This window comes from Cygnus atratus, chromosome 4 (genome assembly GCF_013377495.2).
Source record: "Cygnus atratus isolate AKBS03 ecotype Queensland, Australia chromosome 4, CAtr_DNAZoo_HiC_assembly, whole genome shotgun sequence".
NCBI classification, from domain to species: Eukaryota; Metazoa; Chordata; class Aves; order Anseriformes; family Anatidae; genus Cygnus; species Cygnus atratus.
The window spans coordinates 30,622,423-30,910,780 of NC_066365.1; the positions used below are offsets into that span (position 1 = coordinate 30,622,423).

The 288,358-nt window shown below is 39.0% G+C and overlaps 3 protein-coding genes across 4 annotated transcripts in view; 1 reads left to right on the forward strand and 2 right to left on the reverse strand.

Moving 5' to 3' along the window:
- The window catches only part of GRIA2 (glutamate ionotropic receptor AMPA type subunit 2), a 92,012-nt gene extending 79,353 nt beyond the window's left edge, over positions 1–12,659 (reverse strand). The window contains exons 1-2 of one of the 2 annotated variants that reach the window (XM_035547906.2): positions 12,372–12,659; positions 12,057–12,197 (exon numbers count right to left, since the gene is read on the reverse strand). In XM_035547906.2, the coding sequence (XP_035403799.1) occupies positions 12,057–12,197; positions 12,372–12,459 (229 nt within the window). In that variant the 5' untranslated portion in view covers positions 12,460–12,659. The remainder of the gene's footprint in view (positions 1–12,056; positions 12,198–12,371) is intronic. The other variant, XM_050710306.1, reaches the window with a different exon arrangement.
- A 17,137-nt stretch (positions 12,660–29,796) lies between these two features.
- Positions 29,797–79,468, reverse strand: GLRB (glycine receptor beta). The gene is made up of 9 exons (XM_035550024.2): positions 79,356–79,468; positions 78,231–78,384; positions 67,167–67,273; positions 64,529–64,596; positions 56,393–56,622; positions 53,603–53,685; positions 51,331–51,471; positions 41,695–41,987; positions 29,797–31,058 (listed from the first exon to the last, which is right to left on the reverse strand). Exons 2-9 carry the CDS (start codon positions 78,350–78,352, stop codon positions 30,762–30,764), a joined length of 1,341 nt encoding a protein of 446 aa, XP_035405917.1. The 5' UTR covers positions 78,353–78,384; positions 79,356–79,468; the 3' UTR covers positions 29,797–30,761.
- A 38,385-nt stretch (positions 79,469–117,853) lies between these two features.
- PDGFC (platelet derived growth factor C) lies at positions 117,854–238,356 on the forward strand. The gene is made up of 6 exons (XM_035548624.2): positions 117,854–118,402; positions 187,428–187,623; positions 205,162–205,342; positions 230,151–230,358; positions 235,793–236,010; positions 236,729–238,356. Exons 1-6 carry the CDS (start codon positions 118,285–118,287, stop codon positions 236,843–236,845), a joined length of 1,038 nt encoding a protein of 345 aa, XP_035404517.1. The 5' UTR covers positions 117,854–118,284; the 3' UTR covers positions 236,846–238,356.
- Positions 238,357–288,358: the final 50,002 nt, after the last annotated feature.

The window sequence follows — 288,358 nt, forward strand, 5'->3', positions numbered from 1 at the left end:
GTTCACTTTTCATGCTATTGATGAATAATCTAGATCTTCACAAGGCTGTTTGGTTTGTTAGCTTTTCTTTGAAGTTTTGCTTCCTGTTTCTACACAGTTAATGAAAAATCAGCATACAATATAGCATACACCAGGTGCCTCTAAAGGGCAATAGGAACTTATTTTCCTTATGCACATCACCCTAAATGGAAAAAGGGAACTTCCATTACTTGTGCTCAGTAATGCCCCCCAAAAAAGGAGAGGAAACAACCTGAGCACTTTATTGGTATCACCTACTCTCTCCTTCATAGCAATGGATAGTGATATGAACACAACATTCCCTACACGAAGATTGCACAGTTATAAACAAGGTAATGTTATCTTATCTGGTGGCCAAAAGGAAAATGTCATTCCTACAAACAGTTCCACTTCTTATTTCCCAACCAGCTCCTCCAGCAAATACTTTGGATGAAACAGAGTACACAGAGTTGATGGTCCTTCATAGAAAACATCCTGTCAACAGCATCCTAATCTTTAAATCTAGTGACTATTAGCTTAAGTGTCCATGAATGCAGCTGCCACAGCAGTTAAATGAGAAGAAATCTCTATTGACATAGCCAAAGCTGAATATACATAGAACTCTACAGATTGAACGCCCTACCCCGAATTTAATGTAGAAACAATGCAGCCACTAGAGTCATTGGGAAAACAAGTACCATGTTGGTTGGTCATGGCCAATGAAGCTTAAAAGAAAATGTTAATTTTTACTACCTAAAATATTCAGCATTGAATACCAACAGTAATTCCAGAATAGTAATGAAGTATTTCAAAATTTCAAAAAGCAAACAAACAAAAAAAAAACACACTGCAATCCCTCCTAAGAGTGGTGAAAAGACACTGTTTTCTGTTACAATATCAGGATGAAAAACGCAGGCCCACCAATACAAGATAAAATGAAAAACTTCCCTCTGAAGAGAAATCTAGAGGTTAGTACAGCCATGAGCGAAAGTGATGTGATTGCATAATTGATTGCTTGTCTTTACAAACATTCAAAGTATCCTTCCTGCCCTGGTTGCACATGTATTCCATTAAGAACAGGAAAAAAATCAGCTCTTCTTTCCCACCATCGTTCAAGATCCCAGACTCTTCCACTTCCTACTATACTACTGGCCTATTCCAACAGAAAGGTGAAAGATCTGCACAGCATGCAGAGTACTATACAATCTGAGAGCTTAAATCCACAAGAGTTGAGTAAGTAGCTTCTGGCCATTGATGCCACTTCCTTCATCTCAGAGCTGCAGTCAGTCACCCAAGACAAGGAAGGAACAGTTTTAGTATGAGAGTTTCAGTTTGAAACTTCTCAACAGCAATTTTCTGTATTTTAGGCTGATTTAGTATCTTTTCCATTAGGTGATAGTTGTTGCAGTTTTCATTGCTGGGCACCTAATTCTCCCCACTCACTGCAGGTAACACTGGTGCCTCCAGCCTCATTCAGTTCCAAGACTCACGTGAAGCTCCTGGTTTGTACACGTGACAGTGTCATGCACCACTGCTACCAAGTCACACTGGGGACTGGCACACATCAGCCTACTTCATGGCGAGAAATGAAGAGAAATGAAGAAGTGTCACCAGAGCTAGGAAGGACCCGCAGCAACCAAGGGTTACAGAACACAGAATTCCCAGAAATGCTGGGAGCAACCTGACCTGCAATGTGCACACCTAACCTCTGGCTTACAAGCCTGGAATGATGCACAGTACAGACGTGAACCACGTGAACTTTTCTTTCTGAAAACTCTCCCGCAGTGCAGCAGCAACGAGATACGCCTCTCCCCTTCTGTCAAGCTGTAGTCTCTCCTTTGGTTTGTCAGGCTCATTTAGGGAGCTGCTTTGGAACAAGGTGAGGTCTTTCGAGCTCCAATACAGAAAGTGTTCATTAAAAAAAAAGCAAAAAGACATTTTATACCCATCGCTATCGTCATTATATCCCCACCTGATCTGTATTTTACATAAAATCAGTCCTTGAGCAAAGAGTTCTTAAACTGGAACCTGGAAAGCAGAGGACAATTCTAATGAGATGGAGTACGGAATATTGTACTTTTGGTATACTTAGCTGGCTGGCAAGGACAAAAGAAAGAAAAGCAAGCCTAAGGAAGGAACAGTGAAGGAGGAAGAAGAAAGAATTAGACCAAAAGTAAAGACATTTAAATTGCAGTGCACAGAACAAAGCACAAAGTTGGTAAGCAACCTACGTAGCTAGGTTAACCATGTTCCTACTAACACTGCTAGCTTCCTCAGAAAGCTTCAAGTGACATTTAGAAAATAAGACATTTAATTTTAAAGGCACTTTTTTTTTCCCCCTATGAATCCAATGTGTCAAAATTAAATAGTCACCACAAATACTTTCACAGTCTCTTTAACAGCCCAGTAGTAGCAATACTTGTTTTGGTGAACTGCTTGAGGTACTGTGAGAACAAGAAAAAAAACCTTGAGAATTAGGTCTGCGCTGTTGAAATATTTCACCTATATGAAGAGAGAAACAAAACAAGTTCCCCCCCCCCCCCCCCAATACATCCGGATTTTGAGGCAGTTGAGATGCACTTTGCATAGTGGCTTGTAACTGCTGCAACATACACATCCCTAGAAGTCACGTATCAATGAAATACGGTCTACAAAACAGTCTACGAAAATGTCAAAGCTCCTAAAAGTTGTTTGGGTCTCTACAGACATACTCTTTTCCTCACAAGACTGATGAGATGGTTCAGATTACTAAGTGTATGTACCAAGTGCTATTTTGGACACTGATGGATCTGAGGCATCCCCGTAGCTTGCCAGATGCAATACAGGACTTAGAGGGGACAATTCTAGAGCTTGAGGTCACCCAGGATAGAGCAAGCATCACAAACTGGGTCTTAACACGTATTAATTGCAAGTGAATTTAAACTGCCTCCACCAGAAACTGAGGAATACATTCTTTTTATCATATTGAAACGGATGTAAAGAGATAAGCTCAAACAAACATTAAGTGCTCCACTTGCTAAAAAAGCAGTATTTGAAGCTCACAGATGCTTGCTTACTTCTATAGTGGAAGTTCATTACTAAGTTCTATGAAGCCAAGCCAAAACTCATTCTCCTACAGCTAAAAAACCAGATAAGAAAAAAATGCAAATTTATGTAAAGATATTACCAAAGAATAACATCTATGATCAAATCCAATCAAAAAAAAAGAGCAAACTTATGTTTTTCCTCTTTACTTACACAAGCAGAGACCAAACCTTAGCCTTTTAGCTAACAGTACCATTTGCAAATTTATAATAAATTGAGATGGACTAATAACTTTTCTGATTTCCATAATGAATCTTGACAAAGCTCTTAAGAAATGCTTGCACTACTTTAAAACAGACAACAAAACCCACATACAACAGGGCCATATAAGAGCATGTACCATAAAGTTTGAAAAATATTCTGCCTATCCAATTGATGCTCAAATATTTCAGCACATTTCTGGAAGCGCTTAATCCCTCCCCTCTTTCCATAAGTCATCTTCCATCCTCATACATTATATGAATTTGGATTTGTTTTTGCTCCTACCATCAGTAGAAGCTTGACCATTTATATGACTGAGAAAAATAGTCTGGCCTCATCACACTGAATTCCCAAACTATTGGTAAGGCTTGCTGAACTAATCTAATTATTCTGCAAAAGGACTGAATGACTTTTCAGACAGACTTTCCAGAATTTCACCATGATTCAATCTCACCAAATGAAAGCACCTGAAAACCTGGCAGATGTAAGGCTGAGTGCAATTATAAATTTATACTGCAATTTATTATGTACAGCGTCTTACTTCTCATTTATTTCCTGCGCCCTCAAATTTATCTAGTCTTTAAATATAACAATTTTATACCCATGTTCAATATTTCCTGGTGTTTATTCAAAATGGCTTCAAAAGTTTTAAGCTGTGTATAAATCTGACCAATCAATGTTTGTTGATTGAGCAATTATTTAAACTGATAGAGCCTTCCTAATGTTTTCTTTTCCTCTGTGCTTGATCGTAAGAACAATAGAGAGAAGGAAATTGTCTTCTTGTTCTCAAAACCCAGAAGTTACTTCTCCCCCTTCCTGCATCAAGACAAAAGTAAGATGTCCGAGATTTTTTTTCCCCCCACCAAAAAAACTAATAGTCAGGAAAAAGGACAAAGTGACAGAGAAGAAGATGGACGTCAAAACAAAAATGGCCCAGGACTCAGGGCGTTCAAACAAGATGTGAAAGGCAAAGGGTTAAATTCAGGTCCTCTGCCTGACACAGGCAGGTATGAAGGAAAAGGGTTAAAGCCTGGATGATTCTCCTAACCACTCTAGTGGTTCTAGTAGTTCTGGTGTGGATCAATCCAGCTTCTGCTACAAGTAACACTGCTGTAGCTTATGTAAGTATCAGCCTGGCATACACTAGCCATGCAAATTGTTTACCCTGCTTTTCAAGTATTACAGCTGGAATAAACTCCCTGGTGTTACCGTGCCCGCACAAGGCACAATCACGCGGGTTCCCACATCTGTGCCAAGAACCCCTCTGAGGCTGTACTATTACAGTGCTTTGGAATTTGTTACAGTCATATGAGGGAAAAATAAAAGCAAACAAAAAAAAATCAGCATTTTGGGGTGGAAGACATTTTGTCAGAAACAACTGACAACTAGTACCTGTGAGGAACATTCTCTGCAAGAAGACCCTCAGCATCCCAAATTTCTAAGATTTATGGTATTATCAAAAAAATTCTCCAACTTGCTCAGAGCTGTACAGTCTGTTTTATTAGCATATTTTTATAGACATTCTGAGATAGTTCACCCACACACAAGGGAATGCAAGACATTCAACTATTTTAGATTCACGCTACATGGGATGGTAAACCACGTTAGCCTCTTCGTGTTAGGGATGTAAACCGGAGTCCTATAACTACCAAGTTCTGCCATTCATAAAAGGCAGAAAGCGAAAGAAAAATAATGTTAAAAAAAAAGAAAAAAAAAACCTTTCAGGAGGCTGCAGAGCAATTGCAAAACCATTCCGTTGAGCTCTCTGGCACTGTTGCTGACATGACCTCTGTAAAGCAGTCTTCTCAGTAAGAATGACAAGAAAATCTCCACGTTACCTATCACACTGGGCGTTTATGTTATTTTGTTACTTGCAATTTTCAAAGCGTGTAAAAGAAAATCAGTTCACAGTATATGCAATAAGCCGAGGCATCTTTTCCACCCCAAATGGTGTTTTTGCACCTGTAAAGGAACACATTCACACTGAACAAATTACAGCAGTATGACAGCCTTAACCACAGCAGCCTGAAACAATGCAGCATCAAACCAAATGCAACATTAAGTACATGAAGTTGAGATTAAGATGAATAGGTGGGATAGCATAGCAAGTGTGTGCTCATGTACCTAGTTTGAACATTCTACACAACCAGCCACTGTCCCTTATTGAGCTTTGAAACTCTTACACCAGTTGTGGGAGGATGTGTTGATGAGTCAGGGCCAAGATGAACATTTTACACAATTTTGTCCTGCTCTCGTTCATCAAAAAAATCATTCGGCAAAAAAGATGTCCATTCTAAATCACAAATGGCAAAGTACTCAGTTTCTTTTTCAGCAATGAAAAGCACAAACCCATTTACCTTCTGCAGTTAAGTAATGAAAATACTATTTTGATGTGCAATAAAGCCCAGCAAGTCATTCAAGGACTAGCTCAAGTGATTGGTAATTCAGTTACACATCCAGCACCCCAAGCACACAAAGTAATCACACGCCGATTTAAGCTAATGAATACAGACCTGAATATCCTTCCCTGATATCAAATAAAAGAGTAGATTAGAGTTGAAATAAAGCACTTCTTGTGCCTGATTCTGTCGCCTTTAGTTGAACTGCATGTAACATTTAAGCCCTCAAAAAGGTTCTATTGATTTCTCTAAGGTCAGGTTTGGGAAAATATGTGGGGAGACAGCAGTAGCTGAAGCTGAACCCCACCTCACTGCAGAACAGTAAGCAACTTTCTTGTAAAATTTTGAAATGTCTCATGAAATAACTAGCAATAGCTAAACATATTAAGTATCTGTAAATGAAATCAGATTCAGAACAAAAATGTTAACTCTCTATATTCATCTCCCAACTGGAAACTTTAGCAGGAAAAAAAAAAGTAATCTTTCCATAAACTGCCTGATTTGAGAACGTTTCCCAAAACAATGAAAAAAATTGAAAAATCAAAAAAAATAATCAACTGTACAGAATTAAAGACATCTATACCACCCAGTAATTCCATTAAAAACAAACAGTTCTTGAGTGCAGTTATTGATTTTAGGAGATACAACATGAATTTGCTCAACACGTGCTTATTTAAAGTCTGCTTTTACTTCTTGTTTAGCTGTTTTAAAATACGCATTCACTGTGTTGGTCTGATGATTTTTCTCACTCCTCCTTGTTTATCCATAAGGAGTTCAATATTGGAAGACCTTAGTTATCTAAATCAAAGCCCTTTTTCAGTTTTAGTAAGGTTACATCTAATATGTACCTGCAGTCAAGGCAGATTTTTCTGTGAACTTAAAGGAAAATGTTAATGTTACAATACAAAATAAGAAAGCTATACAAGCCTACATATTTCTTATAAAAAAACTGTAGACTTTTACCCTGTACCTCTTCAGAAATCTGTAGTACAGAAGGAATTAATCCCTTATCTGTCGTCTTCAAAAAGCAGATGCCACCGTGTTCATGTTCTCGTAAATGCAATGAACGGTTACAAGAATATGGAAAAATCCTGGTCATTTCAGAAATGAATGTTCCAGTTAATTGTTATACAAGAAGGCCATTTACATATAGACAAAAACAGTCTGATACATACAACTGAAAAGATTACATATTCAGGTATTTATAATAACAACTTTTAAAATAACTTTTCAGTGTTGTTTTCAGCCTGACCTGACATTCCTTGGCTTCAGCTGTAGGTTGGTTCCACAATATAGGCATTATACGTCAATATAAAATATTAGTAATTCGTGCACTCAATTCACTTACAGGGGTGAGAACACTGACTTGAAATGATAAATTATCTTACTAGTAGGAGCTCCGAGATAATCCTCTTCAGAAAATGGATTGTAGGGTTTAACCAATGTTCTGCTTTTTCTTTGTGACATCCAAAATGAACTATTTTTCATTATATATATAAAGTTATATATGAATTTACATTTATGCATACACGTATATACAGACATACATATATGCACACATTTATGTTTACTGTGGGTTATTTATTCCTTTTAGTCTCCTAAAAATTAGTACAACCAACACATATTAGACAATTATTAATTTTAAATGACCTTTTCCTATAACTTTTATTTTTATTTTTTAACAATTTAAGCATGTTTTCACAGAAGGTACCTCATAATTAATTTTACCAATTATCTTAATTTTTTTTTAAGTAGCAGTCATAGAATAGCTTTGCCTGTTTAATGTATTTTCAAAATAACAAGTTATCTTTTTTTTTTTTTTATATACTTCCCCAGCAATGGTCAGCATATGGAATGGTATCTGTATAATTTGCCTTAACTCTCAACAATATTTGAAGTATAAAAAGCCTGATAAAAGAAATAAAGAAATCAGCAGTATCAGTATTCCTTGATGCATTGGCCCTTGGTTTAGTATGTGTAACAAACACTGGATAGTACAGAAGTCCTACACACGGCCAAGGCTTAAATACATCCCCAGCTACATGCACAATCAATAGCCCTGTTGAAGTCAGTGTAAATTAAAGCTTTTATTAGCATAAATGAAGAAAACTTCCTAAATTTTCATATATTAAAGATAAACAAAAGCTTATATAAATATATACATATATTGAAAAGGCTGACTGACATACTGGTTGATTTAAGAGTTTGACTGGAATATTTAAGGCTTGATTGATATGCTACTCACAAACTGCTATTAAAAAATTCACGTCAAGGTTTATAAAGATTAAAATATAAATTCATAGTATGTTCAAAACTGCATGGTAAATTTTTATTTCAGATATATGGACAATATTAATGCAATAATCACGTAATAAAAATCTGGAAAGTCAAATAGCCAAGCCAAAGCTGTCACAATTGTATCTGCCCACGTTCTGGACCACATCTGTGTGAAAATTCTCTGCGAGCCAGGAGCAAAGAGGCACAGCAGGGACAGCACTGGCAGAAAATAAACACCCCAGGTTTCTTTAGGTATAACTCTCAGGAGAAGAGGAATGTTTAAGGCTTGCTACAGAGCTTGATTTCAAGGGGAGAGATGTTTTGAGAGCAGCAAAAGCACAAGAGTTCCTATTTTAGGCTACAACCTGTGTAAAACATATCATTTTATTAAGAAAACCCATTTCATCTTGTCCATTTTAATTACAGGGGAGTACAGAAACTATTTCACGAGTGCTCACTGAGCCTGAGAAATGTTTTATCATGAAAAAGAAATGGGACGGACCAGGAATATAATTGAACTGAAACATAAGTATTTATTAAAATTCCTCCTTTCCTTCAAAATCATTTTCATCATAAAATATATCTGTGCAAGGTCCATAGTAATTTTAATTCAAATAAACACACCTATATTTGTACCATCACTACCACTACAAGATATGATTTTTGAGTTATTCTTTAATTATTTTGCTAGGAGTATACCGCATGCTATTCCTTTAAGGATGCCATCTACAGCTTTATATTCCAAAATGGCTGGGAAACCTTTATCGTGACTCACAAGTTGCAACATGCTAGATATTCACAGGTTTTCAAAGCTGCTGGTTGTAGTTATAATGAAAGGATCTAAGGTTTATGCATGAATCAGCATCCCCTTGTCATAATGTCATGGTGCAGTGATCCCTGCAGAGCTGTAAGACTTGATTTAAGACAGAAAAGCTCAACACCGGCTCTTGAGCCAGCAGAATTAAACATCTAAGATCATTCATATATTACATCTGTACTGAAACTACTATGTGAAAAACTTGTTAGAGTTACGGAGGTTTTATAGCACTCCATAGGAAATCTCTCTTTAGGACTCCAGTATCCTTTCAGTGTAAGGATATATGACTACATAACACAACTATCTCTTGTCTGGTTGGTGGACTTAAGAGGAAAGGATTTCATCTTCACTAATTTTTCTTCTTTTGACAGAATTAAGAATAAAAAAAAAAATCCAATGCTACTTATGGCCAGCACTTTTCCAATTAGACTAGACTCAATTACACTTTGCTGAAGGACAATAAAGTCCAGTTTCTGGATACCTTCCAATTCCACCCTGTGAATTAACTGCAGCGCTTGCTGTACCTTTGCCCCAGCCTTTAAAGGCCAAGGAGGCACTGTTACAGTGATCTGCTTTGTTAACACATGCCTTTACATGTGCCTACATTGTAATCCTCTGAATCATCAAGAACTCAGAAAGAGGGCCAAGCTTAGCACATTTCTTGAAGGATGCAATTAGAGCAGTGAACATTTCTCTTAATTGTGCCATCAGACTGCAGAAAGCACCGTCTCTCCATCAAAACCACGAAGCCTCCTAGTGGCACTGCCCTGTGAGGTGGCAAACTGCTATTAGATTCCAACAGCTACTCCTGATGACCTGTCAGCACAGCTTTACCCAGGACTTGCAACAGCACAACAGCCTAAAATGACTGTTTGTTACAGATATGTTGGGTGAGGGAAGGCAACCTACCCACTACAGTACTATGAAACAGTGAGTCCACCGCTCCTCTGCTGTACCCATCTGCTGGTACCTTTAAGTGACTGAGCAGCCTCACACCAATTCAAAACCTTCAGTGGTACATGAGCACAGCCGTCCTCCCTCCTGCAAGTTTAGGAACCTAATTTAAAAATAGTACCAGCAATACAACTTGTTCATTAAAAGACTCCTTGCTTCATGAATAAGCTCAGAGCACGTGCAGGCGATAAGGCTGAAGTTTCCTTGAGATAGTCCTACAGCTTCTTTCTTCTTCCTCACCTATTTTTTGAAGCAGAGGGAACCGCGTGCCCCAGCTTTCCTGTCAGGATGGAAGCTTGTCCTGCCAAGAGCTGTGGCGGCCTCCTGCGGGCCTGCTGCCCCGTGGGTACACCACAGCAGAAGTGTTCCACTTGGCGATCTTACAAAATATGGTTGTTGTTCTTAGGGCAGAAAGAGGTCTTTAGATCTTTACTGCTGTTAAGGTTTAAGCCTGTTACTGCTCAAGGGAAGTCTCTTGCTGGAGTGAAATACCTGGACAAGCACTGAAGCATTTTCAGCTCCATGTTACGCCACGTTTCTGTGACCTTCTTTTACATTGCTTAACTGTTTGTTGTGCTGGTTTTGGACACAGGTTCTTCATACACTACTCTGAAATAACCACCTGCAGATTTTTCGATATTTCAAATAAAAATGAATCCAAAAGAAGAAAAAGAGGATGAAGAAAATGGATCCTCCTTAACCGTGTATGTAGGCCTCTACAAATTTACCAACTGCTGAATTTTGCTTCTTGTCTTCAGAATTCCTTTTCCTCCAGCCACACCTTTTTTGGAAGGTAATCAAGGAAATACTCGACATATTTTTGGCATATAGTTCACCAGTTAATTAAAACCAACTGACAAGATAACTTCACTAAACCACCAGTAGCAACTGAGGTGACTAAAAAGCGAGTACCAGTTCATGTCTTAATTTGGTGCTCTCAGAATGGCTTGAAAATGGAAGCCTTGGACAACGTTCAAAGGGAAACCCAAAACGTGGGCAGAAGAACCCCTTCTGCTGGAAGTACATCACTGCAGACTACAGCCTACACAGGTCACCTGCATATTGCAAGAGTTCTGCATGCCCATACACACACGTGCAAAACTTGCCGGGGCTGGAGGAAAATGCAATTGCTTAACCTTTTCAAAGACATGGTCTTTGACACATGAATGACATGGACAAGTCAAGAAATACTCATCTCTAGTACCAGTGGAAAAAAGTCTCTGTTTTAAACAAACCATTTTCAGGATTTTGCTCACCACAGAGAACTGAGAAACACAGAAGACCATCACGTTTTTGCAGAATGTCATGCAGACCACTACACAATACCCTACTTCACCGATGGACCCAGCAACACATACTGCGGATTCAACCATGTGTCGTTCTGGTTTCTGGAAACCCTCATTAGCTGGGGATGGAAGCGCTCCCCAGCAGCTCACAGAGATTACCAGAGCAGCCTCAATGAGGCTGGTTACATGCTCCGACCTTTTCTGACTTCAGCCTTTCCTGAGCTTTCAGCAGCACGTATGAGGACGAGAAGGTAATAAGAAGCATATTACCTCTCTTATCCCTTCAGCTGCATGCCACCCCTCATCCACGCTGCTGAAGGCTCCTTAGGTTGCCCTCTTGCACCACCTACCCCAGAGCCTGTGCCGAGACACCCCTCTTCAACACCACCTCGCCTACCATAACGTGGCTGAATTTGGGGGGAAAAAAGGTGAAAAAAACAAGGTTGCCGACGGGGGAAAACGGGTCTTGCTGGTAAGCAGCGGTCGGATTCAGCACCCTTTCGGAGGGACGGGGGACGGGCAGGGGCTAGTATGGAAGAGGATTAGGGGGACCGCGCCGCTGGAGGGAGACGGTTCGCGATGGAAACGGGGGCACGGGGGGAGGACGGCGGGGACCCCCGGCCGCTCTGTGAGCCGCTGCCTGCCACTCACGGCTCTGCCCGCTGCCGGGAGCCCCCGGCCGGGCCGAGGCAGAGCCAGAGGCGGAGCCAGGGCGCAGCCCCGCCGCCCGCCCATGCTGCCCGCCGCCGAGGGGGCTCTGAGGGGCTCGGCGGGGGGCTGCGGCCCCGGGGCCCCAGCGCGGCGCCATGGAGAGAGCGGCGCCGAGGAAAATGGCTGACGGCGCACCGCGGCTGCCCGGCGGGATGCGGGTCCGCCCGGCACGGCAGCCCCGGCTCGGCTCGGAGGGAGGGCGAGCAGCCGGGCGGGGGCGGCGGAAACCATTTTAAGGCTCCTGCCTCCCTCCCTCCCTCCTTCCTTCCTTCCATCCCCCGGGGCTCCCGCACCTGCCCGGCGGCTCCCCCTCGACCCCCAGCTACTCACAGGCGTTGGTGACAGCGAAGCTGTTGGCGACCTCCAGGTTGTCGATGTGCGGCGTGAGCCTGAACTCCGAGGTGGAAAACTGAACCATGCCTACCCGAAACGCACTGTACTCCTGGTCGGCGCCCCTCGGGAACAGCCCCCCTGCAGGGAAACACACGCACACACGCCTCGGTCAGCCCGGCTGGGCAACGGCAGCGCCGACACCGCGACCCCCGCGGGGCTCCCCCCGAGCCGGGGGTCGGGGGGCGGCGAGGGGCCGGAGCGGGGCACGGCCGGCAGGAGGAGAGCCGTGTCCGCCGGCGTGCGGGCACCTACCGATCTGGATGCTGTTAGAATCCACCCCCCAGATCAGTCCCCAAACCACAGGCGCCAGGAAGACAGAAATATGCATAATCTTTTGCATTTCCAGGAAAAGTAGAGCATCCACGAAGCCACGGAAAAAAGCCCTTTCTTCTTCCTTCTCTCCCTCTTCCTTCCTTCCTCCTCCTCCTCCTCGGAGCAGCGCTCCTCCTGGGCGGGCAGCCGAGCTCCGAGGCGGGGAGCCAGCCCCGGGGACAGGAGCGGGATGAAGCCGGTGCCCGAGCAGCCGCCGGTGCCCGAGCAGCCGCCGCCGCTCCGCCGCTGGTCCCGGCTCCGGAAATAAGGCGGGGGGGGGGGGGCGGTGGTGGTGGGGAGGGGGGGGAGCGCGCCCGGACCGGCCCTGCCCTCGCTCGGGCGCGCGCCGGCGCGAGCAGGGAGCCCCGCGGGAGCGCGCGCGCGCGGGCACGCTCCTCCTCGCCTCCGCGCTCCCGCGCCGGCAGAATCCAGCACCGCGGACAGCGCCGGGAGGGGCGGGGGGAGGAGGGGAAGGAGGAGGAGGAGGAAGAGGAGGGGGAGGAGCGGGGGCGCCGCGACCCGTCCCGAGCCGAGCGCCGGGAGAGAAAATTATACGTGTTTAACCCCAAATCCTGCTTTTTGTTTGTGGGGGTGCTTTGTTCCTTCGTGCGCGTGTCGCTGGGTTTCACCCAGGTGCATCACGTCGCTTCGGCTGCTGGGCCCAGATAGAAAAGTTCGGGAGGTGTGAGGCTGCCCAGGTGATCCGTGACTCGTGTATCGGGGGGTTTGTTTCTCAAGGTGGGTCCCAGCTATGTTGGCTGGGCGCAGTACTTACTGCAAGCTAAATTTAGCCTTGTGCAGCCTGGCACAGTCTGTGCTAGCACGCACCGCGCACACACGGACACACACGGACACACGGACACACACACATCCTGGAGAAGGACAAGCAGGCTAACAATACTGTGGCTGTGGAGTTAGATTTGCTATTAACTGACTATTTGCTGGTATATTTTTCAAAAAATGAATTTAGTAACAGAGGAGGAATATTCATGTAGGAAAGCATGCTGATCTTCCATTGCATTTCCATTATTATTATTATTGTTACTATTACTATTATTACTAAATCGTCCCTTCCAGACAAAAAGCAAGGTCTCAAAGCTCCAGACACTCAGATACCAATATAAGTACATAACCTCAACACATGGGAAGTATGCAGTTTGAGGCCTTTTACCCATCACCAATTCATGACAAGCATAGTTTCACTCAAGCCATTTCACCCATAAATTCTGCACTAGTTTCTGTCTGTCCTCGTGTTATCACCTCTCTCTCACCACTGGATGAGATGAGCCTGAAAAAGAAAAGGAGGGAGAGCAGAAACGTGAACGAGCATGCAGACCCTGTCACCTTGTTGGGGTGGCTGCAGCCCCAGCCCAAACCTCCCTGTAACCTGCTTCTGTGCTCTGTGATGCAACCTGCCACTGAGTTCTGTGAAAAGAGCAAACAGTATCACTGTGATGGCTGAAAGATTAAGATATTGGAGGAAAGCTCGCATTTAGGTCATCCTCGCTGTGCATTGGACAATAAAATGTATAGGTATTTACTTCTAATAGGTGCTTTAGTGTGATATTGCCAATCTCCTTGAACAGGAGCACAGATACATCAGAAACTTGGGCCTTTTTCACCCAAGTCTAAGTAAGGAAGAGTCCCCTTATGGATATCAAATGATGTTAAAATGCAGCAAAGATCTCAGCTGGAAAATTGTATTTTAATATTTTATAATAAAAGAGAAAAAACTGCCAATATACATTACAGATGTATAATGAACTTAAATATAGATTTAAAAGAAATTTACAATGATGCACATAAATGATTGAAATCTAGAAACCCACACTCCTTGACCTAATTGTCTTTAAAGGTATGGAAACGATTTAATTCTCTAAGCTGGGTTTTGTTTTGTTGTGTCGTAGAGGACAGTGCTATTCCGCATGCACATCAAGACCTCCTTCAGAAACAGTAAGAATAATTCATGGCTATGCATGTTTTATCTGGTTAGATGGTGAAATGGGATTTTATTATTTGCAGTAGACTGTGAATAAATGCTCGACTGAGTTTGGATCCCACTGCAGTAGGCACTACACAGCAGCACACTCACCTGAGCCAGTATATAGGTGAAGGCCTCGAACCCACTTTCTGTCATGTCAGCGTCCTTGATGCACCCTTCAAACCTAAGATCTGCATAACATAGCATAGCAGGTAGGTAAAATAAAGGTGATCTGGATAAGAAGTTACTTGTCAATTACAAGTGGTTTTTTTTGCACAGCTTATCTGTGGTGAGTTAATACCATCCATGGCAGTCACAGCTGATACCACTCCAGCCATTGATTTTCTAATGCATATTTTTCCATTAAAGAATTGTGTGTATATGTATACATCATGCATAATGTGTGTGTCCATATGTACATACAGTATTCCAGATTTGTATCATCGTGTCAGAACATGCAGAAAAAAACGTCAAGTTGGTAGTCACATGGCCATATTCTACTGTTGGTGTGCCAGCAAAAACAGAATTCTGACTTCAACCGAGATGAGTAACTACAAGAGCACAGCATGGGCTAGTGAATCAGCAAGAAAACAGTTTAATCAGAATTTAATAACAAGGAAAAATGTCAATAATAAAATAAGGCTTTCTTCAGCGCTCCATATTTTATAACAGTCCTGTGCTAATCAAAAAGATGCAAGCAGGCAATGGAGAAAAAAAAAATATAGGTGATAATAATTTATGACCATGTACTAAGAATAGACATACTCATTAACACTGTGCATAAAAAAATTAGACCACATTACTGAGAATCACATTCAATACTTTTTTCACAAGAAAAGGAAAAGAATCTAGCAAGAGGTAATTAAGGATTGGAATCTTAAAAACATTATATTTTCATATGTGTTCTTCTCAATTCACTATAAAAGCTCATATAAAAATGCATTAGTTCAGAATCTGAACAAAGCATCAACAGGGGAACTGTTAATAATAAGCATCAATCACTTGTTGAAAGGAACATAGCAGTGCAATAGCAATGAAAACAAAGACAGATGACAGAAGGCCAGATATCCAATAATAAGATGTCAACCCCCTAAAAAGGCTAAGTGCCTAATCATGATTTCATGGAAGTCAAGGAGAGATTTGTTAGCTATTGCAAAGAGTGCAGGATCTGATCATGGCTACATTTGATCTAGTAGATTCCAGTGGATGATAGTCTGAACACAAGGTAGAAGCTGTCGAGGTAGCTAAAAGGGCTAATATATGTGCTAATCTGGAATAAATAGGAGTTTATCAGGAGCATTTCCTCAGCAATTCATCCTGGCACAATCCTGGCTGAGACAGTGGCTGCAGTTCAAGCAAATGTTCATATGTTTCAGCAGGTGCACAGGAGACATGGACTGGAAATGGACTGAAGAATGAGGAATTTTTGCCTCACGCTCAGAAACAGTGTTGCTCCATATGCTTATCAGTCAGGAATGACTTGGTGCTGTGGGGTACATACTTTAGGAAAGACATTTGGATAATATAGAGCAATTAAAGAGACTGATGCAGTAAAATAAAATCCAGTATTTGAATGCTGATATTAATCATATTCGTATTAGAAATAAAATTTACATTTTGTTTTGCTGTTTTATCGGTGCTCAATTAACCATCGCAACTGCATGCTGAGGGGTTTAGTGACTTCCTCAGCACTACAATATACTCATTGAAAATCTGTTTCTTTTCCAAAAATCCTTGTTGAAAAAGTTAAATTCTGACAAAACCCTTGGCTAGAGCTCAGACTAAATGGTTATGGTGGACCTGTCTGGCCTTACCTGCTACTGATATTTGTTTTTTATGACTGGGATAATTTTCACAGTGAAAAAATATTTATTACAAAAATCTTTAAATACGTTATTTTTGTAGATGCAAAAACACTGCACCAATGTGTGAATCCTTTTATTCTATTGCTGGTCATGAAATTCTTCCCTACCAAAAAAAAAAAATATAGTCTTTGGATTTTTGAAATCTGCAGAACTTTTGCAAATACCATTAAATGTAAATAAAGGGGAAATACCAATGAAACTTTCAAGGTCCAAATCCTTCTTAATTTATTTAGTCCCATATGTTCATTTTGGATCTCAAGAGTCTTTTTAAAAATAAAGAGTACATCCTGATCTCCCATGCTCATTCTGCTTCCTCTGCTGATTAACAAACGTACTGTTCCCATTAACAGTACATATACCCAGAGATGAGGTGCACTAAGAAATTGCTTATGCTAACTCCTATTATGTGATTCTGGTGGTGAAAATAGCTACATCATTAGCCAGTGGTGTAACTAATTTAAATTAATTAGTTATAATCATACAATTTTAAGTTCCTTTTGCTGAATAGCTGAGACAGTATAGCTTGTTACTAGTTTAGCTGAACAAATATAAGGAATTTATATTGATTTGGGATTTATTATTATTTGTTATATTTATCTGAGCTGCTTGCATTCTTACTATTTGCAAGAAATGCTATATTTATTTGGCAGATAAAATCACTTATGTATGTGCTGAGTTACCCATGTGTGGAAAATCTCCTGTAGATTACTTCATTTTTTTTCTACCGAGATTGTAGCAAACTGCATTATTAAGACTCCAAGAAAAAAAAAAAAAAAAAAAAAAAAGAAAAGGAACCAGGGAACCTTTTCAGATTAGACTGGATTCTAAATTATCATATTATACTAAATCCATGATTCTTGTCTGGTGATATTTTCCCTTTAGAAGTGCCAAGACTTCTTTTAGAAGTGCCATTTCTTCCAACAGGATAAAAAAACTTCCATTGCTTCGTCTCAGTCCCAAGTAATACCTTTCTTATTCCTGTCCTAATTATTTACTGCCTACCTGCTACCTCTCTTCTTTCTTGCTGTCTTCATCCTCGCCTGCTTTTCCATCTGTTTCCCAAAGCATTGCCATCAGAATCTTTTTTCTCTCCTGTTATTTTGATTTTACCATCCGCATTTCCCCTGTGGAGCACAGCTAATTCAAATGTGTTGGGATTTTTGCTTTAGATTGCAACAGTCAGCCTTGATCCTCTCTTTTCATCTGCCACCTTTCCCATCTGTTCCATCAGCAACGCCAGCCTTGACTCTAGCCTTGTTTTTTATTCTCATCGTGTTCTTATTCCTTTTTCCACGCTGACATCTATGTTTGAAATATGAGCCCTACACCCATTCTTCAGGTCAGTTCTTAATCATTGCAATTCCTCTTTAAGCCTTGCATCTATTCTGTCACCTGTGAGTAATGTATCACTCGTTATTCATAAAGAAAAGCCCCTTGGAGCTGACGAAGATGTAGGATTTCATATACTGGTGGACCGTACTCTGCCGAGGCACAGTACTTGTCAAATAACCTCTCCATTTCAGTTCCCTGCATTTATAAACCACACACTAAAATGTTAAAAGGCAAATACAAGCCATCAATAATGTTATAGTCCACTCTTTTTTGCTTTCTTTTGTTATTCATTTTTGTTATTCATATGTGCTGTTGTTGTTATTCATTTTTCTCACTTGTGACTTGGGCCCTTTTTCTGCGGAGAAGAAGCAATTTTGCCGAAAGATGGGTGTTTTTCCCTCAGCTGTCGTAGCACCATGCGGTGGTCTCACATATTCAGAATCCCAAACAATGCCCGTCCACAAATTACAGACAGGTTGAAAAACAAGGCTAGTTATGTGCCACTGATGACAACACTTTGTATATGCTTGCTCAAACATTCCTTATGGCTGCACTCAGAATTACGAATAGCAGGAAGTCGTTTCTGTCATTACAGTAACAGAGTGCTGAGGCAGTATTTCAAGCAAGGATACTGGACAAATACTGGTCCGTGGGAAATGGAGCATGTAACGATCATCTATCTCAACATGGAGAGGGCACGTTCTTGGTTTAATGTTTCATTCATAAAAGCTATCCATAAAATCCATGCCTACTCCGTCTACCATAGAAACATGGAGGAATCAGCTGATCTTTTCAGAATTTTAACCTGTTACAGATCTGAAACCTCGACAATGTCTAACAGCCTGAGAGATGTAACTTCTTTTTGTAACCTGACAAGGCAAAATTAGTTCCTGAAGACTGAACTGTTCTGGAGAATGGAAGCCCTGACAGCAGTATTAATACACATCAATACCACGACTTGTTTTGTGACCTCATGTGGGACTCAAGAGAGCATTCAAATAAGCTTTGCAAAGACGCTTTCAGCAACAATAGAGCCAATAATCCTAACTTTTATGCTAAACTCCTTAATCCAACTGAGGCAGCTTTTCTTGACGTTGCACAGTACAGGAGCAGCTCTCTCCTATGATTTCCTCTTCCTGCATAAAACCACCACACCTGTGTGATCTCCCTCACGTCCTTCTCATGAGGCTGGAAGGCCCGCAGCTCTGAGAATAACCAAGAAGGCTGCATCAGCAACACCGGGGTGTTGCCCCGCTTCTGGCTGGAGACCAGTAGCCAACGAGGGGCATGGGGACAAGGCTGGGTGCCACCAACATCCCCTCGCTGGAGGGGGACACCCAGGCACTGGGTGCTGAACAGAGCACAGGCAAATTGGCCAGCTCTCAGCCTCGTGAGGAGCGCACCCGTAACAGGCGGCCCCTCCGCTCCCTCCACAGCAAAGCAGAACAAAATGCACTGCAGTCATCACAGGAGTAAATTAAACCACACGTTTTTCTTCTGCTGCCTGGATCTGCCCCTCTTGAACCTTACAGAAGGTGTAGAGGCATCCATTTCTATTTATACCCAGGCCGCTAGTCATGGGCATAACCACTTCACATTGAGCTGGCAATGTAAAATTGTTTTATGCGTCCTCAGGTAACTGAGAACTAGGCCATAGATTCATTTATCAATAAATTGAGTAAAGCTGGAAATTTGTGAGAGTTCTAAAAGGAAAAACAAAACAAAACAAAACAAACAAAACAAAAACACCACAAATACATGACTTTTAAAAAGAGAGATGTTCATGATAAAGATTCAGTTTAAACATTGGCTGTGTTACTACAGCCTATTTTTTACGTCTATCATTTAATAGTTTTGTTAGGGCTTCTGTCACTAGGAAAGAGAAATTAAAGCCATAGCGAGTAACAGATTAAACACAGATCAATGAAACATGGCCTGTTTTTTATTATTATTTTTATTTAATAAAAATAAAAATGATACCAATCATAAAAAAATATTTTCAGCAAATATTAAAATAATGTTTTTTATTACATAAATAAGTAAAAGACAAATTGACAAATTGTGCTGCTGCGTAAATTATACTATGGAGATCAAGCACCTAGCAACATTAAAAATAAATTAAGTTGGAGGAATAGATAGAATTGCATGAGACAAGATAATAATTTCTTTCTTCAGGAAATATCCAACAGACATAAAGATATTTTTGTTTAATTACCTACTGCATGCATTTTTAAAAGTATTCTTTTAAGTATCCCATTAAAAATAGGATATAAGATTAGAAGTCTTTTGTTGGAAACATCAGCTTTCTTATCCTAATTGTTACAATCTTTAAGCAACAGAAATGTCTTTTGGGTTCCCTGTTTACTTGTTGGGCATCAAAAATTTTTATTACAGAAAATCTTTTTGTCAAGAAGCAGCTCACTGGAGTTATCACAGAAATGTGCAGAGTTGTGCTCAACTGAAGTTTATTTTTAGTTCTGAAAAGCCACTCCAGTGGCTCAGCCCCAGAACTAGTTCACGGTACAGATAAGAGATATTTTTACTCTCACCTCTGCATGGGCATATCTTCCCAGAGACTGTGATAAAATATAGTGTTAATGTCAAGCTTTTATAGAAGGAAAAAAAATAAAAATAAAAATAAAAATAAAAATAAAAATAAAAATAAAAGAATCGTAAGGAAAACCAAGCAATTCTCATGAGGTACTTAATTATGTACTTAGGACTAGAACTACATCTACATCACAGTAAATGCACAGAAAATTACTTTCTTCTAATTGCATAATTGCTTTAAATATAGGATTTAATTGCAGAGCTTATAATACAGAATTTTCTGCTTATAATATTTTTTTTTGCATGCAAAACAACCCAAATAATGCTGCTTGTCTTTACTGAAACTTCATTTATGCTATGAAGGAAAGTTATCTTATACAGATTAACTGCTAGCCATTATTAGTTTCTATTTAGTTGTGCTTTTACCTGAGGCTTACCTTATTCTTTGCTAATTGTATTGCCCAAACAAGATGTATGCAGAGAGATGGTGTGCACAGATAGCTGGGTTCTCAGCATTTTCAAACGTACAGTTGCCTTCATTACAGGTCAACATTCACAACACATTGCATCAAGGACTTAAAAAGACAGAGATTAAAAGCTAAGGCAGTCTTATGGGCAGCTCAAACACAGCAGTTAAGAGTACACAACAAAAACACAAGATTGAACTGAGCCAAACCACTTCCCTAACTCTAAACCAACCAGAAAGGGAAAAAACCTGCAGATGGAGAACGGGTTTATGCCACAGCTACAAATACGTGGCCAACTTCTGGCATACTCATACCACAGTCCATCCTCTGTCCCAAATTCTGGCTGTCCCCTACCTGTCAGTACCAGCTGAAGCTACCATGTGCTCGCTTTCACTGTCAATACAGCCTTTATGCCTTTCTGTTAACCCCAACAGACCTGCTAGTATGATCTAATGATTGCTCTTTCTACAACTAGAACTATCAGAAGTGTTCACTGACGGTATCTGAAGAAAATACTGGTCTGGAATGGCATTTTCTGAAGGAGAACCCTCAGCCTATTTGCATCTATTCCACTGGGCTGCCTATTATTCAGCAGCATAACAAAACAGGACAGCAATTTTAGCAGTTGGTCAGCGGCTAAATGTCAGGTGCAATGAAATGAGCTTACCCAAAACACACAAGACCTCCTCTACAAAAACAAACAAACAGACAAAATGCAAACAAATCCAAGGGAAATTGAAAGAGAGCAGAAATTTCTAGCTTCAACTGTTCTATAAAGAAGAAATTGTATTGTCTAAAGTGGGCTTTCTATCTCAAGGACTGAGATAGCAAACCCCAGATAATATGTCCATGGTTTTTGTTACCCATTTTATTAAAGTAATTTTTTTTCTTGTAATTAACTTAGCAATATACTGAGTAACTACAATATAGCATTACTAATTTTAACAGCCTAGTAAAATACTACTAACTAATCACCATTTTTCTTAAAAAAAAAAAAGTAGTTATTGATTACATTATACGTGACAACACTTGTTCTGAACTTTCAACTGAAGGATTTACTCCAGCGCGTGATTTCATATCCATTGGCCCACATAGCTAACTCTATGCCATGGCAGCAGTTGATTTATTTTATATGAGACTGAAAAAATACACAGTATGATATTGATGTACTTCAAAAATACTTGCCAAACAGTAGTAATGTAAACATGGAACAAGAAAATACTGGAAAATTATTAAATCCTGACAATCTGTTTTAATGAACAGATTCAGTCATATGAATGCTCCTATACTACATATGGATATGAATTAATATATCCGTCAAATTATAAATGAATAAACGTACCTTTATAGAAGATACCACTTTTTCATTTGTTATTCTGCAGATTCTTCTGCAGAATTTGGATCCAAGGAAGGAAATGTTTGATTATGTTAAGAATTTATTTTGGAGATCAGAATGGAGTAATATTAAAGGAAAGAATGTATACATGCAGTGGGTTCAATTCTCCTTTGAGAGTAAAGCAAGTATACTTTAAAACCATTGTACATGATGGGGAACATCAAGGACTTGAAATCAGAGGCAGACTACCTCCTGAAATGTTGAGGCTGGGAGACAACAAATACAGATGCCACTGCCATACATGACTGAAACTATTATTAATGATTAACGTAATTTTTGTAATTATTTGTGTGCATCACGGTAGTGCCTTAAGGTAGTGTACTATATACAGCAAGAGATTATATTCACCCCAATCTAAACAAAGGGCCCTTAGCACAAAAGGAAGCAGCATTGTTATCATCCTTGTTTGATGCAGAGGAATGTAAGAAAATTGAGGAAATAGTTTGCCAGATTTGCACAGGAGATCCGGGGAAGGGACCCCTGTCTCTCTTCAGTTAGTGGGTACTGTGTTTAGCTACAGACCCCCACTTACTAAGGATGTTCGGAGTGTGGCTGCACAGAGCTGTGCCGCCAGTCGTGCACGACATGCCAGGTAGCTAACAGCAGTCACCGCACTGCCTGGCCAGAGAAGAGACAACTTCATCAGTTGCATTCTTGCATCATAAGCAGGTAGAAAAACCACACTGCAGGAGAGCTGCTCTGTTCTAGTAGATAAGACTACCCGGTCTTTTCCATAAAGCTATCTTTTTCAGTTGCCAAATGAAAACTATTATGAGGTTCAGCGTTGTCCTGTCTTTAAAGGATGGATTCTCCTTCCAGCCAATATAATTTATTCCAATTGTCAAACCTCATCAGCCTCTCAGCGTGAGTCTTGCATAAATGGATTTATTCCTGGCTGTTTCATTTGCACACTCCATGAAATTTTTTTCCCACCTATTTAATTTCATCAAGACTTTCTTCATGGACAGTAGTAAACTTGCTGCAAGAATACTGTAATGTAAAATACACTATCTCCATCTTATATTCCTTTGAAAAAATAGGATAAGCCGTAGTATGCTTTAATAACTCCTATACTTAGAAAGATTCCCATTTTAAAATGCTGTTCCTGAAATGGGAACAATATGGATGTATATGATAAATAGAGCAATAAGGCATACTGATGGGTAACAGATGAGATAATAAAGTGCTGCCAATTTGGATATACATTTTCTGTTTAAAGTCTCCCATGGTGAAATTCATAATATTCGGTATTCTACAGTAGTGGAATAAAACACTCCCATGAAACTGCAGTATCTGGGAATATTATTATGGTGTTGTTGCTGTTATACTTCTTAAGAAAGTGCCTCTCTGTTTAAAAAAAATTAAAAACTAAAAAATTCATCAAGTAGTGACTGGTGACAGTCTTGAACATGCTATTGCTAAGGTGCAGGGTTTGGGAAATGCAGCCGTAACTAGTTTGTGGTGAGTGCAGCCACTCTGGGCAGGTACAAAGCACAAAATTCATCTCCGTGCGTCTCCTGTATGGCAGCCACAAGGACTTAAGCAGTAGTAGATCCTCCGGAGCCTTCCTGGCTTGATGACCACAGGAAGGGAAGAGCTCTAAGTCCAGAGAAAACAATCAGGAACTATTTTTTTTGGCCATGGTGGGCCAAATGCATTCTTCAGTTGCTATTATTTATGTGTGTTTATCCATTTAAGACAGTTATTTTTTGAAATAAATTTTCACCTCAGTGAAACAGCCAACTAGAAAATAGGAAAAAATTGAGAAAATTTAGAAAATAGGAAAGAATAAAGATTTAAGTTTAATTCCATGAAGCTGATTAGAAGCTGATTAGAGCTCACACTGGATGCTGTAAACTATTTGTATGTGCTTGAGAAAAAGAAGATGGTTTCCACAGTTGCCTGACCCTGAAGCACCTCCAGAAGGTTCAACACCCCACAGAGGGCTGCGACTGAGCGGGATGGGTTGGAAGAAGGGGAGGTAGCAAGACCAGCTTTGTCCGATGCAGAAACAGATGTTGGAGTGGTACTGGTCAAAGACGCCAGCTTTTACAGCCAGCTCCTGTCAGCATTATGCTTTTGAAATAGCCAGTCTGCAAATTAATGTTTCCCAATGAGCTGGCCTTTGGGAGTCAAAGAAACAAACAAATGAATCTGAAAGAATGAGCTTGCCTCAGACACTGATAAATCTGTTGTGACAACATAGGGCTTATTAAACACTGAGAAATATATTTCCCTAGCCTCTGGGTCAAAAGCAAGTTTTAAGGTTAATAGAGAAAATCAACATTTAAAAAAATGTCAGATGATCTACTTTTTTTTTCCTATTCTGCTTCTGACAAGAAATTCAATACTCTGAACTAGAAAATGCAACGCATGTAGAGAGTTTTTATCCAGATAACACGCTACTGTGAGTTATAGGGACGTAACCGAAATGGGGTGACGCAACTGGCATTAAAATTTGAAGAGCCAGGGAGCCCAGAGCCTCCTCATGCGTCCTGGATCATCCATTCTCAAGCACTGGGGCTGGAGTGCTGCCTTCACGGGGTCCTGCGTAGATTCTCGCCTGGACTGTTTGAGATGAGAGGTGGGACAGCTGAAGCATGCTGGTGCAGAAATAACACCGGCTTGATGAAAGGAGCGCTTGGCAGAACAGAGAAGCTAAACAGTGCTATTGATTATCACGATGTACGCTGCAGAGAAAGAGGGTGGAAACGCAGGGGCTGCCTACGCACAGCTTTTCCTCTCAGCAGCAGCAGCAGTGGTTTCAGCAGGAATTTTTCTTGCAATTTGTGGCATTAGAGAAGGATTCCTCTGAGCTGGAAGGTCTTGTAGGAGGCAGTGGTACAGCAGCTTGGCCTCCTATCCTCAGGAGGGTTTCTTGGGCCCCAAAACCTCTTGTCTTTGCTTCCCCAAGTGAAAAAAAGACTCCCACTGTGGATATTCATGGAAAGAAATAGACATGCACAGATAGATATAAAAAACAAGTTATCTACTGCCACAGCCCGAAGAATTTATCAGGTGGAAAACAGTTATCCAAAAACTTACTCTTTCTACTCCACAGTCTTCAGACTTCTTTCTTTCAAAGCACTTTATATGGCTTAGCAAATGCCTGGGGGGACAGCAGCTCCTAGTAGCCCATGTTGTTTTACTGGTTGCTTTCTGCCCCAGAACCAGAGTCATGGGCAGCAAGGGGAAAAGCCATTTAGGTTCTTGTGCTAAAAGACATGTGGTTTATACACCTGTTTTACATTTTGGATTTTTTAATGGCTCTTTTAACGTGTCAAGGGGATAGTCTGTATGACTGAGGCTCAGTAGGCCACCTCCTTCACACTCAGGGGGCTGAATCCCACTCATTCTTTTACACTTGTATTGGTTCAGTGTGATGAGTTTCATTTTTGGCACCACTGGTGAACGCTTCTGTCAGTACACAAAATCAAGTGTGGCAGAAGTGCTGTATGACGTCAAGACACATATCTTAATGGTGGCATCTTTCAAATCACCGGTGGGAAAAAATAATCCAGCTCCAGCCCGCCGTGCATCACACAGCGTGTGTCTAGGTTTCACAGACACAAGCTGGCAAATGCCCATGCGAGCTGACTCCAAACCAAGTGCCTGAGCACAACAGGCAAGGCAGCATAAAGCATTGTGGGGGTTAACACCAAAGTCTGCCTTTTAATTTCCTACGCGAGCAGGTAGGCCTCTCAGCCCAGGCTTGCCGTTGCCATGGCTACATTGCTAGCGGTCCCCAAGTCAGCGAGTTTAAAGCTAATTTGGCTAAGCCTGCATTAGCTGCAGACATTTTAGTGACTGCAGCATAGACATATTCATAGCACTGAAGGGTTTTCAGAAAGATTTCCAAACAGACCTGTGATTTTTATTTTTAACGTCTACTGGCACTGCTACTGCTGACGGAGTGAGGACAGGTTCTGGTAGGTGGGTAGGTGGGCGAGTTCCCAAAGTCAGCCAAAATGCCAGGGCGTGCTGCAAGCAGCCCAGATATTTTCTACATTGGTATAGACGTAACTGTAACAACGAGAATTTACGTGTTTAAAGCTGAATTTGTTTTCTGTAAATACCATTGGCCCTCCTTTATTCCAGTGTAGGGTCTCCTATGGAAAGAAACAGGTTTTGTATCTTTCTGGCACCACAGATGAGCTTTTTTTTTTTTTTTTTAAAAAAGTTAATCTTCATGTTTGTATAAGAAGGCAATTGTTATAGGATATTGTTACTACAGCCAGCAAATTAAATTGTAGACACAAAGAAAACTATTATTTAATCTCTCTGTACCTAAGTTCCTCTTTTTCTCAACATTATCTTCTCTAATCCCAGAATTAGTGTACCAAAGTGTCAAGTAATGGTGTCCTATCATTCCCTTATCTGCTATATACCACTCTTGTACTCATTTCAGCACTAAGTTATCTCTATAGCCTGACAAATCGCTTGACATTGCATACACTCAGGTTGCACTCTCTTGGAAATAAATAATTTATTGTTATCTATTCTATAAATATCCTCAGCACGAGTCATCCAATAACTGCAATGGTAAGCTGCTTGAAGAAGAGACTAATGCTCTCAAATGTATTATAAAGTCTCTTAATAAATTAACTAAATATATATGACAGAATCTCTTAAGTAAGTTATTGTCTCTCTCCAGAGCAAAATATTTTAAAATAAGGTAGGATAACTGATAAGTGCATTTCCACAGGCAGATCAATCTTTGTGGGTCATACTCATTGTAACTACCCCAAAGGGCAGCATTAGTACATTATCTTTAATGGATAGTAGGGCACTGAAACAGCTTTCTCTTTACCCACAGATTTCCTGTTACCAAGTCGAAATTAATATGGAGACTTTAAAGGATGAAACCTTACTTTCTAAGTAAGTGGTCAGCCTTCTTTAAGTTGCACTCATAGAAATAAACTCCCTTCCTCGCTGAAAAGGCACACTGCTCGCTTTTACCATCTCAGCCAGAATTAACAGGAGACTGAAAAAAAGAGGTGACCAAAGCTCCGCAGAGCTGCTCCTACAACTGGGTATCAGGTATGAGTCTAGCCAGCATCACAAAGTAAGGTGTAGATTTACATCACACTTTGAGAATGAAGTAAATTGCTTCAGACAATACATTTCATGCATCCTAACAGGGTATTAATGCATAGCAGCTGATACACTTTTCAGGTCACATCTTTACTTACTGCATAGCTTGAATTTGTGGGTGAAGTTAACCAATGAATTAATTCATCTCCAGCAGCACTTCCTGTTGACAGGTCTGAATGTGTTCTGAAAACCTGAAGCAGAAAGAAACCTACAAGTTCATAACGCTTTGAAGGAAAGGAGTGAGCCATTTGGATGCTACCCCTCTATGCTTAAGAGCCAAAGAAATACTGAGGTTTATGTTAAGGGTAGAAATTTGTAACTCGCCTACCAGTCAAGAGGAGAACTTCAAGCAAATGTCAGCTGAAACACAGATGGTCTCCCTTAGAAACAGATTTTGCTATCATGCAGTTTGTTAAGACATCACGACTAGATAATGCAGTTACTAATGTGTTCTTCATAAGCCTCACCTTTACTACTGCTTGAATGTCCTAATTTCTACAATTTTCAAATCATACTGCTGGCATGTTTCTATATCTTTCCATTGATTTTATGTCCATTTATTTTTAAATTATTAGCATTTTTACTTCATATTATCAAGTAGCATCCCTTACTGCCTATACAGTTTTATATTTGCACCTCTTCTGGAAATAAGTCAACAGGCAGAATTTTACAACTAGAGGGTGCTGGAGGACCATAATGTGATATGATACGCAAAACTTTCAGTGACCTTTAGTGGAAAGAAGCAAAATAAAATAAATCAATTATTACTGCTCAGTAGGACAAGTTAATATATTCTGAGGTAGTACAAATACTGCAATATTATCTAGTGTAAGTAAAAATATTAATACTTTATAGCTGATACTGTTTTATTTTAAATTGTTTCAAATTTCCTCTTAAACTTTGTTTCTGTCCTTAGTCTTTGTGCAGTAATGAAAGAAAAGCCTTTATCTTAATAGTACACATTCCTTTTGCTTCCTTTTGTGTGAGCTGGAAAGCAATTACAGTGTATTAGTGATCACATGTTTTATGATAAAACACAAAAGCCATCAAGTGAGCAGGTAAGCAAGAAGGAACAAAGATTAATTTAACAATAAAATCTATAATTGAGATTATACAGATAAAATGTGGACATTAATTACAGATAAATTATTTAATAAGAGTTCTAACAAGAAAATTATCTTCCAAAAGTCATATAATTTCTAACACAGGATCATTATTTTCTTGCCTTCCAATATTGTAAGAAAAAATACAAGTATGAGAATAAATAATGTCTATAAATATAGCACTCTGATTGTATCTATAAAAGTTACCCCTCCCTTCCTTCGTCTCTTTGAGTTATCCTTATTGCTTCTTAGAGTCTCTAACAATTCTGTAAATACCTTCAATAGGCAAAAATTCTGAAACTTTGAACTAGACCTTAATGATACCGTATTTTCCCCCAGTTCAACATGGAGGAATTTAGGATCTCTCTTCTGAAACATTTGGGATCTCCCTTATATTTCCTCTAATGATAAAGGAATCCAAAGGACAAACTGAGGCTGCCTAGCAAAGATATTCTTTGAAATCTCCATGAGAAAATGGCAAGGAAGCTGGTGGAAAGTGTGTAACCTTATTCTGAACAGATCTCTTCCACCCAAATATGAATTGCTGCTTCTAGACTCAGGAATGAGAAACTTTTGTAGGAATTTGTCTCATGAGTTGTAAAAAGATGTTAGGCCAGTAATCACCAAGAATCTCAAAGATGGAAAGCCAACCTAAAACCAGTATTGGGCTATGGATCTCAATGTGGAGTTGGTTAGAAAACCACAGTTAACAGATCCGTCAGGTGCCTGGTGAACCCAGCGTGACCTGGTTCTCTCTTTATATATTCCCAAGCTGACCTTCTGACTGTGCAGGTTTGTGGTACATGGACAATGCTCCATGAGCAGGCAGCAACACAGAAGTGATAGGAGAGTCTTATGCCTTGCATGGGCTCAACACATAACAGAACTGCAGCACAACAAATGTGAATTTATCTGTTTTTACCTTATGGAATATTTGGGTTATGTAATTCAGTCCTTTCCTCTTTTATGAGGAGCCAATAATCTGTATTGCCTTCAATGAATTGCCAAGTTAGTAAGAACTGTCGTATTTCAATATTTTAACTAAACATTATGCCCCAGTTTTACAAGTGGAAACGTGGTTCTCTATGGTATGTTGACAAGGGCTGAAGCATAGTTCCTATGTGTTCCCAAGGAACATATACTACTCGGATGCCTTACGTACAAGAAGCTTTCATTTGGCTGTGTTTCACCTCATGACTTGCCCTTACAGAGAGGTGTACCCTGGCACCCATGCGAGACCACAGGTACGGATTCCTGCCCTACACACCCTGGGGAGTTCGTGTTTCTGCAGTCTCCACGTCACGTGGTTTCCTCTGGAAAATCGAGAGCAGCCTCTGATCAGAACTGTTGCGTGCACAGGACCTTATTTTCCAAAACGTAGCAGCCGGATAAATGAGCAGGTGAGGGCAGCCATTAATTAGCACATAGACACAAGCATTCATGATGTATTTAACAGTCTCAGGGCCTTAGACCTTTGGACACTTCTTCATTTCTACTGGTGGCTAGGTGTTAGCTTTGGTCATAGGCGCTACAACAAGCAAGCTTAAAAAGTATAACTAGCGTTAAAATGGGATTTCAACATGAAAAATATAGTTTATTTAAACTGAAGGCTTTCAAGGGGATAAACAAAACAAAATGAGCAACATATATCAGATTCAACAAAAAAGAAATTTTGACTTTTATACTGCATGCTTGCAAGACACTAGAAAAGATGGGCCAGAGGACAGAGTAATGTAAAAATGTGTAATATAATCTGATACTGAACTGCACCTTGTAATGCTTCTCCAATAGTCTTGATACCTTTAGTCCAGAAAGCAGACGGTTTGTTTTTGACGTGTAATATCTAGCTTGTGCCTAAGGAAACAGCAGTCAAAATTGGGCACAATGCTTTATTGTCAGCATATTCTCACACACTTTTGAAGTGTGCTTGCTTGATGGATACAATTTCTTTTTTCTTTTTCCTAAATGAGCTGATTTTACAAAATTAGCAATTCTCTGATCTTTATTTTTCCACATAGACAAGCTCAGCTTAATCAATGCTGCCCTCACTTACAAGGACTAAATAATATTTCACAACTTAGCTTTTCCTTCAACAGCACCGTCTAAAATTATACAAGAGCAAGATTTTTTTTTCTCTGAAAGTCAGCAGAAAAGCTGTTGAATACTACATATACTAGAATACTGGTTTTAATAATACTTAACGTGCACATCAGTGTCATTGTCAGAAACACTTTAAATCTCTGTGTATTACTAATAACTGAAGAGAGTTATTCAGCTTTATAATGTCGTATGCGTTATCTTTCATATATTCCTAAAGCAGGATGTATGCTGTACATTTATATACAACGTTGGTAAGAGCACAGACATTGCAGTGTCATGCTTTCATTCAGATTTCAGATGCCATATTTTCAGTACAATCGCATGGCATCAAAATGCAACATATTGCTTTGCAAATGCAAATTTCACACAGTGGCCTTCATGACTGGGAAGGGGTAATGAAATGAGATATATTTTACACATGAAAAAATAAATAAAAGATTTATCATAAATATATGGACCAGTATATGACATTGAAGAACAAGAAGCAAAAAGGAAACAGTGCTCTTGCATAAAGATCAATTCTCTTTGCTGCTGATGGAATGACAGGCTTGGGAGGAGGAGGCTTCTTGTTGTTCTTGGCTTGAGATTTCCCAAGCCCATTGTTGACTTCAATGGGCTTCCCATAACAGTCATAATTTGATAATTCAAAATCTCTTGGCAAGCTTCCAACAATGCTGAAATCGTTGGATCTCAGATCAGATTTCGAAGTGCAAACTTTTTTGCATCTGGTCTCACCAACCTATGAAATAAAGAGTGAGGGGAATCATGATCTACTCACCATATTTCATTAACAAACGTAATGCAGCTGCTAGAGAACACTGCAAACAAACATATAGGAAATTACTTGTTGATAGGGATACATTACATCAGCCTAATTTGCTGAATGGTTGCTTTATAAGTACTTAAGGATGATCAGTCAATCATATAAACCAATCCAAACATTCATAATTGTGTAATTTTTCATGCACAAGGTGCCTCATGCTGTGCAACCTGCTATAGTTAGACTCCTTCATTTTAAGATGATAGAAAGGGAGGGAGTATTTCTGTAGAGAATATTTTTGGAAATAAGTCCTGTGCTGATGAACCTTCAGGAAAGATACTATTCAATACTTACATTTTTCTGAGACCTGGAAGCTCCATTCAGAATTAACCCTAAAATTCAGTGTTTGATCCAAGAATTAAAATCTGTTCTGGTTCTACATACTATCCAGGTCGAGATCCTAAATCTCATTCTAGGGTGAGAAGTACAAGGTGAGAAGGGACTTTCTTTGTAGTCCTTGGTGCCTCTCTAAAGACAATGAAGTAGTTGAGTCACCATCCAAGAAGGGATGTAGACATGAAGATGTGATACTTAGGGCCATGGTTTAGCGGTAGACTTCGCAGTGCTAGGTTAGTGGTTGAACTTCATGATCTCGGAGGTCCTTTCTAATCTAAATGATTCTATGATTCTATGCAGCAAAGATGAGACACCATTCTCCATGCTTCCCACCGGTACCCTGGAGAATGGTGTAACTGGGAAATCCAAATTGAGCAGATGAATATCTGTCTTTCCCACAGTTCCATCAAGGACTTTGGTGATCAAGTACTACTGTGCTAAGCAGCAATCCCAGGTGAATCTCCCTCTCCTACAGACCAGACAATCCTATTGGCACATACAATGAATATTTAAAAGAAAAAGGCATTTGATGTCCTTCAAATGGAAGAGTTTTTTAGGAAAAAAAAAAAAAAAGGTTCTGATATTCCCTTCCCTTCCTTGCATTTTAGAAAGATACTATTTCAGGTACAACAAATCTCTAAGAGGATCACCCTGCACTGTTAGGTAGCTTGAAGGAATTTGAAGATTTCTTTCAAGGCACTGTGCTTTGTGACTTTGGTAAGTCTCTCACGAAGTTTCATTCCATTTGGAGTACACAGAAAAGCAGAGAAAAAAAAAGGTATCAGTTATGAAACATAACTGCATAACTGCATCATTAATGCCATTTGTTTGCATATTTAAACTGAGAGTTATTGCAAAAAGTGCTGGTGCACAAACCAGGTGGCAGACATAAGGAACTGACGTTAAGATAACTTTAGCCTGGGGTTTTCTGGAGTCTCTGATCCACTAAAACTTGGTTCTTCCAAAAGCTCCCCATCCCTTGTTCCCAACAGTCTATCCCTCCACCACAAAGGTATTCTTGGTAATACTTCAGGTATTCTCCTTTCAGCTCTCTCCACCTCTTATTTTCTGCAGTTTTAGGCTGATGGTTCAGGATATTTGCATTAGCACATTTTGTAAGTTATTAAAATAATTATAATGGACTATGGTACCAGACTTACGTATGAATGAAAAATATTCTGGAGAATATTACTAGCTTCTCTATGACAACTGACAGGTTATCCTGAATAACAAGAACTGTGGTAGTTGGTGATCTGATAAGTTCCCCCCAGTCTTAGATGTCTTCAATCAAGCTGTGAAGCAGACCCTTGAGCAATGAAAGTGTAACTTGCAGGACTGGACTGCATGTTAACTCAAGAGTCACAGGAATATTATTCCTTCACTACATATTTATCAAATTCCTAATTTTCTCACGATCAAAATGAGTAAGATTTAGTAGGGCTGTAATGAGAAATACAATCATGTATGAAATTACAGGCTTCCTTTTGGATTTGCAAAAGTATGAGTCCATTCTTCATACTACCAGAGATATATTGTAAAACTCTGATACTAATGCCCATCTATATGCTCTCCTTGCACAACACAGCATATTCCTGTTCCCACTCCAGTATTAAAGAGTATTCTGGTCAAGACTTTTACAAATCAGTTCTCATTCACTTGCAGGAAGGAGAACTGAGGAAATAGCTTCTAGGTCACCTCTTCCTTACAAGTAGAAGATAGTTCACACCACATTCACACAGAGCTGTGCTTAGTTTAGTATCAGCTGTACTAGTGATTTAACAGGGTGACACCATTTTCCTTGTAAGAGCAACCTGGCCTAAATATTTCTTTTCGAAGTACATGCTTCTTGTATAAAAAAATTCCTTTCATTTCGCTGGGTTTACATCTCATGTGCTTCTACTTTCTATATTCAGTTTCTGCCTGGACATATTTTTTAATTTCTTCTCATACATCTCTTCAACTCTCCAATATTTCTGTTGTTTTCATCTAAATCCTCTTCAGCTCACCTGCAACCTTCCCTAAAACAAGTGAGGTAATATATATTAAATGCAGTTTGACTGCTTTTCGTTAACCCTGTCTCTGTTTGTGCTAGAAGTGTAACACTACTCCTGATGCCTACCAAAGGCTATGAGGACCATTCCAATGGAAAATGATTCCATGGGACTTGATTTTAGAGTACCACATGAAAGATTTGTGTAGAAGGTAAAACTGTTAAAGACGTATGGTTTCCCATACCTCTTACATACTTTCAACTTCATCCTGACACAGAAGTTGACCTAGGTAAACATTGTGTAGTTTACCTCACCCTGCCTCAGCATCGTGACCCGTGGGCCAGGTCCGGCCTGCAGGATGCCTCCCCCAGACCTACTGCACTGGGAACAGGGAGCGGCTGTCTCGGAAGGAGGGAGTGCCACTCAAATTGTGAATGCCGTGTCCCAGATAGAGGCAGGCAGCTGCTCTTCCTCCCACTGGCGCGGAGGTGGAGAAGGGCAGGGAAAGGCGCCATGGCTCCTGGGGCCTGGCCCAAAACACAGACTTAGTTCCAGTTTCTCACAGGAGTGGGCCACCTTGTCTGGGTTTACATTGGACAGGACACCTGCCCTTTGATGAACAGTTCAGAAATACCTAAAAATGACTCCTAGAAGCCAGAAGGTCTGTTCTGATGACCCATTCTCACCTTTTCAAAAATTTAAGCTGAGGGAGGCTCACTGACAAACTCAGCACCTGCCTCTGCTCCAAAGTTGCAGTGTGTGGACCACTTACACTAGATTTTCCTTTAAAAAAAAAACATCCAGAATGGGGAATTTTTTTCCATAACCTTGTTCCTCACAAACATATGTACCTTATTTCTAACCTGAATTTATTTGGCTTCAATTTTCAGTCACGAGGCATGACTATACTTAGCCTGATTAACTGCTAGTACTTACAGACAGTAACAAATCTAGCCTTGATTTTGCATAATTCAGATGATGTAATCAGGCTGACATATGAAGCCAAATGTTCTTCAGAGTTTCTTACCTCCATACCCTTACCTCTGTCAAACTAACTGATAATCTTTTTTAAAAATATAATGTTTGATTAAATCAATAAACATGGAGATCACCTTTAATTTCACCGACTCATTTAAATTTATTAGCTAACATGGGGCTTAATTATGAATATTAATAATAATACTTATGAGTTATTATTATTTGGCCCCTGTTAGCTCTTTAGTATTTTCCACTGATTGATGCCAGGCTTATAATTATTCACATAATGCCATTTAGCCTTTAAAAGTACTAGCACAAAGTTAGCTTCCTGCAGTCTTCTGGAACCCTCCCTGTTTAAAAAGTTTTATTACAAAATCAACATTTATGTTCCACAGCAATAATGGACCATATCTTTAAAAAATCTTACAGGCAACTTTAGCTGACAACCCAATTTTAAAATGTCTGACTTTAATAGGTACTGTTTAACATCCTCATCAGCTACTGTCGATGGAAACTAGTTCATCATCTGACTGCATATATCTGGCTTTTCCCCAGACACAGACCAGAACATTTGATCAACACTTCTGCCTTTTCTGCTAATTCTGGACACTTGCAGCACCTCTATCTAATATTGGGATAATACTCTTGTGGCTGTTTTTTGTATTATTGCTATATACATGCAATAACTTGCTATTGACCTCAGTTATGCTAACCATATATCCCTTTTGTCATTTTGTTGTTGTTATACTTTTTCGTTATCTATTTCCAATATTTTCTGGATTTCAAGTTCTATTAATTGCTATCCATTTCTCCTTTTGCCGGTAAGAAGAAATGAGAAATGTTTGAAGCTGAGTTAGTTTACAGTCACTCAGTCACTGGGGAGTCTGTTTTCAATTTTTCTCTTTTGTTTTGTTTTTAATTAGTACAGCTTTCCTTCTGGTCTGTAGCTGTCTTGAACGTTCTTAGCCCACCGTCATTACTCATATTTTTTGTTTAAATTATCCCAGAAAGATGAGACAAAATGGTTTTCAAATTCATCAAATCTGTCCTTTCACAATACCAAGAATACTACAACTAGACTAAATTTGTTTTGTGTAAACAGAAAAAAAAATCAGCTTTTCACTTGATCGTTCATCCCATGATCCCAATTTTGGATTTAGGAATTTTTGAGAGGACATATGCATCGTGTATAATTTCTAGCAAAGCTTTGAACATGCTATAGCACTGGCGGCCTCTCAAACTCAGCACGAGCCCTGCAGGATGAATTGCCTCCCTGCTGCAACACAGCACTCTCTGACCTACAAAGCACTTCTCCTCTGACATAAAATTTTCTCTTCCGTTCACCCAACCTCTTTTGGCATGCACATCTGTCGCTAGTCCTGCCACTTGTGTAAAAGTCCTCCAGATGAAGGTATAGTTGTAACAAATTCCATCATTAATCTTTCTTGCACTTGTCCTGTGCTCTTTTCCTGCTTTTACCATAATGATGGATTTAGATCATCAATAAAGTAGTTGTTAAGCATTAGTGGGTATTCAGATTGAGTATGTTTTATGGTGTAGGCAGCAGGAATTTGTTATCACATTCCAGATACTGTATTCCCTGTGAATTCTTATTACACTACTAACTACAAACTACAGCACAAATAATACTTATACACAAAATATCACAGGATCCCAGCCTAGCTGAGGTTGGAAGGGACCTCTCGAGATCATCTAGTCCAGCCCCCCTGCTCAAATCAGGGTCAATGAGATTGCTCAGGGCTTTTACACTCATGTTCCGAATTATCTCTAAGGATGGATACATGAGTCACTAGAGCAGAAAGTACCTACCCTGTACCTGAAATGCTGTCAGCAACGATTAAAATAGACTGTAGCCTGTGGTTTTCCATACAAGCTAAAATGTAAACTGGGTTTCTACAATAAAAATCTGTGTCTGAGTCTCATTCAAAGTGAAAACACAATATGGGAAGATCAGGTAGCCATGGGTCACCACCACCAGTGATCAGGTATACTATAAATCAGTTTGAGATGAACATAACGCATATCAGGTTTCAGAGACTAGATGCAGCTCTGACAAGATAAGGCAAGCAATAGCACTACGTCTCTTCAGAAATAACTGGGTTTAAAGCTAATACCACCACTTGCATAGACCTATTCATCATCTGCCAGAGCCATTCTTTTAGCAAATGTTCACTTCAGTCATCAGCGCATTATCTGTGGGGGACAGCTTGATGGGCTTGATGAAAATGTGACTTTTCAAATGGAGGAGTATTGTTAGAGTTAACAGTGCAATCGCTCCCTGTAATCACGCCACCAGTGAAAGAAAAAAAGAAACTGATTCATCTTCAAAACATTTCCCTTTTTGCTTGTTTTTCTCACTGTATGGTGTTGCATTGCTAGGAAACAAACTCAAACTCCTACTGAGGATTCCCAATAAAAAAACACTGCCAGCGGTTACCACCAGGTTGTATAATTTTCTCCTCTGCTTAGAACAGCATCTACTTGCAGCCACTATGAGCTAAGGGAGCCAAATAGTTTTCTCATGGCTTATTGCCTGTATATGCACAGCCATTACAGCTCCTAGCAAAACTAGCACAAGTGCTTATGTTGAATTTTCTCTTTCTTTTTTTTTTTTTTTTTTTCTACAGATTCAGGGCGATCTTGCCAGAATGTACCTGTTGACTTTACTCACACAGACATACTGATAAACCTCTCTGGGCTTAAAATGGCACCGATCTTTGAAGGGGTTTGGTGTATACTGGCAACAGCTTTCACCTCAGCCAGTACCCAGGACTTGGTAGAGAGGAGAAGCTATGCATCCATAGAAGGCTCTCTCCATCTTTGTCTGATTCTCAAATTGTGAACTTTGTTTTCATTCTGCCATCTTCATTATCACTATTGGTGACCACTAGTCATGATCACTGACTGCTGACATGGTGCCAGAAGTGCTTTCAGCTAAGAATTTCCAGGGAGACACTGACAGGTTTTGTTACAGGGGACCTCTTCTCCTTACCTTCTATTACAAATGGCATCAAGCTTCTAATTTTTAGGATATAATGTAAAGTTTATTCCTTTACCCAATTTCTAGTCATAAATGTGGTTTTAGGTATGATCATGTCCTTTGTTTTGGCTCTTTTTTCAATAATATGAAATATGCCAAGTGTCCAGACCAGATGCCATTTTAATCTTTCATAAATGGAGCGAGCACATGCAAACAAGCTGTTCCATGAGGACTGGAAGCAAGGAAGCCCAATGTCCCCCACTCGCTTCCCTGTGCTCCCTCAAATCCTCCCCATGCCTGGGACCTTCCCACCCCAACACCCCTGCTGCACCTTAAATACCAACCCCTTCCCCAGTGAGAGGCAGCAAGAGTGTGACTTGCAGCTTGGGCAACTCCAGCAAGCTCCTGGCCTTGGGATCAGGTGAATTTTGAAGTGAAATAAAGCAATTTCTCTTTTTAAACTTGATTCCCCTCTAATTAAACTTATGACTATGTAACAGCATTTCTTAGTTAGTATCTCATAATAAATAAGTGCTTCATTTAGGCTGGAGAAGCATTTGTAAATGGAATTATTCATGCTTTCTGTTTTCCCCAACTTGGAGTCTTGTGCTTTTAGGTTTTTCCGGTTGGCTTTACCTTTGAGCCCCATCTGGTCTATCCATTGCTTCAAGTCCAGCTACAGTGAAATTTCCAGCTATGCCCTTTTTCACTTTTTCCTTAGTATCACCTTCTGGGTTTCATGACATAGTGCATTTGGATTTCCATATTCCTCTTGTGAGGAAAGAATTAGAACATCCTTAAACATTTCTGAAGGATGCACATTCATTTCAGGGATGCAGTTCCAAGTTGTCCTTTAGGAGAATGTATTGGTTCACCTACATCTTTCCAGATATTTATCACAGTATGTGCTCTCTCCTCACACAAAGTCCTACACAACCCTGATGAGAAACAGCAATTGAAGATCTGTGACGGCACTCTGGCTTTCCTATTCTTTATGCCTTTCAACATACAGCTTTTTCCATTACCTGCTTCTTTAACATTTCCCTCCCTTGCATATTTGCCATATGACAAATGCATTCTTTACTTGATGGTCGCTAGCTCTCTATGGGAGCCAGCCAAATGTTGTGGGGCAGGCCTAGTTTTGGATTAGGAGTCAGAGCTAATGAAAGATTTACACCTGTTCTGATTTAGGAGTGTAGTACAGGCTTCTCCAGGGTTAAGAACTTTCAAGTACTCCTAAGGGATAGCTAGGTCAGAGAAGGAGCTTTCAGCTAGGTATATTTATAGTGTTCAAATAAATAGAACATGGTGCATCTGTAGATGCATGTAAGCATCTAAAGTCATGTTTACCGATTTAAATGTATCATTCTTTTGAAAGTTGCTAAATACCTGCTCCTGGAGCTGTTCAACACCTCTAGAAGTCATACGGCTTATTTATAACATCCAAGTATAGATTCAGTGATCCAAACATGTAACTTTGAGAAGTTAATTTTATCTTTGTCTTACTGAAATAAAATGTACTGGTCCGGTGGAGTGTTTCAGTTACAAGGTAAATGCTCTATATGTGGTTCTGAGCCATTTAGCCTACTCGGACATATGCCAAATTGTTGGTATATGAGCAAATCCATGACAGTCAGAAGAAGTATATTAGTGTATTTTCAGTGTATACCTGAGAACAATTTCTACCTGAATTATCTCCATATCAGCTATACCTGCCTTTGATTCATGTTCTCTTCCATGTTGCTGTGATGTACAGAGTAATATAACCTGTTGATCTTCATTTCTTATCTTCTTCAGAAAAATTTTGTTCTTCTAACCAAAAGGAAGCACTTCAGGAACAATATACTGCAGCCACTCTGCCTGTCAGTCATTCTGCTCCCCAGTCCTCAGATTGTCATTCACTTCTCATGTATCTCACACTTTAAAAACATCACTTTTCTTTGGAACTGAACTCTGGCTTATTAAGTTATCACAAGATGAATACAACTTTCTTGGAATTTTTCTATAATATAAAGCAATCCCTGTTCACATAGTTATGGAAATTGAATACCCTTCTTCTTTGCCTCCATTGACTTCCAAACGACTTGAGCAGGCAGTCCCTGCCCTGCTGTTCCTTTGGAGCTTCCACCAACTCTCAGCTCAGCTAGACTGTCATTGTCCCAACCTCCCAACCTCTGTCCTCTCCAAAATGCACTAGCATCATGGTCGTATAACATCCTGGCCCCACACAATTCATCAGTCAGGGCCCATCATTCCTCTCAGCCTGGTGATCTTCCCAGCAAGTCCCAGCTCATATCACCCTTCCACAAGTAGGCTGTATTTCAAAGCAGGTGAGTGGACACAAGCAATCACTGGCTGTAAGAGAAGGAGACCACTGAACCACATGGCCAGGTTTTATGTCATTGGGTACTTATTTCCAAAATGCCTCAACAAACAAAGGTTTTATATCTGCATAAAGATCATCAGAAGCTACACAAGCTCAGGACTCCTTACAAATCCAACACAGATTACTGTTGCGGACACTACAGATATTTGAATGCTAAAGGTCTCTGATAACAAATAGGGAGCACACTGAAAAGCGCAGGACAAATATGACATGTTGGACCTGACACTGCAAGATCTCAGAGGGCAGACTAAGGTTTGAATCCTAAAAGCCTTCTGCCTGCTGTTAGACACCACTCATGAGGAATGTTACCAAATTTTTGTGGGTAATGACTCCCCTTCCTCTGAGCCTTGAAATACACTGTACAACCAAGCTCATCTTCTTGGAAAAAATATTAAAAGATGACAGGATAGCAAAGATGGCAAAAGTTATCATTTTATACTCTGTGTCTATGACAATGGTAAGCACCCTGTGCACCCACTAAGGTGCACACACTGAGGAGAGTCAGCAGTTTAGCAATATGCTTTTGTTCATATTATCAAAAGTCAAATTATCAAAAAAAAACAATTATCAAAAAAGTTTTTTATTAATCTTGTCATTGATTAAGCTTTACACTTGCACTTGTTAAATACTCCAAATAGGAATAAATAGATTTTATGCTGCTCTGCTGGACTGTTGCAACTATTTTGTCACAAGAAAGAGGTGAATTTGGGACCCACAAATTGTTAACCACAATTGTAACACATTCAGTTTAGTGGAAGCAAAACTGTGGCTAAGCCATCTTTCTACTCAGTTCCCATGTCGCCTGGGGTTAGGGAATTACTTGTGATTCAAGTCAGAGCAGACAGTGGGTTGTTCTAAGCTGAGCTTGGTTGCCTGCCAAAACAGTTCCCAGGAGGCTCTATCAGATGAGAATTACGGTAGTCAAGTGCTCTGTGCTATCAGCAACTCCTCTGAATTGGGGGTAATTAGTCATGGGGCAATGCCAGCTTTATACTAGGGCTGGGTTTCTGCCATCCTGGCATAAATGACTCCTTCCTTAAAGAAGCTTTAAACTAATATGGTATGCTACCGATATTATCATTTGGATCTGGCCAAATAGCTTTATTTTACACATCTAAATTGTTGAGCCATTGAAAACTATAAGCCAAATTCATACTCCGCATATTTTAGCACAATGTATTTTCTTCCATAGAATAAATATCAACTAAATATTACTCAGGACTGGGGGCAGCTGGCCTGGAATGTCTAGTAACTCTTGGGGCATATGGAAAACTTTGGCCTGAGCTAAGATGTACATCTAATCTTCATCCACAGAATGAGCTCTGACCGATTCACTCTATCTGGCAACACAAGAAATGCAGGAACTGTTTGACAGACAAACAGATCGTCTTTTATTTACAAATGTCAAGACTTCTGAATTCCTGGCTATAGAGATTCTTCACATGCAATGTGGTGCAGCTGTGGCTGCTCCAAGGAAAGCAATGAGATGGGTGTTATTTGAGTACGCTCTCAACAAATACTGACTGAAAGTCCTGTCCTCTGAATAGTTACAGTTTGACAGCTGCTATTTATTATTAAAAGAAAAATAGCAACTGTAAAGCTGCTTGCTGCTTTATTTACCTTAAGCTCAGCAACAACCATGGTACTAAGATATTAAAAGATAAATTTTTCATTTAGACATTTGACCCCAAATCACTAGGGAACAATTGGCAGGGTGGATAGCCATTAGTTACCAGTATGTTCTTAGTGTCTTGGCCACTTCTAAGATTAAGTACCATCCAAAGCTATTACAGCAGTGTATTTTTGGAACTACGTTAATAGAGGATAATGCTGATTTTCCGTATGCAGCTTGACAGCTCTTACCTGTAAAGTGCTGATGTGGACAGGAGTCCCCGTGCCGTTCACAGTGTTCTTTTTGGCAGCGTTTCCACCTTTCCCTTCAGCTTGCTCTGCCTTAGCAATCTTGGCTTTTTCAGCTTCAATTCTTTTGGGATTGTTTAGCATTACCTGAACCACCGCATACTCAACCAGTGATGCAAACCCAAAGAGAAGGCAAACAATCAGCCAGACATCTAAGGCCTTCACATAAGACACTTTGGGAAGTTCAGCAGCAAGAGTAGTACATTCAGATGCCAAGCTGAGCACTGAGAAAATACCTACAAAAGAAAAAAGGAAGATAACAATTAAAGTGAACTTTCCCTAACAACACCTGCCTGTGCTCTTCCTCTGAACCAGACAACACTGAATGATGAATCGTAACAGCAAATGGGACTTGACAAAGCGGTAGGCATATTTTGCAACAGGTATACAAAATGCACATGCCTTCAGTTAATGAATAAGTTAAACTGAATACTTATGTAGGGTATTGTGGTTAATGATGAATTATTAATACTGAGTACCTTCATTTTATAAATGGAGAAACAAATGAAGCTAAACTGGCTGCTGTGGTTCTCCTGCCCCACACAACTGCATCACACAACTGGGAAATGGGCTTTCCAGAGACTTATCTTACCATGCTCATCTAATTTTGAGAAGATGGAAGAGAAATATATGGTATTTAAATCAAAAGATTCCAAGTCCTTTAATTTAGACTTGAACAGCTACTGTTGTCCCAGAAATCTGAACTGTGCTTCAGCAGGAGCCATCCTCTGAATGACCTGTTCACAAGTATAATATTTAAACTCAAGATGAAAGGGAATGTATCAGTGCATTAAAAAGTCTGTGTTCACAATTCACCACAAAGATGAAAACACTGAGGTGACTGAAGGTCTATGAACACTCCTTGTTTGAGCTTCCGGTATCCAGAGAAAGCTTTCTAGATAAAGAGCTTTTGAGGAAGCCCTTATCATAAAAAAGTACATCTGCAAAGGCTGTTGAAAGGTCACACTCATCGTCAGTCTAGGTTTCAATAAGCACTGCTCTTTACAAGGCTTCCAAACATCACCATTAACACAGGGCTCACATCACAAGAGACAAAATGCAAGTCTGATCTCATAGATTCCCCACAGGCACCTCTGAAATGGGAATAGTAGCATGAACAGGTAGCTACCTTTTGAAAAAGCTAACCTTAGAAAATGGTTATCACATGGGGAAAACTTATTTCGACCTCCCATCTAAGAAGTTCCCATTTTGTTTTTGTGAATGTTCATGATAAAAATCACCTTCAATTATAAGTGGGTAGCTTCATGAAATGTAATCAACAACTACAGAAAATGTTGGCCATAAGGAGATATTCACTTAGCCATAACTATGTTTCCTACAAGGGTTACATGTGCTATCCTAAGCATTAAAAAAATTGTATTTCATAGAGATATCATTTTCTTCAGATCCATTTAAAGTAAACGAGGATGTGAGAATGTTAATAAAGATGAAAGTGTCTGAATTGGCCTATGAAAGTATTAAATTCTAGTTGATCATAAATAACAAGCATTCTTTTGCTACTGTCCCAATTTAGATTTTAATAAGATTGATAACATATTTTATTTGGTATTAATATCAGATGGGAAACTTATTAGCTGCTAAGCCACTGAAGAGGAAATATAAAGAAATGACCACAGTCATATGATTTTAAAATACAAAATCTTATGGTGTTTTATTTAGAAATGTGTCTTATCAACATATCATTGCAAAGTGGGTTTTTTTTTTTTTTGGTCATTGTGATCATAGAGAATGGCCAGATGTTCTATGCTGGATCAGAATGACATGGCAAATAGTGTCCACTCTGGCTTATTTTCAAACTACTATATCTGATGCATTCAAGTACAAACATGCCCAGAAGTATAGAGAGTGAGCAAAGAATAGTCCCCATTTTTCTGTCTTCAGTGACCAACACCAACTGTTTTTCGCTGAGCACTAATTATGGATCGTTACGAACTGCAACAGTAAGTGAAAGTAAGGCTGTACTGTCTTTTAGCACAAAAAGGACATCTCTGCCTATGCCTGTATCTTTTTGCTGCTACCTTCCACTTGTTTGGGGTACTAGGATGAAAACTTCATTCTCAGGGTCAGAGAAACCACAGAAAACCTTCTGGGTTTCAAGGGAACTGTAAAGTAAGATAGAAATATTCCATCAAGCAGCCATCTGCTGCCAGATCAGAGCGGCCAGGCCTCAGAGACCCTATAATGGAGCTGCAAGTTGCACCTCTGATAGCAGCTGTACGAGGTACCTACCAAACACAATTCAAAGCCTAAGGCTCCAGCATGGGTGAGGAGAATGAATAAACAAACTGCAAGATTAAATATTAAAAAAAAAAGAGGGGGGAGGGAGGGAGGGAGGGATAAACCCCCTTTTCTTCTTTGGAAGCACTAAGGGGAAGGGACGTTAGCTCTTTCATCCAGACTTCTAATGTAAAAAGAATTCCTTTCTTGGAAATATGTCTACAATTTTCTTCCTAACGGGGTATCTCTCTCAATGGTAAAGTGCATCTGTTTGGTAGGATTGCACAGAGGCAAAAACTGCATCCTCCCTCTTTCTTTCAGTAGGCCACCTACACCCAGCCTTCAATGATCTCCTCGCACACAGTCAAATCATTTAAGGTTACAGGTTTGTTTACAGGTAAGTTTACTAGATGAGACAAGCTGCCAACATGCAATTTGTGGTTCACTGATGTGAGAAAGACTGCATTAAACACCTAATAACCAAATTATCCACTCAAAGAATTTTCTTCTTCATCCCTATCGCAAAAGTTAGTTAGCTCTAAGCTGAAAACATGATTGTGCAGAGTGACTATGTAAAAAAAATTCTACCAATGGTTACATATGCATAGTATCACAAAGTGCCAATCCAGCAAAGCACTTCAGCACATGCTGCCAGATAAATAAATCTCCCTTTTTTGAATCCATCAAATTTAACTGGCCTCAGCACTATCTCCTGGCAGTGAATTCCACAGGTTAATTACATGCTGTATAAAATAGCATTTTCTGTTTTATATTACTGCTTTAAAATAGTTCTGGCTCCATCTCACTAATGTTATTGGAAAATATAACATTCTGCCCTTCTTTCCTTATAATTTGCTATCTGTAATACATTCTCTTCTCTCATTAAAGTTGGTAAACTAAAAGCCATAAGCTTGCCAATCCTTTTTCATACTACAGTTTCCAAATATATGGTCAGGTCTTTCCTTTGAGGCCCTATATTTACAACAGTTTTATAAAATTAAATGAGTTGAACTGAAATAGCGCTGAGGGGAAGCCTGTGGAGGGCATGTCTGGCTGTCCTCTGTATGTGGGGCATATATATCACTGATCACTAACTCCAAGCGTTTAGTTACTCTGTTGTACCCCCAAGTGCCTGGTCACAGGAGGTACTGTGTGGCATGTGGTTGCTTACAGCCTGTGCTAATGCTCCATTCTTTCAGGCCACTGTGGCTGGATGGACATCTGAAGTCCTTCAGATGCCTATAGCTTCAGGGAAGACTTTATTCCCTTTGGGGATCACAAGGCAATGAAGGAAAGAGAGCAGTTTTTTAAACAGATACTGGCATGCTTTCCACTTTTAAAGAACTGGAGAGTCCTCTGTAGGGATCTTTAAAAGCTGAGACACCAGCATGTAATTAGAAAGACGAACTCAGTGATGTCAGCCTTGTCAACCAAATGATCTAATTGAATGCAATGCTATGGGTAGAAAAAGGGCTTGCAACTTACTTAGCTCCTAGATGGACACACCTTTTTCTTCAAACAAAACCACACCCTTTTCCCAGAACAGTAACCAAACTGCAAAATCATATTGAGGTTTCTTTTTTTGAGAAGTATCTTGCATTCCTAAATCATCTGGAAACTTCTGAGATGAGACCTTTTACTAACTACTAAAAGTGTAATGACTATTAGTAACACTTTCTTAGGAGTAGATAACATTCACTGGAAATGATTCACTTCACAGAAATGTTTATCTTGTTTGATTTCAAAGTCAACTTTCTTCCAAGGATGTAGCTAGAAGAGTTAGATTGTTGCCCTCTCTCAAACTGGAGAAACATAAATCTTACCCCAGTGAGGGTGCTACCAACTTGCACTGCTAAGCACTGATGTATGATGGTCAGATTTAGTGTTGTTGCTTCTCTGGGGATGCAGGAAAAGTCACATAACCAAGCCAATGATAAATATATTTGAAAATGCATTATTTCAGAAAAGGTAATATATAAAAGGAGCCAATAAACACTTATAATAAATAAAAAGAGAGAAACACAAATAAATAAGCATGCATATGTAGTCATAAAAACTTCAATGCTATACAAATCAGCACCATGCCTCTTATAAATGTAATATATCATTGATAAACCTGACTGGTCAGCTATTTAAAGTTCAGGATTACAAAAGCAGAAATACACTTCAGATTTTGATCATATTAGAGATCACTACATGAAAAATATTTTCAGTTCTTGTTTCTATCTTTTTAATTTAAAGCATGGTATATTTGCCTCAGACTGCTTTTTTCTTAAAATGCCTTATGTTTCACCTTGTGGAATGCACCCTTGCTACTTTTCAAAGTAAAAGATTGTATTTGTTTCTTGCTATCAACTAATATAGATTGTGAGTCCTCCCCGATTATTAATAATTATTAATATTTTCAGATCAAGAAAAATATTTTTTGTATTTTGAAATAGTCCTCTGAAAAAGAGATACCTATAAAAAATTGTAATGAAAAGATGTTTTTGTAAAAAGAAAGAGAAAGGCAGCCAACCATGGCAGAGAAGCCAAAAGCAGTACTCCAGTCATGGTTCTCCAGATTTTGTGCGGCTCTTGGTTTATTTTGGTTGTCATATCACTGGAGAAGGAAGAGGCATGGCAGATGACCTGAGCAGTGGCGCTCAGACCTGGGCATTATGTTTTCAACTTAACAAAACTAGGCAGGAACCCTTCCCACTCCCCAGTGGTTTCAGCTCCCCACTACTGCAAGACTCTGCTGATCACAGACTGGGACGTTGATGGGGTAGGTCCCAACCCTAAGGGCATATCGTCACACATTTTTGCACATGAGGCTGCACAGGACTCAGGTCCTGTGGGGATGTGCAGGTTAACATGTGGTTGAGAGGCTTCTGAGGAAGGCCAGGGACTGGAGGGATGCTTCAACTGCACGCCTAGCATCTGGGAAATAGTTACAGTGAATCTCCTGGGAACATGAAGAAGATTTGGAAAATAAGGAGTATGGACTTGTGGAGGTGGGAATGTCAGGGAAAGGGGGGGACAAGGAGGTCAGGGCATGGGGAAGGAGCTGTCATGACATGGGAAAAGGATTACAAACAGAAATGTCAGGATGCAAAAGCCTGGCTCTACATGTCACCAAGTTCCTGGGGACTGCAGGCTGGGCCACCCCCAAGATGAAGTTCCATGTAAAATCTAATTAGTTAAGATAATATTGTTTTGATTAACTCTATGTCCTACAATCTCGTAATATATGAAGGGCCTGCCTACTGTGCTGTGCTGCACAGCATGAAAGCAAGAGGCTGAAGTGCCTCATGAACTGAATCTCTAATGAAATAAAACCCATCAGGTAACAACTGTGCTAATTCTCTTCCAAACATCATTACATCATTCTGTTTCTATTAATCTTCAGAAAACCTGCTGCAAGAGGTAGTTATTTAGAGCCTTAATCATCATCCTGCTTTCCTACTTCAAGCATTCTTTAAATGCTCAAATTCCTATAAACTGCAAAGTGACACAGTGTCTACAGCATCACCCACACATGGATAAGATCAGATTTGTCCAGGTATCGAGAAGCATAGAGTGTCCTCATCATGTAAGTGCTGGAACCATTATCAAGCAAAGTTTCAATGTGGAGGTGAATTTTACAGGACTAGGAATGAGAAGGCTTCAGTGAAAATGATGAGTGAATAATGGAAGTGAAGTTGCTTTCTGTGTCCAGTGTCATGTTTTCAAAGCAACTGAGAATGGCTCAATGGTGCTAAGTGGACTGTGACAGTATGTGTGAATGCAGGTTACCCAGTGGGACTCTTGCAGCACTTGCATCAGGATTGATCCAAAATGATAGCCAGGACAGAACAACAATTAGCAGTGTAGGAGCATAAACACCCATCATGTAAAATCCAACTTGTCTTCTTAAAGTGAAGATTACTTCTACACAAGTGTAATAACCTTTAAAGAAATAAATGCATATTAAAGTTTAATATGCTTTGCAGCTCAACCTCTTCAGATTAGTATCTTCTAGGCCTTTTCTACTTATAGTAGGAGTAAAGGTTCACTGATTCGATTTTTTTTTTTTATAAAGTCAAGAAGTTCAATTTGAAAAGCATTCAAAGTACAGATCAATGTAACCTACAAGTGTGATTTGGCATGTCATACTCTCTGTAATCTATAAGGCACTCTCTGTCTTTTCACAGCACAGAAGTAAACAGCAGCTACAGCTTCATCTTGATGCTGGCTTAAGCTCACCTGAAAATCCTACTTAGCATTAATTTGTGAAGAACAAGGAATTAAAAAAAAAAAGTTAGTTTAGAAAGGTTAGAATGGAAAGAGGTGATCTGAATATGATTCTAAGCAGAGATTCCCCCAGTACTGAAAGCTGGTATAGGTAACTTCTAAAATTGGTACAGACTTTTTACAAAAGGCTCTAAAAACACTGAATTTTGAAAGCGAGGAATATTGCCTCAAAGCTTCTAAAATGAGGAACTAAAGCACACAAGCATTTCAGAAAATGTCTAATAACATGAGTTCAATAACAAGTAAAGCCACAGATAGTAGGGATTTGCTGGAGATAACAAAAGGATTGGGAAGTTTGATAACCAGAAAACCAGTTCTGTTCCTATTTTCACTCATTTAGCAGAACTGGCATTTTTATGTTAATATTAGCACAATAACATTGCAAAAACATCATAAACTATTGTATCACAAAGAAAAGGCACTTCTATGTTACATTACAACAATATGAAAACCCAAGTCAGTATATATCTGTAAATAAAAAGTTTGTGCACACCTAATTTAAAATGTAGAATCTGTCACGAATATATTTATTTACCTTCTATCTTTTATCAACTAAGTATCCTCAAATGATAAGTCACCTTAAAATATTGTTAGAAACTGCAATCATTAAAAAACAAAATGATAAAACATTACGGAAATATACTCTTGCTGTCTTGAAGACACTATATGGTATTTTACAGTTCATTCTATCTTAGTCAATGATCTGTAGTCTGGCAAATTCTACCTGTATAATTTCTGAATAGTTTCTAGGTATTGGTTTGATTTACATTCAAATGGGATGACCTTCAAAATAGTTATTTCTTTGCTTTGTGCCAGAAATGCATTCTGCATGGCATTGCATCACCCTTCATTAGGCAGAAAATATCCGTTGCCTTCACCATTCAGTTTCTGTGGACCTTTTTGGATCTGTCATACATTTTGGTAAACAAAGAATAGGCAGTTTGCAAACTTAAATATTCAATTTATTGCCATAAAAAGTCACACCGAATTTGCTGACCCTCTTTCTACTTAGGCAGGTATTATAAAGTATCAGTTGACATAAATGGGTGGAAAAGATTAAGTTCTTTGCAGCTGGCAAGAATCTTCTGCATAAGCTGTAATTTTGAAAACTTGCTTGTACATGCAACACTGCCTCTTGATTACCTGATAAAATCCTTAACTGAGTTAATTTTAATTGTGTGTGCAAAAACTTCTCTTTGAAATGCCTTCAATATAAGAATTTAAAGTAAATCAAAGTTACTGAATCCTGAAAATAGCCGTTGAAATACTTCATCGAACCAAAATGTTCAAATTGCATTAATGACATGTTAATTCCAGTCTTGATTATAAGATTAACATGGATAATCTCCAGTTTTAAACAAAAAGGATTAGCAACAAAAGAATTATGAAAACTTTCTTAAATGTAACGCTGTCATTCCACCAACTCTGATGGTTCTCTAATGTTCTTTCTTTAATGTTCAAATCACATGCACACACAACAATGTGACTATTGTGCTGAGCACTTTGTACAATGTCATTTTACCTTGTGACCACAAGGTGTTGAAACTTGAAAGGGCAATGCTAGTTTTCTTTCCAGTTTAACTGTAAAGTGTGCAGTGATTAATTCTTACATTTTTCTTTAAGGTACTAAAAATCCTAAAAATGCCTGAACTATCCAAAGATTTTTTAGATATTTAACTTCAGATTTAGGACAAAACATAAAATGATTATGCTAAATTCGACAACACAGTTACAAGATAGCAATGTGGAGTTAATATTTCCTTTTTCCCTCAAATAAAATGCAAGTCTCTTTGCATTGCATCCAATTTTCCCATGTTTATGAATATTATTTGGGAACCGGAAGATTGATCCATTTAATTTTCCATTATTTTGTAGCCCATTTTTTCAGTAAAATCATTATTTATTTAAGAATAAATTATTTTTCTCACTCCTAAGTAAACTTCTACCATTTCTAGACTTAGATTTGAATGCCAACAACTTCTAGTAATTGGTTATGCTTTCCCCAATGCAGCATTTTCCTGAGAAGGGATAATTTCATACTATTTATAAATGTAAATACCTGAGACACTGAATTGTGTAGTTAGTAGGCTAAAAACTCACTCATTTTGCAGTTAAAAAAATGAAATAAACTTTATCTTTTTCAAACTAAATTCCTTAACTCCAAGCCCTATGAATGTTACCTGAGATCTCTCAAGAACAACTGCAAGTAATAGACCCTCAACTGCAGCTGAATAGTCAGCAAGAAACTTGCAAAGATGCTTCAGCACCACAGCCATCTTTGTAGAGTTTTAATGGGAGATTTGTGCATATGATGCAACAGCACTGACTAAAATACATCCTGCTGACTTCAGGTATTATGGGAAGTCTTGTGTTTGCCACAGTATGTGTGCAGTTTAGATATAATTATAAGCAGGAATCAATCAAGGTAGAAAAGATTAATCATTAAAGCCAGAACACAGAAACCATTGTAGAAATTTGTACCTACTCTCAGAAAACAACCACAGGACTAAATAAATATAGATCAAATAGCTCTGTATTTAGACTGCAAACAGCTTTCTATAGTGACACACTTTCAAGAACACTTAGAGAAAGGAAGAACCTGCAGGGGGAAGCTTTTGAAGTTATACTCTAATGCTATCCACTTTTTGAACAAAAGTTTGACCAGAAAACCAAAATTATCCTAATTTGCTGCATATCACATAATTCCACATGGAATGTCTATCAGAAAAGTTCGATATTACAAGCATAAAAAGGTATCAGGACTATAGAAACAAAATGGTGATGGAAAGATCAGAAAAGGTAAGCAAAACCAATACAAACACTTAATTTCATCTTTAACCTAGACATTTCTGTATTTGAATTTGTTTGCAGTAATTATTATATGTGATTGTTACTATGATATGAACTACTGGTAAGTTACAAGTAATCTATTTCCTCCCATAAAATGTAAGTCATGAACCCATGTTTATGGGTAATATCCATGTTTATGGGTATTAATCATTACCCATAAACAGTAACTGAAGGAAGCTTAAAGTTTTTACCAAGGAAATCACTTTGATTACCTACCTGTGCCTTTATAATACTTGGTACAGTTACCATATTCAATATCCTCCTTTTTAATATCAAACTGAGGCAGAGCAATTTTTTCTAACTGTACAGGATCTCCAGACTGCCAGATGAAACGTAAGTCATCAGTCGTGTAACCAACTACAAGAACAAAATGAAATAAAAAAGACCATCTTAATCAGTTTTCAGCATTAAAATCTAGCATGTATGTACCATTATTTCTTTCACTTTTTCTTTCTGCTTCCTGTTCAAAAAAATTAGACAAAACATAAAATAATATACAATGGAATTTTTATGTAGATCTAAATTAGTAGTTGACAGGTGGAGTATTATGTTATCAGCAATATTACACTGATTAAGAGGTGTTCATGACAGCGCTCACTGTCCAAACAAATAAAGCAATCCACAGCTTTGAAGTCTGCATATTCATTCACGCTCTACTTCAGCAAAGCATGAAAAATATACTGAACTTCAACAACACTCACAAGTCCTAGGAACTTGAACAAAATGTAACAATGCACCTAATTACTGTGATGAATCTTGGCTTTTGTGTAAAACAACTTTTCTGCTTAGTTGTTAACATTAAAGGCCCTGATTGATGAAAGCACTGACATTTAGGAAATGCATAACCAAGAATTTATGTAGATGCATAACCCTACTGAAATGAAGGCCTCTTCATGATCTCCTGAATATGGACAGACCTCCACATACATTTGAGTGCCTAAACCATGCTTTATACAACACCACTAAGTGAGAGGCAGTGGAAGTTAGGCTTATAATATTCAAACAAAGTAGTATTAACTAAATACGCAGCCATAATCATGATTTTATATGTTGTTTTTCTGCTATCTTGTTTATTAAGGATTAACTGAATACAGAGATAGTGTGAGTTAAATGGGAACAGAGATGGGGAAATGTAAAAAAGACTAAGTTGGGATGTAGTGGTTCACAATTCAAAGACTCTGAGAAATGTTTAAGGAACCATTCTTGTTCTGGAGGCATTGGACAGATGTTTTTTATCTTTGAAAAATAGCTGTCATTTAAAAAGTTAAACTGTCCATAATCCAACTTCTCTAAGATCAACAATAACTTAATAAAATCAGATCTCGAAGCTCCGTGCTGAAAGTAATATAAAAAAAATTACTTGTTCTAATGTTTGATTCATACAATCAGTTTCACCTCTTTACAACATGCAGCAAATCAAAAACACACTAAGGTCTTTTATAATACAATTACTGGGTAGTGAAAATCTTGTCTATAGGGAATGTGTAGAATTGGTGATCATAACTGCAGATACAGGGAACTGTTTGGTAAAAACTGGCAGCCTCTTTTGTTTTGGAAATCTAACAACCAGGAAAAAATGTGATTTTAAAATATTTTAGTGGAATAAAACTATCAATGGCTAACAGAGGAAGCAGGCCCGCCGTTGGAACTCGAAGGGAGACTGTGGGTCATGGGTACAATTCTTACTTTAGACAATGAAGTAAAAAGATAGAAGAAAGTTTAGTGCATAAAGTCTTTCCAAATGAGCAGAAAATCCATTCCTCCTCCCAAATTTAAAAACTAACACAGCATGGAGAGAGAGAGTAAAGTTGTTTAAATAAAGTTGATTACAAAGATGACTAAGTTTGAACTAACTTCCATTGATATTACTAATTCTAGGTCAACCACAAGTTGATTTGAGTTTACTATAAGAGTTTACTTCAGCTAATGTATATAAATATCAGAGATGGGCAAAACACTAATACTATGGACACATTGCAATTCTAAGGGTAAATGCTAGCAATTAAAAACTAAATGGTAGAACTCTGATATCATTATTATTACCCTGGTCCCCACCAGGATGCCCTGCTCAGCTTTGATTAACCTTGGTGTTTCCCAGGAGATTCAAGTAATACTGTTCATCATCCATGCAAGGGGATAAATTGGACCCTTTCAATGTACACAGAAGCACGGGTTGTGTAAGTTAAAACTGTGTATTCCTTATTCCAAATGATTTGTGTTTCCATTTTATTAAATTTAGTGTATACATTTTTGTAATACTAATCAGTTGTCATAGTGTTTGATAGCAAAAGCTAAACAACAAGTGCATGGTGCCATAACCGCAAGAAACATTTTTATAGGAAAATATATGTTGGTAGGAATCAGTGAATGTTAATTTCAAGATTCATTATAAAACATTGACACAAACAATACCGAATTGATCATTTTGGTTTGATTCTCAGGCATGCCTAGAAGACAACTGTTTTTATGCAGAAACTGATTTACATACAGCTTTCCAATTGCATCTTGCAGCGCTGTGTATCCATAGGAAACAAGGTCAAGTCCAAAGGGCATGACAGAGTAATAGACAATCTGAAAATACAGAAATGGAATTTAAAAACAGGGTGAGCTGCCGTGCAAGTAGCCGACTGCAAGAAGAAAAAACAAAACAAAACAAAACAAAACAAAAGAACACACCTTAGATGTTTGACTTTCAGCTTCTAAAATAGTAGAAAAAATGAACAAAAATTGTAAGTAGTAGTTTGCAATTTAAATGTCTCTACTAGAAATTTAAGTATCTCTAGTAGTCTGATAATACAATTTTATATAGAGTGTTAAACATATGGTATTTCACAAATTATAGGACTAATAATAGATGGCAGAAGACATAATTTTTAAGAATAAGCAAACCAAAGGTCCATACAGAACAGAAACCCATCTCCAGCAGTGGCTAGTGGCAAACTCCTGAGAAAGAATATGAGACTAGAGCAATCAGGAAATGACATTTCCCCAACAGCCTTCTTCAAGTTGTGCCTCAAGGACTTCCTAAACCAGAAGTGATGCTTCAGTATTTAAGAGAGCTCGACAGACTTTCGTCCTTCCAGAAGCTGCTTGCTTCCAATTGCTTTCTGGATTCCATGTACACTTTAATCATACATAGCATCCTGCAGCTAGGAACACACTATCCTGCACACTCTAAAGGTCTCCTTTCATCTGTCTTGACCCTGTCTCACAATTCTTTTACTCAAAAAAAAAAAAAGGTGAATAATCAACATCCATCTACTCTTTCTGTGCTATTCGAGACCACTATACGACCACCTTTATTACTGTTTTTCCTGGTGTGAAAAGATCTGCTTTGATTAGCTGTTCTTTATAAAGGATGCTGTTCCATATCTTTCAACATCCTAGAAATCCCAGCACTTTCTCAGCTAGTACTGAGCAGTTAGCTGACATTGTCAGAGAACTAACCATTATTATCCAAAAATTTTTTTCCTGAGTGATAATCCTCAAAACCCACCAGTTTATATATAAAGTTAGAATATTTTTTCCCTACATGCATAATTTCTTAGTTATTTACATTGAATTTCATCTCTTACTTTGTTGCTTAGACATTAGATTTCTTGTAATTCTCCCTGTTGTCTCTTTCCTTACTATTCTGCATAACTTGGCACCATCACAAGTGCTCACCAATTCACTGTTCACCTTTTTCGAAGTGATTTATGTGGAACAGCAAAACAGATTTTTCTGCGGGAGTCCACTACTTACTTTCCTCCATGTGAACACTGACTGCTTATTCCTACATTCAGTTTCCTAACTCCTCGTTATTTATGCAGGCAAGAACATTCTCTCACATGTATCTTGTCATTCATGTATTTTGATAACTGGAGATTCTTTCATTTATATGTGATAATATTTCTGTAAACTAAAAAGTCAAGGCATAGCAATATAAATTTTTAAAAATGGTAATTTTAGTAGCATGCTACCAAACATAAGTATGCCAAAAAATTAATCTTACCTTCATCAGTATCATTTATGAACACACTGTATTACTAAAATCAACAGAACATTTTGTAGAGCTAGACATTATTTTCAAACTATACTGAATTTGATTTTGGTATATGGAAGTTTAAGGAGAAATATTTTTCCATCAGAAACACTTCTATTAGTATTCACTGAATATTTACAATCCACTAACCAAACACATTCACTGAAATAAACTCATTTATAAATAGCTCCAATTTGGAAAAACGTTTGAAATAAATTTCACCATTTCACTTAACTTTTGCTGTTTCAAATGGGAAATTATTTTTGTAGCTGAAAGTGATTTTCCATTTTTGAAATAGGGATTTCAACAGGCTTCCAAAACTGCAACACAAACAATTGAAATCAGAACCAGGACCTTTGGAGTGAACCAAATGAAATGCTTCCGTTGCCCAATTTATTTCCTTTTCTGATTGCTGTCTGCAAAAGTCTTGAGATTGAGTTTTCTCATCCTTGGATTTGGAATGGGCAAAAAATCACACCAGACTCTTCCCACTTTCTTTCTTTTTTGTAGCCACTTCTGCTCTGGAAATAAAGAACTCATGCTACCATAATTTCAGATGTTCCCTCTAAGTGGTAAAAGTGAATTTGGGAAATCAATTCAATTTGTTGTTTTCAATGAATGACTGTTTTTATGGCATAGTGTACACTGACAAATAAAACCACAAAAAAGTATGCATTAATTGCAATTAAATTAAATATTTTTGGGCCCTCTGAAAAATCTATATCCACTAAGGCACAGACCTTAATAAGGATTATGTCCTAGTACTTTTACAAAACATTTATAATTCGAATTTTGTAATATCTGCCTTTCCTTATATCATCAGTAAGTAACCATCATTTTCATTAGTTGATGTAGAAATTCAAGTGGTGAGAAAATTACGTTGCTTTGCTGAAGGCTTTACTTCAGAGATCTCATCCATTTCATTATGCTTCCAGGAATCTTGGCAATTATCAACATAGTTTAAATTTTGTTACTAATACTAGTTTACTGAGTGTGTGTTATTTTAACATGATAGATGAATGTACACACATTTCAAACTTTTAGCACTTGCTGTGCTATCAATTGACATGCTTTGAAATTCCATCTGGTTAATTTTCTTACATTTCATTTAGTGGATCATTATTTGAAAATTGCCATATATATTTAAATATTAGCTAAAAACTGTATTGTGTTACTAATCTAACAGTGTATGTATCTCATATAAAGCCATCAATTCACTTAAAAAAAAACAGTAAAAATATTTCAATAAAATACCTCATGCTGACTAGTACATCTCCATCCCGAAATATAAAGAGAAGGATATTTTCTTGAGTGACATCATGGAAGTTAGCATTTTTTTCATTTGCAAAGAACAAGTCTGGCTTCCAAAGACACTTAAACATCGTTGGGTCCACTGTCAGTGTGTCCGAACCCCTCCAATCATTGGGCAGTTTGAGTCTAGGGTCATTCCACTTCTGTCTTAAAAAAATGTTGACTCTATAATCCTGATGAGAAGAATACATAAGTATTAGAGCAGCCAAAAGTCTACCCCCCAAAAAAAAACACATGAAGAAAGAAGACCATTATATCAGATTCACTAAAGAAAAACAATTTATGCCCTGATTTGTCTATCACATAGATAGTAATCACTATTCAAGCAGCATTAATAAGTGTCAATTTTAATGGAATTTACTACAAAAAGGTAGATTATGTCTTATGCTTTGAATACAATATTTTTTATTATTATTATTTTTTAAAAAAGGACCAAGTTGTCCACCCAGGATGCTTTTTGCATGCCCTCTGATAGTAGTCCAGTTACACAGGCATATAAATAAAAGCAGGCAGCAATGCAGAGGGAGCCATAGCTTGACTACACTGAATTACTGCAGCTGCAGGCACAGCACCACTTTTATTAACACATCTTGTAAGTGTAAATTCCAGTTTATTCTACAGTCAGTTAAGTGACACACTGATGGCAATGTGCCAATCTATAAAAGCAGAAAACCAACCAGGTAGATAGCAGATTTTAAACTACACACAGAGAATACATCCTCGGGACCTGTAATATTGATTTGGGGCTATTTTTGTAGGAAAACTGATGACAGCATGCAGCTAAGTCCTTAGGTAGCATGTAAGGAAAGCAGGTGCAGAAAAGGTCTCAAAAATCAAGACAAAATCAAGATTTTATATAGAGGAAATTTTCCTCTGAATTAACAGGAGTTTTACTAAAGTATGGACAGTAGTAGAGCCATGTTCAATGAAAACCAAATTTTGCCTTTGGGAACTGGAGTAGCATGTGTCTCAGGGCAAAACAATACCCACATGCGTTCTGTCCTCAGTGAAAGCTGTGTGCATCCAAAGGACAAATCTGACCCAGTATGTCAGTTATGATTTTTCAGTCTTACATGTAAGTCTTTTTGTTTTTCGCATTTACATTTAAGCCAATGCTTCTTGTTTATGTAAATGGAAACTAGGCAGATCACATACAAAAAAAAATAAATAAAAATAAAGGTATTGTTAAACAAAGTAAGACAAAAATAAAATCCTATATTTAAGGTTACTCTATCTCTGGTCTTCCTATTCATATTCTATGGTGTGTTTTGTTTATTTTTTTATAATTATCTATTAGGCACTAAGCAACCTGAGACATGGACTGCTACTGTTTTACAATTATAACAAAACGCCAGGTATCTGTGAAGGTTCTTGACATATTTTTGATTTATCAATGTATTCAACATGGTAAACTAATTTTATAAAGGCATGCTGTACAAGTTAGTGTCTTAACACATTTTAGTGTTGATACAGTGTAAGTTCTCTTCTATAGTACTTATTATAATGCATATATTTACAGTCCAAAGCAAGTGCCACATTTACAGACTCATGCTCACTCCAACAGGAAGGAGTTCATTTGGTTAAGACTTCATGTAGAATAGTTTACCCTACTGATTTATCCTGTTAATTGGAACACAGGGCCCACCTTCCCATGTCCAGTTCACCAGTCAGATCAGCCCAGGTATTTCTTTACTACACTACTATACTAAGCTGTGTAATGTGTTTTCCCACTGCATTGTAATGAGAATCAAAGGACCAAGACTTAAGCATACAGATCTAAGGCAACATTTATTAACATGCATAGTTCTGAGAGAAATGTTACTCTTTAGCAGTCTGTTTTTGAAACGAAAATATATGTAGTCTGATTTTTCTTTATACAAAGGCCTATATCATCCTGTCAAAGTAAAGAAGCAGTATAAAATAACGGATGATATAAAGTGACTTAGTACTGGAAGGCTTTCATAGAGAAACTTCAGAATATGAGGGAATTAAGCTCATTATCTCAGAGTGCATCTTTTCAATTATATACAGATAATCAAAAAATTATTTGTTTGTTTCTGAAGTTCCCATTCTAGATGGACTTCTTGTCTCTGTGAAAAGAATTATTTTCAAACATATGAGATAATACTACATACCGGTCACATTCATAAGCATAATATGAAAATCAATTTTCCCAGAAACAAGTGCATCACCATCATTTAAAAGAAAATAAAAAACATTCTCACAGCCACAGGCAAATGATAAGCACTATCCAACACTTGCCTTCAGCTTACACATTGTGGTGGTTTTACCCTGCTGGGCATCTGAGCTCCACTGCAATCGCTCTCTCACTCCCCCTCCTCAAAGGGAAAGGGGGGACAAAATATGATGGAAAGGGGTCAAAGGCTGAGATAAGGACAGGGAGATCACTCAACAACCATTGTGACAGGGAAAGCAGACACAGTGTAGGGAGATTAATTAAATTTATTACCTATCACTAGTGGACTACAACAGTGAAAAACTGAAAGCAAACTAAAAACACCTTCCCCCTTCCCTCCTCTTCCTGAGCAGCTCAGGGGATTGGGGAAAGGAGGCTGTGGTCGGTCCCTAATTCAGAAGAAGGTGTTTAAATCACTGAAAATCAGAATGCACTGTCAAAACAAGAATTGGTAATAAGATCAAGTAGGTGGTACTTTACTTCTTTCCCTGTTCTATTACAAATGATCTTAAGTATACCAAACAATGGGCTGTAGCGACAGTTTAAGAACTTGATTCTATTCCCATTGGAGTCAATGGAAGAGAATTCCCCCTAAAACAGGTAGGTTCAGATCTACCTAAATGACTAGAAAACTGTGACACTGTACTTGGAAAGGAAGTTGACCCCATACTTGAGGCAATACAGAAAATGTCCAGAGAAGGAAAGAGATGTCAAGAGACAAAACTGGTGCTACAGACAATAATGTGCAGAAGGGCTTCTTTTTAGCAGAATACAAACCATTACAGCATATGGCAGCAGTTCAGGCTGTGATCTGGTATAATCCATTTTGGAACAAGCCTGCAACTAAACCTCTAAACCTTGGGAAACAGATTTTCAGATTCAGAATATGCACTGCAATTAGGCTCAATGTATGCTGAAGAAATGGTCTGCATAAGACACGTGGTCTTCCTCCTGCTATACATTTTACAGATGTTCTTTGAATATTGCAGAATGATCAACATTTTACTATAAAACGGAGTCACATAACAATTACAAAGCCTGAAACTAGAGTGAAAAAAGAGTCACCATTGGAGTGAAGAGGATCTGGGAAGTAAAGAGAATCACTAAAGTGTTCTACGGGGCTTTGTTTTGCCGTGAAACTCCCAACAGAAAGAGTTTTTTTCAGGGAGGTTGAAAGGGGAGGCCTTCTAGGAAATATTTCAAATGTAACCTACACAGTGGGCATATGGCCAGAAGTACTCTTCAGGCCAGAAGCTAGGCATAGCCAGCACTTCTCTCTCTGCGAACTGGAGCAACACTAGATCATGAAAAACTTTTTCTATATCAACTACAATGATACAAAGAAAGGAAGCATAAAAGCAGTCTCTTTTAACTGAGCAGGAGTAGAGTACTCTCTCTTAACAAAGCAGTAAAGTAGAAAACAGTATTTTTTAAACTAAAAGAAGAAAACTGGAATTTATTTTAAGCACATGAATACTAAAATAAATAAATAAATAAAAAGGTTTTGAAGTAAAGGAGAAGGAAGTGGTGTTTTGCCATTTGAGTCTGAGAAGAAAGGTTACAGTGCAAATACAAACTTTGAGGACAGCCTCTGTAGACAAAGGGACAGATCATTAGTACAGCTAAAATATTATAGCCTCATGGGTATTTATAAACAAAGGATCTATCCCTAGGAATCTCTGACTGGTCTGTAACAGTTTCTAAGGGTGGCGTAATCACTGTATTTTTCCACAAATCTGCAAAATCAGAAGCAGAGTTAGCATGGGGATCCCAGACAAGTACTCCAAATAGCTAGAAGGAAACAAGTTACATGAGTTCTGATGAAGGGAGCTTACTGGAAGCTTTCCTCCATTTTAGCTGTACAAATTCTTATTCACTCTGTAGTTAACTTTTTTTTTTTCTTTTCTTTTCTTTTCTTTTCTTTTCTTTTCTTTTCTTTTCTTTTCTTTTCTTTTCTTTTCTTTTCTTTTCAATTTTACTAGTTAACCCGTTTGATGCATGTATGAAAAGGTTGCAATTATCTCTAGTACTCAACAATACAACACGAACCCTACTTTTGCTAGACATGGAGCAAGTATTTCCCCTTCAGTTTCTTCACAGGAGTTTGAATAAAGCAATATAGACTTCTGGGCATAGGATCAATGCTATGCCTCCACTAATCTTGATTCAAACCTGTTGATGCTTTTCTACAGAGAAATTCCCTTCTCTCTTAAAACTAAGTGGACTCTACCTCAGCAGGAGGTCATCTCTACTCTTTTTTGTTGATGATGAGCCAACTGCATAGCTAAGAACACAAATAGTTCTAGGACTAGAAGGACAGAAGGAAAAAAATAATTGATCCTCATCAAAAGAGCAGAACAGGGAATGTGACATTAAGTCATAAAATTATTTCCCCTGTCATTAGTCAGTCAAAGGATGTTCATAATGACAATCAGTTTGATCTACTGCTGGACAACTCATGCCCATAGAGGACAGGCTGTAGAGGTCTGGTCCCAATAAGACTTTTTCTGGCCTTCCTTGCCCTCAGTCTAGCCACACTTTTACTTCCCGTTTTAACCCTGAGTGAGTAAAGTTCTTGTCTCAGCACCCACCTCTGCCTCCTGCTCTGTCTCTGCTTTAATATACTGGCTTTCATCCAATGATTGCCTTGTTTTCAGCTGGAACAGATTGTGCAACCTGTCTAAACATGTAATCTTTAGCAGAATGAGCCTTTCTCTCCATGTCTGCCGTACTCATCAAACCCAGATGATGGAGACACATTACTGTTACATGAGATAAAAAAAGGAAATATGAAGCTAAGAAAAAAATGCTGGTCCTTGTGTCAAAGATCAGTTGCACCAAGTTCTTATTGTTCAACGTATTTTCTCTTAATATCTGCAAAGAGCCCCCAGTCTTCAGCATTTATATAAGTTTAATGACACTCTTGAAGGTTTTCTAATACATGCTATTTATGAATACATGTCATTTGGGATTTTTGGCGGGGCTACAGTTGGTGAAAAGACTGAATCACTGGTTACTGTATTTTTCAGAGAAGCCATGTCTGTTAAGCTTTGTGGGATTCCTGAAACATGAGAGGAACCATCAGAACCAGCCACCATGATATGACGACAAGGAACACTGCAGGGGCCTCTTTACAGGTTAGAGGTTCCAGACATTAATTCCATGGATAGAGTTGGCTATTTCATAGAGTGGTCTGAGAGTGGGTCATCTTAGACCTTACTGAAGGTATCTCCTTCTGCACTTCTTTAACAGCCTCCTGAACTGAAAGGAAATCTGCATACCTAATGGCCTTTTGTAACAGGCACTGCACCCATTTGTTTGTTGGGTTCTCCACCACCACCACCACCTCATTTCCAACCACCTGGCGCTCATGGTTATTTTTCCTCACCCTTCAATCACCCAACAAAAGGAATACTGATATGTTGCAGAACGTGCCTTTAGCTTGGTCAAACAGGATGTTTTACCCCCATGCAGATTTTTGCAAAAAAACTATTAATTTAGCTAGTGCAGACAGAAGTGGCTACAGAGCCAAAAATCACAATACATCATTCACTGAATACTTACAAATGTATTATTTCACAGCTTTTTGTATCAGTAATGATATTACTTCAACCAGTTTAGTAGCTGCTGTTAATTTTAGAGAGCCAGTCAAGAAATCAGTATTCTTCATGACTCACACTAATGCCCGACACAGTAGAGAGGCAGGCAGCTACTTTCTTCTCCAGCACTGAGGAATCTTTTTCAGCAGTCCTATTACTGTGTGCAAATATCTCTCCTTCCTGAATTCAGGAGGCTCCACTGGTCCTTCACAGAACTGATTTCTCAGCTCCAGGAAACACTTTTTCTGTGATTATGGAGGTACTAATTGTCTCCAAGACCGAGGGACTTGTTGCTGTCTGGTGCATTATCCAGACCATATGAAGACAAGTACCAGCCTATGCCCAAAAAAGCAGCAATTCCTGTATGTCCATAGGACCCTATACTGCCGGAGGAAAGGCTTCCCAAGTGATATATGTAAGAACAAATCAACTAATTCTTTTGTCAATGCCTCTGACAATGTCCTCTGACACATGAGGGGAACCGGGAAGTAAATCAGGCTTTGCATTAACATTCTTAGATATCACAATGATGGGCTGGACATAGAAATCTAAATAAAAGCATAAATTAAATCAAGGTTGGTGTCTGAAGCTCTGAAATATGAAGGAGAGCATGACTTATCTTACTGAACATCCTAGTAAATCTGTGAGCAACTAGACAGGAATTCACAGGCAGGCATACATGCATTGCAGTGGAGAAGATGCTTAGTTTTGGGGGTAGAGGCACACCCCTTACATTCATGTTTTGTTACTATTTGGCTGTGGGTGAATTGTAAAAAAGCCTTTGTAAAAGTCACTTTTTAAAGCATGCAATAAATTTAAAAAACTTGAAACGGCCATCTGGCCTAATATACCTGCCATCTTAGACATGTATCTCACTCCTACTTCCCTGCTCTTCCTCCCTGCTCCTTTAAACTTCAGTCCCCTTTTTGTTTTCAGGAAATAAATCTCAAAGTATCTTCAGCAAACTTACATTCTTTGTTTTAATATCACTTCCTGCTAATGCCATTAGCTGACTTGCTATCATTTGCAATCAAATCTAAATCCTTTATTCCCTCCTAGCAAAGAAACAGAAATTTCTGTCCAAGCTGCTCAAAAGCTACTTCAGCCATTGCATGTGTTTAAATTTAAGCAACTCTGCAGTCTCAGTGAAACATCGTTAGGGTATCATGCACACTGGTTCTGAATTTTAAGCTGGTATTTACTTCCATGTGCAACAAGAGGTAGTTTATTATTTATTAGCCATATTATGGCTTATTGCTTTCCTGCCATTGCGACTAGGAATGCTGCCTTAACCACAACATTAAAAAAGGAGCCTGATTTGGGGAACTTTCTCAATGCTCTGGACAGAGCAGATCACTGCAGCTGTTTCTACACTGGATGGTCTGGAAGTGCCTCAGGACTCCCAGGTCTCAGTACACACCCTGGCTGTGGCTTCCCACATACTGGCGAGACATGGTGCATTCCCATCTTTTTTACCCAAAAGAAAAACCCTGATCGGGTCATAACATCTTCAATAACTGAATGTATATTTTGCAATATTTTTGACAGCATTTATTGGAAAAATCATTGCAAAAAGATCTTCAAGTCCCAGAATACTGGAAAGCGCTTTGCTGGAATTACGTTTTATTTTGAAATTGATTCTACTTTATATAACAACAACAAGTGAAAAGTGCAATGTGGATTATTTGGTGCTGTTATTGGCATGTTGAAATACTTTGAACTGCGAAAACTATTTTAGAAGCTTCAGTCCTCAGTTTATCTTTTCTCACACAGCAAATAAACAGGAGGAAGAGTACAGTCATTGATGCTCTGCTCCTTTATTCCTTCTCCTTGTAGTCCTCTATGATTTACTCCAATTCTCGGACCAACATAGAACCTACCTATATGCTCGAGACTTATGCATGTATGTTCCTTCCCTTTTCATCTACAGTCCAAGTACTTCCTTTATTAATCCACAGAGCAATCTATTAACTGTCAGACATACTTTCCAAATGTGTTCTTCCTTTGAACAAAGTATGGAAAAAAGTTCATTTCTTGCATCTTAGAAACCACAGATTTCCTTTTATGTTCATCAGATTCTAAAAGCTATGGCAATCTGTGAGTGAAATAGATTAACAGGTTTACATTTACAATATAAAGCACAGTCAGTCTATCACTAGCCCAATTAACTCACTTCTCAGTCCGCACAGTCAAAACAACTTTATAGTTCATAATCCTCACCCTGAAATTTAATTTAATAAGAAAATCTGCATGTGTGCTCCATTCATTTCATTTCAGTCTTACCATGGTTGTCTCTTGAATTGACCCAAAGCTGTTAATGAAGATGTTTACTGCAACATCGACTGGAATTCCTTTAAAAAAAAAGGAGAGATTTCTAGTCATCTGCACAATCCAGTAAATGCACACTATCCTTCATTTGAGGCTTCTTTGTACTTCTATCACAATAAGAATATTTTTCACAGCTTTATATTTTCAAATTAATATATACATGCTGTTTTCAAAAGCTATGGTTAATCTGTTGCCACTGAAAGTTAATGGAAATCATGAGAACTATTTTCATCCTAGTGATAAGGAAACATAAAAAAAAATCTTAGTCTAGAGTGCTAAGCTTAAAGCATTTCATAGCCCATAAATTTGAATCATTTTCAAATTCCATGATTTTCAGCTATCACAGAATGCACCATCCAGTATTACTTTTACACACAGTACAATGAATAGAAGCAATTCACATTTCTAGCGGCAAACACATTTAACTGCCAAAGTCATGATGATGATCTATCATCCTAAATTACCTGTACATGATTTATGGTGACACATTTACTTACATTGTAAGACGATACTTCTTTGCACAAGTCAAGTGCATAAATGCACAAGTGTGCATACGGGGAGATAAAAATTGTTTCATGCAGCTTTCCCAGCTACCAAGCAAGAGAGAGTCAGAAAGCTGTTCCATTTTACAGTGATTACCAGTTTGCCAAGAAAAATTTTGAGAAGCCAGCAGCTGTGAAGATATCAAGATGGACTGGATTTTTTCCTCTTTTCCACAGCCAGGATTCCTGTAGCTCAAGAGGGATGGTGTGACAGCTGCTACATGTGCCCTCTGTCACCCCACGGGAACTGATAGGCAGTCATTTATCTGGTGTTAACAGCAGGTTATCATGAAGCAGAGGGAAATGGCCTGATGGTTTTGAGAACTAATTATGGTCCACTAGTTTTATTTAGCACCTGTATGTTGAGAGTGTCAGTACACACACTAGATGCATGCATCTAATCTCATTTACACTGTTACAAGTACTTAACCCAGTGGAATTCTTCCTATTTTCAGCGGTAAATGAGATATAAGAATGTAAGAAGATGATTCTGATAGAGAAAACACCAAGTAATATATGTCTTATTTAATAGTTTGCTTGTGTACACACAGTATTTCAGAGTACATTAAACAAAAATTCAAACTCTGTAAATTCTTTTTGTTTACCAGAAAATTGCTACAATAAAATTTCACTTGAAAAAACTGAATTTCACTGAAAAAGTGAACCTGTTTGTTTCGTTAAATCAGATCAGTGAACTGTAGTTCTTTCGGTTACGCAATAAACATAATACATCATTTAGTTCCTGATGTTTGTGACGGTACACCCACTGTGCCACTGGTAGCCAGGAGTGTTCCGTCTCTGTCAGATCTAAATAGGAAGTGCAGTCCAAGAAAATCAGTCATGCGTGAGGAACATTTTAACATGGGCAAATCACTTGTCAGAAAATGTTGGTTTTTTTTCCAGCTCCCTGTGAGCTAGCATTACATCTCCTCCCTCTTTCATCAGTCTTGATTCTTAACAGACCGACAGCAGGGATATCAAAAATATAAATCAATCTGCAATATGCTTTGCTATAACAAGCTTATCATGCTGAAGAACAGGTAGAACAGAGGCTGGACATTTATTTTTTGTGACAATGTTCAGTGCTGAAATCAAACAAATATGATTCTACGGAGAATAAGAAAGAAGCAAGAAACTTGCTGAGAACTGAGTTTAATGAATTTATAAGACTCAGTTAAATAGAGCATCTGAAACTGGTTTCTTCAAAAGCACAACAAAGATTATAGATTTCGCAAAATCTCAATATATTGATATATGTGTTACAATATCTCTTAACATATATATAATTAAATATAAGTTTTAAAAAGAAAGAACTGATTTATGTAAACTGCAGTGTCTGTAATGTAATAAATTTTCTGTCTTTTTCAAGCAGGGAAATAATGTAACTCCTGGTAAGTGTAATTCACAGTTCTATGATTACTAGAGGTTTTCCAGAGCATATGTATTCCAGTCTTTTTTGTACATGAAAGGATATCACATTTGCCTACATGGAAGATTCCTACAACAGTTGCCTACAAGAAAGGTGTTTCAAAATCACAGAATGTGTTTAAAGTCATTACCTATTTGAAATCCCATATATGTAAGCTGTATTATTAACATAGCTTTGAAGATATGTTCCGTATGACTTCCAGCAGTGATACTGCTGATCCCAAATTTTACAAAGTCATCTTAAAGGATCTTTATAGAGAAGTTTAGTGTTTTAAAATACTGTAAAGCAGAGATACTACTAAAGCCAAATTAAAATGTAGGAATAAAAAGATATTTTAAAAACTTGCTCTACAAAACCTAATTCAACTTTTAAAAAATCTTTTATAAAAATGCAAGCGTAATAATAACAAAAGCATCAGACACTATTATGACCATGACGTCCCGATATATTTCAGCTCAAAAGGGTAAATGTCTCCTATAGTTTCACATTGTAGGGAAATTTCCATCATTCTTAAAAAGAAACATAGGCTGTGAATATCATCTTTATATAAACTTTCTATATGTGAAAAGAGCAGAAGTTAAATTCCAAAGATTAAATAAAAAGGCAGAAATATCTGACAAACCTTTGAAATTTGGTCTTATCCTGGGGTCATAACTGAGCAATAGCCTATTCAAGATATTGCTTGTAGAATTAGCAGGTACCCTTGCAAGGTCTTCAGCTGATTGCTGGCTGTAAAAAGAAGTGTATTCGTTACTATTTAGAGAGAAACAACTACATGCTTAAAGTTAAGTCATTTCACAAACAAACATTTTCAAGTTCCATACTGGATAGTCTTTCTTTGTGATGTTTTAGTATTTCTCAAGAAGCTGTAACAAACCTGACAGTTCTCCTACATGCTCTAACTGTAAACTCAATAAGGTCAATAGATAATAAAATAAATCTTGTAAAATAAGTAAGAAGTTCACTAATTGCTCCCTTCCCTCTTAATATATATCCAGAGGGACATGATTTCTTCATTAGGAGAAAACAGCCAGCTTAACTATTTTTAGGGACTATCAGATTAGGAACACAAGAAAATTGACAGCCACTTCTTAGGTGACAAAACACGCAGTGCCTTTTGGCAGCCTCTTGCTTTCAGATGCCAGTGGCAGCTAGTCCAGCAAGCTGCAGCCCTTGCATAGTCTCATTGGTAAGTACTAATTGGAGGTTTGTTATGGAAGACGAGGCCTTGCACTCTGTTTTTTCAGGGCACTTTAAAATATCTCCATTTACCTTGCTGTCATTGTCTTGGGTGTTAAATTAAAGCCATCACGAAAATCAAAAAGAACCTGTGACAGGTGAATGTGGCTACAAGAGTAACATGCAAGTGAGAGGAATAAAAAGCAAGAGAAAGGGTGCACGGTCCCCACCCTATGCACTTTAAGCACCTGGCAGGCTGGTGACGTCCTGTAACTGAATTTCTATGCTGTCTGTAGAACCTGTTCAGTGATGATTTCCAGTTTTGAACCTTGTCTCATATTCACCTTTCCCTCCATTTTCTGACTACTCTGCTAACCCTTTGTCTTTATAATTTAATAATCAGGATGCCATGTAAAAATAAGACAAACACCCTACAGAGGCATGTCATATACATCAACACTATTGCCTCTGGCAAGCAAATATACGAATTTATTTTAAAAAAATGATCCAGTTAATTTTCTAAATATTTCCCTTAACTAGTAGCAGCTGTTGTTGTCTCTACTACCCTGCTCACCCTGCTTAATTCTTTTTTGCATTATTGTTTCTCATATCTCATATCAATGTCAGCTTGACAGATCTATGGGTGATTCTTTATAGCGTTTTGGCTCACTGCTAGTTTTCATCTCATCCTTCACTTTCCTTCATGTCCTCTGGGACTTCTGCATTATTCAAACATTTATTGAAGATAATATTAACTCTCCAAAAGGCTTTTGGCCATTTTTATTTTATATTTTTTTTTATAAAAAGCCTCCTGACTTTAAGATATCTATTTCCAGTAGCTTCTGTTCAGCATCATTCTTATTGACTACTGGAAAAAAAATAATTACTAAAACACTAAAACAAGGAACTTTTTCCTTTTTGCAACATATCTTAACTTCCACTAGCATGTCCTTACTGTGTACAATAAAACTCTGCTAATTTAGTATTAGAGAAATTAAATACCAAGAGGGTTTCAAATTTCTTCAAATAATTGATAAATTATTTGGTAAATAATTGATAAATAATTGATAAATTCACCTTCTAATAATTTTCCTAGGCTTTTTATATTTGACTCAGATTTGAAGCATTAAGTACATAAAAGAGCTGATTTACTTCTGACACTTTGAGGTTTGTTTTCAGTTTGCAGTGTCAAAACAAAACCAAACAACAACTAATGAACAAACTTAAAACCCAATTTGTTTTATATTTCTCTTATGGATTGTTCAAAGAAGTTCATTAAATAGTAATAATGGTAATAGTCATTAAATAGTGATGATCTGAACCACGTGGGACAACATGGACACAAAAATTAAACACAGATGCTTGCAGAATGTATTTGCAAACAAATCCAAAAAAAAAATTAAAAAAATGAGCATTAAACAGCAATAGAAAGCCAAACATAGCTGACATTCTGACAGGTTTATTTGTCTCTTTAAGTAAAAGGAATAAAGCTGTAATTTTGTGAGGTCTGTGTTGCACTGCAGAAGGATGTTAATACAAATGTGTGCTCAGGTTGTTCGCTCAGAGGTCACACAATGGACATTTACTGCAGTGGGGGAAGCCAGTGATGTGAGGAAGAAACGTGGCAGCACTGCTTTCTGGTTATGATCATCATGATCACATTTACTGCAAGTGCTTGGGTAGTGTTTTGAAGTTGTGTCATGTGCACACATTTTTCCTCACTTTAGGAACCAAGTGAAGCACAATAGCATTGGCTACTTTGAGCTAGGAGAAGAAGCCCGGAGTCAGTAATCACTAGTTTTTTAACAGTGACTTTGAACTAAGTGGTGGAATGGAAAAAGGCTTTGCTGAGTACAGGGTATATTTTCACTGCAGTCTTTCACAGTATGCTGTCATTGAACTACCATCACTGAGTAGCACTCGGGCTACTAAACATCTTCACAAGGACTGGAGAGCCCTGCTGATCAAAATTTCACTTGGAAATCAATAAATCATATGCATAGCTTCTGCTAAACTCAGACATTATGCCACTTTCAGAGTGATAGATTAGCAGAATAACTAAACACTGAACAGGGTGGGCTGGGCGCATGGAGTAACTGGCTGAGATGATTCAAGCCATGGAGATACTCATCTAAAGCCACTACCACCCCTGCCTAACTGGCCATTCTGGAACAGTGAGCTTTGAATTGATGTGTAGGCTACACTAGAGAAAAAGAATTTGAGCTCAGACCTTCCTTCCCAAGAGATGCAGTACTTCAGTTTTCTAAAGGCTGATTCCCACACACCACCACTCACGCCAACTGAAAAGTTACTTACCACCTTTCCTTATCTGACCTAGAATTTTCATATGAGAAGCTGATAACGAGCCAAAGGTTCCCCTTAAATTTCCACTAGTTACAGCACATGTAGTAATTTTAATACATTTACTTCAACCTGCAAGGAATGCATGTGTAGCTGCTGGAAAGCATTAGGAAATGGAAATGTCGCAATGTAGCAACATTTTTCAAAGTAATTTATCAGTTCTAGTCAAGACACAGTACATAACAAGTGAAGGGTAATGCAACTGAAGTCTCACAGTTGTTATAAAAGGAATTTAAAAGAAAGTAATAGTAAAGCTAGAAATTGTCTTATCAAAATTTTGCCTAAACCACACTTTTTTTTTTTTTTTTTGGGGGGGGGGGGGTAATTAAATAAAGCAAAGCACAATGTCTTCTCCTTTTCTGCAAGAAAGGAGAAAGCAATCAGTGTTCTCACTTTATGAACAGGGCTCTCTAAAGCCAGAAAGAAAACAAAATACACTTAGTCTGTCAGCATGACATCTCAGTGGGATATGACTGGCCTCTCTCCAGTCTACTTCTGGTATCACCGACAAATAAAAGAATGACTTTAAGTACTGCATTGCATGAGATACACAGGGAGGTGTCCATCTCGTCTTTCGTCCACTGCAGCCGCACACATTTTATTGCAGCTCTTGGAGAACATGATTAACATTTTAAATTGATGTCAATAGATAATTATCTTCGTAATTCCTTAATCAAAATCGAGAAGTTTTGGTAAGTAGATATGCATGCAAACAAGAGGCATACTGTTGGTTGAAACTGATATAATAACTTCTTTACACTTGTGTCAAGCAAATGTGTCAGAAGACACTATGTCTCTCTCTGTTGGGTTATGACATCTAGTCTCCCAGAGCTCACTGAAGTTACAAGGAGTCCTTATCACAGACAGTGCCACAGGAAGATGGCTGGAAAAAGGAATATCAACAACATTTATTCTACACAAATGGGGATGGGAACCTTCACTGCTGTTGTTTTAATTCACCTATTGCCCTGATCCCTGTTCTTAAGATCCCATTATGCTGAAGAATCTCTCATTTTAGAAAAGAACATTAATATATTTTTTACTTATGGCATGGCAATCAGGGAAAAAACAGGCACATATCAGAGGCAAGCTAATTCACATCCCATCTTATAATACACTGCAATCCAAACAATCATGCTGCATGCTTTTTCTATTGTCAGCATTTACTTAGAGCTCACAGCTTGGATAACCTAGCGTCAAGCTTTGCCTTTGCATAGATTACTGTCTGACAGATAAAAATATATATTCCAACTCACACTGTTATCTCCAGCAAAATGTCCTATGTAATGCCGAAACAACAGATTTTAGTACAGTTTATCTAATTTATGTGATGGAAACTGACATTTTAGTCACATAACATGACAGCAGATATCAGGGAATGATAAGAATAAGTTTTGGGAAACACGGTACCTGTCATCTTGCCATACACTGCATGTACTACTTCCTTGATACAACCTATCAGTGTTCTGATTTGCAGGCATTTGATTTTCTGAGTGCACTAACTCAAAGCACAAAAACAGGTTAATACAAATCAAAGAGATACTATATAATTCCTCTGAGCGATCTCTATGATCTCAAGCATGCTTAACAGCCACATTTTCAAACTGTAGCACCTGAAATCTCTATTACTAGGGAGAATAATTATGATACCTCCAATGCAAAGCCATGTCATTCAAATTACATTAAAACTACAGAAATCTCAATAACTTTTTATGCATGCTCACAAAATGCAGTTGACAGCTAAACACTTAAATTTAGTTATGTAACTTCAGTCCCTGAATTTAGAAGTAATCCCGTATGGTGAACAAAGAGAAAGGTTCCTTCACAGTGCAATACAAAACATAAACCCTGCTGGGGCAGACTGAATAAAATAACTCCTCTTTCATCTGCTATGGTAGAAAGCCCAAAGAGAATAGGTCCCAATGGGCATGTCAGCAAGATTCCTGAAGCTGGGTGGTGTGAATAGTTCAGCTAGGGCCACTACTTCAGTCCTTGACTATCAGAACTCTCTAAGTTCAGCTTTGGTTTCACATTCAACATTTCCAGGATTGGACACGTTGAGGAGTGTTTAAACGGCATTCTGAAGTGCCTTGTTGTTTTTCTGTAAGCTTGAGAAAGCAAGACGATTCATCTGCACACCAGAGGCTACAGCCCCAAAACCCACAGAACCAGGTTAGTACAGTACTTCATCCAGCCCGACTCGAACTGCTCACGACAAGCTAATGGTGCTTGTTTGCTTCCTGCTTAGGGACCTCTGTGTCCTACCAAAGTCACCACCCAAGTGACCTTTGCGCAGAAATGCCGTTCTGCTGCGCTCTGGCATCACAAGCATGCATGAAATATGATCAGCATCCAGATGTTTAAGCAGAACTACAGACATTTGTCCACCTCGGTCCCCATGTCCCTATCTCTTTTCTAAATAAACACTGAGACGAACAAGACATAGATCTCGATAAGAGCACCATCTTGGTTAGAAAGCATAAATGGAGAGACATTTTAGGAATTTTTCTTTCAAAGACCCATTTGGTGGCGCTGGGAACAAAATGTAGTCTTACGCTTTTCCTCGCACTTAGGTTCTGGGGATGGAATTTAACCTGCTGATCCACATTTCTTCTCAGTCTGAAGGCTATACATGAATTAGAGTGCTCAAGTCTGTAACTCTTCTGCACAGTTGTATTGTCTCATCACTACAGTGTTCAGAATGGAGTAAACACTGCTCACTTGAGAGGAAGAATTACTGAAAGAGAACCAACTTACCATAGTTAATTACTGTTTTACACGATAACTTAAGTTTTGCTTATACAGCTTTATCTTTTACTCCCCAGCATGCTTATCCACTCTGAATACAAATTCCCAGACCTCCTGGAATGTGGCCCTGTCTGTCTGAGATCATGGCTTTCCATGAGAGTTACATACTACGGAATAAATAAACCACTGACCAATTGCTGTCGCTACGGGGCAAAAGAATTTTTACAGGAACCAGACCTGAGCTCTGCAATGTCTTTATCTTCAGAATGACTTTGAAATACAACTGCCTCCACAACTAAATTCAGGCTGTTGTTTCAACTTTATTCCATCTTCCCCCACAAAGTGTATCAACCCTACCGTCACACCTACAAGTGAAGATCTTCACAAACCATCAACAATGTCTTCTACAAGACGGGAATGACACCAGAGTCAATTCCACTTTCCCACCGTTTACATTTGGGGGATGATCACATACTACAGACAGAGAGGCCATGTATAACCAGACATGTGGGGAGAAAAACAGTCCTTGTCCACAGGAAGGTGGAGAGGATCCAAGATATAAGACTTTAGTCTTTATGGGAAAAGCTTGGCAGAAGCCAGCAGTTAAGCAAGAGAAATGTATAGGAGAGACTTTCATACAATTCTATGCTTTGAACACATCAAAGGCTTTTTCTCCAGTTCCACTGTCTTTTGTTGTTATTTTTAAAAATAAGCTGTTTATTGAACCTTGGCATTTGTGACCTTTCTAAACTTCTGCCCTGGCAGATGGCACAAGTCATGTTTTCTGGAGGGCTTCGAGGGCCATTTCACAGTTTCTGAAGTAGCTGATACGCTTTATTGAACACAAGCCAAAACACAATTTGTGCTCCTGCTCTGTGGGTAAAAAAAAGTCTCCGTAGATATCATACAGTATTTATTTAATCATCTACGTGTATACAAATCTCCATGTGGGAAAATGCACACCGGTGGGGAGGGATGCTATTTAAAAGCAGTCTTGAGATCAAGAGAAAGGAACGGGATTCAGTGATCAGTGCCATACTCTCAGCATTAGACTCCCTGTGGGATCATCAGCAACTAACAGTGTGCAAGTGAACAGCCGAGTCATACTAAAACTGTAATTAACAGGGATAGTTGGGATTGTGAGCACAGTTGTAACTGATTTTGTTAGCTGTTATTTGACACACACATCTCTTTGCTTTCTCTAACAGTCATAGCAAACTTGCCTTTCCTTATAATTTAATTTGTCTAGAGATCTTGCAAGCGGCTTTCAGGAGAGATTTTCTTGGTTGCCAAGGACCGTGGGATAACAGCAGCAGCTGGAACACTGTAAAATAACTGAAGTATTTATTATGACATAACAAAAGGAAAAACATTCTTTCAGCAGTGCTCTTAGAAAAAGTCACAGCTGCGTGTCCAACATGTTTACCAGAAACAGGTATTATGAGGAATTATGAGGAAGTTACGCTAGGGAAAAGTAATAGCATTAGACAAAATCTGTTTTGACCACATCTTCCATCCCAAATATGTCTGTCTGTGTATTTTATCCTCAACGTCAGCGCTCACCATGACTAAAATGGAGTAGCTTCTTAAACTTCCTCTGCCATCTGGCAACTTTTGCAAAATAACACCAGTACTGGAAGGCAAATAATATGTACCTATTCAAAAAGCTGGCTGGGCCTGGGGCAACTGTTTAAACACAATGCTCATTTTTATCTGTTCAAACTGCCTGAAACTTTCAAATAGGCTTAATTCACGTTAACAAGAAACATGTGAAGCAGTCACTCTTGTGCTTAACCTATGTGACACACTCTGATAAAGAGCTGTAGTACTTAGAAACAACTACCCATTCCATATTTTCCAGGTCTTAAACTTCAAACACTATCACCAGAACCTGCAATGTCACTTCACTGCTCACATTTTCTGTTCCCCTGGGACTGGTAGATCACTGCAGAAGCACAACAACATGGAGTGACCTCCAAACAGTAAATAACAGTGGTAATATGGCTGATGGATAGTCTAAAACCAACAAACAGATCGTGACTAAATCCATCAAGGTCATCTATATTCAGTATAGTGAATTTCAAAATAAGCTTTGTAAAGAGAATACTGTAACCCACAAAAATCTTAAAGGATTTTCTTGAAGAGATAGACCTGTCTCTTTCTTGTTCACTTTCTTTTTTTTTTTTAAGATGTTTTCCATGGAGATAAAAGGCAAGAGTTTTGTTACATTAAAGCTTCATATTTTATTGCACTACGCATCTGTGGCAACCAGCTTCCCAGACTTATGCTGTAAAACTCCCTATTGTGGGCTTATAGGTCCAATGTATCAATTTGTTTGTTAATCAACAAACATTCAGGAATAAGACATAACTACTCTCTGTTTCACTAGGAAAGCCTGAGGTAAGAAAGAAAATGATCTAAATTTAAGATGCGAAATTTTACATCTGTCTGAGGAAGCCTTAAATCAAGATAAGAACAAGTGATTAAGCATCAGCTTCTTGGAACCCCTCAATAAAAAAAGCTGGGAGAAACAGTTTCAGAAATAAATGAAAATCAGATGGCCTATCAAGCCACTGTCACACAATACACAGAGAAGCATTATGAATAATCACAAGTAAGAGTTTTTGCTGCCAGATACAAGACAGAATTTTCCTAATTGAAGGAAGCAAATATCTGTTTATGAGACAATAATGAACTTTTTATGGGGTTTTTAATCAGTTTGGTTTCAGCTTTTTCTGTTATAGTTAATTTCATGCCAGAGGGGTATACTTAACTAAAAGCTTCTGTGCTTGATATGCATAAAAATTCAGGTGTGCTCATTCTTCATACAAATTCATGCTAAAGTCCAAAAGCCAAACCAGTCCTAACACCATCCATTCCTGAATGTCAAACTAAAGAACCTAAGCAGTATTATTAGGCTCAGCATAAATCTTTCCTAGGAAATTATTTGCATACATTTGAATTCCATTATAAAATTTGTGAAGTTTGTTCTTTATATAATTACTAGTGGTTTTTATTTTCTTGCGGAGGTAGAATTTAACTTTTCAGATGTTGTAAAGAAACAAGTGGCAATATATTTTACAATAAAGCTTTAAGCTGTATGGCACTAGTAACCAATGAGAATTAAAGGTAGATTAAGGTTTTAATTTATGTATGTTTTCATTAGGAATTTGTACCACTCAATAAATGATGCAAAATCCTATAAACCTTCTTGAAAAAGATAAAATGCTTTCTTTCAAAAGAATTCCTTTGTGCTTTACAAGTGAATTTTTCATTCAACCACTTTCTCTGAGACTAATTTTGATCAACCTTCACATTGTCACTTAATTCCCACTCCACTGCATTACATTTTGGTTTGTTTCTGAAGAAAGATTTTTTTTTCCATTTTTTTTGCACAGGAAAGAAAACATTAAGAGTAGCTTCCTCTTTTACAATGTACAGTGTCATCAACTACAGAAGTTTTGTGAAAGGCTATAAAAAACATGTCAATGGTTGAAAGTTTGTCCTCAACAGCCTGAGTTATGCGAGCACGACAGAGCTCACTCTGATTGCTTGTTCACCTCAGAGGCTGTCTAGCTGCCAGCCACAAGCCCAGTGATCCTGCAGCTCGACTACCACAAGTGACTGTCTCAAGCTGTGAACTTCAGCCAAGTGAGACACCGACAACTTGTTCGCTATTCAGAAAATGATAGAGCTCAGTGCTATGGCAATTAATTCTAACTAGCAGCACAGCACACGCAGTTTGTCAGACAAACATGGGATCACGCTAGGATTTTCACAGAAAGCTTCCACTGGCTGGAATGTAAAAACCTCAACTAGAAAATTACAGCACTTGTCACCAAGTATGGTGGTGACAAATGATGTGATATTTATAGCTTGTAAAATTAACTGGTATCGAGAAGAACAGAGTACCAGGAAATACTGTGTTGAAGAAAAAAAAACAACACAAAACAACACTTCTCAAGATAAAATGCCATCTATGTTCTGAACTCTAATTAAGATGAAGTCCCAAACAGGTAAAATGCATGGCAGATCTGGACTCTCAGCTCCCAGCTGTGGAACTTCCTTTCTAAGGACTTCAGTGCTCACGCCTGTCTTGGAACCACAGCATTTCTCTCCTTGCCATTAGTCCTTATGGTAGCTCACAGTGAAAGCTCCATACAGAGCTCAATGTAACTACACAAAGGAGACAGAATGGATATGGGTCATTTCAAACGAGTCATGATCACATTAGAGACTTGTATCTTAATGTTTTCAAATCCAAAGACATATCTCATTTTTTAGGGCCAATATAATAAAGAATGAGAACACTCACTGCATATAGAAACTTTCTAAAAATTCAGTGTTACAAATAAACATCACTGTTGATACTTAAAAAGAGTGGGACCTTTAAAAGTATCATTCAAACAGTGCTTCATTCTGGTTATTCCATTTACTTTTTTCTTCTACTTGCAAAAAGTCTTTTAAATGTTAGGTAGCCAGTCTCAACTTCCAGTCTTCCTCTTTTATGGTCTCAGAAGAAATGTGTCGTAAACCTGTCTGAGCCACTTCATCATTTAAGGCACAGTGTTTTTCTACATCTATTGGTAACTCATTATATTCCATCCATCTTTGCTTCAGATATTTACACCATAACACTAAAATGATGACCAAGGATGGCCATGAAAATGACAAAAAAGGCCCTCCAAATAAAACTTTTGCATTGTCCTATGGATCAACAGAAAATGTGGTAAGTGTCAGAAAGAGAAACTCTTTTTAGTGTGAAGTAATTACAGGTGTCCTGAACGTGGTCTCTAATCAGCTGGGCAACCACCAGTTAGTGATTAGTTTTAGTTTCTGTATTTTTACAGAGAGATTGCTCCATAAGGGCATTTTTATAGCAATAATCTATCCACCTCCAGAAAAAATACAGTACTGTAAATCACTGACGGAAGATGCTAAGACATTAGTTCTATTCAGCATGTAATAAGAATGTGAGTAGGGCAATCTCTCTTTTACAGAGCTAAGCTAAACAGAAACTGAATTTCAGTAAGATAGTATACTTGCAACATGATATTAGACAGCATAACATTACAGAAATACATTACTCTGTGCTCATAGATAGCAAGATACTGCATTGGAATCCCCCCAAACATTTTTGTTCATTGTTAAGAATCTGTTTACTATTGCTTAGATTTCTCTTTACATTAAAACAAAGGACCTGTTGCAGAAGAAACAGACTGTTTGACAGAACTTAGCTATGTCACTGGTCAAGCCCTCTTCTTCCCACTTCCACTCCCCAAAATCCCTCTCTTAATGGAAAGCACCACCTTCCACTTCAATTCCCGTGCAATTTCCGGTGTTAAAAATATGGCAGGATCTCAATCATGCAAGAATATAAAAGAAACACAGAACATACGATGGGCAAAGGTATTGCTTCTTTTTCCCCTTTCCTTTCTTTGAAGACTTCTCTTTGGAATAGACTTCTTCCATCCATAAGGAGAACGAGACCAAAAAGAAAACTGCTAGTAAGAACTTCATCTTGAAGGTTAAGCTTCAAAGAAACCTTCAGTCTACGGCAAAGAAAAAGAAAGAGGTTTATGTTAGTAGCGTTAACCTAGTAGGTTAAACAGCAAATGGGAACATATATGTACAAAAAGAAAACAAATGTTTCCTTTTAGAAATCCAGTTTGACATAGGAGAGTGTGTTGAGGTGTAAATCTGATACGAAACCACTTTAGGTAATTTTGTGAGCGTCAAGGTGCTTCACAAAGTTAGGAGATTCACAGCGAGGAACTGATTTAAGTGTGAGTCCAGTGTATTGAAGACATAAATGTGATGTGATGACCTTCAAAGGCTGCCTGACTCAAAATCCTCCAAAATGTGGAAGAGAATTCCTCACCAGAAGTACCATCTATCAACTCCATTAAACACGGTTAAAGGTGGCCAACCAGCCTTTAACAAGGTAGAGAACTGAGAGGCCTCTTGACCTCTGCACACATCAAACAGCAACAATTTCAACGCCAGTTACGAGAAAGGGTTGCAAATTTAATTTCATGGATGAAATTACCCATAGAGGACTACTTTCCATGGATTCTAGATGTGGCATCAGCACTAAATGGGATCTGCAAAGACGGCTTCTGGGCACAGCCCGGAGCCCTGGGCATTGCCCCACTGCACCCAGTCCCACCTGGTGATGCCCCAAGGGCCGGTGCCCCACCAGCCCCTGACCACCACCCCCGGGCTCCTTCCACGCCTTTTCCACGGGCATTCCCCAGGCCCCTTCCTTAGGCCGGGGGCACCTGGGGGACCCCTCAGCTCCAGCCGCGTTCCCCTGCCCAGCCGCTCCCCGGAGGAAGCCAGCCCCTCTCCCCGCACCGCCCGCAGGCACCGGCACGTCCCCGGCCCCAGCCGGCGGGGTCCCGCCGCCTCCTCCCCGCTCCCTCGCCCTCCGGAGCCTCCCCAGCCGCCGCCTCCCGGCCCGGCCCGGCCCCGCCGCAGCGACCCGGCGCTGGCCGAGGTGCTGACGGGGCCCAGCGCTCACCGCCGAGCCGAGCCGAGCCGAGCCGGGCAGAGCCGGGCCGAGCCGAGCCAAGCGGGGCCTCCCGATGCGGGCCGGCGGCGCGGCGCGGGGCGGAGCGCAGGAGCGGCGGCTCGCAGCAAGCCCTGCCTCCGGCCCTGCCTCGGCGCCCAGTGAGCATGTGCGGGGCCGCGCCGCCCAGCACGGCACGGTTCGGGCACGGCTCGGGCGCGGCACGGCGCGGCCCCGCCGCACACGGGCACTGGGAGGCCGCCGGAGGAGGCGGCGGGGCCGGGGGCAGTGGGGCCGAAGGGCGCCGCCCGCTGCGGCGGGGGAAGGCCGGGTCCCGGGCCAGGAATGGGAACGGGTTCTCTTAGGTCAGCAAATGCCCACCCTCCTGCTGTAGTTCAAAGGCATCGTCTCCCATTTGTCTCATATTCTCTTCAGCAGCCAAGTCGCTGGAAATTGACCCTTCCCGAGTCTTCTTTATCTTCCAGTCTTGCACCGAGGCCCTGGAACTTGTGCAGAGACGGGCTACGAAGCTGGTGAAGGGCCTGGAGCACAAGTCCTGTGAGGAGCGGCTGAGGGAACTGGGGTTGTTTAGTCTGGAGAAGAGGAGGCTCAGGGGAGACCTCATTGCTCTCTACAGCTGCCTGAAAGGAAGTTACGGGGAGCTGGGGGTCTGCCTCTTCTCACAGGTAACTAGTCATAGGACTAGAGGGAATGGCTTCAAGTTGTGTCAGAGGAGGTTCGGGTTGGAAATTAGGAGACATTTCTTCTCAGAAAGAGCAGTCAGCCATTGGAACGGGTTGCCCAGGGAAGTGGTGGGGTCACCGTCCCTGGGGGTATTCAAGGAAAGGTTGGATGTGGTGCTTGGGGACATGGTTTAGTGGGTGATAGTGGTGGTAGGGGGATGGTTGGACCAGGTAATCCTGGAGGTCTTTTCCAACCTTAATGATTCTATGATTCCCCATACACAGCCAGAGCTTCAGTCTGCACTAAAATAAAGGAACAGCAGGACCTGAAGATGTATAAAAACCACTTTGTATTCTTCAGAACGGGAACAGCAATTAAGTGTGATGCATCAGTGGATGCTTTCTGCAACATCCTGTAATCCTTATCGTACTTCTATGAAGCACCACTTAAGCTGGAATATAAGAACAAAAAGTGGAGAAAATCACGAGTTTAGCAAATGGAAAGGGGGAACATGACCTGCTGAGTTAGGCCATGGCAGGCAGCAAGAAGTGCATAGATTCAGTAATACCCAATGCCAGGGACCCTCAGCTCCACCTTTTGAGCAATGTTCCTGTCCTAACTGACTTATAGACACGCTCTGATAATACTCCCATGACCTTCCAAATCAGCTGCCAAACGGTGTACATAAACAGCCATACACGTGTACGTGTGTGTGTATACACATACATGCATGCAAAGTCTGCCATCCTAGTCACGTCTGTTGAAGGCCACATGTCTCTGAAGGTACAGTTTTCCAGCTCAAACACAGGAACTTGCAAAATTAAATAAAGTTGTTTCCTGAAACATAAAGCAAAGCTCAAAGGCTTCCCACAACACAACGCTCTTTCTGCAGGAAAAAAAAAAAAAAAAAAAAGTAATCTTATTTTTTAAAGCCCTTCTGAATTTTATGTCCGGAATAGAAACCAAGATGTTCTCTGTCTTTTAAGACTGGCTTAAACACATTTGAGAGCAGGTGCCCACTGATTACTGTTTCCATTTTTGTGCATTTTTGTTGTGTTGCTGAAGATAAGGCCATGAAAATTAAGAGACAGTCTTAATCTGAGAACAGATTGGCCCCAGTTTGTGTTAAGAAAGCATTAGCACGGAAGAGCAGAACAAGCATCTACAAAAAGCCGTATTGGCATCAGCAGCAGCAGCAAATCACTATGAGCACTACTGCAGCCACGACAAGCACTTCTTTCTGCACTCTGCATCTTGCAGCCACAGAGCCTGGGTACTTTTTACCTCCTTTTGTACTCAAAGTACATAACTGCCTCCTTTGGGCTTTCTGCAAATCCACTGGTATTTGCAAGTGCATCCAGCTGCAGCCATCAGTATAGATACCTAAGGATGGATGAGTATTTGTGGTGCCTCAACAGGACAAAGCATGAAGTAGACATGAATATTATCCACCCCCTGGGGTCACAGAAAATAAGATCATGTGGCTAATATCTTTCTATAGCTAATAAAAATGAGATACATGTGACACAGACCAGATAAAGGTGCTGCTTTGGTAAGATATCTGTGTAATATCTTTATGTGTCAGACACCTCACAAATAATAGCAAATACTGTAAGAAATATTTCAGTAACTCTTGAATTTTTTTAATGCACCTGAATAAATTAGGTGTCAGCTATCGGAGGAGGGCTGACAGGGAAGGGTCTGTGGGAAGAAGCCTCTTCTCCCATCTCCCCCCTGTACAAATTTGGCCAAGGTCACAGCCTATTTACCTAGCAGCACCTTCTTGGCAAGCCAGCAGGGCCAGGATAATCACGCTGCTCGCTCCACCGCCTCGCACAGCACCTGCTAGGAGAAGCCAGCGCTCTCATGCTTGCAGGATTTTGAAGGACAGTCTGTGTTTGTTCGGGTGCTGTATCACAGTGCTGGCTGGCTTCACAATGCCCATAGAGGAAGTAGTGGGGAAAAAAAAAAACTCCTGCACAAGCCTAGGGCCAGGGAGCCAATTGATCATGAGTAATGAGCCAGGTTCTGCAGATAGTTTTTGGTGGTGTTTTGTATTTCAGAGATCCTATTAAAGAGAAATGAAAAAAGTAAACAAAAGTTTTACTAGAAAATGGATGTGTAAGGGCAAAGCCAACTCTGCGTTCATTGTATTACCAGAGCACAGGGGTGTACTTGGCTATCTTCTTCGCACAGCTGCTGCTGTATCAACAGTTCGGAATACTTGTGCACATTTCTCTGATTCAGGAGTAATCCCCAGGAATTCCTGATCTTAGGCATTATCCTGATCAGTCGAAAACAGTTGTAAAAAACAGGCAGAATATAGCAAGACCTTACCTAGTGATCAGCCCAGGGACACTTGTCTTGACTTTAGTTTGTAGTAGTGGAACATGGAGACCTGAAAATCCATCAGTCTGCTGTTCAGTCACTCAAAAAATATCTCACAGCTGTGTAAGAGAGAATTTATTTGGCTTTACTGTTCTTTTTAGTCTACTTTCTTAAGGTAAAGAGTTTTGTGAATGCATACTCTGTATGCATGCAAATTTCAAATGGTTTGTTGCAAACTTGTTTTTTTTCAACAGATTGATATCACACTAAAAAAATAATCTGAAAACTCAGAGATACTAAGTCCTGAATGTTTTGTAAAGACAGCTTGCTGAGAAGAGAGATTCAGTTAGTTTCTCTGCAGAAGGAATAAAAGGAGGAAGAAAGCAGACTGGCAGGAGTGATTGGTAGACATCAGAAAATCTGCCTGAGAGAGAGATTGTATAAATTCTTTAAACACAAATATACTTCATTCATAAGGTATCTGTTTTACTAAAGGAGAAGTTATGACTGAAAAACTTCTAATGTCAAATAACAGACAAAATTTTATTAAAGTCTTTATCAGGATATATTTTTAAGTTTAAAGTATATATTTTTAAATTTCTAACAACAGAAGAACCCATGCTGCAGCTTTCAGATTAATTCAGTTTAAAAGCCAGTCAGTGACAAGAACCACATGGATTGGAAATCAGATTTCATTAGTTTCAAGGGTCGCAAAAGATGCATTGATTTAATTCACACAATTAGAAAATACTATTTTAAAGAGGACTTCATGTTCTGCAGCCTTTCCAATTACAGGTGTTTTTATTTCAACCTGTCAAATGTTGGTGACTTTGGTGATCATCCAGAAGGTGCTCCTCAGAAGGTGCTCCTTTACAGGGCTCCTAAGAAAGGCAGAATTCAAAACGATGCTAGAAGCTCTCTTTGCTTGTTTCTTTTTCTATTGTTGTAAAGAGGTATATATCCTCACGTCGTAAGGGCTAAGAAATAGAGACAAAACAGGAAATTACTATAAAAGGTTTTCCTTCTGGTAGCACTGATCAGATCTATGAAATCTGTGATTTTCCTCATTCTGAAAAGATTGGTGATTGTAATTCCATTTTGAATTACAAAAACTTCAAGTAGCAAACCCAGAACTGAACAAATTAACAAACAGATGAACAGGCAGATGAAGAATGTCATAATCTGTCCTCCTTCATGTTCCAGTCCCTCATCTCTCTCTCTGTTACAGATACTGAGTATGACCAATGATTCATACAGGGGGGATCTGAATGCAGGCAAGTTCAAACTGCTGTGCTTTGGTGGAGGCCCTAAAATGAAGACTTTAGAGAGAGATGTATGTGCTCTGAAGTGTTTCATTTATTAAAGTTGAATGAGACTGCAGTTAGAAACATGCACCTTCAAACATGCTATTGCTGGTAAATGTAAGAAGCCTGGTCTATATTAGGCTTTCTGTGTTTAATAGATAAATGGCATATATTGATTATAGTAGACACAATCATACTTAATGCGTGTAGTTTACGGGAAGCAGCCACATGTCTTATTGCTGTTGTATGTATAAAATCGAGTCATATAAGATGCCCAAAACATATGTTCCTTGCAGGCATGATCACTGTATTACTTAAATTTCCTATGTAACTGCCTTTACTGACTGATCTCCACAAGCAAAGCACTGTTAAACTGTGTATATGACTTCAAGATTTTTCCTCCACTCTGTTATTGATAAAAATGTATGTACCTTTGCAGTGACCCCAAAGCTGAGGTAAAAAATAAAGAAAGAAGAGAGTACATTTCCTGTAATCACCAAAAAGATTGTTCAATAAGAAAAGCAGAGGTGAAGTAGCATACAAACATCCATGTGTCACGTGGAGTTTCCAGACAGGGAGGTGTAGGTGAGTAGTTGTTGATTCCATGGTTCTGTGGTGTTATCACTAAACAGATTAAAGTTTAATCCTAGGTCACTGAAGCTAATAAGATTTTCATTACTCTTATCAGTGGGTAAAAAAATCGTAGAGAGGTTTCAACATAATAAACCATCTCCAAAGTGATTAAGTTTATAGTCCCTGTTGTTATGCAAATAAACCTGGGACCTAGTACTAATTATATTGCTATGTGAAGTTCTGTGTGTTCCTAAAACAGCTTAATCAGTCTGAGAAGTGTAAGAACTGTCAAAAAAGTGTGTTTTTCACCTCTCCTTTTGTTGGAATATTTTACAAGTGACATTGAAGTGACTTTAAACTCTCATTATACCTTATAGCAACCACAGTACCTTTAAAAAAATTGTACACAATAATGAAAGTGTTAAAAGACCAGCTAAACCTCTCTTTAAAATGATTCAGTCTCATTTTCTACATGCAAGATAATTTTTTGGAAAATTTAGAAAGATTGTCACACCAATCTTGGGTGAAAACATTAATAACTCCAAAAATGCCTGTTTGTATGCATCCACACTCACATTTTTCAATAGATCTGTATAACTGTGTAATTAATTGGCTGAATGCATTTAGTGCCAATTTCATTTCTCTCGTGGATTATACCATCATTTAAGAATTGAGATACAAGTCAGTGGGGAAAAGGATTAGCCTGTCAGCTTTAAAGTTCTTAGAGTCAGTGTTTGTTCATGCATAAATGGTAGACATAAATGACTTGTGAAGAGTTAATGCATGAGTAGTAATTGTTATCAACATGCTACAGGCATGAACTGCATGCCTCATGAATAACTGTACTGCACCTATGTCTGTATAAATGAATAGAAGAATATAGCTATACATTGAAAAAAATTTTGAACAGGAAGACAGTTATTATTGAAATGTCATTCAACAATGTTATATACTTTCTGCAACATAAACACTTTCTAAAGGCAATTATAGCATGCAATGTGCTACACAGGATTAAATGCCTGTCTTTATTTTCTCGACTTACAGTATCGAAAGAAAAGAGACAGATGCCTGGTTGTGCAAGTCCAGGCAATTCCAGCTAATAAGAGTTTTAAGTATGACTTAGGATCCCTCCTGGCTGACAATATGTAGATGTTCCTGAGGACAGAACTGAGCATCCTACAATGTCATGTTCAAATTTCCTTTTCAGCCACCACAGTGCATGCATTCTGCCTAAATCACACTGCTGATGTGCTTTACTGTACTGCTCCTTACTTAAATTCTTCTTGATTTGCACTGTCTGAACAGCTGTCAGCTACCTGCTAGACATATGGTGACAAAGGACTGCAGGGCAGATTTCTTACAATCCACAAGATGCTCACATGCAGTCTCTGGAACACTTCTAGCACACTGTCACTGTCTTATAAGGAATGGTGCCTGTCCCAGGCTCCAACTCCGAACTGGACTTGAGCCCCGAAATTCATCATGTATCTGCCACCTAAAGAAAATAGAAACTTTCTTTTTTTTTCCCCTTTCAGATAGCTGCTTCAGCAGAACCTCCATATAAAGGCATAGTTTGGTTCTTAGTCTGAAAAAATGGTATTCTCTACATCTATGCTATAATCAGTCATAACTTCAGGATCTCTTTCCTCATCCAGATTTAGGAATTCAGAAAAGGGACATCATTATAATAAATGCAGTTTCTAGGTGAATGTCTGTATTCACACTTAACACCAGGGTGAAGAATCCGTGCAGATTAAAGGATCTGCCTTAGTAGATCCTGAAAGGCACTGTTAAATTTACTCTGAAATTAAAGATCTGTGTTTGTTTTTGTTTGTTTTATTGGTTGGTTGGTTGGTTGGTTTGGTTTGGTTTGGTTTGGTTTGGTTTTCTTTCAGAAAACCCAAAAGACCTGATGATTCCAGACTCCTTACCAGATTCTCTGGGTAAGGAGTGAAATGAAGACTGTATAAGAACCATTATCACAAGTCCTGGAGAATGAATACACTCAGCAAGAAGAACAATTGCCTGAGGCACAAATGTAGGTATGTGAGACACTATTTAAAGAGAGATTTTTCAAGAATAGGGAATGTTGGAGAAAATTAGTGGTTGGAGCAATCACTGTTATATGAACCCTCTTGACTGAACATACTTCTGAGAGGTCGGAATACAATTAAGCACACAAGAAAGGTCGTGTCCTCCTAGTTTGAAAAATACATGTCAGAGTAATCATAATTATACAGTTGGTGCCTAGTTATTACACTACATGGTTTCTCAGCAATTATAATAGCAATTAATAATTTCCAAAATAGAAACTTCCAAAAATATGTTACCCAGAAATTCCTGTAGAAATTCCATTCATGCTACAATGGCAGCTTGTTATGGAAACAAGTATTTTAGACATTATGCCCACCGAAAATGTACACTGTAAACGATGTACCTTACATCAACATTAAAAATAAATCTAACACTGGAAGTTCAAGGAGCTGTGGTGAAAGCTCTGGTGCTGCTAATTCTATTTGCATGTCTAACTGTAAACAGAGATGACAGAGGTTTTAGCATTTGTGGTCACTCTATGAGAATGTACTGACCTTTTGCTGCATCCTTAGCATAATTTTCTGTCCTCTACAACATTGCCCTTCCTGTCTTGAACTAGGAGAGACTCATACCTAGTTACCAGATCTGACGGTAGTGTTGCTAGGGATAACTTTTTTTTAGTCTGGAAACAACCTGGTTGTTGAAAACATTTCCTCCTTTTCAAGTTATATCTGATTATTCTTTTATTTTTGCTTTTATGTATGTAAAATATGATATTGGTTTAGTCCAGTCAGCAGAGCCATTGTCTTTAGTAGAGCTATTCATATCCTTTAGTGTGATTTGAAATACTTCATTGGATTTGGGATCTGTATTTTATGTTAGTCCTTCTCTGGAACCCAGCAATTAACATCATAGATCCTGCAGTCACTCTGAGTGCAGAACTCAGTAGAAATTCTATTTTGAATATTGGGGTTTGCCTGCCCAAAAATATAGTGCCAAAGTACAATTCTATTATTCCATATGCTATATAATTGCAGAGCTGTTCATATGAAGACTTTACAGTCATTAGATACTTGATGAAGATTGTCAAATGACTGCATAAAAGCAGACAGGCCCACATTGTTCGTCCCCCCGGCACTAGGCCCTGGTCCCTCTGACACCAGGTTGTTTGGACCTTGTCTACTGCACAAACTGTGCGTGCTTTAGTCTCTATTTTCATCCCTATGGTCAGACTAAGATTCCTTTCGTTCAGATAGATAACAAAGGCCTGCCTGATTAAAGTCAATTTATTTTGCTTCTACTTTATTCGCTTGTAGAGTAGGTTGGTGCCTCTGTCAAAGAACAGTTGACTTGGCATATTTTGACAAGCCCATATTGTGTGGTTCTTAGCTCCTCATCTTTGGGGTGTATACAGTTTACGCCCTGTCCCTGGATACTGAAAATACAGTGAGCTTCCTAGGATTTCACATTCCTCCTTTCTTCTCTTTTCATAATAGTTTAAGTAGAACAGGCATAGGCTTCACAGTTCCAGCACTGCATTTAGGTCTGTTCTCTACTTTCCTGTCTAGATTTGTAGGTAACTTCCACAAATATTAATAATTGGGGGATTCTTTGAATTTTCAGATCAGTAGCTAGGTTAGTCATGCCAAAAATGGAATGACTTAGGTTTTCTTACAGTCTTAAGTCCACTTCATGTACTAGACATTTTGTATAAAATGGATGCAAGAACACTGTGACAATGCTTGACTCAGCTGTTTATTTTAGTAAAGGCATTTAAATGAACGGAACACTTTCTGTTAATAAATACCTTGGTGTGGAGTTTTATAGAGCTGCAGATCATAGCAAAATGTAGAAATGTTGAAATGATCATTGCCATTTCCTACAAATGGGAAACCCACATATAACTGGTACATTTCTATGCAACATGCTGCCATTATCTGTGAAATGCTCCACTGAGCTTTCCTAACGAACCAAACAAACAAAAAAAAGACCTGCTGACTAGTTCAAAAGCATGGACTGTCCTTGCTCAGTCTCACTTAATGGAAAGAAATCCCTTTTAGTTTATGTGGATCAGAATTTTGAGCTCTAATTATGGAATATCATGGTAGTGTATTTTAAATTATTTTTTATTGCTGTTTTCCTTGTCTTTCAAAACAGCGTGGTTGCCAGTTGGCTATTTACAGCACAAGTTCAGAGTAGCAGTTTTGTTATTAAAACAGAAGTAAACTAATGCAAACAAAGAAGTGTAATGAAGTGTAGCCGTAACCTTTTATTAGATAAACTAGAAGTTAGGCGACATATAAAAGATCTTTATTTTAAAAACATGTTTTTCCCTAAAGCTTGCCACTGATGTTTACTGATGATTCAGTTCAAATATGAGATGCCTTTGAACATTGATTGACAAAACACCCAAACCTGGCCTATACCTTGGCCTGCTCTGACCACACAGCAATTACATGGAAGGCGATCCAGACATCCAGAGCAGCTCCCCCTCTTCTCACCAGTAATCTCCCACCCAGATCTGCTTGGAGACAGGGCTGCTGGTTGCTGATTTCTGGTAAGATTCCTAGCCCTGAAAATACTGCTTCCTTCCTCAGTTCCAATGGAAGGCTACACATAACTAAGCTGTTTGACTTTGCTTTAGGACAGACTCATATATCCCAGCAGTGAATTCTGCTCAGAAGTGAGGTCAGGTTTTGTCATCTCCTGAATGAACTCGAACGCTGACTGGGACCTAATTTAGAAAGTAAAGAATAAATAAATAAATAAATAAGCAAACCAAAGAGAAAAAGTAAACAAAAATAAAATAAAAAGAAAAAAAAAAGAAAAAAGAAGGAAAAAGGAAAAGAAAGAAAACGAGAAAGAAAGGAAAAGGAAAAAAAATGTATTCATCAAAAGGACCTTTGAATTTGAATGGACCCCCTATACTTGCCCTTTTTCCCCTTGACTATTCCTAGTAATGGGGAGAGAGACTTGGGTCCAGGCCAGTCTTACCTGTCCTGTAATATTTCTCCATATACTTTTAATCCCTTTGAGTAACACAGATATTTCCTTAAATCTGGCAAAGTGTAGATCTCCATTCATGTTTATGGACTAGACCGAGATTTGGGTTTTGTTGCTAGGCTGATGCAAACTGGAGACATTCTTTAGACATGTTGTTCCTCTCCAGTGGCTGAAGATCTGATTTTATTTTAAGGGGCACAGAGGCTGTAATTACATTGCTGACTGGTGCAGAGCACAAAGAAAGGAACATGACTTTGCTGTGCTGTAATTTTCTGTGGTTCTAGGACTGTACGTGCACACAGTGTCCTTACCAAAAATAAGGTGTGTGCTAATATCTGGTTGTAGGCACTCAGCACACATGCATGAAGGGGTAACTACATCCTCTGTTGCAAGTGTAATGAGTCAGTACCACTCCGATGAAGGACTTCTACCTTGGTTCCACCAGGAGGGAAATCATTTCCCAGCACAACAGTCATACTCTGTGGTACATCCTGCAAGACTCCAACTGCAAGTGCAAGGCAAATTCAACCCCTCTGGTACACTAAATCACAAATGTGCAGCCATTCTTCCCCTAGAGCGAAATAGTCATTTTGAGTTAACTTCACGTAAGCCACTTAGTGTCAGCAGAAGAAAATAACAGTTCTTTATCCATTTCTCCCTAGGCTGTGGGATAGAAATAATCTATTAGAAGTCTACCACAGCAAATGGTTTTCTCTTTCAAGTTAGTGCAGCCACAGTGACCAATACACTGGGAATATAATCGCAATCTTTGTGAATACTTCTCTCATTCTCTTGATGGTTAGCGAAGAGACACATTATGCTCTTCCAGCAGTGTTGCTCAATAAGAAAAACATGAACATGCACAGGCACTAGCTTCATTTTGTTCAGCCTAAAGAAGAGAAGGCTCCAGGGTGACCTTATTCCAGCTTTTCAGTACTTAAAGGGGGCTTATTAAAAAGATAGAGAGCAACTTTTTGCTTAGTCAGATAATGACAGGACAAGGGGGGAATGGTTTTAAACTAAAAGAGGGGAGATTTAGAATAGAGGTTAGGAGGAAATTCTTCACTCAGAGGGTGGTGAGGCACTGGCACAGGTTGCCCAGAGAAGCTGTGGGTGCCCCATCCCTGGAGGTGTTCAAGGCCAGGCTGGATGGGGCTTTGAGCAACCTGGTCTGGTGGGAGGTGTCCCTGCCCATGGCAGGGGGTTGGAACCAGGTGGTCTTTAAGGTCCCTTCCAACCTGAGCCATTCCATGATTCATTTTGAATTAATTTTTAACGGATTTGTTTTTTTTATAATTCATATTAAAGTTGTGAAAGTTTGTTCTTTTGGTCTACAAAAGATTACATCCTTCCCAATTTATACAGAGACTGTCTCTGCCCTGCCACCAAACTCATTTTTCTTAATGGGCTCAATCCGCTGTCAGTGAAATCAATGAAGTGCATTTTTCATCAGTCTTAATGGGAGCTGGACAAGGGCCTATGTTTCTAAATAAAGCTGAATACCGGGTAGATCCTGTATTCAGTTATACCCATGTAAATTGGAAATCAGCCAGTTGGCAACTTCTTTTTTCTTTTATTCTCTTTTGTGTTTTGCAGAAAAAAAAAAAAAAAAATCCCACTTTATTAGGGTGGAAAGAGTACAACAGCAAGATTACAAGGATGAAACTTGCAGTTTTCTTTTCAAGTGATGTTACACTTGATCTGTATTCCTTAACTCAAAAGGAGCTTTATAAATTATCCTGACTTCAGCATCTTGAATAATTTACAGAAGCCTTAGGGTTGATACGACTTAAATTCAGCTGCCCACATATTAAAAGAGACTTTTCTATTACTGACTATTGGCTAAGCATAACAACACTCAAACTATATGTCTTATGTGGCACCTATGCATGAAGCAGGGAATGTGAAGTAAAGCTATCACATCTGTTCTATTCACCCCTTACCCTCAGGGATTTCCCTTCATTTATTTGCTTTGGCAAAGTAAAGAGATTTTTGCAGTCTCTGGCATCTCCGTGTATCTAAGGATACTATAACACAACCCCTGAATCTGACATACAGGTGGGTTATGACAATGGCTTATATGACGGAGAGCTTTAAAAGCAAAAATGACAACCTATTTAGTTTTCAAATAGTGGCAGTTTTCTTTGAAGTACCTTACACATAAAAATGACAGAAAAAAAAACTCTGGTTGAGAACACAGTGAGCATTGCCAATGACCTCACTCAGCTACCTCAAAAAAATTGAAAAGACAGTCCAGTGCCTGGTGAAATTTCCTTTCTCCTTTATTCTCTGCCAGAATTACTTCTCCTCTTCAGCAAATGTTTAGTTCTCACATATTATATCTAGAAAGCCTGATAATAGGTTTCCCCGCTTTATGAACTTTACTCAATGAGATTAAATCATTAGCAGCAGACTGATAAACTACAGTTTAACGCTCCTCCATCCTCTGAGTTCCTCTTTGAAAAATGATGGATGTCATAACAAATCTAACATCTCACAGGAAAATCATGGCACTTAAGCAGTCTGTATTGTTAACTCTTTCCAATAGGTGCAGATACAAGGATCAGTTTTGACTGTTTCTTGCATGATGTGCAGCTTATAAAACGAGAAATGGCAAAGAATTTAAAGAAATGATCATTTAAAGGAAAGAGCAAATGATAGTAATCACAAAAACTGGCATGGGAGATAAGCGACCAGAGAAAAGCAGCCCCCCAAGGCTGGCAGGCACCGATTAATCCTGTAATCCTTCCACTCAGCAGAGAGGTGTGGACAAATACTTTCTACCATCCTTAAGACCGTATCTCCACTGGCAGATTCTCTCTGTATTGTTCTGCATTTATCCATTAAAGTGTTCACAAAACACAATACGCTAAGGGCCTTTTTTCGAACAGGGCTAAATAAAATAAGATAAAAATAAGCCCCGAAAGTATTCTCTCACTGCTCTGTTCCCTGCTCCTGAGCTTGCAGGCAACTCCTGTTGGTTTCCATGGAAGTTGTAGTCATTGGTAGAGCAGTCAGAAATAGCGTACACAGAGGAAATGACCTTTTCTTCACCACCTTCCACAGCCTTAGTCCTTTTGTGTGGGCTACAGGCACCCATCTGGTTACAGACACAAAGCCATGTCAGCTCTCAGCTCCATTCAGTTCCATTCACAGGCAGTGCCTGGCGCTGCCAAGTGCCCAGCGTGCAGCCCCCATGCTCTGCCCCAGCAGAGGGATGGGCTCACTTCAAATCTCCCAGGCTCCAGCGGATCAAGTTTTGACATTTAGGAGGCAAACACAGCCCCACATTTTAATTATTTGAAGAGGGACCTGTGCAAGAGACTCTGCTGCAATCCTTACTGGTGACTTACAGGGGTCAGAGCATGTTCAACAAAGCTCCTGGAAAAGTTTTGTAATTGTGTTTCAAAGGATTGTAATAATTAAATAAGTGACAGAAACATCAGCATGAAGTATCAGAGTCTTTTTCTTTCTTCCCCATAGAAATTAATCACTAGTTAGATAAACCCTGAGGAATAAAGAATACATACCTTTCCCAGTAAGAAAGTGAGAAAAAGTTTTGACAAAAGTACAGAAACGCTTCCCAAATACCTACCTACAGGGCTGCAGGCCGAAAAAAAAATCTTTTCCGGCAGTTGTCACGATGGTGATAAGATATGTCATTGACCTACAAAATGGGAGTTTACCAGTTCAAATTACCAAATTTTCTAACTTCTGTCTTGAATGGAATTCAAGAGAAACTAGACTCCTTTTAGAGATAAGTCATACTCAGGCAATAAATATTATTGTTTGCACTGTCATCCAAGCTGATGGATTTTGCAAGAGTTGTGTTTCATCAGTTTATATAATTCTTCCAGTGATACTTCACTTTTTAACCACTATATTTTCTTTTCATTCACTGTTTCTCCTTGATTCCTAACCTATTTCTTCTGTTTAAAAGTGAAAACATTTTACTTACAGATAGTACTGAGTTGGCTGCACATATTTAATGGACAATACATATTATATCAATATATATCCCACCTCATTCTTATTTGAGGAATTAAACCGACCCTTTCCTCCTAGTCAAATCAACAAACTCTCATTATTTCTTTCTGTTTTGCACAGAAAAGAAGTGATGAATGATGCAAGGCCCCACCAGTGACAGAACTTTTCCATATGGAAATTCTATCTCATGGCAGTACTTTCTAAGCTATGAGGTAACATTTTCACAGCCACACAGTTTAGCCACACGTTTTCCCTGTTTTGTAAGCTAAACGTTTTTGAAAAATCACACTGATGGGCATGTCCCGTATGAAATCTAATTTCATTTAGCATGACTTGTTTTTCTTTATTGAAAAGCTCACGTGTGGAGAATGGCTTCTGGTGATACGGAAACTTGAAGTACCTTTTTTCCTATGTTTTGCTGATTATCTTTAGTTGAGATCATATCCAAAAATAATAAAATAATTATTCAGTGCTTAAATTCTATTGGATTTTTTTTTTTTTAGGAAAAAAAAAGCAACCAACCAAAGTCACTTTAATCGTGCATGCGCTTTAGAGATACTCATTGGAATAAATCTTTGATTTTAAATTATTTGAAGCTAGTAGCTGAAAGTATAATCTCAGATTTTTATTATATTGGAGGCTGGCTGACTTTTTAACCATGATAAATAGTGGGGTGTACAGAGCAGTCTGCTCTAGTATTAATTATTGGTCTTGGACCTGGTGCCAAGCATAATCTTCAGTCTGAACTGAAATGTTGTGACTTCAGGGAAATTTTGCCAGGAGTTCTTTATGAGCAAGTCCCAAAGTAGCATCATGAAAAGAAAAGGATGTAAGAAAAATGAAAAATGCTGGCTAAATTCCCATCACCGCTTACTAAAATTGCATGTACTCCTGATAACCATGCACACAAATACTCTGCACTTCCCTATTTTCACTAATACACTCACACAGTATTGTGCTTATACAAGTAATTATTATTTACTTTTAGGTTATAAAAGAAAAAATGATTTTAAAAAGATAAAAAATTGCTCAAGCAGGTTTTGTCCCTGCAGGAGAAACACCAGCCACATGAAGCCTCATGAAAAGTTACCATAAAAGCTAAAAACAAACAAGGATTACTCGAAAATATAATTGCTCAACATAACCAGAACAGCCAGCAGCAGTTTCCTCTTTAGGCAATTGACTTCATAACCTTACCCAACCCTTCAGAAATTTCCTGGTCAACAAGACTTTTCGGAAGCTTTGTGGAAAAAAAAAAAAAAAAAGCCATTGGTTTTAATCAGTTTCCTTAAGACTGAATCACCTCACAATAAGTCAGACTAAACAATTGTAAAAGTTACTAAAAGTAAACCAGTTTATCCCTGTAGAGCAATAAAAACAAACAGGCAGACAGGAAAGCTTGTTGGAAATGACCTCTTTAGACTATCAAACTGAGGGAAGATTCAGATATCTACTGAATATCTGTTTCACTGAGTTACATTTTTCAGAGACCCTCACTGGTATAAAACAGTTGAAGGATTTCAGGCTGAAAGGGTTAATTCTTCATGAAAGTTTGGGTCATGATTATTCCTTTTTTAACGGAATACTATATTTACTATACTTAGAATTGTGATTATATAAACTCATAAAAGTGGTTCTAAGGGTAACAGTACAAAGCACGTTTTTAAAAAGTGTATTCAAATTATTACACAGAAGAGAGGGAAGGTATTCTGTGAGACCGCACTGGCTCTTCACTTACTGCTGTTAGTATATTCCCATCCTCAGGGATGGCCTTGGTGGGATTATTTAGGTGAACATATTCAGACAGACATGTAAATATTAGCACTACTGGAGTACGTGTCTGTAACAAACAGGGCCCGATCGCATGCCTAATTGTAGTTAGTGATTCATATTTGAAGGAGTGGCACAATTTAACAAATAAAATTTACCAAATCCAGCAGATTGTTTAGGTTTAGATGAGGATGTTGGGCTCCCTTTTCAGTAAGGATCCTGTAATCTTTTTATTTACATAGCGACTTGGACAACTGGCCTGGCTGCAATCTGTTTTGGAGATTTAAGGCACAGAATACAAATCATATCCATAATTTCAGCCCTAGGTTGTATGAAATTAGTGTTATGAGGTACGGTGAAGAGGTCTATATGGAACAAAACGCAGGAGTTACCTTTTATTTAAAGGGTTTCAATTATTTGTAGTTCTCCCATCCTTTACCAATGGGAAATGGTCAAAAATTTACAGATTCTTCTGTCCAGGTTTCAAAACTGAAATTTGACTTTTAAAAAGCCACAGAAAATTTGCCATAGAAATGCTTGTAACTCATAATGTCTAAGAGAGCATTATTTTCTTTCAGCAGAGGCCTTTTTCAGTCATGGAAGAAGCCTCCACTGTGCTGAATAAATACGTGATAGAAAAGGCACCATCCTACACTAGTTGAAGTCTATTGAAGACTAAGTTTCTTTCTTGCTCTTTTCCTCTGCTCATTGGCTTTTGGAGGGGTCATGGAAGAGCCAATAACTCACTGTGTTTCATGAAGAGCTGAGGGAGCATATGATGCAGACGTTCCTTCTCCTTTGGAGTGTTACCTGCATGGTGGCTGATATGAAACAATTTCAGGCAAGGCCTTGGCTCTGTACTCAGATACAAGACCATGCAAAAACATTCACTTTTTAGCGACATGCCTCCAACTGTTGTTTTTTTGTTTGTTTCATTATTGGAGTTTACTACCTATTATTTTATTTTAGAGAAGTGTAGGATGTTCTTAAGCAAAGAAAATAATAATTAAAATAAATGAGGAAACATCCTACCAGCAACCTGTAAGCACAACTAAAGTTAAATTTGTGCATTTCCATTGAAAGTGCATGTCTTATTCTGGCTCCTTTTGGGTCTAACAATTACAAACTGTTAACTATGCTTATAGGATTTTAACGTAAATCACAGAAGAGAGCCAAGCCTGGTGCTCACTTTATCTAGGATTTTCATTTTAACAAATGTTTGACGTTGTGGTTTGAGAACACAAAGCAATTTCTTATGGGCATTTTGCATGACAGACAAAGCTAATCCCTGGCTGTGACTTCTCATTCTTCTCCCTGTGGAGAGCATGGCTGCAGAGCCATCAGCAGGCAGAGTGCTGATTGAGTTGCAGTAGGTGCTGCTCCTTAAAACATGCTTTGAAAAAGTTTTGTTTTTCTTTAAACCTCAAAGTCTTTTCTTGCTTCTCCTGCTTTAATAGCCTATTGCAAACTTCCTGTCTACCTGCCACAGGTATTTGATTATAGCTTTTACACCCCTCCAAAGTATACTGAAATTCCTGCCCTGAAAGCTGGCAGTTGTGAAATGAAGGAAGAAAACATGCTATTGTTCAGCCTGGAAGTGTCTGCAGCCAAGAACAACAAAGGTTCCTCTCCCGCCATTTCTGTCACCAACATTCACACTCCTTCCTATTCCACTTTAGGATTTTATTTGGAACAGGGCTCCAAAATACATAAATAAAGAGATAAAGTCAGAGGGCCAGCACAGACAACCAGGGGTCAGGGAAGGCTCTACTGGCAGACCAGACGGAATAGGAACAAATGGGAGTAAACAGATGTTACATAACAACAATTTTTCTAAAATTATTTTAGCAACACAAGGGGAACCTTGGCAGTCTTAAGACATTTAATCAGTCAGACTTTCTATAAACAAACATGTAACTTAATTTTAAATGTCATTTCTTGCTAGGGTTCGATTTCAGGTTGTTAACACACAGGCCTCCTCAGGGAGAGGAGTTCAAGGACAATTTCTGAACACAAAAGTGAAAGAGGACAAAAAGTTAACTTGATCCTGAAAAGCACAGTCCCATTTTGAATAGCAATGTGTAAGCCAGGGGAGGACCAAGACTTTCTATTTAATGGTGATGGATTGAACAAGGCCTGTTCTACAAGTAGATAAATCATGCCCTGCAAAACTCTTAATTAGCCAGAAAGTGCATTTTCTGCAGTCTTAAGATTCTCTGTTACAGAACCCAAAACCTTTGAGGATTTGAATTTCAAAAACTGGCAGGGTGCAATAAAACACTGCAACTTGAATAAAATATCTTCACGTATGGTAGAGCAAATTCTGGAGTAGAAGCTGAGGAGCCACCATCCTTCTCTCACTGTGTAAAACAAACCTGTTCTTCTGAGGGAATTTCAGTTCATAGGCTCAGAATTAGAAATGCAAGACTTTGTACTGATGCACAGCCTTCTCCTTTTTCTTCCAGATCAAGGGCATCACAAAGACAGAAAAATGTCTTGGAGAGAAAAATAGGTTCATTTTCCTCAGACAACTACACTATTATCTGCTTGCTTACAAGCATCCTCATTTTTTCTTGCCTTTTGGAATAGAATCTCCTTTTGAGCTACTAAAATCAGGGCACTAAAACTCACATCTGAATCCAAAACCTCTAGGATCAGCAGGCAGTTTGTCTCCTTGCATGGCACCTGGCTGCATTCATCCCATATAGGTTAAATTATTCTCTAATGCAAAGTAACTTTTTTTATCAGTTATAAAATAATAAACAGATTACAAATCCAGCTAGATTAAAACATTAGAAAGGCATTAGGGAGCTCACTTATAAATTTATGCTCAGATTAGCTGAACTACTTAAAGACTGCCTCATCCAAGCAAGGTTTCTTTTTCAATGCAACCAGTTTTCAGGCACAATTCATGCATGTCTCCCAAAGAAGAAAATGTATATTCTAGACATTTCACCATCTTGAGGCAAGGTGCTAAAAGAACTGTCTGTCACCTCTGTTAGTACTTCAAGTTTTGATACCATTAACGTGTTTCATATGACCTCATTCTTTTAACCAAGGGGGCACCTAGCAGCTATATTTTACAGCTTCCCTAGATATACAGTGTGACTTCCCAATCAGTTCTTTTGCTGAAATTAACACACGTCCAGACAGGATTTAGGAACACTATAATTGGGTCCATAGCTGTGGGTGGAACGGAAGGAAGTTGGAAGATATTTTTAACGTATCATGCTCAATTGCTCTAAGTGCAATACTCCAACTGTAGTCATGTTTGACTTGGAGCACAGCAGATTATAAATCAGATATCTGGATATTGATCACTGCAATTTATACCTTCAAACAGATGATCATGTAGTAGTAGTTTCCAGGATATTTTTTTCTAGGCAACGCTAAGGAGTTTCACATTTTACATTTTTGTTGAAGAACTGGGCATGTTTGAAGTTTACCCAAATTAGTCAGACATTGTGCAAATTGATGTGGGCTAGAAACCTGTGGCAATAGCCCTTTTTTCCCTCTCCAACATATATGCAACATTATCAGCCACAATTACAGTATGTCTTCCTTAAGGTTTTCAGGATAACAAATTACATTCTTAAAGTGTAGAAGGGAAATGAGGTATAAAAAATATGCTAAAAAATAGATTTGCAAACCAGATTATGCCCATCCATAATTTCAAAGGGTATATACAGTCATATAAAACTGGCACCATCTGGTATAAAGATGTATCCTCATGTGTAATCAGCATGAAAATGCACATTTACTTTTCTGTCTGTATGTTAAACTGGTTAGTACTACAGACCAATCTGAGAGTAAATTAGATTATCCTTTGACCTCTGTTTCTTCCAGAGAATTAGTTTAACTGCATGATCATGTTTACCAACACTTCAAACTTTGAGATATTACTGTTTTATACTCTACTGGTGATGTCTGAACCAAAAATACCACTTAACCCTGTAGGATTTCCCTGTAGGATAGTGTATCCTACAATATCCCTGTAGGATTCGATGATAGGATGAATGGGGAAATTCCCATATTAGCATTGAATATGAAACCACTGACACAGCGCTCCATTGTCAGATTGGACTCTATTCAGGTGTCCAGTTTTGTAGAATCCCCCAAATGTTAGAGTTATTCCTGTTGAGGATGTTGCCCTATAGTGGATATACCAGAAAATTCCCTGAGCTAGAAATATGAGCTCAGCCTTAATGCTTTGTTCTCAGTACAGGAAGGAACTTACAGACGTTCAACAGTGCATTATAATGAATCATATATCCTATATGCCCAATCTACAGTAAAATCTGACCAAGTAATTTATTTTGTATACTTAGAAAAGAATGATTTTATATGTATTTAAAATTTTCCAGGTGTTTCCAATTTCAAGATGTCAAAGAAAGATGCATCTAAATATCTAAACCAAGATTTATTTATTTATTTTTTGTGTGTGTGATGGAGCTGGTGTCATCTTAGAGTACTGCAGTCCAAAATGAATTCGTAGTTCTTAGGAAATTCTTGAGAAACCTATGGTGGAAAAAGGAGGAGACAGATTTCTGCTACTTAGAGACAGTAACAGGTTTCCTAAAACACAAACTACCAGAATTTCAGTCTGTGTATGGTTTTGGAAGGGACTTTTCTAGTTTAGAAAGTGGTCATGTTAAAAACAACCAACCAAACAAAATTACACATTTTTTAAAAGCTGTTAATACTCATTTTACTCCTAGTTTTGCTCCTCGTTCTGTTTTGTATTTAATTCTGAATAGGCATGTAGGTAATTGTTGCAGATCAAGATGCAATTAGTGCTAATACTTTTCTTCATACATCTCTAAAGTCTGAGTATCAGATTCCTTTTAAATGTGAGTGGCCCTTTTCCCAAGTGAAGCAAAAAGGAGAGCCAGTTCATATTAGTTATGATTCTATTCTGGCAAGAAGTTAAACCATTTCACTCTGGACATCCCTTTTTAGCTCAAGTAATAAAGACAGGTCTGGAAATCCAATTACTGTCTCTTGTCTGTTTTTTTTTTTTTTTTTTAAAGGACATAGAATAGGTCTCAATGAGGGAGAGAGAGACCCAGAAAACTTATTTAGAAGGTTTTGTTTTTAAAGTGTATTCTTATTTCCTTACTGTTTAGAGCTTGGATTTTAAGTGATGTGATTACAACATAAATACACTATATTTTAGGACTGTTAAGCCAATTACTTTTTTTTTTTTTTTTTTTTTTTCCCCATCTGCAGCACCACAGAAAAAAGTTACAGGTTTTCTGCATTCTCTTTGCATCTCTGGTACTGACCTGCATCTCAGTCCAAATGGCAATGGCAAAATTTTATGTTTATCTGGAAAAAAAAAAAAAAGCTGTTAAGAATAAGGAGAGAGAAGCATTATTTCACAAAATTAGTTTTGACCATGCATACGTCCCTTTTGATTTTATTCCTTCTAAGATGAGAGTGAAGGTGTGTGACAAGAACAGGTGCAGAAGTCTAGGTTTTTAAAATGTCTGGAAGGCCAGTTTCAAAGCATGGCAGGAAAAAACATCAAGCTTACAGTTCTTGTTCAGTCAAAACAAAGAGGTACATTTTAAACACTAAGTATTAGCAGTAGCCATTTCACACATGACTTGGACAAAAGGTCACTGGAGAAATAGATTCAAAGAAATATGTTATGCACAGAAAATGTAGGAAGAGCAAATGGAGGCAAATTCATTACATGGAAGGTTAATGTTATTACGTCAAATTTTTTTTAAAAAGAACAAAGGTATGCAAAAATGGTAGCAGAACTGATAATATTACGTGACTACAAAACTACAGAATAACAAAGCCAAGACTGCTGAGAAGTAGGTGGTCTACCAGTAATGTGGTATCTGGTCATGAGATAATGCCATTTCCAGGCTGAGCTTGGTCAAAAAGCATCTCATAGATGCTAACATGAGGCCTTAACTCTCATTAATCTTTCACCTCCACATCTGTGCATGGCTTTTTTATGTATCTCCGTTCTCAGTAAAACAAAAACAAAAACAAAAACAAACTATTATTAACAAATCATGCAAATCATGAAAAAGTGGTTTCTTTCTAACTTCAAATTACTTTTGGGATCCACTTCTTTTGACTCACAATGTGAGTAAGACGGGGAAATTCCAAAGTTTTGTAACTTTAATTTTGTTCCAGTGATCTGCAAGCAGAAATTCCAGGAAAGTTCCCTATTGGAAACTGTAGTCGTGGTGTTTGGCAAGCCAGCTGGACTCCCTCAGCTCTTGGTTCCCTGTCCCTGGGCCCACGTGCGGGTTAGGGCTTTCAGAATGGCTGCTAACAGGGGGAGGTGGCGGAGTCACCACATTTCTCCTTCTCCTTCTCAGGGTTCGCCTGCTCCTGAGAGGCTGAACCTTATGCAGAGGTACTTCTGCAGGTTACAGCTGAAAATGAATCTCTAAGCCAGCCTGGTTGCGTTGGTGAGACAGAGCTTTCTGATCCCCTCTTTGAAGCCATGACATTAACAGCAGTGGCCAGGCCAGCTGCCCTGTGGTTTTATGGCTCTCCAGCAATGGGGCGTGAACACATCCTGGCAGATCTGCTCTGGACCTCCGGGCCCTGGAAACCCAATCTGCTCATCAGCACATGAAAACATCGGGGATGTTGATGTTGTTGCTGCCAACCTGCCTGGCAGATCCTGTAGGAACCCTAGTAACTCCTACTCGATTACAGTTGAGGGAAGCATATACAATTTCCTCAAGAAGAAGTTATGAAAATAGTTGAGTTTTGGTGAGAAAATACCAATCCATCTTAAGTGATGGTTTAGTACCTAACTCATGTTTGTAGCTCTCTTCCAAATAGGGGATAAAGTAAGATTTGGTCTCTCAGAAGCATTCCCTCAGTTCTCCCTGAAACACCTTTTCAGTAGCACAAGCAGCGAGCTGATATTTAGGCAGATGAGTTCATTATTGGCTTGGATTTTTAAGAATGACTGTATCATGTAGTAGTTATGAAACTACTTTTCCAGACTTTTGTCTAATCCAATTTTGCTCCTTATTAAACTGCAAGCCCTTTAGGAGCAACAATCTTTTTCTTCTTCTGTATTTGTTCTGCCGTACATGATTTTAACATAACATGAATCTGGTATACACTATTGATTTTTTTTAAATCAAAAACAAACAAACAAACAAACAAACAAACAAAAAACATTGAAATATATCCTCCTGAACAGAAATATGAAGCTCCTGGCATATATATTACGTATACCTCATTTAAAGATTCCAAGATACAGTTGTAAACAACCTGGTTATATCCATCCCATAACTAGAACGTAATCTGGTAACTGGCAAAAGGTTAAAAAGATAATTACTTATCCTACGGTGTCTTAAACTAACTTTGGATATGTGCTTCAATAAGGTTTTGAATAGATATTTCCCTTAAATGATCTCTATTTCCTTAATGGCTTTGACTATGTGTTAGCAAAAATTGCTGATGGAGTTGGGAGGAATTACTAAGAAGGGACAGCATAGCTTATTATACATGAAGAATGACCATGAGGCTTAGAAAAATAATTGTGAAAAGAAAAATAGTATGAAACTTAAACTCGGAGAAAAAGGCATTAATAAGAATTTCTGCTGTGAGCCTATTAGGATTAGGCCTATTAGGATTTGCAATGCAGAAGAGATCTGAATACATTAGCAACATAAAGGACTAGCATTTTATAAGTTTTCCAACTAGATTCAATATTTCAAGCAGTGATGAAGAAGTATTAATAAAGGAAGCAAAAATATCATCTGGAATACTGTGGGCAATGTTCCAGAAAATTAATTCTAAAATACAGCCGTCAGATAAGGGAGGTCGTGGTGATGCAGGAAGTCTCTTCCAGGTACACATTTCTATGCCTCTTGGCACACTTCACTGTATAATTTCATTATTTAATCTTCATTAAAAACCTGTCCAGAAAAGCAAGGAAAAATGGATTTGGACTTCTGACTAGAGCAAGAGAGCAGGCAACACTGATATTAAAGTAACTCTTTATTTTCCTTATGCATCTGTTTGCCCATCTGAGAAACAACAAAGTCATTTTCCCAGTTTTGTAAACATAATTAAGCTAATTAAATACTCATCAGTCTGAATGATGAATTAAGCACACTTTGCTCTGTCTCTGTCCGGTATCATGACTCACGGCTGTCTGACATTACAACCGAAGTAAACAAAACCAACTAGCTTTCATCTAGGCCTTGGCAGCACCTAAACTTACTGTTGCCTCCTTTTTTTATGAGATCTTCAAGCACTTCAGATGACCAGGGCACTGCTTCTGTCCGGTATCATTCCTGATTTAGTAGATTGCAGATCTCCCAGGAGAACAAGCAGGAGACTAAGTGTTTCACCAGCAAAACCCATGGAAGGGGCCCAGCAGTACAAAGGATAGTTTCCATTAAATTTTAGCAGGAAATATGCAATTCTAGCAAGAATATGGGCTTAGTATTCTCCTGTCCACACTGAGCAATGTTAACTAGACTGAGGGAGCCAATGCTTCTTTCCTCTCATCCAGTGAAACTGGTATTGTTACTACCGCTAGCATCATTTTAATAGGCACAGTAGAGAACGTTCTCATCCTCATAGCTTGTCTGATGAGGAGAGGCAAATAGGCCACCGTCAGCTAGCTTGAGAAGACAATTAAACCCAGTTTTTCTGTTCACTAAGTACTTAAACCACTAAGTTGGCAGCAGCAATAACTCCCTGAGGGGCTGGCAGGTCAGACATAATCCCTTATGCTCGTCCTTTGGGTGATTCACACCATAGGAGGACATGTAATGTACCATCTAATATACCAAGACAAAGAGCCTGAAAGCTGAATGATGCACACTGCCTGTTTCCTCGGGCCCTTAGCTAGAAAATATGATAGGATAATCTCCCAAATGAATGGTAGATTCATGAATCCTATGATTTTTTTTTTCAATATTCCAGACATCCTTTTGGACATTTTCCAGTCATTGGAATGTCTTTTTATCCTAAAATACCAAAAAAGATTAAGGTGATTGAGAAATCCTCTCTGCAAAGTGGGAGTTTATTTTTAGAAAAACCTTCAGATGTCAGTTTTAATAAGTACATGATGCCTGATCTCCATGGTCACATTGTGATGAAACTTAAAAAGACCTGCTAATCAAACAAAGTATTTTTAGAAGAATCCTAATGGGAATTAAGTACTGCAGCACCTTATTAAAATGTTCTACCATGGGGTGGTCTTCGCAGTCCTGAGCTAAGTGCAAAGGCTCCCCTGCATGATATATGAGAAGAACTGCTACCTAACATTTGGATTCTCAACAGTGCATATTCTAAAAAATAAATTGACGTAGACAGCTAGTAGGTAGATCCACAGAGACAGATAAGATTTCCTCTCTGCCTCTGTACAGAATGTCAGACAGGCATGTTTACAGCTGAAAGTATTTTCACAAAAACAAAGTCTTCCTAGGGCCTAAACTCTTTTTTGTTTAACTGCATGCACATTTAAATGATAGATGGAAGAGCAGCTGCCCATACTTTCTACTCAGTACCTCAGTGGTTACCACCACCATACACCACGCAGAGGCCCAGGTTCACCATGTTTCTCAGCCTTACTGAATTTTGACCTATGCCTCCTAGTGCAGAGCTTTAGTTACCAGGCAAGACTTTTTTTGGGAGGCACCTTCATGATTAGTTTTATATTCAAGAGCACCTTCATGATTAAAAATAATCATGAAGGTGCTCTTGAGAGGTACGTTCAAATCCTAGGCTAAAGGGTTTTGTAGGCATTGTGAGAAAAGGGGCACCAAGACACCATTTTTTTGAATTGTCCACTCATTCTTTGAGTCCAAACAAGCATGATTCACAGTACCACAGCTGGTCATACAGCCAAAGTCAGGATTTCACTGAGTTTGTAGGATACAGAGGTGGTTCATCATAAAAAACTATTTGCAGATGTGGCAGCTGTCCCTCTGGGCACTCTGTTGTTGAGTAGACCTTAGATAGGAAGCCTCATTCTCCTGATTTGCAGATAATCAATGCAGTTTAATATTATCCTAATTTGGAGGGCCAATATGATTCCAAGTTAATTAGAACTTCCTAGCTGGTTGGAAGTGAACTCTCCTCAATGACAGTTCATGTTATATTCTGTTGGTAAATATGCAGACTGGGACACGTCCTGTCCTCATTTCACTGCTGTAAGTAAAATGATTCTAGCTTTATAGCAGTGTCGTTGAGAGCAAGGTTCCTCACCTAGTCCTTCAAGGGTCAGATTTTAAATGGTGTCATTTGGTATTGCTCCTCCGAGTCCTGTACAAATGTGCTGAATCACGAAGCTGAGCACTTATTGCAAGATGCTCTTCTTGCCTTCAGCCCCAAGGCTCCAAACTGGTCTACCTTCCGTTTTTTGATGATTTTACATTTCAGTCTTTTAATCAAAATGCTTTGCAGTACCACATTGTACACTCAAACTTCTGTGAGGCATTTTACATCAGCACTATTACTTCTAGCAACTAAGTGTGTAATCTCATGAAAAAAGGTCGAATTAGCTTGTCAAGCTCTATCTGCCATAAACAGTGTTGAATGATTTCAATTAATGGATAGAAATATAATCACCTTTATTTCTCTATTATTTATCAAAGTCATGCTGACACATCTCTTCTTACTTGTATCACTCCAGTCACTCTTTTTAAGTAACTGGGGATTTACCAATCAGGAATTCAAATTCACTTTGCCGTAGGTCATGATATGGCAATGACTATGTTATATCCCATTCCCACTGAAACAGAGCTATAATCACTTGCTTTTTCCAGTTTTCCAAAGCTCCTCTATTAGTCCAAGCTTTACCAAAAATTAATACAAATATTTGTAAGCCCTTGAGACAAGGTTGGGTGCAGCTCACTGAGACCTGCCTCTTCAGGTGGTTATTTTTAGTAGCTGTTGCTTACCAACCTACTCAGTTGCTGTTGGAATAGAAAGTATTTCATTATCATAGGAGACACTGTATTAACATTGGCTTTTCCACAACAACAGAAGCATTCATTTTTTTCAGCTGATGAGAGTATCTGGAGAGATAAGTAAGCTAGAATATAAGGGTTTTGCAGCATGACTTAGACAACAGTAAACTAAACTCACATTGAATGGACAAATCCAACTGAGGATCCACAGGAAGCCAGCACAGGGAGGGACAGGATTAGGCTGGATTTAAGCTGAGCTGGACCAGATGACAAAATCTCAGACTATTTGAGGGGACTGATATATCCATAAGGCAGAATACCGTACTGCAAATATCTACCAGTTCACATCCTAAAAGTAGCATGGCCATGCTAGCACAACTTTGCATGCAAATTGACTAGCCCTTGTTTAATGAGCCCTTAGTGGTTTTCTCTGGGCAGAAATTTTCCATTCTGCTCTCATATTTGCAGTTGTTTCAGCAGATCTTAGTGAATATATGTCAGATGTCATTTGGTGGTTCTTACACTTCACTCACTTCACTTTCTGTCCCTGATATACCAGGGCATGAGTGATGAGTGACTACTGAAAAGGGAATGTGTTGCTGGGAGTTTGGTTTTTTTTTTTCATTTTTTTCTTTTTTTTTTCTTTTTCTTTTTCCTTCTGGGTGTTGCAACCTGCTATATATTAAAATGAACAAGTTCATATCTGCAAAGCAAGGCGTGAATGTTTATTTTATTCACTGTTACTTGACAGATTCTCAAGATTATTAACTTCCAAAATATTATACACTTTATTATATTGCTTATTGTCTTTGTATGGTGTCATTGCAAGTTAGAACCTGAGTTAATAACCTTGAAAATCAAAATGATATTATTTAACAGCTGTAAACATCATTCTACAAGCATATTTACCTAAAATAACTCAAAATACTGCCCTAAGCTATTAATGCACTTTGTACTGAAAAAAAATAATATATATATATGTGTGTGTGTGTGTGTTTGTGCGGTATTAGAAAAAAATTCAAATCAAAGCTAACAACCTTGGAAAAAGAAATAGAAGAAGTTTGCAAAAAGCATTTAGAATTTTCCACTGTTTCAACATGAAGCAGCTATTCCCAATGCCATAATATGCACATAAGAATTAGCTGATACAACAACTCTGACTTCAGCCTGATAACTATATTAGCAGTTTTGAATTAGTCTGTGCAATGAATAATATTGTTCTCATTTATTCAATTAGCATTAAACTCTCTGTGTTACCTAAAGCAATATATTTGTCTCAGCTAAGATTGCGGATGTTAGAAGTACATTTGCAATAAATGGGTTCTTGTTGTACGTAGACGTTTGGCTGCCCATGGTTTGCGAGAAGAAAGAGCACGATGACTGAATTATCTTCTTTCATGCAGCGGCTAGAGTAGTCCTAATTTGATTGAACTGCTCTCACAAGCAGCTCTTCCATAATATGAGAATCTAGCCCTGCTGGAAGAATAAATACGGTCCATGATGATAAAATTGGTAGAAGAGATTAAGAATGACCTTAAAATAGTAATTAGTCTCTACTACAAAACGAGCACTGATTTCTCTTTACATCAGCAGAATTCTGTTGAACACTGGTATGTAAGGGATAGATAGGTTACTGGTTGTCATCTCCTGTCTTTACATAATAAAATGCTTAATGCTTTCATAAAATTTAGGACACTGATGGAAAATCTGGTATTGTAATCACTTGTTTCTGCAAACAGAACTTTTCTTCTCAAAACATATGAAACATAGCAAACAAGCTTATGTGACAAAATATAGGTTTTGTAGGGAGCAATAAGTACACAGACATGCAGTTAAAAAGAAGATATACGAAACAAAACAAACCAACCAACCAAACAAAAGAATAGAAATGCACAAGTCCTGAACACTGAGGAGGGAGATACAAACTAAGAACAAAGAAAGGCAATAACTTATCCTTCATAGTCTTACTCAGCTCTCAGAATGATCATCCTGCTTTGATATGACTTACTTGATCATGACCAGGTGTGGCACTGAAATGAGAGGTCTCATTATTTTCTTCATCAAAAAATATCAAAATCCATTCATTATGCTATAAACAAGACAGCTGAGCAGAATGCAGAGACCTCACCGTCGAACTGTCTTTCTCATTAATTTCCAATTACATGAAGGACTGAGCGCTCTTTTTTAGCATTGTTTTTGATTTTTTAATGAATATAATGGAACTAACATTATTCAGTTCAGTGGTTCACAGGATTGAGCAGAAATGTGCTGAGCTACAGAGGATCAAGTCTTATTTGCTTTATTTAGGCATGAACAGGCTTACTGATTCTATGTATGTGATAGGATTCCTCGTGCAGCACAGTTTTTAGGCTCTCATCCAATCGTGTGGTGGGCAGGATCACAGAATCACAGTATCACAGAATGGTTGAGGTTGGAAGGGATCTCTGGAGGTCAGTCACCTGCACAGTATAAAAGTGCTTCCTTAGATACACACTTAGGCACATAATTCTTTCTGGGCATTGCTGTGCTTTCTGAACTGCAGCCTAATCCTGTGAAGTGCTGAGCTCCATCCAAAAAGATGCTAACAACTTCAGATCCTGGTTAAATTGTAAGCTATTGACAGTAACTAACATGCTCATGAAGCACTAGGGAATGACATCACTGCTTATGTTTACAAACCCACTCTGTATACCTAACCAGAGACAGGTCATTTTCTAAGGAGAAAATTGTATGTATGTATGTATGTATATATATATATATATATTTTTTTTTTTTAATTTGGACTGTAATGGAGTGGTATTCTTTTCAAAATGGATTGTGACAGGGCACAACATACAACAGTAACAAAAACACAGTATGAAATAAGTACTGTCAACCTGAACACATTTTATGGGATGATCTGTGATCCAGATGGTAGTGAAGCTGAAGTTATTTTTTCCTGGTGCTGTGGGAATAAAATACTGTGATTCAATGCCAGTGTGTGATCAATAAGGAAAAATGTTGGCAATACGTCGGAATATTGTGCATTCTTAACTGGATGACGTGAACTCCAATGATTAATAGTAGGATAGCTTTGAAGAATTACTGGAAAAAGCTTTAAAATTATTTTCCTTTGTAGTACATTTCCATTTAGTGAATTGGCAAGGAAATAACAATGAGAATTTACTGGTATGAATACTGTGTCATTTGTACGTTCTTTATAGTCTTGTCCAACTGGCAGTTCTTAAGTTTTAAGTTTTCTGCAGCATTACCTGGATTTCCAGATATAAATAGTAATGCTAGATTCAAAATATTAATACTAAAGTATGCTTTTGTCTATGATTTTCTACAGTGTAGTTAACGAATATCCATGTAAAAATTTAACTTCTCTTCAGTATCTCACATCATTCTAATCAATTTTTAATCTGCAAAAATTCTACTTATATTTATGTAGGAAGGGGTAGAAGGAAATTGGTAGAATTAAGCTCCTAAGCCCTTGTCTATAGCATTTTCATATTAAAAAATACCTGTAGAACCTATACCTGCTTTTGAAACATATTAATGCATGTGTTTAAGAATTATAAGAATATTAGAATTGTTGCCATCTACTAAGGTGACCTGATTTTTAAAAGACTTTTCCTATTTCTGAGTTTGGAAAAATGCATGGGATGAAAGTCTCCATGCTCCAACTTGAACCTTGTTTCTGCCAAAATAATTCAGATAGTTCTGTGAATGAGGCAACTGATGAGAAATTCAGTGTTTATGATTTTCTATGCCCTCCCATGTTAGAGCTTTTTTTTTTTTTTTCCCCAACATTTTCCACTGATTCCAGGTTTAGAAAGTGAAATTAACTATTTTTTTTTCAAACACGTGCCTACTGCTGTTTTAGGTAAATTTAGGTAACGTGGAAAATTACAATTTGCATATGATCAGTAAAGACTTATATTTTACAGATCGGTTCCTTGGAAGCTCTTTGCTTCTTCTCTGGGAAAGCTCCAGATGGCCTGAATAAAATTTTGGTGTGCTTCTGTAGATGATGCCAAGCCAAGACTGGGCTGAATCGATAGTATCCATTCTCTCCAGTTGACTCCATGCAATGTGGAACAGGGAAGCTGCCTTATTGAGAGGCAGAAAGAGTATGTCAGTAAAGTGACATACAGACCATAGATTAAAATAACAGAGGCCTGGGAAAAATGTAATTGATGGGGCAAATGAGACAGTGGGTATGTTTACATTAGGGTTTTATTTCAGATAAGGATACTTAAGGATTACTGTCTCACAGTGGCCTTGCAGCATCTAAACTTTCTTATGAGAGCGTACTGAAAGATCTCCTCCAACATCCATATAGTGGATGCTCGATCTGTAGCACCACCTCTTTTGCTCTACTGATTTGCTCCTCCTGGCTATTGCAAACTAGTTGGTGCCAGAAGAGCCTGACTAAAGGTGTGGGAAATTCTCATTCCATGAGACTGGCAGGAGATAAGACAGGGCAAAGTACAAAGAGGAGACAAATCTGGCAGTATTGGAGGACTCGTTATGAAGGCAAGAATGTGGATTAGGAAAGCTAGTACTTAAGTGTGGTGAGATAAGATTAGGAGGCCAAGATTTTAATTAAATAATTGAGACGTGTAAAAGAGAGGAAGAGGTGAAAAACAGGAAGAATAGGGAAGAGACACGACTAGGTCAAATGAGAGGAAATGTAATGTGGTAAATCAGGGTTGGGGGGGACACGTACTCTGTATCTATTAGAAGCACATTCGCTCCAGTGCTTCATCTTTCCTGTGTAGTTGTGTTAGCTGTTCAGTTCCTAATTGCTCTTCTACTCCTGTTAGATTTCTAATACTCCTCTAATGCTTGAACTTGCTTGTGACATCTTCTTAGATTTTATTTTCCAAGTAAACTCCAATCTCTGTTTAGCCAAAAAAAAAAAAAAAGAAAGAAAAAAAAAAAGCTCTTCCAGGCCTGGTCTTGTCAATAAGATTTTTTTTTTCCTGAATTTGAAGTTAAATACATAATTGTCTCATCAATACTCCTGCTCTTTGTAGAATTGAGTACCAGAAGATTAAAGATGGAGTGCCATATGCATATAAAAAACATAGTTCAATTAAGCATACTCATGGGTCAAAGTTATTAGTATCAATAATATCATTTAGTATGTTTAAAATAACTACGACACCAAAGCAAATGTTATTTTTCTACTCCAAACTCAATAAATGTAAATATTCTAGTCAAATAGCTAATGTTACTGATCTTAATATACATATTTGATAGATAGTCGATACATTTTGATGGATAGGTACATTACAAACATTAGTAGCAAATTATGCCACTGCCCCATAAATACCTTCAGCTGAGCTTCATTTCTCTGAACAGCAGTTTCAAAGCCATTAGAATATTCATATATAAATAGCTTAGAAACATGTTGGTAGGAAGTAAAAATATCTCATAATGCTCTAAGTGTTTTTTACTGGTGTATGAAATAACCTGTTAGTATCTACATATGTTTTGAACAGCACAGTGTACTATTAATTTTACTGAATTTGGATACAACTGTCTTTGTGATATGTACTTTTTTTTTTTTTTTTTTTTTTAAATAGCAGTTGCTATGAATGTCTGGAACTACAACCCAATATTTGTATTCTGGTTGCAAACCTGCATCTTGCACTGCTTATCAAAAGAGAGACAGGCAGAAAGACTAAATTCAATAGTTATTCAGAATTCAATAGTTATTAAGAGCCATCACAGAGAAGTCTTATGCCATCTTCAGTTGTGATCATGACAGGATTTCACGTATGCTGATAGACCCTTAGATGGTATTGATCAATAATTGCTGGCATCTGATTAAAAAGCAGCCAGAAAATGTATCTGCCTTTTATCAGACACATTGTCATAAATAAGCAAACATTCACGTGTGCCTGAGCCAGACTGCCATTTGGGCACAGGCCTTCATGCACCTACTCAAGTATGCTCGTAAGAGCACATGGTGTTGGAATACCGAGCAGCATCAGAATCAGATGTAGGTCCTTGGGATCATAGGATTACTCTACTCTGAGGGCATACAGGAGAAGAAAGTGAATATTTCAAGAGTACCCATGTTCCCAGCATGCCCCATGAGATGATACAGACTTCAAGACTGGCTACTGCTACTCGTTCAGGCCTCTGTACGGCCTGCACTGAAGTTCAGCAAATGTACTACAAGGCCCAGGTGACTTACCTGCGTTGTACTTCCTATACTTGCTGACTTTGGAAGCCCATCAAAACCCAAATGAGATACCAGGTGCCCGAGGTGTGTAGCATTCTTTTACTTTGGGAGACCTCTAGTGGGCCTCCTTCCTTCTTGTCTCTGGCTGTAGCTCCCACAGCCAACGTAAAACAAAGTTGAGTGTGCCCATAGCTTGGACTATATACACGTGTATGTAGTTATTAAAAGAATTGTAATATACATGGGACCACTGTAAACCAACGCTTTTAAAGTACAATAATGAATTTGGTTCTCAATGGTTTCAGTCGATTTGAGAAATGGTCACTTAAGGTATGCACATGGACATGCCTAGAAGTATGTGTTCAAATACTTATCTTTAGGTGTATTTATAAGTCACAAATCACATTTTAGTATTTGCAGTACAGAAATGGCATTTTATATGGAATTGTGATCCAAGTGACTGAGTTATCTTCAAAGCTCTTTCTTGTCTGGCTTTGTCTGAGCACTGTATAACATCAACATCACTGAAGCTTCTTTGGAATTCATTCTTTTTTTTATATATATATACACACAAATATTTATGTTTGTAAATTTTATATAGAAACAGGATCACAAGTCTCCAATTTGTTTACAAATTCGGTAGGAATGGACAAGAAATCTGGAATACTAAAATTAAGTAGATAATGAAAGGAAGGAAGGATCGTGCAACAATTACAAATGATTTAGCAATTATCGAGTGTGAGAGTTTCATAACATAATTTAATGATGGTTGTCAGTTGTTTAATGGTAAATAACACCACGTTCTTACTTGCAGTTTTGCATTGTTCCTCAAGGAGCAGTGTTCTCCTTTATGGACATGAAGGGACAGCTAGCACTCTGCAAACCGTCTGGTATATGACAGAATCTAAAGCACAGGAACAAAGAGCCAGTTGTATTTTCGGCAGAAAGGACAGATTAGACAGGCTGTTATCATGTATATAATAAATAAATAAAGTGCATAAAAAAAAAAATTCATACAAATCCATTGCAAAATATTTACTGCTACCTCCTTGACAGGAGTACTTTCTAACGCAGGAATTATTTTCTGTGTAATTGCTTATGCAGCCTCTTCATCTGACATTTATAAGATCACGAGTTGTGTTTATTTGTACAAATGTCTATTTTTTATTGGTCAGTGGTCATGAGAGCAGAAAGTTGTATTGTTGTTTTTCTGAAAGACGATTAGTGTTTCTACTGCAATTGCAGTTTTCATGTTTATCACTCATCCATAAAAGATTTCATACAAACATAACATTTAATAACTGTTTAAGACTTCTTTGCACAGTTACAAGTAACTCCATAATGTGAATATAAGCATTTAAACATCAACCCTGTTATGTCAGCAACCAGTTCATATGCAACTATATTGAAATCAAGAGAACCTTGCACAAAAGCAGGCATTTGACTGTGTTCCTGGATGAGCAGATGTACATTAGTTTTAAATTACATGATAAGCTTTTCAAAATGCTTGTTTTTATTTGGTATGATCTCTCAAAGAATATATGGGTACTTTCACAATATACAGGAATATACAGGTATATATGCATGAATTCCTTTTTCTCCCATTCATGACAGAAAATGAAACAAGTGGTGGGGAGACAAGAGAATCAATCTTCTTTTCCTAATAGTGGATCCTAATCCTGCCAACAGCTAGGTAAATGCCTAACTAACTCTCGTGAGACAGGAATTTGATATTGTGTTTGTGGAGCTACACATGTCCTGAAGCATTTTCCTTTGGTTGTACATCATGCATAAAAATGGGCTTATGTCTTAGCCTTTTCCTGTTTTTCCCCAAGATATGTACTCCTCACCCTATGCCTCCTCAGAAGAGACATGCTTACCTCATAGCATACCTCTGGGGGGAAAAAATGAAAGAAAGAAAAAAAAAGGTATTTCTGACGACATCATAGGCGAAAAGGAAATACCTTCCCTACAGAACTCACTTGGGATATCTAAAGCCACCTGAAATCAGTTGGGGTTTCATGGTATCATTTCAACTCATAAAGGACAGTGCATGAACTTCTGTGCATCTCACCAACTCCCATCCATGCCAGTGGATAACCATGGGGAGCCCTTGTTGCAATATGCTGATGGGACGTGGGGTGGAATGTGCGTAAGTCACAGCACCTCTGTTGGTGCTGTGATGGTATTGTGGCACTAGTGTGGGGAATTATTTTTGTTGATGAGAGAGTAGTTTGTGAAAAGTGTGATGTGTGTACTTTAATGATAATTCTTCAAGTTAATAGTCAGGGAGAAAGCTTTCTCATACCAATGATTTTTGTAGTTCAGGGATACAAAGACTGTACACCATCACAATGGGTCTCTGGAGTCCTAACAGGCTAAATTCCCATTGCCTCCTCTGGTTGCTTTGCCTCAACAGCATTATTTCTGGAATTGGTGCAAAATAAATTCCTGTGGGATAATCCAGATAATTATAATTTTGAGTACAAGAAAAATTGCTTAGAAAAGTACTAAATGGGGATGTTGAAAAAACAACATAATAAAAAAATCTGAAAAGTTGACAAATCATTGTGGCTACTGTACAGAGCAAAACTGGTGCCTCAGACTATTTGAAGATGACAATTGGAGAATTGTCTGTTGCAATATTTAAATGAAAAAATACATGGTATACAATTTTAGACTGTATTACAAAATCTTTGAAAATTAAAAAAAAAAAAAAGGAAAAAAAATCCTTGATACACCATCAAAAAGACTATATAACGTAAGCTAAGTAGTTGTCACATGAGGTATACCATTGTTTTGACAAAAGTTGTAGAAGCCCGAAGTGTAATTCTCAGCATGGAGAAAAGTCAACAATAGAAAGCTTTGTATAGCTTAAAGCATTTATTACAGATGAAGAAAAGAAAGTGAATGCTGTGGTAGTGAAATATGGATGACTCATAATGAAATCCAGAGAAATATGTCCTGGGCACTGGGATCGCTGTAACTCTTAGATGGCTTGGCGCTGTGGTCCCATGTGAAATTCAGTATTGGTAATGCAATGTCATGTGCACTGGCAGGAATGATCCGAAGCACGCCTATGTTGGTTTGTTAAAATTTTCTAGCCATTCAGAGTATTTGTAATGACAATACTTCTGCAGATCTTTGCAAGTGTAGATCCAATAAAAAGATAAAAGCATGCATAAAGAATGCTTTATACAATAAAATATTTCAATTATATATGTTAAGAGTAGGCCTTCACTTGGAATTTTGTGTTCTGGTGTCCTACCCCAAATACAACGTAACAAAAAAAGATGGGACTTTGAAAGGCACAGAGGTATAATCAGATGGAAAATGTAGTAAAAATGGCTAGTTGGGAAATTATATGTTAAGGCTGTAACACAGAAAATGAATGGAGAAGTGAAATAATTTTTATTTACCTGTTTTCATAATTCAAACATATAAATATAGCTGATGAAACTGGAGAGCAATAAGATTAAAAATAACCATAGACACCTGGTGATAAATGCTCAGCATGAATTTCAGAAAAGATTGGATATTTATGAAGATAGGGATTAACATACAACATTTTGGAAGGGATTAACAATATTAGCATTTTTGAAAAGATGTAGAGTCTTAATGAACAAAAATATACCCTGATTTTTAATTACAGGAGGTTTAGAACAAAGTTTTCTCTTCAGTGTTATTCCATATTCATCCACTATGGGGGTTCTTGCCTTTTCCTTTGAAATGTCAGAGCCAGGATGCCAGATGAAACACTGGTCTGATGCAGCCTAAAGCTCCCAAAGCTATGGAAAATGTTGGATGCTTTAGCTTTGATGTGCATAGTTTGAGACATTAGGTCCTTTTTTTTTTTTTTGGAGGAAACTCATCATCAATCCCCTGAAATTAAAAGAAAAAAAAAAAAAAAGAAAAGAAAACAAGCAGCCATAAAATCATCAGGCAATGAAGGTTAAGTTACAGTGCAACACTTTATTTACTTGATTACAAGAAGCACTACTTGTAATCATCAGTTTAGAAGACCTGGAAAGCAGTACTTTTTGTTTTTCTTTCCATTTTAAAATGACAGCAATGACAGCCAAAAAATTACTAATGACAACAATAATAATAATAAAAAAAATTAACTGCCTAGCCTGTTTTGTGCAGTCACTTTATTTCTTCACGCTCTGTAAGGGAAGGGTTGCTATTTATGGTATGCTCCAAGCCTGCCTTTCAGAACACAGCCCAGCTTGGCTGGACAGCTTTCAGTTGCTACTAGAAATATGTCACTTATTAGGAACAGAGGGGATGTTTATCACTGTCTCAAGGGTTACTTTGGCTGAGGCAAAGAAACAGCTCAGTTATATAATGGAAAGAGCCGGGTCAAAGGATAAGACATCTACGTAGTGTGTACTCAAGACTCCAGTAGTGCAGACTCAGTTTCTCTTCCGTGTCTTTTGCTGACAGTGAGACCATGGCTACACAGATCTTCCCGTCTGTCCCCAAAACTACCTCATAGCTATGGGGGCTGAAGTCACTATTAAAAAACACTGCCAGGACTTCTCGGCTGAGAGAAAAAGACTCATCCTTCCTATCGCTTCTCTTGCCGTGACGGTATCTAGTTAGCATGCAGCCCTGTTACCCTGACCCATCACGTAGTCACGGTTCAAACCCGAGTCCAAACCAACTGGAGAGGTTGCCAGCTCCAGCAAGGATGTTTGAACACTGTCTTAATGGTTGGTTCATGTCATCAGTGCTTGAGTCCTCGCTAGTGGTTATGGGGGGATACCCCTTGCTGTGAGCTCAGTTCTGACTTCTGAAGCCAAGTGGAAACAAAGACCAAAACAGACCCTGTCTGGTTTACAAATACAGTAAAGCAGACAGTGTGCTACACAGCACTTCAGCAAAGGAGAGCGAGCTGTAAAGTGCCAAAGAGAAGAAGGCAGCAGCTCTGTTGTTTACTTGGGCACTACAGGTCTCACTAGAAGGTAGCTCAATCCACAGCTTCTGTCAGAAGAGAAATCATCTGCACCCAGAGTCTTTTGAAAACATTCCCTTCGTGTTTCACTTCCCAGGATCAAGGGAGCGCTCTGTACGAGATGTTTAACCCAGTACCAGATCTTAGGGCTGCAAGAACCTGCAGGACCGCCAGATCCTAGGGCTGCAGGACCCCCAGCCCCGCAGTACCACCTCCCGGCAGACAGCCCCGGGCAGCTCAGCGGAGCCTCTCGCCCCGGTTACCGAGGCCGGGGGCCGGGCGGCACGGCGCAGACCCCGGCTCCTGGCCTCGGGGCCTGGCGTTTAGGCAGGCCCGAGCCGCGAGCAGCCGGCTGTGCGCGGAGCCCCGGCACCTGTCGTGCCGCCAGCCGGCCGCGGGCAGGGGGCAGCGGCGGGGGCCGGCTCGGCTCGGCCCGAGGGCTCGTCCTCCCCCCGGGCCGTGACGGGCTGCCCCGGCTGGCGGGCCGGGGGCGGGCGAAGGTGGGGAGCGAGCAGGACGCGGGAGAGGAGTTTAAAGCTGGGGGGGGGGGGGGCGGGTGGACGGGACCGAAGGGAGGAGTTTAGGGAGAGGGCTCCTGGGAAAGGGAGTTCGGGAGAGAGGTGCGGAGGGGGCTCCGCGGCGGCAGGACGGGCGCCCGGCGGAGCCTCCCCGCTCGCCTGTGCCGGCTGCTTGCCCCGCCGCGACTTCCCGGGGGCGCCGGCGCCGCGCCGGGTGTCCCGCAGCGTGTCCCGGCGGCGGTCAGCGGGGGGGAGCCGGCGGCCGAGAGCCCGGCCCGGCCCCGCGGCGGGGCGGGAGCCGTCCCTGCCCGGCGGCCGGTGACAGGTGCGCGCTCCTCGGCGGCGGCAGCGGCCCCGCCGCTCGTCCCGGCTCCTCCGGCCCCGAGTTGTTTAGTCCTCGGGAAGCTTGGGTTGGGTCCAGGTTTTGCTTTGATCCTTTTTTTTTTTTTTTTTTTTTTTGAAAAAAAAAAAAAGCCCAAGAAAAACAAAACCTGGAGACGCAGAGAAGGGCTCTAGGAAAAAGTTTTGGATGGGATTATGTGGAGACTACCCTGCAGCTCTCTGCCGCCGGAGCAGGCTCGGTGCCGCCTTCTCCCCCGCGCCCGGCGCTGCTGAGAGACGCCCGGCCCCCGGTGCCGCTCCGCCAGCGCCCGCTGCGCGCAGCCCCGCGCCCCGCCGGCCCAATGCTCCTCCTCGGGCTGCTCCTGCTCACGTCTGCCCTGGCCGGTCGGAGGCAGGGGGCCGCCGCGGAGTCCGACCTCAGCAGCAAGTTCGCCTTGTCCGGCGCCAAGGAGCAGAACGGTAACGGAGCCCTTCGGGGAGGGGGGGGGGCGCGGTGCGGAGCCCCGCGGAGCGTGGGGCTCCGGCGGTGGAGGGGTGGTGGCAGCGGCTCTGCTGCCCCCGGGAAGCCCGGCCGGGGCCGGTGCTGTGTGTGGGTGAGCGGGGAGTTGTGGTGCGGGCTGGAGAGGAGCTGCCTGGGGAGCGGGAGCCTCTCCCGGGAGTACCTGGGGTGTTTGGGGAACTCTCAGACAGCAGCTCCCCCCTCCCTGGCTGGAGAAAGGAGCCTTTCATGCAGCACGGGCAGCTTCGGGGGGTGTGATTTGCTTAGCCTCTGAACTCCGTGTGATTTACGGTGTTCAGGTTTTTAAGCGCCTCTCCTCTTGATTGACTATTACGGAGTCATTTTAAAGGGTATTTCACAAAATGAAACGTTATATACCGCGTGAAACCATGCTTCGTGTAAAATATCTAAAGTAAAGGCCGTTAGCACACACTCACGGAAACCATGGAGCTTAACTTAAGGGGGAAAATACTATTTGTATTTTGCATGTCAGCTAGAATGAGCTGTATGCCTGGGCACAGTCAACACAAAAGGAGAAGCTGGGAGAGCTCAAACTTCTGTGAACAGTAATGAAACACAGCAAAAACACAGACTTAAGACCAGTTCTGTCAACTTTGAACTTGGGACTCCCCTGATAAAAGCATTGTACGTCATGTCTTTAATAGAAAGCAAAGACCTGGGGACCTCTGCAAGCATTTTATGAATTAATAGGACACACAACGTGCTAGCAAATCTAGCAGGAGGGCTTAATGCTGCTGTGGCCTGCTAATGTGATGATATATGGCACCTGTGGGCTGCCAGCACAGCTGATCAAAGAGCAGCACCGGGATCAATCTCTAATCAGAGCAACTGTGCAGGGCCAGAGGAAAGTGATCAAAAGACCCGGAGACCCGGCTGTTCTGGCAGGAAACCAATCAGACTCTGTGCGCAGTACAGGAAATTATCTGCTCTGTGTGAGAGGAGAAATGACTCCCTCACCCCCCACCCAACTTACCTGACATTTGGGGCACTGGTTTGTGACAAAAAGGGCTTGGCACTAATGTGCTCAAATCTTGTAATGCTGCGGTCCATTCACACCAACACATGTGATGTGCGACTGAAGCATCTCAAGATGCATAGAACTACCCTTGTTTTGCTTTAACTTTGTCAGGACTGGGAGGAAACCTGCTATGCGGTCCTCCTTCCATAGGAGGCCTGGTGCTTGGTAATGCAGCTGGGCCTTCACAGGGCGCCGGGGCCCAGCAGTGGGAGTCCAGCGATGAAGTGCCGAAGGTAGATCGTGCCGCTTGGAAGCAGGACTTGTGTAAATGGGTGTAAGTGTACGTGGCAGCACAAGCTGGATTCTCTTCACGTGCATCAGAAATGCAGCTGCCTTGGGTCAGGCTTCAACTGGTTTGCAATGTGATTTGGCATGCTCTAAGATACCGTCACTGCGTCTTATAATAAATGCAAATCCAGGAGAAATTAAAAGTGTGCTGAAACTGTATTCTGTGGTAGTTCATACTTGCAGACAATCCAGGTTATTGTTGTAGTTTACTTGAAGTTTGTTTTCTCATTGTTCAACCACAAAACTTTTCTCAAATATTAGTACAAGTTTAGGTACAATTAAATACCAACTCCTGACTTTTTTTAACTGACTTTAATTATTTGGGGGATCAGTAACACTGGTCAAACCAGTTCTTACTTGGTTTAATTAGAGTGATTTTTACACTGTACTGCAATCTGAAGATTGTATAGCTTTTAGCTAGAGGCAGGTTAAAACTCCCTGGAGTTTGAGAATGAGATATTGCTGTTCGCATGCCAAATAATCTTTGGTCAGGAGAGAGGGAGCTTTTCCACTCACAGTCTACAAATAAAAATTCTGTCCTCTACTTGTAAAACTGCTAAACGGCCGAGAAGTTTTGCTGTAGAATGGATTACAGTGTTGTTGGGCTGTACTCAGGGGTGCCGTAGCTGTTGGTTCAAGGTGATACCAAAGATGTCTATGGCCTGTTATTAAATCAATGGGACTACTTGTGTTATAGAAGGTAAGCATGTGCCTAAGGACTTCTTTTTTCATAATTGGAGGCTTTTTTATTTATTGGCTAAATGAGTGTTAACTTCAGAATTAAGGTTTGACTCAATTGGATATATTTGCTAAATGCAGACATAAGTTCTCTTGTTTCTCTTGCACAGTGCATGACGTTTTGGGTGGCAATTTCCTAGGACAAATATTTCTTTGTACTTCTAAATTAGATAAACTTAGAACACAGTCTTTTGCTGCTACCTTCTGAGAGTTCAATGTGATGGTTGTTGTGGGGCTGGTATAGCTCCATTGGAAACCACTTAAAACTACCTCCTTTGTTTTTGTTGGACCTCTGTGATGGTCAGAGTTCCTTCAAGAAAAGGTTTATTTGTAAACTTGGCTCGACAGTAAGGGAGTTTATATGATTTTGTTGAAAAAAGTATTTATCTTTAATGTCTTTATTATTCAACTGAGTAAATATTCATCTGGAGGATCAAAGGAGTTTATGCAACCATCTTCTGGAAACTGGAGTAGTAGTAGTAAGTGGTGCGTGTAGTGATGGCTCCCAGGTAACGGTATGGATTTGACTTCCACAGTTCTTGTGTTGAAAAACAGATTATGCTTGAATGGATTTTCAGACTTAGGTGGCTTTGTCAGTACTCTTATGGCTATCTGGCATATTTATTACCCTTTTTCCATATTGCAGTAAGGAGTTGTGAAAAATAGTTCTCAGTTTCTTTTGAGGAATAAATCTCATTCTCTTGTATATTGAATCTTATTACTTGGATGGTTTACTTATTTCATCTTTCTATTATAGTTCTTACTACTCATTCTATTTTTCAATAGTATGTTTGTGTATTATCTTCGGTCTGTTTCTGTAGTTTCAGCAATGTCTGAGGGAGCTACTGATGGAGTGCTTTATATGAATGACTTAACTCTAGGGGCCTGAGTGTACCTGCTTATGTGATGCTACTAGTTTACTCCAGACTTGATTACAACGTGAGATGGTAGGTGAATCTAAATTCTGTTCTCTTGGCTGTCTTAGGAAAGATGTGATAAATGTCCACAATAACTTTACTAAGCTACAGGCATCGGGTGTTAGAACTTCTGTGAGAAATATGAGGATGTCTTTTAGATAAGATAATGTAAAATCAGGTGCTATAAGAAGTGGACAGTATAGCTTATGTGTCATGTATGTTTAGAAAGTAGCAATGAATGCCTTCAAAAGACCAAAAAACTGAGGTCAGTTAGCAGTTCACCAGAACCAACTACTTACAAAAGTTAATTTTCCTGCAGTCAGTTTCAGGTGAGAATCACAGAATGGCTGAGTTGGAAAGGGACCTCAGGAGGCCACCTGGTCCAGCCCCTGTTCAAGCAGGGCCACCCAGAGCAGGGTGCCCAGGACCATGTCCAGGTGGCTTCTGAAGATCTCCAAGGAGGAGACTCCACCACCTCTCTGGGCAGCCTGTGCCAGTGCTCAGTCACCTGCGCAGTACAGAAGTGCTGCCTGGTGTTCACAGGGAACCTCTTCTGTTCCAGCTTGTGCTGAAAAGAACCTGTCTCCGTTGTCTTTGTTTTTTAATGTCCCGTGCAGGCATTTATAGACATTGATGGGATCCTTCCTAAGCCTCCTCTTCCCCAGGCTGAGCAAGCCCAGCTCTCTCAGCCTCTCCTCACATGAGAGGTGCTGCTGTCCATTCAAAAAGAAAAATGATGCTGGAGCTGGAGGTTGAGACATGCCTATCTTAGTTTGTACCTGGGAAGACTTGATGGATACAAATAGAATTCAGCAAAGCGCTGGTGGGCCAGAGGGGCCTTCTGTTTTTTCCTCAGCTTGTGCGTGGCCTCACAACCACCTGGAGGATTCCCCTGTTTGTTTGAGCATCTTCAAAGGAGCTTGCAGTTAATTCATGGACAGGCACAGAATCATGACTTGGAGTTTCTGGTGAAGATCATTTAACTCAGGCTTCAACACCTGAAAGAGCATGTTTATGTCTGAGGGATGCAGTTCATTCAGTTCTTGGAGGTGAGAATGTCAGTGCTTTTGCTTAATTTGACTGTAAAATTATCTCTGACAAAAGAGCGTACTTGAAAGCAGTGGGAATCAATGCCACTACTGCTGAGTCTAGCTGAATTGATGAATGCCAGTACTGCTGGGTAGGAGAAATTTCCTTTGTTTTGAGAAGAAAAGGAAGAAGAAAATATGAACACATCATCTAAAGGGAAACATGGTAGTGATGCAATTTGTCCTAAGTTTAATCTATTTCTGTTTAATCCAAGACTTGTTTTGAAATGTTTTAAAGCTCTTTTCCTGGAGAGTGAAGAATTGTACCACATCCTCTTTTGACTTTAAGCAAAAGATTGTGGCAAATTAGAGAAGTTCTTCAACACTGTGATAAATTGCAGTGCAAGATGGTTTTAAAAACAGGTTTGTGCCTTCTAGTTGCCTTTTGGCATATTGCCTGGTGCTTGGCAGAATCCTGCTCGGAACTGCTCTTTAGTCCTGCTGCTTTTCTCATTTTTGTCTTGTAGATAAAAGAGAAGGTATTAAAGGTACAGACCATTTGCTACTTGTCCCAGATATGTATGCATTCTTGCCTTTCTTTATGTTTGTTAAATATTTTGAGTTTAATTTTAAGGGAGAAACATGGAAAATCCATTTTTTTGCAGTAACTATTTCTTATTAGGTTTGCAGAAGAGATTTTAAGGCCTTGTAGCATTGTTTTGGGGTTTTTAGTTTCTTTCAGTCATATATGGTGTTTTATAAGAGAGAAATAGCACAGGATATAACTTGAGAAAGTGGCAGCTATACAACCAAAGGTGTTATGTTGGACTTTGTCTTCATATAAACATAACATCTTTTATAGAGGCCAGACATTATCCAAACCCTTTGAATCTAATTATTACATAGTCAACAAGTAATAGCAAAGTAGCGGTTTGCACCCTACAGCAGTGGTTTTGCATTATAGCTGGGTGGTTTTGGGGTTCTTGTTGCTGTTGGGTAGTTGCTTCTTCTAGTTTTTGCTGTGCCTAGCAGTTCCTGATTACTAGAAAGAGCACATGCTGTCCAAGCTTGCTTCCCTTCACTGGAAGTAAATTGCTTTACAGATAGCCCTTTGCTTTAATAGAGAGCTGTGCTTTTGCTTTTAGTTGCAAAATGTGTGTCATGGAAAGTACACTTCCCAGTGTGCAAGTTTCTTAGAAATTGTCCTGTACAGGAATAGATTTTAGAGGAAACATGTAGGACTTCTTCAGAGTTGCATAACAAAACGTGATTAGCACTACCTGTGTAGTGCTAATGTAGTGCTAATATGTAGAACTGCCGTTGATGTTGTAGCACTTACGTATCTGTGTGAGTGATTAGTTCTTTAGGAGTTTCTGAGAAATCAACTGAGAAATGAGAAACTGCATTCTTTTTGGAAAGCTTGTGTAGCTTGTGTTTGAATGTGAAATGCATTTTTCAAGTAGCTGAGAGAAAATTTGTAATGTGCTACTGTGAAGCTAAAATATAAACGTCATGCTTCCTAGAGGCTTAGTTAGATCGTAGGATATTATTGTAAGGTGGCAACATCAGGAAACATTATTCATGCCTCCATCCACAGACATCCTAGCCTTAGGGTTCATCTGTCTTCTGATCTTTTTTCTGAACATCCTCGTGCCGAGATTTTATAAATCTCCACTGTTACTGTGTTATCTGCGGTTGATTTTGTCATCCTACAGCACGCTAAGCAGTTTTTCTTTATGTGAAGATACCCATCTTACTTAGCTTGTGTACAGTAGCACCTCTACATGTTTTCATAACCTAACCAGTTTCTACGCAAGTTGGTGGGATGGGTAAGAAGGGAGAAGGCCGGAAAGATTGCTAGACCCTTATGGAGAAAGTCTTGTACACGGAGAGTATAAATAGTATTAAAAACGTTGATGTGAAGGAGACAGCCCAACTAATTCCTTGGTCTTGGATACTTGAGGCCTTCTGAATCAAGGTTAGCAAGGCCTGTCTGTCTTAAGAGTTCAGAAGACTTGTTGAGTTTGTGAAAACTGGTTATCGATTGTATTAAAACAGCATCCAGATGTAGCTCTGCCCGAGCACCATTGCACTTGATGCTCTGAGTATGGCACGGTACATGCCGAGGTTGGCCAGGTGGTGGTGGGGTGTAGGCCGTGTTCCCTGCTGGCCTCACCATGGGACATGTGGCTCAAGGTTTTTGGGTGAAAGGTGCTGCTAGCTGGGTAGCTGTTGTAAGGAGACCTCCTGTAGGGGACCTACAGCACTACAGGCCTTCTGGGAGTGAGGGAGAGTGGCGTAGCCTGTGATAACTTCAGATGCTGGATTGAAACTCCCATGTCACCCTTACTCAGCTGTTCTTGAAATGTGAAGCCTGTCTTGCAGAAAGCAAAAGATATCTTGGTAAAAGGAAACACTGCTGCTTGTGTTTCCTGTACTTCTAGTCTTGTTTTGTATTGCTTTTGCAATCATATTCTTATTATGAGTTGGTAATAAATTACATAAAACTGTTTGGGAGATGCCAGTGATACAGGAGGTCAAATGCTGCAGTTAATGAGTGAGTTGGTCCTGTAATCCGATAAATTGTCTTCAGACTTGGTCCAGGCACTAGAAAGTGCAGGAGTAGTGCCCTTCTTGTAGTTTTTGGTACTCTACAGCTTTAAACCATTACTTGGTTTGGCACGTATCATCAGCAAAGCAGTAAATTTCTGTCAGGGGAAAGTCCAGGTGTAAAATACCAGGGAGTGTTATATTTGAAGAGTAAGCTGGAAAAATGTTCTTGGAGAAGCTTTGGCCATACCTCCCATGTTAATCCAGTCCTGTTAATCTCTCTGTTGCCTTTTAAGTGTCATTTGTTTAAAAGCCCATGAGGTGGGGAAATGACTTTGCTGGAAGAGGTTCTGTTTTGTGAAATAATGGATAATGCTATTGGTGATCTTAATCTTTGGCTTTGGTCTTTCCCAGAAAATTCCCGTCTGTTATTAAGCTGTTATTTGGGAAGCTTCGCTTGTTTCCCCCACTCAGTTTATTTCACGATGTTGAAACTGTCTGACTGCTTTCATGCCTGGTGAAAGCAAAGGGAGACCCAAGTCCTAGTGGCTCTGTGTTCCTCCTCTGATGGACAGGAAACCAGCGTGCATTTTTATACAATAGTTAAACACTTAAAAAAGACATATGGCACAGGAAATTCTTCTGCTGTGTGTGAAGGTATGGCATTTCCAAACTGAAAGTGTTGTTCTGACTCTTTTACCGGTAGTGGTGAATTATATGAGGCCACTTCCATCTGCAGAGAGTCTGTTTCACTTGCTTGTGGTTCTGGGGCTCATTCAAACGCTCTCAAACAAAATAAAAGGAATGGATGTAATAACTTCTTTATGGAAAAGTCATAAAAAGCTACAGGGCCATATAAACAAATTGGGTCATTTACAAGATGTTTAAGTGATGGATATTCAGTCCAAATTCAAAGGTGTGGATTAGATTTTACAGTCATCTTGACTGAATTTTGCCCTCAACAAGACTTTCTTTTTCTGCCAAAATGTCTCTGACACTATAGATGACAAATTCTCAAACAGTATTTTCAAACATTTCAGTGCATTCAGGCTGAAGCGGAGAAATAGAAGAACAATTCAGTAGTATAATTTGATCTTTTTTTAGGTAAATGAAGGCTCTTTCTTGATACGCCTGGTTACACTGTAAAGCTGTAGTGGAACTTTGTAGTGTTCCAGGGGAAAATAAATTAAAACAGTTTCCCTCCTGGATTCAAACATGCCTGAAGTAATTACAAAGCAACCGTTTTGGCTCTCTGCTCTGTTCATATAAATAGGTTTGTACAGAACAGCAGCAACTGTGGTCCAAGTTAAACTCTACTAGTTGCAGAAACTTACATTGGACCAAATTTAAGTACTGAATGTTGTATCTGGTGGCACACAAACTCATAAGACCTTTGTGAGCCATTTAATCATTTTTCAGAAAGTACTGAGAAAGTAGAATCGAATGCAAAAGAAGATAACTAATATTTTTGCATATTAAAAAAACATTATGTAGACTTATTTACTTCAGTGTAAATGTAAGCTTATCTATGTACAATTTCTTCAAGTTTAGAGAAGGGGCATTGGTATCGGTTACTGTAGAGTGCCTTCTTTCTCATGAGATGTGGCTGCCCACTCAGCTCTGTTATTACCAATGCAACTTCAGCTGTCTTTCATAACTCTTCATTCTCTAAAATCTGAAGGTCATTTCAGAATGAAAACTTAGCCCAAGTTTGACATTAGCTGTAATGAACGGTACGTGGGTGAGGCTACCTATGTGCATGTATCACACAGAATAATGTAGCTGTGGAAATGACTTACTTGGGAAATGTATATGTGTGATTACATAGTATTTGAAGAGGTCCTTCAAAAAGTGATTCACAAGAATATTCTGTTGCCTATGTAGATGGTAAAAAGCTTGCATTTATATTACGGGCAACTTGTATTTCAAAAATACAGTTTTGGGAGGTGGTCTACCATGATATCTCAAGGCTTAAGTGTCTTAAATGTCTGTTATGCAAGGAGACTCACACCTGCAAATACTTGTTGCATGTAGAACTATAGTGGACCTGAAAGTGAAGTAAAGCCTTGTAATTGAGCTAACAAGCAGTGGCTTCAAAACAAACCCGATTCCTAGACAAGGAGATGAAACTGTTGTATCTGATCTTACCTAAATGTTACTTTTTTAAAATAACTAAGGATTCTTGCTGGGTCTACGTTCTTTTTTTTTTTTTTTTGTCACAGCAAAATTGCAAGAAAAGATGGAAAAAAACTTTATTAGCACTTACTGTCACTTTAATAATTTCTGAGAATAGACATTCTCTTATTTCTAATATTAATCTCAGACTCCAAAATAGCCTTTCAGTCTTCATGGTAAATGGACATCTTTCAGTCTCCTTCAGGCTTTTCCCTTGGTGTGGGGGGGGAAAAGAAGGAGGAAGGTATTTTAGTGCCATTCTAGGCTTGTTTGTTTCCATCCTGTGTTTGATAGTTATGGGGAAGTCCACCAGCTCCCTCACTGGCTATCTTACCAATTAATCTTTGCCAGACTTCCATCATTCCAACCTCTCTAGAGTTGTACATTTATTTTAAAATTCATCTAATAGAAGAAATATCTCCTTCTCTTCCCTCCAGCCTACCAGCTGTGGAGTTTCTCCCCCGGTAGGTGCTGTAATGCTGTGACAAACTTTGTTCAGGACTGTTGCTTAACATGCATTACAAACCTGTGTGCACTCTTACCTAAACGGGTAGGAAACAAACAACAGGAATGCTGTGTGTTCTGTAGGAGATGAGTGGTGTTTGTGTTGGATGATGGTTAAAATTGATAATATCTGTTATCAGTTAAAATAGTCTGTTCTGTCCTTGGAAGGTATAACAGCTAATAGACATGGGCTCTTTTGTAAGAACACACGTGCTCTCGCAACGTGAAATGATTTTCAGCTCTCGTGATGCTGACTGCATTCTCACTCTGCTTTCTTGGCAGATGTGATGAAGATGTTTGTGTGTATGTTTATGTACTCCAGCCTTGCCTGCAGTTTATTCATAACATTCAGAAATGCCTGACCCCTGGGAGCAGCGCACATCTATAGTCAGATTAGAGTCTACAACTCTAATTTCTCTTAAACTTATGAAAAACTTCTGCTAAGCAGTCCCTGTTTTTCTGGTGGTACTTGCTGGCATAGGAATTCACAAAGTATTTACCTGAAGTGCTGGTTCAGCCTTGTAGTTATTTCTTCTGAAGTGGAGATTGAATTTGTGATGTGCAGTATCATTACTGGTAAGGATCTGTGCCAGCAGAGTGTTTCAGAGGTCAGTACATCTCTACATACTCTCATAAGTCTATTGCACCCTTGATAACATAAAGACTCTCATGAGATGTTGGGAGCAGCCACCTCTTACGCTTTTCAACTGGAGATTGCTACTTTATACCAGATTCTCAACAAGAAGCAGCATGAGGGCGGGGAGGTGGGTGTCCTGAGCTGAGTCCAGCCAGAGCTGCCAGAGAGGTTTTGAGTTCATTAATTTTCATCTCAAGGGAGAGCTCTGAGGTTGTTTGCAATCTCACCTAGCACCTCAAGTGGGCCACATGTTGATTCTCTGGAGTACACCAGAGAAGAAAGCTGTCTTACTTAAGCATCTGTCTGCCTTGCAAAATTACTTTACTGCTGTGGCGGGAAATAGGGTTTTGTGTTGCTGTGAAGTAGAAATATAAACATCTTTCTAAAGCAGGTGCTTGCTTTATCAGAGAGAATCTGATTCTCCAATTTGTCTCATTAGTCAAGGTACACTTGAAGGTGCTGTGTAACAATGATACCTAACACCTGAAACAGCTGGGAGATGTTTCTGCATTGTAACTGCTTTTAACATAATCACGTTGCCAAAATTTGGACCTGGTAGAGTTCTTTGCATTAGGGGAAAGAAACCAATGTTGTGGTACATCTGACACTGTCTTATAGGATCTGTAGCTTCTCTATGAGATTAAGCTTTAGAGTCTACAGCACTACCACTGAGAGTACTGGGTTGGGATTGGAACAGTGCCCTTGCATAAAGCTGAATTCTCTTGCTCATTATTTTAAAAACAACAAAAAATGCCTGATCTTGTTACCGGTTGTGATTTGTCGGAAAGTGTTTAAAACACTTCACAATGGAATGGATGCTGAGTTTCCTTGTGGACAACTGTAACAGCACAGCATTTATTTCTCGCAGCAGTTGCTTAATGGATGGTCTTAAGTAATTAAAATTTATAGCTACGTGCACTTGTATGTGGTTTATTCTGACATTTTTATGTATGTGTGTGCTTAATGTTTGTTCTAATTCTTTTTATTGAGGTGTATTCTTGGGTTAGATTGACTTGTTCAGCATTTTTCACTTTCAGGAAGTGCTTATTAATCTTTCTGTTCAGTATTTGCATTTCAGATGAGAATGTTCTCTGTAGCGTTTAAAAAGCAAGAACTCCTGGTTTTAGTTGATGCAGGCAAGCAGTGGTAATACTGGAGCTAAAATTATTTTGATCATATTAAAAGTGAATTAGCAGTATGTTAAACAGATTCCCAAACATACAATAAATGAAATAGTGTATGGGTTAAATAGTAGTCTTGCTTGTAGACATGAAGATCAACTACTGCTAGGTAATATGACAAACAGTATTTACATTTCACTTTCATTTTCCAGGGTGAGGGAAGAAAGGATTCTTCCCTGCTCTTCTGTGTGTCAGCTGTTCTCGCGTTCATTTATTTCCAGGCAGCGGGGGCTGCTGAACATGTGGATTGTACCCAGCGCGCAGTTGGGATGTGGCCGCTCTGCTCCGCAGAGGGATAGTGTCTCATCTGTGTGCTGCAGCTGGTTCGCTCCATCTGGCTTCGGAATTTGCATGTGCACCCAGATGTTGCTACTGAGCGCAGAATAGAGTAGCTATTGATTTCGGTGCCCCGTCACCCCTGCCCCTCTTCAGGATCTTAGAAACAAATGTGGAATAAGTTTTTAAACCTCTTCATTTGTTGTTGTTCTTTAAGTGAATGGTCTGATAAATAAGTCATGATACCCTTCATATTTCTCTTTTGATGTCTACTGCCTTCCCTTGGCAATGCAGTGCCAAAGACAGCAGTACAATGCAGTTAGATTTTAGTCACAGGTAGCTGATTTTTCAATTACATTAGTTCCTTTCCATCTGAATTTTCAGGATATTCACTGCTTCAAAGTCTACCCTGGGAAAATTTTGTAAAGTAATTCATATTTGTGGTAATAGACTGCATTTAGTTAACTGCTGCCACTGCTTTAGTCAAATCCTTAACATAAAGGCAGCTCTAAACATGCTATATTCTGTAATGCACGCTATCCTATGCACTAGCTGTTTACTGTACTTACTGTTCCCGTAACAATGAATATTTCCTTACAAATAGTTTATTACTGGTTGACTAGCTCTAGTCTCTGAATTTGTGCACCAACAGTACTTTCGGTAGGTGTCAAAGATACAAAGAGTTCCTCACTAAGGCACCCAAGAAGTTGCTTCAATGTATGAAGAATTGCACTGAAGCTGGGAAAGGGTTGGACCTAGTTACTAGGAAGAAGTGACAAGATGCAAATTTGCAAGATCAAGCCACTGCTGTTAATTGAAAGCCTGGAAAAAGGAAACATCTAGCAAGACAGCTTCTTTTTCAGACTTGATTATATTCATAGGATGTGAAATTAAATAAGCTCAGCAATTGTATTCATGTTTGCTATGGTGGTTGTGGTTGTCTAGCTATAAAAATCAGTTACAGCATGTGAATTGCTTTCTTATCGGAAAAAAAATTAAATCTAATAATGATTGAAGTGTAATAAAGTTTATTTATGGAAAGTAGTGTTTGAAAGATAAAAGCCAATCATACTTTCATATTTTGAGCATTTTCTTTTATAGCTCTTTCATTCAGTGCCTTTCCTAATCTGTGTGTAGGACTTTTACCCCATTTACATTTTCACTGGTTAAAGTACTGATAGACAGATGTGAAACTCTGTGCAGCTGATAAGAAATTAAAACAAATTTGTGTAAGTGTTAAAAAACAAACAAAAAAAACATTGCCTTTGCTAAGGGAGAAACGATCTTTCCTGTGGTTTGCAGGACGGTGAGAACATCACTGGCTGTATTGTAACATAGAGAAATGGTGTATGTTGAAAGGTATGGACAGATGTGAAAAGGAAATTAATGTTGAAAGCTATCTACTGGAGAAAAAATGTTAGCAGTGAACCACACTGCATAAGAAACTGTCTTTCTCTGTAGCCTTTTTGTTACTGTGGTAAATGGCTGAATGATGATTACCAAATGTGGTTGAACACTTTTCATAACGTGCTTGAATATCTTTTATTTTACAAGCCTGCTAGACACATCACCTGATTTTTACATCATGCCAGGGTATTGAAAGGGGGAACGAGGAAACTTTTTGCTCTGAGAGGATGCCAAAGCTGAAAATAGCAGACTGCAATCTACTTTTCATACACAGTTCTGCACTGTGGTGTGGTTTGTTCTTCTCCAGCATGGGTAGCTATGGGATGTATGAGTAGCTATGGGAGCTGTGAGACACTGCTCCTCACAGAACAGAACTTGTGTGTGACAAACTTCTCATGCTTCATTAACAACATCCTGGGGCAAGTCGTGGACTATACGGGGGAATTATTACCCCGTGATGATCAACTTGAGCGTAGGCTTAGCTCTTTCAGAGGAAGAAATGAACACTGTGCCATTTTCTCTTTACGTTAATCAAAGAGCTCGTATCCAGGGAGTGGAAGAGCAACCCATACTTTGGCTCTTTTTATACAGAAACATTCTTCAATATCATGCAGGTATTATGATGCCTGAAGTACAGAGAAGAGTGGCAGCTTCTTAGGCTTTATATCAGTACTGGATTCTCAACATGAGCAATCTCCATGGTTTTTCCTCTTTTCTCCTTGTGCCCCACAATCAAAATGTCAGATGTGGCCTTTGAATTGCTTGTCTTTTATGTCTCGAGTGTAGTTTTAAGAGACAACTTTGCACCAGTAATTTTCATTACTTAGAGCAAATAAGAATAGTTTCAAAAATCTGGATCCAAGTACTGGGGTGGGGGGAACATAACGTAATGGCAACAGGAAAATCATGCTCCTCTCTCTCTGAAAATTGTCCCTGTGGCTTTTCATCTGGCACATCCTTACGTGGCCACTAGGAGCTCCGTCCTTAAAGCAAGAGGAGAGAGCATAACAAGCTGTCCAGTGGCACCTTGCTGCCTAGATGGATTTAGGGCAATCACGTTTTGTTTTTGTTATTCCTGGCACTTTTGAAGAGTGTCATTTCATAAGGCTTGAAATGTTTCTGAGGAGAAATGAGGTTGCCACCAAAACCTCTTTCCTCCTTTCCCTTAACTGTTAATTACTTGCTAAGGGGTGAGGAGCTCTGCTCAGAGCTTGTGTTACACGTGATTCTGGTAAGCAGTAATTCGTGTCTGTAATTAAAAATAAATAAATAAAAAATAACAGTGGGAACATAATGCTCTCTTTCAAGAGTTGTGTTTACAGTTTAGAGTGCCTGTATTTATAAACTCTAGGGAGGCAGTCTTTGTGGATATAAATTGCAATTTGTAGGGCTGCAAAGAAGCTTGTGAGAATGTAAACTACGCTAATTACTTAAAGTCTTCAGTAACAGTAGTTGTTTCGTCACAGTGAGCATTGTGTCACTACACCAGTTTCTAGATACACAGACGCTTGGTCTAAAACTCTATACATGAAAACTATATTTGATTTTCTGCAAGTAACAACAACATCCAACAGACTTTATTTTAATTTTAATTTCTGATCTCTTAGATGAAAGACCTTTTTATGCCTGACTTTGTTTATTGAAAGCCTTCTCCCTGTTGTGATGCACCAAGTGACTATACAGGTCAGCGGGTGGTCTGGTTAAAGAGGGAGTAGTGGAAAACAAGTGTGTTCCTGTGGTAAGATGGTGAGAGGAGGAAAAGGAAGTAAAAGAAATGCAAGGGGAGCCATTTTAAGGCTCTTGGGAAAACAGTAGCTTTAACAATTTTTTTTTGGGGGGGGGAGGGGTATGTGAGACTTATTATTTTAAATAAACTGAGCCCTAAGGGAAAAGTGTGTCATCCAGACAGTGGTTAAAGTGTTAATTTTTTTGGGTAGGAAGGTCAGCAGCTTTCACCTGCCAAAAAGATTTCTGTCAGAAAGGGCTAGGTGTGCGTTTATGTACGGATGGGGTAACTGGAAGAGGAAGAGGAGCTTGGGTAATTCTGACTGTGAACTTTCCTGAACCCCCTGGAGTCAGAACCCCCTTTTGCAGAAATAAATGTTTTAATGGTCAACATAAGGCTTTTAGTGCTCAGCTAGCATCTGCCCCTTGGTGCAGCTGGGTTAGAGGGAAGAGTCCTGCATATAGCCAGAGTGGTCTATGTTTTGGCTCCTGAAAACTGAACAGAACAAATCACTTCTTGTCTCCAAGGTCTCTTGACTACAAAGAACACGCTGTCAATATAATGTAATCGGTTGCTCAGAGGACCAAGCTGTTTGTTGCTACTACCTTTTGTAGGAAACAGTAGAGAATCTCTATAGGAAAGCTTGTTAAAAATAACTATAATGATCGGATCAGAACTTGAATGTCGTCTTTAAATAGATAATCAAAAAACCCATGTATGTTGTCGACATGTCAATCCAATGTTTACCATATTCAGCAAGTAATTTTTCTGCAGACATTTTACATTTAAAAAAAAAACCACCTGATGGTTTTCATCTGGGTTTTGTAAATAAGTGCTTTCTCTGCAGTGTGGGAAGAGATGCTATTAAGATGCTGTCTTCTGCAGTTCCATTAATACTGACTTGAAGTGGAAGTGACAGAAGCCAAGCGAAAGACCAAGCAAAAGAAACAGTATTATAAGAAACTTAAATCTCTGTAAGCCAATGAGATCCAACTCAAAGAATCAGCTTTCATTCTGACATCTAGGTTTCTTTTTCCTTAAGACGAGGGAACACATCTTAAAAATTCTTGCTCTTCTGGGATTTCTTTACCTTCTGGAATTGTTCTTGAAGTCTTCTGTATATAGTACAGATACAGCTAAATGGCAGCTTTTGTACGGCCCAGCTGCTTCTAGCTCTCTTCCTTCTCTTTTTCCCTTTATGTACACAATACCACATTCAAAGAGGTTGCATCTAGAAGAATTCTCTAAATGGCTTCAGATGATGATAACTCAACATTGCTCTTAAAATGAAATATTTCTATGCCGATAACTTCTCAGGCTCGGTACGGCTCTTTTCTTTCCATAGCTTTCTCACATACACAGGAATTACTTAAAGACTTCACTTGAAAATGGTAATGCCTTAATCTAACTGCAGGGTGTTACCGAGTGATCAGAACGCCACCCCAAGGACTGACTTATAACTCTGCCAGATGTAGCTATACATTAGGTGTCAGGCAGTGTTAACAACTTTCTTGAAGTACCTGAAAAAATCGTCCAGGATCATCAACTAGAATACATTTTTATCACTTCCTCGATGCAAAAATATTCCCAGGGGCTTCAGGTAATGACCATCTATCAGCATAACACTTCAGTTGTATTTCATATTACCTCAGTGATACCATGGTATTAATAAAGCATGAGTAGTGGATAGCACAAAGTCTAGCTATTTATCCTGTTCTGTTCTGTAATTTACTTGACATTGGGTTTCATCGCTACTTGAGCAGGCTGCTGAAGAAATATAAAGTGTTAGAGTGGGGATTGGAGATGCTGTGATAGTCTTCTGTCCTTACCGTACTGAAAGTGACATGGTGGTGCTCCCGTAGTTGCTGGTTTTGTCTTGTTTTGTGTGTGTTGTTCTTTTCTCCCCTCAGACAGGAGGATTGAGATGGTGGTTGGAATCACCTGCCACTTGAAGCAGGACTAACACGCTGCTCTGACCAAATTCTAATGGAAGAATTGCTCCTGGGTCCCATGAATTCCTTCCTAAATACTTAATTTTCTTGCTGTACTTTTCATGAAAGTGGTTTAGAGCAGTCATTAATTAGCTACTTTTTGAGTTGATTATCCCCCTGTTGGATCTTTAAGAATATAATTGCTGTTCTGTTGCCCAGTCTTACACAACTTAAGATATATTTTAGAATTGTTTGGGATCTTTACATGGAAGATGTGATTAAAATGATGTGATTAAAGATAACCGTTTATGTTTCACTATTAACCTGTTGTGGAAAGCAGAGGAGAAGAAGCTGTAGCAGTTGTGGCATGGGGATTTGAAAGTATGGCTGAGATCTTTAAGAAGAATAAGGGAAATGGATCAGAGTTACGGGCAGAACAATTAAAAAGCTCGCTAACATTTGGCTCCTATTTAATAAGAAAACTTTAGTTAAGAATTGCAAAGTTACCTTCTGAGACTGGAAGTTTTTAAAGATGTAAAACTGAGGGTTAATTAGCTTATTAAAAATTAGGCTGAGGAGAGCTCAAGAAAACTATTCTGATTGTACTGAAAAAGAAATGCTTTGTATTTGAGATGAAACAATCTTACTAAAGGTAGGTAAGGAAAGGTAATTAAAGATATGGAATAATATGTGCGTTTTGAATATCATCAATGGTAATGAGGCCAAAAGGAAGAGATAAGGTTAAATATAATTCTGTGATCTACAATGCTGTAGATTAAAAGAAAGCACTAGTAATGTGGTCTGTGTGCCAAGGCAACTCCCTGAGAAATATCTAGAAGGTATTAACAGGCATACCAGGCCAAATAAGAGGTCTGCTTAGCTCAACGTGGTACCCATCCAGAATATCATGATAATTCCCTGATCTGTTATCCTATTCCCTGATCTGTTATCCTACCTTCTACCAATTTCATAGTCTGAATTTTCTTAAGAAAGATGTAAACAGGTTTTTGGGGTTTGGTAGCCCAAAAGATTTTTTGAAATCTTGTAAAGTTTTTCTATCTCCATTTTCTGGTGGTGAGAAATCTTGTAGTCTAACCACATCCCAGATAAAGAAATAACTTCTTTTGGTTGTTTCACATATAGTCTTGGATAATTCTGTTTAATATCATCTAGCTCTTTGTTTTTGCTTGCGATTTTAAGATTTGACCTGCTGCTGTGGAGCCTTCACCTGAGATCTGCTCCAGGCTTCGGATTTTTCACATTTTTCTCCCGCATAGTGTGTGTATAGTAAACATTCATATATGTGTGTGGGTGTAGTAGGTATGAATAAAAATGCATATAAAGTACGTTTTGTCTGGCTATCCAAGTATCAAAAAATATGGGAAAGCAATGCTCAAGATAGGAGTATGCTGTTAGACTTCTCTGCAGTGGTAGTCTTTTCTCTGGTTCTCTGTGTATTTGTTGCAGGTTTGTTGTACTCAAGTTTCCCTTTTGGCAGTGTAATCCTGTCACTGAAGGACAGGCAGCTCTGCACATGGAAAAGATGCTGAGAAACTGCTTTGTGCTGTGCTCGGACCTGGGAGTGCTGGGAATGACACTGATACGAAGCCACAAATTTCACGGGAACAAGGTGATTCCATGTTCTGCTTCAAGCATAGCATTGTTAGTGCTGGTAAGAGATGTTGGCATTCAGGTGGTGACTGTAAAAATGGGAAGCAAACTTTCTGAAGTGTTCTTGAACACTAGGTTGTGGTGTCAAGTGGTGGTTTGTTTGCTTTGGCCTTTCTTTTCTTCCCATAGCTTTTTTTTTCATTTGGTTTGTAAACCTTCAGGACCAGAGTATACTCCTCCATTAATACTCTAAAAGCAGTGGAGACTTTCTCCTACCTTATCACCTTATCACAGGTCCAGTTCCTCTACTAGTTTGTCTGAAGTGTCTTTTTCAGTACTGGCATTGGTGAATGGCAGCTTTCTAAATGAAACGTGCAAGTGGCATGGAAATTGTGACCCAGTTGCTATTAATGTGAGAGAAGGACATATAGGTGGGTGTAAGAAAGTTTCTTTTGCAGAAGACCTGGAGATGCTTGTCTTAACCATAATGACGATAAATCATTTGTGCTTTTGATTATTTCAACTTCCCAGTGTTAGAAGTAGGCAGGTTCTTCAGTGTAGCCAATGATACTTAGATCTTGCAAAGGAGGTGCTCTTTTCCCATCCTTTTCCTTTGCCCTCTATCCTACCTGAATTGTGTGTCATAGAACCACAGAATGGTTTGGGTTGGATGGGACCATAAAGACTACCTAGTTCCAACCCCCTGCCATGGGCAGGGACACCTCCCACCAGACCAGGCTGCCCAAAGCCCCATCCAGCCTGGCCTTGAACACCTCCAGGGATGGGGCATCCACAGCTCCTCTGGGCAGCCTGTGCCAGTGCCTCACCACCCTTACAGTAAGGCAGTTTACCAGTGAGTTTAATGCTAATGTCATATGTTCTGTCTACCTTGTGTATAATGGTGAATGAGTTTTTTCCCCTTTTTAAACTAAGTATTTCCTAGGACTCTTCTTTATTTCTAAATAAAGAGAAACAGATCCTTTAGAGTACCAGATGCTTCACCTGAATGTACCTTAATAGTTTCTCTGAAATCATCACTTGGCTGCCATTCTGTATGTGCTTTGACTGCATCTGAAGTAAATACATGTTCTCAGAAAAGTATATTAAAATTGAATCTTGTGTATTTGGTGGCTTCTCTGATCTGAAGTTCTGGTGATCATACACAATAAATAACACCTACTTGGTGGATAATTCCCATTAACCACATGAGGTAGAGGTGAAAAGATAAGCACAAGGTAATAGCAGCTACTTGTCTGCTGGTAGTATTTTTAAATTCTGCAGTTCTAGACATAATGTTGATGACATGGTTGAAACATGATATGTTTCAACTGTAGAACTGAAAGCTCAGCTTTAAGCTTACACTGGGAAGTTATTTGGTAAGCATTTTTGCCTTTGGGATGTCTTACGAGAAATAATTTTCAAGATTGCTTTCTATATTTAAAGATAGCCTGCCAGCTGAATTTCTAAATTATTAGTTCTCTTTTTTTTCTTCCTTGTATGGATTCCTAGAGGAGGAACAAATGTGGGGTAGGGCCCCCCTCCACTGCAGCCGTCCAAGCCTGGTTCCTCACGGGGACCATGAGCGATGTCCCCAGGGATGAGCTGGTGGCGTGCTGCTCGCCAGCGGGTCTCATCCTCAGGAAAACTTCAGAGGGGAAGGCACTCACCATGAGATGCTTCTTGGTTGCTGCTGGATCCAATGCTGACCAGCTGGGATTTCTTCCTTGGCCTCCTGTATCCCTCCGAGGAGGGGCTAAGGGTTTTGGGGGGAGGAAGGAAGAGAAATGGATGTCTGTTGCACTAACTGAAATGTTTGTAAAGCCCTCCTGTGTTTTTTCTTGATTTGGAGACTATGATGTGGTTTCATTCACTGAAATAATCAGACTTCTATGAAAATACAGGCCAAAGTGATCCCACGCGAGGGGAAATGTAGTGGAAATCTCGGATCGAGTTGCTGGTACTTCCTTTTCTGTCTGGCTTTCAACTGTGCCTGTGAGCGCAAAGGAATGGCATGTATTTATACATTTGTAAATAGGATCCCACACATTTTCCGCTTGAGAACATGCACTCGGACCTTTTATGGTCAGGAAGGGGTGTTTCCCCCTGCCTGCGAGCTGCCCGGAGAACTACACATTTCCAAGTATGCCGCTCTGAAACTTGGAGATAATACTTCCTAAACTTGAGTTTAAATAAAGAACTTTGGGGGGTTGAAGGCAAAAAAAAAAATCTGTCTCTTTTTGCAGTAGAAATATACTTTGGAATAAGAGGTTTTTCACTCTTTGCTCCTGGTAAGTAGAGGTGCCTCGGTCAGCTTTACTTCTAAAAATAACACTTAGATCAAGCTCCCATGACCATGTTTCTTCTTTTCAAAATGTCTGCTTATCAGGAGAGACTCAATTGATAACTGCTTATTAGGGGATTGAACTCTTCCCAACTGTTTAGTGTCACTTGATCATAGTGAATCAACACACTCTAGCAGTAAGAGTAATTTTTTTTAAAAGTTTACATATGAAAATATTCAAAAAATAGTAGCTATTACCAGGCCTATACTTTCACTTATCAAATAAATCTTTCATTCAGTTTCTGATATCCAACCCCTTAATTTGGATGCAGAACACCTCAATGTCAGTGCTACTTAAAAATGAAAATACTGCTACGTTCAGTGATTATATAGAAGGCACAAATGAAACAGTGTACTGATGAAGCAAGTTAGCTGCAGAGGGCATAGCAAATGAAATGTTTTCTTTCTCTTATATGAAATGGTGACCTGCTTTAGGGAAACTGTAATGTGCAATACAAAAAATGTGGCCAGGTGGAATTTCATTTTCCACTGACGGTATGACTTTTGATAATCACAGCTTTGAAGACTGCAAATAATCTGGAGTGGATCATTTGAAACACTTGAAATACCCTTCAAGACCTATAGCTTTTTTAGCTATTAAAAAATGTTTTCAGTGCTCATGCTGTGATACACACAGTGCTCCACTGTGGCTGGTATACTAAAAGGTTTCAGATAGCTTTTCCTTCAACCATTTGCTTTCTGTCTTCAGATAAAGCTGTGAAACGTTAATATTTGCTGGAAAAGAGGAAAGAAAAATGCCTACAGGAGGAGGAGTAATCTCTTGCCAGTTACTGAAAGGGATAGATTGCCAAATTCTGACTTAGTTTCCTGAAGGTGCCTTACACTGAAAGATGTGAGACTTGCCATTACTTTTCCAACTTCTGGCCTGTTTAATTAGGTCAAAACAACAATGTTCAGCTTGCTGAGACTTTAAAAACAGTATGTGTCATTATAAATAAGAAGAATATATTTTGAGTTCTAGTGCTCTCAAACATTTTACATATTCAGCCGTGACGTGAGATCAAGTGTTTGCGTAGCGTGCTTTGTTGTGCATAAAAAATAAAATAAAAATGTATCTTATGGCTCTGTTTCACTTAAGCTGTCTCTGGTTGTACCATTCTGCAAATGCCCGATTGGCTCATGCTTCAGTTTAGACCACAGAAGTCTAAATTTGCTGTGTGTGCGCGCGTAAGTTCTCTGAGTCAGTCAGTATGAGTGGGGATTCGGGCAAGAATTAAATTCCTGAGGTTACCTTGCAGATGCTTTCATGATTTAGGGAGCTTTCTCTCCAAGGTCGTGTTCTTGCATCTCCCAGTGTTTATGTAATCTTTTTGAAAATATGTAGTTAAACACTTCTCAAGGAGAGAGAAGGTAGTGCTTGTATTTGCTAGTTCTTGCACAGGCCACTAACTCTTAAGTTTTGTGGGGCGTTAGTCTGCTCTTTTAATAAAGGGTTGTCTGTGAAATGAACTTCTTCGGGTTGCATGCCACCAGGAGATTACTGAGCAGAGAAAAGAGCTGGGGGGAGGAATGATGGCACGACACCCAAGAAGATTGGATTTGCCAACTCTGTCCTGTTGCTGACTTACTTCCAGGTGAACTCTCACCTGCAGCTTGCCATATCTTGCTCGCGAAGCAGCTGGTAATCCATGTTCTTGTCTAATTTACATGTGTGAAAGTTGGGAAAGCTTTATTGGGGAGAAAATAGTTACGTGATGATCTCTTGCCTTAAGATGAGCCAAAAAGGCAATTTCTGTTCCACAGAAGCAAGAATCACTGACATAATAGGCTTTCTAGGGCACTTTCTCAACTTAGCTCTTCATTACTTTGTGTAGGCTAAAAATCCCAGAGCCACTAGTTAATTAGTGGCGTAATCCTGAACTTTGCTCAGCCAGAGGCAAGAAGCAAAGCTATTACTTAAGTGTGGAAATAAGTGAGTCAGATTAAAACAGAGAAAATTGGGCCTCAGGGGGATCTGGTGTATTCCTAGAACTCACTTATTGTTGTCACTGAGGGTGTTTCATTATCGCTCGAGCCACAAGGTGTGTCGTGTGTCATTAGCTGGAGTCGCACGTAACTTAAAAAAAAAAAAAGTGCAAATGAGTTAAATGCCTTTTTATTTATGTTAGACTTCTGTGATGTCTCACTCTACAAGCCAGGACACCATTTTGCTATTTTCCTTTTTTTCCCCTCCTCCTTCCCTCTGCATATCACATTGATTCCCTGTTGTACTGTTTTTCCTACTTCTAGCCTGTTGTGATTGTTCTTGGTAGCTGATTATAGGAGCTGTGATTTTCTGTTCTGTGTGATTTTGTAGTTGATGGTTAATGATGTCGTTCCTGAAGGCAGGAGGATGGATTGGGGTCTACTTGAAGGTCATATTGATCTATTTCCTGCGATTGTCTAGTAAACTCGCTCCACAGTTAGCCATACACAGTGTCATGGAGCCCATTAATGTTTTACATGAGTATCACATTCATGTACTATACATTCATACTATATAGGTTTGTTACATCAGGGTGTTTTGAAATAGAAGCACGTGTTGCACTATACCGTTGAGCTTCTAGCATAGTCAGATCACAAACTGGGGCTACAAGATACTAATTTGCACCTGACTACCTGTACTTGCTGAACTGGAGAGCCGTTTTCTGGCTGGCTTATTGTCTATCTCCATGTAATATCACTTGTTTCTCTGAACCACATAGGAGTGGGTTTGGTTACTTAAAGACTGCCTCTTGCTTGGAATGATGATGAGGCAGATGACATTCTCAATTACCATTGAAGCTGAAAAAGGGGTATGTAGAAAATTAAGGAACGGAACTCTGCAGTTACAGAATTATCAGTCAAAGGCCCAAAGACAAAACCTTTCTGTTATTCAAAGCCTTGTTAGAAATTCCACAGGCTTTTTCTAGCCGAAGTTGCTATATTGAGCTATATTTGTAATTGTAGGAGCTCTGGCTGTAGTGACACCAAAGGGTTAAAATTCAGCCTATTTTCAGATCTCTTCACCTTTAATGCAGTAGGTCATTAGTTTTTATGTTCCATAGATGTTGTCATTTTTACCTGAAATTAGGAGATGATTAATTCTTTGCTGTCAGAGCCCTGAAATTGTTTGCACCACCAAAAAAAGCTTAATGCAATTTTTGTGATGACCACACGTGCTACTTTATTGTTCTTTCCAACAGCAGTGTGATCTGCTTTTTATTACAGCTTTAGGATAGTCTTAAGAGTCTTTTTATTGTCAGTGTGGTTAGTTATCTGAAGTCCTGCATTTGAGTGAAGAGAAAGTAATCCAAAACCTTCCTTAATAACAGGAAATATTTGCCATTTCACCTTCAATACAAAAGAATTCATGTTTGCTAAAGAGCTGGGTCCTTCTAAAGGTCAGAATTGTGAAGCTGTTGCATCTTTTGCTTTCACAACTTCTTCCAGTTCTGTCTGTTTAGAATCAACCTCTTGTATTCACAGCAGAAAATAACTTTTTTAATATTTATTGTATTTTTCATAGAATATGGAAAACCAGTATTAAAATAGGATTTTTAAGCTTTTGGACAGGGAAACTGAAGTACTGTTAAACTGATGAGGCAGTATTACTAAGTATTAGTACATTAGACTCAACTAAAGTAGATTTTATTGGCGACTTTACATTTATAATAGCATGTCTTGGTTACTGCTCAAGTTCAGGTTTAAGGCTATTAATTTATTAAAATTGTGATGAAACAAGAATATTTTTGAACTTACGTAGTTCAAAGTTGATGTAATCGATAGAGGTATTTTCTCTGTCTTGGTTAAAGTTTGTATGGTGCACAGGATAAGCATGAGGAAAGGTGAGGTTTTGTTGTACTTAAGGCACTTGACCTTGGGTTGGAAGCCTGCTTCAGTCTCTAGATTTCCCAGGGTTTTTCTCCTGTGATTCTGGCTAAGTATTTATGGTCTTTTCCAAATATCACCTTCAGCATCTTAAAATGACTGTCTTACATCTTCCTGCTGAGACATGATCTAGCCCTGGAGGTAGCTGACACCTCTTGATGCCCTAAGTAGCAGTAGTTACTGACTGCCTAAAGCTCTGCTCTCGTACATATCCAGAAATACCTCACCTCCAGCAAGCTGAGGTGCTTTGTCATCACATGAGCTGTCTCCCAAGGCAGGTGATGCTCCTTGGACGAACTTCTCACCTGGGCTCTAACTGGTAATCATGCTGTACATCATGCTCATTTTACATGTACACGCTCTCCACAAAGCAGTGACAGTGCCTATTTCATTTATATAGCTCTGAGTGAAGCTGATCTGCTAAAAGAACAGCCCGTACTGGGGAAAGAAAAAGCACAGATCTGTGGAATATGGCTTTGAGAGCTATGTTTATAGTGTTTCGTTATCAAGGAGCCAGTGAAAATATATTCATACAGTACAGTATTTAAATTCTTAGACTTTGATAATTCACATATAAATATCAATAGATAGTATTGCTGCTATTGGGCTGCATTTTTAGCATCTTATTCCACTTGATAAATACAAACTTAGGAAAGTAGCTGTACTCTGGTCAGAGTTAGTCAGTTCAAACTCTTGCCTTCATTTCACCCTTATTTTCCTTACCCCAGCATTTATCTCAATAATTCATCAAATTTGAAATATAATTTTATATAGCTTTGGTTTCTAGAAGCATGCAAACAAAATAAAACTGAGATATAGTGGGATACTTATGAGACCCCTTTATATATCCCTACTATGTAGGATACATAATGAAGTCCCCTTCTCATTTAGGTACCTTGTGTATCAGTGGAGATAAAGCAGCAAATGCGGTCTCGTTTTCTGTTGTACGAGCATACTGTAGCATAATGTGTGAGTCTTGTAAACTCACAAATGTGAATGTGGATAAAGAGCATTGTAGCTGAACAGCTTTCATGTCCATAGCACTGGAGGACAGACCTGTAAAGGAGATGTGCTGGAAACTGTGGCTTGATGGCTTTTCTGCTGATTTATTTTCATTCCACACAAAAAAGTGGTTTTGGCCTTACCTAAATGGAAAGAAAGTAAACTAACACAGTGTCCACTGGGACTTCCAAGATTTTGTTTTTTTTGTAGTCCATATGAAGTTACAAACGTACTCAGCTGAGTTGAATTTGGAGTTGGGATTGACTGTCATAGTGTTATCCCAATTTAGAGCTGAATTTAATTGCCGCAAGTTTGGAAAGCTCTGTTTTTATATAAAAAAGAGTTGCAACGTCTAGTAAGGGTGATGCATAACTCCAGTTTCCAGTTGTTACTAACAAATTTTCCATTTTTTTCCATTTTACCTTGATGTAAATACCCCTGAGTTCTAAGATACTTTCATGTTTTTTTCTCATCCCCCCTGCCCCCCCCGTCTTTTCCAGTACAAATCTGTCCTGCTTACAAATCAGTGCAAAGAAGTGTACTGTTAGTACAACAGTACTATTAAGAACTGCAGTGTGGATAAACATGTAGATACTCAGCGACCACAAAACTCTAATTGCATGACAAGCATGAGAAAAGCTGGATTTTCATGTAAGCAACTTGTTGAAGGCTGTTGCAGCCAAATTCTCATGGAAGGGAAGCCATCTATTATATAAACCCATGGCGTGATACCATAAAAGGAGAGTTTTCTTGCTTTAAATTGAGGAGACATTAAACCAGAGCGATAAGAAGATTTAAAATTGAAAAGGCTTTTAGTTTATCATCAAAGGCACGCTGTCAGCATTAAAATACTGCGTGGACATGAGAGGCAGATGAGCGATGTCCTTTGGATGCGAAGCAGTGCAGCACTGTTCAACCAAGCTGTCTTTTCCTCCATAAGAAGGCAGGAGCGAGATCCTGTTGGGTATGTGTATGGAGGCAGAACTAAGCCCTGATCTTTGGCATACAGCTTTGTACAAGAAGCGGGGTCAGTCACAGCCAGTGGAGTCAATCCCGATGAAATGCTGAAGAGCTTACAGGATCAGCGTCCTAACATCTTACCGTTGAAGTGGTAAATTGTGGCCATACGTTATGTCCGTGCATCTAAAAGATCTCTCATGTTGCTGTGCTCTGTAAGATCATTTCTAACCTATAGGTTTAGACTGAAAGCCAAGAAATAGTTCAGAACACCTGGAGATCTTAAGAGCCCTGATGTTACGTGTGAGATGAGTTTCTTTTCCTGTGCACGAAGGTGAAATGAATGACACTGAATGCACTGAACTGCCATGGCTGGTGCTTCTTATTGACACTGTTACTCTTTTTATTTTTATTTTTTTTACTACTTCTCTTCTGAGTCGGCAGGCATCACAACATGGCTGGAGTCTTGAAGCCCCGTCCTTTGCTGACACCAGCACTGAACAGTTAGAGCTATTTACAAATTGGACAGTGTGTTTACATCTAAAACGTGAATCATAGAAGTCTCATCTTCCCTCCCACCCCTGCCCCCTCCACACTTCATTATCTTTATTTCTCTGTTTTTTTTTAATGCTAGTTTTATTACTAAAAGTCAAGCTCACAGAGGTGGTCCTCTCAGAAGCTCTTAAAGTGGTTGGTTGAGCAGTATGAGGAGACTGCTTGAATTACGCTGGTTTTTACATTTAGGGCTGATCTTGCTTAGAAACCCTCAGATAGGATGTATGCAACACAGCAATAAATTACACATAACTTGTAAAACATTCTGGGATATGCACGAGATATAAGATCAGTTTGCGGGCACGGATTTTCTCATGAGGGGTATGTTTCTAAGGTATCTGTTGAATTGCTTCATCAGTCTTTGCTGTTTACCCTTTAATAACAGTGATAGTTTACTTTACATATTATTTCTTTGGGTAAAACTTGTTGAGTAGTTCCCAGGATCATATAACTGGTCGTTGATGAAGTTCCATTTCTAGTAGTAACAGCTTTCCTGGCCTAGAAGCAAAATCTGAAAGTTGCTGAGATCTAAATTTCTGTTGCACACACTAACTTTGAACTGTTGCTCTAATTTATAACATACTTGTAATGTGTATGTTCTCTGGCCCATGAGCTTGTGTTAAAAATCTGTTTTTGCATTCCTACACTTTTACTGTCAGTGAAGTGTGTATATATATATATATATATATGTATATATATAAAATATATACTCATCAGAGAAGCAGCAGAAGCAGGTTCTGCAAAAATCATAAATGCTGAAAATAATAGGAAATTAAGAAAGTGTGCTGATGGAATGGTCCTGCAATGTAGAATATCTTGGACAACTAAACTGGGAACTGAAAAATCCCAAATACTGTTTTGCAGATATTGAAAGTCAGTGAAACTGGTAACACTTGTAGAGCTGACTACTTTGCTGGTTATGCACGGCATCTTATCTTGATTTGTAGGTACATCAAGATGTGCTGTTGCAGTTGCCTGATAACCCGGTGGAGATGCAGATCAGTTTGGAAGCTGACACACAACAGAAAATAGAAGCAAGAGACATTTTGAAGCATAACTATCATGGGGGGGAGCTATTTTTAGTTTGTTTTTAGGAAGGGGTATTTGGTTTTGGCCAAAAAGATGATAAAATAAGGCCTGGATTTTTTTCTGCAGGTGGTATGCATTTTTTTATACATATATACACACACATATATATGTAAGCATATGTATGTATATACGGTATTTCTGTGGAAAATGCTATAACAGCAAAACTTGGTATCCCCCCCACACCCAGCAGCTTTGAAGAAAAGCCTTTGAAGATCCCTGGAACCAAGCAAAGCTCTCAGAAGTAACAAATGTAGTGAAGTGACAGGTGATGTGTAATGTACTATTAATTTGGGGTCACAGAATCTTAAATTTGTTCATATGGTTGAATTTTTAGCCCTATAAATATGCAAGCGTACACAAAACTAGAAGCGCTTTTGAAATTAAATGTTGCAAGCCATTCCATTCCAGATTGGTTACAAGATATTAATTTCTATCCCTGTAAAAGCAGGAATTCACCGAAAGAACATGGACAAATCCTTAGTGCTAGAAATCTGAGCAGCATCCGTATAATATCGTGCATGCTATTTAAATAATCCATGAATTAGTCACACATTTATCAATTTAAAGTTGCTCTATTCAAAGCTTCACGCTGGGCTGCAACCGTTGAATCCCATGCACACTTTTCCCAAAAGCTAATATGGGAAGCCTTACTGCTTATTTTAAAATAAGGGACTGCCCCTCTCTGGCCCCCTCAAATGCAGTGAAATAGTACAAGGCTTGTTAAGAATATTTTGAACTGGTTTTAAATTCTTACGTCTGCATTAATCTCAGCTTTCAGTAAAGTGCTGCTGTTGCATTATGTACTCCATTACTTGGGATTTAGACCTGATACTAACCTGATGTGGAACAGATAGAGAACTCTTTCCCAGGAAATAAAAGGATAGCTTTTTTTTCTCGCCTGCTGCTCTGCGCGGGCACAGTTGCTTTGGTGACGCAGTAGCAGTTGCACTACCTACTTTGCCAAATCCGTAGCTGTATGTCTGGGTCTGGTCCGAAGCAAGGTCTCATGAGCCAACACAGGTTGAGATAGCTGCAGGTCAGTGCTAGGTGTTCCTAAAGCAGAAAACTGTCTCGCCACCTGCTGCAAGGAATGGTTCTGCTTTTGCTCTGTGCATTGGCTGTGGCTGTGTCCCAGCTGGGTTCTGCTTGGGGGCATGTTCACAGCGTCGAAACCATCCTCATGACCTCAGAATGCCTGCTCATGTCAGCAGGTGATCATCACAATGGACTGTGTTAAGTTTCAGGTGCCCTGAGAATTACGGATTTCATAATTAATGCCCGTGATATACAAGAATTTGCAAACCCCAGCAGATACAGCAATGGGCATTTATATTTTTAGAGCTGCTACTATTATTCCCTGGTCTACCTCCTAAGCAGCCCTTCGCAGAATAGTTTAAAGGACAAAGGCCAGAAAAAATGTCAGAGACACCTGGCTTAAAATGATTGCCTCAGCAACTCATAGTGAGCAAACAGCAGCCTTCCCAACTTGGAGGATAAAATATGGAACAAGTGTCTTGGTTTGATGCTTTGATTTTTTTTTTTGTCACTTGAACTTCAACCTGGTGTTTCTACATAATTTCAGGCTTGTTACAAGAATAAAATTGCTGTTTTTTTCTTAATTTAATAAAAATCGCAGATTTTTTTCTTACTTCCAGAAGTTAAACTATTAAGAGGCATGATAATTTCAGTGTCACACACTGTAACACTGCCTGTACTATATCTTCTGCTAATGCTAAAATGCTCTGAATCGTCTGTACTTGACTCTGATAGTAATGACAATCTTCTGCATATTGAAGCACAGTTCATACCTGTTTCGAATAGGGGGCTGTAGTTCACGTACAGCATGTGTGAAATTGGAGTTAATTCTCTGGAAGATGCAGAAACACAAGATTCTGTTCTTAGATGGCCTTGAAAACCATTTCACATTTCTTAAAGCTATAAATGATCTCGGACAACTAGTTTAAAAAAAATATACATCTAAATAAATAAAAACAGGAGGCACAAGAGGGTGGCTGAGCTATCAGCTATGCACAGTGTCTATGGGCACACAGAAGCCTGCTGAAGTCAGCGGGGATCCCTTCCTTGACCCCGAGTGGTGCTTGTGCTGCTTGGACCTCTCAGAGAACATGGCTCTGACAGGAGGCCCTGCTTGTGAATCCCTCAGGCAGCAGTGACGCAGAAAACAGATCTTAAAAACACTTCTCCTTTAAAGATCGCAAGGGATTTTTTTCTTTAATTTTTATTAAACAAAGTTGCTGTTTGATCTCCAGGTGTGTTGGCTGGCCTTGGACAGGCTGTGGTGCTCAGCTCCTGTCAGCAGTGGGCCCCGCAGCAGAGGCCCAGCAGGCGCGCCTTAGCAGGCCTCCCTGGGGAAGTGTTCCCTGTTGGTTTAATGTCCACAAAAAAAAAAAAAAAAGGTTTTGGGGAGAAACATTTCGGCTATATATGTATTAAGCTCTGTTCTCTCCTCTTGCAAACAGAGCACTTTCTTCCCGTGCCTCGTGAGGGGTTCATGGTGTTTCTTGTTAGCGTGCTCAGTGCCCAAAGTTAAGCTAAATAATTTGAATTTTAATTTGCTTTATATGTCACCTGTCCTTGTTCCTGCTGCTCACTACTCCTTTCCAATAGCTGGTAGCATAGGACTTCTTTGTCTTTCTTGTCCTATATCGAGGTTAAAACATACATACTCTGTGTTTTTATTTTCTCAAATAGTGTAATGGGAAATTCTTGTGAGCAACAGGATAGTTACTTGAGGAATTTTGTGAGAAACTTGAGTCTGAGTCTTTAAGTGGTGAAGAAGAAAGAAGCTGAATTCAGAGCAGGAAAATATTCTTAAGAAATGTAGAGCATTAGCAAGGGGTACTGTGGTGGTTGAGGGTGGTTTCTGTGCCTTCCTATATAGAGGGGTATTGAGAGATGGGGAATAAAAGGAAAAACTTAGTTCTCACATTTCCTTTCCATCTGATCAGAGAGGATGTGGAAATCAGAGGAAAGAGAAGGTTTATCAGTTCCTTTCCTCTTCTGTGGAGGAACAGAAAAATGAAAGAAATGGCAGATTCAGAAGAACAGATGCACATACTGATAAATACATCTGCCTGGGAACAGCAAAATGGTAAATACTCCGGGATGTCTAAGAGACTGCAACTAATTGACATAATTGGCCCTGCTCAGCCTAAGCCTGTGGTGGTTTTTTTGTTTGTTTGTTTTAGTTCTTATAAGCCAAAGTGTATAGTCTGTTTTTTTTTTTTCAAAAAAAAAACCTGCCAGTATGCAGCCATTCAGTGAAGAAACCAATTGTCAGGTTCCATTTTGAGAAGATAACGTACACTTGCCTTTTTAGCAATGCAATTTCACACTTTGCTTGTTACTTCAATGTCTTCATATCACAAATACTATTAATCCTGATTCCCTTCTTTTGTGTTGTCCTTTTGCAAAGGCAAAAGACCAGCCAAGAACTACAAGCAGTTTCACATGTACTTCAGTTATTTTATTATTACTGTTATTCAGTATTTTTAACCAATTTGTATTTTTTTCTGTAATGTTTATACATAGAAGTTTTCTGAATAACACAAACCTTAAAAATAGAATACAATTTATGATTTCCTCAGAATGACAAATATAAACCAGTTGTTCTTAGCATCAAGCAATCATTTTTTTGGCACTGGACAAGTTTGTTAAACTTTGTTCAAGGCAGACCGACTTCCACTGTAATGTATCTGTATTTTTGATAGATACACCTGGTATGTGGAGGAAATGTCATTGTGTAGCACATTGCATGACATTGTAAACTTGAATTTCCTTTCTTTTAAAAATGTTTAAGTTGTTGTTTCCTGGCAACATTTGAAGGAATCCACTTTTTTTTTTCTCCTCCAAGAACAAGGAATACCAGGAAACACACCTGAAATGTCAATGATATTTCTTGTGAGGTTAGCTGCTGTCTTACAGTGCTCATATTTTAATGACTTTTTTTTTTCTTTTCATAATTCTATAAATAAAACTATATGGAGGGGATTTGTGTAATTTATTTTTTTTCTACTTTGATATTTTTTGTTTTCTGTGGCTTAGGTGTACAGTCCAGAGACCAGAAAAGCTTGCCCTACTGTAGGACAAGGATAAGGAACACTACAGTAAAGTACACATATGTAGACTTGAGCACATTTCTGGGTTATTCAAGATCGTATGTTTAATTTGTAAGTCCTAATCTTGGATTATGGCAAAATGTTTCCTTAGAGTGGACTTGCATGTGTTTTTAGTCTTGAAAGCTCCAAAGTCCAACTAACGTAAACCGTTCATCTGTACTGGAGGAAAAACTTTTGGCTGAAGCATTTATATAAAATAAAAGGATTTGGAAGACATCCCATGCTGAAATAGGAAAAATAGCAACTTTTTTTTTCCTTTAAATTGCTGCATAGTATTTTATGCAAAGATATGTACTAAAATTCACATGAAGAATTGTCTTTAAAAAGTTAAGTTTCCATGGGATGACATTTTTTCAAAGCAGTAGTTGATATTGAGGAAGTCATGTTGTTGCTATATATTTAAGTTGTTGTATTCTTTATATTTAATTTTCTGTATTTTTTTTTCCTGTGGAGCCTGAAGTTTGTGTGAGAAGAAATTTGATAATGTGCAAGTGAAGGCAATTATGATGCCTTCTGCCAGCTTTCCCCATGGAACATTATCAGTGACAACAGAATTTTTAATATATAAAGGGAAAAACTCTGAGCATTGAAGTATTGCTTAGTCCTAATGCCTTACAGTCAAGCGTGAAGTGAACTGATTAATTTATATTTGCATAATTGACTTAAATGTTAGAATGAGATAATGATGTTTTATGATACTTTTTTATTTTTAACCTATTTTTACCGGTAGGTAAGAAAAATGAATGTATGTTGGTGTCTTTCAATTAATTCTTGAAAAATCAGTAGTTGCCTTAAAAGCAAGTTGAAAACATTGAATTCACTGAGTGCAGGATTAGATCTGGAGATGGTGGCAACAGAGGTTTATATAAAGGACCTGCCTTTGCTCCATTAGATGCATTTTAGAGCAGTAACAATGATAAGGTTTCATAGTCTGAAACTTTCATGAATTAGTTTCTTCTCTGAGCAAAACAGCAAAACGTTATGCATCTGCAAGGCTGCTCTTTTGCTGAACTATAGAACTTTATTAATGAGCAATTCACACTTTTTGTTGCAGCAGGATAATCTTTTAATATCTATCTTTAAAGATTCTTTTTTTTGTCTCAAATTCCTGTTTGAAGATTGGGGGGAGATGGAAACTAGAGAGGCTGTGAGAAAGGATATAAGGAAATAGAGTGAAAGGTTGCTACTCAGCTGAACTTACTTCATGCAATATGGAGATCAACTTTTTACTCGGACAGACAAGGAGAATGACTGGACAAGGAGTAATGGTTTTAAACTTAAAACAAACAAACAAAAAAAAGTAGGTTTAGATGAGATACTCGGAACAAATTCTTCACTCAGAAGGTGGTGAGGCACTGGCACAGGCTGCCCAGAGAAACTGTGGATGCCCCATCCCTGGAGGTGTTCAAGGCCAGGCTGGATGGGGCTTTGGGCAGCCTGGTCTGGTGGGAGGTGTCCCTGCCCATGGCAGGGGGTTGGAACTGGGTGGGCTTTAAGGTCCCTTCCAACCCAAACCATTCTGTGGTTCTATGAATATTTAAATTAGGAGTCAATTCAAATTCAGTTCTTCAGTTCACCTGAATCTGGGAAGAGCAAAGCTGAAGCAGTGTTAACATTGCATAGTGGTGTTTTGATGTTGTTCTCTTTCTAGTAAAAGAGATGAAAAATGTTATTGCAATAACATAATAAAATTTACAGCAGAATCTGAAGTTAAGAATGCCTCTGAATATTTCCCAGATCATAAAAGTTCACAGATTAAAGAATGGACACCAAATAGCCAAGAACCAAGAAACGTGGATAGAAGACAATGTTGCTCTTAGAATGGCCATATTCCAGTCATATCAAGCCAAGGAAGAAGCAGTGAAAATAGCTATGTCAGGGAGGACTCTGAGAAGTGAAGTGAAAACTTGTGAGGCTATGTGGTAGTAAAGGAACACTCTTTCAACTTAATATATGCATAGCAGAGATGCTGGGCAATTGTAACTTTCCTCTAAAGCACAGCACTCTAGCGAGCTTGGTTTTGGGGCTAGATACTGTTACGGCTTGGCTAAAGCTCAAAGGAAAGTTGCAGAGTTATTTATAGGGAATTAAGAGTTGAATGTGTGCATTTTAGCTAAGCAATACCTAAGGCAAATGTAATAAAGCTTAAAAAAAAAAAAAAAAAAGAGAGAACTGAATTTCTAAGGGAGGAAAAAAGAGTTATTTAGGTGAGTATGAGTAGAACTGGTAACTAAACAGCCTTGTGCTGCATCCACCCAGAAGGTACCGAGGATGAGAAGAGTGATGGGGTGAACTTCTGCCATGAGTTGCGTATGTTGGGCTGTGTGGTTTCCATGGCCTTGCCAGACCTTTAAAACTGATTTCCTCTCCCACTCCTGTTGTTTTCTAAATGTTATTTATTCATTAAAATGCAAGCTACCTTACAGAAGTGCACTTCAGAGTTCCTTCTGGTTAGGGAGAAACAGAACTAGAGATTGCCAGTTGTCTTAACTTGTACACTAGCTCAGTGAAAACCTCAAGCTAGTACTTCTTTACTTGCATGCTTGTTCTGAAGACACAGCTTTATGTGCTACCAGTGCTGTTCAGAATTGATCCGGAGTCAGTTCACTAACCAACAGTTCTTAGTCTGGTTTTCTAAGCCAGGTTTATTCTAACCTTTTTGATTAACATTGCAAGGTTTGTCTCTTTACAGCTCCTGGGGAGTTGCAGTGAGAGAATGATGATAATTAAGAGTTGCAAACAAGCTAAAAAGCTTACACAAATATTTTTAAGCTGGGAAAATCATCATTTTTCTCCGCTGCCTCTTACTCATTGGAGGTTAAGAGAGTCCTGCACTTAATATATTTATATATATATATGTATATATAGTTTTTAAATTTAAAGAATATTAAAGGGATGCTGAAAGCTGTGAATGCTGATTTTTAAAAAAAATTATTTTGTGTGTGTGTTGTGCTGTCATGCCCCATCCTGTCCTCTTGCCAAGTTATCTAAGATGAAAACTGTCAAGGGACCTTACAGAGTGCTTATTCCCAGCGTGAAGCAGTGGAATATACATCAGCTTTCTCTTTTTATCAGGCATTGCTTTCAGGGAAGCTGCTGATAATCATTTGAAGACCTCTTACTAGGACAGGGATCCATGATCTGAGAGATGGCTGGTTTACATACTTCCCTTGAGATTTCTGTCAGAATTGCTTAGCTTCCTACCTCTGCATTTTAGAACTGCAGAATGAGACGGTATTTTATATACAGTTATGCTGCAAAAACACAATATCCTACAAAAAAAATGTATTATAGCATCTGATCTCAGGCAGGTGTTGTAACCTTTATCTTCCCAATGAAGCAGAGTGGGGAAAATCTAAAATATGTTGTGTTCATTAAAGACAGTTCAGAATGGTACTTACACCCCATTAAGATCCCTGGTACAGGGAAGGCAGTGCAGGCAGCTGAGCATGTTAACCCATCCCTTTGAGAGATTTGGTGAAAGTTACTGTTGAGGCCTTGGTCCCTAGAGCACTAAGAACGACTTACAGCTTTACATTTATTTTAAGCTTATGTCACTCAATATACAGTTAATTAGAAAGTGCAGAATACGGTGCTCCTGATGTTCATCCTCATTTTGTGATAAAACACATTGATTTTTCTTTAAAAATAACATAAGATTGAGCCTTAGCGGTAACTACAATTTCAGGAGTAGTCTTTGGCTGATAGTGCTGGTTTTGGAGCATGCTCATGATCTGAGCAAGCAGGGCACTGTCTTTTCCAGTGGAAGAAAGCAGCAGGGAGAACTTGGTGACGTTCGACCTCCATGAGCAGTGAACCAGGTGTGAGATGCACTTGAGCCACTGTCCTTCAGTGTAGGTATTCTAAAGTTCACACCATGTGAAATCTTGCTTTAGAGGAACTAATGACAGTCACATTTTTTACTTTTTAAGAGCAGCTGAGTTCATGTTCATTTGGAATAAATTCTGGTGTGGCTGTTTTATTATTTCAGCCCCCAAATATGTCTGAGTGATACCTGCATTCTCCGTTTTTAAGGAATGCTGCTTTTTAATTTGCCTCTCCAAGAACATTAAAACAAGAGTTTCTTGGATGTTATGAAGCAACATCATTAGGTAAGTACTAAAATGCAGGTGTTGGATTTGTTTAGTTGTGTACTTTTCAGTCTTACAAGCTGTTCACTGGTGGTGAAAAGACATTTGATTTTCGCCTTTAAAGCTATGTGTATTTTAGGTTATTGCTTATGCTACATGTGAAAGCATGTAAGTGGATTCAAATCTTTCTACAAATTAATGTTTCTCTATTTTTTTAGATGTGAAGTTTTCTAAAGATGGTTAATAATTAACATTAAGGTAGTTTATGGCTAGAACTAAGAGGGTTTGGTGACTATTTTGGCATTGCAGTCAGCAAAAGTATTCACAGTTTTCAATCTGAAAGCTTTTAAAATATTTAACAGAGTCTGAACATCTTTAAAAAGTGTTATTGTAAGGGAATGTTTTGTGAAATAGGTATTTAAACTCATGACATAAGCTTCATGCATATATAGCGTATTGGGTTGCATTTTCAAAACTTGGGTTTGTGTGTTTTACATTAACTTGCTAAGTAGAATTATGCACTAGGTTTCTTTCCTGTTTTCAAGTTGGATCTGGTTACTCTCTTGTTCTGAATCTCTCTGAGAATTAAGAAGCTTCTTAGGCTTATTTGAAGGTAGTTGTTTCAACAGCCTTCTGGAAAATACATCCAAGTTCTCAAAAAGGAAGGGATTAGACATTAACGGTTCAGTGGACCATTCAAATTTAATTTGAACAATTTCAGGTTATCCTACCTTTTATCAGTAAAACGCTTAGGTACGGTAAGATTGACTTGTAAGACAAATATGACTACTTACAGCAAAGGAAGGGTTATTGAAGTCAAAATTGGAGTGACAGCTGCGTTCCTCAAACTTCAAAGAAAAACCTTTGTCCTCTCTGAAGATTTACTAACTATAAATCAACTTGTCTTTCCTGTATTTTCCCCTTAACTGCTTACTGTGTTTAATTATGATGCAGTTGAGTTTGAGAAATTTACCTTGCTTCTTACCCACCTTTTCCATTTAGAAACGTGTAATGGTTGTGTGTGGTATGGGAAAAACCTGGATTGTGAATGGCTCCTTCCTTTTTAGAATACATGGAATTAGACAAAACCTTTTGAAATTTAAACCTAACACTTAAATACACAATGACTGAACACTTAAAAAGAAATGACTGAATGGTTGTGAAATGCACCTGTCACTGGAGAAATTGCATCCTCTAAGGAGGAGTGTTTCTTTGGAAGCAGCCGAAATAAAATGAATAAACAATGTGACTGATAGAATGAATCTGGGATATATGTGGGTTGGTCAAGAGCTCCATGTGGAAACTAGCAGTTTAAAACGCATTGAATTAAGGACTTTGGTGGTGTTCAGTTCAAACCAAGCCTTCTAATAGGTATTGTGTTTCTGTTCTTTGATTTGTCTGTAATACAGCCATGTTTCAGATACTGAACAGGACCAAAGCACCGATTCTGAAACTTTTTCCAGTGTGTTTGTTTTCCTTTTAGACGTGTTTTGTGGAAATCCTCTTTATTTCTCATTTTGTGAAGTTCTGTGATATAAATTCAGTCTTTTGCATAATGCTTTCTTTGTCTGATACGTGGTAAGTGATACAGAGGTAGTGAGGCTGCAGCTCTTAATTCAAAGTTGTATGTCACAAATCATGCGGGTTGGCTATAGTAGGGGAATGAGCACATGTTTTAACATGCACCCCCAAATAGTTCCTGAGAGATTTGAAAACCACAAATGACATGAAGTCAGATGCAGCAATCTCCACTAATTGTATTATTTCTAACAGAACTTCTTCCTTTTTTTCTTCTCAAGTTCCACACAATTCTGTGCTGTAAATTAAGAGAAAGGAGAGGTGGGGAAACAAAATACTCAACACTATCCTTTTAATTTCCACTTCCCTTAAAGTGAATTACTTATGCTGTAGAATATGGTGGCTGGAAGTGCATGCTTCTTGAGACTTCTTTCTGAAGGGATGCTGTTAAGAATTTATGGTTATTTGGTGATGTTGAGGAAAGTCACAAATTCTTTGTCTAATGACTTGGCTTTCCATTGCAAGGCTTTTGAAGAGCTCCTGAGTACAGTTTCACTGCTGAGCAGCTCCTTGCAGACAGGGAAGGCAGAAGTCCTGCTACTGGCTTTGGAGGATCAGAGAGCTGTGGGCTGTGCCTGGAGGACATGGACGTGCCTGGAGCACTCTTGAGGCCAGAATTAAGATTCCCAACTCAGCCTTCCCTGTTAAATTTAGACAGCAGCTTAGCCTTGTCCTCTAATTAGGAGGAGCTGAGATAGGCGAGTTTGCTGCTTGAGGAGCATGCGGTATTGTAGTCAGTGCTTACGGTGGGAAGAAGGGCTTCAGCAGCTCGGGCTAAGAATGGATGTTTGTGGTTTGGGTGCACATGCTCATTGCATTTGAAAGCGGCGTGCCCATTGTTACGGGTTGTAAGGAAGATGTTTATGTTTGGTGGCATTGGATGCGTGCTTAGCAAATCTGAACTTGTTGCTGCGTATAACTATTTGAATTAGAAAGTAATATAATACGTTTATGTCCAAAATAAGTTTGCATTTTTCAGATTCTGCTCTCTGTGGCTTCTTGGAGATAGGTAGGTAGTGTGCTTTAAGAGGAAAGTCTCCATCTAAAGAGATGAGTTAAAAAAGAGCAATACTTCCCACGGATGTTGGAAAAGTAGGTCTCATCAGTGTAGCTGGACTGCAGAAGGGGTTTTTTGGCTGTTCTTTTCTGTGGGGGAGAAGAATGCAGATATGGCTAGCGTTCTGTATATGAAGCAACGTGAATCTGAGAGCTCTTTAGTAAAGTTACGAGAGCTTTATTTCCACCCTGCACATTGTTAATCTGGTAGTCTCTGGAGCAAGATTTTCTGCATGGGCCACTTTGCCCTCCTGAGCAGTTAATGCAGGGCTCTGTATGCTGAACTGCTGGAGCAAACCTATTTTGTTCTGCATAAAACGAGCCCGTGTATTCCCGAGAATACTTTGAACCCAAGCTCGAACATCAAGTTTGCACAGGAGACCACCACCCTTATTAGTCAAACACTTCTTGAAAGAGAAGAGTTAAGATTGTTTGCTGTCTCCCTCCCCCCCCGTTCGGCGGAGGTTTGAAATATCCTTATCTTCAAAGCTGGGGGTAGATTTGAGGCAAGCCCTCTGAAGGGCCGTGTTCCCATCTGCGCTCTTCTTCAACACCTGCATTCCTCGCGCTGCTGCCAATCACTTGGTGCTGCTGCAGTAGTAAAACTGCAGAGGTTGCAAGACTGGGGAATTTATTTTTAATGGATTTCGAATTAAATAATTTATTTTAAACAACAGTTGGTTAAAATACTATAAATATTGATCCAGGGCAGTCTGCCTGAAATTAATGGGCTATAAACAAAGTGTGGTTCTTTTTTATGTTTTTAGTTTTTTTCTTTCCTTTTCTTTTTTTCCCAAGAAGAACAAATAACAACAACAGAAAATGATTGTTTCTTAGCCTAGAGTCTGTAGTTCATTTTTAGGACCTTTTCATGTACTGGCGGCTAAATGTCAGTGAAGGAAGCCAAAGTCATTTGTATCGTATTTTGTTTATAAATTGCATCTCAATTTCTTGTCAACACTGGCTGTATTTTTGTGGTTAAGTAATGCATTTTTTTCATCATAGGCAGCAGGAAATATGTAGTTAGTTATCTGCATCAAGCTGAAAAAGAACAGGCACTGTCTGCCCTGCATGGGTAAAAATAGGACCAATCAATTATTTCTTTACTGTTTCTGATCTTCCTTCTCAACAGGAGGAAAAACCTAGTGCCTTGACCTTCCTCGTTCCAAAACTTAGCAGTGGTCGGATGCCCGCTTTGGCATATGAGGTAGTTTTAGATGCAATTTATCTGCTTTTGTCCTAAGAGGGCGAAGGCTGGGGAAGCGGTTGTCCTGCACCTTTTTTTTGCTGTTTCGTTTTGTTTCATGGTAGCCTACTATTCCAAGTATTCATCTTTGAATAAGGGTGGTAGTTCTCATCTGCTTTTGCATCCTAGAAGAGACCAGATGATGTAAAATGGGAGTAGCAGCACTCCTCGTCCCTCTTGCTGAGAACATGGTATGGGCACCAGAGAATGCAATGTTGGGGTGCTTGGAGGGAGAGCAGAGAAAGGAGCACCACTGTGGGCAAGCGGGGAAGGCAGTCCTGCCAAAGGGGAACAGAAAACACTGCTTGAAGAGAGTGCTTATGTAGTTTGGAATATATTAGGCCTCTAACTTCTGTGTTTAAGCATCCTGTGTTTGTATTAGCGACTGTGATGCAGTTTACAAGGTAGTACTTAGTAACCTGATGGTCATCCTTTTTCTGCATTTTGCAATGTTACTGTACTGAATTATGTTGAATAAGGGCAAGGTACTCTTTAATTCTGATTTGATCTGGAACAATTACTAATGTAAAAATCAATATCCGTTCATATCCATTACGCTAGCCTCTCATTTAGGATAATGTAGATGGTAGAAGTTCAGTTTTTGGTGATGGAAATGTGGAATATTGGAAGTGATTAAAAGAAAAACCTGCAAATATATGGAACTCTTTCTGTAAAACATGGTCATATGTGTGTGCAGGAGTCTGCACAGGCCAGTGTTCCCTGTCTGAGCAGTGGCCAGAGGTAAATAGATTGGGAAATCTATAAGAGAGTAAGCATATACCATCACTGAATTTACCCCCAGGCTCTAGTTGTCTGTAGTTCAGAGACTCTGTGAGTCGGAGGCAGTTTCTCTGCACAGTGGACTTCGGTTACCAAGTCCAACTTGCCCTTTAATCCATATATACTTTCAGTATTCGAAGTACTCTGTTGCAAAAATGTTTACGTGTTAGTTATGGATTTTCATGAAGAACAACTGTCTTTTGCATTTGCAATTGCAGTTCCTCAGTGGCTGTACCCCTTCTCACCCATCTTTCTGTAAGCCCCCTGCTCTGCCTGCTACCATTTGTCGTGACTTTTCCAGGCTGAAAAATCCTAAGTCATAGATTTTCTTCTTCCTTGAACAGAAGCTGTTCCATAGCATTCTTGTTGTCTAATTTTTTTTTTCTGATCTCGAAGCACACTAACAAGACAGGAGCTGTAAATGGACTGAGAAAAAGCCAGGGTGTACTCCCCAGGTGGGCTGAAGGCAGCACCTTGTACCGGTAAGGGCAGTGGCTGGAGAAATGGCAGTACTTGAAGGACACAAACCCTGCCTCCTCTTGGCTGCTGATGTGTCTGGTGCTGGTCTGCAGGATTTTGGCTGCTTCCAGCTAACCTGAGAGGTGATTAACCCAGTGTGGCCCTTGAGAGGAAAGAACATTACTTTTTTTTCTGCAGATGTACTTGTCAATCTAATTGAACATAGAGATATAACTGAATCTCTTTAGTGATTTGTTGGGAGGGAACGTGAGGTGACTGAAACTATAGGCTAACTTACAAGGTTTGACTTGTGAAATAGCAAATGGAGGTGCTGTGCAGAGCGAATGTAGGAGTAAAGGAAGTGAAAGCTTGCTGCTGGGCGTGAGCTGCTGAAGCACTGTAGTGGTAATTTCGCAGTGAAATTCTTGTGTTTGAAATATACACGTGTTGAAAAAAGGGGTTTGTGAACTGTTTGTGTGGGCTGTTGTGTAGATGTGTTTGCTGGTCTATTTCTTCAATCCTTCATAGGAAAAAATTCATTTGGTGGAAATGCTTTTCCTGCAGTGCTGGTCCCAGGGGCAATGACCACAGCATGGCTTTGGGGGAAATGTGTTAAAAGTTACAATCCCTAACCTCATTTGGCCATCCTACTGTGGGACAGCTTGAACAGCATGCTGCTGTGCAGTGCTGAGGAGCTGGAGTTTCTGTCGCTTCCCTCAGTCCTTTCACTAACAGGGTATGAATGCATCGAATGTCTGCGGAACGACAGATGCCTTCCTGCTAGAATCCTTTAAAGTTACCTCACTTTTTCTTTTTTATGACCAATTCTATTTCAAGGAAGCAGAAATCTAACAAAAGCTTACTGAACAGAATTATACTCTTCACGTGTTTAATGAAGCGTAGTTTACTATAGCTGCCTCCCAAAGCCAGTTTGTTTTGTCTACCTTTAGGAGTACTACGCCGTAAAGAAATCCAACACTTTGCAGTTTCCTGTTGTTCATTTTGTTTAACTTTGGCTATAAATTACCTTTGGCTCAATTACAAAGCTTTCAGAAGATAATCAGAAGAAAAGAGTCAGGAAGAAATAATACCGGTTTGTTTTTATTCTGTAAATCTGCTTTACTGCCAGCTAGCTGGGCATAGCGTAGGAGGCAAGAGGATCCCAAAGAGGGACACTGTTTCTGGTTGGCAGCACACTGTGGCTGATTTGGTACGCTTAGTCTAGAGGACTTTGCCCAACCACCTCTGCCAGAGACTCCTCTGCATTAGCAAAGAAGAATCTTTTTTATCTCACATTTTTATTGCTCGTTTGTCTTCAGCCCTGTTGCATATTTTCAGTACCTTTGGTATGTCACATTAGTGTTGATTGATTGGTTTTACCTAACATTATCTAAAGAATCATAAAGTTTGTGGCTCCATACACTTACTTTACAATTTATCATTATAATCTAAGGGCCCATTCTTGTAGAAATTAGCCTGTGAGAATAATGGTATAACAACTGCTAGCAGGAAATGTCTGTGGTGTTAGGTATTAACTTAAATATGACATAAAGGATTGGAGGACTTAAGATAAATGGAAAAAGACAGAAGGTAACTTGAAGAAACTGATTGAACCATAGAGTTGAGTGGATATTTCACTTAAAATCTACTTGATTTGCACAGGCATGTAAGTCACTGCTAGAGACTATATAAAATAATGAGTTAATTCATGCCTGCAATGTCACTTTCCAATTTCTCATCAGAAATTTGAATATAGAAAGATGACAGCTTATGCAAACTGAGACTTTTTTTTTTCCATTTCAGCTCAAGAAGCTGCACACCTTATGAGTCGAGAGAAATATACCTATTTTATCTTCTTTCAGATAATTTTGGATGCAATCAAGCAGTCTCTTTTTGCACTCAGGTTCAGTTAAACGTGAAAGCCATGTAGAGACTAAGTGGAAAAATATGGTAACTTGAAGAAAAGGCATAGGAAGATCACACTACGTTGCATTTTTTTAGTTATTTTTATTCAACAATTCACTTGATTTTTTGAGGGGAGGAACTGGAATGGTGGCAGGAAAGGTCAAGCTGTGCATATTGGTTTCTTCTGCAGTTTTACTAAATATCTATCTATCTATACAACTGACCTTTGGGAATGTCTCAGTGTTGATATGTAGGTAGTAATCTTCTGGCTGGTGGAACCAATACATTCATCCTTTTGTTTCACAGGAATATTTCTATAGCACATACATCTATGAATTCTGTATAAGGAGGAACTTGTCATCTTTGATCCAGCTGCAAATGTTTGATGAATGTGCCTACATCAGTTTTAAGCAGCATGCTCTGGGACATTGTTAAGTGCAAGGAACGCTTCATTTCTTGCAACTTGCATTAAGTCTATTGTTTCCACAGAACGAGTTGCGTTCTTGGAGGATGTCTTTTTGGAAATTTTCGGAATAGCTTTTTAAGCCTGATGAGAGTGTCAGTTGATAGAATTTGTCATAATTCTGAATCAAAGCATTAATGTCTATTAAAAATTCTGTGAGGTGTAATCATAGGGCTTCTGTTCACTTTTCTGCTGAACATACATCGTAAAACATGTTTGAAATTCCAAAAATATATTTCTGAGTTCATGAGGGAGAAATGCCATGGGTACACATTTTCGTACTCTTCTCTTCTACTTAGTTCAATTTAAGGAGATTTGTTTATTTCAAAGCTGCTGCATTTCAGTAGTAGTTTTTTAGCAGTTTCTGTTACTGTTTAGTAGAACTTTACAGACTATCTTGCATAACTTCCCTACATGTTGCTGCATGAGATAGTGTAACCTTAAATGGGAATGAATGTCTTGTTCTTGTGTTTTTCAAAGTTGTCTTCCTATAATACATCTTTTACTAACTTTCTCAATATTCAGTCCTATGGTAAATCCTGTTTGTGCAAAATTGCAGACTTCAACTACTAAGCATAATCCTGTTAATGCAGACAATACTGCTCAAATGTCATTCGCATTATAAGCAACACCTGCTTTTCTTATCAGAGGGACAGCTACATTTACTAATAACTTGCATATAGGATTTTATGGTTTCTCCTTTGAAATATAAAAGTCAAGTCTTCCCTCTCTTCAAGATTTGGGGGAGGGAGTTGGAAAAAAAAATTCAGCCCTGATTTTGATTGTTGCTAGTGTTTATCATTAATACATAAACACAGATTTTTCCATGTATGCACTTTTTTTAACATATATAGTATTTCCATGCTATGTAATTATAGCTTGTTGCTGGTGTTTCATGTTAATTTTCAGTGTTAACTGCACTGTTCTACTCTATTGGTTTTGTCATAACACAGCTTGTGAATGTAGGAGATGTGACTTCTACTTTGGAAAGCTTAGAACAAGGCTTTCTGCAAGGTTTTGTGTTCCATGGGTGAAAACAGACCACTTGAAAGTTCAAGATTAAGACTTTTTCCCCTTATATTTGCTTTAATATTGTGGGTGTTAAAAGTAGAAAGAATTATACCCATGGATAGAGCCTTTTAGGTACTTTATCTTTTCAGATTCACTATTTAAATTCCTTGTATGTGGGTTTTAAATTCATTCACCTATTAGGAAATGAGTCTTGTTCGTGTTCTAGTGAAGTTTTCTTTCTTTCTTTCTTTCTTTTTTTTTTTTTGTAGTATTATGAACAGAATTGATGTCAAAGGTAATCTAGCTCTGTATTCATCTTAAAACATACCTTTCTCAGTAGTTCGACACACAACAGCAGTAGCATTTCTGAATGGCTCTTTGTATTCCGGATTCCCATTTATATTTCTTTATGATAACAGCCTGGAGCATACAGGAAAAGCACACATGAAAAGATTTGGCCTTATGTACAGTCACCTACTTAATCATCAGATGTTTCAGAGCTTTGTCCCTATGCCGACAACACTCCTAACACTGAGTGCCTTAGGAGCCAGTCTGCAGAGGTAATGGGAAGATGTGCCTCAGAAAGCAGGTCTCAGGTATAACTGTGGTTGAACTTCTGTGTTTGGAATCTGAAGAAATCAACTTTGTTATATTAATGAGTATGACAAGTCCATTTGTAGCTTTTGGAGTTGTAATCTGACTCTTTTCTGGCTTCATTGAATCATACTGAGGATGTTACATGTTAGTTTTCAGAGAATCATGCACTCATTTAGTCTGGAAGACAAACCTGGAGGTTACCTAGTCTAGCCTCCTGCTCACAGCAAGAAGTTTCCTGGGGCTGCTCAGGATCCAAAGATGGAGATTTACAGCCGTCTGGGAGCCAGTCCCAGTGCTTGACTGCTTCACGTGTTCTGTCAACGTGTCTTGTTGCCATGTGTAGCCACTGGCTTTTTTCCTGCTATTTGCACCCCTGAGTCACAGTCTTCTCTGTCACCCCACTTTAGGTAGTGGAAGATTGTGTCTCGATGCTGCCATGGCCTTCTTCAGGCTGACCAAACCCATGTCGTTCCTTCAGCCTTTCCTCCTGCACCATATGCTGCAAACACTCCTGGCTGTTTTAGTGGCCCTCCACCAGACTCCATGCAGTTTTTCAACATCCCTCACACTGGGCACAGGTCTCTTGATGCAGTGTCGTGCACGAATGCAGAGTCAAGGGGAGCGATTGCTTCCACAATCCCGTCAGCTTGTTTGGCCGGGTACGTGTTTAGCTCTCGGAACCTCCTCTCATCAGGAGGTTCTCAAGGGGACATTCCCGTAGCTGGCTGAGGCCCCTATGGCTGGCAGCCTTGCCCTCCGGCCTGCCCGTGCTTCTCCCCCTTTTGTTGTCATTTTTGGACTTGGTGAGGATGTGGTGCTTCCTTTTGCCTAGGCTACTGGTGGAAATTATTAAAGAGCTGTCAGCCCTGATATGAATTCCTTCATTGATCACTACCTTTTGAGCCTGAAGGCCCCATCAGTTTTTTACTGACCTTGTTGTCCACCCATCCAGTCGGTATCTCCTCACCTTGACCACAAGGAGAAGTGCAGTGTCTTCTGTGTTGGAGAGTGTTGAAAGCCTTGCCAAAGTCCAGGTAAATGAATTGGGCTGCTGCCGGCTCTTCCACAGAGCACACCAAGATGGGTTGCTTGAGAGCATGCAGCCTGCGTAAGGACATAGTTGGTTCAGTGAGTCACCTTCTTGTGTCTGGAAATAATTTCTCAGGGGACTTGCTCTGGTCGTTTCCTGGGAATTGAACTGAGGCTGACTGCAGCTCTCTGGATCCTTCTACTTGCCTTTTCTTTATTATTATTTTTTGGCATAACATTCTTACTATGTTGCTTATGTTTCTGATCACAGCTCAAGTTTGACCTGCTATTTTCAAAGGGTCTCCTTAGTGATACTGTGCCTGAGCGTGCCTTGGTGCTTATTACATCCAGTTTTATCATTGGCAATTGTGAACTATCAACTCAGCTTCTCATAGTTTTGGTGTTTTTTATAAGAGTTGACTGTTCTAATTAACTTTTTTGTTGTTTCTTTTTTATCCTGCTTCATAAAATCACTAATACACTGGCAGCAGTACTCCCAACACTGTTTCTTGTATTATTTTTTTTCTTAATTAAAAAAATAAAAAAACCCATACCTGCCCTTCATTTTCTGTCTTTTACCAATTATTAATCTTTGCAGGAACCACTACTGACCTGAGGCACTCTTTTATGTCATCTAAAAATATTTTTTAAAAAATGAAGGTTTCTATAGGTACTCTGTTAAAACAAAAACTATATTAAAAACAATTTGCTTATGTGCTTTTTTGTAGATATAAATGTACGTGTATGATTTCGTTGGCCTTTGTGGTACTGACTGCAGCTTTTAACATTAAGCGCATGAATAAGTGCTCTCAAAACTGAGGTTGTAAATAACGAGCCGTTTCACAGAGATAAAAGTATCTTATTGATGTGGTTTTTTGTTTGTTTGTTTTGAGGGATTTTGTAAATTTACAGTCCATATAAAGAACTATTAAAGTTGCCATTAACATACCAAGGTGTTGCAACATTGTTTTCTTATTTCAGAGTGATCAAAATTAACAGCACAGAATAATCTTCAAAGAACAAAAACCTGCACTGCCTTTTGCTCGTGGTCGCTTTAGAGAAATAAGACCTGCAAGTGAGGATCCCCTGCTATACCAGACTTCCCCCAGCTGCTGTATGCCTTGATATTAATTTACTTCAGTACCTTTCAAAGACATTGTTGGGTGTTTTATATAAATAAGAGAAACGTTTCCAGTAATGTTTGATATTTTTGGCTCAACTGTTCTTTGTCTGTGTCTGTCTCATTATTAAAATTATCTTACGCTGGAGACATTACATTACAGATTTGCTTCTAAAGATTGTGCTGTTTGACTGCTGTTGAAAGCAATCTGTCCCATGTACAACTGGCAGGTTTTGGAAATGTCAGCTCTTTTCATATGCAGTCTCCTGGAGACCATGTGTTCATCTTGTCCAGCTAGCTTGCTAATTCTGATCATGACTGTTAACCTGTATTGTTTTATAAATGCCCCCAGAAATCTAAGAAAAATAGAATTAGGAACGTTGGATTAAGCTCATCCCATTTTTAGCAACAGGAGCATGATAGCTTGAAATTAGAACTAAATTTTTTGCTTCAGTTGAAGGAGAAAGGGGAGAAGGAGGAGGGGAACTCTTTCACAGCCAGGATGGTATCATTCACCATTTCTGTTGCCCTTTCTTTGTGTAATGGACTTCTGAAAAATTAATCGGTAATTAACGGCTTTTGTAAATCAGGTGCACTTGAAGTCTAGTTCTGTACATTATGCACTGATTCTCAAAGGTATCCATCATATCAGTCCTTAGTGGTAGTAGCCTGCACCATTATTAGCTGTTTGGTTTCTTTTCCTATGCAATTGACCAGATTACCCAGGAGAACAACTTAAAATCAAGCTCTGCAGCTTTTACACCTGACATTTATTCTACCAACACAGTTCCAGTTGCATCAAAGTGGATTAGATGTCATTCCTCTTTGTATTGGGAAGAGAGAAGGACAATTGTCAAAGTACCTCCTTTACGTAGGATATTAACATTCATTCTTTTCTTTTTTTTTTTTTTTTTTTCAGCACCATATTCTTATGTTGCTTAAATTCAGGCATTAAACTCAGACATTCAATTCTTCTGCAGACTGTACTTCTAATAGCCTTTAGAGACTTCTTTAAGAGATTTTGGTGCTTATTCTTAAAATTATGTTTGCAAGTGCGGCAAAAAGGCAGGTAGACTTAAGTGTTTGTATACAAGACTAGAAGCTATGTTGGTAATAACTACAGTGAGCCAAGAACTTGAAATTTTCAGAACTGTCAAGACTAGATTGGGATGCATTAAATCTCCAACATCTGATTTTGAACTATTTGTTTGGAGTCTTAAACTAGATACTCTATTAATGTTTAACTATTCTGCCACCTAACTACGTATTAATTTCATTTGAGGACTGGAGACCTACTAGACAAAAAGCAGTCTGCCTTGCGTCACCTCGAAGCACGTACACTTCTTCTAGTGGAAATATTCTTTTGGTCAGAAGTAGGACTTCATATGGAAAATAAAATTTTTAATGTCACTGAGCCATCCGGTACAACCAGGACTATTAGACTTCTGAATAATGCCATCTGGTGCTCTGGAAGGCTGCTTCAGAAGTACTTGGCAGTTTACTGATCTGAGAATGACATAATGACCTGATGAAGTAGAGTGGAAGAAAACTGGGCTTCCTCCAAGATTCTGTCTTTCTATTTGGAAACGGTATTTCTATCTGTCGATTTTTTTTTTTTTATTGTATTTTATTTTTCCCAGAACTAGTAAAAGAGGATAAAACTTTGTCAGATGTGCTTGCCATTCTGGTAGAAGCTTGGCAAATATCAAAGATGGGTGTTTTTTTCTGTCCCCCTTGGACTTGGTTGTATGCACAGTAAATTATGGTCTTTACAAATGAAACACTGTCAGAGCACATGGATTAAAAGAAAATAAATACTAGTATAAATATTTTACTGGCTTTGGTAATTTTTACTCAGAAACAAGAGATGGTGGTAGTCCCCCTTGCATGGGATTGAGGAAACTGGTTGGTTCCTAGCCCAAGGAGACTTTCCCAGGATTTTTCCCCATCTCCATTTTCCCGGGAAGAAAGCAGTGCTTAACTGATAGAAGTGCCTAATGCTTAGCTCTAGTTTAAGCATTTGCCCCCAGAGCAGGAGCCAAGGTTTGGCCGTGTAACCACATGCGCCGTGCTTCTCCTGCCAGCTGCAGGCAGCATTCTCCCCTGCGGCGAGGACCACAGGCAAAGAGATCTGATTCTCACCATTGCCTGATGCTGCTCAGCGTGAGTGTTCAGCTGGCACTGGGTGCCTGTGGGTGTTGCAATGCTCAGGACCAGGTGAGCAAAGTAGATCCGGGTTGGCATCGCTGGCTTCCCCCTCTCCTCACCCAGGCTGTGGCGGGTCCGGTGTCTTTGCAGGAGCTGATGTGCCCGGATCACTGCAGGGCTGGGGCATCTAGTCAGCTGAGACTATACCCAGAGTAGAACAATACCAGACGGTTTAGAGCTACAGCTTGTTCATCATCCGTTATCCAAGACAGACATCTTTTTTTTTTTTCTTCTTTTTTTTTCCTCTGCTCAAATTTAGGGTACTTTTGAACTTATGCCTTTTTTTGTGTGTGACTTGCAAGTTTACGTGAATTACTCTACTATGCTTACTCTTGGAAGCCTCAGCTGCTGTGGAGTGAATGCCAGCCTGCCTGCTGATGGGCACATCTGTTATATTTTATCTGTTTTGTAATCCAAATCTTTCTGAGACCACTTCAGTCCATATACAGTCAATCCAGTTGTGCCATTAGCATTCGAGTACAGATGGCAAGTGTGCTTATAATAACTTTCCAAACTGTAACTTGGATTCTGTGAAACAAAAGTTGACTCTTTCCATTTGTGAGCCATGCAAATGCAGGTTTTACTTCTTTTTTTTTTGGTTATATTTTTTTCTGGAATTCAGGCAGATGTAGTCTGAAATAAAAGTTATACTCTGAAGAATTTTTTTTTTTTTTTTTATTTGAAAATGTTGCTAATTCAGCCGCTCTGATACTCCTGAGGAGCACATCCTGGTAGGCTTAATGATTATGAATAATGTGTTATTCTGAGAGTAGACCCCAGGGAGGTGGCAGAAGCTCTCTTTGTGCGTCATTTAGATTTTGAGAGCTGTAAGTTGCAAGAGTGATTACAGAAATCAGAGACCTCACAAATAGTAGTGAGAATAAATACTGGGATAGTATTTAGACTGGATAAGCTCTCAGATATTTTATACAGATTTATTTAAAGTGTATTTACATAATACAGCTATCAAAAATTATGAATATTTACATACAGCTTGACAGAAAAAAAGAGGTAACAGCAGGATGTTAGAGTCCTACTAGGTTACCCCCGCAAGGGAGTAGAGACAGCAGCAATGCATAACAAGGCATAAGGATCCAATAATTAATCTTGAAAGTTTGGGAGTTTTTTTTTTTTCTACTAGGAAATGTTTTTTTAAAAAAATCTCCTTATCAGATAGTACTGCAAACAAAAGAGAAATGACCTTTGTTGTTGGAAGCATCTACTGCAACTAATTTGTCACTACGGATGCACATTAGTTAACACTGTAAGCGCCATTCTGATGGACTAAGTATCACTTGTTAAATTACCATGGCAGTAATTATGTATATCACAAGCTTCAGCATGAAAGTGACTGATTACATCTTTTATGGAGGGGAAGAAAAGTGAAAACAAAATAGTTAATTGTCATGGACTTCTCATAGCTTGTCCAGCTGTAGTAAGAGCATGAAGACAGCTGCAACAGTAAGCTGTACAAACAGGTTGTTTAGCTGCTCTGTTCCCTAACTGCATGCATGTGGTACCCTGTCCTGCAGGCTGACCCTGGGTGCCAAAATGGTTCATCTTTCTCTCCAGAAAGCATTTACAGCACTTTCATGTTTGCTGCACAAGTGCCCAGGTAGTAATAAATGAAATTAAATGGCAAAATACTCAAACATTGTAAGCACCTGTGCAGGTGAGTTATAGTCTACCCTGATACAATTATGCCAATATTACTGCAGCTCTCGGGAACTTTTTTGTTCCTCTGTGTTTTTAGACTTGTCTTGTAGTTATGCAGAAGGAGGAGAGAAGGTGAGCTTCTAGAAGAAATGTCTAAAAAAAATCTTTCTGAAGCAAAGACATAGTGAATAAACTTTGGAGTGTTACTGTTTTGTGAGCCATAATTTGGAGTTGTTTATGATGGGTAAAGGTGTTTTGATCTATATTCTGCTGTTGTCTAGATTTTTATCTTTCTGTAGAGATGAAAGTAGCTTAAATTAATCTGCTAAAAGAATGGAAAGCAACTTAGTGTTGGCTTTTTATTTATTTATTATTTTAGAAAATGGGGTTATTCTGCAGAAGGTAGGACAGTACAACTCTCCCTTTGCTTGCATAAGTTGGTTAAAGAGAAGTGGCCTTTGACCTCTATACTGAAATGAGAATATCTGGGATTTTCTGTGCTTTCTGTGGAAAGTTTTAAATTTGTCCCTGTAAGTGGAAAACAACAAATGTACTGAAATTTATGCCTTGCAGTGAATGTTCATGCTAGTACCTTTATTATTCACTACGTCAGACTGCACTCAGCTGCTTATTTACACAGAAATGCTGTGAGAGCACCCCGCAGTGGAAAACGGGAAAGGGATATACAGAGCTGGGCAGTAGCACTGCGGAGAGCCCACGCGATGGGGTCTGCCTCCAAATTCCTCCTGGGTGTGGGTGGGCTGGGGCAGGCCATCCTCCACAGGTGAGGCAGAGCAGGGTGCCCTCCTGGGGCATGGTGTGTCCCCACAGATGCCCTCAGAAATAGGGTTACTTAGAGTCATGTGTAGGATACTTCATGTATATGCATGTGTGTGTATATATGTAGATAGAGAATGTATCTTAATTTGGCCAAAAGCATTGACTGGGTTCTGCATCGTAAATGGCAGATCTTCTTTACTGGTGGCTTCCCCTCCCTTCTTTGCAAAGACACCAGTCTTGGGAAAAAGTATGATGACTAGTAATTAAAATTTGGCAAACTCTATAGTGCCATTCAAGATGAAATTGCTTAATCACAAGTGGATATATTTTTATTTTTTTCCCTATAGTCTTTCATAGCAATAGAACTATGGCAGTTAAGTATTGCTTTACATTTGGTGCATGTGTGTGTGTTTGGGCATAAAGAATTGGAATAAGTTTTTACCATCCAGATGTAAACTGTCAAATATAGCAGGTTTAACAGGATCATATCTTAATCTGTCATTGGTTCACTTTCTAATTCAGTGTTGGTCAAATGCTATTTTTCATATTTAACATGTATACAAACACTGATACTTGATACTTTTTATTCTATTTCACAAATCTGATATTAGCATGGTACTAAAAAACAAAGCAAAACAAAACCAACGACATGAACTTTCTGTATAAGTTGTGCTTAATATGATTGTATTTTGTGCACATATTAATGCTCAAGTTTCATTTATTTATTTATTTATTTATTTATTCTTCTTTGACCAGTCAGGATTTCCACTTAATCTATCTAAAAAGTGTATTGTGACTGGAAACAACACGATTTCGTGTTGAGGCAATGGAATGGGAGAAAAAACAGGCTTTCATTTTCATTAACGGACTAGGCAGATTTAGATAGGACTTTGAAGAGGCTCAGAAGAGAAAGGTTGATCAAATCTTACGTAGTGCTGTTGTGCATGGATCAAAATGAAAAAGTCAAATACAATGAAAAATGGAAATTCACAGGAAAAAAAACCCTGAAGTGATGCACAAAATAATACAATTTTTCATTAAATGAATAACTGGATAACCAACTGGTACCCAAGTTTAGGTCAAGATCTTAGTTTGGCTGAGGGTTCCTTTTGGCTGCTGTTAATAAGGCATAGCAGCTGACTATTTTCTTTTTTGGTGCACTGCTTTCATAGACAATGACAGTATAAGCATTTTCTGTGTATGAGTAAAAGCATTGGAGGCTTAGATAGAAGTACATTTGCAGCTGTTTTAAATAACATCTGGATTTCTTCCACATTACCAGCTGTAATGTAAATGGAATAAAAGAGGGCAGGAGCAGATGAGAAGGATTCCAGTAGGTTGTGTCATCAAATGACTGTGGCTCTCTTAAACTTTCAGGTATTAATAGTGAAAAAAGTCTCAGGTTAATTTTTTTTTTTTTAAATAATAAATAACAAGTTAAAAACATGTTGAATTTCTGGTGTTCTGATGGTAAGATAATAGTAAAATCTTGACTTTAATGCCAACCTGTTTAATACACATAGAAGAGCAGTTTAATGTGTGTTCTGTAGATCCGGAGGTCATTAAAAGTTTTACGTTAACATTGTGATTTGACTTAAGACAACAAAATCTTACACCATTATTACAACTGAATTTATGTTAACAATGTAAGGTCGGTCTTCTAGCCCAGACTGGTTGGTAATATGAGCCTGGTGAAAAGATAATTACGTGCTGTGTTGAAAAAGGGGATGGCTCTCAGCAGCTTTCAGGATTTATCTCTGTGAGTAGATAGACATAGCAAGTATTTGTCATTAGTTGTTTTTTTTTTTTTTTTCATTTATATTTACACAGGAGTTAGAATAAAAGGTTTAGAGACATTCTGCCTTTTAACACGGAGAGACAATTGTTTTGGCTCAAAACCAGAATTTGAATAAATATTATTAAAATGAAATTTACAACAGAAGTAAGGAAGCAGGTTTTTCTCTCCGCTTCTTACAGTAACTGTAAATACTGAAGCTGTAAAAGATGCATTTAACAAGTCCCTGGGCTATGTAATTGGGAAGTGCTGATAAGTATTGATATGGCTCGACGCTTCTGTACATCATTTTCCAGGAGAAGTACCAGGGAGGGAGTTACAAGAGTAGGAAATCCGAATGGTTGGAACTGAATGCCTTTGATTCTGGAAACAAGGAAGGACTCGGGGCTGAGCTGTGAGGGGGTGTCCAGTTTTGCATCCCCAGTGATGCTCTGGTCCCATAGCAGGGCATAGGGGGCTGGGGGAATGGTGCGTGCCTGAGAGTGAGCAAGTGTTTTTGTTATCAGTTTGAATTTTAGCAGCGATTGCAAGGAAAGCAAGTGATTTTGTAAATGGATAAAGCAGGTTTACTGTCGTCTGCAGGATGTACTAGCAAACGGAATGAAAACCGATTTTCCGACTGTTGGGGGTTGGAGGGAGCTGTAAGTGAAAAGCTGCCAAAGTAAAGAAAGGAGCTGTGCTTCCAGCCCCTTTATTAATCTATACTATTTTTACTTTACAAAGGTTACTTTGTTTCAATTGGGCTTTTGCCTAATATTTTCCTAGATTAGTCCCTAGAAGTAGTAAGGATAATAAGCAACGCTGGACAAAGTGTAAATGCAGACCCTTGTGGAAACTTTCAGTCCTTGTGGAAAGTCTCCCAGAGGAAATCCTATCAATACGCTAAATGTCTGAAATGTCCTAATATACCTTTGTTCCTCTATCTGTTATCTCCAGGTTAAGTAGCATCCTCTTAATACAGTAGGTAGTCAGGATGTGGCTGAGGAAAATGGTGCACCAGAAGAGCTGATTTGCTCTTTGCTTGAGAGCCAACACCACTGTAAACTACATGTCCTGCTTACTGTTTTGACCAGCAAGTTTAAAGAAATTTCTTTTTACCGTGGTATGAAAAGAAAGATACTGACCAAAACGTTAGCCAGAGTGCTAGCCCAGACCCTGGTCGGATCAGGCTGCTTCATCAGATCTGGCCAGTTTCAGAATGAGATGTTAATGTGGCGCTGGTGTTCTTCTTAATTACTTTCTCGTTTGTGCTGTGAACTCCCTGGATCTTACAAGTAGACTTGATATTAGTCCCAGAAGAGCACTTAGCAATAATTAGTCGAGCCATAAACATGGAAAAGATTAGGATGAGATCCTACTCCTAGAAATGTTTTCGTGGTTGGTCATAGAATAAAACCTGAGAAGACTTTACAGATCACAGAGCTACTTCTGCTGAATGCAACAGATATTAATTGATTGAAGAGCCTAAGTATTTTTCATCATTTTTCAATCAATTCCCATATATAAATGCACGTGGTTTCTCTGTGCAGCAGTCAACTTGGTATGCCTCATGTTCTTCATTCAAGAATGTTTAAATAATTTAGGTGAAAGTTCTGTATATAGGGATTTTTTTCCACTTTAAATTGTTATTAAAATCTGTAAATAAATAAGTTCTTCCAATCTACATGTGTATGTTACTGCAGGATGCAGTCCATAGTTAGTCTAATTATCTTTAACAGGTAGATAGTTCAGGTTCTCCCTGAAATAAGGTTTTGGTGGAAATGAGAGTTGAAACCAGAGTCTTAAAGTTAGTACCATATGAAGGAAAGTGTTTCTGTTAGCAAGTCTGTATTTAGTAGGGTTAAAAGAAGTCCTATTTTAAAGCAAGATTTATTTTCATCTGTTGTGTTTCAGATTTTCTTCTTTTAACAATGATGTCTCAACTCAAAGGCTCATTTGAAACTTCTCAGTGCAAAGGGTCTACGACACTCACAGTGAAAAGAACCATTTCAGTAATATGGGACTTGTACAGTATAATACTTGTATAATATTTGAATATATATTGGAGCTTACACTTTTTTCAGTACCTGACTTGGGCGTCTGAACACTTGTTTAGACATGCAGGGCCTTACTGAGAAACCAGAGCGTTGAGTATTATACTCTCAGAAATGACATTGACAAGTTGGTGTTTTCCTTGGTTTGTCTTGTTTCTTTTGTTTGAGCTTAGTCGTTAAGCATGTAACAGGTAGTAATACATAGCTGGTAATGTGCTGGATAACAGGGTTGATCATGTTGAGACGGACTTTGCAGTACATCAGTTGCACTACCCTGGCCACAGACAAGGACCACAGTGGCAGGATAAATAGCAGCACCTGAGCCAGAAAGAGTGTAAAGTGCGTAGACACATTTAGTCTTATGTAAATAGGTAATACCAGAACATACCAATCCTCCTCCTCTTTCTGCTCTTTGCCTTCTCATGCCCTTAGGCTTGCTGAAGACCTACACCTAAGTGAGGTGAACGAAAGACAGTTCTGGATTTAATAATTGCCTCTGAACCTTGCTTGAATTTTTGTTTTGTTTGGTTGGGTTTTGTTTGTTTGTTTAGTGATCATCTTGAGGAAAATTACATGTAGTGCCAATACTCTTTTTAAAATTTTAAATTTTAAATTACTCTTTAAATTTTAAAATACTCTTTTCACAGAGAGTTGTCAGAAGCTAACTGCATCATTCTGTCACTGTGCAAGCGAGTTGTGCTAACTTAAATTGCAACCAGCAAGAGGCAAATCAAATCACTTCCCTGAAGCCAAGTCAACGAGGCAGGAGCCTTCAAACAGTAAAATCTCCAGTTATCAAGACAGGTTTATGAAGGACATTGTTTAACTTGTCTACTTTTGCAGCAGACCAAGACTCTTCACCGTACTTAGTTGTTTGAAATACTTCTAAAGGGTTAGTAATCTATATATTATTTTTTAAAAGCCAGGTTCTCAGTTGATTTTTTTTTTCCATTCAGGAATCTTTGCTCTCATTCAGCTTCAGAGTGGAGACAGTCAACATTTGGCATCCAGCACTTCATATTTCTTTACAGCAGTGAGGCTTTGATGTGCAGATAATACTTTACCTGTGGCATATTAAAATCTTAGCTTAAAGCCTTCAGTTTCAAACAGCTGCTATAGCACTTTGGACTCTTTATTGTGCAAGATTTTCATAAAATAGACTTGTGTTTTAGGAATAAGGAGAAAAGATTGACTTGGCTGGAAATTTCAATAAACATTGAATTAACAAATTTCAGATTCATCTTAAACATTGTGTGTATATATAATTCTTTATGCAGTTCCATGGTAGGCTAAGTAAGCAAAATTATAGGACATCAAAGCTTGTAGATGTCGGTATTGCTGAAATCCTGCAGAGGTGAACTTTTTAGATATGAAAAATATTTTTTCTTCAGCCATCGTGTGCTTCAGATCTGCACGCTTAGCTATTGTAGACTGTTTATCACCAAGCGATTCAAACAGCCCATTAATTTTGGTGCTGGGTTAGACTCTGTATATATTTTGTTTGTTCTAATTTACGTGAGAGCATAAGCTTGAGGGCTTGATGTTCCTATCTTGTTTTGCTATTGAATCACCAGCTTCATCTACTGGCATCATTGATAAATACCTTGTGTTGGGAACACATTAGAATTCCTAGGCATAACGTTATAAATGAAATGTGCATCAAGATGTTATTTATAAAAGCTGTTCTCTTCTGCATGGCAACCTGCTGCTATGCACTGGAAAAATGCAGTGCCTTTCTATAAGGCACAATTTCAATCCATTGAAATTATAACAGCTTTCTTCTATCTTAAAGTACATAGTTCTCTTATAATTACAGCATGGGGTTTGAAACTTAACTCACTTTATAGTGATTCCAAGTGTGAGTAGGCAAAATCACTTTTACTTGTTTTAACAAATAGAGTCCTAGGATTTAATTTCCTCCTTAGCTTGAGATGCATGCAATATGATGTGAACTTTGAATTCGGCTTGTTAAAACTACAGTTAACAAATGCAGCTCTATGCCTGTGAAATTAATAGTTCCACCTTCAACCTCAAGGAGTTCAAGCAAGGATATTGACTCAACCATAGGAGGCATCCAAAACCAAATCTGAAAAGCATGTGAAGGGACTGTGAAATGGTTTTCATCAAATATCTTGACTTAATACACAGCTGACATACTATAAGTCGTCAGAGAAGCATCTCTTATTTATCGGTGGACATGTTCCCTTAGGCCACTCAAGTGAGTCATGAAGCCACACCACTAAGACAAGAGGTCTGTTTTCATTTTATACCCTTTGCTTGTTCTCTAGAATTGCAGGGGAATTAGGTAAAATTCATTTTAACCCTTGATTTCCCCAGCCCTCATCCCCACCATAACCATGTGCATTTTCCAAAGAAGTTAAAGAAAGCCGAAAACTGTTATAGATGCTTTAGCATCGTGATAAGAAAAAAGGTAAAGTGATACATCTGACTGAATATCCATAGGTTGCTTAGACATGATTCTGAGCAGCACTGAAGCTGAAAGACTCTTGTGGAAAGTGGCATCCCTGGAGATTGCACTGGGTTTCAAACTTAACAGTAGCTTTTGATATGATGCTGTGAATGATCAAATTACGTTAAAAGAAGCGATCTCTGTACAGCATTGCCAAGACCCTTATTGGGAACAAAATAGTTCCCTTGTGTAGTTTTAAAGAGGTGGAAAAATTGGAAAGTTATCCTGAACTAGGAATATTGGAGTGATTTGAGAGTTCCAAGTCTCACTTTTCATTTTTACAATTGTGCAGCTTTTTCAGATTATCCCATGTAAGCATTGTGGAAGATTTCGGATATTAAAGGTAGGCAGAGAGTAATGTTAGATGATCCAGTGATAAAAGTTTGAGTTTCTTGTGTGAAATGGGAAATAACAAATTGTATGTCAATAAATTAAGAAGTTAAATGTGAAATATGTTGAACTATGGTCACTCCGGGGACTAAAGCCTGACTTAGTATACCGATGATTTCCATACAGCAGTGCGTATAATCTTCTTAGGGAAATAAGTTGCAACTGTGATGGTCCTCGGCACCCTGCTGTTAGTCCTCCTCGAGAACACCTGCTATACTAGATTAGCAAAAGGGTCATTTGGAAGTGGTTTTGCTTAAAATAGTCTACTGCTTTACCCGTGCCATGAGATACTGGTCTTTGTGGCTGCTCTTGGACACCTTTATGGTCGTGCTCACTGAAGCTGAGTTCTTTCTGCTTAAATTTCTTCCGGTTCATTAACAGTTGCATTATAGACATTCCTGTAGATGGTATTTATATTGCATAACTACTTTCTTCCAAATCGTCTTGTAGGAATCAAATTGTAATGAGATGAAGGCATTATGGTCTTCCAAAAGTTTTGTTTTAGCAGGTTAGTAACAGCTAAAATCTTTTTTACTTTAATATATATTAAAGATGTAATGGTTTGTATCTGTGTAGTTGAGACTACAGTGTAGTCCAGTTCCGAAAATAACCTAAATAGATCCCAAATAAATTTGTTATAGTACTTTCTTTGTTTCTCTTGCCTTTCTGACATAGGGATATGCCTGAGGTATGTTTTCTGTACATACAGTGCAAGCCTCGGGCAGCTTTAATCTGGCTTGTAGAGTTTCCAGTAGCAATGTTATTTCTGTACAAAAAGTTTGGCACAAACTTGGTAAGTTTGCTTAGGACCCTATGCGTTTTTAACAGCGAACTGAATGTCACATTGGATTCACTTATAGCTGGTTAGTCTTGCTATGTAGTTAGAACTAGCTCTAGATGTGCTGTAGTCACATTTCAATTGCAGTGTACAAAAAACCCTTAGATCTTTGGTTTTCTTTTGTCTCCTCTTACAGAATTTCATCACTGTAATTTTCTGACTAAAAATGTTTACCATCCATGAGAGTTACATTTTCCTATAGTTGAGCAGTAGTATTTCTCAGAACTGTTTTTTGAAGAACAGTTTATTTTCAGAAATTGAAGTATGATTGGTGATCTTTATAAATACTTGAATCACTGTCATTATAGTGCTGTACTGTGGGAGAATTAAAAGCAAAATCCACGCAAATACCAAAATAATGGAAAAAGCAAAGCAACATATTTCAGGACTGGTATTTCTGAATATTAGGGTACTATTTTTATTTATTTTTTAACCTCTTGAAACCTGTTAAAGACAGGTTTATATATTTTTTCACTCTGAATAAAACCTAAAATGAGATATAGCTAGTTAACACATACCATATCCATGGAGTCTATTTATTCAGGCTGAATTCCACATGGACCATGGATAATCTTTTTCCCAAATGTTTACTAGTATCTGCTCTTAACAAGGGCTGCACAATATAAACTGAAGGAACCATAAAGAAAAGGGGCATAATAAAATTAAGCCTTGCTTTTCAACAAAGTCTGACTTGAGATCAAGATTCAACTGGGTCAGATTGAGGAATTTTTTGTAAAGGACATGAATCACATGAATTTAAAAGCATACTGGCAGCCATATCTAGTACTAGAAAATGAGATACAAGGGTTTAAGAGCTGGCGTTGAAACTAATGCTTCTAACTGAGATTAAAAGAGATCCAGATTCATTTTGTGGTTTTGTTGAAGTTATCTTTTTGGACTTGTAACCTCTCCTGTGTCATGCACAATTTAGCAATCTGGAGTCATGCTGCTTGTTCCCTTGTTTCTACCTTGCTCAGACTGTACAGTTTTTCAAGACAGACTGATACCGTGTGTGCATGTGTGTGGTCTCCAGTACTAACAAAGCTAATTTTGGGTGTAGTTTTTAAGTTCTGTCTTAATAAAATTGAAAACAAATTCAAAATGTCGGGTTTGAGCATTTATATGCGATGTTGTTCACATTCACTTGAGTCTCTGTTGTTGCCATAGATACTATTTTAGTAGTCATTTTTGTTGTTTTCTTTGTGTTTAATTAAGAATTTAGTTTGCTTTTTTAAATTTTTTTTTCCTACAGGAAACTGATTTAGTCAAGCTTTGAAAAAGGTAACTGTTTTGAGTAGCAGAACAATTGGAAAGATTACATATTCGAAAATATTCACTAGCCTTTCTACACAAATTTCCCAAACATTTAAGATTTTTTTTTTCCTTTAGAGTAAATAAATAACTTTGTTATCTCTTAGTAGGTGTAGGTATGTCCAGGTGGACAACTCTTTTCTGGTTTACCGTTTGTTCTTGCTTTCTGCTCTCTTTCAGCATTAATCCTTACAGCATTTCTCTATTATTGACAACTTTTTCCATGTATAGTAAGTTGTACTTTTTCAAGGAGACTCACAGTTCCCCCTGTGCCAGACTGTTAGTGTTTGTTAACACTTGGGTATGTAGCTTTCACAAGTTCCTCCCTTTCTGAGCTTCATTATCATCAGAGACTACTAATCTTACCTGCTTATTATTAAATAATACTGAACGTCTTGCTGTTTTGATTTTCCCAAGATACCTGGAAAATGTATACTGTTAGGCTTTGTTTCAACTTTGTCAGACAGCTTTCAGCATCTGTCCATGTCATTTTATATAGAGGGACTGAAGTGCAGAATATGTAAAACTTCCCTATTTCTCAGTGAAAGAGGAAATTTTGAAACTGATTTTGAAAACATCTAAAATATTATGTAGCGCGTTGATTCTCTGGAATATAGAAGAAAAGAAGAATGTTAAGAAAGGTTTTATTATACGAAATTCAGGAAGTGGAAGAGGTTTTGTTGTGGGAAGATGAGGAAGTGGTGATGACCTCACACTGTTGATGGATGAAGGTCAGGTATTTAGGTTGATTGTATCTGCTGTCTGCCCTTGACACTATTGATCATGAAGCTGTTTACTATCTGCTAGTCCTTGAGAGGATAAGGGGAGTGACTCACTCAGAATGGTGTTTTTTCCTCTTTTCCCTTTTTTTCTCTTTTCCCTCCTTCCTCACCCCCCTCCTCCTCTAGGAATAAAAAAAAAAAAAAAAAAAAGAGTAGTTACAGATTATTATGGCTTTTTTTTTGTCATCACAACAATACAAATGAGTTGCAAAGCATTAAAAGAAAAATAAGGATATAAACAACTATTCTTTTGCTGTGCATACAACAAGTACTTTTATTTCTATCTCATTCACCTTGACTGATGAACTTTGAATAATTCTTCTATTGAATCTAATACAGTAATGACATATAGATGAGTTACATGCCTAGCTGTTATCTAAACCATATAGACTAATGAAATAATCTTCAGAAGAAACAGCATAAAGATATCGCTGAAGTTTGTGCTTCTATTGATAGTCTAATATGCTTTCTTTTTGCTTAAAAAGTACAGATGTGGAATCAGTCACTTCTTAGTGTTTTATTCCATCTGCATTTGTCAAGTGGACTCTTTTATACCCGGTCTGTAGTCTTTTAAATATGTACGTTCTTACAATTATCAATACCTTTTTAGATCTTAGGTTGGACAGTTGTAGTGTGCATTTTGGAATAGCAATGCACCCAAGAATAATTGTGTTCTTCCTGGAATCAGCTGTAGTGTAGTCCTCATAAAACTTCATGTTGGAAATACTTTCCTCTTCATTTCCATCTCCAGCACAAGTCATGATTCTGGTTTAATTCACTAACTATCTAAAGGGTTTTGGGTTGAGGAAAGAGTGCAGAATTTTCTGTCCTTAATTGCAGCTTTATCTGTCTGAGAAGATTTGGGTCACTCAAGGTAGCAGCTCTGTAGTTTAATGGAAGAGGATGGCACTAGGGCGCAGTCCTTGACTGGAATCCTGTTTGTTGGAGGATTGTTGGTATTTTGCATATTCATATTTATTTCAGGATAACTGTTGGCCCATGACTGAAAAAAGCAGATGATATTATTATCAGTCTATTATAAAGTAACTATTCCAACAGCATTAGGTATTTAATAGAGATGGAATGCCTTTCATATTCAAGCCAGCTTGAATATTGATTCCAGTGAAGCCAAGACTTTACCTGTGGACGTTGGAATAAAGTGCTTATTGAAACACTCCAGAGTAATTAGATCTTAGAGCATGTGATAACACCAGAAAGTTACCTCATCTAACATTTAGCAAAAGGAATTCTTTATCTTGGCTAAAATACAGTATTTATCTAGTTTTAAAAGGTACTGAGAATTTCAGAACCAAGATTGCCTTCCAAAAGAGATTGGTCTGAAAAAAGATCTTAATAGAGGTTTCTTTTATTTTTGAACAGATTTGCCATGCACAGGATGAAGAAAACAAACAAAAAGCAACCAACCAAACAAAAAAACACACACAAAAAACTGTTTAATTGCCATCCTCATCTTTGAGCAGAAGCCAGAGCACTAGGCAAAGGGCTGGCAGAATACTTGAAAGGTTATAAACTTGTAAAATAAAGTATAAACTCATTTTTGTTTCTTGATGCAATTTGGAATCAAAGAAGATTTGTTAGTGTATGACTAGTCATGGTTATCTTCTGCAAGACATTAAGTCATGCAGCTGTTTGGAAACCTCATTACATCTGTTACTACATTTCCATGCTCAGCTCTCCAGTGATGTCTGCCCCCCGCGCTTTCTTACCCTTCCTTTTGTCCTTCCTTCATTGGCCAGCTTCCAAAACCCTGGCTTCCTGAAGATCAGTTCTGCTGCTCTTCTCTGCTCATCTTGTCTGTGCGTACCCCTTCACATAATGTCCTTTGCTTAGCTGAAGGAGAAAGACTAGCCAGCAGATAAATCATATATGTTATTCAGTGCCTCAGGTAACAGTAAAAGTCTGAACTCAAAATGATAACTGAAGGAAAAAAGAAATAGGATAAATTGTAGGGTTTAAAAATGATAGTAAAAACAAATACAATTCTATATATGTTCATCTAGAGTTGTGTGAGCTGAATTTTTTTACATGTCTTTTCACATGTGTAAGTATGTGTCAGAGGGAGGAGTAATCTGAACAAGGTGTAATATTTCTCCTATGTTTCCAATTTGTTACTTTACATCTATATAATACTTTATAAGTTTGTTAAATTTGCTTAATTTCAGTGGCAAGTACTTGTTTAAATTAGCAGATTTCTAGTCAGAAGGTGAATTTATCAAGTGACAGCTCATACGTGTATATTGTGTTAAGGATTTGTACACTTCTCTCTGTGGTTACTTTTTAGTAATAGCTGAAGAATCACATCAGCATTTCAAATAGGTGCTATATCAAAGCATCGAAACAACTCCGAATGGAAACTCCACCAAAGGCTTGATGTGTCTTGGAGATTTAACCCAGAGAAGCCACAAACCATACTACTTAAGAAAGCTATCTTAGGAGATACAGCAAGCCTGTGTGAAGTTTTCTTTGCTCGCTACTTGAAAAGGTGATAATGAAAACAAACCCTATGTGCTTCAAAAGCATTTCTTGTGGTACTTGAGGCATGCTGGTTTGGGAGAGCTGACTGCTTTCTGGGTAGCCTGAAAACTGGCTGGGCTGCCAGGCTCTAAGGCTCGGGACTAATGGTGGCTGGCAGTGAGTGGAGGAGGGTGAAGAAGCTGGGCTTGTTTAGGTGGGGAAGAAAAGGCTTAGTGGCAGTCTGATAGCAGGCCTACAGTTGCCTGAAGAGCGGTTACAAGCCATGACCAAGTTAAACTCTTCTTGTGGGCCACAGTGAGCATAAAAACAAAACAACTTGCTCCTCCAAGAGAAAAACAACTCAAAATTGCAAGTTGAGAGGTTCAGATTGGACATTAGGAAAACATCTTACCCTGGAAGATAGTATGGCACTGGAGCAGGTTATCCAAAGGAACTGTGGAGTTTCCATCCATGGAAGTTTTTGGGTGTTGGCTAAAAAAATGCTAATCCTCAGTTGAGTGACCTGCTGTGGTGCGAGCAGGAGTTGTAACCCAACCAGGAGCTTGGACTGGAGGTCTCCACAGCTCCTTTCATAGAAGCATCCTTATGATTTTGGGTGGTTTTACCCTGATACCTATCTTATACGTTGAACAATATTGAGCTGAGGTATTTGTCTTCAATTTTCTGCCAGTAACAGATCATTTTCCAGTTTTTCCTTTGTACCTGGCAAAAGAGTTAAATTTCATTTCGATTGCTGCATATAGCTATGAAATGCCTGGAGGCAACTGAACCAGAGACATAGGATAGAAAGAGGTATTCCTGTATTCCTTTACTTATTACTTTTGAAAGTAGGCTTGCTGCTTTTTCAAAGTTTGGTAAAAAGGAAAAAAGAGCATGTTATGTTACATTTCAAAGGATTTCTTCTACAAAGTCTGTTTCTGTACATAATGTGTTGTTTAAAAAAAAAGTTATGGGATTGTTGCAGGAAATCCTTTCAAATAATAAAAAATGCATCCTTTTCGTAGTTCTGTGGTAATGAACAAATAGTTACTGTCATCTTTTGTTACTGAGTTTTAAGGCAGAGGACTCTCACATACCACAACATCACTGTATAGCAGAAAAAGCTCTAATCTTAATCCGTAAATATTTAGAGCTGAGAATTTTCTTTGTTTGAATTTGACATTGTTTTTCAAGCATTGATAGCCATATATGGTCTAAGGTGATTTCTGAAGGCCTAAAAGCTGCTATTCTTAATTAAGGGCTACTGAATAAAATCAGTGAAATATCTATTGATAATCCATGATTAGCAGGACTCTGATTTTGTCCTATTTACAGAAAAGTTGCTTTCTGAAGTTAGTGGAGGTTTGGCAGAAAGCTTTGGAAATTGTTACCATTACCGAGCACCTCGGCAGCAAACCTGCCCTCAGTGTGGCGGCACCCAGGGCTGAGGCTGTTTCTCTGCTCCTTCCTTGGTGCTCCTCTTCAGTCTCCTCCAGAGCTGCACTCAGTTTGTCCAAGTTTTACCTGTGACCCTCGCTAAGATGTAGTGATTATAACGTACTGAGAAGAGGTATTTGCTATATTTAAGAAGTGTCAGCGCTGATCTTTGTGAAATGTATTGTGCCCATGGGGAAAGAGGCCCACTTTGAAGTAGGCAGGAATGAGCTTGTCTTGTCGGTGGGTTTAATTTCAGTTTACAGTGGCATCTGCTGATCTGCTCGGTGATACCGTGGTTTTTCATCTGTTACCATTGCAGTGAAAGGGTAATGCACTGCCGCGCATTCAGAATGCCTGGAATCTTGTAATTTTCAGGGACAGGCTCTCTACATTGATAGATATATAAATCTGGTGATAGCATCTTGCACCACATCAAAGACAACTGCAGCGACTCATTCTTCAGCTTCAGGCTCTGTGAAGTGTGTGCTGTCCTTCCCTAATAAGTGTAACCGTGTCATATCCCAGGGCTGGCTTAGGGGTTCGTTCCCCATCCGGTGTGCCCCGTTTCCAGAACCTTTTGTTGCAGGTGATCTCTGTTGCCCATCGCTCAAAGAAGCTTCTCACTGAAGCCCCTGTCTGTCTGGTTTCCCTTATGTTATAGTGCTGCACCCAAGCTGGGATGGTGCCTTTCCTGCCTTAGTCTCACCCAGTCAGATGCTTTTGAGTTGATCAGTGCTGTCTGTGCAATTATATATATATATATATTTTTTTTTCTTTTTGGGGGTGGGGGTTGCTGAATAGAAAGGCAGACAGGTCATGGCAGCAGGGACTGATGTGTATATCTTTGGAGTTACACAGCCAATTGCTGTAAATCTGGCTGAATTTGTTGTTCCTTTTTAGGTGTAAGGTGGATTGATTTATCCCTAAAAATAAAGGCAGTAATTGTAAAGCCATTCCACACACACACACACACAAAAATAGGCACTATAGTGTCAACTTAGCCAAGTTCAGGTGGCTGGGCTCTTTACACAATTTACTCAAAAGAAATTTTCAGAACATGCATGAACTCAGAAGGAGAAGTCTAGCTTTTTATGGTATGGTGGTACAGTTTGTTTACGTAGAATGGATAAAAAGGAATATTGCAGCTTATCTGAAGACAAATAGCAAGCTTAAATATCCAGTGACAGCAATTACTTGCCTTTGTAGTCATACAAAATAATTCTTTTGTAAGAGAAGAAATTCCACTGTGCAAGAGCAAATATTTGAAATGGAGCAAGTGATGTGTATGAGAATGTGATGTTTTTGTGGAACAACGTTGTATGTAAAACACATTTTTCCTTCACAAATGAAGGAGTTGAAGGCAAGTCCTGTTCACTAAATTGCAATATGCCTTTTTGTTCTTTTGCCCTTTTTAGTGACTTCTCATTTGATGTGCCTGGACTACTTGCAGTGCTGTGGTTATCATTGTATTGATGGTAGAAAAGGAAACACTTACTATGTTGTGAGATATAATGTGATTTGTAATCCCGCCTGTGCTTTTAAAGACAAAAAGAACCACTGAATATAGTGTCATCAGTGAAATGGTGTTCCTCTGCATACTTTTGGAAGTAACACTGGTGTACCAGGCTCTGGGAAAGTCACTTATTATTGTTGGCTGCTGTGTTTAATGTGGAGCTCTCAGCTGACATGCTATACGTTGGAGAAAAAATGCTTGTGACTCAGCTAACAAAAACCCAGGGAAGTGTCTGAATTAGGAACCTTGTCTCTCATGCCTCCTTTCTTTGTGCTTTTCTCTTATTACTGCGTGCTGTCCTCCCTTATGTGTACACAAGACTGTACTGTCAGTTCTGTGTAACTGCGTGTGGATACTGGCAAAACCACACTCCATCAAGTTTATGTAAGCAGCAATTCCACTTAAAAGAAAAATTTCCATTTTCATACCACAAGTAGAAAGCATGAGTCCATCAGAATAGAAGGCAAATGTCTGTCAGACTTTAAATTACATTTAAGTATAGATTAATTCTTTTAAAATTGCAATGCTGTTTCTGTGGCCTTCTTTTCTTGCAGTACATTCATTTAGTTGTCAGCCTTCACATGTAGCTATAATAAGGAACAATTGCAGTGTATGTTTTCATTGTAGACTGAAGCATAGGCATCTTACAGAGCTCTAAATGTATCTTCATCATAATGCTGCTTATAAAACAAACAGCAATGAAGTAACTAACTGCAGAATGAAACGAATTGTCAAAAAGAAAATAATGTGAATTACTTTCCAGTATAAAACTACAAGCATATTTAGTTACTAAAATTATTAATTAGGTAACTGATGATTCCTATGATTTACTGCCTGCAATGTCAAACCTGCCTGTATCCACATTTTAAGAAAAAGTTAAATACAGTAGAAGCTTTGTGTTATAGCTTTTTTTAATACTTTGATGTGCTTATGGCATTAAATTTTGTCAATTAGGGATCTTGTCATTGCATGTCATGATGTTGAAAGGTATGCAGATTAGGTCAATGCCTGCTGTTTGCAGCTAACCCCCCCCCCCCCCATAAGCTGATTCCAGCTGCTGAGTATGAGTTCCTGGGAATGTTGGGCACTTGGGAATGAGGTTGTTTGAGGTATTGTGAAGAGAGCTGTTGTGTGTCCCTGACAGTCCCTGCTACTGCACACCAAAGGAGTCCTTTCCTTTTGGTAACTACTCGCAGTTGCGAATTCATCACCGGAAGAGATTTTTTTTTTAAAGCAGTTTCATTGTTCCTGTGTGCTTTAAAATCAAAAGTAGTTGGCTTATTTCTTTTGAATTTATTTGCTGCCACATAAGACATTTAATTTTACATGTGTTTTGTAGTCTAACAATGCTGAAGAATTTTGAGGAATGCCCTCTATTGGGGCTTGTCAGTAAATGTGTAATTTCATATACTTGGTGACTTTCTCATAGCATGTCCCAGCTTTGTTCCTGTATCAAGATAACTGTTCTGATACAGCCCTCAGCAGGGAGGCAGCCATCAAAATCCTTATCACCAGACCCAGCAAATATAAGAGTCTCCACTAACTAGAGACAAAGTGAAACCAGTCCTTCTGTGGTAGGTGTGAGGTGTGAGCAGATCTCTCCCTGTACCTTGTGTGATCTCTGCAGTTTCCAGTAACAAATGCCTGAAGCCATTGGCAGCCTGCGTGCTGTAGTCCCTTGGGTTGCTGGGCCTCTGTAGGACTCCAGTCTTGGGTTCAAGTGTTGGAGTCTAAGGAACTATACAGCCACATTTCTCTTACCTCCACTTGAACTAGTGTTCTGCTTTCTGAACATCAGCTGAGGCTTGGGCTTGAATAACTTTTTGCCGGCAAAATATTATTTATCTCTTTGTCTGTTGTTACTATATGTATTTTTCCATGCAGGAATTCCTTTGAAGAAGCAAACAAAACAAAAGGCCTTTTTCTGTGCATGCTATAGAGACACTTTAGGAAAAGGAGAAGAAATGCAATATTGATGCATGTTTTCTCTCTTTACTGTAGGAGTGCAGGATCCTCAGCATGAGAAGATAATTACTGTGACTACTAATGGAAGTATTCACAGCCCCAAGTTTCCACATACATACCCGCGCAACACTGTACTAGTGTGGAGATTAGTAGCAGTAGATGAAAACGTATGGATACAGCTTACTTTTGATGAAAGATTTGGGCTTGAGGACCCAGAAGATGACATTTGCAAGTAAGTTTACTTTTGCTTAAGCTTATGCAGTAGCTGAAGGAAGGTGTGGGGGATGGAACAAGGGTATTGCTCAGCTTTTTGCAAAAACATGACACCTGCATGTCAATATATTTATGAAAATGCATCTCTTAAGGTATTAGCTTCTGATTTTATTTGCAGTGCTAGTAAAGCATTTCATGCTTGAAAGCTTTGGAGTCCCCCCATCCTCTATCTGCATTCAATATCTGGGCCCCAGACATACAATGGTACAGAAATGTGGAATGTTTAATATCGCTCTCTTTAAGTTGAAGGTTTTGACGTTTGGGAAAATACTACTGGCAGTTAGAGGAATGAGTATCTAATTTTACAGAGAAAAATTGGGTAAACAACATTACATGATTTGTAATTCAGGTCAAGACGCAAGGTACAGCATCCCTGTTCAAACAAAACTACCATACAATACTCTAATGGCCTTTAATGGTCAAGTTCTCAATTTTCTATGAAAAACAGCACTTAAAGTAGTTCATTGTTTGATATTCTTCAATGGTATTGTTTTTTTCATGACTTCAGTAAGTATTCTGTCTGCTAAATGACTGGCACAGGTTTCTGTTGAATCTGTGTTTCCTTCCTGTGATTAGCATTTGAAGGCTGCTTAGCTTGAGAGAGACACAACCAGGACACTACAGGCACATGGATGGATGTAGTTCTCAGCCAAGCTGGCTGATTGATCACGTTGTAGGTATTTTGTGACAGTAGGGGCAGATGTTGTATGAGCTTCCTGTGGGTAGGTGAAAGGGGAGAGATCCTAATCTCTTTTATCCCATATCTATCTGCCATCGTAGTAACAGATCGTAAAAAAACAAATGTATGAATAATGGTGCATTGTCTGAACTCCTTTCAGTAAATTAACAGATAAAACATGTCATTTGGCATATCCTGCTTTGATGTGTTCCTGGGGAGGTATTTCACACAAGACCTTCCTTTCCAAATAGTTCTTTCTATTTTTTTTCTATTTTGGATTTTGAGTACCTTGTATGCTTATTTGATGCTTGCTTTCTGTTTTTCTAATTAATTGGTCTTCACTTGTTTTTATCAATGTCTGATTACAAACATTGATTACATATCAATGTCTGATTACAAATTTGAATTTCTTAGAGGTTACTTTTGCACTTACTCTTAATTTGGAAGCTGAGGTTCACAACAGATGGACGGATATAATTTTCATAATAATGAAGGGAATAATTGTCAAGGCCATGTCAAACAAAAAAATACTAAGAACTATAAGCATACGTTTGCTCACATGAGTGCACTCCCTTGCACAACTTTTTTTTTTTTTAATGAAAATTTAGCTTTATCTTTTCTTTGCGTATGGCAGAGTAAAGTGGCAAATGAAAGAAAATCCAGGTAGGGTGACTCATTCGTCCACTTGCAAAGAAAAAAGTGAGATAAGTTAAAATATTTTAAATATTAAACTTGAATATAATTTTAATGGGAGTACATTTAAGTTAACAAGGTGACAAATACAAAAGTACTAGTCAAATCAAAAAACAGTAATAAGTCACTCATAATCTTCCCTTGTAATTTTATCACACTCATACATGTGTGTGGAGACCAGGAAGTTGTATGTATGCAAATCCTGGTATGTGCACTTTTGAGGACATATTGTGCTTTTTGCCTTGGAAGGTATGACCCTCTGGGGGGGAAAAAAAGTTTTGTTTTTTAACCAAAAGAGAAAGCACAGGTAGGGTTCCTGCAGTTTAAATTCAGTAACAGTCTCACTAAAGGAAGGGCAAGTGTACCTTTTTTTGATGCAGAGTGAGTAGAAGTAATTGACAAGTGGAGGAAATAACTGAAGTGCAAAGAGTTGAATTGCGTAAAACAATTTACACAAGCCAATTAAGTTACTGCATTATCAGTAGTTCTTATGAAGTTATCACAATAATATCTCTTTATAAGTAATGTCTTGTGTTTCTTAGCTCTTGTAGTTCTTAGCAAAATTATTTTAACTTCTTTCCATTACTTTCTGTAGAAAAGCTAAGGGTTTTTAACTGCATCCCATGCTATTTTTGACTCCACCGTGTTTCTGCCCTCTTGAAAGGCACAAATCAGTATTGTTTCTGCAGAGTACTCAACAGTTTCTCCAAAGCCAAGTTTGTGTCAAAGAAAAAAAAAAAAAAAAAAAGGCATGACATTTAATGTGTTATTGCTAGTGTAACTCTATAGCTTATAGTGGCCTGATCCTATAGTTCTAGCCCATGACTGAAACCAGGTAAAATCTGCAGCACAGAAATGCTAGGCTTTCTTTCCAACACCCTGCAGTTTGTAACAGGCTATCTTTCTCCCCCTTCTGAAGTGTATGACAGGACTTGATGTGTCACCTACAGTGGTCCTTGTCCCATATTCTCAGTTCTTCCACCTGCTTCTCAGGACACATGTTCTGTGCGATGCAAAAGCCTCCTCTGTAGGTTGTAGGGCTCTGTAGTGTCAGTTTATCTGACCACTGAGAGAATACACTGGAGTATTTTTGTTTAAGATAATTAAAAGCTTCTTAAATGTCAGTCATTCCAATATTGCTCATACATAGGGGGAAAAGTAAAACAGAAGCCCATCTAGCCATATAAAACACTTCTTTGCTTAATATAGTTCTATAACAAGAAAACAGTGATAAGAAATGTCCTAGATACTTCCTGAAGCTTTGGCAAATTTTTTGTCTGTTTCTGTGGCTAGAAGCTAACATCTGACTGGCGTGGCCTCTGCATTTGGATTTCTCAAAAGTCAGTTCCAACACTTTAGCTATTCTGTGAGGTCTTTTCATCTAGAACGAGCGTAACGCTTTGCAGATACCTTGAAGGTGCCAGTGTAGCCTCCACTTTAAGTAGCTTCCTGAATCTGGATCAGAGTGATCCTGCATGGCTATTCTCCACTCCATGTTTAATTTTTTATGTAGGAACTAGATCTGTGCATTTATTTCTGAATAGATTTAGGTTATTTTGTTGATGGTACGGGTACATACCTCTCTGCAAAATGCAGTCACTTCAGTCTTGTGCACTTTGATTTCAGCTTGTACGCTTTGATTTAGAAAAAAGTTATGAGCAAACAATTCCCCACCAAGCCAAGCAAACACAAAGGAAGGACGCAGTCTCCTAGCTGTTTCATGGAGCGTTGTTCAGATGACAGAACTGCTGTTAAATTTTCCTTACATAACGGAATTTCTAGCTAGCAGAGGCATACTGGATTTACATTCTGTATGCCCGGCTTTTCTGGTGAAGAAAAGCAACTTTTCTTTTGCTGATATGACAGTTCATTATTTTCATGATGCTAGCCCCTCAACGTTGTTTTAATCATTAGGCCATTAGACTTCTGTGTCTGACAGCTCCTATCATCGGGGAGGTGCCATAACTCTCCTTGACCAGGAGGGATTGATTTTTTGCTCAATTGTTGCTTGTTTCTGTAATTGTTGCTTTCTGTCTCTGAGAACATACATGGTCTTCACGGAGGAAAGCTATATCTGTGCCTTCCTGACACAGAGGAGTTTATCACAAAGCTTTTATCACTGTATGCTACGCTTGCCTTTACCAGGCAGTCTGATGATGTGACTGGGTTGTACATCGCAGAGTTACATCACAAAACTGCAATAAGAAAAGAAAAAAATATCCTGTCTACATTAGTAACGTCCGCCAAACTCACCCTTGCTGTGCACAGAATGGCAATGGTTGTTCATCTCAGTGGTGGTGGCAGCTGTTCTTTCTAATTATCAGATGATTTCAGTCTGTTTGACTTTTATTATATCTAATAAAAGGGAAATGTGTCTCAAATCCAAAGTGCAATTACTGTAGATAAGATTATAAGGATTACAATATACAAGTGGAATGTGGAACTGACAGACTGTTGAATACTTGATGTCACCTGAACATCATCCTCATTTTAGGATAGGTATATTCATTTCCATGTCTCTTCAGTCCTTTAATAACTCCAAGTATGAACTATAGTCTGTTCTGTAGGCTTTTCTTTGTTTTTGTTTGAGGCTTTTGGCAGCTGCAAATGTGAATCTGTTGATGCAGGTAAATGCTTCACTTAGAGAACTATAAAAGTTTTGAAAGAACCCCCAAACTTCTCTGGTTAATGTGCAATATGTAGAACTTTTGCCTGAAGAAAATTAGGAAACCTGAAGGCAGCTGTCAGTGGTAACATGGGATAAAATCTTTGAGTAGTGCTGTGGCTCTTGCACTCCTCTCACATGAAATTAAATGCTTAACTCTTAATTCCAGGAATGTTCTTCCTGTGAGGTTAATTAAGATGATGCTTTTAAGATGCAGAGCCATGTGCAATAAATTCACTACCTCCCTTTTCCATAACATTTCTGTAAGCTGCTTGCCTTCACTTCAGGTCTTTTGACCGAACTGCACCCAAGCTGTTCCCTTCCATTCTGGGAACATCAAAGATCTTTGGTAGAAACCATCATCCAAACTGCTTAAACAGTCCTGTATGTTCCTATTGAATGTAGTGTTAGGAAAGTGTTGATAAGGGTTAAAAATTTTGAAGATTTGGCTCAGTCTAACAAGGCTGAAACAAGTGTATTAGAAGAAACATAAAGACATTGTCCGTAGTCAGTGGCTATGAAGAAGGAAAACATTTGCTTAGCTGTCTTTTTGACATAAATTATGTCAAATGCATACTATGCAGTGGTGAGTTATGGTAAACACAATAAAAAGACTAAACATTTTGTTACATAATCTTCTAAAGGGAGCTTTCCATGTAATATAAGACCCAATGAGTAACTTAGAGCACATGGAGCTTCCTTTCTTGTGATTACAACATTCTCTCTCCATCTAACCTGTAGAGTAAAATACAAATGCATAGCTGCAGCTCCAATGTGACTCAGTGAAAAAAATGATTGATGTTCCACTTCTGTTTGGCCCATGTCTTGGAAACACCTAACTGCATCAACAGAGCACGTGCATGAAAGAATAAATCCAGCATCTTTTTCTTCTGGAACCTGCAGGGGGAAAAACAAAACAAAACAAACAAAGAAAAAACAACCTCATATTATCTGGTTTTGCTTTGAGAGCATTGTAGAGACAATATTAACGTATGTGGTAAGAACAAACTATCAAGCATAGATTCCAAATGAAATGCATCCTCTCACCATTTGATGTGTCCTTGCTGTCTGATGGTCTTAAATGCTTCTGGTGGACATTTTTATTTCAAGAAGCAGTGATTACAGAGGGTGAAGTTATCCCTTTGGTAGGTAAAAAGTTTAAGTTGGCATTGAATAACTGGACAAAGACCTTTAAATAACTGTATTTAAAGAGGAATGGGTGCAGACAATGTTTATGGTGACCCATGTCACTAAGTAGCTGGGCTTTTTTTTTTTCCTGTCTCATTTCAAGGTTGGAGGGATTGCTGCTGCCACCTCTATTTGAAAATTCAGAAAGCAGTGAGGAATACCCCCAGAATCTCTAAGGCTTCAAATGTGTTACAGTGAAGATCAGTCCTTAAAGCTCTTTTCTTACCGCTGTTGCCTTGGAATTTCAATGTGTTCAGATGTAGCCACCAAGTCCTTGTGATATTCTATGCACATAGATGGGCTGGGTTCTGCTTAGATGAGTGTACTTATCTGTGATACTTAAATGTCTCTTTCATCATTATCTATATAACAAGTTCAGCAAAAGTAAAATCATATTAAAGTTAAAATTCATTGTAGCTGTGTTCTACATTCAGATCCACTTGGATAGAAACTATTCAATTAATAGCTGAAATTATAAAAAAAAAAGCATGAGCTCTCATTCTTCAATACACAATTTCTTTTTACCCTTTTTTCTCCCCAACATATAAATTCCTTGTCAATCACTTTTATTCAAAATCTGAAACAGGGTCATATAATTTAAATGGCCAGGAGGAGTTCTAGTATTCAAGTGCCTTAGATTAATTGAAATACTGATAGGAAAGAACTGTTATGAAACAAGTGATTTAAGCTGAAGTCCTTGGTAGCAACATAAAGGTTTTACAGCTGGCAGGAAGGTGGCATTTTAAGAACAGTGTGTAGAAAATACCATGAAACTTGAGTCAAGGTGGAGTAATTTCTCTGGTGATTGATTTTTTTGTTGTTGATTTTTAGTTGCTTGTTCCATTTGATGCAAGACAACTGAATAGTGGTACCATTTCAAGAGAGGCTTAAACGCTGAATTGATTCAAAGGGAGGATGAGAATGGGCTGTAGGAATCAAAGTTTTTTAGAACTTAAATTAATTTGGGGCCAGAGTTCTTTGTTTATCCAAAACTTGTTCTTTTACATGAAAAGAAAAAAGATCAGTACTGCAGAGGTTATTTCTTTCATATGAGTTCAAGTGTAGCAATATAATTTCAATTTAATGAATGCAGAGGAATCCAATACACTTGTGCATCCTGCTTTCTTATGTTTTGAAGAAAAAATTAGTGTTTTTCTGCATCAAAAGAAGTAAATGGATCTGTTTCTGTATGTCTGGATTAGGCACATTTCTGAAATTAAATACAAGGAAAATTGTTTCTTATTCTGCATTCATTGGACACAATTGTGGTTCCTGTTATTTATTTACTTCAGAAAGGCCTTTCTTTTGCCTTTCCCATGGTTCCAGTAAAATTGTCTCTTTGATTACTAAGTGATCTTTTGTACAGTAACTCATCTTTCAGCTGGTCCCGTTTTGCTGTTTAACTACTGCCAGTAGTTGATGCTGGCAGAGGTGTGTAGCATACCCAGCAGAGGCTGCAGTTGGTGGAAGCTCCAGACTGGTCAAGGTAGAGTGAAGCCTTTCCTAAGCTCCTGCCCCGCTGAAACTCCGCAGTGCAATTGCCATGGTACACTTGAAGTAGATGGATTCATAGAGAGGAAAGAGAATCATGATTAAACTCATGGCACAAGACAAAAATAATACCAGATTTTGTAATCCAAACTTGGCTTCTAATTATAAGTATTCTTTTAGGTTCTCTACTGCATATTAAAATCTGCTGGATACCATTTGTGTGATAACAATTTTGTAAATGTAACAAAGCAGACATCAAAGACAGTAAAAGAAGATTAAAAACCTGAAGACCAAAGTATAGTACAGTTATAACTGAGACCGCTCTATAAAACACAGTTCTTAAGCTTCTGAAAGATTAAACTTGGTTCCACAGCAGTGGTTTATAGCTGCAAAACTGTACTCTCTAAGCAAATCAAAGCTCATGAAGACAAAGGGAATTAGAACAAGGTGCTTCTCTGGTCTGAATGAGAGGACAGTGGAGGTGGCATGCCACGATCAGGAGCACACGCTGCACAAACCTAGGGGCTGTCACGGCATTCTTGCCCACCCACATTTTTCCTCCATTAATGTAAATCCAGTGTTCATTTTTAGAATCTGCCATTGCTACAGGACCCTATAATGGCTATTATTTCACAAGTAATTTAAAATCTATTTTCACAGCCCAGATGAGTGTTAGGAGAGTGATTGCTGACGAGTGGGCAGTTGACATAATCCCTTACTCCTTTTTCACACCAGAGACTACACTCATTGACTTAGAAAACATTTTAGGCTCCTTAAAATTCCTTCCTGGTCCTCTCAATCTCAAGCGAGCTGTTTGGATAAAGTAAACTGTGTCCACAGTATCAAAATATTTTTGTAAACGATCCTAATCCTAATTTATTGCTTCTAAAATTGTTTCACGTTACCGTAGTTGGCTCTGTTTCTGACGGCGTGGGCTGAAGTTATTTTCTTTGAAAACGAGCGTGGCACTGCCGGGTCTTGCTTCCGTCTGGGGTGCTCTGGGAACAATTACTGTTGATGGAGTTCCCCTGCTCCCTCCCCGCTGCTCATGAACAGATAGAAGTAAATGAGCGCTGGGAGCGCTGCATGGCTGCCCGAGCTCCGGGATGTGGGCACACCGTGCAGCCACCTGCACTTCCCAGCGTGCTTGTCCTCGGTCCGTGATGTCAAGAGAAATGCATGCTACAAAGGCAGGCCCAGCAGCACAAGCTGAAGTTACTGTGGGTAGCGTCTCAGCATTTCAGTTTGTGCATAGCACGTGCTCCTTTCCTGAGTTTTTTTCTGGTTACTGGAAGTCTAAGTATGGTTAAGCCCGTAGGCTCGTTGTCAGGTTTATGGGCAGCTTTCTCCTGCCTCATCAGCAGGAATAGCAGGCATTCCTGCTCTTCTATTCCAAGGCAGACAGTTGTTTCCTCACCTGTTACTCAGCTTTTCTTTTTTTCTCTTCCCACCTCTTCCTCCCTGTGTTTTCTTCCTTCTCTTGCTCCCTTTGGTTACACACTGTGGTCGCCTTCTTTGCCTAGCATCAACATTGTAACAAAGTCGCTCAAATGAAGCTGTAGTTAGAGAGCAGCACCAGCAAATATATAATACAATTTACATCAATCTGTTGCTGTCAGATTATCAGGATATTGGAGAAGATGCCTGTGAGAGTGCAAAAAGCAGAATTACTTATCCTGAAAAAGGACAGATGGTCATGTGTGAGTGTCCTGGGGTGTTTACAAGGTCAACTAAATAGATCTCTTCCCCTTTCTGACACTAACAAGAACAGGGAGACCAGTAAACTAGCAACAATTATTAGGAAATACTGTTTCATACTAGCCTCCGATTCATATGCTGTGGATGGATTAAAAGTAGGTCTGCATAATTTTATGACCATAAACTTATAACTAGGTATAAACCAAAGTGAGAGGAAACTCCGTACATGCTTTAGGTGTAAACTGATCTCCTGCTAGGGTTGGGGACAGGTTTTTTCTGCTTTGTGCAGTATTTTGCAACTCCTCAGTTACATTACAGGGATTTTTCACTTTCTATTCAAGTAGCAATTATGAGCCTGTCCTGAAGCAGGATATTGGACTTTGTGATAAATGGTCTGTGCTGGATTGGTAAATCCTGCATGCTACTGTGGCAGGCAGGAGACCATATGTAACTGCATCACTGAACAAAAGAAATAAGTGTTTTAATTTAAATACGCATAGATATTCCATTGAGGCAGGCAGGAAGGAGGAAAAAGGAAGAGGGGGGTAATGCTGCTGTGTCATTGGGGGTGCTGGAGGGAAGGGGTGCTACCTGCACTGCCCTGGGAGAATCTTCGCAAGCTTAAAATGCCCCTTAGGAACGTCTTTGTTGGTGTTTTCTAAAATTTACTCTTGAATATTCTTGAGAAATTGCTTAGCCGGTATTTTTCACATCATTGACTGGAGCCAAAGGTGCATTTCAGGATATAAGAGTTGTGCATAAAGGAAAAATTACCAGTCGGGATACTAGACTAAATATTGAAAATGCTGCTTGAAAAAAACAAAGATAAAAACATAATTATAGGTTCAGAGAAGCTGAAAGAGGTACACTGACCATGGTGAACAGTGTGAGTACAGGTAGAAGCTTACAGTAGACTGGAAAGAATTCTTTACAACATTGACTGTTGATATGAACTCTGAGCTCCACCGGTGTTTTTGGTTTTCTACAAAATACTAATCTTTGTAGAAAGAACACATGATTTTTATGATCACTAAGCTAAAATGATTCCCAAGCTAAAATACTCTATAGGGTTTGCAGAGGAATAGTAGGTGAATATTACTAAGGCATTAAGTTTTCCAAAATCTGCAGAGCTCAGTACTGTATAATGTAGGATGCTTACTGAGCTGGTACGCTACGTGGGGGTAATGGGGTGCCTCTTTATGAAGGGAAGTATGCTCTGGAGAATATGGTGCCCAGTGCAGTAGGACCCTGAACTGACGGCCATTTCCATGTGATGTTATACCATAAGTACCTGGAAATAGTAAGTTGTCCCACTGTTCCATTTCTGGGGGGAAGGCCAGAAATACCAGTGTGCAGCAGAATAAGAGTACTGTCTTAGCACGTTTTTTGTTACGTGAATTATCTCTATTCACAACTAGTGCAGGATATTAAAGAAAATTGTGGTCCACACATGAGGTAGTAGCTGAAAACAGACAGATTGGAAGTGAAACAGTACAAGACATTATCCATTTTCTAGTCCTTGAGGGGGGGGAGGAATCCAAGTGACTTCTTGGCTTTTGTGGATTTTTTTCTTATTTTTTTTTTTTTTTAATTCTGTGTATTTTAGATGGCTACAGGATAATCTGTAGGCAGATTGCAAAGAGGTTAGCATAATAACCCTAAGTGGTTTGAACTTTACGGAGACTTTATTACCTGTGGAAACTTCATTTCCCAATGAAGGCCAAGATAAGGAGACTAGGGCATCGTTTGCAAGCTGACTCATATGTTTCTATTTGTATGTATTCTATAATTTTCCCCAATGCACCTTTGATGTATAGTAATATTAATGCTGAAATGAAATTTCATGCACTTTGTTTGTTTTGTATCTCTGTTCAACTCATAGCATGCTCTTTTTAGACCAAACGATCTTTATTTAAAGAGCTGAATGTGTTGTATCCTGCGTGGCACAGGAAATACCTGTCAGTCTTTAATGCAAAGAAGTTAAATAGTGATAGCTTCTAAGAAAGCCAGCAATCAGTCTTTTAAAAGGAACAGTTGGGAAACCATCTTCTTCCTTTCTTATGTCCACTTTTTATATGCATGATTATAGTGTCTTCTTTGGTATCCTAGGGTAGTTATTCAAGTGATGGAGAAAAAATTATCAATAGAAGTTATACCAGTACAAATCAGGTTGTGGCACAGGCTATCTAGGACTGAATTCTGTGGTTGCTGTATTCCTGGAAGTACGTATTTGATCTGTATGACAAGTTTAATATGCTTAAATAATTACAGGGTTGCTGTCTGAATACAGAATTGTTTTGGTTTAGAGTTAATGCCCCTTTCTCCCCAGAAGGCAAAAGTTACCTTTGGTCTGTGGTATTCATGGGCTTCAGCTGGAGATGCTCAAGCGCTTACCAGTGCATGTAGGTGCCAGTCGGGATTTATTCTCTGAATGTGTTTTTGTGCCAAAGTGCTATTCATCAGGGCAAGGACATGTTTTCAGCAGTTGTTTTTTTCTCCATCCAGTGTGTTGTCACCAAGTGGCAACAGCTACCCTACAAACAGTAGGTGTCTCAGCTTCACATGATGCCCCAAGTTTTCAGCAGATCCACAGAAAATGGAAACGTTTCCTGGTAGACAGGAGCATAGCTATGCAACAGTTAATTGAAATCGAACAACCAGTGGATCCTTTTCACAAAAAGCATTCAGCTGTTCGAAGAGCTGAATTCTGGGGTTTAAACCCTGTCTCATTTTTCCCTTTTGCTTGCAGCATTGTAAATGTAAACCACTTAGATTATGAGTGTATACAGTGAATGAAGGGAAAGAAAACTGTAATCTAAGGATTAAACTTTTTTTTTTTTTAATGTATCCTAAATAACAAGGTAGAGATACAGAAGGAGTTGTGTGGTTATGGTAGGAGCCTCAGGCTGTAACTAATCAGTACGAGGAAAGATTAGAGAGAACCATGGCAACCCTATAACATTTGTGAATGAATCTGTGTTTCCATAAGGCACTTCCTAGCGTACAGGGCTGCATATTCTAAAATAGATGTATTCAGAGTAGGTTGGCGCAGAAACTACAATCCATATTTGGTGAATGGCAGTTAGAAATGTTCTCTGTTTATACCTTGAGTATCTTCATTTCATGGAAAATGTAGGCATGGCAGGATACTTCGTTTTTTATATAATATACTCATTTGCTGTATTGGCTGGAAGTGATGCTTGTGTATAATTAAACATCATTTTCTGAGAATGAAAAGCTGACCTCATCACTTATTTATTTGGATTATTTCTGGGTATGCTGTTTCTTAACAGTCACCATTAAAACACAGTATGTGTAGGATCAGCAAATACAGTTAAAACTGTGAAAGTTTATTGCATGTTAAATCATTGCTGTGTCGACATCTTTTCTGTTTTTACGTTAAAACATCAAGCATGACAGAAATTGTCAGCTGCTAAGTGGAACGTGACTCATTTCTCAACTGTTGGATAATCTGCAACCTTTGCAAAGCGAAGGCACTGCCAAGTCCTCCTTGATGAAGGATGAAGGCTGGGGGAAATTGCCAATGCTCTGGAGTCCTATGGCTCTGGGAGCCTTTTTTTCAGAGCTTCCTTTTTGAAAAGACAAAATGGAGAGGGAATATTTTAAATATTAAAAATTTTATATCTGGTAGTCTTTGACAGAGAGTTTTCTTCCAATATCCTGTTGTTACTGTCACTCGAAGTAGCCCCCAGTCAAAATTTTCTGTTAATGTAGAGTGGGATCAGCTTTACTGAAGTTTTACTCTGCGCTGAGTACTTGCTGATGCTGCCACAGGGTCGGCACTTCAGACAATGAACCCTCTCCCTTCCCTTCCTCCTGGAAGTTTTGCTTTCTGTGCCAGAAGAGTTTTTTTCCTCTGTCACCTGGGTGGCGAGTTGAGTTATTAATAGTGAACTTGCACAAATGTGCACCCTTAGAGGTTTGTGATTTCAGGAACTTCACATTTACTTCTTGGTGGACTGATGGGCCTTGGTGGACTTGCTGGACTGATGGGCCAGTCTTTTCTAGTCCACAGTTCTTCAGGTGGATATGGTGTACTGGCGATAAATACAAAACAGTATGAAGTAAATTAATGCACTTGGAATGACAACAAATTAAATAACCATTCCAAAGCTTGCAAATTTGGGTGGCAGGTGGTTGTACTGTGTGGCCACATTGGAGGAAAAAATTACCACAAGTAAGATTTCCTCTCACACAAATTGAAAAATAGTGCATAAGTGCCTGCACTGTAACTAACTGATTAATTTCTTATCTCATTTTGATTTTTATTTCACATGATGTATCTTGTCTCTCTGTGCCTCAGTCTTTAAGGAAAACTACCTCAGAGGGAGCAGTAGTATGCGTAACAGCAAAGAACTTCTCCTTCTAGGGGCCCTCGCATTTTCTCTGCTCTTTATCATGAGCTTTGCATTCTCCATGTCTCATCATCCATTTTTGCTGGAGATTTTACGATGCATCGATCTATGGGCAACAACAAGGCTGGTTAAACAGATTGGGTCTGCCATTAGATACCGTGGACCTGAGTGCCTCTATCATGCCCCACTATTCCCCTTTCCACCCAAATAAACATGAATTTTCCCAATAAAGTGTTACTGGAGATCTCAGTTGATTGAGGAAGGCTTCCAGAATTTATTACAAGTGAGGCAGGCAAACTTTAAAAAATAAATATAATAATGAAAAAACCCTTCAAGCTAAATGCTTGGCCTTTCTTTCTTTCTTTCTCTTATTTCACAAAGAGCAGTATGATTACTTGCAGCTGTGATTTAAGTGATCTAAGAGGTGAAGACCATGTGAGGTTTTGCCAGTACCTTGACACTTCTGTCTATACAGCCATACAGTCTAGCTTGAATGATAGAAACTAAAAGTTCTATTCCACAGGAAATTTAAATATTTCAGCAATAAAAATGAAAATTATTTCAAATACTAATGGCAGAGGAAGAGGAAACTTTCCTTACAAAATTTGGTTTGGAAAAAGATAAAAACGATATTTTCATGATGACAGTTTTTAGTAATTTCCATTGTTTCCAAAACTGAAGCTGCCCAAATATATAAACCATCTTAGTTCTGTTCAATAACAGTTTGTCTGGTGAACTGCCAGAATACCTTGGATGCTTTTGGCCCAAGTCTGATGTAGGTATTTTGTTTTGCTGTCACCAGGAAAACCTTTAAATTCCATATGCTTTAGAACAAACTGGAATAGAAATAATGCAGCATCCCACAGGGGAAAAAAATGACAGGGATTGTTATCAACTTCCTTTTTCTTAATTAAAAAAAAAAGTCAGTGCTTATCAAATGGGGAAGGAAAAATAAATTTCACTTTTCTTAAGCTGTTCTGATGGGTGTTCTAGATTTTTGTCTAGCACTTCTATTAAAGATGGAAAGATCCATGTCACTGATACAACAAAATGTTTTACCATGTGGGTTTCTGCACCTTACATTCATTGATATATTTGTGGGATTCTGAAGGCAGAGGGAGGCTGTGCAAAGGTCACAAAACTGTAAGCCAAGGTAAACAGCCTGTCAGAAAACGTTTAGCAAATGACAGTGCAAACCACAGAAAAATAGAGAAAGGAGAGGAAAACACATTCCCTTGGAAAATATATTTCCTGGTTGGAAAGGCATTGAAGTTCAGAGCTCCTTATATTGCTTCTTTGTCCTTTTCAAATAAATTGTTTTGTTCAGGTTTTTAATGCAATTCAGGGTCCTGGGCATCTCAGCCTTAGGGAAGAGGAATACACATTCTGCATCAGATATCTGGGAGGGCATTATCGACATTGTGACTAAGGGCAAAAGCATCTTTCATCATGGGAAAGGAGATGAGACTACTCAAATTTAATATTTGAGTAATGTATTGAACACAGATGCAGCACGAGAGCATTTTTTTAGTCATTGTGCCAAAGAAGGTTGTGTTTTCTGGTTTGTACACTGCACAAAAAAGAAGGATTTTTGGTTTCAACATGCATTTAAACTTTTTTTTTTAACTCCATTACAGGTAGAAAATGTATTTTCAATTCTAGATTATTTATCCTGCTTTTCTTGCTTTTTGAGGAGAAGCTTCTCTTTATGGGGAGATAATTTTGGATGGCTGTGATGTCCCTGCCGCTCTTTAGCCCTGTGACACAAAGCCGCAGCACTGTGCACAGCAGTCTTGTAAACACTAAAGCATCCAAACCTCTTTATTTTGTTGTGTTTTGCAGCAAGTTCAAACTTCTGTCAACATGTGCAGTGCTAGGAGTTCTCAGTTGAACAGAAGATCCTTTTGGCAGTCTCTTGCAGCATGTTCAACCTAGATAACCAATGGGAATAAAGCTAGGGGCTAAAAGTGTCATGATGTCCAGGAAATGTGTGAGGGTCTCTCTTTTTGTTGATGTAGACTGAGTTCCTAAAGATTTGCCTGTGTCTGTGTCCAGAAGTAAGAAACCAGTACTCATATCTCATATTTGCTTTTGAAAACAGAAACTTTATCTACAAGCACCAAACCTGTTTGTTGAACAAACAAACGAAAAAGGCAAAACAACAAAACCCATAAATCGTCTACACGTCCTGAGGGAGACTTTAGAGAAAGGGAACAATCATTGTAAACCACTTAGTGCTGTATGCACTGTATCAAGTTGCCATGAGAAGGTTATGTTTGATTGGCTTATAAAGTAGGTTTTAGTAAATCCCTCAAACAGGGGTTTTGGCAATTGTGCACACTTGGGTGCAGAACTCGCGAGTGCTGTAAAGTGCTGAGAGTACATCTGGATCGATCCCTTGGAAACAAGTGGGTTTCTGAGGGTCAGAATGGTATTAGGGTGGGAGACGGTGACTGAGAAACAACACAGCCAAGGTGGGACTGATAACACTGAAAAACTTGGAAATGATTATGATTACAAAAGACAGATTGCTTACAAATACCACATACAGAGATCAAGGAGAGAATGACCAAAGTTAAAAAACACAGAGAAACAGAGTTATCTGGACCTGGTGGGTTTTTCAGAAAGCTGAATTTTGTTTGGGTTTTTCAGAATCTCCTCTAACTTATGTCTCAACTAATAGAATTAGGGTTTAAACTATGGAATTTGAATTTGTCTTTTACTTCAGGGGGTCCTATTAGACCAATGGGTGCAGCAGAAAGTGCTGTGTACGTTGTGGTAGCAGCACTGATACCTGTACTATGCCTAAACCCCCAAACATCTTAAGCTTAAGTTGATAAACATAATGATTAACTGATTCACTCCTTACAAATCAGAAAAGTAGATAGAGAAGAGTTATTTGATACTTTTAACCAGAAAAATAAAAAGGTGGTTATTGTTGGAAATTTTGTAAATTGATCTTAAAAAATAAAATAAAATTCAGTGCTCAAAATGAATTTGATAAATACGGTGAACTCTGAAGTCTTGGTGCAATTAAATGTACAAGTTGCCTTTGTGATACATTGTATACCTGATCATAAAGTAAAAACAGTGGCAGATCAGTTAAAGGAATTAGTGGTTTGGGGGAAAAAAAAAAAAAGATGGTGATGAAGTAATTAGTATCATAAGTTCAACAAAGATTTAAAACTGTAGTACATGGCAGTAATACATTTTGAACACACTTAATGAGCATATTCATTGCATTCATTTCTAATTAAGTGGAAAAAGTACTGGTCCTTTAAATGGAGATAATAAATGTGCAAGTCAGTCTTGCACAAACATGCAACACAAGAATTTATTGCCTGCTGTCTAACTAGGGAACTGGGAATCATTATAAAGATTAGCTTTACTGAAAAAAAAATCCAGAAAAAGCTTCAATACAAAATGTTTAACGTAATAATTTTCACGTTGCTCGGTGTGTTTGGCAGTGTGTGTGTGTGTATGTTTTCCTTTTCAGAATGTGGATATTTGCTGTCATCAGAAGTAGGTGTGTCTGTACCCTCAGAAAGGACCAAGGGATATTTACCAGTTTAGATTTCCGTGAGAGGTGTCCTCACTGCATGGCAGGACCTGAAAGAGAGCGCAGCAGCCCCACAGAGGTGGAGGCTTCCCCCGAGCAGGCCGCAGTGGGGCAGTGGCAGCAGTCGCCCTCACTCACCAACACTCTCCTGCCTTCCTCAGCCTCTCCGGGTGCTGCGGCTTAGAGCTTTTCAAGCTCCAGCAGGGGAAAAGTGACTGAAATTCCTACTGTTTATTCTGTCAGTAGGCAGCTGGGGAACTGACATGAAACAGGTTAAAATATTAAAACCAGACATGCCTTCTAGAGCAGTGGCTTTCAGTGTTTTTATGACTTGAGAAGCCCCTAAACATTCTGCAGGGGAAGCGAGGACCTTTGTGGGGCATATTTAAGCTTATGGATGACAACTGACTGGCGTTTCTTACTTACCTTTCATGGAGCTATTTGAAGTTCACGGATCCCCAGGGATACCCAGACCACACGTTAAAAACCAATGAAACTAAATCAAACCATGTACGTTTCATTCTTTTAAAGCTCCCAACCCATATATCTCTTGTCAGTAGTACCAAAATAGCAGGTTCTTTCTGACACGTGGTACATTTAGGTCTTTGCTTCACAAATGTCTCACTGGGATATGTGTAAGCTTGAAATGTGCTTCCAAGTTTCCCTAAACCACCTTAACCTCCTGGAGTCTGCTCACCACTGCTATTACAAGAGGGCAGGTTTCAGTACCAAAAAGCCACTGAATTTTCCCTGGTAACATGCAGTATATTTCTAGTGATATTGCAGTATGAATTACTGTGCCAGGCTTAAGCAATTTCAGTTTTTTCTCTGACTTCATTCTGCCCTATCCTGTATATTGTAATTGTTTCCCATAAAAGGAACAAGCAGTCGTGCTCATGTTCAGTCGTACTCATGTTCAAAATGCTAACTTAGCTCTTAGTTTTTTAACCTCACTGCATGATTTTATTATGTATTTAAGCCAGTGGCAACTTGGAAGCTATGTTTAAAATAGCTGGCTTTGATAGCATACTTGTAGCATTAAAAAATAATAATAAAAAATGCAACCTACAGAGTCAGTCTGTTTATTAAAAGAGGAAGTTTATAGAAATTTACCAGTAAATAAACATGTAATTTTCTTTTCTGTTCAGGTATGACTTTGTAGAAGTTGAAGAGCCTAGTGATGGCACTGTTTTAGGGCGCTGGTGTGGTTCCAGTAGTGTGCCAAGCAGACAAATCTCCAAAGGAAACCAGATCAGAATAAGATTTGTGTCTGATGAATATTTTCCTTCTCAACCTGGATTCTGCATCCATTATACACTTCTTGTGCCAGTAAGTAACATGTTTCAGGATTGGAGCATTTCAGGAAAACAATCTTTGAAGTGGTAGCTCAAAAGAATCTTTGCAAAGTTTAGGATTAATTACTGTTTATTTCTCAATAATAACAATAATGAATAATCTGTCTTCCAGAATTGTACATGTTGTTTCTGCCTTTTAACTAAGTGTTCTTGTGGTTCGTCTTGGATGGCTTTGGACTGGGAAGTTGTGGGCTTGGTTGTTTACGTGGAAACTTGAATAAAATGTTTGCATTCCTAATACAGTATTGTGAAAAAGCCACTTTTTTTTTTTTTATTTGCTTTGAGAAGAAGAAAAATCAGCATAAGAAAAATCAGCTGCATGACACTTAAAGGACATTGGGAAGTTACAAAGAAGATTGAAGAAATTAATGTTCTTGTTAGTCAGCTGCTTCATACACAGCCAAATGGTTATACCTAGTTCAAAAATAAAAAAAGTTGTTATTCTCCTGAATTGTTTTACTATAGTGACAAAGTAGAAAATGCATAATACTCAATTTCCACTGCATTTTTCCTGAAAAATGTACTTTAGACTTCTCTCAAATGTTGGTTAACACTTGTAACTCACAGGTACTAAACACTAGTCACTGCCTAAAATATGGGTATTTTAACCGTCAGCAAATTTGTCACTTGGTGGGGAAAAAAAAAAAAAGTAAAAGATCTCTGATAGCAAAGCAATGTTTATAGATTATTGAGGATGAGATAACATTCTGAAGCATCAGGATGCAGTGGAACAGGAGCTGACATGTTTTTACATAATAGATATTCTGTATTTAAAGAGAGTGATGAATATTTTAAAATTCCTCATAATTCACTTTGTGAATCTCCTAAGTCATCTTGTGGTTTGTGGTATTTGGTTGGTCGGAAATATCTGCAAACTCAATAAAAAATTGATCAAAAGAATCCATGTTCTAACCTTACTGACATGTGCTTCGCTCGATGCATTTGGCTTGCTTACTGCTATTGCCATTTTGCATTTTCCCCTCTTTCCTCCTTTGCAAAACTTCAGTTATGGAGAAGAAGCATAAAATAATTCTGTGTATCTATTCAACAATACATAATCTTATAGATAATACATTTAGTATACTGATAATGATGTAAGTGAAGTGTAGTAGTATATATACATGCTATTTCATGTTGTATTCCTGTAAGTATTTGTAAATATTTAGGCCTAACTAAGTATTATACCTGAAATGATTAAGGGCTTGATCTGCATAATTGTCTCTCTTGTGAGTTGGACACTTTCGTTAGTAGAATAGTATGACTGATTGGTGATGAATTTTGAAATTAAATAAAATGTCAGTCGGCATGCAAACCAGCTTGGAGTATGGCTGGTTTAAGCTCTTTTTATAACAGACAGTAGAAGTTAATAAATATGTTACTTTTAGAAAATGGTAAAAGAAAAACACTAAATAGATGCTTTGTGTGGGCTGAGGCCAGATTTCATTGTAGGTGCCCTCCATTATTACATCCTATCTGCTACATGTCTATCTGACTTATGTATGATCCAATTTTTGTGGAATGGATTGGACAAATGCACCTAAAAATACCAAAATGTAAGTATAATTATCTTCAATGCAGGACTCAGTTTGCCATCAAGTTGCACCAGGGAAGGTTTAGATTGGATATTAGGAAAAATTTCTTCACTGAAAGGGTTGTGAAGTATTGGAACAGGTTGCCCAGGGAAGTGGTTGAGTCACTGTCCCTGGAGGTTTTCAAAAGACGTGTAGGTGTAGTGCTGAGGGACATGATTTAGTGGTAGACTTGGCAGTGCTAGGTTAACAGTTGGATATGGTGATCTTAGAGGTCTTTCCCAACCTAAATGATTCTATGATTTAAATTATCAACAATTCAAAATAATTTTAATCTTCAAAATATTTAGATCATTAACGCTGAACATAGTAGACGTTCAGTAGACTTTCAGTAGACGAAAAGAGCTGGGGTTGTAGGATGCATTTTTTTAGTCCCTCTTTCCCTCCAATAATAAAGTTTACATGCATAAGAAGTACACATACAAACTGCTGCAGAAACCAAGCTATTTTCTGTCTCACATATGTAACAGGCAAGAGCAGCCCCTTTCCTGTCACAGGAATTCAAAGCTAGCTTCAAAATGCATGGTATAACAACAGGTTTGTGAGAATTAATTTCCCAATCTCTTTAATGGAGAGATTTTTCTTGAAAAGTTCTGTTTTAATAAGCCATACAAAATACAATTTCACATTTCAGGTTGCATAATTAACTGACTGGATTGTAAATGCAGTCTGTATTAAGTTTCAGGATTAGATCTTCTGCTTCTTGTACCTAAAGCAATTGAAAAGTGAAAGTTGTGTTTTCCTTACAATTGTAAGGCTATATAATCCTACCTTTCAAGATAAATTAAAATTTATAGTTGTCAGCTATAGGAATTAAGTGTAAATTTTAAATAATTATTGCAAAAACATCTGATTTGCTTAGTGATTCACTTATATGAATTGGTCCTAAACAGTTAAATATATTTTTTTCATTTTTTAAAAGAAAGGGGGAGGGGTAGATGCCTGGTAGACTAGCAATGAGAGATTGTTTGGGGAGAAATGAAGCAAAACTGAAATAAAACAGTGCAAGCTTGTTTCTGTATTTGGAGGCCACACACAGAGAGGGGCACCGGACACATTTTCAGGTCTTTTAAAGAGCAAGAGGAATGGCTTTGTTTAAATCTCCTGTAATTTATCGTATATATATATTTTTACTTTGTATATTATATTTCAAACGGACTTTTCAGATGATGAATAAGTAGGGGGAGAATGGCTATTGATCTGGTTACCTTACTTCTAGGATTTAGCCTCTCAAAAGGACTCCCAGCAGTTCTGATGTCGTTAGATGCAACATCATTTTATAGGATGGTTTAACACGGCATTATAAGGCACTGCTTAAAAGCAGTGCATATACTGTATACAAGCAGAATGCTTCCTGAGAAAATCATGAAGATTTCTTGAGGGTCTAGATAACTGCACTTTAATTACTTGAATTTCTTCCAACTTAAATTGTGTAGTCTGAGTGCATCTAGAAGAATGTTCTGCAATTTTGGTTAGCTCTCTTTGTTCTATAGCTGCAAGTTCATTTAGTCTGGAATACTGTAAAGTGGAAGGAAGTGTTGAAAAACCTTTTTCTGCTATGAAAATTTAGCTTGTGTTAATTTAAAATTCTCCTGCTACTTTCGGCACGACTGTTATTCTTAGGCACTCTTTTCATGCTATGCCCTGTCACTTAGTCAGCGCTTACTGGTGAGCTGCATTATTCACTAGGGGCTTCTTAGTGGTTGTTCTGCATTTTGACTGTTCAGCTATGCATTTATTAAAAGTTATGTATTTGGCACCAAAACCTCCTAGAAATTTACTGCAAAAAGCAATCCATATTTCATTTCTTTTCCTCTCCTCACTTGTCCCCAGTTACAACTCTAACCCATATAGTAGCCACATGCAATTGAGGGAAACCTTATAAATTCCTACAGTGTGTTGGAGCTTCAGTCTTCCTAGTGACTTGCTTAGTTTAAATTATGTCAGTTACAAGTTTGGCATAGAAAACTTGATGTAATAAAGTCCATTGTTACTTGGGGGAGCGGGTGAATGGGATACTTGATGCCTGAGGTGCCATTAAGGAATGCATGACTGATTGCCAAAGTAGTTATTAATTATTCAGGGCACTCAGAACAAAGCAGCTCCAGTTAAAGTTGAAGCTGGGGGTGACTATATTCCCCCTTCTTTTTTGGCATATGGTAGCATGTCATTTGTCATGAAAGATCTTGCCAAAGATCTTTGCTAAGAACAGACTTAACCCTCTTCTATGCAAGTGAAGATGAAGAGCAAAATCCGAGAAGGGTCTTAAATGGCTGACCTGGTTTAAAAGTGATTTGGCAGGTGTTCTGTGATTTTGGTGCAGTACCTGTATGGCTACCTAGATTTCAATCCAAGAGAGGTGTGGTTTTTTTCTTTGATGGAGAGATGATGTTAGTAGTGCTCTTGCTATTAACGGTAACGCTTAAGATTAATATTATGCAGCTAATCTGTTTAAGGCCATCTAATACTTGTTCCTCTATTTCATCCAAATTAGCTAAGCTTTGAATTTTTTTCGGTGTTGAGCATGTTAGTTTTGTTTGTGGAATCTTTTTAAGTTGAGCTTTTTTAATGAAAAAATGCAAATAAAATTCAAATACTAATAGAAAAAGTGCATACTAAGAAGAGAAAAAAAAAAGCTCTTACCTAGCATTCCCTTCCTTTGAAAAGCCCACAGATTCCAGAGATATCAGATGTGTATCTCACATGTCAGGACCAAAGCCCAAGAGAGGCCTAACTTTGGCTGCAATAACTGAAAATCCATCCAGAAACATCACAAAGGACATTGTTGATCTCCTAAACAAAGGTGAAGGAAGGGCTTTACCTGCACTTTCTCAAGAAGTAATCAAAAGTATCTGGAAGAGAAATAACATGATTTCAGGGTTGTTTAAGCTAAGGTTGCATGAAGCAGCAGGAGAGTATACAAGTGTTATTTAGCACATTGGAATGCCACATGAAGCGAAAGAGGACTGTGAAAATCCTTCATACGTTGTGAAGGACTCTTAAACAAAAATTCTGTGTGCAGAGTTTCCACTGATTACGTACAGTGAAACCTAAGCCCATATAAATCGATAAACTAAAGATGCTCAAGGTTGCAAATTTGATCATTTAATTTTTGTGTGTGGCAAAGAATGATGCATTGCCAGTCAGAGAGGTTTTTGTACTAATTCTTTCCTTGAGGATTTCATTTTGCATTAGGTTTGTGCTGAGGACTAAAGAATTCCTTTTTTTTTTTTTTTTTTTATGTGGGATATTAAAGATTACCCACAAATACATAGATAGAGACATACTTCAGGTTCAGTTCATGTAAATCAAAAAACTACAAAGAGTACACAAATGAAGATGGCTATTATCCATGCGGCTACAATGAAAGGAAAAGAAAACTTTGAAGTAGAAAGAACCTTTGAAGGGTATCTTCTAATAAAATCATAATGTCATGTTTCCTTGTGACTATATCTCATTTTGTCACATGGACACCATAAAAAAAATTAAAGCAGTTACTAGGACAGCTCAGTGCAAACACTCTTTAACCTCCTTAAATGCCCTAAGATGTGAAAAAATGTTGGAAATAGATTGGAAAAGTATTTCAAATTCATGATGCTATCTTTTGTCTTTCGTGTCTATAAGCTGCTAAGGGCTTTTATTAGGCTTGCATTTAGTAATAAATATTTATTATTGTCAGTGATTATTTTCATTAATTGAAAACTTTTGGAAACTTTATTTGGGTTTCTCTTAGTATTTCAGTCAAGTTCGTGCATCCATACTTAATTAATTTGAAAATACATATTTTACATGGTTTATCATCTAGTTTATTGTAGGATTCTACAAGTAATCTTGCATATATGTTCTGCTTTTGTGTGCTCTTTTTTTTTTTTCTTGTTTTATATCAAAAAGTGTGAAAGACAAGTTAAAGGTAGAAGGAGGAGTGTTTGTGTCTTTTCTCTTCAAAAGAGACAATTCAAAATTCTCCTGGAATGTGATGACTCTGGGAGCGGTCTGACTAGCGTTTGTGGGATCTTAAGTAATATTATTTCTGTTTGGGAATGATCTGAAAGAACTATATTTTGCCAACTGATGAAAAAGCAGAAATAATAATAATAATTTGTATATTAAACTAGGAAAGATACTAATACGGAAAATCTAGTCTGCATTAATGATGCAAGGAATAGAATACATGAATATGGAGAAGATGGGCTCGGGGGAGATACCAGCCTTGTGGATTACCATAGCAGTTACCTTTGGTATTACTTGTATCATTCAACTTGACTTCGTTGTCTGTTAAGTTTATACCTGCTAATAAGCAAGGAACACATCAATAATGAAAATAATTTTCAACCATTGTAGTCCTGAGTATATTCTGGGTATGAGATTGTGTACTTACAGTAAAACACAGTTAAACATCAAAACTGAAAATTTAAAAATAAATAATTTTTTGTCATTCATCTCATTTTGCCATTTCAGATTGCGTTCTTAATGAGAAAAATGGCTCCATTATACTAACGGATATAAAAAAACAAACAACAACAACAAAAAAAAACCCTCTCACATTTTTCATTAGTATTTGGGTGTTTCTTTTTTCTTTTTTTTCTCCTTCTGGGGTACTTTTATCTGTATTTTTATATATATATATATATATTTATGTTTCAAGCATTATATAATTGTCTAGTTGACTATCCCTTTTCAAATTTCCAGGATCAACATGTTATTCGCAGCTTTTGGAGAAAGCATGCTGATGGCTTCTCTACAAATCCCAAACCAAAGTGATTCTGTCCTATTCTTAAAGTAATGCCCTGTGTAACTAGCACAGTCCTAGATTTTTTTATGGTTTCAAATACTGAGATGTTGTGTCTGACATGCTTGATAGTGGAAAAAAAGTAAGCAAATGTACACTTGGTACTAGGTTTCAAGCAGCACCATAATTTTCAGTTTTGCTATTTTAGTTACGTTCAATGATATGTCCCTATCCTTTTTACTGTCTTTAGTTTAGTCATGTCACAGTCCTATACCAATAAAATAGGGGCTCGGTAACTCTTTATTTGTGTGTACTGTGCTGCTTTTTCTTGCCATAATTTTGGTAGGGAAAGATGAAAACAGAAATGAAAGGAGAAATTTGGGGACAGAACAAAGAAAAGAGTTACTTAGTGTAGTTTATCTGTCCATCTTTTTACCTATGGTACAGATCTGAAAGGACCCTTAGTGATTACAGAATTACAAGCTAAAAAATGGAGTAATGGAGGTGCTTTTGTAGATGACTGCACAGTCTAACACCACGGACTGGCAGAAGCACCTCTTTAAATTCAGGAGAAAAAATCTTGACAGGGTAATAACACTGTGTAGTAGCTTCAGGGTGGGAGTTTGCTTGAGGAAAGATTAATGTGGGGTATTGGTGGTGGCATTAAGAGAAATCGTTTCCTTTCTAAAAAGGAATAGATAATAAGCACTATGGGAATACCAAAATTTGCACCTGTCTTGTCTTTGCAGTACCTGGCCTCTAGTGTTACAGATGGGGATTATGAGCTGTCATTTGTTAGCTTATCGTAAGTGCTCAAAACTTTTTTTAATGATGATGATGAAAGGCTTGGCTGAAGAAGCCAGGATATTTGTTGAAAAGTTTTCGGTTTTGTTTTCATGGGAAAGGCTAGATAATCACAAAGCAGTTGAATCTGTTCTTTCAATTATCTCTGACTAGGGTGCTGGAGAAAGAATTCAGGAGGGTTGTTTCCATGTTGACTGCTGATAGCTGGTACACATTGACGAAGAACTTTAATTGCTTAAAAAATGGAAACAAGCAAAAACCTTGCACATGAGAACAGAGGGCAATTTCTGTTTGGCAAAAGACATTTCCAGGGGCTCAGGCTGCTTGAGTATTCATTTCACTCTAGTTTTGAACTAGGCAATAAATTGTAGGAAGAAAAATGCTAAGAATCATTTACGAGGAGAACTAAACTGCTAGGCTTCAATTGAAGGGAGCAATTTAGTGCATGAAAGACCTGGCTTAATGGCACTTGAAAAATGGATGTATGAAAGCAGACGGCGCACCCTTTGGAAGAAATTTTGCATATAACCCTATAGACAGTGCAAAGTTGGTATTTCCTAATAGCCCTTCCCTCTCATCTGTGAAAGGATACCTAGGGGAAACTCCATAACTGTCCTGACACCATGTGCAACAGTTCTCAGGTCTCACTAGAGTTGTTTGTTAAGTGATCAGGGGAATTTCAGTGTAGTGATGTGCACATTTAAATCAATCCAATGCTTTATTGTCTAGTACGTAGCCCTGGTGTCTTTTGGTAGCACTTAGCTTGAAAGTTTCTCAGGGGAGATCTGTTGTTCGAAGTGCTCTTCTAGTAGCACGGCAAATAGCTCTTGAACAACCTGACAGTCTTTAGCAAGACAGATGCTATGCTACGGTAATTTTGTTAGAAGTCCATATTTTCATAGTTTGGTGAATAGTTGGTGTAGTGAGTACATCTGAAGAACTGAATTCTCAAATGTTTTGTTTTCAGTAGGTCTATTTAAACTATTTTTGCGTCAAAAGAAAGTCTAAATATGTCATGGGACATTTCTAATACATTGCAGTTTGGATCTTTACTGAGAAGATCATTTATGTATCATATATGTGTGTGAATGTAAAAAAATATAAAAAAAAATAAATCAAAACTTCGAAACCTCTAAAATCGTTTTGGATACAAATTCTGCTAATTCTGTGCAACTGACCCTAAACTTCCCTGCTGGGTGACAAGACTGAACTGACTAGGTAGCCAAGGAGAATAAGATGACTTAGTTGACCTGAGTTATCAAGGTCATTCAGTCATCTGTATTTCTTTGGGAAGAAAGGACCAAATGCCACAATGTTAATATGTGCTAGCTGTCGGGGCAGTTAGCCACATACATGTAGGATTTTGATATGTAAGCTGTTAATAGGGTTACCCTTGCTTATCTTTTAAAAATCACTCTGATCTACTGAACTCTTCTGAACATGGTTGTCTTCAGGTTTTTCAATGTGAGGTGTTCTGGGTAATCAAAGGTTAATAATAAAATACTTACAGTTCTTGAGTCATCTGCGTAATGCCTTTTTGGTTTGGAATTCATGTATTTTAGTCAAAGTAAATTCTATAATCCTTCTCCTCTTGTTCGCAGTCTGTCCATATATGTAACTTTAAATACTGTACTTACTTTTTTTAATTGCCTTTCTGCTTAAGAAAGTCATAGGCACCTTTCATGTGGAAAAAAAGAAAACTAGCAATTAGGTGCTCTGAAATAGAAGTATGTCTCTTGATGCAACATAAATGTAGAGTTAAGGTTCATAACTTTGAAACCAGCACTTTGCTGCTATAAAAGACTTCGGAATACAGCCCAGCTTTACACCAGGAACTAAAAGACATGGTGAAATTAGCAGTACAATGAAAAAAGGAAAAATTGTCAGATGTTTTTTCAATTATATTCCCAATCGTCATTAAGAATAAAAAGTAGAGTTACTTTTAGAACTAAATATTTAGATGGATGAAAAATGATAAACAATTTGGAAGTAATTTACTACTTTTCTAACAAAACGCATCTAAAAGTACTAGAGCTTAAGGGCCACACCTGCACATCTGTGATGTGGTAGAGGGGATCAGAAGGTGAAGCTGAGCCTTGTGTAAAGTCCACTGTACAGAGGCAAAGCACTCTTCAGGCAGCCTTCTGCTCTGCTGTAGTAAACCAACCTGTTCTGGTTATCTTCTGCAGAGCAGCGTTACACTCCTGCTTAATTTACAGCCTTACCTTTGAGGCAATGTTGTTGGGGAAGAGCAAAGTAAATTCAGCTGTTACTTTTGCAAGTTACTTGCCTATGCCTATATGTAGTTAAGGATTTATTTATACGTTTGCATAGAATTAAGATTAAACAAAAGCGAGTAAAGTAAACTCTAATGTTTGTAACAGTGCTAGTAAATAATATATAGATAGATAGATTTTCATTTAGATAACGGGTACAATTGCGGGTCTTTTGTGATTAGTTTGAGATTGTGGTTGTTGACCATTGTTTTAAGCATAATCTTTTTCTTTTTTTTTTTTTTTTTTGTCTTTTACTGCCTCAATTTCCATCTCTTACTAGTACACCTAGTATTTTTAAAAACTGTATTAGGGAAGTGTTTCTTTAATTTGGAAAAGAGAGTTGTCATGCTGTTTAATAATAATAAAAACATTTCCACAATAAGGTTTGATATTTCATTACCTGCAAGTGCTTAAAAATTGTAGGGGAATTCAGGAGATCAATAAATTAAAAACTGTCTCAGTGTGAACAGAAACACCACCTTTGCTCTTCAGGCCGTTTACAAAAAAAAAAAAAAAAAGAAGTAATAATAATTTTAAAAACAATCATGCCAGTCTGCAGAGCATTATGAATTAAGCTATACAAAGCAACACTGTACAAAGCTATTATACAGAAATGCCAGTGGATAATTTGTAGGTAAGGTCTGGTCTAAATTTCATGGTTAATGCTTGGAGGAGTGGCAAAATAATAAGGGGATGTCATCATAAAAATCTGAAAACAGGCAAATCATTTTAACAATATAGTTTTAAGAAAAAAAAATGCCACATTCCATTCTTAATTTCTCTTTAAATCCAATTTCCTAATAGTGTGAGAGTATATTTTCTTACGAAATACTTCTTACCAAGACACGTTTTTTTCTTTAATCAAACACTTACAAGTATCACTGCCCTAATCTAGCAACCAGAGAGCTCGCAAAGAGAAGCAGGGAAGGACCACAACTTGTATAGGTGCAACGTGTGAACTTTTCGTTATGGATATATCTGGATATATCTGGACGCCTACCTGGGCAGCCTACTCTAAGGAACCTGCTTTGGGAGGGGGGGTGGACCCAATGACCTTTCGAGGTCCCTTTCAACCCCTACAATTCTGTGATTCTGTGATGTTTTATATTCTGAATCTGTTGCAGGCTGTTACTGGACACAGAACACCATGTGTAATAGGCCACTGCTTCATTGCACTTTCCACTGATATTTTCTGCTTCAGAAAAGGATGGCAGCTTTTTTGGGCAGCTAGATATTGAGGTTTCAAGGAGAAAGTGAAAATTATGGTCAAGTTACCTAGGGAGGGAAAACTGGCCAGATTGTCATTGTTGGATCATTCAGTACAAATTATATTCCCCTAGTTTTTGTCAGGGCTAATGCTAAATTACTTTAGCATTATTCTAACAGTGTGTCATCTTTGGTTTTATTATTGCATGTAAATTTGATGTTCGTTATTTCTATTCATCTAGTGATAAGCACACAGTTCAAATTGCAATAATAGATAATGTTACCCTTTTCAATTTATAGGCTTTTCAAATCTGTGGATGTTTTGATTAGCTCTTTTCTGTTGTACAGATAGCGTGTCTGCTGACAGGCAGATTTTCAAACAAACAGATCCCATTGCCCTCAACAGGAAATATTAGGTATTGGACTCTGAAAAATAGTGACCACATCATCAAAGCAATGGCCATGCTATCCAAGTATAAATAGATTATTTTTAAAATATATATTGATTAATTCATTGGCAAATAATTGTGTCTCTGTATGTGTTTATTAAATTGAGAATAAAGTACTGGCCACGGAGATCTAATTTCACTGTTGCTACCTATTCCTCTAAATTTCTGAGTGAGTGAATTATACATCATGGAGCAGTTTCATCAGTGAAGTAAAGATTACCAGGACAAATTTAACTTTGATGGAAATTGTGTTAAGGATAGCATTGATATTATAATACTGAGATCACAATCAGTGTTTATCTCAAATTTCATACTGGTTTAATTTTCTGTGAGAATACTGATATAGTACTTTCTATAGGAAAAAAAAAGAAAGATATGTCAATATGTAATTTTGTTGCTTACTAAAGCATCTTTGTTTTTCTCAGAATTCTTTTATAACGCAATTCTTGTTAAGGTAATCCACATCCTTATTGTTTGAGCAGACAATATAACTTCAAATAGCAAAATGTTCTCTTCCGACTTTTAAACTCGAGTATAATTTTAGAGAGGGAATTTTTTATCCATATGAATTTAGTCAAATTATATTAAGTTTATAGTGATGTACTTGAAATGACAATTCTTCTCTCATTCTCCAAGTGGATTATACTGACATATCCTATTAATAATTTTCATTCATGCAAGTCATGTTTGTCCAGTGTGACTGCACAGATAAAGATACAAAACTGCTTTAAATTAAGTTGCATATTTAGGTAATATTTAGATTAGATATTGGGAAGAAATTCTTCACTCAGAGGGTGGTGAGGCGCTGGCACAAGTTGCCCTGAGAAGCTGTGGGTGCCCCATACCTGGCAGTGTTCAAGTCCAGGCTGGATGGGGCTTTGGGCAGCCTGGTCTGGTGGGAGGTGTCCCTGCCCATGGCAGGGGGTTGGGTCTAGGTGGTCTTTAAGGTCCCTTCCAACTCAAACCGTTCTATGAGTATATAATGGAGAAAGCTAAGAACATGATGATAACAGCACCTCAGCAAACAGGTGTCTTACCTATATGACTGTTTACAGAGAAAAGATTTCCACCAAGTAGTAGATTGACTCTTTCTTCAGCAAAGCACAGCAGTCATTCTAGTCAATTTAGCTGACTTGTTTGACATTGCTTCTTAAGTATAATTTTTGCAGTACCTCACAATTACACGTCATTTTTAGTATTGAGAACCTTCAGAATTGGTTCCTGTTATCTAAACATATCTTGCAGGTCATGTGGAAGGAATCCCACCTGCAGTACTTCTAAAACATGCCTTTTTACCATCACTTAAATTTATCTTCTTATTTGCCTTATATCTGAAACTGTTTTGTCAAGCATTCAAGTGATATCTGTAGAGAAAAGGTTTGGTCTCGACCTTTGTGATCATATGGCTTTGAGGCACACTTTCTGTCTGGATCAACAGATATCTCATGGTTAGAAAGATCTCACCAGATCTTTCAGTCTGGTACACTAATGCAATAAATGACTTTATGTAATGTTGGATTCAACAGAATGTAAACAATGTCTGCAGTTCACAGAAAAACATGTTTTTTATGGGCTGGAAAATTCAGGTGGAATCAATGCTTCACACTTTGACTATTTAAACTGATAATAAACCCCACATTGAACCACTTCCTAGGTTGTGATGAATAGCAGCCCATGAAACCGCAGTTAATTAAAGCTTAGAAAACCACAGTTTTTGATGTCTGTGTTCTGTAATTAGTTCCATATATTCTCCATGAAATCATCAGAAACACCCAGTATTCCTGATTCAGTGAACAGGAAAATAGGAGACTGAGGAAGAAAATATTTTAAGCATAAACAAACTCTAGCAAAAATGAAAGCAGAAAAGTATGTTTAAGCGTATAAATAATAATTTTCAAATGGGTGTTAACAATTTTAAAAAGGGTACCTGAGAAATTAAATGAACGATGACCCTGCAGAAGGCTTTGCAACTTTGACTAAAATTACTCCTTTGGAAAAAAACAACTCGCTGTGTTTAGATGGTAGGACAGTACTCTGTTAAAGGATTAGGATTAGTGCAGTGTTATGTTAGCATGTGGCACTTCCTTTCTTGCAGATAACTGGTTTGGGGTTTGTAGCTTTAGAGCAGGGTGAGTGTGCAAGAACAGAGAACTAACCTGAAAGGAGATGCAACCATCTGACAGACAAGATCCAATGAAGTCAGCATGACAGTACTAGCAATTCTGCTTGTAGGATTGGGGCCATAATCGATAACCTGAATAGTCTCTCTTAAAACTTGATGAGGAAAAGTAATGGCCTGGTTGACAAGATAACATGATTTTTCAAACATTTTTGTTACAGAGTGCCAGTTTTACTCATATTATGTTAGCAAGCCCTAATTAAAAATAATCAAGACTTGGTCTTGTTGACCAGAAAACTTGGAGGTAATTTGAACACATCTGTGGACAGTGACAGTGTTATAACCAAACCTCTGTCAGGCTTAAATGAAAATTGATTGATCTATTAGCAGTCTTCAGGAGAATCAGACTTTGCTCTACAACACACTGGATTTGTTAATACCATGGGTTTATTACTTGGCAGATTTCCCTTCCTTCTTTGTTTACATGTCTAACAAAAAGGGCTGAGAAGGAATTGCATGTGCAAAAGAAAACATTGTATATTTATACATTATAATAAAAGTAATTAGGCTATTTATTTTAATAATTTATTTTTGTAAATAATACCAAGAAGCAGGCTGAGGCAGTTACTTGTAGCGGTGCCTTAAAATTCAACCTATTCTAATTTGGTGGATTTGTTCATGCTGCAAGCAGCACAAAACTTCATGGGAGAGTACTTGAAATAGAATGAAGCACTCTGCTTTCAAACCATCTTTGAAGGCTCCATTTTAAGTAGCAGCCATACAGATTGAAAAAACAGAGCATGGAAGAAATGTGTCTACTTTTATTTTATGGCTGATGCTAAAACCATCTTCTTAAGTGGGTTATATTACACACTATTTTGAGGTTTCAAAGAAATTGTAAATGATACTGCCAAAGGAACTTCTTCTGCTCACAACCAACCAACTTTTATTAAAAACCTGTTCCTCTGAAGTCCTGGTTATAACCTGTGACTCCCTCGTTTTCTTCAAGAGAAAGTAGCCAAATTAAAGTTTAAAATAGGAAGTAGTTTTATTAATTTCCATATTCTCATGTGAATAAAGGCTTGTGGGCTGACATGCAAACAAAAAAATATTTTTTTTTCCCAGCAGATATTCTATATTTAAGTATATAGGCATGCAGTTACTGCTTTTTGTTACAGCATTAATATAACAATTTTTAAGGGTTAAAATAGGTTAAAATATACAAAAGGAGAAATAATCACTGAAAGGAAAAAAGTGCAGTAGGGTTTGATAGTGTATACAGAAGAATTGGGGTTATGTCTAGTCAATGGAGTAAATATAGAAATGGTTTAGCATTAGTTTGTTCCTAGAATTCAGGATTTTCCTCAGCATAATCTTACACGTTTTGTTGAAACTACAAGGTTACGAGATAAATTCTGTGTAATACAATCACAGAAAGGCAAGGCTAGAAGGGAATTTGGTAGGATCTTTTCTGAGCCATTCTCCCGCTCTAAGAATGGATTAGATAGACAGTTTATTCTTGCTAGATATTTGTACTGTTCCTGAGGTTCAGGGGCAAAGATTTCACAGATCTGCTCAATCATCTGTTGCGCTGCTTTACATATTATGATTTTTTTTCCCAACATAAATCTTACTTCCTGTCATTGATGGACTAGGGAACAGCTGATCATCTGATGCTCTATTACATGTTTGTTATCGCATCTCCTGTCAGTCTAGATTAAAGAAACTTGTATCACTCAATCTTATCGTATTTCATGTTTTCTTCTTCTTCTTGCTTTTTTTCTCTGAGTGTTTTCTGTCTGCCTGTATCTTAGAAGTGCTGGAGATAAAACTGAACATTGTATTTCAGCTGAGACACCTCTGGCAGCTCAATAGTCCAGCACTATGATGCTGTTCTGAATGCATCTGAATGAGATTTGCCTTTTTCATAACAGGATCACGTTGTCTCCTATTTCTTGTTACAATTTCTGGTCTCCTGTACCTCTGTTTATTCTACTACAGGACTTCTGCTGGAGTACTTAGGATTTTGAACTTCTGTTTATAATTTTTTTTTACTTCTAAATGCAAGTTGTTTTGGAATATGTTTTTCTTAGGAAGCGAAATTTCTCTATTTAAGCATACGTTTCCAAATTATTTTGCCTTTTAGTTATTGTGTAATCATACATTGTGTAATTTTGTTTGTGTGCATGATTTATAAAATATATATATGAAAGTATATTGAAGTCACATGAGATGGGAATTAAGAGATATAGTAGAAAATACATAGTTAAGAGTGATAGAGCTGGACATTATGAGTATGTTAGATCACCATTATGGCTAGCTGTATAGGACTGCAAAAGCTAGCTCAAAGATCTAAAGTCTGGCTTGTTCAAACAGTGTGAGAATCTGTACATGGGCAATGCAGTCATAGCCTCTACCTTTGGGTAGAGGGTCATTGGGTTATGATGTATCTATTACATATAAAGCAAATTTACAGAAATTACTTTTCTTCACAAATCTTAATACGGTAAATCTCTAGCATGTTTGATGACACTAAGGAATGATACGAGGACAGAGCTGAGGTTCCTTCCTTGCAAAGTAATTTTTTTGTTCAAGGACTTTTTACCTTCAAGGCAGGACAAGCTCTGATTTGCAGTATCTGCTGTACAGGAATGTTGGGTGTGTTCCTTTTATTGTGATATGAAATGAACAGAAACCTGTTGTGGAATGCAATTTAGTGTGTATACTGAAGGATCACCTTAAAATTGCATATACTGTGGAAGTCATTTTCATTGCCCTTGCCAAATACACTTTCCAGTTGTAATAAACAGTCATTCCTAGTGTTTAACGTTTGATGAACCTCCTATGAACTTACTGGGAAAAGTAAACATTTTCATAAAAACAACTACCCATTTCTAATACCTAGGGGGGACTTAGAGAAAGAAGTTCATTCCCTGACTCCAAACACTTGCTGTTGTTCCATTTGGTTAAGCTTTTTATAAGTATTCACATATTTTGACTTAAATGAGTAATTAAAAAAAATGCATCTTCAAACATGATGTCCTTTAATTATGGCTGACCACATCCTCTCTTCAGAATAACTGCACTTGTGTTGACTGTTTAGTTCTTGTAAACGACTGTCTGTCAAGCAAGAACTAGAGCTTTGTGTACAGAACAACAAAATCCTTCTGTAAATCATAAATGTAACAGATGCAAGTGCGTTTCCTGTATGAATTTTGGGTGTGTATATAAATGAGGTGATTAATAATCATAGTAACCCAATTTGGAGTAAGATTTGAGTTGACATTCCTTCTGCTGTATCTAAATGCTCACTGTAGTCTTGTGGTTTTGGGATTTTTTTTGCATTGACATGTTCGTGCACTGAGACTTTTAAATTACTGCTTGTCCAACAATGATATTCCTCCATTTAGATGATAATTTCACATCTAAAGCATAATTTGGATTGTTCTGTTGCAAATCTTGCCTTAACTGAAGTGTAAACTTTTCCCCATTTCAGCTTACAGCAGGTATGTATACAGGACTTGCATACTTTCAAAGCTTCAGTGAAATAAGTTAATTTGAATTGGGATTCTTTTAGTTCTGCCTTTCCACTAAAATTCAGCTAAATATTGGGGCCAAGGATCTCTGTGCATTAAATTTGAGTTTTGGTCTGAATCGTGAAAAAAGAATTTATTTATAATGAGATCCTAATATTCGGAAAAGCATTTTTTTTTCTCTCTCAGTATTTGATATATAACATAATTTATAAGACTTCCCTTGTAGGAAGGAATTGCAGGTTTAAGACAGAATTCATCAAAATAGGACATTCCAGAGAATAACATGTAATGAATAAAAATATACCAAGGGTTATTATAAGGGTTTATTACAAGGCTATCAAGGGTTTACAAAGGGTTTATTTATTCAAGTGTTAAAAAACACTTCTTATTCAGCTTTCTAGTCTTTCATTCAAGTATCTTTGTACGCCCATGAAATAATATTTTAGTGCAAAGTGTTGTTATGAACAGTCACAAAGTACACTACTGTCTTAATCACTATTTGAGCACAAAAGAAATGTAGAGGTTCTTTTTCTTATGGCTCTTCTCACACTGGGTGAAGAGAGCTCACTGTAAATTTCCTTTAAAGTCTTATTTAGAAGAGAGGGATTTATAAACAAGAAGCTAGTGCTTACAAAGTATTAAGGTTCTGGGAATAGTTATGGTTTAGATATTACTCTTTCGCAAATATACTTTATAGGAACCAAAACCCAAGGATTATATACCTTAAATTAGTTTGCATATCTGTAGTAATCTGAAAACAACAACAAAAAGACAAATTACTTGATGGAAGGACTGCGGATGAAAACTGCCGTAGCGATTTGACTTTGAAACTTTCTATGTCATGGAGATAGTTTGTGCCATAACTTGTTCTGTCCTTCTAGGCCTGATTCATTGCAGCACTGTGTTTGCTTTTAGATGCTCTTTGTTCAACTCAGTATGTCAGGACACATTCAACATAAGTCTTGAGTGTTTGGCTACTGAGTCAAAATACATCTGAGTCATAAGAGGTCTTGCATTTCTTTGGGTCTTCTGTCTAGAATCTTTTATCATTCAGTACTACAGCTGCAAGTTCCTAATGTAATCAAATATGGTAAAAACCCACAATGAAGGTAGAAAGGTACCAAAATTGACTCCTCTTGCAACTACTAGCAGGCTGAGTCTGCAAGCTTTATGGATTCTAGGGCTAGAAGGCATTGTACATGTCATGGTTTGAGACCTCTGCAGTTGCCAGAGACACTGGTGACACAGCTTTCAAGTAGAATGGTCTGTCTCTTCTCCTCTCCTTAACTGAAAGAAAGAATAAATCAGTAAATTAAAGTTCTTGCCAAAAAAATACAGGAGTCACTGAGTTATTTTGTAGTAATACTGTCAGAGGACAAGACAGAGAGAAATTTGGTAATTTTGTACTGGTTATGAATTCCTGATGAAGTACTGTGTGCTGCTTTACTGAGACTTATCCAGATACACTGAAAAATTCAGTAACTCCACGCAGCCACATCCAAGAAGGATACTTCTCTGTGTATACATTTCACAGAAGACGCTACAGTTACCACAATGAAGTGCACTGTATGGAAGGCCTTATTGTGAATACAATATTGTGAGCTTTAGTTTTCTTCTTTTTGCCACCTTCTGATTTTCTAAATGAATTAGTGTGGATTATTGTTGATACGTGTGGTCACAGGAAAAAGCAAAATGTATTTTTGTACATATATGAACACACACGTATGTATATACATATGTGATTACAGATAATTAACTTAGGAAGAGAATAAACTAAATCAGTAAAGTTTTCTTGAAAATGGCTTCCAGAAATTATTGCTATCGATGTCATCCTCTGAGAGTTCACGAACTTGCTCTAGATAGGTGTCAGTTTTGGCTTCAGATGAGTGATTCTCTCTCCTATGCTGTGTATTTCAAAGGGTGTGAAGGTGCACAGGCTTCAGGCAAAAAGCTGTGATTTGCAGGAAGAAAGCTGATGCTTAGTGACATCCTGTGCAATTTTCATGCAGCCAATTTCCTTGAGAGCACGTCACAGTTATTTCCAGCACCATTACAATTCTGTGAACGGCACAGAAACTCTATTTGGGAGAGTGTGTGGGACTTTTCCAAATATATTTTACCTCAACACTGTCTGCTAACCTGAGGAAATGTTAGGCTGCTCCCAACACTACTTTTATATGTCTTTATTCCTTTATTCACACTTGTGACAGGAAAAGACAGACAGGAAGCAATCCATTCACTTTCCCTTGTGACCTTTCTTCTGTTGGGGATTATGGAAACAAGAGTAGAAACGGTGTACAACTTGAAGCCCATTAAAAAAAAGCTAGTGATGTAGAGTTTGTAAAGCCATCTCTGGCTTTAAGACATAAATTGCTGCAAGGACATGGATACTCAGAAAGTAAGGTTTTCACTGAGATAAAAGGAAAGCCCTGTATGAATATGAAGTGAGGCTTAGACAGGAAAAATTAGGAAGCCGGCAGGAGCGGGAGGCTCTGTAAGGAAGGAGGGGGCTGTCGTCCTGTGTCCAGGGTCCCACAGGCAGTAGCTGATTAAGTTGAGGAGGGTTGGTTCCCCTACCTGCTGGTCATTTGACTGGCAGAAGTTGTATCCCTGAAGTGAGGATAGCTGAACTAGATGGGTGTTTACTTCAGTGTCACTGGAGCCTGTCTTGTCATCCTCACCGCTGCAATAGCAACTTTGGCCAAAGCGGCAAGTGCTGCATTGGATAGGAACTGTCCTGGCCTTCCTGGTTTACATCTCTCACATCCAAGTTAACACATTTGGCTTATTCCATGGCTTTGGTAGCCGAAATGGGTTACCTGCCTTTCCTCCTTCTTTTTCTTTGCTGGAGGCATGAGGGGCAGATGCTGGAACCTGCTTTCTCTGCTTTGGTGGTTGCCCACCGGCCAAGCCATGGAACATCCTTGCTTGACAGACTAACAAATGGATTAGCTTTTTGTACGATTTACATGAGCACAAGTTCTTTTCAGATAGGCAATGATTTGTAGAGGCTTTTCAGAGTCATTACTGTATCTATTTATGGGAGAAGAGAAAAGAAAGAGTTACTGTTATGTCAAGAAGCTTATGTGTCCTCAGGGCAAACTCTTTCTGAGCTGGATATCTGCTCTCCCTCTAGCTTATAATGATGGTAATAGGAGGGCTACCTGTGATTATAAAGGAAGAAAATAGCCTTTCTTTGTTGTGTTACAAGAATGTGCATGTACTTCTAGTTTTAATAGCATACTTCTAAATCTGTTCTTGTATGATAATAATAAAAGCTGTAAGAATATTTCATTAGAAGAAATATGTTATTTCCTTCAAAGTACTGATCACCGTTGATTTTGGGAGGAAGGGAGATTCCTCTGAATTCTTTTTTGTTGTTACGGAGTGCCTTCTAGCCTGATGAAACCATACTGATATTTAATAGTTTCTCCAAACTGTGCCAACTGATGAATGGGTTTTCACTCAGGAACTTCTTGACAATGTTTTCTTCAAGAAAAGAAGTGAAAAAAGGGATTTCTTCTGCAGAGAGGGAATTTTCTGTAGACACATTATTCACTACTTGTAAATGTCCTGTCCTGCCAAGTATTTGACTCACTTGTTTTTGTTGTTCCAGTCTTAACTCAGCAGTTGAATTGTTAAACATGAAATTCATCACTCTTGGCAGCAGCAACCTAACAAAATTACTTCTTTCTTCTCCTCTAGCTGGAGAGGGGTAGTACCAGGACCTTGGCAGTCAGTACCTATGAGGCAGGACCAAAAAGAAGGCTTTGTTTAGATTGCAGGTGGTGCTTAAGAGCTTATCTGGTGTAGTGGTAGGTGAGTGCTGTTTTGTTCTGAATGGTTGATCCTTGGAGCAGGTTCTGTGCAAGGGAATAGCACACGGATAGCAGCAGAAGGTGAAAGGCTATAACATACTGTTTAATATCCAAAGCTTTGCTCTTCATCTGTCTAAATACTTCTGGATTCTTCAGATAAACTGCTGAGTGTCTAATAAGTGTTTATTGTATCCATTCTCTCATGGAGCTTGTGATATCAAGGAATTGCCATTACACTTATTTTACAGACTTGACAAGGCTGTGAGGCAGCTTCCATGGTATGAAATTCCTAGGGCCAGACTGAGTCTAATAATGTTTGTGTTAGTGGCCACTGTGCTTTTGGTTGTGATGGTTTAGCTGTTGGAGGTCTGCGCTGTGAATAAGCTTGCGGTTAAAGAAAAATGGAAAGGAGAAATGTTCTTCTTTAGAAAGATTAGTTCTTGTTTATGATGCAGCCACATACACAGTCATGCTGACATAACAAGGAGCTGCTGCTGCCAGATGCTTTCCACCATGAAGCTGTAGCCTAAATTATACGCTCAGAAAATACATGTCAGAACAAGAAATGGATCGCAGGTATTTAAGTTAGGCTGCACGCTACTTCATCCTGTAGGTCTTAGATTCAACTGGGTAATTTCAAATTCACATGTTGCAGGGTTTTATTCAGATTTGCTGCTTCACTGATGGGCACCGCCTTATGTGTTCCATGTATGTGTCATACACTTTTCCCTTTGGGAAAGGGGGTAGATGGAGTAGCTTTGATTCCTTCAACAGGGCATAACTTGTGTTCTGAGTGCAATAATGTGAATTTTACTCCCTAGTTTTCTTCCAGAGGCCTATTGTTATATATAACCATCAGGGCTGGATACTTCTGTGAAGATTTCATATTATTTTCTACTTTTTTTCCAAGCCAGTATCTTAAACTGTTGCCTAAATTTGGTCTATTTGCCTTTCTTTTACACTTGTAAACACCTTAGGGAATTTCTATAAGGTGTTTGTTTTGATAGAGTCAAGTACACACATAGAAATATAATATAAACAGACCTACTGAAAATTCTGTTTGATCCAACACTAATTGTCATCCTTGGCTGTTCTACAGGGTAGCAGAAATCCTAAATTTTCTGCTCTGGTTTTCATTCTGAATCATTTTTAGTAACAATAAAGACACAACTCTTTGGCTCTATCTTGTTTTTAAGCATCTTTTTTCTTATTAAATTGAACTTGTTTCCTGGGCACAGAAACGAAAGCTGGAGTGTTTTGTTTACAAGAGGAATCGTGTTGAAATAAGAACCTTGTTGAGGTATTTTTCAAAATCTGTCTTCAGGGAAATTATGCATCCTCAGGCATAAAAATAAAAAGGTGGTCTCAAGCCTAAAATATTGATATTAATCAAGGATGGATGGGACGGAAAAAAACTTTGAGAAAATCGAGTGAAATTGTAAATTGTATAAAATTCCAACAGATTATGTTAGTCAAAGGAAGGAGTACCATTTTTGCTGTCCTTTTCTGTCCAAAAGATTTAATTAACAAATGTAATACTTATTACCAAGTAAAAGCAATATACAGTATGATTTTAATTAACGTTTATATTTAAGTTTATAAATTGAAGTTTCATAGAGGTTATCATGTCATAAATTACAGCATGTAGTTTTATGATATTGATTATCTATGATACGTTTTAACTATTCGATTTAAATTGACTACGATTATTGAGAAATACATCATCATCTTTATTCAAAAACGCTGTGCAATTTTGCTGTTTCAGTTAATTTTTCTTCATGTTTGGTTTGCTCTGAGAATGATGAGAAAGTGATGACAACTTTAATTGTGCTACTGTTAAGCACGATGATTCACCATTTCCTCATAATATTTTAACTCTGGCAAATGCCTACTGAATCCAGAATAACATAAATCGTTTCTGTGTATTTATTGCTAAGTGTGCATGTTTGAGGTTGTGAAATGTGAAAATAGATTCTAGATCAACAGATTTTCATCCGGAATTCATCGATTTGATTTGAAAACAAAAGTTGTTAGTATAGGTGAGACACTGAAGTAAATTCTTCATCTGAAAACAAAATACAAGAATTTTTTCTTCAGATACTAGTTCTACCATTTGTGCCTTATTTTATTTTTCCCCTTAGCAAAACCCCGCACCTTCAAACCAGGAAATGTGACTGCTAACAAATACATCATTGTGGAGAAAAACAGGAAGAAAAAAAATGTAATTTTTTTTGACCAGCTGAATTACAGTGTCACAGCACTATTTTGAAACTTGCTGAGTAGCATGTTTTGCCAAGAGCAAATATTTAAATTATAGACCAGAATCTGTTGCTTTATTATCATAACCTAATAGAGGTATCAACATGCTATTTTTTTTTTAATATGGGCATTGGATAGAAGAGGGAAAGAAATACTTTAGTGTTTTGAACTCCACATTCATCCAGAATGGGAAGCAACCACTTCACTCACACTATTGAAAATATGATTAGAAAAGCAAGATGAAAATACACTAAAGATAGTAATACCTGTACATTAGGTTTATGTTTTGTGTTATCTTTACAAGACTCCCAGTTAAAAAACAGAACAGATCATTCTAGTCTCTGTAGTTCTTGAAGACAGAGACAAGCCCTTGAAGCAAAAAATAGGAAGGGCGTGGTGGTTTACTTCCATTTGCTGCCCTTTCAACGTCAGATTTAGCCAAAAGCAAAAATGTATGTATGATAAAACTGAGAGCACAGAAGGGAAAAAATATTTATTGGTATGAAATATAGCTATGGTAGTCATACATATTTTAGAAAACTGCTATGTAATATGTAGTGCTGCAAGGGTTATTTTATTAAACATTTTTTCTTGCCTAGCTGGAAATTCCTCATCAGTCTATTTCTGTGATCATTTTGAAAAGCTAAAGAAACACAACTTCTCTTACAAAGCATGTTTATACTTCACATTGGAGTACCAAGAGTGCCATTTTGACACTAAGTCTGCTGAGGAATTATATATACGTATTTATATTTTATATTTATATTAAATGCATAAAAAATAAATTATTTAAATAATTTAATTTAAGATTTTAAAATATTTAAAATATTAAATATGATAATTATGTATATGTATATATATGTTGACCACAAGGCATGTTAGTTCACATATTGGAGGAACATCCAGTTCATCTTTCTTAATGTAATGTTCTGGGAAAATTCAGGAAGAGACCTCAGGAGGTCCCTAGTTTAACCTCCTGCTCATAGTAGGGTCAGCTCTGAGGTCAGACGATGGCTCAGGGCTTCATCCCTCAGTCAGGCAGCGAAAACCTCTGGCGCAGCCTCTCTGGGCAGCCTCCTCCAAAGCTTGACTGTGTTTATAGTGAAAAAGATTCCCTAAATCTTGCATGCACCACAATTGAGGGCGGCAATGCACGTAACATTATGCATTTAACTTGAAGATTCCTTGTCCTTCCTGTCCCCTAAATCAGCGGTAGTTTCAAATCTTTCTTCCTCCTTATGCAGTCCTTAGATAAATTGCCTTAGTGTAGTACTCTGGATGTAACGTTTGTAGAGCTTTCTGCCTAGGTTTCCCTTTCTGCCTTTTTCTATTCTTTTGAAAATGCAAATCAGTAAATAGTTTTTAAATGGATAGTAGAGCGACCAAAATCAGAAATCTCACTTTGCTCAAATTGCCTGCTGCTGAGTGCCCCTGAACCAGCAAGTGCAAGTCTGTCAGTAAGTTTTGTGCTGTGGGAAGGTATGGAGATTTTTATAGTACTGAGTTACAGCATCTAAGTGCCTTTGATATCTTTGGGAATTTTTTTTTTCCTTAGGAGAGAAATACTTATAGTAATGTCAGACGTTATTACTGTTAATTATTGTTTAACCAGAAACATAATTCGTAGCACTGTATGAAACATAACTGGTGCTTAATGGGGCCATATTTTCACAGTCACTCTTTGTTCTATTTCTAAAATCTTGTCCGTCAAATTAGTGAACTTCTTCAAAGAACAGGTATAGCAGCGTGCTGTCTTTAAGGTTAGGAATGTAAGAAGTTGGAAAGCTGTCTCATGGAAGGTTGTTTACACTTATCGCTGAAGAATAATTAGGCACTTTTTGACTCTTGTCATTTGTCTTATTAGGTAAACTGTGCGTTGGAAACAAACTAGCCACTTATAAACTTTCCCAGCTATGTAACTTCATAAAGTACAATACTTTATCAAAGCAGATCCATTAAACCTCTGACTGGTACTCTTCTCTTGGCTTTGATTGCAGCACCACACAGAAGCACCTAGCCCATCATTGCTACCCCCGTCAGCTTTACCATTAGATGTATTAAACAATGCTGTTGCTGGATTTAGTACTGTGGAAGAACTTATCCGGTACCTTGAGCCAGATCGGTGGCAGCTGGATTTGGAAGACTTGTACAGGCCAACGTGGCAACTTCTTGGAAAGGCATATATTCATGGAAGAAAATCAAGAGGTAAATTACTTTTCTGTTTGACCTTGCAGTTTTCTACAGATGTGTTTTCTTGATGAAGAAACAGTAATTAAGAGCATTCTTCACCTCAAACATTTGATTCCGAGAAAGGAATACATTAGAGATCATTGTTGGTAGCTATTCTTATGATCATGGTATCTGAGAAAGGACAATAACAATAACAATAGAGCCTAAAGGAACTTAGCAGTATAAAGTAACAGAGTGAAAAAAAAAATATAAGCAGAAAGGTTACCTTTCTGTAGGGAGTTGAGAGCTCTTTCTTTTCCACTGAGTGGTAGAGCATCCTGGCTGAGTGATGTAATCTAGCTTTATGGGTTTCTTTTTTTTCATGGAGGATAACATTTTTGCTTCGATACGTTTACTGTATTGTATGAACAATTGGTTTATTTTGTTAGAATTGTTCCAGTCCCTACACCACGTCAACTAAATATTTATCTTTGGTGATACCTCATGAAATCACTGTATCTATGTCCAGTTTGACCATGGAGATTTCAACTTCATTAATCAGATGTAAAATAGATTATGTATCTTGAGAGTTGTGGAGCTGTTTCTTGTTCAGCAACTCATTTTCTTCCATCTACGTTTGACATTTTTGCATTTTCCACAACATGTGATCCAGATGCTGCCCACTATTTCATCTTTATGGATTCCATGTGGATGGATAGCACACAGACAATACCTCCTTCCTTGCCCACCACACAGCAAGAAAATGATGACATACGGGAGTAACTGAATAGAGTCCTCTGTTGGCAAATATAAACTAGATTATCATCTGATCAGCAAGAAAAGGGAGGAGATGAAACCTTTCGTAACTCAAATTTAATTTTCTGACAGCTGATTCTTGGATCAGAGCCTAAAATTCAATCTTCATCCCTACCTCTGTTGCTACAGCTATGCACACAACAACTAAATTAAGAGTCAAAGAGGAGGAAGTCTCTTTAAAAGCTTCCAGCAGTGGACTGTGTCTTTCAGATAGTCATTTAACGCTTTCCTAATTAAAGGGTTTCCGTTTTTGCCAAATGTATGCCATGAGCATACAGTAAGTGGGAGAAAAACAAAATGTAATTTGTGAAACCTTACATAAACTAAAATGCAGGTGTTGGATAACATCTATATAGACAAAAATGACTCCCTGCAAGACATATCTTTGAAAGAAACTATCAGAGTAAATCTTTTAAAGACTTCTAATTAGACGCTGAAATAGATTTTTCCACTGAATAAACATATCACGGTATTGCCACATTCATCTTGAAGAGACCACCCTCAGACTGCATTACTGTGTAATTTAATAGCTTGGGGCGGAAAATATGTCCAGTTGAGATGACATAGTATTAACTGCTAGGTCTATTCAATAGATAGGGAAAGCAAACTATTTATTTGTGTTGTTATGTTTCGTTTGTTATTCCTTTTAGTGGCATGTTTGCTGTATTTAAAAACTTTCTTAAGAAATGTTTGGGAGAAGTGCATGCCCTAAAATGTTTTTGGTTTTGTTTTTGTTTTTTTTTTCTCCTTATTCCAAATTATAGGAAATTATTTTCTTATAGTTAAATATATATATATTTTTTTGCAATATTTCAGTGTAAAAAACAAATTACTGTCCTGGTTAACTGATAAATATCAGTTTACATCTAGATCAAATGTAAGTCTAATTGAAAGTGTGTGTTATTTTGTGCAGAGTATTGTCCTCTATTCCTACTTAATAATTTGTGTGAAAAACTATATTTAGATAACCTAAACTCCACAGAACTTCTACGTCTGATGTTTTCTCTGGCTAAAATGTTTTCAAAAACTTATAGCCAGGAAAGAAGCAGCAGCAAGTTCAGAGGCTTTGATGTCTAAATATAGTCCTGAATTCTTTTATAATATTAAACATACTTTAAAATAAAATATATATTACAGTGCAAAAAAATGATCGCATCACTTCCCACAGAAATCTTTGTGTAATCATCAGGCCACATTCTGCAGTTTTTTTTTTAAAAAAAGAACAGAGACATAATACAACCATAGCACTTAGTACTTTTCTAGGATAAATGTTAAGTGATTTTTTTTTCTGTTCTCCTTGTTTGCAGTCCAAAAATTGCATGGGAACCAATTTTGTAAAAGCCCTGTGCTATTGCAGGAGCCAGTAAGAAGGTACACTCCCAAGAACATCTCCAAGATACTTCGGAACTCAAACCATTCTGTTGCTATCTGTGCCCGCACACAAGTGTCCTAACCATGATTTCCACCTGGAAAAAAATAAAAATAAAAACTTGGGAGGAGAAGGGTTCACTATGGTACTAGATACAAGTCCAGGAAGATGCTAGACAGTCGCACTTACATTTTTCTCTGCTCCCCCCTCCTTGCTCCCCTTATTTTTATGTTAGTGTTTTCCATTCATGTGCTACTTCAGAACCTTCCATTCCTCCTGAGCTAGTGCTAAACAAAAGAACTTTGACTGTTCTGTCAAACGTGATACATGAGTGGAAGCCAAGTTGAAAGAGTGTTTAAATGTTCACATTATAACAGGTACTGTAACTCAGTGCACTTGGGAAATCCACATAACCTTTTATTGTGGTTAAGTAAACACTTTTAAGGGAATATATACATTCTCTCATCTAGCTTCATGCCCACAGTGTGTTAAAATAAATTTTGGACAGACAGATACTCTTTGAAAAAATAACAGCTTCATTCACACACTTCAAAGAAGTGATTATATAAGCACTAGATAAATTTGCCACAGACCTTTTAATAAAATTGAATTACATAAGGTAGGGCAAGGGTTCATTGTAAGGTATAATAGCAATATACCTTTATACACTGTAAAGCATGGCAACAAAATGTGACATTTTTCATCTCTCCTGAAGCCCATCATTACAACAACAGATGCTAAAAGTCAGTGGCCAAGAGTTGAATGAGTTCTTGCACAGAATCTTTTTAAAGTTTGGGCCTGCAGGTCTGAGGGGGTCCGTTCAAATTCATTCCAATTCTGGGGCAAAATGTGCAATACACGTCCTGCTTATTTTAGCACATTGCCCTTTTCTCTATTATATAACTGTATCTAGTTCCAGGAAACGGATGCATTCTTTTGCTGTTGTGAAAAGACAGGAGTTATTAGGAAAGCTGAATGCCACACAGGCATCCCTCTCCTGTGGATCAGCTGCCTTGCTGGAAAAAAGGCAGCAGTGCCCAACTTCTGCTTTAAGCTTCTGGTGAAGGGCCAGCCAGACGTTGTGTTAGGACACATAAGCCTAGCCTCTTGAAGTTCACTGTACCAAGCAACTTCAGTCTCTGTACAAATCTACCAGTAGAAAGCATAACAGAATTAGCATTTCTCTCATGTTCAAGGCATTTTATCCTCATTCAGACAATTCACTTCTTACATGTTTGAAAATGTAACAGGAGAAAGTTCTCCATTCCACAGTCCTTGATTAATGGAGGTAGTCCTAGATTAATGGAGGCATGTCCACCCTCTAAATGACTCAGCCTGGAGCTATTAGCTGATCAGAAGAACTTAAATCATTTTTAATTTCTCACAGCAGATCTCTCCCCAGTAAGTTTTGTCTCTTTTTCTCTGCTCCTTTCTCAGCTTTCTCCAAGGAATGCTCTTGCAGTGTGGGAGGCAGAGTTGTGTCCTATCAGTAAATTTATTGGAGTTATTACACACTCCTCACTTTTAAAAATCAGATTGTTTATTTAGGAGCCTATGTTAACCTGATAGTGATGGAATGAAATGCAACAGCTTGGCATTCACTGTAAATGTCAGCAGAGAAAAGGCTTCAGTGTGTTTAACTTACCCTTCACCACAGTAAACCCTGACTTATGGGTGCCAGTATATGGATATGGTCTGTGAAGAAAATATTTGAAGAAAGGTGGAATGAAATTGCTGCCCAAAGATCTGCTCCTGAGACAGTACCTGTGAGCATGTCTACTTGGGAAGTGCATCTTCTAAATTCTATTCCCTACATGTTTAAATAGAGTTGATAGACTCAAGTTCTCCTTGGTGATCTATAGGCTCTTTACGTGGTTAGTACAGGGAAAAAAAAGGTATTTCTCCAAAGGGCCATTCAAATCAGGAACATATTTCAGCTTTATTTGATAGCTTTTTATTTATGAACTACTAGCAATAACTACAAAGGATTTCTGAAATAACGTTACTGGTTAATAATACAATTTTTAAACTGCACTGTGTTATTTGTATTCCTAGTCTATTCTGGAGTTAGCTCAGAAGCAGTTGGCATCAAACTCTGCTCTTTTGAGACATATATTTCAACAATCTCAAAAGCCGTATTACTATAGGGTTTTAGTTTTTTTCTTTTTGTTCAGGAAGATAAAATCATACTAACCAGTTGGAATACACTTGTGAACTGGACACTACTTCTGTTCCTTAATGGTGGTAGGTTTGGAGAGATGCAGTTCAGATGAAATATCCCAGATCATGATAATATTAGTCTGGCTTTTCTGAAAGGAGTTAAGTTGCACTGATTTTTGCAAAGCTAAAAAATGTGTTATTTTTTTCACTAAACCAATCCCAGTTTTTTCAGTCTTAAATGCCTCTTTCAAGGTTTGTTATTTCTAGGCTATGCAGCTAAGCGGAACCTAAAGTAGTGTGCCCTCTTTCTGATCTTTTCATGAACTAGCAGTTTGGCATAGTGAAACTCTAGCATGATACAGTGGAACCAGAGTATAGGGAAACTGGTGCCATATATGAATAACTTCATCTTGTATTTCAAGGGAGGTGCCTAGAAAGAGGAGCAATATTTTATTTAAGACACATGAAATGAAAACAAAATCTAAAAGCAACAGAAATTCATATATACACTACTACGAAGGAGAAGGGGTCCTCTGAAAAATGGAGTATACTAAGATTAATAACACATACTTGTACAGTTATTTGTTGTCTATACAGTATTCAGTGGTGATGATATAACTTCTTGAATTTCTTTGTCCATAGAAGTGAGAAAGTATTTATATCCAAGAGGAACTTAATTATACTTATACCACCCTTGAAAAAAAGCTGTAATTGAATTTTTTTTAGTTGGGGAGAGGTTGGAATGGTTTATGCAAACTAACTCAAAAATGTGTTTGAAAGTTTGTAGTGTTCTTAAATGTCACGTGTGTTTCTCAAATCCGTAATTAATATAGAATAGCAACACTCAAACTCAAACAACACTCAAAGCAGCCAAAGCTTATTTTATTTAATTTGAAACAACCCCTTCAGAGTTATAAAATAATTGGTGAATACTCCTAAACAAGGATCTTTCAATTTAGGTTTCATATTATTCATATAACTGCGGTATTACACCTGTGTGCTGAACTTGTATGGCCTGCACAAAATTGAGTTTTCCTCAAGGGTTTTGCAGTGTTCAAGTTGGATTACCACCAATGAAGTTGTATTGTGAATCAGAAAAGCACCAGTTTGTTTGTCTCTTTGCAGTGGTTGATCTCAACCTCCTAAAGGAGGAGGTACGACTGTACAGTTGTACCCCTCGCAACTTCTCAGTGTCACTGAGGGAGGAGCTGAAGCGAACTGACACCATTTTCTGGCCACTGTGTCTTCTGGTTAAACGTTGTGGTGGAAACTGTGCCTGTTGTCATCAGAGTTGCAATGAGTGCCAATGTGTACCAACAAAAGTCACCAAAAAATATCATGAGGTATGCATTTTTATTTTTTTTTTACATTTGCATGTTTGGAAATACTAAAAGCAAAATAAATAATTTCTTTTTACTACAGGAATGTGCCGATATATATCTTAACATTGTATGTGCTGCACTTACAGTAAATAAGTTAAATAAAGTAAATAAGTCTTTTTTTAAACCACTGTTAATGAGGTGTTACATAAAAAGAAAAGGTATCTTTTTTGTTAAAGTACTTTTCTGTGGAACTCTTAAGTCATTTCTGAGGTATTTGTTAACTGGTGCAGTTTGGATACATCACAACCACACCTCTTTGTTCAACTTTCTCTAGTGGTAGATATAAACTCCATGAAGGAAGAAGTATCTGTCCCATTTCCATTGTTATAAAGTTATAACTGAAATTATTTACAACTGAATTACCTAATAATTCAATTGGTTTAACTCTATTATTAGCCCTTAAAGTTAATGAAGTAGAAATATGAAACTGCATGACTCTCTTCTTTGATACAAGCAAGTATCTGTTCAACATGTTTTAATCACTTTTGTGAAGGAATTGATGTAAAAGCAAAAATAAAAATTAGTGGGTGGAATAAATGTAGAAATTCAGCTGAGGAACGCCAATTTCTTTTAATAGGCTTCCTGTCATCCAGTGTGTTTCCAGCGCAGTCTAACTCATAGTCTAGGTGTGTGATAAAGCACTTGCTGTTCTCTTGATGCTTTCCTTCTTTTCCTTCAGGTTCTTCAGCTGAAGCCAAGGACTGGTGTTCGGGGATTGCATAAATCATTGACAGATGTACCCTTGGAACACCACGAGGAGTGTGACTGTGTGTGCAAAGGGAATACTGAAGGATAAACATGATTTAATTGTGCTGTTTTCTTTTGAAGCACATTCAATCAATGGCTGATTCTATTATGGGGCTTGTGCATTATCTCCTTCTGTAATCTCAGTTGTTTGCTTTGGGGATCTTCCATCTTCAAGATTTACAGTGAGCTCTAAAAAGAGGAGAAGCCAAACTGGGATTATATGTTGTGTGACAGCTCTGTTTGGAGGCCCAGTGAAAGGATGGGAGAAAGGCATCAATGAGGGATTTAAAATATATGTATTGTTTTTGTCCCCCACAGTTTTTTTGACAATACATGGATTTATAATTTAGGAGAAAAAAATTAAGTTAGAAGGCTCACATCATGGAGACTTGATCCTGCTGGCTGGCTCATTTCTACAGCTCCAGTACATCTGGCCTCTGGCTGAAAACATCTGAAATCTTTCTTCGTGTTCAACAACTCCTATGTACTCAAAGCATTCTCTGTTTTATAAACTTGGTTTATAACAGACTGTCTTGTACCGAATTAAACTTAATTTGTCTAATGCTGGTAGGAAAGACTGGATTTTTCCATATGCTCTAGCAAAGCTCCTGCCTTTTAGAAAGAAGACTGGACAATAACATGAGCTAAGGAAGCAAACGTTGAAAAGAACAGCGCCTTTATTCTTACTACTATGGCCGATGATTTCTTGTTTGTTTGTTATTTTTTATCGTGTACATTTTTATACTCTCCTTTTGACAATATAACTATTTGCTTTTCTAAACTTGTTAAATATATCTATTTTTACCAAAGGTATTTAATATTCTTTTTTATTACAACCTAGATCAACTATTTTTTAGTTTTGTGAAACTTTAAAGCCAGATTTGTACAGTTGGAGGAACAGAGATGTGGTTACAATGGGATAGGAGCACTATATTTTTACAATTTGTTGCTACACAGTGAAAAAATACATTATTTTTTTTTTTAACCTGGAAGCACAGTAATAATAAACAGAGATGTGTGGATGAAGCTCAAAGCTTTGTTAGCTCCATGATACTGAATATACAAGAGACAGACATTATTGTAAGTGGTTTCAGAAGCTGATGTTAAAAATTCCCTCTCTCCATTCTGGCCTTTGTTCCAGTAGAAAAGACATGAGCATAGATAGATGCATTCTGGCTTGTTTAACTGTTTAATTTCTTTTAAGTAGGATGATCTACAACATAAGAAGTTCAGTGACTTACAGCCTTCGTGATGCATCATGGTCATGGGAAGGCAGCCTTGTTAATGTTGAAGTGTATGGTTTTCCATTGACATTTATAGCTGTTTAAATTCTGTTCACTCACAGGATCATAACACTTTGGTACAGTTTGACGAAATATGGTTTTATTTCTTCTGTACTTTGTATCCTTTAACCAATACACTTATCCCACCCTATGCAAATTGAAAAGAAAACAGTAAAGTATTTTGCTTGTAAAATGCTTTAACATTATGCCTAGTTTATTTTTTTGACTATTGGATTTGCAGATTGTAATGAATCACCAAATAAAGTAATAATGCTAATTTTGGGAGAATATACGTTTCTGTGTGATTGCATATTTGTATCTGCTCAATACACAAAAATAGAAAAAAGTGAAGAGGTTGATTCTCCACCTATTTTGAAAGTCAGTTAAAAAAATGAAAGTCTTCTGTTACCAAGATTTTCACTTGTTTTATTGATTCTGCTTAGCTCTGAGACAAAAATAAATAAATAAATAAAATAAAAAAGGGGGGGTGGGGGAGAGAGAAATGTGGTGGTATTTGTATAGACATTTAAAATGTTAAAAATTGAGTGGATGTGAAGCCATCAACTAGAAATAACATCTTCTGTTATTGTTTCTATTATGAAAATGAGTTCTGATGGTGGTTTTGCATGTTGGTATGACTTTCTGATATCAGTTCTGGAAAATTCTCAGGTGAAATCTTATTCTATCTTACCTGGCCTATTTTACCTCACCCTCAGTCTCTTACTGAGTAAGACAAATATCTGGTGTAAATGCAGCATATAATTATCCAGTCTGAACATTAACCCTATTTTAGAATGCAGAATTGTGGACACACAGGAAATGTGGTTTACTTGAATTTTGAGTCCCTGACCGGAATAAAGTGTTTTGAAGGGATTATTTATTTATTTATTTATATATTTATTTATATTGTGATTTCTTTGTGATGGCAAAAGCTTTTTTAAAAAGCAAATTGGGATAAAAGCAGAAATTATAGCCTCTGGTACCATAATTCATTAGAAGAACTGAAAAATGTAATTCCCCTACAGAAATTTCTGCTGTAGGAAATGCAGGAGGTCTCATCCAGTAGGTAGGCTTGCTAGTGGAAGAAGGCATGGCATGCATTTTGGGGTAGGTATTTAGTGGCAGCAGAGGAATGGGCAGCTCCTGGAAGCATACAGGATCCAGAGGGCGATGTTTTCCAAAAGTGACAAGTATTTCTTTTATTGCCTCCTGCTTTTGGCTCACTTCCTTCCTTGCCCATACTTCTTGTGCCAGTTTCCTTCCCAGCTGCTTGCTGTAGGCCCAACAATGTTGCATCTGAACTTGTTATTCCCATGCTCTTTACATCCCCGTTCCCAGCACTCTCTCTAATGTGACCCACAATCACCATCATTCCTATTTGCCATCCTTGTGCCCATCTCTACTGAGCGCTTTCCATCCTCAGCTCCGTGTTGAAGCTGTGTCTTCTCGCTGCCACTGCCTTGACCTTGTTTTTTTGGCCTCCCCTCGCTGTCTAGTGTGTGGAGGACTACGGCAAGTCAGGTGTGAGAGAGAAGTGCCAGCTATTGGTTTTGGGACCTGCTGCCTGCCTCTGGAAAGGGACCACGGGCATGGAAGGAAGGCCTGACCCTGCCAGCGCAGCACATCTGCCTTGTGCTGGGGCATGCTCATTTTCCAGGACAGCCGGGACATACAGTGGATGCGGTTGTTTTAAAGGACAGGATTTGGGAAAGCTACTAACAAGCTAAGCAATGAAGGGTGAAGCTTTCCTGCTACATCCTCTCTCCTGTTTAATAGAGCAGCTGCCCCCTGAGCGTGGATAATTCACCCTGGGGGCCTGATGGCGTGGGGCCTTGCTGCACCCTGCCCCTGTGCTTAGCCAGCTGGCCGGGCTTGCCAGGGGCCTGCACCCAGAAAAGTCTCAAGACGTTTTGAAGACGCCCTTCTGACAGCACAGGAACGCTGGTGTGGAAAAAATAAAATTGGTAATTTCCAATAGTAGGCAGGAAGAGGTGGGACTGAGGTAAAATCCAAGGGCTGATGAGGGTGTGGGCAGCAGGGCTGCACCGCCACTGCTGTGGTGGGCTGGGCCAGGCCAGCGGCACTGTGGTAAATGCAGCAGACAAGGGCAAGAGCAATGGTGCTGATGACTACAGTCTCCTGATGTGCTTAAAATTCCTGTTATAAGATTTTAGTTTCTTCCTCTGAAGATTTTATTGCCTGAGGATGAAATTTTTCAGTCAGATGTTCCTGAGGAGCATAACTCCTCACAGCCTCAAGGTGAGCCAAGGTTTCTACACCCACAATTCTACAGAACATTCAGGAGGTGATCCTCTCAGGGTGTTTTTTTAATTGTAATTATTTATGTCCTGTTGTTTCTAAGCAAAAAGACAGCAGTGTGGTAAAAACTAACTGAAGTTATTAATCATGAGTTATGAACAAGCAAATAGTGGTGCCTCTTCCACAGCTTTCATCACAGCTAAGCACAAAGGATGCCATATTTGTAAGAAAAGATTGGCAAATGTGAATCAAAAGTTGATGATTTTCAATGTGAAATAGAAGTTGTGGGCTTCAATTTTACCTCTTCCTGGGCATTTTTTAAACTATTACTGTCTATTTTAGGCTATGAGTTGCTGAACTGTATTAATGAAAGCATCAGTGTTTGGGAGTAAAGAGGGAAATGACCATTTCCAGTAGGCCTAAGCAGTGAAAACAATGGAGTGGAATAAAATAGCTCCTGTAAATAGACAAAATCCAAACAGTGTAGTCTGTGTTTGTAGGTTGTATCATATTCCCAATAAATGGCTTAGGCTAAAAGTAATTAATCCCCCCAGAGGAATAGGTGGGGAGTTGCTGACCGATGCTGAGCCTTGATTTTGTAGATATTTACATTCCTGGAACCTTTCTGTCAGCCTTTGTCAGCATGGGAGTGATGGGAAGCAGCATAAAAACTTTAGTCACCAAGGGCGTTAACTGCAGATCTGTTGGCTCTTAAACTCTTTTAAGTTTACTTGCTCTTTGTCTGCCTGGTTGCACGGGCTCGCAACTCCTTTTCAGCGTAAGAGGGGAAAAAATTATTTGTGGCTCATACAACAGAGTTCATGGAGGGGAAAGAAAGACAGAAGCACAAAGCTACCTTATTTAGCAGATATTGCATCAGCTACTGTAAGCTGTTACCTTATTTCCTTTCTAATGGAGGACTGTGTTGAAGCTCTTAAATTTGCAATTCAGATACTAGCTGCTCAAATAGTCTCATTTCAAATGCAGCAAACTCTGGAAATAAAAATTGGAAACATTTACTTTCTATTTGACTTCTAAAGATACTGTAGTAATGCTACTGTTCAAAGCTCTCTCATAAGACCATGCAGAAATTCTTAAAGAATGGTAATTGCAATATTCACATTCAAACCAGGCTGTGAAGCTAAGTAATCTAACCTACTTTTCTGGCACTGCTTGGGACAATTTGATATTTAAATTAGCTTGAGTAAGTTTGCTCTTCGTTATAATTTCTTTTTTTTTTTTTTTCATGGGATGTTTCATCAGACAATTTGTCTTTCAAACTCCATTTATGCACCTTTCAAACCCAGTGGCAGTGTTTTTGTTTCTTAGTTATCTGCCAAAATCACAAAGGAAAAACATGACTACTTTTTCAGCATAAATTGGACAAAGCTGTTCAGAGAAGACATAGTTTGCCTATTGCTTCACTGAAACTCACCTAAACTGTTAAAAGAAAAATAAGTGTATAGCTAAGTCCTGCAAGAAAGGTGACAGGTTCTTGGAAAGTGTGATTCAGAGCACGTAAGCTAGATTCCTTCTCTGAATCATGCTCTGTGTCACTCTTTATTGAGCTTGTCTGTCTTCATTAAGTAGAGTCAAAGTGTGGCCCTCCCACTTGAGGCAGCTCTGTTAGATGTACAAAGTTAATCAAGGTGAACACCCCATTTACAGGCCTGTATTCTTAAGGGGGCGGGGGGTAGGGAGGGATACCAACAAACAAAAACAACAACAACATCTCTCTTTCTCAAAGAGTCTCAAGACATTTTGCAGCGTGGAATGGTTTTTCATATAGCTGATTTGGCAAGCTTTTATTTTGCCTAGTGAAAGAAAGTCAGAAGCAACAGTTCAACGCAACATGCCTATGCTGCCTTCCGGAGATTCTGCCGCTCTGAAAACGGGTTCCACACAGCTTGGTTCTGACTGGAGTCTGAAAAACCACTTCCCTCATAGAAAACTCTGCCTGTCTTTCACTGGGCAGGATCCCAGTAAGATAACAAGGTTAGCAACACATCTTATTTATCTGTTTCACTTAGTCCTGCTTCAGTCATATCGATGCGGTATGCTTCAGAACCTCAGATAGCACCTACATCAGACTCATTTAAGAGAGGCCAGTGAAGGCCATGATGTTTAAAGAATATTGTTTTGAAGAATGGCAGTGATCAGTACAGTTAGCGTTTTTGTAAATGATCAACTGCATGCAGAAATAACAACACTGCTTTGTTTTAAGGGCTTCATTTAGAGACTGATCAGAAGAAAACAATGTTTAAGCTTTGATTTCATTCTTTTTAAGGTTTTCCACAATTTCAGAAAAGGAGGGACAGTTCTTTCTCCTAACTAACTATTTTTTATTTTGTATCCTTGTGTCATAAACTGAGCATTTTCACTTCAAAATAGTGAAATAAACACATCTCTCTCTGTCCTCAGGTGTTAAAAGGCTGGATTCCCCCAAATTCCTTCTGCCTTCAGGGAGATCTCGATTTTGTTGTGACTATACTTTTCAACAAAGAAAAGCAGGTGATCTGCCCACCATATATCTTTATGCTTGTGTAGTTTGTGTAGTTCCTTAAAGATGTTAAGCAGTTTTTGTTTGTTTGTTTGTTTTTGATATAGCTATGCTGAGGAGGTCTTAGGAAGAAACTGGCTTTTTAGAGGCTTCACATAATTGTGAAGTCATAGCAGACTTTATACAGCTGAAGGGCATACAGAATCCAAATCTATAAATTTTCACGACTGTTCTTCAGAAGGGATATGCCCCATGTGTAAAGCCTCAAAATAAGTCTGTTTTCCTGTGACCCACTTCTTACGTTGAAGGTATGTGTTGAAAGACAACGTATATCTGAGCTGTAAAAAAGCTTTTTCATCCAGAGGCTTAAGCAACCAGGGTTCTGATTCACTCAGTAAGCCATAACAACAGTCTCATGCAATGTTACGCTGCGTAGTTAAATCTCAGAGCTTAAGCACAAATTTTTGATATAAGCAGAAACAACAAGAATCAGAGGCAAAATAAACCTGCAAGTTCTCTTAGTTGTACAATAAAACCACATCTTGGTTGTGGGTGTAGGGTGCAAGGGGATCCTTTCTTGGCTGTTTTATGGCATCTGACTCTTTGGGGAACAGTGTGTATGTGTTGCTGAGAGATACGAACTGTGTATGGTCCTTGGTCACAGGCTGGATTCTACTTAAAAAATGGTTCTGGATTATGGAGAATTAGGAGTCTGATTGTGAGTATGAAAACAAGCAAGAGGTCTGTGTTGCTTTAGACCACTCGTTCATCTACTTCAGCGTTGTTGTCTCCTAATGTGTTCAAAAAGGGCAGATTAGTTAATTCAATACCAAAAAGGCAAGAGGAATAGTGGAGAACGGATGATTTACACAGGAAAAACAAGAAACTTGCAGGTACCATGAAGCGTTCAATAAAAGCAGTAGTGTCATACAGGCTATTTATTTGGTGGAAGGATTAAAAAAAAAAAAAAAAGCTACTAAACTAATCATTCTTTTACAAAGTGTTGTTAACATGCCATATATTCTTTCTTTCTATAAATGTTATTATCCCTAAGGCACTGGTCAGGTCAGACAATCTTTTCTCATACATTTGGCATGGTCTCTTTTTCTTTCATCATCTTCAGATACATTACCATTTCAGCAGTTTTCAAAGCTAAGTTTTTATCACTGGTAACCATGATTCAACCAGAAAGTCTTAAAGACAAACTTTAAAGTGTAACCATTATCTGAACAGGGATGAGTTGTTAATACCTCAAATAAAAGAGACAAAATTATGGCCTAAACCACAGTGGAAATCTGTGGCTGTGAGGAATTCTTTACAGACGCCTTAGCAATTTTACATTTCCAGCAGTTTAGCAATGTGGCACGTTAATGCCAGAGTAATATAGCTTCTTTTCTACATTGTAAAATTAATAATTTATTCCATGCAGTTTGTGCAACTTAGCTAGAGAGCTCCATTAGAGAAGCTGATGAAGTGCGGACTGGCTGAGCAGGCAGCGAAGTGGACTGAAAACAGGATGAAGCGGCAGCCCCTGTGGTGGTGATCAGTGGTAGGAATCCAGCTGGAGGCCGGTAATTGGCAGGGTGCCCTGGCCTCAGTGCTAGGTGGAGCCCCGCTTGACACCTGCATTAACGATGGGGCACAGCAAACCCTTAAAAAGTGTGCAGATGATGCAGAGCTGGGAAGAGTGGTTGATGCAGCAGAGTGGTGCTGCTATCCCAGATGGATGGGACTAGTGAGAAACCTCATGAAGCTCAGCCGGGGGAAGCACAAAGTCCTGCACCTGGACAGGAACCAGGCACCAGCACATGCTGGGGGATGCTCAGCTGCAGAGCAGCTGGGGAAAATGATCTGGGGGTCCTGGTGGACACTGAGTTGAACCAGAGCCACTGGTATACCCTTGTAACAAAGAAGGCTGATGGTACCATGGGCTGCATTAGGCAAAGTATTGCCAGCAGGAGGTAGGAGGTGATCCTTTCCCTCTGGTTAGCACTGGTGAGGCCATACCTGGAGTGCTGGGTTAAGTTCTGGGCTCCGCAGTACAAAAGAGATGGGGGCATACTGGAGGGAGTCCGCCCGAGGGCTCCTAAGATGATGAAGGGACTGGAGCACCTCTCCTGTGAGGAAAGGCTGAGAGAGCTGGGACTTTTTAGCCCAGAGAAGAGAATGCTCAGGGGGGATTTCATCAGTATGTACAAATAGCTGAAGGGAGGGCACAAAGAGGACAGAGCCAGGCCCTTTTCAGTGGTGCCCAGCACCAGAACGAGAGGCACTGGGCACAAACTGGAATGGAAGAGGTCCCCTCTGAACACCAGGCAGCATGTCTGTACTGTGTGGGTGATGGAGCACTGGCACAGGCTGCTCCACCTTGGAGATCTTCAAAAGCTTCTTGGATGTGGTCCTGGGCACCCTGGTCTGGGTGGCCCTGCTTGAGCTGGGGTTCGACCAGCTGGGCTCCGGAGGTCTCTCCCCACCTGTGGATTCTGTGATTAGCATACATGCAATTTCTCACCTAACACTGAGATATTAAAATCACCATAGGACTAAGAATTAATAAGCATAGGGTCGAGTGTTTCCTTACATCACGAAGGATATACCTAAGTGTCAAATTGCCCTGTAATGTTTATGATCTGATAAATGCCAAATTCCTTTACTTCATTTTTTCCTGAAATAGGCTTCTAAGGGTTCATATCTGCTTTGTTAATCATTACTTTCAAGTTAAAATCTCAAGATAAGGGTGTGAAATAATCTAATCCTACATTATGTGATAGGAAAAGGCCTATATCTAGGCCAATATCCTGTGTGAAATTACACCTGTATTTTTCAAGTAAAATCAAGTTTCTTGTATAAGTGATAGCCTTTGAACTCTAACCAAATAGCTTACCTAATAGTCCTTCTGCATTTCAGTTTTGCTTCACATTGTGCATAAGAATGTAGTCATTTTCCTCTCGAGCTTGTTAACTGTAGTTTGCCCTGACAAAAGGTACCTCATAAGCATAAATGGGGATCCAGAGTTGCTAGTCCTTTAGGAAGTGACATCGCAGCAATTTTGTGGCATGTTGTCCAGAGGCAGCGATGCCAGGAACGGTGCCACACAGGACGATAATAACCACCAGCTCACAGGTAGGCCAGTAAATAAATACCCACAGGATGCAGGGCTGAGGATGAGTGCCCTTGGGAGCCCACTGTTGAAAGAAGCCACTTCTTGGAAGACGGATTTGTCCTCGTTAGGCTGTTTGAGAGAATATGTAAAGGCAAGTGACATCATCTTAGTCTCTTCCTGGAAAAAAAAGGAATGAAGATCTAGTTAAAATATCCTGATACTTAAAAATTCTTCTTGCCCTGTGGGAATGTGAAAGAACAAGTATTTATTTATTTAAGCAATGCTGCATTTCCCCTAACCCATGCTCCAGGGTGGCATTTAAGTCGGTAAGAGCAGCATTCTTTCCAGCGTGAAAGCAGTGAGCAAGATCCTCCATATAAATAATTTACTCTATAAAGAACCTGCATTAACATATCACTGCTATACTAACAACACTCGATCTTGTTGAGCCACTTTTTGTGGGGAGTAAAATCATTGTCTTAGATATGGTAGCTTAGTTTTTAACTATTTTAAGCAGTTTTAAAGGATTTTAGAATTTTGGCTGCCCTTGTAGTCTCCTTGAAGGTCACTCTGAGCGATGGCTGCAGTAAAAAATTTCTTCTCTGTGACCTATGGGACAGTTTTAAGCACTGAGGTCATGAAATCACTCTTATATAAATGCAAGAGAAGAGGCAAGGCAAAGATTTATTTTTAAGTTTCAGGAAAATGGCTAAAGAAATGATTCCCAACTGGGATAAAGGGGACTTCCATTCCTTGGTTAGGATTATTTTGTCTCTTAAAACTTAAATTTCCTTCCTTCTCATTGGAAAAAAAATGTAAGAGGATTAAAATAAGGATCCTATAATCTGATGTTTACCTTTATTCACTTTCATATATTCTTTTCTTACATGTTCTTCTGCTGTGTAAGCGGTGAATCCAGACTGCCTGAGCCTATGCATTTTCTCCCTGCCCTCAAGCTCTGCTAAGAGGACCCAGAAAGTAGAAACACTCAGGCTTTTGGGAAGTTTCCGATCAGTGTCAGTGTAGTTAGGCAATAGAGTTGGTAAGCAGAGAAGAGCAGTTAGTCAATTCAAATTAAAGAAAAAAAAAAAAAAAAGGCTCAGGATCTCTACAGACAACAAAGGCAAGAGGCAGAGGAACTCTTCACAGACACAAGTAACAGGCTGGCACCTCCTGGGAGCCAAGGGCAGTAGGGTCTGGCTTTATTATTTTCTTTGAAAATCTCCCCTTTGAGATAAAGGAAAATGAGGGCAGGGACATTTCTTTGAAAAGGAACCTGGGTGTGGGAAGGCTGAAGGAACTACAGGCAAGGCTAAGGGCAGTGTTTACAAAGGGAGATAGCTGTGTTTGGGAACTGATGGCCTTCATACCTGAGGAGCTCTAAAAGGCTAGGGTATGTCTCTAAATTGCAGCCAGGTGAGTTGAGTTTTATGCTGCTGCGAGCATGTCCTGCAGCGTAAGGTGCTGAAACAAGCATGCCAGAGACCTGCGTATGAGTGGGCACCTTGCCTCTGGGAGCTGAATGTGGAAGCCTTGCCAGCGGTGTGTGCTGGGCCAGTGTGCCAGCACGCCTGGGGCAGAGGGCACGCTGTGCTCAGCAGATCTGCCATGCCTTCCCTCTGGTGGGTACCAAGCGTGCATGGGTGACCGTGCGCTATGGGGTAAGGTTCCCCTCGGGCTGCAGAAGGAAACCTAGCTCCCACAGTTCCCTCTGACTGCTGTTATTCTGTCAAGTCATAAAAGAAGTAGAAGGTTTTGTCAAAATGTTTTCTTTTTTTCTTGCCTTCCTTGTATGTTTTTCTGTCTGCCATCCTGCTGTTAGAAAAAGTACGTCCGTCAGTGATCTGAGCTGCAGTTCCTGATGGTGCACCTCGGCCGGAACTGGGGGTCAGGCTGGTGGATTTTGGTTTGCATTGGTGCTAGCTCCAAGTGCATCCAGGGTCCCTGATAACCCAGTTGACGGATATTAATTTGAAAGAAAGAAAGAGAAGGAAGCTGTTTTTGGAGTCGGAGGGCAAAGTTTGCAGCTCAGGGACATCGGTCAATGAATTTGGACTGTGGAGAAGGAGCGTGGAGGGGAAGGCTGCAGCCTGGAAGTGCCACCCCATCGATGAAGCAGTGGATGGTTACTTCCATTTTGAAGAAATGCAGTAGTGGGAAACACTACCTCCTGGATGCTTGAAAACACTTAATTTTGTCATGTTGCACAAGCTGTTGACTCTGTGCAGGTATTAGGCTGTGGTGGGATTGCAGACAACATTTATTGTTTGATTCTGATGGCTGCACCTGGCTTTTGAGCAAGTACGTTGAAACTTGAACTCTTCTATAGTTGTAGCAATGACGTTTTGATCCATGGGTCATACCGCCGATACTGCAGGGGAGGAGGAGGAGGCAGAAAGGGCTCGTGCTGTCTGTCAGCACAAAGCTTTCACAGCCTCTGAGCAGAGACATTTTGTCCTGCGTGAGCAGATCTGCTTTGGAGAGGTTGAGCTGTAATTCCTGGAGGCCTGGCCAAAGTATTGTTTCTGTTTTCTGCAACGCCATTCCTGAGAACTCATTGTGGTTGTATGTCGCTGAGGAAGACTTCATGAGATTGAGCATTTGTTTAAAAGATACCAGACGCATAAAAAACTTAGGAACAAGCCTCTGATATAAATCTACCATGACTGGAGAAACTGAATAATAGGTAGCTTAAAAAAAAAAAAAAAAAAAATTTGAGTATATTGGCCATTTCCTAGTTCCTGTAGCAAGTCTTCTCACATCTCCAGTCTCTTACCATCTAATTCAACAAATCCTAAATCTCTGCAGTTGGAGTGAACTGCTGCAATTGCCATTTATGTGACATGAGTACTTTGAGACTTAAGTTTAGCACATGGGGAATGAATTTCAAAAAATAGCTTGGGTACATCTCACAGCAATCTTCTCCCACTATGCAATCAGGAATATCTTTACTTTGAAAGTTTAGTCTCCTATTTGCTGTGTTGTTTCTTGGTGTTCCCTTAGGCTATTGTGCCTGATTTCATTTTTACTGTGGGTGTAGTATTTTCAGTAATCAGAGGCATTATGTTTAATTTTCTACTGTTTTAAACTTTCCCTTTTCATCTGAGCTCCAGCGATGTTGTTTACCAGAGGTACATACTGTGAAGTGCATTTTTCTGAGGAAACATAGGTGAAGCCCGCAGCTGAAATAAATTGCTTCATGTGGGAAGAACAGGAAAAAAATGTAATTCGTTCATTCTGCAAGAGGTCTTAAAAATATTTATTTGGGAACAATCAGCTTTTTACCTAAATTGAAAAGCTTTTTGACATTTGTGTTTTGTTTTGTTTTTGTTTGTTTTTGCCCAATACCTTTGTCTTTTTAGGAGACACTAAAAAAGAAGGTCAGTCCATTCTCAAGTATGTTAGCAGTGAATTTAGTTGTATCTGCCATAGGAAGAAGGACTCATACAGCCAGTGGGAAGAACAAAGAGGTGCTCGTCATTGTTGGGTAGGCACAAAGACGAACTGAGGACGCACAGAGGGAAGGGCCGTGTGTTGCGCAGTGCTGCCTGACCCAAGTATCTCTTCTCCTCTGGCTCATGACACTGCTCAGGCAAAGAGAAATTCTAGCACTGTTACCATGTTCTCCTTCAGGCTGGGGGAAATGGGCTCAGAGACCTCTTATCTCCATTTTTAATGCTTTGTTGCCCCTTTGTATTGACATTTTCCCTAACATACAGATCTCCAGAGCATCTTCTTTTCTTCTATTTGTAAGAGTTGGATGGTGTCCCATCAAATAGTATGTTGGCTGCTCAGTTTCCCACATGATCTTCTATGGATGTGCCTGCACAACATTTAGAGGAGGAGTGCACTGTCGAAGCAAGAATGAATGTGAATACCTAAACGTACAGAATGTGTACAGCAGATCACAGTATTTATATCATGCTGCACCTGCGTAGCTCCTTCACAAATGAATGTGCACTAAGGATGGAAGACTGCCGGTATGATTATTTGTTAAAAAGAGCTTGTAATCTTCTCTTAATGGTAATTCTTCTTAAGGAAGAATTGTGCGAGTTAGTACTGATCTTTTCTTAATGTACTCTGCCATGTTTGCAGTTAGATTATTATGTGCTCTGAGTACACTGTTGATTTTAAATTTGACTTTACTTAGATGATGGATGCATAATCTAAACTAAAATGTCTGGATATTTTGTAGTCTTGTGATATTCCAGAGGCATCTTTGGTGCATGGACAGATGAGTAGATTATGTAGACCCTTCCCTTCCCTTCCCTTCCCTTCCCTTCCCTTCCCTTCCCTTCCCTTCCCTTCCCTTCCCTTCCCTTCCCTTCCCTTCCCTTCCCTTCCCTTCCCTTCCCTTCCCTTCCCTTCCCTTCCCTTCCCTTCCCTTCCCTTCCCTTCCCTTCCCTTCCCTTCCCTTCCCTTCCCTTCCCTTCCCTTCCCTTCCCTTCCCTTCCCTTCCCTTCCCTTCCCTTCCCTTCCCTTCCCTTCCCTTCCCTTCCCTTCCCTTCCCTTCCCTTCCCTTCCCTTCCCTTCCCTTCCCTTTTGTGGCACATCTTCATTAGTGCAGCTCCCTTGCCAAATCAACAGGGCTAGTGTAGCACCATTTAAAGGTTACAATGGAGTCCATATTTTGCGTTTTTGTCTGTCTCCACTAGTTCCAAGCCAATACAGCCTAATACAGATCATATTTTTACAGCTTGAATTACCTGAAATGCCAGTGCTTCAGGATTGTTTTTTGTCAGTGTCTGTGTCTTCCTTGCAGTTGTGTGTTGCAACCTATGGTTGGAAGGTTAATAAGGAAATAATTTTACTGTCTATGGATTACTTGGACATGTGGGGGTTAATGGGATAGAAACACGTTTTTCTTTTCTCATCTGGTCATCACTTAGTACCTTGGAAGAAGATCAGATGTCTTTCCTCCACTACCATGTGTTTTCCTATATTAGAAATCCATGTTCAGTATTTCACTAGCAGCCATTTTGAGCTAAAATTAAATGGTCTTCATTTCTGTTTTTAAGGACTGTTTCTGAACTAATAAGGAGAATTTTATTCTTTTTAGTTTTCCTTGTAGACATGACAAGTGCTTCTTTCTAACCTAAAACGTCTTGCAGTATCCAATAACTGAATACCTTTCTGAATATCTTTTTTTTTCCTCTTTCTCACTCCTCATACTGTAAGCAATCCCAATTTATACTCCTTTTGGTAGCTACACGTATAAAAACTTAATAACAAGAGGATTAACTTTGAGGCTGTTTATCCAAACTGGTGTAATTCAAAAAGGGCCTAGAACTACATTGACTGTAAATATAAAATGAAATTAGTAATGTAACTCCAGACTGACACTGAGTTAGCTAGCTCTGGTATTAAAGCTTCAAAATGGGAATTGGTGCTTCTTTAGATGTATATGAGTGGGTTTTTTTGTTTTGTTCTTGTTTTCATTTAATGGAAGAACATCCCTGATTGTTTGTCTTTCATCTGTTGCTTTTTATGTGAAATTAGCCTTGTCTTCCTATCATATATTCATGAACGTTACATATATTGTGCATTCAATGTTTTCATTAATTCGCTATGCTGTCATTCCTATTGTGTTAGTAGTTTCATGAAAACAAAGACCACATAAATATTAACAAAGAAATGAGTAGTAAAAAGTCCAAATTACATGGAAAGTAATCTCTCAAACATAGAAGCCTTCAGTGCTGTATATTTTACATTTATGCTCAGCGACAACAGGAAAGCTGCTCCCCACCCCCAGTCTAATTACCGTAGGCTCTTCCAACACCTGGTTTCTTCTCTTCTTTCAAAGTTGAGTTTTCTGAAATAAATCCATAAATCCAGCAAGTATTAACTCACAAGCTTTGAACATTGCTTTGTTCCTGTGCAACATCAGTTTTGCTGTTGTCACAGCGAATACAAGTCACGTAAGGTAGAACAGGGAAAGGATGGCACATCCGCTCTTGCACCCTTTATACCATTTAACCTGCTTCTGCAGATGTGTGAGGACTGTTTTCTCCTTCATCCCCCACACTAATTGTAAAGTCTCATTTTTCAAACGGGAACTAAACCATAAATTTTGTAACAGACATAGTTTGGGGGGAAAACAAACAACAAAAAAATCCCTAGTCTTCCTCCACAGAAAGAATCGGAGCAGTGGCATGTTAAATTATAAAAAGAAACAAAAACAGTGTTATGTGTTTTAAAATTCAAACACACTGCTGGAAAAGAATGAGAAGTTTAATGATAAAGCAATTAGGTTATTTTGTCTTTCATCTTTGTTAATCAAGACCTTTGTCCATTTAAAATCAGTAATGTCACTGCGGCAATGTACGCTGTGAGACAATAATATTTTGACTTATTCAGAAATAAAGTGAGACATGCAGTATTTATAGAGACAAGTTACAAATTCTTAAAAACAAGATTTTATAATGGAAGTGTTGACACAAGCTTAATTCTGCTGGCATAATAAATGCCATTATAGTATTCATTATGGGAATTTCCAGTCCTTTTATAGACTATGCAGTCTCTGGAAAGCAAATGAAATAAAGAGTAACTAGACTATCACACAAACTCCTCACAGTAATTGCTCCTTACGAGTGGCATATGTTTTGAGAGAGTTATTTTTGTTTCCAGGAACTTTCTCCTTTTCTTAAGATGCTTTCTTTTTTGTTTCCCCTTCCCTGTTTTGCCTTGAATTCATTGTTATATGGATGTATAAATTTCTAGGTGATTTCACTAAGTCACAGGAAAAGTGGAAATTGGGAAGAACATTCAACTGAGTTTGCTGAGTTAATAAGGTGCCAGTCATATATTTTTATCCTTTGTTTGACTGATGAGGCTCCCATTTGTGCTAGGAAGCTGGTGAAAGGTAAACTCCAAAGACTGAAGTGAACCAGACCACTTTCAGAAATTGAAAATTGAGAATTCTCACAAATATTAGCAGAAAGGTCAGAGTGGACATGTTTTATTGATCTTCTACAAGTATATGGTCCTATATGAAATTTCTGTTAAGAAACTGTACCTATAAAATGTTTACTTCATAAGAAAGCTCTAGCTCCAACTTTTCTTCTGTAAGCATTAGGTGCTCTTGAAGAAACCCGAGCATCCACTTGAGATCAGGGTGGATCAGGTGGACAAGGCAAGAGAAACTGTTTGTACGCTCTTTAATGGACATAAATGTATGTTGTGCCTGTGGTGACAACCCCAGCAGAAGACACGAGGAGAGGACTGATGTTAAATGCAACACCAGGTGACAGCGCAACTAGTTGTTGTCCTAAGGAGGTCCATGGCAGGTTTCTCTTGTCAGTGGGAATTCTGATTTTTATGGCAGTTAAATAAGTGGGAGGGTTAAGTTCATACAAAGAAGGGAGATGGGTGAATTGCCTTTTCCTGCTGCTTTTAATTCCCAGAGTTCCTTTTTTAGCAGTTATTCCAAGAAATGACTCAGGGAGTACTGGGCTATAAATAGCTTTCTTTTAGATTCAGGATGTGAGAAGAGGGAAGAGGGACTAGACATTTAGATGATTGGCCTGATACTGGAGCTGTTCAAGCCTTCATTTCCAAGCTGTGAGCTGAATTTAATTAGGGACAGGCAGCTGACAATTTCTGAGCTGTACATGCAGACCATCTTCAGCTCACTGACTAGCACTCGTACTTGTTCAATTTGGCAAATACAATATTCCTTTCACCATTCCATAACACACATCACTTGCCCATTTACGTGTGCAGACACACATTGACTGGACAACAAAAGTACAACATAAGTAATATGCATGACATGACTGCACTGCAAAGAAATAATAGCTAGCAGAACATCCAGCAAGCCTTCTGTCTTCCTCTATATTTTTATCAGCTGCTAACACTAGAGTTCTGAAATTTCAGGAAACAGTGATTTAATATGTAGATTCTTGGTTTAACATGTGCTAAGGTCACCTAATATTTTTGACTAATGTATTAATTTTATTAACAAATACAGGGATAGTACACCCATATCTCTCAAGATACCAAGGATGAGGCATCTCTGGAGAATCAGTCCTCATTATGTCGTGTCACTGTTGTGTCTGAGTGGTTTGCAGTCACACTTCTTCAGATTGATTGCTCATTTGCCTATATTTTAGGAAATGTGTCGGTAATCAGACTAAAAAGCATGCTAAAATCTAGAAATGTGAACTGTTTCAAGTGAGGAAAGGTCTTGGTGGAAATTTAGGGAAAGAAATAGTAGCTCTTAGCAAATGAATTTTGTTAGACTAGGTGCTATAACCTTCGTAGGCACTGTGGTAAACCACTTAAAGAAAAACATAACACAGTCAGCTGACTGAGTAACACCTATGTCAGATTGTCTTTCTGTTTACCTATTTGCCTTTTTTTTTTTTTTCCAATGAGAAAATAATGAGTTTAGGAGGACAAAGGAGTTTTATTGATCTTAAGGTAACAGAGAAAGGTTAAATCACACCAGAATGTACAGGACATATTTTGCATATTGCTGTGATATATTGAAAAGATCTGTGTAATCAGTGAACACCTAGGAATTTTTAGGAGATATTCAGTAAGTTAATTGCTGAATAGATTATTTAGGTAAGCATGCGTCTGAATGTGGTTTGCAGAAATTTGTATCATTCATAAGTTTATGTCCAAAAAAAGGGGCATTCACTTTGAAAAGAATCTGAATAGGCCAGTACTGAAAATCCTGCACAGAATTCTTTATGTTTTAATTGTGATCATGAAATAGAGCTTTTATTATTTATGTTTCATTAATCTACATTTAGTTTAAATTCTAATATATATTCTATTTAATGTAGAAAAAGTTATTCAGAAATAAGATATGGGACAAGTCTTAAAAGAAATTGGAGAAATTCTAATTTTTTTCTAAAATGAGTCCAGGCTCATTCAATTATGTTGTGATGAGATTGGACTTATTATAGACTTTGAGCTGAAATCTCTATTTGCAAGCAAGAATTTAATAAGAATTGATGACAGATTTTTTCCTTTCCTCTCACACTTATTTTTATCGCTCCTTAGGAGAAATTATGTTTAGAGAAGAGAGAAACCTAATTATAGGAGCTTCTAGCTTCAGAAGTGAAAAATGCTTTAACTGTTCTGAGTTATGATTAAATTCTGCTACGCCTACATAATACATCAGTGCGATGCCAATGCCTTTTTCCTATCAAAGTGATTATGCCAGACACAACTGATTTCTTCTGACTGCAGTATTTCAATATGCAATTCAGAGTCTGAAAATCCCACCTACACCAAGGGCTTAATAGAATATCTGACTCATTCGTAGCAGCAAACAGCAGGTGGTTGATGCGAATACTTCCTCCACAACTCTCTTTACAGATTTACATGGGTCTGAGGAAATCGGACGGAAGGCACAATGTCTGTACTGCAGTTTCTTGAATTTCTGTTCTAGAGAACACCAATATGTGATATAAGTTGTTAGTGCCACACAGCAATTATCATGGTTGTGCTTGTGTGCCATTTCCTGCCCCACAATAGCATCAAATGAAGATTAAATGTTTGATTGTTGAAGTAATAGTTATTCACTCCCCTTTAAGATGTGATGTGTCATCAGGTGATTCATAAGTTTTTCCCTGATAAATATCCTTGTGTTTTTACATCTATTTTCTAGGTTGGAGACAATTATTGGAATTATTTGTCTCAGGGAAGCGTTGGCATTATTATTCTGTAGGTCACAGAAATGAAGGTTATCTGTGACTCCTTGGTGAGTTTTTTACTGTAGCTCATCCCTGTAATGCCTGAGCATTTTACATATGAAATTGTAGAATAATCTTATGTAGACCTTAAAACAATTCAAATGCTCTTGACAGTTCCAGAAAGTTACTTGTTATTTTTTGCTTTGTTTCCACAGGGCAGGGAGACAGGGTTGTCACATGCTGGTAATAGATGTAGTACTTGACTTGTGAGTGTCACTGATGTTGGCAAGGCTTGTTCAAAGAAGACATCTATGCAATGTTTTCTAAAGGTGGTCAGGTCTAGATCTGCCTGCTGTCCTCTTACAGAGGCTTTGTCTGTCCTCTGCACACGAGAGTATTGATAACAGTGTTAACAACACTGAACCCACCTTGGTCTGGTTTACAGTTTCCCAAAGATCATAGTTCTAGTTCTTTACTAATGTATTTACTGGTTTTCTTCAAAGATGTAGCTGCTTATCCTGAGGTGGAATCAATTCAAGGTAGCCACTAACTTCAAGCTTCCCAGGTCAGTTTTGATTTCCTTGTAAGAGCTGTGTATGGGTTTTGGTGAATCTCTTTGTGTTGCAGAACTCTTGCAGCTCTGGCAGCTCTACGAAGCCATGATTAATGGAAAATACATTTTCAAGGTTGTCTACTCTGTGTCCTTTTCTTCTGATATTTCATTCTCCGAGTGATAGACACTAGAGCAGTAGCTGCCAAATACCTGTCTTTTGTATCAAGAGTTGGCTTTTTCTGTGTCTGCTAGTTACCACCAAATTGTGAGGGAATGAAAGAAGCCTTCTCATAAGAGGCCATATAAAAAGGATCGTAACAACTTCCCCTGTTGTGTTGCTTCCTTGTTTTTGCTACCCGTGTCCCCGTTCCTGACGCCAGCTCCCCCAGTAGCACTCCAAACCTGCTCCGTGTGCGAGGCCTGTTGCCCACCTGTTGGTAGCAGCCGTGGTGCTGTGATACTTGAGCACCAGTCCTTGCCCCAGTGAGCCTCTCCTCATGCTCAGTTCTGTTCTCAGTTTCTTAAAGAACCTCACTGTCAGCAGCTCGTTGTCACTGGCACACTTCATGTATGTGCCAAGAGCTTTCTTCTGCAAGGGTCTACAAATGGGCTTGGCTTAACATACATCAGTAGTCCTACTGCATTCAGTGAGACCTCTTATGTACATTGAAGTGCTCGTGTAAGCCTTTGTAGAAGATTACTTCAAAAATTATCTGAATATACTTGCTTTTGTGCATAGCATTATTCTTTGTAAGGGCTGCTGCTGTGAGGGAGCTTGTCTGGCTCATGTTGCTTACTGGAAGACAGCCTCAGTCCTGTGCTGGCCGCCCGCTCAGTCACACAGATCTCTTGTCCACTGTGCGCATAACTGAGGCCTGCCCTCTTGCTGCTGAGATATTTCAGTGAACTCTGCCCGGTGGATGGGCATCGTTAAGAATTATTCTCAGGCCACACACACAAACAATGGATTTCCATGCTCACAGGGTTGGGGGATTTCTAGGCAATTGCACCTACCCACCCACTGTAAAAAAACTAGCATTCTCTTCAATAGCACTGTCCAAATTCATGCCTGGTGTCTCCAGAAAGTTTGAAAATGAGGCACAAGAGGGTAAATGTGAGTTCACCAGTGTGTTTCTGTTCATATTTATATCTTTTCAAATTCTCTCCCCTACAAAGATTTTGCAAACCTTAATTTAAAGATAGTCTGGCCTTTCCTCCAGTCAGATCCTCAATTGCTCCTTTTGCTTTGGAAATAAGTGTTAATGTCACCTAGGCAAGGCCAAATAAAATTACTGTCTGCTCAGATTCTCAGCAGGATGGATTGGATGAATGTGTCCCATTTACCATTTCTGGAGCAGAGTACTCTTTCCAGTCCAGACATAACAGCAAACAAATCACTTTGTGATGAAAATGTGGCCAAGGCTTGGTGACCCCTAGTTCTGCCTTTGGGTTAGTAAGGTTTTCAGGGGAGCCCCCATGGTTTGTTTGGTCCTATTATTGCAGATTGTGCTGTTAATGCATCTATAAAAACACCTATTAATAGGAATGATGAAGAGCAAGAGTATAATTGTCCTCCAGTGCTTTCAAATATTTATCAGACTCTTACACATCTGCTGAACCACATTCCCAGAAGCCTTTAATTTTAACACATTACTGGCAGAAATCCATTTGTTTTCTCCTTCTGGTGCCTCTAACTTTAGTCCTTTAGTGCTTTTTATGCATTTGTTCTTTACGTCTTGTTAATAAGTGCCCAGGAATATTTTCAGACCTAAACTAAGATGACTGCTAAATACACCTAAAAGGTACCGGTAACAAATTAGGAAAAATAAAGAGGAAAGAGGGAGGAGTGAACAGTAAGCCTGTGTTACAGACGGAGAAACTGAAGCTGCTGTGCCAGGCAGCATAACCACTTAGAGCTGTTGCCGTTCATGTTTGTCTCTGCTCGCAAACCAACAATCCTCTCTTCTTTGAACGAGCTCTGATGTTTGTCCAGCCTTGCTTTGGGCTGCGTAAGTGTCTTACAGCAATAGAAAAGTAAGCTGAAAAGGAGGGAGGGGAGAACAAAACCCTCTCATACGTCTTTTCATACTGAAATAGCTCAGCCACCGTCAGAGCTGAGGAAGGGAGGGAGAGGGGAGGATGGCAGGACTGAGGCAGCCAGCGGGCAGATCAGCTTTAGGAACTACAGCCTCAGGCAGAAAAAGATTAGATATAGCCTGTCCCTTATCACGTCTGCGGCAGAGCCAAGAATGAATCAAAATCTGAGTCCTAGCTCAGTGCCTAACACATAGAAATAACTCACCTCTTGATTTTTCCATTTAGTGATCTTTCTTTTTCACTAACCAGTTTGGTATTTGGATACATGACTGTCCAATAAAAGTTTTTATTTCTTTCTCTCTTTAATTTATAGGCAGCTTTGCATGCCTTTGCTTATATTTCTGTATGTACATCTTGCAAACCTAGAATTAAAAAAAAAAAAAACACACAAGAATATGTGTTCAGATGAAAAGTGCAATGTGTCAGTTTTCAAACACAAAGAATAATCTGGCTTTAAAGATATTTTTAAAATCTTACAAAAATAAAGTGAAAATATGTAGTTAAAATAGTATAAAAACTGGATGTATTTCAGTTTAAAAGGACTGTTTTATAGATAGGAAGAGCTTATGTTCAAACATGCATACAGTTTTGTGCGGCCAAAAATGTAGAGGCACTGCACAAATGGTTACATATTAAAAAAAAAAATACTATAAAATATACTTGTGCAAAAGAAAATGCTATCGCTAGAAAGCTGATAGTAAATGGCTGTTTGGAGTGTTTTAAAAATGGCAAAGTCTAGACTTCCAAAATATGTTAATTGAACCAAGTCTTTTTTTTTTTTTTTTAAATACAGACAGAGGTATAAGAAAGACTTGGCACTTTCTTGCAAAACAATGCTAAAATATTGTAAGTTAAGTGATTAAGAAGAAATGTCTCTGGATTATGTGGCTATCAGAGTCATAAAAGAAGAATACTAATTAGCATGCCAAATCTGTAATACCATACCAATCCAATTATCTCCTTTGGTAATTCTTTATTGTAGCCATAGTAACAAAAGGAAACTTAAGTCATCCAGGCATTTGCAGTTCCTTTTATTTTTCTTAAATAAGTCTTAATTTCTCTAAGACGCTCTGTTTTCTAGTCGTAGACTTGTAATTACACTTTTCTACATTTAAATATGATGGAATATCCCTAGGCATTAATTCATTCCTACATAACTCATCTAGATTTCATTATAAAGGTATGCTTTTGCTTACATTATTTTATGAAGAAGCCTTCAGTACTCAGAATTTAAATATATACATATATCATGATAGTATTTACCTAAACTAGAACAGTTATTTTCAGAGATGCAATTTTAAACATTAAACGGTTTTCATGCTAAAGCAAAAGAAGGTTAAAAAGGTAATGATTAGAAAGCTCCTCAGAAAAGAAACATATTGTTTTCTGTAGTCCAGGAGGAGTCTTAAGGCATCTAATGAGTCAGACTAATTCAGGTTAGAAATGGCCCCAGGAAGTCTCTAGTCCAATCTGCTGCTCAAAGCAGGGTCAACCCAGGCTGCTCAAGGCTTGATCCAGTTGGGTCTTGAAAACCTCCATAGGTACTGCTGTTGGGTCCTCCTGAAGCCATCCCTTCTCCCAGCTCAACAGGCCCAGGGCCCTCAGGTGCTCTTCACAGGACAACTGCTCCAGCCCCCAGCCATCTTGGTGACCCTTCACTCAACCTGATCCAGTTCATCAATGTCTTCCTTTCCTCTTCAGGGGTTCCTGTACCAGTGCAGGGGATTCATCCACTTAAGGCGCACAACTTTGCATTTGTCCTTGCTTCATTTTTGATGTCAGCCCATCCTTTCGGCCTACCTATGTCCTTCTGGATGGTGGCTCCACCTTCAAGCAGGGTGACGACATCCCCCAGTTTGGTGTCATCTGAAAGGACAGTGAAGGCAAACTCTGGGCTCCCCTCCAGGTCATTAAAAATGGTGTAAGACAGGGGAGGTCCTAGGGTAAACCCCTGGAGAACACATAACTGGCCTCCAGGTAGAGCATGTGCCATTAACCACCCACCCATTGGGCCTGAGGGCCTAGGCAGGTTTTCACCCACCTGGTAGACCACCCATCCAGGCCATAATGTTCCAACTTGTGTACCTGGATGCTGTGAGTATGGAAAGAGTACTTCTGGATATTTATTAATTTATTTATTTTTGACCAAAGCCCATATTTCTAAACTAAAGGAAAAAAACTCTTGAATAAATGATACTGCAATATTTTTAAGCCACACAGCTAGCTAAGAAATATTTACTCAGACAAAAGTCATTTCAGCTTTTTGCATGTTGTGCATAGTACAGTTTATTGATTTTATACAGCGAATTGCATATTGTTTCTTTTATTTCTATCTAGGATAGCAACAAGTGGGAAATACTGAGCAGAACGGTCCTCAAAGAATGTCATTAACATACTTTAAAGCTGCCATAGCAAATGCATTGTCCTCTCATTGATCATAGTTGTTTTGAGAATGATTCCTATTTGAATATATTTATTTTGTTCCTATCATAGTCTATGAAACTTTGTATGCACATAGAATTGAAGAGGTTGGGGAATGGAAATTTTGGGTTGGGAGATAAACTGAGTGGTTTTGAGGTGAGAGCCCTCAAGTGTGTGACTGCATCCTGAGTCCCTTGTGCAATGTGCTTGTTTTAGAGCAGGTGACTGGAAACTTGGAAAATGTCCTCTCTTCCCCACCCTTTATCTCCGAAAAAGAGCTGGTACTCACATAGTTCTGTGTTCTGTAGGTTCAGCAGCATCCCACAAACAACTTGAAGGCCTCAGAAAGTGATGCTGCCACATCTTCATTGGCCCGAGCTCACCAGTTTCAAATTCTGATCACCACAAGTGCTTGGCTGCAGCAAGGCACTGTGAAATCCCCAGGAGAATCTGAGAGCACAGCCCAGAATTTCCTACTTACTTTCTAAACAAAAAATTACTCACTGTCAACCTAAGAATTGTATCATACCAAAAAGAAAACTCTTGATTTACCACTGATGTACCACACAAATATTTAGGTGGGTGTTTGTTTGTTTTTTAATGTAGAGAATCTCTTTATTCTTCTTCTTGAACACCACTACCAGCAATCTTATCTTTTACTTTCTTAAAAAGCATTCTGTATTTTGGGACTGACCCTTTCCACAGTGAAGTCAGCAGATGTACTTTCCCTGAGCCTTCTGTAATGTTTCAGGCCTTCTCCTGTAAATCATTAGGTTGAGTCTGTGTAGACTTTAGACTGTCTCTTCATTGAAGAAGCACATATTTCTCCTTCTCTTCCATTCTTTGCTAACTTCAGATGGGTTGTTCTCTTGCATGCCACCATCTTTTTGCAGCGTAATGGTGTAATTCTTCCCTCAGAGTCACCTGGAGTCATGTGAAATTTTTCTCCCTAAAATATTGGATTACTTTAATCAGGGTTTTCTAACATATCAATAATCTGAAGAAAGTCCAAAGAGGACAAATCTGAAAGAACAAAGGTCCCTAACACTCATTTTAAGGCTCTGTGTCCCATACTGCAGCCTTTATAACTCCTTTAAGCAGCACCATAACTTTGGGGCTGCCTGAATCCTTTACTTGTCATGCATTTTTCTGAGCCCTCAGCACATTGCTGTGCTGGCACGGCTGTCCAGCTTCTCAGAAGCAGGCTTAGGTGGGGCTGGGTTGGAGGGCATGCAGACTGAACCTGCAGCTGTCTTAACCACCCGTCCTTGTTTAAAAAAAAAAAAAAAAAAAAAAAACAGTACTTCCTGAAGGCTTTAAATTCTTTTTTCCTGGGCATCCCAGAACTAGCTTAGAGTGGAGTGGCCCGACCATCGTTTACATTTAAGCCTAATTTAAATTCATAAGCAAGGCATTCCTCAGACTGGTTCACCTGAGGGGCTTTATCCAGCTGGCATGCTCTTAGCATGACTAATGGTGCAGACCGCGGGTGAAGTACAGCAGGAGGAGGAGGTGGTTGTCCTCATTCATTGCTCCAGGGGTACCAGCAGGCAATGTGGGCAGCCTGGGTTCGCTTTCCAGCTGCCCACCTTTCACACCAATCTTCGGCTTGACAGCTATTCAGTATGGCTTTCCTCTGTGAAACAGCTCTGCAGTTTAAAGGAATATCTACTTATAAGTAAATGGAAGGAGGTGGGAAGAAGCGTGCGCAGAAATTGTGCCAGGATAGTCATGTTATCGTGGTGTCCTGGGGCAGTTAGAGCTCTTGCCTGGGAAAAGGAGAGGGATGAGTTCTAGTCCTTGCTAGAGGTTGTTTTAAAAGTTAGAGCTGATGACTGATTAACAAAAAATTCACGAACGTTAGCCTCCTGGCAGTTGTAAGTCCCAACTGGATGCATAATGCTACTCAGCTCAGAGAGGAAAGGAAGGTACCTGCCTCAGTAGGAAGTGTGCTTGCCTGCATGCCTGCCTGTTCCTCTCCCCCAGCCCTTCCTGCCTCTAACAGGTCGTTTATATCTTTTTCCGGTTTTAGAGCCTGAATTTAGTCTTCAGTCCTTGCATTCCCAAACTATTCTGATACCAAAGAGCATAAAATTAGTTTTGCCCTAAGGCACAGAACCCAGCACATGCATTTAAAAAGCTTTGTGTGCACAAAACTGGCTATTAGAGTGGTATTCGAAAATGAGCAAAAATGGGCGTCATTAAGCACATTTGACAGCAGAGCGTACAAAGCATGCAAAGAAGAACAGGTCTTGTGCTTTGTATCTAATTCAGCATGCAAAGAAGTGAATAAGAAAGGTTAAGTCAAGATAATTTGGGCACTTCAGAATCTTTTCATACCGTTTGGTAGAACCACTTTTTTAAAGGCTTTTTAATGTAAGTGTTCTTGGAAGGCAAAAACCTGATATGTGTATATATGTATATTTTTGTTTAACAGAATGTGTATGCTTATTTAAATAATATTTAATAAATATTCTTACTAAAGATGTATATTCAGTGCTTGGAAGATTAAAGAAGAGGCTAATCTTTATGCCATTCCCAGTATAAAACTTTAACAAGTAAGCTACTATTGCAGAGTAGCTACATCTGAATGAGGAGCTGGAGTAGGTCTCCGAATAAAGGTTAGGTCAAGTTATTCTTTTATCTGCTCAGCACATTATCTGTTCTCTGTATCGCTGACCTCAGGTGTGGTTGGGATGGGCGTTGGGCAGCTGACAGGCTCCATAACACAGCAGCAAGGTAAGGGCAGATTTCTGTGCTGTGTGGGTATGGCAGTCACCATATGGCCTTGAATTGTAGAGATGTGATGGGACAACCAACAGGGACAGAAATAACATTTTTTTTAAAGACTCTTTCCAGATTAATGTGGGGCTGTACATGTGAATAACTGCAACATGCGGGGTATCTGTAGGTTACAACTGGGTGCCTTAGCCAACAGATTGTTTCTAATCAGGTTAAAGCAGAAAAGCTGTCAATTGTGAGGCAACTGAGGGGAGGATCAAGATGTTGAGAGATTAAGATTTATCACTGAAGTATATTTTCTCAGATTTGAAAGAAACAGAGAGGTCTTTTTTCCCTTGTAACACCACTGTAAAAGTATCTAAGACAGACCATTTACTAGATTATCTTGAAACTTCAGAAACTTGAAAGCGTATTATATGGGAAGTGTAGAACTGCATAAACCCTCAGACCAGCCAGCAAAATAAAAGGGAAATTTAATACCCCAATAGTATTAACATTGTATTTACAGCTGCTGCTGCTGCCCACATGAAAAAATGTTTCCCAGGGGCTGAGATCAAAGGTACTGCCACAGTGTGACATACTGTGGGACTACACCATAATAATTTTACAGATTTAACAGATTGTTTCCAATGAAAATGTGTGTGATATAAACTGCAGGTGTTCATAAACAGAGAATCAAGGATCAAAACTTTTTTTTTTTTAAACACAGGTTACATTTTAAATTAGCTACTAGCTTCAGCTGTGCAACAGCCCCATGTTTCATCCTAGAAAAGTACCTCCTTTATCTCCAGTTTTGAAGGAACACATATATTTGAAGTATACTAGAATTTTGGTAGGACCATGAGTCCTGTGTAACTCCTAACCTATTTGTTCATATTAAGCCAAAGTATTGCTAATGGTTTGTTACTATGTTTTTTGTTTGTTTGCTTGTTTGTTTTTTGTTTTGAAATTAGTTTTTGCAATGCTGTTACCTATCTTATACTTAAGGAAGTTTATATGGAAGTGGAAGGTTCTCTGTAAAAATTGAGGCAAAACCCCCAAAGCTATTGTGCTTTGCAGAATTTCTTAGCTGGAGGAAACTGTGCTGCCCCTCTCCGTTTTGTTTTGCCCCCCCCCCCCCCCCCCGCTTTACATCGCATCCAGAAGGACTGAGGAATGGCAGCAGGCTCCTTGCCAGGTGCTGCAGGTATGTCAGCAGAGCAGTGCGTGTGCCATTAGCCTCCTGACTCCACTAACATCAGTGGGAGTCAGGCAGCTCAATCTCCACATACCATGCTCCAAGTCTGGCAAACAAGCCCTGAGGCTTCCTTGTAAAAGTCTTTGAAATTGCTGCTCTTCTCCTGTAAGATTTGTGATGGAAAACAAGCCAGAGAGCTGCCCGGTATATGCAGATTTCCATGCAAAAGCTATGCCTGAATATTGATAGGTCTGATGTTCTGGCATACTACAAAAATCAAGGCTGGTGATGTGAAAGGTGTGTGCTTCCCATGGGCTCTGAACAGTCTGGCATCTTCATACAGGCATTTTCTTTGTATGTGATATCAAGACCTGCTAAAAAACACCCAAACCAGACACCACAGTTCACACCCCCAGCCCTTACAAAGCACTGTTGACTTATTCTGTTGTTCTGCTCTGGTGCAAAACAGCCGTGCAGCCAGTTTCCCTCCGTTCCTGGAGTGTGAAGGATATTCACACACTACAGAAGGCTGACCACCACAATTCTCTATTCAGCTCCTCTCCCAGTTGGAGACCGACTGTGTCCCCAGTGCCCCAGCCACATGAGGAGCAGCAAGTGGGGGAGCTGCCCCGGCAGCGGCTGATCGGCTGCTTCCACGTGAGAGGAGCCAGCTCAGCCCCATCTGGGAACAGGGCCCCAGGGAGCTCGCTCTGTGCCTACTGCCATGTGTGGTCTCATCTGCGATAAAGTCTGAGCGTAAGATTTATTCCCACGTAGATATTGCAACGGGATCACAGCCGGTGCAAAAATACTCTCTGGAATGCAAATAGGTAAGGGGCAGGGAGCCAGCCCCCATTGCTTCCTTGCTTGCACCACTGCAAGTTTGTAATAATATTACTCCCATCATCAGAGCTACTCACTGAGAAGCTCCTGGGAGAAGAGTCAAGTTCTTTCTTATTTCCAAAGATGTCTTGAGTTACTTGACTCTCCAAATGGATAAGTGAAGATGGATGGTTCCAGGTTATGCCAGTTTTCAGTTACTCCCATGCATGCCCAAAATCACCACGTTTTTGCACAGTGGCCTATTTTCTCACTTCCTGTCTTCTTGCAGCTGTGTGGTCCCCTGCAGACTGGGCAGCCTTCCACAGGCAGTGAAACAACTTGAGGAGTGCCCTAATTTAGGCTTTGTTTAAAATTTGCCTTGACTGCAGCCATTGGCCAGAAGCACAGCAATATGGGGTAGCACAAAGCAGCCATATGGCCATCAAGAATCTGCCCCCAGATTGCCCAATTTTAATCAGGTGCAGTGCAAGACATGACAGGTAAAGACTTATTGTTTGGAAGGCTAGTTCTTTTTTTTTTTTTTTTTTTTTTTTTTTGTGGCAGCACAGAAAGATATTTCACTGTTTACTTCTTCATCCTCATTAACACAGAGTAGTCTGCAGAGAAAATAGGTGGCTGCATGAGGGAAACTGAACGTCACGCTTCAGGGTAGGATATGATGTGATCCCTGCAGATGAAGCTATCACTCTCCTCACACGCTGCCCGTGCCATTGCATGAGCAACCGTGGGCAGCTTTGTGCAGTGGGGCAGGAGCCAGCAAGAGTGCATCAGCTCCTCTGTTTGCATCCTTCCCTGACCGCAGCAGGGGTGCGTGGCAGATGAGAGCGAGTGTGTAAGGCTCAGCATGGCACATGGTGTTCCTTACTGCCACAGCAGGCCACGTTCCTAGCTCTGCTGCCCAAATCTGCCGAGTCTGTTTGTCTGTCTGCTGATCAAAATAGGCATTATTTGCTTCACCAGCAATTTTGCTCTCTGAAGAAATACTGTCCGCTGCCACTCACTGGCTCCAGAAGGAAAATACCGCCACTTTTGCACAAGTAAATAGCCATTCTGGTTTCATTTTTTCTTGAATCAATTTGTATATCCTGGTTTATATTTTTGTTTCTTTGTGCCCTTTTTCTGGGTCCCAGAAGAAATAAGGTAAACTAATATTTCAATGAATAATATTTTTAATTCTTCAGAAAACCAATTAAACATTTTCGGAAGCCTCTAAGCTTTATAAGTGGCTTTCAAGGATGATGCATAACAACCTATGCTTTTGGCTCAGAAAGAGGTATGATGACAGAGATTTTTAAATCATGTTTTGCTTAAAATATAGCGCTTCCTAGCCGATGACATGTTGATCTCAGCATTTTTCCTTGGTAAAGCTTGACACTGACATCACCTTGCCTTACAGGCTACTCAGATTTGCTATTTGGTTCTGCAGGAGTTTGTACTGTTTTCAGAAGTCTGTCTTTTTTGATTTGGTTATTGGCATATTGAAAAGGTGAAGGACTTTCCACTGGCTCAGTGAACCCAGACTCTTTTCCCATCATCTTTGAAAACAGGTACTCTGCTGGCTGGGTACATTCCACCTGATTATAGGGGAAGGGTTTCAGAAATGAATTACTGTGATCTACACATGATTTTCCATATGTCTAGTTTTGCTTATTGAGTAAGAGATTAGAAACAGTTATGATCTTGAGATCAAAATGATATTCTGCTACTTATTTCTGCTAAGCAGAAATTCATTGCTAGAATAAGAAAAAACAGTAAAGGGTATAAGACTTCCATGTTCTTAAAAATCAAAGCCATGATTGTTAGAAGAAACACCACCACCACTGTCTGCTTGTTCTTTCTGGCAACGCACGGTAACAATATGTAATACAGTTACAGCATGCAACAGGAGGTCTGATTTTTAATTTTGTTTCTTGCACTTCCATTTTAGGTCATTGAAACTGATGCTTTTGCAAATTGATTTTTTTTCTTGAAAATCAGCTTGATTGTTTTGTTTTACTGTTTCATCCAGATGAACCAGAAATTTTCTGTATTAGATTTTTCACTTTGCAAAATTGCATGACTTTACAGCTTTCATAAAAATAACAAATTAGGTTAATTTACCAAAGTTGGAAGATGCAGAATAATGTCATTTCAACTATATTTCAACAGCTATGTCTTTCAAATGAAAATTGAACCATCAGTCAATGCCAGGAATTTTTACAAAAATATGCATCTTCTGCATTTCCTAGCACCTATGAAACTAACAGTTATAAATTCCACTGCTCCTAAGCTGTAAATGCACTGTTTGCATCTCAACTACTAGTTAACATATGGTGTAAATAATAATGGATTTGAGTTGTATCTCTTTTTACTACGTAAGTTACTACGTTACTACGTACTTTGAGTTGTATCTCTTTTTACTCTCTTTTTACAGTTACTAGTGGAGTCCCCCAGGGCTCAGTGCTGGGGCCAGTTCTCTTTAATATCTTTATCGATGACCTGGACGAGGGGATCGAGTGCACCCTCAGTAAGTTTGCAGATGACATCAAGTTAGGTGCGTGTGTCGATCTGCTCGAGGGCAGGAAGGCTCTGCAGGAGGATCTGGATAGGCTGGAGCGATGGGCTGAGGTCAACTGTATGAAGTTCAACAAGGCCAAGTGCCAGGTCCTGCACCTGGGGCGCAACAACCCCAAGCAGCACTACGGGCTGGGAGATGAGTGGTTGGAAAGCTGCCTGGCCGAGAAGGACCTGGGAATAGTGGTTGATAGGCAGCTGAATATGAGCCAGCAGTGTGCTCAGGTGGCCAAGAAGGCCAACAGCATCCTGGCTTGCATAAGAAACAGTGTGGCCAGCAGGTCTAGGGAGGTGATTGTGCCCCTGTACTCGGCTCTGGTGAGGCCGCACCTCGAGTACTGTGTTCAGTTTTGGGCCCCTCGCTACAAGAAGGACAAGGAGGTGCTCGAGAGAGTCCAGAGAAGGGCAACGAAGCTGGTGAGGGGTCTGGAGAACAAGTCTTACGAGGAGCAGCTGAGGGAGCTGGGGTTGTTCAGCCTGGAGAAGAGGAGGCTCAGGGGAGACCTCATCACTCTCTATAGGTACCTTAAAGGAGGCTGTAGAGAGGTGGGGGTTGGTCTATTCTCCCACGTGCCTGGTGACAGGACGAGGGGGAATGGGCTAAAGTTGTGCCAGGGGAGGTTTAGGTTGGATATTAGGAAGAACTTCTTTACGGAAAGGATTGTTAGGCATTGGAATGGGCTGCCCAGGGAAGTGGTTGAGTCACCATCCCTGGAGGTCTTTAAAAGACGTTTAGATGTAGTCCTTAGTGATATGGTTTAGTGGAGGTCTTGTTAGTGTTAGGACAGAGGTTGGACTAGATGATCTTGGAGGTCTCTTCCAACCTAGACGATTCTGTGATTCTTTTAAGTACTGGAACATTAAGCCATAGTTACACTAATTTCTTGAAAAGCTGGTAGTTTGGCATTGGGATTTCCTATTATATAGATGGCATTTGGCTCAAGACTGTGATAAACTCTCAAAACAGAAATATCTATCAGTCATACAGAAAGATGAGGAACACGTAAATCAACAGCAAACGGAGGAGGTTTATAGTTATACTGTTTTTCAAGATGTTTTACAAAATGCAACGTTACAGAACTTTACAAAACATTTGCCTTTCTGTCAGTAACTTTTGAAACAAATACATTGAGTCACTCCAAACTTTGACTGGCAAGAGAAGGCCAAAAATTCTCAACATTTTCTAACTGGGTCTGACTCCAGGGGAGGCCTTAGAAGGGTTTAAGACGTTTCAAGTTTTTATCAGAAAGCAAGAGATCCCCTTTGAGTGGCACCTCAGGCTAGATTTGCCACACCTACCTGCTATCCCAGGTATCCCTCCGGGCCATTGTCCTTGCTGGGGGACACAAAGAGGTGGCGTCTTTGGCTTCTCTGGAGCCTGGGCACTCACTACAACAGCTACCGGCAGTCCTGTTGGCCTGCTGCATGCACAGACAAGATCTTAACGGGACAAAAATCTCTTATGAAATGAACCACGTTGCTCCGCATGTGTCATTTTTGTTGTTGTTTTAAACAAAGCTGGTGCCAGAACTGGTACCCACCTGATAAAATAGTACTGAACATGCTAACCCAGAAATCAAAAGCATTTAAACTCACTCCCTCTGTTATCACCTGCCCCCCTTCCCTTCTTCACAGTAGAGTTTTTTCTGGAGTCCTGATCTTTTAAATGCAGCCAGACTGAGGCAGGTGGGAGTCCTGAAGTAATTATTACGCAGTTGGGTGCAATTGTATTTTGCTGTTTCTCTCCAGCTGATGACTATTGCAAGCACCTGTTGGGCTTTCTGTTCGTGCAATTTCTGCAAGCTGAACCCTTAGTATGCAGTTTATTGTGCTTGCATGAGTACAGAGATTTTCCAGCATACACACAGTTGTGAACTTTGTCCTTCTCCTTGGTGCTCCTGTGGCAATTGCGTTGCCTTTGTTTTGAGAAGCAGGTTGCTGAACTGTGATCCTTATCAACACAAAGGTAAGCATTTATTTTAAAATCAGAAAATCTCAAGTGTGTAGAAGGCTAGGAAAAAAAACATAGTACACTGCGAATGCTTTAAAATAGTTATGTAGTCTGAGGAGGTTAAGACATGGTTTCCTGTTTCTGTAGCTTTTACATCTAGTGAGGTTTGGGAAGAGGAAGAATGTTAGTACTAGACCTGTGGACAGTCCTTTTGTGATGTGTTGCTGGCAACTGCTTGTGTGCAGCTATGTTTTTTTGTTTGTTTGTTTTTGTTTTTGGTGTTTTTTTTATGTTTCTTTGTGTCCCATATCTGAGTGATCTGTGTCTATGGCAATTTGAAAAGAATGTTCTGTGGCCAAGTTCCAGAAAGTTTTGAAATGGCAATTTTGAAAGTGTAGCAGCCTCCGGTTGCCCTTAAGGAAGAAGCACTGTAAGACACAAAAAGATACTGTTTGCTGGCACTCCTTTTCCAACCCCCTTTGTTTGGTTTCAACAAATTTAATAAATCCAATGTCAATGAATGTAATAATGCGGAGAGTACTGTTAATCAGACACTTAATGGCATACTAAGCTGTGTTTTAATTCAGTTCTGCTCCCAGGATGCAAACCACAGATGCTTGGTTTAGAAGTATGAACTGGCTGTTACTGCAGGAGGTGGCTGCACTGCAGCCATCCCATCGTGTTGTACCCCTCATAAGTTTCTCAGAAAGAAAACCTTGTTGGAACAATAACCTCTTAAGAGGAAAATAAAAATGTAATTAGAGGTGAGAATAGTGGCTCAGGTTGTGGAAGCCAGAGCTCAAATCCCTTCTCTAACTGAAGGTTTGAACCATATGTAACTATTTTTAATGGGAATGCTTAAAGCTGGGGAGTTGAGAAACAGTCTGAGATGGAGTGCTCTTGGTTTTGCTTGTGGAATTGCTCAATTTTTCATTAAATGATGGCGTGCTCAATGTCAAATACAAAGCCCAGTTGGCCTATCTGGAATGAGTGCTCTAACTCTTAAGTTACGCAGTTACGTTTGCATTTTTCTGTACCCAATTTTCTAGCGTTTACTATAAGATGGAGTAAAAACTAGTCTATGATCTTTATTTCTCTCACTCTCAGAGGCCTGTGGTGTAATTTTTCCACCTAAGTGAAGTCAGTTCTGTGGAGAAAGATGCTAGAGAGCCCTGTAACCAAGCCTGGACATTTACTTTCCATGTCCTGTCTCCTTCAGCACAGATGTGACTTTAAAGCCCCATGTTGTCCCCTGGGCCAGGTGCTCCAGTAAAGGTGCTGCAGGGCTAGAGACAACCCCCCCAGTTTATCTCCCAAATAGATGGGGCTGGGGGATGGACAGTGTCATGGTGGTGGTAGGGGAGTTCTTTGTTATTTTGGTGCTGCTGCTTGAAAAAAGGCATTAAGAATGATAAGGACACAAGAATGTTTCCTAGGCTGAGAAAGCCTGGCAAGGAAGGGGATCTGCTTTGTAGATCTTGGCAGGGCTCGTGCCTGCACTCTTGCCTAGCTCTGCCAAGGTTATGGGCAAGTCCAGAAGTGAATCCATGCCTTTGTGCAGGATGAGGCCCAGCCACCTGCTTAACCCCTTCAAAAATATGGGCACCTCTGAGGGGAGGTGGGAAACAAATGAGTTTTCTGGGAATGAAACTTTTAGACTGACAAATTCAAACTGCCTAAACACCTTCGTGTTAACTTTAAATTGTCATCGCAAACTGTGGTTTTCTAAAATGAGGCAAATAATAAGAGTAGATGTGTAAAACACTGTTTCTGCAAGCAGTTATTCCTTTACTATTGCCAGGAGCTTCTCCTGCCAGCAATGAATCCCTACAGCTCAGTAGGGATTTTCTTGTTAGTTGCTGGTTATTCGTAGGAGCAAGTGTTTAGTGAATTAGAGCCCATAAATACAGGGCTATTTCGAAGCTGCTCCTGTTGTACAAGTAAGGCACTTCTATCTCCATGGTTGTTGTGTGCCATATACAGCACTTGGTGTGCTCAGGGTGATCTGCCTGACAGTGCTTCAGGTGAAAGTAATCCATCACCAGCTACAGCTGCCAATGGGTGCTTGTTCAAGGTTACTCATCTTGATCCCTTGTCTTCAAATTTATCCAGAGCCTTACGCTATATTAGGCATAATATACCCCCATCTTTTTAAATGTGCAACATGTCATTATATTTCATTCACCATAGTAATGTTAGGAGGATTCCAGGAAAAGCAATTTATAAGCCTTACTTTAATACTATTTAAATGAGACAAAGTAACTTGGTATAATCGTGTTTCAAAAGAAGAAAATGTTTCCATTCTCTAATATCAAAATCTGGAAAAATACTTCATTTTAGATTTCAAGTGCTGTCTTTAGATATTCAATAACCACATAAATAAATTCATAAGGCATTTTTAATGGAGGATAATTAAGATAATACCTGTTTCTGAGTAAATGGAAAGAAAAATGAATTTTGCTGAATTACTGCTTCTAGCAATCATTTCAACCCACCTATACATTAGTATGATTGTAATTGCCTGAGATGTTATTACCTTTTAATATGTTCAAATTAGGTGCAAAACTATTTTTTTCTTTTACCTCAGCTGCAAAGTAGGTGCACATGTCTGTGTTTTACTAAGACCATAAGGACAGTTTTTGTTCAATCTCATTCGTAAGCAAGCGTCTTTCCTCTGATATGCAAATGTTTTTACATTTGTCTGCTATCCATGTTGCCAAAAAAAAAGGGGGACGGGGAGGTTTGAAAAAAAATCTTCTGATTCCTGAAACAGTCATCAAGGAGATGACATGGGGAGTGATTTGCCCTCCACCTCCATGCCCATCTTGCTCAAGTATACAGTAGCGATAGGGTTATGTATCATTTGGAGCCAACATCAACACTATGATAATATGTATGAAAAGTTGTCTGTGATCATAGTGATGCTGTCACTATTTTTATTAAGATGAAAAAGTGAAAAAAAAATATTTGGTCCTGACTTATTTCACTTTCTTGTTGGAGGCAGGTGAAAAATAGTAAACTGTATTTCCTTTATTAATTGGATACTTGCTTTTGAAAAATAAATTGGATTATTCTTTCCTCAGTAGTTGACTACTTAACATTACCATGTTTTCCCTGGAGTTTTAAATAGGTAATCCCTGTTCTTTACTTGGGTGAATGAGGGGGGGAAAACATCCCCTGTATTTCAACAAAAAGCTGCCAGTGTGGGAGAGCAGGAGAGGAGCACAGTGCTGCATGTGGGACTGCTGCTTCTGTGGTCCCCTATTCCAGGACGGTGTGCCACGTATAGCATCATATCCAGTACGTTGCTTCAAGCAGCCAAAATGCCATGCCAATAAATACACTGATCTAAACCAGGTGTGAGTGGAAATGGAGGACTACTCTGGCTTTTACACCAAGTATAATTTTGTGGTCTGTTGTGAACTTCTACTCTGGCTATATTTGATAACTGCGGTGTTTATAATGAAGGGCTAGGGTGGTGGTTTCCATGCTGAGGACCGTGAGGCTGTGGTACGTGGCCTTCACAACTACACCAAACAAGCAGCAGCTATGGATTCATAAGGACTCAGCTGAGTGACCGAGTGGTTCCCTTGTCTTGTTCACCTATAGGAGATGCTGAGCCATTGGGCTAGACAAGGAAAGTATGGTTAGTCCGGTGGTAGCAGCACAGACATGACACAAAAGAGTGATGATCCAGATGCATTTCCGTCCTGTTGAAGTGAAAGCAGAACTTGCTGTATCGTGTTGTTTCTATACAGCCTGATGTCATTTATTGTCTTTTCTGGCCTTCTCTTTCTTCCTGCAAAAATGCACAGGCCCTATATAACCGGTCAGGATGAGGAATTTGTGTGATGATTTCCACAAAAACGCAATGAGTTGTCTTCACTGTGGTACAAAATATGGTTCTCTCTCTTTCCTCCCTGCCTTCACAGGCTGATGCAAAGCTAAACATATATAAAGACTTATCTTTACTTGTGTAAATATTCACTGTGGGAATTTCATTAACTTAAGCATGTGTTTTAATTTCTCTCATTCCAGAGAAGATTTTATATGTTGAAACAAATGGAATTGCTATTTTGCAACACACACAGTTCTCTAGACTGTCAGATAACCTTTATGGCAGAATAATCGGAGGTTATTACTGATGTGTTAACAGGGGAGGAAAGAAGAGGAGAGAGTCCTGTTTTCTGGGAAGCTGCAGTGTGCTCTGAACAAAAACAGAATACACTTCTCCTACTCTACTTGTCAAGCTATTTTTTTGTTTTGTTTTGTTTTGTTTTCCTCTCCACTTCTGCAGTGAAAAATGGAATAAAAAATGTTTGTGGTGGCACTAAAATTACTCGTACGCATGTTTAGAAAAAATAATAATAATCCTGAAATGATAATGGTGTGATTCTTGCACCTAAATGCCAAAATTGCGTCAACCCTAGAGGTTTTGCCTGGAACTGGGCATGGGAGTTTCCCGATGTAGATGCCTGCCCCTTAGCTGCTCTTCAAGTTCCTTTAAAAATCTTAGGAGGGAAGGAGGCAACTTCTGGATCAAATCTTTCCATCTGTTTCAAATGCCTTCTTCATGGTGGTATAAGTAGTAGAAATATTTCTTCCTATCCCAGGAGATTAGTGTTTTTAATTTAATAGGTATCATTAAAAAAAAAAAAAAGTTGATTAAACCACAGTTGCTGACTGACTGTGCTAATGGATTACCGTGTAGTCAAAGCAAAGGTATCAATAGGGTCTCTCAGCTGCAAATGGTGACCTTAGATGCAGAAATATTACGACAGAATCTTTTACTGATTTTTAGGTGTTTGTGTCTGTAACTCTATTTGATGACATCATCATTAATTCAAATATTAGGGACTTCTGAAAGAAATAGGGTTTCTCTTTTCAAGTCAATCCTAAACATGCTACTCATGGGTATTATTGGTAATATGAATCTAGTAAGTGTGTTGCTTACACAACCAATGAAGATTTAAAAAAAAAAAAATTCTTGAAATGTTTGCTGCTGCCGCTGGAAATAGGATGCTTGCATAAATAGTTTAATTAAAAGTTTCAGTCTTCCAGCCAACTGGAGGTGGGTGGTGGTGGTGTTTCCTCACTCCACTTTCATAAAAATGTCAGAAATAGTTAGAATGATCTGGGTAATGATGTACTTCATTAAATAATTCTAGATGTGTAGTTTTTGTTGTGTTCTCGTTCTTTATTTTATACTCAGGCTATTTTAGACTGGACTTATTTACTTTTAATGAGAATAACAGGAGGTTTAAACCAACACTTTGCTCACCTACAAAGCTCTGAGGAAATCGTTACTCAATAAAACACTTCAACACATTCTTGAAACCCTTACAGATTAATAGGATTTCCGTTAAGTGTGTGTTAGTGTTTTCTTTTTGGAAGTTTATTCAAGAGGTCCCAACCATTCAGCAGAGGTTGTCTTTGTTGTAACATCTTCATGAGTACTTTGGCTTGAATTTCATCTGTGCTTTAGCTACTTTTCCTGAAATGTCCTGTATCTTAGCTGAGGCGTGAACCTCCAGCCAGCTTCATAAACCTGGTGCCCATATTTTTCATTGGTTCCTACTCTGCCCTCTGTCAAACAGCAGTGTGGCATCACAGGCCCTCTGACAGTCAACGTCTGCCTACCTAGAAGAGCTCCTTTCATAGCTAATTCACAAACCTGGTGCGTGATAGAGATAAAAGCCTAACTGTAGTTTATAGTTTGCTGATTACCTCAGGGAAGTTTCACTAGGAGCTGTTCCAGAGGCTTTCGGGTTTTGTGCCATATATCTGGATTCCTCGGGAAAGAGGTAGCACAGATTTCAGGCTTTGCAGCAACACGCGATTAATTCTGATACCACGAGTCGGATGTGGGCAAACACTGTCACAGCTTGTGTAGATCTGCAGCGTTTGGCAGTCAAAATACCCTTTTTAAAATATATCCCCGTTGCAAGCATGTTCACTTAAGCAGTATCAGAAGACCAGCATTTTTGAGTAATCTCTTTTTGGTGCATAATGCAGGCGCGTGAGGAAACAAACATTCTTTGTCTATAAGGACTCAATTAACTGGAGCCATAAGTTGCTTTATTGTATGGCTCACATCTGTTTTCCAGCTGATGGAGTTTTTAAGGTCAGGCATTACCTGCAAGCCTGGCATCAGCCTGGCCCATTGCATCGGTTGCTGTATGCTGGAGTTCAGGAGACTTTCCAGGCATCACCACAGATTGCCCGCTACAGGGATGAGAATTGCATAGCCTTAGTTACCCATGAGACTCTTAATTCATACCTGTGATGTTAAGGTAATAGCAAGGAGGCTGAAGGAAATAGAGGCAAGGACAGAGCATTCCTTGCATGATGCTTTTATTCAACCTGTCTGCATCCTGCAGTTGAATAAACTGTTTTATTCCAAGCTTGCACAAGAGGAAACAGTCTGAATGTTGCAAAAATACTTTTTCTGTTGCTCTGATTAAATTGTTATGCTTGCAATGTTATGCTGCTGTTGAATTTGCATAGGTTGTGCAACATAGCCTAACATGATGTCTTCTGTTGCTTATCATTATGTTTCTTCTTTGCTAGTGATGGGTAGGAGATCACATCGCTGTATCTGAGGCAAGGGACAAGGCTCCATCCATTCAAATCAATTCAGAAGGAGGCTTATCCAGAAGATTTGTACATTACTGAGGATCTTCCCCTGACACACACCTATGAGCATGTATCCTCTGCTGACCTGCTCCATGCTTGATGTGAAGCTGGAGTGGCAAAAGCCAAAAATGCCAAAACATGAGTATCAGCACAAGATGGGATTGTTGCCCATTCCTGCTGGTGTGTTATGATCTCTGAGCGTTTCTTGCATTTGGCTTTCTGTGGTCCTGGGCGTGATCCCAGCACGAGGCCCCAGCTGGGAGATATCTGCCTGCAATGGCTGAGTTTCCTCCAAGGATTCCCCTGGGTTTCCTCTCTCCTTGGTCATGACGGCTGTCTGGTGTTAGCGAAGGGTGCTCACCAGTGAGGGAAGCTGAGGAAAGCTGGTATGTGTTTCCTTACAGCTGGTAATGTTGTAAAACAGATTTGACAGAGGATGTGCCATAAATATTTACTGTGCTATTCCACTATAATTTAATGATGGAAACTTGTATGCAAGCTTTTATTTTTAAGAGCAATTTCCTGCTCCTCACTGTTACACTCGGATAGCTGCCATTTCCCCTGGTGCTTCTGAGAGCAGCGGTGCTGATGCAGTGCTGTAGCGCACCCTAAGTGTCTGCACCGAGTGCCGGTGTAAACCTCTGACTGTGCTCAGTGTGCTTCCAAAGCCTGAGCTGACCTAGAGGAGCAAGGTGCTTTCATAGCTTACCTCCTTGTGCCAGTGTCATTTTCATTTTTGATGAAAATAAGTGCAGAGAGCTTAAAAGGAAAAGTGAATGTATTCTAGGTAGTTGCAATACGCTTTGCACCCAAAACTTCAGGGGTTCTCCCCTCCCCTTTAAAAAGAAAAGCAGAACCATTCTCATAAAGAACTGAAAATAATTACAAATAAATTCTTCTATATTAAGTGACATCTATTACAAAAAATTACATTATTTCATATAACTTGGTAGGAAACATAACTTACCATTTTAATACTTCATTATTTAGTTATATCAGCTCATTGGTTTATGTTTTCTGACTTGTTTATCTAACGGCCAAACTGTGTGGCTTCATTTAAAGTATCAAAATGTGAAAAAATGTTGAACCGTGTCCTCCACCCTGAAGAGTAATGGAAGAAGGCTGCTGTATTTCTGAGTTCTTTACTTCTGGATTAAGTCAATTATTTCAGCACTATAAAGAAAAAGCTTGTGTCTCGGACAATAATTACCAAGTAGACACTCTTTAACACCCGGAACATCTGGATCATGTTGACTTTTTTTTTTATACCATGGCAAAAAGGGTGAATGAAATATAATTCCTGCTTTCTGATGTCATGAGGATTTCTTCAGTCTCACGGCAGCTGGAGCTCCCAATCCCTAAGCATTTATATATATATATATATATATATATATATATATATATATATATTTAAGTGTTGCAGATGTTATGTGTTTTTTAAAAGAATTGACACAGCTTCCACCAAAGTGACTTCTGTGTCAAATGGAGTGGATGAATGAATCAGTCTTTATGTTCAGCTTTCTTTGTAAGTCATTATTTTAAGCAAAATACAGGACATCAATATTCTCATAGGATATATTAGTGGTATCAGAATAAAGTAATAATTGCCCGTTGATTACAAATAGCTTAAGCTATTCAGTTTTCATCTTCTGTTCTGTGGTGGGTTTTCTTTTTTGTTCATAAATTTTTCTTGGATCTCTATGTATGTTTGGTTTTCCTAAGTAGCTTTAATGTTCTATTATTTCTAGAATAATATTCTTAATACAATATAATCTTCGGTGATAAACTGTAGTAGGCTGGCTCTGGGTCAGAAGAAAGCTATGCTAAATTTTAGTTTGAATTTTAGGCCCCTTGATAGGTTTTAAAAAGAAAGAACGTGCATTAAAAATGGTTTGACTCTTTTATGTGGTGGATTAGCCTGGGTTTAGCTGCTTTGAAATCTGGTAATCAGATAAAGTCCTGCACAAAGCAACTGCAGCTCTTTGCACTAGTGCTTACGGTGTGGACCAGCTTGAGGTCAGCGATCAAGATGAAGGTACATTTCAAAGGATTTCCCTTGGGAATGAGTGCTGAGCATTGCTGATGGATCAAAAGCACTGGTCTGTGGTAATGAAAAGGAGCAGAGAAGCACTTACTGTCATGGAAGTACAAACTGTGTTTGCAATAACACTTGGCATCCTTCGCAAAGTGCATGGCTATCAGGGCAACTGAAAGCATGACAGCCACTCTTATGTTTCCTTTCAAAAGCCTGTGCTACATACTTAATCTTCTGAGCAGAATTATTTAACCAGCTGTGGCACTTCTCTTTCATGTCTGGATGAGGAGGCCTAAGCACCGGTGTAGGTTTTCTGAGAGAGAAGCCGGTCGCTTTTCCCTGGCGGTGGAACTGATTCAGCTTTGCTGAGGCAAACGTCTCCATCAGCGGGGCTGTCACTGCCCTGCTGTTGGGTGCAGGTGGGATTGTGACAAGTCTGGGCAGAGGGAGGGGGCGCAGTCCTCCAAAATAGGGCTTCTGTTGCCACTTTGGGGTGAAGTGGGGAGTTTTTCCTACCCACTTCCTACATTTGCCCCAAACTGCAGTCATTTCTGTTGGCTGGACCCTGTAACCTGCAGAGGTGAATGTGAATAATGCTGTCGTTGTGATACAGTCATGCACATTACGGCCCTGGATCCGCTGAAACTTGTGGGCAGGCACACACAAGCAAAAGGCAATAAAGCTGTTCCTTCTTTACATCAGTTTAAGGGCTCACCATTTCTCATGGTTCAAAACAACAGAATGAGCTCACTCATGTATGTATGTCTAGCAAATGTAGCAAGTCATGTTCGGTGGGATTGATGCAGACCCATAAAATGAGAGTCTCAGGTAGCTTTTGTTATTCCAGCTGCTATTACCAGAAACTTCTGTGAAGAAGTGGCTGCTGGTTTTTGGCATTTTATTGCACAGGAGAGTTAGACATTGTACACGATACAAGTTTGTATTCTGTCTTCCCACTTGCTCTAGGAGCAGATCCTGGGTGCTGAATAATAGGTTTGTATTTTTCTGCTCCAAAAACTAAAGTGGTCTTGTGTTGGTTATGAACTTATGCTGTTCACAGAAATTCTTTCTTCATAGGCACCTGGAATTTCTTAACTGGTATGTTCAGTGTTAGTATTGTACTTTGAATTTGTTCAACAACTGCCATGGCAACTGTGTGGTGGCAGCAGACTTGAGTGACCTAGAAATAGCCTGGTGATCTGTCTGTGGGTATAATGTTTTTAAAAGATTATTACCAGTGCAGGACAAGCAGTAGCCATGCTTAAATGGTAAGTGTAATGTGATGGAGAATACATTAAATCTAGTAAGTCAGTTGGGAGAAGATGGTTTTAATATGTTTTACATAAACAGCAGGCGCAGGACAATGATCAGCAACTAAGAACTGCCTGGAAAGCCTTGTATCAGTATGTAGGAAGCTGATTTATATGGTGGGACTGTTAAAACTTGGGGTTATCTTGGAGTTTCTGTGACTGTATTGCGAGGGAGAATTCCTGCTGTATCAGATACTTTTGCTTCATTGCCCCTGTATTTGTTCTGACGATTCTGCTTTCCTTATGGCCAACGTTGTGCTCTGGGATTTACCTCGGAGTGCCCAGGGACTGACTTCTCAGCAACCACTTGTAAAGTTACACCAAGATTGGAGTGAATTCATCTGTAAAATTGCAAAAATCCATTTCTGCATCTGTGGCACCGATGATAGCACTACAAGTTAGCAACGAGAACATTAGTGGTGTTACGATGTCTCAGTCAGATCAGTTACAGCTGAGCTGTTTTCATCTAACATAGCCAGCTGCAGCTGCTGCTGCTGTTTTCATGTTGATCACCAGAACCAAATGGAAGAAAAAGGAGAGAGAAACTGAGCAAAGGGCAAGAAGGTAATGAGGTGGTGGTATTGATCTGACAAAAACAAAACAACAAAAAATTCATTACCTTCATATTTCCACTCTCCTTAGGTGGGAAAAGTGATGGGGAAAAAAAGAAAAAGGGGAAAAAATTTAAATGAGGCAGGAGATGGGCTCTCATAAAGGACAAATGCAGACTGATGGCTGCTGTTGCTCCCCAGGCAGATGTGCTGCTCTGCTGGAGTTGTTTGCAAGTGTGTCTTACAGCTTCTCTCCAGTCTTTTCATTAGAGACTGGAAACTCATTAACCTGGAAAGTAGCCAATAGCTTTGCTTTAGCTCATACTCAGGTATGAAAGTGCCAGAGGTACTTGGCAAAGGGGCACAGAGCAGGCGTGATTACATTTTAAGTGCTGAAATGTTAATAGGGCCCAGGGAAAGTCCTCCCTCGTGAACAGGCTGCTGTGCAAGCATCCGGTCTGTGCCTTCCTCAGCAATGTCCTGTGTCAGTCACCAGGACATAAAAGGCACTGGCTTGGAGCCTGATCCCCGATGATAACGTGTACCAAGAGGTGCCTGAACTGATGCTGCCAGGTACTTTCAGAATATGGTTACACAGTTACTGGGAGTGAAATGCTATTCAGTAGTTGTTTAACGTGCAGCAAAGAAAATATCACCCAATTTCCTTTCAAATGTTAGCCTTAATGCAAAACCTAAAAGAATAGATTAACTAAAAAGTTCATCTTCCGCTTTTGCTTGTCTTTGTCCTCTGGCATTGGAACAAATGACTGTGTGCCAGCGACCTCCTCCCAGCCTTTTGCTGCCAGATGTAACACAGCGTTCCTGAAAGGGCAACGCTTTTTCTGCCGACCTTTGTTTGCTGAGACATTTTAATGTATACCACTGAATATGCCTGCTCCTGGTTATGCTTTGTGGCTGTTTGAACATAAAATGTAAGAACTTGGTAACAACAGCAGTGACTGTAGTTCCTTGGGTGTCTGAGCTGGTTTGCTGTTATTTAAGCAGCATAACTCTGCAATCTCCAACTCCTTTCCATGCTTTCTGATGATCCTGTCCTAAAATGGCTCTGGTGCTGATGGGGCCTGTTGGGCTGCCCTTGCATTGCTCAAGTCAGGGATGTGATTTTGAAGGAAATCTCTGGATCGTTTGGGGAAAACTGGAAGTGACTTCCCTTGTGTGAACCATGTTTAGATTCAGGATCTGCAGCAGAGATAGAGTCCCAGCAAAGGACTGTGCCTATTCAGGTACAGTGGTGAATCACAGAATCATCTAGGTTGGAAGAGACCTCCAAGATCACTGAGTCCAACCTCTGACCTAACACTAACAAGACCTCCACTAAACCATATCACTAAGCTCTACATCTAAACGCCTTTTAAAGACCTCCAGAACCACTTCCCTGGGCAGCCCATTCCAATGCCTAACCACCCTTTCCGTAAAGAAGTTCTTCCTAATATCCAACCTAAACCTCCCCTGGCACAACTTTAGCCCATTCCCCCTCGTCCTGTCACCAGGCACGTGGGAGAACAGACCAACCCCCACCTCTCTACAGCCTCCTTTAAGGTACCTATAGAGAGTGATGAGGTCTCCCCTGAGCCTCCTCTTCTCCAGGCTGAACAACCCCAGCTCCCTCAGCCGCTCCTCGTAAGACTTGTTCTCCAGACCCCTCACCAGCCTCGTTGCCCTTCTCTGGACTCTCTCGAGCACCTCCATGTCCTTCTTGTAGCGAGGGGCCCAAAACTGAACACAGTACTCGAGGTGCGGCCTCACCAGAGCCGAGTACAGGGGGACTATCACCTCCCTAGACCTGCTGGCCACACTGCTTCTTATACAGGCCAGGATGCTGTTGGCCTTCTTGGCCACCTGAGCACACTGCTGGCTCATATTCAGCTGCCTATCAACCACTATTCCCAGGTCCTTCTCGGCCAGGCAGCTTTCCAACCGCTCATCTCCCAGCCTGTAGTGCTGCTTGGGGTTGTTGCGCCCCAGGTGCAGGACCCGGCACTTGGCCTTGTTGAACTTCATACAGCTGACCTCAGCCCATTGGTCCAGCCTATCCAGATCCTCCTGCAGAGCCTTCCTACCCTCGAGCAGATCAACACACGCACCTAACTTGGTGTCGTCTGCAAATTACTGAGGGTGCACTCGATCCCCTCATCCAGATCATTGATAGAGATATTAAAGAGAACTGGCCCCAGTACTGAGCCCTGGGGGACTCCACTAGTGACCGGCCTCCAACTGGATTTGACTCCATTCACCACAGCTCTTTGAGCCCGGCTACCCAGCCAGTTTCTAACCCAATGAAGCGTACGCTAGTCCAAGCCAAGAGCAGCCAGTTTCTCGAGGAGAATGTTGTGGGAAACGGTGTCAAAAGCCTTACTGAAATCAAGGTGGACCACATCCACAGACCACAGTGTCATTTGCAGGTCAACGTTATTGGTTTTGAGACAGCTACTTACAAGGTATTATAGTCCAAAACAATTCTTAAGTCGAAGAGAATATATCTTCTGTGGCATAGGTGCTTTTATATGCTTCAGTAGTCGCTGACAGTCAGTGATAAAGCTTCAGTGAATTTCCTGTGAATTAAGGTTTCCTGGAATGTAATTTGCCAAAAAGTATGTTACCCTAAATTTTAAAACAGTTTTAGAAGTCTAGACTTAGTGTTGGTTAGCAGAGATGTGTAAGCTGATAGGAAAGAAGAAAAATTGCCAGGATCCTGCTGTCTCACTGGAATAGGCAAGGTATTGCCTTATTATCTGTTGCCAGGTATCCCACTGCCAGTAGCAAAGACCCTCTTTCGGTGCTTGAGGAGATCAAATGAGGAAAAAGGAAAAGCTGGTAATAAATGGGTGTTCAGATGATCCAAATCGTTACTGTTCCTTAAAAGCTTCACTTCAGCCAGCTGCTTTTGGCTTGTCAATTTTCAGGTTCGGAGATGTCCTCCCCGCTCTACACGCATGCCTGCTCACTGCATTTCCCCCAGTAACACCGCTGCGCCCAAGGGCCAGGGTGCAGCACGCTGCTGGTGGCACCAATTTCAAAAACCCCTGTTGCATTCACTTCATCTCACACTAGTGCTACTGCTCCCTGCTTTGCTGCTGGGATTCTCTTGCGCTCCTGTTTCAAAATAAATACACAGGCCTATTTGATACTGAGCTGATGGCTTCACAGGATTACTTACTATAACCTTAAGATGTTGGCTTGTTTTTCTTCTTGTACTGCATCTTACAAAATTATTCTATGGGTTAACTACCCTGCCACTGTAAATAAGAAGCACTGCTGTCGTTGTTTGCCTGGGTCGGTTCTGGGATGCTGGTGCTCACTGGTACGGGAGGCAGCTAAGCTGAGGGAACAGAGGGGTGATCCTCTGTGCTGTCTGACATAGCATTGGTTCCCATTGCTCCTCATGAATCGCTGTCAACTGGGGAGCAGGTCCTTTTTATCCTAAAGTGGGCCACTCTAATGGCTCATAGACATTAAACTCCATGATTATCTTTTGCATGTCTCTGACGAGTGAGTTAGGGACTGGCAGTGGTCTGTAGGCAGCAAGTTTAAGCTGTACCAAAGGAGGCAGTTATGAGGGTGAAATGATGTTATGCAGACCAACAGTGGTGTTTATTTCACTTCTTTCTTTTAGCTTTGAAATGATTTTGACCTCAGTTACGTTGCTGCGTTTCAAAGTATACTAGAGGAAAAGATATCTTGGACATAGAGTGAGGTTACTGGCAGTTTGGGGACAGTCCCTACCCAAGAGATGGTATCATCCCTGTGGCATCCCTGCAGGTGGCTGTACAACCCATGGCTTTGAGAAAGGTCAATCTGATCGGACTGTGAAATGTGTTTAAACCAGGTGGGAGTCTGCTAGACTGGATGGATCTGCCACAAGCACTTCATACCTTTTGAAAAGAACAATAGTAAATGCTACAAAGTGAGAGACAAGCTAAGGTCAGCATTAGGGTTATAATGATTGGTTTTCTCAGGATAATTAATGGATTGCATGGAGGAAACATCCTGAGGTACTTCACAGGTTTTTCATTAGAAACCCCTTTTATGTGTGAAATGGAAGCAAAAAGGCTGAGATGGGAAGAACTTTGGTTTCAGGGGAAGGTTACCCTGAGAGTTTAACTAGTGGTTTTCCTCCTTTAGAGCTGGGAAACTTTTTAAATAGCCAAATCTGCTGCAACTTTAATATTCAGTAGCTCTTGGATTTTAAAGGTATGTAGTCCCTTCAGGAAGTTATGACGAAGTCGTAAAGTATATGAGTGTATATAAGTTTACTCCTCACTGTTTCTCTTAATAGTCCGTTGTCAACAGTTCATTATAGGGAATAAACCAAAGCTGTCCTTGATAGGAAGAATCTTAGGATACAATCATGATCCCCCTCCTATCCCTCTGCACCCTTTATTTTTCAATCATTTCTATTTTAGATAAATAACTTCTTTAGCAGAGTGGTTCTACCTGCCTGGTCACGTTATATGGTGTCCATCATCTTTATGCTGAGGGATCCATACAAATAACAAATTACATAAATGTCTTCAGGACAAAGTCTGTTTCTCTGAAAGGAAAAATATAATGTAGTTGTCTTGTGAGGAGGGACCCTAATTGGCTTTGAACTGCCTTTGTAAAAAGGACACAAACTTCTGAATGGTCTTTGAGATATTTTTTTTTTCTATAAGTTAAAAAAAAATATAGACTGAGAAACCTCCCTTTAAACCTCAGTCTCATAGACTGAGAATAACTAATTGAGTAAGAACTAGCACATCACATACTGTATTTTGCAGGGACTTGGACATGTCTTGCAGCTTCTGTGGGTAAATATCTATTAAAAGATTGATATTTAGAACAGAGCCCTAAGAGGCTGACAAGAAGGAGGAAAAGCTGAAGGGAGAAATATATTGGCTAGAGAACGGGATAGATAAGCATATTATGCCTGATTATTCTCTTAAAGAGAAACTGATGGTCTCTCAGTGGGAATGCACTGGTAGCTCGCTATTTCTCAAAAAAAAAAAAAAAGATATTTTTAACATTTAAAATATTTCTGCTGGAAAATTCCTGAATATTCCAAATGGGAATATGTAGCTCTGAGATTTTAGGTGAAATATTAGGTTTTAAAGAGCTTGCTAATTCCTGTGTTTTATTAGTCATGATCAGTATTGGTCTAAAAACTGATGTAGACTGCAATATTTCTCTACGGCAATGCAAATAGTTTGCTCACCAAAAGCCGCAACTGCTGCTAAGCAAGCTATCCCTACATAAAACCTTTTAACAGTGATTTATTGTGTCCTCTTTGTACTTATAGTGTCGGTAGCGCTCTGTTAGAAAATTTGCACATTGAACCACTTTGATAGAAGAACGTAAACAGTCTCTTATGAGGAGTTTAATAATTTAATGGAAGTTCATTGTGTTTACATAAATTTCATTCTTGAAATTATTTTGTGGTTGTGGGAAGTTAGCACGTGCTGTAATCTCAGAACTATTACAAAGTTCTGTGAAGAAAATGAAGATGGGAGGAGCAGCAGATGATGGGAGAAGCGAGAGCTGAGAGGAACAGGTTTGGATTTCAGGTGGCCACGTGGCAGGTCTCCCTCACCCCCCGTGCTTTTGGCTCTGTTTTAAGAACAAAGTGTGACATTATACTGGGTGTAAATGCTGAGGAGGCGAGTTAGTAAGCATTCCACTTCCATACTAATTTGACACCTGAACAAGTCTTTATGTTAAATTTGCTTTGAGGTTGGTGGAAAACATTTTAACACTCAGCACACTTGATTTCTTCTTTTTTAAACTTGGAATAGCCTGGGAATCATTAAGTGCCAAATGCTTTCATCAAGCCCATAAACAAAAGGGGATTCTATAGTAAATCCATTTACTCTCCTGAGGTTTCAACAAAACACATTTTCACTTATTCAAAGTGGAGGAATAAATCTGTAGCTCTTTTTTAAAGAGACTCACTTCGAGGCCCTAGGAGGCAGACACAGTACTGGATTTAAAACAAAAGCTGTAACAAAGGCATCCTCACCAGGCTCAGTAAATTGTGCTGACATTTTATACATCTGTAATATGTCTGCATGTGAGAGCTATTCAGGCGCTACCCAACCTAGCAACACAGACAGCCGCCAATGAGGGGAAAAATATGTGCTATAGAGATGCTGCATTTTGATTAAATAAAGCGATGTTGAGTGAATCAGCTTCGTGACTGAAAGAAAAAGCTGTGCTCCGGCTCTTGAGAGAGAGAAAATTACTTCTACAGCAATGGAAAGCTTAAACAAACAATCTGGTGTTTTACCTCTATTTAATCGTACTGTACTTTTCTTGAGATGTCTTTCTCATCACAGATCATCTTTATATGTAAACACACTGGTAATTAACCTTGCCTGACTTATTTAACAATGACACAGTTGCTGCTTGGTAGAGGCTCTTAGCTCAAACACAGGGCTGACATTACTGAATAAATAAAGCAAAGGGACGCTGGCTGGATCTGGAGGTTGGCTTCTGCACCAGATAATAACCCTGGATCACAGCTGGTAGGGAATATATCTGTATGCAGGCATCTGTTGTCTTATGTCTTGGAAATATAGACTTTTATATGCATTTGGTGGCAGAGGTTTTCTACCAAGCATCAGGTGGCAGAAGCTAGTCAACCACTAGTTTATTTAGTGCAGAATACATGTGTATTTTCTGAGAGACCAGGCTACAGCTTCTATCAGAACTCAGTTTTAACATTTTCAGTTGGTCAGGAAACTTATGGACCAGCACTGCACTGGTCAGGCCCCTGACAGGCGTCCCTCTCGCCATGGTGAGGGGGAGCAGTCAAAATACTCGGCAGGCACCTGCAGCACCTGCTTCATCGACTCCATATGGCTGCGGTCAGTCCAGCAGTGATGTGGGGCCGCTCTGCAGGCAGCTACAGCCAAGTACAGGAAAGTCTTCCACCAGGAAGCACTAAAAATTAAAATTATTATCTAAAGTATTTTGCTTGCAGAAAGGAGACTTTTTCTGATGAGAAACTGTTTTTTTCAGATCGTTTAAAAAAGACGCTTTGAATCTTTATATATAACTTCTAAAGAAATAGTATGCATGAAAAAATAAAATTAGCAATGAGAATTTCTGGTTTCCAGATGTGTGGGGCCAGTAGTAGTACTGCTAGGTTTGATGTGTTAATGCTGAAGGCTTTATGGCCCTTCCCCCCCTAAAAGTGGTAAACAACAGCAAGGAACTTGTTAAGAAAAGCTGGCAACACTGATTCTTGGAGTTCAAAACACAGAGGTTTAACAGAGGTTTACAGAGGTTCAAACTTACAGAGGTTTTGAAAATGTCATAGGAATCGTATTTATTTGTAAGGAATATCTGGAGCTGGCAGCATTGTAAGAGATTTGATTTCTTTAAAATGCATTACACGAGGTTCATATACAGTTGCTGGCTGAACTCAGAGGACAGGGACAGGATCCTTTTCAATGGGGATTGCTTCATTGAAATTCATAGTAATTTGGCTGGCTTCACAGAAAATGTTGTAGACAGTTGGTAAAACTACATTATTCACTTGATGCCTCTTGTTGCTTTGGACTTTCGGAGGGCACGTTTAGACTTCATGGTCAGACAGAATCTGACAAAGCAGCCCAGTGCAGCGACTTTGAGAACAGACACTTCACCTCAGGTCAGTTCTTGCCCAGAAATTATTGATGTGGCTTCCTCACAAAAGTCACAGGCACAGCACATGAGGAACAGGCCTTCAATAAGAAACCTTGGGTCCACAACCACAAACTGAGGTGGTTAGATGAGAATGGAAATGAGAAAGAGCAGAAACATGAATTGCTTGTGTCAGCACTAAACTGGAGGAGGAAAAAAATGAAAACGTAGCTTCCATGCTTGTCTTCAAATTAAAAATAAATTTCTTCATATTAGTAGTA

Coding starts and splice junctions, on each gene's coding strand:
- GLRB (XM_035550024.2), bottom strand. CDS start 78,352: ATGAAGTTCTTACTAGCAGTTTTCTTTTTGGTCTCGTTCTCCTTATGG. Junction 56,623..64,528: donor CAATTCAAGAGACAACCATG/GTAAGACTGAAA, acceptor TCTTCTCATCAG/GATTATAGAGTCAACATTTT. Junction 51,472..53,602: donor CAAGATGCAATTGGAAAGCT/GTATGTAAATCA, acceptor TTGTTCTTGTAG/TTGGTTACACGACTGATGAC.
- PDGFC (XM_035548624.2), top strand. CDS start 118,285: ATGCTCCTCCTCGGGCTGCTCCTGCTCACGTCTGCCCTGGCCGGTCGG. Junction 187,624..205,161: donor CCAGAAGATGACATTTGCAA/GTAAGTTTACTT, acceptor TTTTCTGTTCAG/GTATGACTTTGTAGAAGTTG. Junction 205,343..230,150: donor ATTATACACTTCTTGTGCCA/GTAAGTAACATG, acceptor CTTTGATTGCAG/CACCACACAGAAGCACCTAG.